This window comes from Stegodyphus dumicola, chromosome 4 (genome assembly GCF_044657685.1).
Source record: "Stegodyphus dumicola isolate Sdum_Otavi_A_Nest chromosome 4, ASM4465768v1".
Lineage (NCBI taxonomy): Eukaryota > Metazoa > Arthropoda > Arachnida > Araneae > Eresidae > Stegodyphus > Stegodyphus dumicola.
This window is the reverse complement of record NC_140771.1, coordinates 226,233,018-226,521,375: the sequence shown is the minus strand read 5'-3', so window position 1 is coordinate 226,521,375 and position 288,358 is coordinate 226,233,018. Positions and strand designations below refer to the sequence as shown.

General features: G+C 32.5%; 2 protein-coding genes and 1 non-coding gene across 6 annotated transcripts; 2 read left to right on the top strand and 1 right to left on the bottom strand.

Moving 5' to 3' along the window:
- Positions 1-21,195: 21,195 nt before the first annotated feature.
- TRNAT-CGU (transfer RNA threonine (anticodon CGU)) lies at positions 21,196-21,268 on the bottom strand. Its single transcript has one exon. It is a non-coding gene; the product is annotated as a tRNA-Thr (tRNA).
- A 60,065-nt stretch (positions 21,269-81,333) lies between these two features.
- LOC118188752 (uncharacterized) lies at positions 81,334-192,239 on the top strand. 2 transcript variants are annotated; one of them, XM_035359253.2, is made up of 3 exons: positions 81,334-81,482; positions 140,987-142,447; positions 189,738-192,239. In XM_035359253.2, exons 2-3 carry the CDS (start codon positions 141,877-141,879, stop codon positions 191,192-191,194), a joined length of 2,028 nt encoding a protein of 675 aa, XP_035215144.2. In that variant the 5' UTR covers positions 81,334-81,482; positions 140,987-141,876; the 3' UTR covers positions 191,195-192,239. The 2 variants fall into 2 exon arrangements, with proteins under 2 accessions (XP_035215144.2, XP_035215143.2); XM_035359252.2 differs by having other exon boundaries at positions 81,394-81,625.
- A 69,204-nt stretch (positions 192,240-261,443) lies between these two features.
- On the top strand, positions 261,444-288,134 carry LOC118188751 (uncharacterized). Of its 3 annotated transcripts, none has more exons than XM_035359250.2 (11): positions 261,444-261,508; positions 261,774-261,855; positions 263,063-263,182; positions 265,761-265,964; positions 272,238-272,355; positions 277,001-277,064; positions 277,189-277,284; positions 277,474-277,563; positions 281,856-281,922; positions 282,013-282,090; positions 286,228-288,134. In XM_035359250.2, the coding sequence occupies exons 2-11, from the start codon at positions 261,774-261,776 to the stop codon at positions 287,847-287,849; spliced, it is 2,541 nt and encodes an 846-aa protein (XP_035215141.2). In that variant the 5' UTR covers positions 261,444-261,508; the 3' UTR covers positions 287,850-288,134. The 3 variants fall into 3 exon arrangements, with proteins under 3 accessions (XP_035215141.2, XP_035215142.2, XP_085672187.1); XM_035359251.2 differs by lacking the exon at positions 261,444-261,508 and adding an exon at positions 261,523-261,654; XM_085816061.1 differs by lacking the exons at positions 261,444-261,508; positions 263,063-263,182.
- The last annotated feature ends 224 nt before the right edge of the window (positions 288,135-288,358 follow it).

Sequence of the window (288,358 nt, the reverse complement as noted above, 5' to 3'; positions counted from 1 at the left end):
TTTCGATTGCCGCAAGATTTGTTTAATTATGGTGTCTAGAGTTATCGTCACTGAGTTTTGTGAACCAAAGCTTCCTTCAAATAAATCAACATACAACGGCTAATGGTAAAAAATACGTAAGATTTATTACTAATGTTAATTATTCTCGCCGTCTTTACCATATTTAAATATGATAAAGACTTCATAAATTAAGCAAATATTTTTATATCAAAATTTTCGAATTTCTGATTTTGTTTGTCATAATTTCAAATTCACACATTTGAATATTTTAAAAGCATATTTCATTTATAAATATGTAAATTCCCTTGCATCGTTACTTCTGTAAAATACATTTATAAATTGCCTGCAAAAGTATTTTATAAAATACTGTTATCTGGAATACTCTAAACCTAAACATAGATTTTATTTATCTGATAAGGCAGAGGTCCTTGAATTCTACCTGTTTCAAGAACAATACGTTACATTTAGAAATATTTTTTCATTGAGAACTGGCTCTTATTTATGTACATATTACACTTAAGAAAACCGTATGATATAAAGCGTATTAAGTCAGAGATAACCGGGAACAAATAAAGAATGAATTATCAATATTCATAATTGCTGTCCTAGGAAACAATGCTTCTATTGATCTTATTTCTAAGAATTTCGGTCATAAATATTTTTATTACACTTTATAAGACTGATTCTGATGTAAAAATTTTGAAATTATTGAGAGTATTCAAAGGATATTATAATATTTATATACGTGGCTAATAAAATCCTGTCCAAAATTATAAAAAATATTGTAATACATTTCCTAGTAAAAATAATATTGTTATTATAAATATCTTTTTACATGTGATAAGTATCAAAATTTCACGAAATGTAAATTTCCCAACTTAAATCAGGTAGTATCGAAAGAAAGTGGTCTGTAGTAAAGTAAATGTTTCATTCTTAAAAGAAAAATAAACCATTATTAACAGCTCTAATAATTTACGATGCATTATGAATGTACAAGGAAGCACGTTGTGAAACACAATGCGGAAATCGTGCACCATTTATTTCATTGCACGTATATGCATTTAAATGTGCCCTTTATTGTCATCATTAAGAATAAAGCAACGGCACATTAGAAGCAAGGCGGAAATTACATTTCTTATCATTGTCATGCAAAGCTATTATTTTTTTATTCGAAAGTAAATATCTAAATGTGAAATATTTCTTTCCTTTTTAATAATTCAATAACTGAATAATAATATTAATATAGTGTTCAGATAAGTTTAAATATATATATGAAAATAATTAATTTATTAGTCCCTAAAATTAACATCATATCCATTTTTTATTAACACAATTTTTTATACTACAACGCATATGAATGGAAATAGAAAGAATGCTTGCTTTGCATTTTTATGTACGTAAGAATTAAACCTGTCAGAAACCTTACCTACTCAATCTCCATTAAGTTATATTTAAACTTATTTTAAAGCTGTTGTCTTGTAGAGGTAGTAATCGATAACAAATAGATACTATACCCTTCATATAGTTACAATTTGATGTATCTAGCTATTGTGAGTTCATTATTATAAGCAAGTGACAATACACTTCAAACATCACCGCCAGAATGGGCGTGATGTGGCAGCAGATTTGTAGTTTTATAAGTATCAACCGGCTTAATTCTTAATTAAAAATTTGCTTCTATGTCTAATTCATTTGTTTAGGGCTTGTGTCTATTGGAATATGATGCATATTAGTTCTTGAACGAAATCATGATTTGAGAAGAAGCTTACCGCAACTCATAATAAGATGAACTGTTTTGTACAAACCAATTACAATACTAACAGAAAATTCGTTTTTAATATAAAATTTATGTATTACTAGTTAGTAAAACTGGCTTTAATACTGTAGATTAAATGTCTTCCTTACTTTTCCTTAGTTGGGTGTAAAGTAACAGACCTCCTTGTACACCCTGGTAACACTGAATCTGCTACAACGACTGCCGCTCTGCTTTTTTATACCGGGGACTTCAGGTTTATTGGCCACCTCATTAAACTCACAAGTAAACCCTTCTCTCCTTTGATACCGGTTTTACGGAAACCCATATAATTTCTGAAAGCTTATATCACAATTAGAAGAACTGGGAAGTCTGAGGGGCAGAGGGACAAGCGTTTAGGAGCTATAGGATCCACAAAGTATCATTGAAGTGCGTATAAATGGACATATTTCCGCAAGGGCGTCTTTATTTCTTGTATATTCATGCATTGTCTGTTTCTGAAGTACCTAAAGGTAAAGTTCTACAAAAGGAACTGGTCTCTGAAAGATTTACGAGGAAAGATCCAGCCTCTAGATATTCACTTTTTCAGACACTATAAATCTTTTGTTCGTTACATAACGGGCGCAGTCATTATCGAGACACAGGAGCACATTTCGCATTGCGATAGTTTTCTGGCCCTGCAGTGTTTTCCACTATATCAATTCATCGCTCCTCATTTTAAGAATTTGATTAAGTAGGCTTTTTATAAAGGTAGAAACTTGGACGACGAACTTGGAATGTGGATTGCGCCAATGGATTACTGCTTCGATTCATTGGCAAATTATGAGTGTGCGAAGGTGAGGCAATCGCTTTCGTAAAATGTGCCCATTGTGAACTGTCATTGTGCATGTCTCACTGTTTATTTGATGAACTGCACATTGATTATCTCTTGTAATAGATTTTGTTTGAAGTCAATAACAAGCCACATTTTCAACATCCCAACGCATAATGTTTCTTTTCAACTAGTTCTTTCTTCCTTTACATTGAGATCCCCACCTTCTTACCATATTCTTAGTTCATATAAACATGTGAAACGAGCATTTTAGCGACTTTTGGTGTCATGTTTCCATCACTTTTCTGATACTTTGTAGGCCCTATAGCTCCTAAAAGCTTCTCCCTCTGCCCCTAAGATTTCATAGTTTTTCTACTTGTGACATAAGCTTTCAGAAAATACATGGTTTTCCGAGACATGTTCTTGTGACATAAGCTTTCAGAAAATACATGGTGACATAAGCTTTCAGAAAATATATGGTTTTCCGATATCAAAGAAGAGAAGTTTTATTTGTGAGAAATGTATCCCTTTTTCTCACGATGGTGAGGTAGATCCGCGCAAAAGTTTACTAATAAATCACACAGAATATCAACGGATTATTGCAGTGGTATATTATTATATGTAATATTCTGGTATTGTATTTTATTTTTCTTTAAAATAACATTCCTTAGAAGAGGATTTCAGTAAGATGTTATCATTTCACTAATACTAAATGAAATATTTGCAAAGGATGTGAGCATGGATCCTTCATACTCAAGTCTAAGCTCTGAAAAAGATTTAACTGAAATGAATGTGAGCAGTTTTTTTTTTCAAAATGATCGTCAAATTAAAATGCTAACAAAAAACTGTTAAAATTTATAAAATGGTAAAGTTATTTTAAACGCAAAAAATTATTTTATGACAAACCCTTAATGGTACATTAAAGCAAAATATTCTGTCGTAATCTTAGTAAACTTTAACTGCAATAGCAATACATAAAATGCCCTAAAAAGGGCCGGGAAGTTCTGGACTTTGTTGTAAAAGATAAGATACACGAAAGTGTAATTAAATGTTTTTACGTGTTCTTTTATGTAATATTTTTATTCGATTCCCCAAAAAATTATTTAGTAAATTTAACCAATTCATATTTTAACAATTTAAAAAATATAAAAAATTAAATTACGTCTTTTAAATTATGCCTATGGTTTTTTAACATTTTGTGTGTTACCTTTATTTATTAAATATCATGTTCTTCGCACTTAAACCATAAAATTCAGTTCAAGAGCAATATCGCAAAATAATTTCAAACTGAGCATATCTTTAGAATTTCCAATACACAGTCTCACGCGCTGGAGATAAAAAAAATTTTTTCTGTACAACGTTGCCATTGCTCGCTTTGAAGTCCTTGAATTTGTTAATCGGGAAATTTAACCAATTCATATTTTAATAATTTTAAAAATAAAAAAAAGTTAAATTACGTCTTTTAAATTATGTCTATGGTTTTTTAACATTTTGTGTGTTACCTTTATTTATTAAATATCATGTTCTTCGCACTTAAACCATAATTCAGTTCAAGAGCAATGTCGCAAAATAATTTCAAATTGAGCATATCTTTAGAATTTCCAATACACAGTCTGACGCGCTGGAGATAAAAAAAATTTTTTCTGTTCAACGTTGCCATTGCTCGCTTTGAAGTCCTTGAGCTTGTTAATTAAAAATTCTTTAAAGTTTTATAAAATAGGAAATCGAATATAAAATAAATTCCAAATTCCAAATTTGGTCTTCCAGATGTCCATATTCACAATAGGATTACGTCATGCAAAATTGGATGGCTCTAGATACCGCTGTTTTATCACAATGCGAGAAACATATATACATTTATGCAGATTCTTCATTATTTAATTTATTCAAGTATAATATTTGGTGGCAACAGTTTGAAAAGGGAAACGGACATTCAGAGTGATTCGAGCCAAAATCGCAAAACGAAAACAGTGGTCCCTCAGGAACAAAGCCCCTTTGGACTAAAAATTGATTACCATTTAAAAATAATATTCTACAAATATCTTAGGACACGCTTCCCCTTCCATTCCCCCTAGAAAATTTAAGATTTAAAGTAGTCGCTTGTAGTATATGGATTAGTTTAAATATCGAATAACTGTAAGAATTTATTACACTAATGAATTCCAGTTGAGAGCGTTTTGTGACATGAAAGCACGATGTGTAAAGAAACGTCAAACGAAGTTAGAACACAGTTATAGTTCATTTAAAACGATGAACCTATTGGACAAATTGTTAAAATTTTTAATTTGTCGCGTTCTGTTATTTTCAGTGTAGACTTCGAAGATGGTATCGCGCCACGATCAAACTGCATGAGAGGTAAGTTTCTCTGTTACGGAATGGCAACGAGAGAGATTGTTGTTCAAAAAGATGGATGATCGAACTGCTTTGTAACGATAATTTTGTGGATGTTGCGTATTGTAAAATGGACCTATTACACTGTGCTAAATAGTATTAAAATGCTATATATTAAAAGATCTTTCATCTGATCTAAATTTTAACAAACCGCTCATTATTTTCTCTTAAACTCACAATGATGTTCACGACAGATAGAAACCGAATTCTAAATATGAAAAGAAGCTGTCGTCTACCAAATCTTACTCTACTATATCAAAAAAAAAAAAACTTACAAAAATTTATGCTTAAGAGGTTATGAGTTTTTCATTGATCTGGTAAAAGTTAATTAATACAAAAACCCTAACAAATGTAGAGCGAAATATCACTATGTCTAAAGGGAAAGGATCAGGGAAAGGTTTATATTAACCTTTTTTTATTTAAGCAGAATTTAGAACGTAAATGCAAATTCTTATGTTAAGAAAATCAAGCAATAGCTCGTGGTGATGTAAATAAACAAAATAGTGAAATTCAAGTTAATACGTAAAATAGTAGCCAAAGTCAACGCAATTTAAATAAACTCTAAGCTGCCTCAGTAACTCTTCCGGTGTATCAAATTCAAGCGTCGGCAGCGATGACGTGATGCCGAATAATTACAATTCATCAAAGAAGGCAGGAATTAAACAAAGCGCGCACGCGCAGACCAGACACACCCTCTGTCTTAAAAAATAAATGTCTGTTGAAACAGTAGCGAACGTTTTTACATTCTGGTAAGGAAACGAAAGAAGAACTATAGTAAAGGCTGAAAGTAACTGATTAATTTGAATAATAACCTTACAAACTGTAAAACTGAATTTAACTTTGCTTCTTCTAAAATGTCATAAACTTTGTTAAATCCGCCACATATTGCGATTGTTTAACAAGAAAAAAGCTTAGTGCGAGAATGCAAAGATATCACGTTTCTCCAAATAAGTAACATGAAACGTCAATTGTGCACTCCAGGGAATTCAAACCACGGATCTTCGAACTGTTAGTTGGACTAATGCCAACTGTTTACCAATTACATTACAAGAGCAAGAAGGGGGAAATGATCATTTCATACAAGAAAAATAAACAGCTCAGTTTTTATTTGCAAAATAAATAATAAACATTACTGCAATCAGATAATCTTTGTGGAATCGGTAAGCCTAGTAATTTTTGTACAAATGGTCCTATTTCTATTTGCAGAAGAAAAAATCTGATGTGTACCCCACATGACTTGTATTCGAATATTAAATTGGAATATTAAATTATAGGCATTTTTTCTCGCATTTCATTTAAACTTATTGGATTGAATTAAATCTACTTCGCCGACAGCGCATAAACCACAATAGAATAAATGCATTCTTTAAAATTCACTCTAGTATTTGTTTACCATAGCGACACTCCGGCGCTAGATTCACTTAACAGTATTAATAATTATATAACAGTTAACTTATATATTAAATATATAACGGAAACTAAGTTAACTGTTATATAATCCAATAATTATACAACAGTTAACGTATATATTTCGTTCATATTATAACTCATAATGCACAATATTTATATCATTTAAAGAATAGAATTATCTAATCGTTGCCACATGTTCTATTCAAATACTATAATAAAGCTAGAATGTTGTATAAAAGAAATTAAGCAAACAAAACAAAAAAAGAAACAGTTTTTCACAGACGATTGAGTATTTCTCATTTAATTAATTCAGTTCTCACTTCGCGAGAAGGCAAAAATAAACTCAAAATATCTATATTAAAAATTACGAAGTAAATTTCAAACACTTATTTCCTCGAAAAAATTCCAGAAAGAATTAAGCATGATTTAATTGGCAATAATAAATGAATGCGTTATCTTTGTTGTTGCGAAGCTAAGTTTCTCTAGATTGGCAACAAATCCACTAGTCTCCTGTTTCAAATATAAACATCAATGGCCGCCATTAAAAACAGGCTTAACGGCAATTAAACAACTTTAAAATTGCTGATAACTCTAAACATATTGCACACAGATTTACTAAAGGCATAAAATCCTTCACCGGAAGATAAAAAGAACACAATTCAATCATTTTTAAAGCAAAAAATGTACAATTTACAAACATATAAGAGTAAAGAAACTGAGATCACTGAGCCGGGTAACAGAGTGGATATATATATAAATATATTTATATACGTTTGGTGCGGCCGATTGCAACCAAAATACGAAGTGCACATCTACATGTTTTAGCAGTCCTATATACAAAATTTCAACGTTCTGAGGCTACTCGTTTTTGAGTTATGCGAGATACGTACGTACGCACACACGTACGTACATACGTTCGTACAGACGCCACGAAAAATTCTCTTCAGAATTAATTTTAAAGCAGTTTTATAATTTTTTTGAAGGAAAAGAGTATTTTATTCTGTCCTTATTTTCGTTGAAATATGCTGCCTGAAACTTTTCGCGATTACAATACTTCCTTTTTACTTCGTACAACGAAGTAAAAAGGAAGAATTAAATTCAAAGATGCGAAAACGATAATACTTGAATCTGTTCACTGTTGTTATTTTCATTGCACTCTTGTTTATTTTTTCACTTTAACATCCGAAAGAGCTCGAAGCATTAAAAAAATTTCCGTATTCAAACGATATCAATAACTGCAAAGAGACCTTCTACTGTAAAATAAAATATCCAACATTTTGAATAAAACGATAGCCTTCTGAGATAATTATAATGAATGATTTATATAAGAGAAACCTTCTGAGATAATTATAATGAATTTTATTATTTTCTGTAAGACGGTTTAATATAATAAATTTAGTAGAAATCTAAATTATATGCTGTAGCAAACGATATAATCGTTATCCTAAATAAATAATGTTTACTATTAAAGCTATTTGCAAGCAACTAGGTCGCAATTCCAAACCTGCTAAGGCACTAAAACTTTACTCTTGCGTTCTATTAGCACATTTACTACAAATGTAACCGCAAATTGCCGAAGAATTCTATGCAGGGATTCTACGAAATAATCGTATGCTGTTAATGTTTTTAGTTTAAAAAAACAACGAAATGCTTCTTCTAAATCATTTATAACAGATCTTTGCTTCCTTCAGAGCCCCACCCTAATGGCTCATTGATTTTGCCGATAAGAATTGATAACTGCTCTGACGCATAACCTAAGGAAATGAAGCGCACGAATTTTGTTTTTAAATTCGAAACACGATTCATAAGTGTATTGCAAATACAAAACTGGCAACAGAGACCGGTTAGAATTTCCGCATTCAGTTCTTGATGGCAGAAATGTTTTAGTTCTAACGTCCCGAAGGTGGACAACGAAGAACTCAAATAAATAAATCAAATCTCGCTCTGTTAATGAAATCAGCATCCTTAAGATTTACCGGAAGACAAATCAAAAAAGGTATGTCAAGTGAAGGCTAATATAGTATTAATAAAAAAAAGGTAAAAACAGTTTAAGGTTCAACTGAAAAATGGTGGCTCATGAAAGTGGAAAGGGCAAATGATCATAACTTCATCAAAATTTTCCTTCAGCTTAAATATTTGGATTCTAAAACCGTTCGTTAACTCTTCTAATAAAAAAATAGCTGAAATGCACTCATCATAAATTTTAATCGTCAATAAATTTACTTAATTATAAACAAAATTATAAGTAAGTTACGTATGGATACGAAAATCATATCCGTAAGAATACGATTTTATTCGAAATACGAAAGCGTAAGAGGTGGGGTGATTACTAAATACTATAAATTCAGTATTTGAATTAATATTTTAAATTTAATAATTTAAATATTTGATAAATTTCTGAATTTACTATTGTGTTAAGTACTGAGTTTAAGGAATTTAAACATTTGACTTACATTCTGGATTTAATGTTTCGAAAAAAGGGGTGGAAGACACCCGGATTCCTTCTCCGTACTCTTCATCAAAATTGTAATAGAAATTTCCCTTCTCCAAAGGTATAATCCAGTCGCCTTCTGTGATACATCCCTGGCAACCTTCTTGGTGATGAAAGGGCTAAATGAAGGATAGGTATTGGTCATGCCCAATGAAGGTATTAAATTGTAAATGTTCGGGCACTTCAAACAACAACAACAAGAACATATTTGAAAAATTGGGATTAAATTTTATTTTCGTTAATTAAGAAATGTGCATTAATTTTTAGATTAATTAAATTCAGTTATTTAATTAATAATATTAAAAAATCAATAGAGAGGCAAATCTTCTGCCTGCAAAGATCGTTGTCTCCTGCGAGAAGATTTGAGAGATTCTTTATATTCTCCTTTGCTTTTTGTAAAATAACTTAAGGGGCCTCATACACCTTAAAACCCATAAAATGTTCGACTAGGTGACTGTTGCAAGAATTGGGATAACTTATTTATTTTAAAAGCAATTACTACCAACTTTTTACAGCTGTGTATATAATATAGCTGCTTTCTGAAATAGTCATAAGAAATTTTGTGTTGCCACAAATATTTTTATAATTTAATCCGCTTTGTGACAACAGTTTTCGTCATGTTTCCAACTTGCGCGCACGGTTTAAAACATTCTGCTTCATAATTTAATTCCATATTTAATATAAAGCTTTTATAACATTTGGAAACGACTGTGAACCTAAAATTATAAAAATTTCATGTTAAATTTTTATTTTATTTTCAGTTTATAAAATGTATTTTATTAAAAAAATTTGTAATGTTTTCGTCCATAAAATTTTTCAGTATTAAAATATTCATCAGATTGTTGGTTCAGTTAGAAAATAGTGCCCATATAAAGAATTCCATCTAATTTCAAGTATGTACCATTAGCCATTTTTAAAATATCAAGCGCGCAATGTGGAAACACGTCGAAATATTTTCTCACAAAGAGGATTAAATTACAAAAATATTTGTGGCAACACAAACTTTCTGGTTACTAGTTTCCAAAGCGGGTATATTATGTAAACAGCTGTAAAACGTTGGAAGTAATTGCTTTTAAAATCAATAAAATATCCCAATTCTTGCAACAGTCACATATTCGAAGATCATGAGGGGTTTAACGTGTATGAGTCCCCTTAAATAGTAATAATAAAAACATTCAAATTTAATACAATTGACTACAAACAATACACGTCTGACATACCTAAAGACAGGCTTTAAAGGAAATATATGTATGCATGAAATCTTAAGTAAATTACCTCAATTAAAAGAAAGCATATGCTTTGTTTCAAACTGGAGCTCAAAGTAATATTATGCAACTCAACCATAAAAATCGAGTTTTTCGAAATATTTAATAAGCTTAAAAAGGGAATTTATAAAGGTACTTATCTAAATTTTAATTTTTTGGAAACAAGTCCATAAAAGCAACATTGTAAGGCAAGTTACGTTAAAAAAAGATCACAGGTGCTTATCATATATTATAACTTATCATAAATCTCATCATTAAGGAGATTTGTTATTATGGATAAATGGGATTAAGGAGCTTTATGTGGAGTATATTAATAGTTATGATCAATTTTCTTTACGTGAGGAATTATGATTCATGACAACTAGTTATAGTTGCAAAGTATGAGATAATCTCACATGTTTTTGTGTGTTGTGACTTATCTCACTTGTCTGACAGTAACATTAGAACAAGCCCACGAAATTCATCGGGGCAAGGAGTACAAGATTGCGCCTGTCGCTGGTAAGAGCCTTGAGCACCCCACGGGTGTCCAGGTGCCAGTGTGACTTCGTTCAGTTTCGCCCTCAATTTTGATGGAGAGCACCCCGGGGGAACGGGTCTGAGGATTTTCTACCATCAGTCTCTCGAGAGGACTTTCGGCTCGCGGCATAATTAGAATGCTCCCACAACGCAAAGATACTATACATTTACGAACATCCATGCCGTCTCTGGGATTCGGGGGGGGGGAAGCATTCTGTACTGCAGTAGGCTTTCTTAACCATTATACTGGGCGACAAAATGCTGGGCGGCTGATATCACATATAAAACTACCAGCATTTTTTAGAGCATTTTGAAGGAGAACCCAGTGCAGTTAATGTATTTTTAGCCCAAAAGGGAACGTTAGTCCCTAATGGGATATTGTCTCCAAACGACGTTTTACACTGAATCACTATAACGACGTATCCCTTTTCAAATTGTCGCCATCAAGTATTATAGCCCTGTATTCTATTTAAAGAAATTAAATAATGAAGAATCTGCATGAACGTATGCATATTTCTCGCATTGTGAAAAAACAATGGTACTTAGAGCCATCAAATTTTGAATAATGTAGTCTTCCACCCTAACTTGTGCACCTGAAAGCCCGAATTTTTAGCCCAAAGGAACGTTAGCCCAGAAGGGTTTGAATCTCAAAACGGTATTTTGTCTTGAATCACTATAAAATTTTGAATCACTTTTCAAATTGTTGCCACCAAGTATTATCACCTGTATCATATTTAAGAAATTAAATAATGCAGGATGTGTATGAATAGGCCTGGATTTAAACTTGATAAGGCTCTAATGATGATATGGGGCCCTTTATGAGTCCAGATATGACAATGTCAAATATCTTTTCTCGGATACCTATAAGGTATTTCTCCCGCCGCTTTAGCGTGCCTTTGTGGTGTGGTGGTCTGCACGCTGGATGCGTATTGCAGAGATCCGTGGTTCGATTCCCAGCGAAGGCGTTGTTCATTTTTCCCTTCTTCTGCTTCCAAAAAATACCTAATGTCTCTACAATGGCGCCCAAAGTAAAAAGGGTGGAGGATGATGATTCTCCACATCCAGGATTTGGCGACAGGGTCCCCTAAAAACCCCAGTCGCCTTTTAAAAGGGCAGTATATAAGATATTTCTCCCGCCTTCTTAGCTTGCATTCGTGGTGTGGTGGTCTGCACGCTGAGCGCGTATCCAGAGGTCCATGGTTTGATTCCCGGCGAAGGCGCTGCTCATTTTTCACTTCTCCTTCTTTAAAAAAATACCTAATGTTTCTACATGCCTAGAGGGTTTTTTTTGGGGGGGCGCAAGGAAGCGGGCGCAGTAAGCTATAGCTTATGCATAAATCCTGCCTTATATGTGAATGTATGCATGCTTTTTGTATTGTGGAAAAACAACGCTACCTAGAGCAATCAAATTTTGAATAACCTAGTCCTCTACCCGAAACTCTACACCTGAAAGCCCGAATTTTGATTTTCGAATTTCTTTTATTATCTATTTCATATTTTGTGAAACTTAAGTGAATTTTTGATTAATAAACTGAATGATTTCAAAGCGAGGAATGGCAACACTGTATTTTGAAGGGAAAAAAAATGCATCTCCAGCGCGCGAAACTGTCTATCGGAAATTCTAAAGATATGTTGTTTTTAAATATTTTATTGTGTATTTTAAGTTTTGTAAAACTTAATTTTTGATTAACAAACTCAAAAATTTCACAGAGAGCAGTAGCAAAGCTATACGAAAAAAAAAAAAAAAAAAAAAAAAATCTGAAATGTTTCAGATTTTAAATTACGTCCAAAGGGGCGTTTTTTTACCATTTTGTGTGTTACCTTTCTTTATTAAATATCATGTTCCTCGCACTTAAACCATAAGATCCAGTGCAACAGCAATATCGCAAAATAGTTTTAAAACGAGCATATCTTTAGAATTTCCGATACGCGCTGGAGATAAAAATGTTTTTTCTGCGCAACGTTGCCATTGCTCGCTTTGAAATCCTTGAGTTTGATAATCAAAAATTCGTCAAAGTTTTAAAAAATAGGAAATCGATCATAAAACAAATTTCAAATTTCAAATTTGGTCTTCCACATGCTCATATTCGTTGGAGGATTACGTTATTCAAAATTCGATGACTCTATGTACCGTTATTTTATGACAATGTGAGAAATATACATACATTTACGCAGATTTTCATTATTTAATTTCTTCAAATATAATGCAGGACTCTAACATTTTGTGGCAACAGTTTGAAAAGTGAACCGACATTTATCCGTCCGACGCAAAATGCCAAAACGAAAGTAATAGTCCTTCGGGACTCAAGTCCCTTTGGACTAAAAAAAAAAAAACATTTTAATCTCCAAAACGCGTGAGATTGTCTATTCGAAATTCTGAAGATATGCTGTTTTTTAATATTTTATGATTTTGCTGTTGAGTGGAAATTGATGTAGCGTAGGCGAAAAGAAAGTGATTTTTAACAAGTAAAGTAAACACACACAACGTTAATAATAAAAGAATATAAGTTTGTAAAGCCGTTTTAGTTCGATGTTATGATGCACATTGTTATGATGCACTAAGAAAAGATTGAAAAAGAAAAAGCGGAAAAATGTGAGCCAACACATAACTATGCATTGGAAATTCTAAATGATTATTGCTGCTTTGAAAATTTTTGAAATTTTGCTGATGAATTGCACATGGCGTTAAGTGCGAAGAAAATGATGCTTAGTAAAAAAAAAAAAAAAAAAAAAAAAAAAAAGTTAGTAGGATTGAAGGTAGCAGTAGACTAGTAGCGTAAAAACGAGAGCGTAAAAAACCTAAACAAATCTTTTTGGGCGACCGTTAAATCTGAAAACTTTCATTTTTTTTTTTTTTTTTTTTTTTTTTTTTTTACATTGAAATGTTAATTTTTATTATAAATGCAAATAAAACATTTACCATATCAGGAAATATTAAAATATTATTGAAATATTGCACTCTGCATTGTCTTTTATTTATAGGACCTCGGTGTGTTAGAAATTTTTTATGTATAAATTCGAGCATTTGTTCAAGACATAAAACGAGATGAAATTTTAATCCTAGAAAATTGAGGACAGTATAAGTTCTATGTCGAGGCAATGAATACCACATATTGTTATCCTCTGCAAGTTTTCACGAAAGCCCTTAATTTGTCATAAAAGAAGTAGAGGGGAAAAATCTGTTATTTACTGTAACATTAATGAAGATCTTATTAGAAAAATGAACTAAGAATCACTCGAGTGAAGAAAAATACACAACTCTTTCTAGTTTTTTCTCTATTTTGTTTTGCTTTTTCATCTTTGCATGCTGAGATGGAAAAATTACCCTATTCACGTAATTGAATTATTTTATGGGAAAACTGAGAATAATAAAATAGCAACAGTTAGTGGAAGGAAGCGTTATTTTTAGGATCTTTGAGTTTAATACGATAATCGTAGCTTTGAGCTAGTTTGTTACATTTCCTCCAACATTTTAGATGTTATTGATTGTTACAAAGAAATATCTTATATCTTGCAGACTGTGTTTCCTTTCATAGCTTGCCGAATGATGTTACTGATAATAGGACTGGAATTAATTGGGGTAGCACATGTTATTCACCAGGCGGAAATTTTTTTTTTCTTTGTAATTTTTAACCTTTGGTATTTTTTTACAAAAACTCGATAATTTAGTGATTTCCTAATTTTCTTCTTTTTAAAGAAGAACAAAGTTTTTAGCCTACGGAAGAGTTAGGACAGAAGGACTATTAGTATCGTAACGGCATTTTGCGTCGTTTCGTTATAAACGGCGAATCTCTTTTGAAATTGTTGACACCATATATTATCGCCCACTATTATATTTAAAGAAACTAAATAATGAAGAATCTGCATGAACGTGTGTATGTTTCTTGCACTGTGAAACAATAACGGTACCTAGAGCCATGAAATTTTGAGTAACGTACGTATCCACCCGAACATGGACACTTGGAAGCCCGAATTTTGATCGAATTTGGTTTCTTATCTATTTCATGTTTTTTAAAACTTCAGGCAGATTATCTTCCAGAAGGTCAAAACATTCTTTGCGAAAATATAAAATACGCATATATGTTTTGGTGTACAAGGAATTATTATATTTTTCTTAGCGTTCTTCTATTTTTCTCTTGGTGTAAGTGCTGAGTGCATCAAGATAGCAAATGAAAGATCCTGACTCGAATCCCGGATAGATTATTAGTCCAAAGGGATTTCAGTCCCGAAGGACTATTGCTTTCGTTTTGGCATTTTGCGTTCATAAACGTCGGTTCACTTTTCAAACTGTTGCCACAAAATGTTAGAGTCCTGCATTATATTTGAAGAAATTAAATAATGAAAAATCTGCATAAATGATTGTCTATTTCTCACATTGTGATAAAACAATGGTACATAGAGCCATCGAATTTTGAATGACGAAATCCTACTGCGAATATGGGCATCTGAAATCCCAAATTTGGAATTTGTTTTATTATAGATTTTATATTTTGTAAAACTTTTACGAATTTTTGATTTACAAACTCAATGCTTTAAAAGCGAGAAATGGCAACGTTATATAGAAAAAAAAATACTTTTATCTCCAGCTCGCGAGACTGTGTATATCGGAAATTCTAAAGATATGCTTAATTTAACATTATTTTGCGATATTGCTCTTGAACTGAATTTTATGGTTTAAGTGCAAAGAACATGATATTTAATAAATAAAGGTAACACTCAAAACGTTAAAAAAACGTCCCTTTGGACGTAATTTAAAATCTGAAAAATTTCAGATTTTTTTTTTTTCTTTTTATTTGATTATAATATATTTGATTTCTCCCAGGAAAGGATACAGTTTCACGAACAGATCACTGTTTATTCCTACTACGAAGTATCCAACAATCTTACATCATCACCTGAATGTGATCGACTGGGTCTTGTACCTCTTCCCAGTCGTTTTTTAAGAGGAGATAAATGGAAAAAATAATTTATTCATATAAGTATTTGTATAAATTTGACGATAAAATTTAATATAGTGTAACAGCTATTACACGAAATTATTGAGCGAAGTGATTTAAACTAGAAAGTCATAAAATTCAAACTTAAAAATTTAGCTCTGCCAGTTATCGAACTTAAAACACACGAATATTTAATAGCTAAATTTCAAGTATTGTGCATAAACTTTTGTGGTTGTTTATAACTCTTACTTTCATAATTTTAAGCAACATATTTTTACTTAAAAGAAAATCTTACTTTATTATTTTTACTTAAAATAATAGTCAAATAACTTAGTTTAAAGTATTTTCTCATGAAACACGTTAAATGAAATTTTTATTTAAAGTAAAATTTTACTTAACCCTTTATTTCTTTCCCTCGGGACTTAAAAGGCCCATCAATAAAATAACTTAACTATGCCCCAACGGTACTTTTAAAATCCAATTTATAATTTTAAAAAAGTGAAAAATTTGTATAACATTTTTGTAAGTTTAATGTGAGATTTTTCCCATGCATGAAGAAATATAAAATAGTTACAAGCTTCTTTTCAAAAAACAAAGTAATTTGGGACATAAAGGGTTAAATAATCCTTTTTATTTAAAATAATAAAATTGCTTTGTGAAAAGTTATCGCTGATCCAGTATGCCAGCTTTGCTACTGAACCAAAAAAAAAAAAAAAAAAAAAAAAAAAAAGAGCACAGCACTGAGCCATTATATAAGACCTCTGAACACCGGTAGTTCGTTAGGTTTACCGGTAGGGTTAGGTTTAACCGGTAGGGTTAGGTTTTCTAGGCGAATAAGTTAGTTGTATCGGGTTTTCTTGTCTTTGCCATGTGCAACGTGAATATGAACCAGTTTCCTTAAAGGCTTTCTTCAAACCATCCGTCTCAAGTCACATAGCCCTTGCGCCTTTAATGTTATAAGGTTTCATATTAATTCACCCATTATTATTATTAGTCCAAAGGGATTTGAATCCCGAAGAACTATTAGTTTCGTTTTGGCATTTTGCGTCGGACGGATAAATGTCGGTTCACTTTTCAAACTGTTGCCACAAAATGTTAGAGTCCTGCATTATATTTGAAGAAATTAAAAAATTAAAATCTGCGTAAATGTATGTATATTTCTCACATTATGATAAAAGAACGGTACATAGAGTCATCGAACTTTGAATAACGTAATCCTCCAACGAATATGAGCATGTGGAAGACCAAATTTGAAATTTGAAATTTGTTTTATGATCGATTTCCTATTTTTTAAAACTTTGACGAATTTTTGATTATCAAACTCAAGGATTTCAAAGCGAGCAATGGCAACGTTGTGCAGAAAAAACATTTTTATCTCCAGCGCGTATCGGAAATTCTAAAGATATGCTCGTTTTAAAACTATTTTGCGATATTGCTGTTGCACTGGATCTTATGGTTTAAGTGCGAGGAACATGATATTTAATAAAGAAAGGTAACACACAAAATGGTAAAAAAACGCCCCTTTGGACGTAATTTAAAATCTGAAACATTTCAGATTTTTTTTTTTTTTTAAATTTTTATTTTTATTTTTTTTTTTTAATCAGCCCATTTTACTTTCACTTCCACTTTCGTCAGCTCCAATCAGGATGCAAAATAGTTGTATCGGGTGTATAAGAACAGAGTTTTTGATAAGAACAGAGTGCTTTGGCAGCGAAGCTGACTGCAGGAAGCTTTTAATCGGAGTGCTTTGGTAGCAAAGCTGACCTTCATGATATTACCTTTGCCCATTTCTATAGTGGCGTTAGCCTTTTGCTAGACGAGTTTGCTCGCGCTTGTTTGAATCCTGAGGCAAGCTTGCAGGAATTTGCTTTGTGAAACCAAACGTTAAATACTTTGACACTTATGTTAGCTGAGGCACCCAACCGGAATAGTGGTTAGCATCGCTGACTGCCGTGCCGTAGGACCCGGGCTCGAATCCCGGAAAAGAAATGGATGATTGTAAATGTATAGTGTTCCTGCGGCATGGCGGCACTCCAAATATGCGGAGCCGAAAGTATTTTCGTGTGGTTTGGTGGAAGAGAGAGGGGTGGGACACCCTCGGGCCCGTCTGACTGTCACCTGGACCCTCGTACTCTCACCCGAATGGTGCTCAAGGCTGTTGCCAACGGCAGGCGTGTTCTACCGCTCCTTGCCGCGAGGAATTTCGTGAGCTTGGGCTGATGACGTTAGACATGTGAGCATAAGCAGTAACAACGGTATGTTAGCTGATATCCGGCAAGCAGTGGACCAGCTAAAAGTTGAAAGTTTCAGACAAAAATGTTTGCTTGAGTATATTTGTTTTATTATCCCAAAAAGGCAATTTGCCCAAAAAGGGCTATTAATTTCAATTTGACATTTTGTGTTGATTCACTGTATGTGTCAGTTCGCTTTTCAAATTGTTGGCGCCAAATATTACAGCCCTCCATTATATTTAAAGAAATTAAACAACGAAGAATCTGCATGCATGTATGTATGTTTCTGGCATTGTGAAAAAACAACGGTACATACCGATATCAAATTTTGAATTACGTATGTCTCCACCCGAATATGGCCATCTGGAAACCTAAATGTGGAATCTGGAATTTGCTTTATTATCTATTTCATATTTGTCAAACACTAAAGAATTTTTGATTAAGAAACTCAACGATTTCAAAGCGAGCAATGGCAACACTGTACGGGGGCGGGGAAGTATTTTTATCTCTAGCGCGTGAGACTATGTATCGGAAATTTTAAAGATATGCTCATTTTAAAATTCTTTTGCGATATTGCCATTGAATTGAATTTTATGGTTTAAGTGCCAAAAACATGTTATTTAATAAATAAAGGTAGCATACAAAACATTAAAAAACTCCGCTTTGGGCGTAACATAAAATCTGAAAGCTTTCAGATTTTTTTTTTATTTATTATAGTCTTTTACTTTAAAATAGATACTTCAAAGCCAATTGCCTACCCTCCTCCCAATCAGGGGTCATAACTAGTGTCGTCAGCATTTATTTTCTCCGCATCATTTGAGATTGTAATTCAAGTTAGCCTACACTCACGTGGTTGATATGTACTCTTACCCGGGGGGGGTGAGGGCAAAATTTGGAATAACAGGATTTGATATAACACAAATGAAATATGATAAATTATTGAAATTTTCACAAGATGTTATGACTGTGATAAATAAAAATAAAAGTATTGTGGGCATTGGTAGTTAGGAGAATTAAAATTGGATGTTATGAGTTTTTAAAAGAGATTTTAAAAGGCTTGCAACCATTAAATCAGTTTTTTTTTAGTTTGTTATGTTTCATTTCTCTACCTTTTCTGTTGCTCAGGGCCCGGGCCTGGTTTCGCGGGAGCATTTGATATTTTATGGCTTTAAAAATTAAGAATTGTCTGTTTTTTTAAGATAAGAATTTTAAAATTAAGAATTGTGTTTCTTTTTGAAGCAACGCTGGCTCGGTGGCTGCCTCGTTTTGTGTTAGACGGGCCTTCCCCTTTGTGGCCTTAAGGCTGATATGAAACGGCTAGGGGGATCGGCTGATATGAAACGGCCCACAACAACAACAACACTCACGTGGTTTTCATGAAGTGAAACTCGCTGAACAGAAATGAAGTGGAAGAAAAAATTAACCGAATCGACCTTTTTTCCGCAGCTTATTACTCTTATGGTTACGAGGCAAATCGGATGGGAAAAAATAAACATGAAGTTCCTACTTTAAAGTAAATGAATACAAATGGGTCAAAAAGCCCCTGACAGTCTCACACGAAACCAAGTTTAGTTAATAAGCTCCTTCTTCTCTGTATTCTAATTTATTACTTAACGAAAAATGATATCGGAACAAAAAATAGCTTCCCAACTGATGTAATCTGAAGTCATATATATAATATTACTCTCTAAGCTGTTGTTAGTATGCAGGGTTTAGGTACATTAAGTTTCCTAGAAAACGGGAAGTAATGTAAATTAAAGGGAAAAAACATTTTTTCGGATAAGTTTGCAAGAAAAGTGATTTGCATTGCAAAGGACAAAAAAAAAAAAAAAAAAAAAAAAAAAAAAAAAAATCTGAAATGTTTCAGATTTTAAATTACGTCCAAAGGGGCGTTTTTTAACATTTTGTGTGTTACCTTTCTTTATTAAATATCATGTTCCTCGCACTTAAACCATAAGATCCAGTGCAACAGCAATATCGCAAAATAGTTTTAAAACGAGCATATCTTTAGAATTTCCGATACAGAGACTCACGCGCTGGAGATAAAAATGTTTTTTCTGCACAACGTTGCCATTGCTCGCTTTGAAATCCTTGAGTTTGTTAATCAAAAATTCGTCAAAGTTTTCAAAAATAGGAAATCGATCATAAAACAAATTTCAAATTTCAAATTTGGTCTTCCACATGCTCATATTCGTTGGAGGATTACGTTATTCAAAATTCGATGACTCTATGTACCGTTGTTTTATCACAATACGAGAAATATACATACATTTATGCAGATTTTTCATTATTTAATTTCTTCAAATATAATGCAGGACTCTAACATTTTGTGGCAACAGTTTGAAAAGCGAACCGACATTCGTTTTGCGTCCGACGCAAAATGCCAAAACGAAAGCAATAGTCCTTCGGGACTCAAGTCCCTTTGGGCTAAAAAAAAGAGGAGATTATAATATTAGACAAAAGTCTTTCTTAGATTAGTGTTAATTTCAGAGAAAAGCTGCCTGAATTGGAAAAGAATCTGATGTAAATCTCGTTTCGTTAAAACATAAAAATTCTCTGATGTTTTACCAATTAAATCATATGCAACATTGCTAGAAACGAGTATACATGCTGCCCTATTCAGACAAAACTGAAAGCGAAAACGGAAGGACAAGAATAAATTATGAGATAACTTATTGATTTGTGATTACTTTTAACAGGATAGCAGTGAAATTAAAATCCTCAACGAAGAAAAGATATTTTTGAAAATAAAAGGCTTTAAATAGGTAAAATTTGATACCTAAATACAGTATTAAAGGAAGAAATTTTATTCGGAAAATGTTATTTTTCTTAGATTACTTTGTACAGCCATTAGGATTTTTTTTTTTTTTTTTTTTTTTTTTTTTTTTGAAACAGTAGACGTGAAAAATGAGCAATGTTTTCGCCAGAACTCGAACCTGGACCTCTCGAACACTCGCCGAGTGTGCTACCGTTACACGACGAAGGCATGCAGTAAGGAGGTAAGGAGGGACAAAATAACTTATAACTTATTGTGGTTCGATGCTTGCTAGGTCTTCAAACTGACCCTCTTTCCAACTTATAACTTACTTAAAAGTTCTAATTACAAACTTAATATCAGTAATTTTATGCCTGCTGTTCCAAAATATCGGAGCGTACGCGCTGGATATGATTATGTGTAAAGTAAAAATTTAAACAATGTATTCCGAAAATTTCCATTAAAATAAATTAAATTTACCATAGCGTATGTGTATTTTATATAATTAAACTAATTAGCAACACCCAAGTAAAGCGATATTTAATTTGAAAGCATTTTCATTTAAAACTTTTTTTATAACAGCTTGTTTAGACATTAGAATTTTTGATGCTGAGAGAGACGTCAAAAATGAGCAATGCCCTCACCGGGACTCGAACCACGGACCTCTCGAATACGCGTCGAGCGTGATGACCACTACACCACGAAGGCATGCTAAGAAGGCGGGAGAAATACCTTATATACTCCCCCTTTTAAAGGGCGACTGGGGATTAGGGGACTCAGTCGCCAAATCCTGGTGGCGAAGAATCATCATTCACCTTCGTTTAGTTCGGGCGCCACTTTAGAGTCATTAGGATTTTTGATGCCGAATGACGTGAAAAATGAGCAATTGCCCTCGCCGGTACTCGAACCACGGACCTCTCGACTACGCGTCGAGCGTGCTGACCACTACACCGCGAAGGCATGCTATAATGGCAAGAGATACCTTATAAGCTAATAAACTTCTGTTAGGGATTCAGAATGTTGCGGATTTTTGCAAATAACAGGGTGGCTGTGCTCAAATTTTGAATTTTCCAGTCTAAAAAGGCAGAATGTTTTAACAGTTCGTTTTAATTTACTTCCAGTCTTTCATAAATGAATAGGAATGCTTCATTAAGAACACATAGGTTCTTATTTTTCTAGAATCCAAGCTATTTTTTACTTCTTATACAGAGTCGTAGCTAGGGTTTTCAGCGCCCAGGGACAACTGAAGATTTCGCGCCCCTACTGCTTGCCAAGGATGGAAAACATTTCATTCTAAAATTTCGTAATATAAATTTGGTGCCCCTTGGATGCTGCGCCCAGGGACAGATGCCTCCCTCTAGCTACGCCCCTGGTCTTATAAAATTTTTACAACAACTGATATTTAAATAACGCATTTGGACGAGGAAGTTTTAAACAAATTTGGTTAGACAGTTTTTCAGTTGGACAGTTAACTTGTTATCTGATGTATAATTTCTATCCATTTGCAAATTCTGGTGTATGCGACTTCTGAAAACTCTGCGAATAATAGCTTGAAGATCATATTACTATCGATTAAAAAATGCGCGATCGATAAATTTGTCTCTTAATCTGGGCAGTGTGTCACACTGATGGCAATTTTCATCAACAAATAAGGCGATGTATTCGCTTTGGGAAAGATGTCAGCGAAACATCTCGATGCCTGTTTTGTAGATTTTGAATTTTCAAACAGACTGTTCCAACTGTCTCTCGTGCAAGTGGGACACACCTAAATCGAACTCTTTTACGGACGCTAACCTAAATAGGTGAGGGTAATGTTTGTTTCAAGGACAGGTGCTGCAGAATGCCTCCTCAACTATCAATCTTTGTTCCTCTTAATTGCTACTGCCATGCTTCTAAGAACCAATTATTTGGTGAAAACATACTCGGGCGCTAATTGTGGAAATGTTTCACGAGAATAAACGATTTGCTTAAGAAGTAAAAGGTATGTGTTACAACTCCAGTATTTGCTACTACTTTTTAGGTTACGCTTTTGTTTACTTACCGAAAGATGGCTATCCGGTCAAGGTTGTTGACTTTTTTCTTAAACACAGTTTACGTATTCATTAACACGTTAGCAATGGTATTTCCCTCGATATTATGCATCTAATCAGTCAATCATATGCCAATACTCGTTGTTCTGCTACCTATCTTAAGAAATAATAAAATTTCCCACCTACTTTTTTTCCTCCTGTTGACCTATTATAAAACACTGTACACTGATAGTTTTAATGCTTATCGATACCAAAAAATGCAAATAAAATTATTAGCCTATTCAAATTGAAAAGAGTATTTCTGTAGAACCTAGATTGATATGACTATAAATTTCAGTCTATAAATAGAATCTTGTTCAAGACTGTCATATAATTTGAGACTTAAGGAGACTCATACACCTTAAAACCCATAAGATGTTCGAATAGGTGACTGTTGTAAGAATTGGGATAACTTATTTATTTTAAAAGCAATTACTACCAACTTTTTACAGCTGACTACATAATACAGCTGCTTTCTGAAATAGTCATCAGAAAGTTTGTGTTGCCACAAATATTTTTATAATTTAATCCGCTTTGTGACAACATTTTTCGTCGTGTTTCCAACTTGCGCGCACAGTTTAAAACATTCTGTTTCATAATTTAATTCCATATTTAATACATAGCTTTTATAACATTTGTAAACTACTGTGAACCTAAAATTCTAAAAATTTCGTGTTAAATTTTTATCTTATTTTGAGTTGAGTTTATAAAATGTATTTTATTTAAAAAAATTTTTAATGTTTTCGCCCATAAAATTTTTAAATATTAAAATATTCATCAGATTGTTGGTTCAGTTAGAAAATAGTGCCCATATAAAGAATTCCATCAAATTTCAAGTATGTACCATCAGCCATTTTTAAAATATCATGCGCGAAATGTGGAAACACGGCGAAATATTTTGTCACAAAGAGGATTAAATTACAAAAATATTTGTGGCAACACAAACTTTATGGTTACTAGTTTCCAAAGCAGCTATATTATGTAGTCAGCTGTAAAAGGTTGGAAGTAATTGCTTTTAAAATAAATAAAATAACCCAATTCTTGCAACAGTCACCTATTCGAAGATCATGAGGGGTTTAAGGTGTATGAGTCCCCTTTATAAAGAAATATAGATACTATCTTTCAAAATCCAAGCAAAATTTTGTTATAATTGTACAAGATTTCTAATTTTTAATAATAACACTTTTCTTATTACTTGGAGTAGCAATAATTAATGTTTAATTAGTATTAATTACACTAATTAATATTTTTGCATGTTTATTATATTCTACATTTTATATTACTACTAGCAGCTATGCTGCCAGCCCTCGTCAGTCTTTTAAATGTACCGGAAAAATGCCTGAAGGGAACACCAAACGTTAAATTTCAAAACTGCGCAGAATTTTACTCTGCAGAAAAACGTCATACAAAATTTTTTTTTTAATTAAAAAAAAAAAACCACAAATTTAAATATATATATATTACATATAACAAAATTACAATGAAATAAGCAATATCCCTTAATACAAATATTAATTATCCTAATAAATAAATTAACCAACTTCCCGTTGTCTTCACTCAAAAAACGTCCAGTACCCAAGAGGAATATTAAATTTAAAAACTGCACAGAATTATCTCCCTCATTTTTCCAACTGGCAACAGCGCTGATTTTCAACAGTCAGCAGTCCAGTGTACAGTTGAATGAAAAACTGTTGCCAAAACCACATTTGTAAAAGAATGAAACTGTTCAAAACGATGTGATAAAATTAAAAAAAATCTGATTCTAATTTTGAAAAAAAAAAAAGAAAAAAAAGAAAAAAAAAAACGCTTCGAGGTGCACTGGCTTTTGTCTAGAGGCACCAATTTTCGTAGCCCCACGCGCAACACGAATGAAAGACCCACAGACTCTTTCTTTTATTATATGTAGAGATTATTTATTAACATGATCAGTTGTTATTAAAATTACCCAATAATTAATAATATTTACTAATTTGTTAGTATTATTTGTTAAACTTTAATTTTTGTTTTTTTCGATGATTCATATTTATGATAATGAAATGCAGAAATGATCATTCTTTTAAATTATTGATTTAACGTTGCGTTTATATTCTTTAAATGATCAAACTTTAAATACACAGAAGTAAATTTGGAGAAATACAAACTATTAGGAATAATAGTTTGTTGTTAGGAATAATAGTTGGAATATAGTAATAGGAATAATTGTAGCATTGCTGTTTAGATCTTGTGTGCCTATTACATACAGTGTGAAAAAACAGAACAATTAAGCTTATGATATCGATAAGCTTAAAATTAAATAATAATAGATTTCCATTTCTCCTTAAATCTCTTTTTACTACGTATTTAATTTGCACAATTCTGGAACACATGTATGAAAATCAATAAAAGCAAGAAAACAGAGCTAATTAAAGAGGTTAATTGATAATTGATTATCATTTACCCCCCGAAAACAAAATTCTCGAATTTAAGAACCGTTTCAAAAGAACTCTATAAAAAATTTTCTCCCTCCTTTCTGCATGCTTTCGTGGTGTAACGGTAGCACACTCGACACGTATTCGAAAGGTCTAGGTTCGAGGCCCGACGAGTGAACTACGCATTTTTCACGTCATCCTGCTTCAAAAAAAAAAAAAAAAAAAAAACCGAATGACTTTACAACTGTATTGCGTATCACAAAATTATATATAAAACTATCATATGCCTGTGCTGTTAAATGTGAACATACTTAATATTAACAGTTTCGTAATGGGTACACTAAGAGCTACTTTCTTTACCTAAGACGTATAAGGTAAATGGTGTTCTTTAAAACACTACTTAGACCAACAAGGGATTCATGGCTTCCTCTATGAAAGTACTAAGATATCCTAAAAATGTTTTAAATAACCTTTTTATTTAAATCTTCTGCATTCAGCTTGTGCGTAGAAATTCAGCTCCGTTTCTTATGGATATTAATACCATAAAATTTAGCTGTTCCGCAGCCCGAGACTACAGTGTCAATGGCTTAACAAAGCTTTGGCTCGCACTTTTAAATAGCGCGATTTAACTTCGACTAACAAAAGGGATAATGCCGGAATGCTAACTCAGCAAAGTTGGGTGAAAGAAAGTAGAAAATACAAGCGTTGCTGCCCAAAGTTCTCTATATCTAAAATTTTTGAGAACACCGCTTAAATACGCTTACTCATTTGCATCCTGGTGAAATACGCTTACTCATTGAATCCTGGAAAAGAAGAAGTGAATGTATAGCTCTAGATCATAATAAAATGGATTAACTAACATAAACCACAGAAACTTTATTACCTTTCTTTGTTTATTGTGTTAAAACGAGAAAAGTGATTGCTTTCTACTAAAGAGGGGCTTATGCACTTTTTTTTTATATTACCAGTATTTTAAGGTTGGTTTTAAATATTACTCAAATTGGCCTAGCACTAGTTAATTTCATCTATAGTGAGTGCGTGTGGAAGAGGATTTAAAAGGGTTAAGCAGTGAAAAGTGTGTTTACTTTGTTTGCAGTGTAATTATCTGCTATTAAGCGTTTACAAAGTTAAGATATTAGTACACATTTGAAGGTTAAGTACAGTAGATATTGCGATTTATTTTTCAAAAAAATTATTACCTTTTATAAACGTTTTTAAAAAATCCTACTGCACTGTAAATTACTCAATCAATATTTTTCAGAATTTTGACTGTTAAGCATTTTTGATAAAGAGCAAAAATATTTAAACCTTCACTTAATCAATATTTCAAATTGGAAATATTTATAAAATATTTTTAATTGGATAATTTTTCAGATTTTAAAGAAATAACCCATTTGTTTGGATTCTTATTTGAGAGGACTTTTGTTTTCAAAATTATTTGCTTCTGTAAAATACAATGTATTAGTACTTAGAAGATAAAACTATTCTGCAACACTTCTGATTTTTAATTTTATTTATTAACCGAAAGAGGCAAATTGCTCAAAAGGGCTATTAACTTTTTTGGCATTTTCTATCGGTTCACTTTTCAAATTGTTGCCAGGCAACATAAGAGACCTGAATTATAATTAAAGAAACTAAATAATGAAGAATCTGCATGAATGTATGTATGTTTCTTGCACTCTGAAAATACAACGGTACTTAGAGACATCAAATTTTGACTAACGTAATCCTCCATTCCAATATGGGCATCTGGAAGCCCGAAATTTGGAATTTGTATTATTACCTATTTCATATTTTGTAAAACAGTAAAGAATTTTTGATTAACAAACTCAACGATTTCAAAGCGTGCAATGACAGCACTGTACGGGGGCGATAAACATTTTTATCTCCAGTACGCGAAGCTGTGTATAGGAAACTTTAAAGATATGCTCTTTTAAATATTTTGTAATATTACTGTTGAATTGAATTTCATGGTTTAAGAGGGAAGAACATGATGTTTAATAAGTAAAGGTACACACAAAAGGTTAGAAAAAAGTCTCTTTGGACGTAGTATAAAATCTGAAAGCTTTCAAATTTTTATTAAATATCTTATGCAAAGCTACAAAAATTAAAATAATGAAGTTAAAATTCCGAAGCAGTTTTACAAAAATTATCTAATAACATTTTAGAGATACGTAAGTGAATATACAGTGCAGAAATGAAGCCATTTGTCAGTGAATATATATAAGTTAAATTTCGATGTCAATATTCTCAGATGAATCGCTATCAAATGTACTATAATAAATAATTACCCACCATATAATTAATATTTCCCTCCAGTTATACGGGAACGCAGTAGAAGAGTCAGTACTAATAAGACTCTCTTGACAACAAATTAATTGGATGGCTAGTGATTAAATTCTTCACTAGTAGAAGTTGACTAAATAACTCTCAATTCTGGACTCCCTATTCTTTTTTTAATGTTACGTATGGTTTCAAATAAAACATTTTGAACAATAAATATAAAATTTCTGCGTCTCTTAACAACACACCGAGCTTTATTTCAGCTTCTTTAAAAGCAATGTGTGTGCGGAGATAATATGCACAAACGTAGTAAAATAATTTTACGACTAAATATGTTAAATTACGTAAGAAGCAAAATAGGCGACTTTAAAATAATATTTCCACATTTTAATGACCCATATAGGAATTGCGTTAACGAAAAGTTTTCAATGAATCAGAAATAAATTTAAAAAAAAAATAGAAACAGGTCTGAAAGATTTCAGATTTTAACGATTTGTTAAGGTTTACTACGTTCTCGCTAAGCTCGCAGTCTAGCAGTCTGCTGTCACACTCATTCTATTACTAACCCACTTTTTTATCTTTTATATTTTTATTATTAGCCATATACAATTCAACAGCAAAATTACAAACATTTTAAAACAGCGTAGCAATGTCCGTTTAGAATTCCCGATGCAGATTTAAGTGTTAACATTGTTCTGTTTTTTCCATCATGTCCTTTCTCAGTTGATCATATCAATGTTCAGTTTTCTTTCTAAGATACCATTATAAGACTTTTTTTGTCTTTTTATTATTAACGTTTTGTGTGTTTCCTCTATTTATTAAATACCATGTAAAATTTACGCCACGTAAAGTTTGATTCATCATAAAATATTTAAAAACAGCATAGCTTCAGAATTTTTAACAGACAGCCTCGTGCGCTGGAGATAAAAATGTTTTATTCCCTACAGTGTTGTCGCTGCTCGCTTTGAAATTCCAGAGTAATTTAATTAAAAATTCGTTTATAAGTTTTACAAAATGTGAAATAGATAATAAAACAAATTCGAAATTGAAAATTCGGGCTTCCAAGTGCCCATGTTCGGGTGGAGGACTACATTATTCAAAATTTGATGACATAAGGTACCTTTTTCTTTTCTTTTTTTTTTTTTTTTTTTTTTTTTTCCACAATGCGAGAAATATTCATGCATTAATGCAGATTCTTCATTATTTAATATCTTTAAATATATTACAGGTTGATAACATTTCATGGCAACAGCTTTAAAGTGATAACCTGTTTACAGTGATTCAACCCAAAATGCCAAGACTAATATCCCATTCGGGATTAACGTCTTTTTTGAGGCTAATAACTTGTAAAAATAAACTTAGAATTTCTTGAAATCTTCTAAATTTCAATAATTTATAAGCTTGCAATACGTATTTTAACAACAGCAAGGGAAAGAAACTATGCATAGATACTAAAATGTATATTTAAGATTTTGATCTTGCTATTTCTACGAAGTTAACAGGAGTTTCTTTGATGAGCCATAACTGATATTTTGCATTTTGTTGCATTTTGTAGCATTTTAAACAACACGAAGTAGAAATGATTTTCACGTTACCTCTAATCTGAGATTTAACCAACATATTTCCTGTAGTTGTTTTAAAAGACTGAACAGTAAGCGTACTGAAAGTTCTCTCCTGACTTCCCTAAAATTATCTTATGAAAATCATATCTGTCTCAAGAGCCATGTTTACGTACGTACATATTCAAGTCATTGATGTAATAACAGTGCTATTAGACAACTGGATTAGAGACATATCGTCACACATGAAAGAATACTGAGATTGTTTTCTCATTTTAAACCAATTTGTGAACATCCATTTTCAGTTCTGTTTTCATGACACGGGAAAGGGTAACGTAGTCATTATGTCTAGACCAACAATTTTCAAAAATTGTGAATCGGCACAGATTTCGTGCCTTGAAGGATATGTAAGGTGTGCCGCGGAAGTTAGAAGGAGATTCCAACAAAGCGTAGAAACATTTCACGAATAAAAAATCATTAAATAAATTACTTATTTAAAATATTAATGTTAAAAAACCTCAGTGAGCTACATTTCATATGACAGTAAATCAGGTGCGGCTCGTAACTAGATCCAGCTATCAGTAACACGCATATCAATATTCAGGTTAATTCTAAAACCATCATGCACCGATGTAATTAAAATACTTAAAAAAATTTTAATAAAAATCTGAAAGTTTAAGATTTTATATTACGCCCAGAGGGACTTTTTTAACTTTTTGTGTATTACCTTATTTATTAAATATCATGTTCTTTGTACTTAAACTATAAAATTCAATTCAACAGCAATATCTCATGAGCATATCTTTAAAATTTCCGATACAGTCTCGCGCGCTGGAGATAAAAATTTTTTTTTTTTTTTTTCCATACAGTGTTGCCATTGCTCGCTTTGAAATCGTTGAGTTTTTTAATCAAAAATTCGTTAAAGTTTTACAAACTATGAAATCGATAATAAAACAAATTCCAAATTCCAAATTACGGCTTCCAGATGCCCATATTCGGGGGAAGATTACGTTATTCAGAATTTGATGGCTCTAGGTACCATTGTTTTATCACAATGCGAGAAACATACATGAATTTATGCAGCTTCTTCATTATTTAATTTCTTTAAAAGTAATATTTTGTGGCAACGATTTGAAAAGTGAACCGACATTTATAGTTAACCAACGCAAAATGCCAAAACGAAATTAATAGCCCTTCTAGGTTAACGCCTTTTGGGCTAAAAAACTTCTTATTGCCTTTATAGTCATTGATTATGGAAAAGCATAATTATAGCAATAAAAACTCTACTCGCAGAGTGAAAAAAGCTTTTATTCAAAACTTGTTTTTTCCTCGAAAAATAGTGTGTTTAGATAAAAAGAATTTTGATAAAAATCATGAATTTTGATGATTAGTAAAATATAAACAATTTTTTTTTTCATTATGAACAGTTTTTTGTTCAATAGCTAATAACAAGTGCAAATATAAATTTCAGAAATTGTACTTCTGAAATCCATCACTAAGAAATACAACTGATAAAAACTACTGAATTTCGGATATTACAGTTCTTTTAAATGATTTAGATGTCAATTTTTATCTGCAGAGAAACTACAGATAAAAATTACAGATTTTCGAAATATCCAAATAAAATTTTGGTTTTTGAACTTTTTGAATAAACATAACTCGAATGCTAAGATCTTAATTGATGAAACAATATTATACTTTTTTCTACAAATTCAGGCCTTTTTTTAAACGCGCTTAAGTTCAAAATGGTTTAGAAATTCCTTATTTTAAACAAACTGAGATAAGTATGCATGAAACGTTTATATAGTTGAATTTGTAGTTATTTAAAAATGCTTTAAAATAATCTTTTTAACAGTAACATGTTGTTACGAATTTGTACATAGATAGATAATTTTTGTGCGATTATATGTGAAATTGTTGGATTTTTCTGTGTAATTTGTCAAAACAAATTTAAAGAGGCAAGCTATGCCGGAAAGGTAAGTCCATTTAACATTGAGTAAATGGTAATTTTGCGAGATATTGCCAAGCTGGCAAGGGTTTTGGTGACTTTTTTGTCACCAAATTCGGCGAAAAATTGCCAAATGTCGCCAAACTTGGCGATTATTTAACGACATTTTGGCCAGTCCCTGTATTACCGTAATAGGTATTATAATTGAATAAATGCAATTGATCACTAGCTGCAACTGTAATTCGATTCTCATATTGCTTTCCAGCCCCATCAGCGGCCTAGCGGTAAAGTCACCTCATCATACAGCCTGGCATAAATTCCTGTTAGGCAAAACATAATTATCAAAGCAGCTCTAACGCGAGGTCTGGCCCATCAGCGGCCGAGCGGTAAAGTCGCTGAACACTGGTAGTTCGGTCCGAGGTTCGAATCCCGCGAACGGGCTGGCTGCATGGGTGTTTTCGTGGTTTTCCCCATGTGTAACGTGTATACGAGCCAGTGTTCCTTAGAAAGTCCTCCACGAATGCATCCCTCCCCTTAGGCAGATAGCCCTAGTGTGCTTTGCTATAATTAAATACATCAATATCAACATATTGCTTTCCAGTAATTTCGAGAAGCAGAAAGTACTAGAAATATCTCGGAAGCTGGTGGAAAAATGTATAAGGCAGGCGAGAGCATCTGCTCTGAGTTATTGTTTAATTATTGTTTCTGCGAGTTGTTAGTTTAATGTGAACTGAGATATCCTCGGGTTAGCTTTCTCTTTAGGTGCGCTTTACACTGCTTTGTGTTTAACGTTCTTAGTAGTTTGAAGTGTAATTACTGATAGTGCTGTGTGATACTGTGAACACCCGTACGAATACTTCTGTGGAAAATTCCAGAATTTTGAAGTGTTTCATGTGATAAAAATTAAATTTTATTAACGTATCATCTGACCTGTGTGCATTCAGTCTATAGGAAACCCGTGCGCACGCAACAATATTAAAAAAGTAATGTTCTATCATTTATTTTTAAATAAAAATTTTCAAGCAAAATGGTGCGAATATGCAGTTTTACTCTTTTGTCTGCTTAATGAAAAATGCACAGCTTTTCAGCCATTATAGTAAAATCTTCTGTTTTATATTTTAACTTGCAAAATACTAAATATAAAAAGTTATTCAAATAGAGCAAAATAATTTAAACCGTAAAATAAAGACTTATCATTTAGAAAAACTTCAATAAATTGTCTGGTAATTTCTTCAGTCTATATAATAATCTTAAACTTCGCACTCAGCATTTCAGTTATCAGATTGCTAAAACTGGACATTGCAAAATAAGGAACACAAAAACAAAAGCCACTGTAACGGAATTCTAGTTTCCTAAACTCTTCATTAAGAACTACAAAAGAAAACAAGCATGGAAATTACATTATCATAAAACTCTTTTGCAACGCAGTCTTCCATTTTGCGCATAATTGTATTTTCTCTCTTTCAGCGCTTTGTTTCTCGGCCACTTAAAATTGCATCAACTGCAACGAATCCAGTCTAGCATCATACCAATGTTTACTTGATTTCCAGCCAAGAGATTTTTAATTGTTTGTGCTTTAATTGTTTGTACACAGAAGTATCTGAAACGAAAAGTAGGGCACAAATGATTTCACTAATTTTTTTTAGTAAAAAAGGAAACATCATCAACACTTTTTTTTTTTTTTTTTTTTTTGAATAAATGAGAAATTCATGCAACTAATTTTCTTCATTATGTTATTTCTCGTTAACTTATTTACTCAGAAATCAATAATGTAATAAAGTATAGCCCTAATTTTAACTCACTCATAAAGAGTTAAGGACTTTTTAGCCCAAAGGGGCGTTAGCTCGTAAGGGCTATTAATATCGAAACTTCATTTTGCATCCAATCACTAAACGCATTGAATCCCTTTTCAAATTGTTATCACCAAATATTACCGTTCTGCATTATATTTAAAGAAATTAAGTAAGGAACTATCTGCATGAAGGTACGTATATTTCTCGCATTGTGAAAACACGACGGTACCTAGAGACATCAAATGTTGAATAACGTAAACCTCCATCCGGACATAAGTACCTAAACGCCCGACTTTCAAATTTGTTTTATTATCTATTTCATATTTTTGAAACTTTAAGGAATTTTTGATTAACAAACTTTAAGATTTCAAAGCGAGTAATGACAACACTATACGGGAAAAACATTTTTATCTCCAGCGCGAGAGGTTGTCTATTGAAAATTCTAAAGATAGGCTATTTTTCTGTTTTTAAATGTTTTGTTATATTGTTGTTGAATTGAATTTTATGTGGTGTGCGAAGAACTACCTTTGCACCTTAGGTAGTGCGAAGAATATGATATTTAATAAATAAAGGTAACACACCAAAATTTTGAAAACGATCCTATAGACGTAATATAAAATTTTAAATAACTTACGTTTCCGCCCGAGTATGAGCATCTGGAAGCCCAAATTTGGAATTTGGAATTTGTTTTATTATCGATTTCATATTTTGTAAAACTCTAACGAATTTTTGATTAATCAACTGAACGATTTCATAGCAAGCAGTGGCAACACTGTAAGAAATAAAACAATTTTATCTCCAGCGAGCGAGACTGTCAATCGAAGGTTCTAAACCTGTGCTGTTTTTAAATATTTTTAGCACAAAGGGGCGTTAGCCCAAATACTCTCGAAACGGCTGTCAAAACGCGTATGTGTGTATAAAGAAAAAAAATCGGCCTTTCGGGCGTAATATAAGATCTGAAAGCTTTCAGATTTTTTTTTTTTTTAAAATTAATTCAGTCTTTCTCATAGTATTTCTGAAAAGCAAAACAGATTTAAATATATTCCTAGCTTTGGATATTCCACTTTTCATTACATTTACATGTACTGATTTCTTAAAGTCCTAAACTCATTTTAATAAAACATCTCGCCGCTCAGACAGTATACTATTTAGGCAAGCCTGACTGCGATACCGAAGGGCTCGGATTCGAATCCCGGAGGGTTATGGGTTATTCAATTATGGCAAAGCACACGAGGGCTATCTGCCTAAAGGGAGGGATGCTATCGTGGAGGACTTTCTAAGGGAAACTGGATCGTATACACGTTACACATGGAGAAAACCACGAAAACGCCCATGCAGCCATCCCGTTCGCGGGATTCTAACCTCGAACTGAACTAGCAGTGTTCAGCGTCTTTACCGCTTGGCCGCTGGTGAGCCTCGAATCCCGGAGGATACATGGATGTAAAATTGTCTGTCCCTTCATAGAAAGCAATGGTGGCCACCTATTAGCTGCCTCCACAAAACAATGGCCGCCACTTCTGGTCTTAGGTGTGGCGAATGCCGTTATAGGCAAGTTCCCGCCTTTGGAAAAAAAAATTAAATAAATAAATAAAACATCTTAAGCCCTACGTCACATTTTTAACAAAGAATCTTTTAGTTAACTCATTTGTAAACCCGATTTTTATCCGAAAAAATGAGAAATATGTCACTTTCTTAAAAGATTTGGAGTTTATGCTACAAGAAAAGCTTCGATTAAGTGTGAAACCTCATGAATTTTTACGTAAAATGACATCTAAAATATTCAGAGACAGGTGAATTTAAGAATACTTCAACTGTACATGTTTTCATGTTTTTAATAACTGGAAACATTTTTGAGTACCTAAGAAATTATTGTTATTTTTAATGAAAAATAGTGTTGCAAACAAGAGATAACGCATTTTCTCAGTACATCATAATGAATCTTACGGATCCGTTCCAATCAAAGCATACAAAAAAGAAATAAACGATGATAATAACAAAAGATGTGACAATAGCATCGCACTAAATGTTTAGAGTATCTGAACAACGAGAAATATTATTTTCACACAGAATGTGAAATTTGTTATCATTCTATGGGATTGTTTTATTATATTTATGCACATTGATTATGAACTTCGAAACGCGTTATTTCATTCATTCTGCTTTTAGGATATGTTTAACTTTCCAAAAATTATGTCTACTAGAAAATTTGTTATTTATTTAATTCTTTCAAAAGCAAATAAAGAGTTCATTTCAAAAATAATTCAAAAATATTAGTTTAAAATATTAATTCAAAAATATAAAAAAGTTCGAAAAATAAATCTTGAGTACTTCAGACGTATATTTCATGTACAAATTATTTGTCCTAATTTTTTATCACTGCTACTCCTCTTCCTTTCCCCCCCAAAAAAAAATGTGGAAGAAATTTCAGGGAAAAGAAGGAATGAGGAATTTTCTACCGAGATTTCAATTTTCGCTTTTTGTGTGGAGATATGCTTCAAGACGTGCCATACCAAAGGTCTTTTTATTATAACACAACAGAACTTCGATTACCTGTCAGTTTCTGAATCCACACCGTAACTTTCATTGAAAAGGTGGATACTATAAACTCCTACCACCACCAGTTACGGACAATCGGTAGCGAAAGTCCATTTTTAGAATAATATATTCACAATGTACAGCACGGATAATAATTTATATCAGAATAGCAAATATGGCGGCATAGCTCGATAGCTTGCTTACTGTTGTTATAAAATGTAATACTTAAAATACTAAATCCAAAATAGTTTGCAGAGAAACGCGATGAATATCAAAATGCTTTTATTTTCTCCTCGATTAAAAATTTATAAGCTATTATATAGTTACGAAATGCCCAGCCGCGGTAAGATAGCTTCCCCGCAAAGCGGGTTTAGGGTTGACAGAAAATAACAAGGAAAGGCAGGGTTACCAGATTTGGCATGAAATTGCCCATTTGGCGACATAACTGTCAATATGCCATAGACTGAGCGAGAACATTTAGAACGAATTCTTACCGGTTTCCCCCAGAATGTTCTCGAAGACAGGTCAAAACTATAAATACACTGCCTAAACGGGGAGTATCAGTGTATCGTAAGAGTATCTTGACTTCAAAGATTAGCTTGAGAGCGATCGACCGAGTCGGGAGCTGTACTTTAGGGCTTTGCCTTGAAGCTGTCTTTACCGTTATAGCCTGATAGCCTGAAAGGCTGTGTTGTTGAATGTTTCAGCGTGTTTATCGCAATTTTTCGACGACTGTAAGCGTGTCTTTCGAACTCTTCTGTGTTGTACTGGCGAATGAATTGCGTTTTGATTCTTCATCAAGTGTTGTCATCAATCATTCCAAATCCACGAACCCGTAGAACGTAACAATATTTTTTCTATTGTAATATCTAAAGGTTTGCATAAAAGTGCAATATATATATATATGCAATCCTATGCAACAAGGCAATAGTTTCTTATTTCAACGCTATGTAATTAAAACAACAGCATATAGTTAATTGACATATATGCGATATCTGAATGCATTACGAAACATTCAGAAGAGTCGACCTGTTCACTGAAGGATATGGGTTATCATTTTCTTCATGAAAGTTAAGCATTAAATTAACTTTTTTTTTTTTTTTTTTTTGACGAACTGCATACTGCAAAAAAATTGTGGAAACAAGATGTTGTTGTAAAATTCTGTAAATGTTTGGGTTTACTTAATTGCATTATTGATTTTGTGCATCATGTAATATTTTGCATTGTTTTAAGGTATTTATTTATTTTATATTATTAACAAATTTTAGGAAATAATCCAAGGTGCATTTTTGCGTAATTGAATTTGTGGCCATGTATTTTGTACGCAAGAGGTAATTCTTTTAAAATAGAATTATGGATTTTTTATATCCTTAATCCAACAGAATTTAAGTCATGAAAAAAGCTGAAGTAGTACGGTATATATAGGCTCCAGATGGACCTTGACGACCTCTCGCCAACTTAGCAATTTTTTGGTAGTTTCGAGAAATGTGTTTTTCAAACTCTAAGAGCTATTTTCTCCGAAACACTACAAAAGCCTGACAATACCAAATAAATACAGTTTATACAACTAGCAAAAATTAGTTGCTATTTAATTATGAGTGCTTTCAGAAAGACTTAATTGAGACTTAATTGTGAATAATATCGTTAATTTACTGCATTTCTCGTGTGTTAACATGGATTGGCCTAATATTTGAATCTTCCACATTGAGTTATTCACAGCTATTTATGTTAACGTGTATTATTATTACGTTACAGTAAATGATAAATTTCTTTTCGTGCATTTGATGTGATTACTTAAACAAGAGATCTACGAACACCGAGTAAAATATCGTGATGATAAAAAATTGAATTCTTGATAAAAATATCTACATTTGTGATGTCACTTTTCACGGTACATAAACGCCTACTCCACAATCATGTAACCCGGCTAATAATATCAATGGTCACACAGCAAAATGATAGATGCCTATCTTCTAGCGAATGTCATAAAGGCAAATGTGGAGTCATTGGCGAAAATAAGAATGAAATTAACATTCTCATGGGTTTGTTAAAAATAGCGTTTCTGGAAATGAGTAGTATTTTTGAGAATATAAATAAACATGATGTTTATAATGGTATTATTCTCTAAAATGACTGTTTCCTAATCCGACAGAGACCATCAAATATGTATTAGTGTGAAAACCACTTTTTCTAATTTCGCTACCAAACTAAAGTACATACATTACACACTAAACAATTCAAGGAACTGCGCTTCCCATTCACACTCAACTCTAGTTATTCTGTCCAGACTGGAATGACGACAAACGGCTAGTTGCATAAAACTTTTTGTGGTTTTTCACTATGTATGTTACCTCGCCTAGTCTCAAGCCAACGTACTAGAATAATTGCAGATTTTACATCTGCTGCCAAATTACACAAAATTACTACTGTTACAATTTTCTTCGCATGCTATTAAAGTTCGAGCGGTGTATGCTCTGCTAGATAGGGATAGGGCAGAGCAGTTCGGGAGCCCTTGGAGCCGAATTTCTCGTTCAAAGGAGGCTAGGTGTAAAGTAAATGTTGGCCCTTGGTAAATCCTTAGCAAAGGCATTCGTTCCGTTTGGTAACTAGCATTCGAGTATCTCTCATAATCGACAAAAAAAAAAAAAATTAACATCATCATTTTCTTTTCCAGAGGCCTATAACGGCATTAGTTCCTCCTAAGGCCAGAAGTGGTGGACATTTTATTGTGGAGGCACCTAATGGGCGGCCACCGTTGTCTCCTATGAAGGGACAGACAACCTTACATCCATGCCTTCTTAGGGATTCGAACCCAAGGTCTTTCGGTAAGCAGTCAGGCTCCCGCCATTATACCTCTGAATATCCATATCACCATTATACCACCACTATCCATATCACCATTATACCACCTGGGCGGCACAAACATCATCCTTCCCAGTATTGTGTAATTTATCATACTACAGGCTTGATTCGGCAGTTACTAGCGGTTTGTATTACTCTTTCCCTTTCCTTTCCATATAGTTAGCAATGCATCGCAAATCAATGCTCAGATGGGGCCAAATGCAGTTAATTTCTGTTTTTGATGTCATTTTCAATTGAAGAAATTTATTTCTCAGTCTGCAGCATAGCGTATTTATGCGCACTGAAATCCTTCAAATGTTTGTCATTGCATCTGTGTCTAAAAACTATCATGAAGCTAAAAAAAGAAGAAAAGTTCCGAATGTACTTTTAAAAGAAGTAGTAAAATCTGATAACAAATTAAAACAACTGCATCAGAAAAAGTAGAAAGATTTACTTAATAAATTTTAAAACTATTTTAGGAAAAACTGTGACTAATGCAAGCACAAAAATCACGTAATCTTTTTGTATTGAATGATTACTTTAATAAACAGTAAATGCTTTTGAAATCAATAAGAACATTTGTCATGTAATGCTTCGTTAATTGTTTTCATTTGCCATAAAGAGCTGTTTTCCAATATTTCGTAAAGCATTATTCGATTGTAGCACTTTAGAAATTTAACTATAAAACTATTTTCTTCTTATTTCCTATTAATCGTTTTGTATATTCATTTTATCTTTGTAGTTAATTCATTATTTAAGTAATAAATCCCCGTATCGTTAATTCTACTTCAGGATTTTAACTTCTAAGATTCTAGCTTAATTAAAGTTACTTTTGTTGGCTAGATATTTACTTGAACTATGAAGCGTTTATTTACCAAGTTCAACTATATCAAAAATAAGACTTACGAAGGGTGAAAAAACCCTTTTATTGAACTCAAGAGAAGTATTTACAGATGGCACTCTTGGGGCCTACAAATCTTCGCCAATACTTTTGGCGGTAACTCAAAATAGAAATGTAAAATTAAAACTAAGTTGAATAATCAGCAAAAGCCGCACAAAATACGTTGCACGTTGGCTCTTGACCCTACAACCGACGTAGCAATTAATATGCGCTGCTGTAAAATAGCAAACTTAAATAGCAGAGAAACAACTGGCCGAAAGGCAGAACACGCTGTGTCTCAAGTAACTCAGATACCAGCTTAAATAGTATCCTCCTGCGCTGCTTTGCATAAAACGCGAAACTGAAATCTCATTCTGGTAGCAAGAAAGAGTGGGTTTAAAACAAGAGCTATAGGAAAGTTTGCTTCAAAATAAACTTAACTGTTAAGAAAATTAAATAAAACCTCACAAACTATCTCCATAAATCTTGAATAGTATAAAGCGCTATGTAACTCAATAATTTCTATCATTCACAATCATATTTTAAGACAAGAACCTCCCTAATAGACTTAAAGCATCTGCAACCATGGGTTTCCCTGTTAGAAGGAATTCACTGTATATTCATGAAACCAGGCCATTCCCATAAAAACAGAAAGTACGATCAAACTAGAGGCATGGCAATTAATAGAAAATTGAAGTGAAATATTTTAAATTCAGCTGGTTTTGAGCGAACAAAGCGAAAATATTTTTCTTTTTAAATGTTGACCTCTTTTTAAATTTCTTAAATTCAGTTGGTTTTAAGCGAACAAAGCGAAAACAGTTTTTTTTTTAAAATGTTGACCTCTTTTTAAACTTCTCACGCTTGACATGTAAATTCAAATATTTTTTTTCAGCATAAAACTGGTAATATTAAGGCGGTGATCATCATATTCAATAATATCGAGAGTTACATTAAAATTTAAAATTCTTTGGTGAAGTACTATTTATTTAATACATTTTGCATATTGTCTTCAATTTATATTAACATGTATGCATGCGTAATGTGTAAATTTCAAACAATTTAAGACATAAAATTTTCATAAAACATCAAACTAATACTTAAATGAATCATGTATTATCATTTTAACATGCTAAATCCAAAAAAGATAAAAAAAAAAATATATCAAGATTTATCCCTTTTTTCCTGTAACTTCTCTTGCACGACACATAAGCAAGCACAGTTTTCTCTTAGCTTCTGTAAAAATCCATTCTTCTTACAAACTGAACAGATTAAGTTGATATTTTATTTTACAATTTTACTAGCTCCAAGGGCGTTAGTCCAGAGGAGCTATAAATTTCAAAACGGTATTTTGCGTCGATTCACTCTCCAAACTGTTGCCACCCAAATACTTGTATTATCGCCATGTATTACATTTAAAGAAAATAAATATTGAAGAATTTGCATGAATGTTTATCGCTTTGGTAAGAAAAATGGTACCTAACAATGTCCATCCAATTTTGACTAACATAGTCCTGCAAACGAACATGGGCACTTGGGAGTCTGAATTTCAAATACACATTCTCGCTCGCTAGATATATTTTTTTTTTCTGTACAGCGTTGCCATCGCTTTGAAGTCCTTGAGTTTGATAATGAAAATTCTTTAAAGTTTTATAAAATATGAAATCGATAATAAAACATATTCCAAATTTCAAATTGGGGCTTCCAGATGCCCATATTCGCAGCAGGATTACCTCGTTCAAAATTGGATGGCTCTAGGTACCGTTGTTTTATCACAATGCGAGAAACATACATACATTTATGCAGATTCTTCATTATTTAATTTCTTTAAATGTAATACAGGGCGATAATATTTGGTGGCAACAGTCTGAAAAGTGAAACGGACATTTAAAGTTTTCAACGCAAAATGCCAAAACGAAATCAATAATCCTTCTGGGATAATGACCTTTGGACTAAAAAAAGAGAGAAAAAAACGAACAAGTCTTAGTGAAAAAGCGCTGCGATTATTAGGAATTTACATGTAAAACATTAATTAAGATTTATATTTGAAGGGGGCATAATCATTCGGAGGAAAAGAAATAGAATACTTCCATGCAGCAGTAGCTGTTGTGGAAGGGTATCCGGAATTTTCCACGCCTTAGCATTCCAAAGATGGTGCGCAGGTTAGAACCGGGTCAGGTGAGAGCAGGTGAGCACGTTAAAAACAACATTCCAACCTCTTTCGGCTTTCTCACGACTCGGGGGGCAGGGTGCCCATTACTCCAAAATTCATGATTGATCTTGTGTTGGATATTTATCACTTGGAAAGGTTTTAAGCAAATTAAGATTATTAATTATTTTTATTTCATTAATGGCATAGCAAGGAGCATACAGCTTTCTGTGGAATTGGTGGTGGAAGGTTTACCGAAATTATTTTTTATGGAGTTATAAAAGGCTGAAAAGATAAATAATAACTTGAGTATCGTTGAGTATTGATAAAGATGTATTTCTTATTGGTCGTAAAAAAGTATTTATATATTGACGACTTCTGATCTATGAGAACCAACCGGTTCTCATAGAACAGAAGCACGGTTGGTTCTCATAGATCAGAATAACATAGTCCTGCAAACAAACATGGGCACTTGGGAATCTTTGAATTTCAAATATACATTCTCGGCGATCTATGAGAACAGTGCTTTTCTGATCTATGAGAACCAACCGTGCAAGTTAAAATAAAAATACAAACCATCGAAACGTCAAATAAAATACAATACAGTTTATATCTTGTGATTATAAACTTAAAAAAATAGAGGTTTTTATCCATGTAATAAGTGTTTGTATTACTGACAATTTTGTTTCATCATCTATAAGCAGATCAATCTTAAACATGTGTGGAATTTTCAAATTACAAACTTTTAAACGTTACTAGGCACTTAGCCAGAAATAATTCATTTTTCTGTACCATCAATTCATAGTACGTAAAATATCTGAATTTTATGAGTTTAATTTCGGCTAAAGAGCTTACGTTGTCGTAAATGAATTTCGAAACCTAACTCTTCATATAATATATTGTAGTAAATCAAATTTATACGATTTCCTATTAGTTGAAAAATAAAATTTTCTTTGAAATCCGTAAAACTGCTCAATACAATGCACACCCAATAGAATATACTCTAGGTACCGTTGTTTTTTCGCAGTGCGATAAACATACATATATTCATGCAGATTCTTTATTATTTAATTTCGTTAAATGTAATGCAGGGGTCTAATAATTGATGGCAAAATTCTGAAAAATCGAACATCATTTACAGTTAACCAATGCAAAATGCCAAAATGAAATTAGTAACACTTCTGGGCTAATAAATAAATGAAACATTTAAAACTTTGATGATCAGGATTGTTGATAAAGTTGGTGTTACAATAAATTGAGATTGTTAAAATGTATTGAAAATTTACTGCATTTACTTTGAAGTACTACTATAAGGTATTTTTCCAGCCTTCTTAACATACCTTTGTGATGTAACGGCCAGCACACTCGACACGTATTCGAGAGGTCCGTGGATTCCCGGCGCGGGCATTGCTCTTTCTTTATGCCTCTTGTATCAAAATAACATAATGTCTCAACAGTTGAGCCCTAAATAAAAATATCTGATGTGTACACCACATGACTTCCTTGTACGGAATATTAAATTATACGCATTTTTTCTTGCATGTCATTTAAACTTATTAGATTGAATTAAACCTACTTCGCCGACACCGCATAAACCACAATAGAATAAATGTATTCTTTAAAATTCACTTTGTTTACCATAGCGACACTCTGGCGCTAGGTTCACTTAACAGTATTATATTTCGTTCATATTATAACTCAGAATGCACAAAATGTATATCATTTAAAGAATTATCTAATCGTTGCCACATGTTCTATTCAAATACTATAATAAAGCTAGAACGATGTATAAAAGAAATTAAGCAAACAAAACAAAAAAGAAGCAGTTTTTCACAGACGATTCAGTATTTCTCATTCAATTAATTCAGTTTTCACTTCGCGACAAGGCAAAAATACATAAAAACTCAAAATATCTGTATTAAAAATTACGAAGTAAATCTTAAACGCTTATTTCCTCGAAAAAATTCCAGAAAGGAATTAAGCATGATTTAAATAATAAATGAAGGCGTCATCTTTGTTGTTGCGAAGCTAAGTTTCTCTAGATTGGCAACAAATCCGCTATCCTGCTGTTTCAAATGTAAACAAGAGCAATGGCCACCATCAAAAACATTATTAGGCTTAGCAGCACTTAAACAATTTTAAGATTGTTGATAATTCTAAAAATATTGCAATATTGCATACAGATTTACTAAAGGCATAAAACATAAAAACCTTAACCGGAAGATAAGAACAACATAATTCAATCATTCTTAAAGCAAAAAATATACAATTTACAAGCATATAAGAGTAAAGAAACTGACATCACTGAGCCGGGTAACAGAGTGGATATATATATAAATATATTTATATACGTTTGGTGCGGCCGATTGCAACCAAAATAAATACGAGGTGCACATCTACATGTTATAGCAGTCCTATATACAAAATTTCAACGTTCCTGAGGCTACTCATTTTTGAGTTATGCGAGATACGTACGTACGCATGTACGTACATACGTTCGTAAAGACGCCACAAAAAATTCTCTCCAGAATTCATTTTAAAGCAGTTTTATAATTTTTTTTGGAGGAAAAGAGTATTTTATTCTGTCCTTACGTACATATATCACGGAAATGCATCGTTAAATTGCATTTGAAAGAGGTCAAAATGGGATATTTTCGTTGAAATATGCTGCCTGAAACTTTTCGCGATTACAATACTTGCTTTTTACTTCGTATAAGGAAGTAAAAAGGTGGTAGATAATGATTCTCCACCACCAGGATTTGGCGACTGGGTCCTCTAATCTCCAGTTGCCCTTTAAAAGGGAAGCACATAATGTATTTCTCCCGCCTTCTTAGCATGCCTTCGTGGTGTAATGGCTAGTACACTCGGCGCGTATTCGAGAGGTCCGTGGTTAGAGTTCCGGCGAGGGCATTGCTCTTTTTTCATGCCTCCTGCATCAAAATAACGTAATGTCTTTGCTGTAGAATATACATTACAATACTCAAAAAACTAATAAACACATGCAGAATACTTCGTAAGGTCATATATGCATGCCGGTGTTTGCGTCCCCTATTGCAGATATAGAATGATAGAGTTGCTAAGCGCGGAGCATTGCCTCAGGTAGCTTTGGAATTCAATAATGGGGCCTCAACATATACCTTCATGAGGACTGTGAAGTATTATCTCAATGTTATGGGAGGGACTTAACAGTTGATATTCAAACTCAATATCCCAATCCCATCCCAATATCCGTCGGCATCGAGCTGTGCAGTTACCCTGAAATGAGAAATTCCGCTATTGGGAGAGAGAAGCGGGGAATAAGGTAATATTCTCTAACCAGATCTGGTTCCAAATATTCTGGACAGATAAAAAGATTTGCTTGGAGAAAATTCCGTGAATCATTGAATCCCACATATCAACATAAGACCATTAGTGGCTTTGTAATAGCACGAGGTTTATTTCATTGGCTCTCAAAAAGGATCCCTGATAGGTATACAAAAGTCTCTAACAAACAAACATTAAGTTAAACCCTTTCTGATGAGTTAACGTCCGCTCATAGATTGCGTTTATTCTGACGGATTTAATGTCTATTAATAGGACAGTGCGCAATATAAAGACAGCCAAATTACAGTTAGAGGAACACTGATTTTAAGTCTGGAGTCTTGTCAAACCCATCTGTGTCTCCAGATCTGAGGATCAAATACGTTTGGGATATCAAGAAATATTCTGTAAAGCACAGTATCCGTACCTCAAAATACAATAAAGCTGTAAACTGTTCTAAAATTCAATGGCAACAGAATAACTATGCAACCCATGCTCTGTCGTATTTTTGCAATTCTGCTTTCTCTTGAGGTCTCTCCTCCCATTATAGGTACTACACCGGTATATAAACCGCTTCAGTGTATCATAATTACTGAAGACTTCTATATTTACTAAGGAAAATTTTTAAATTATATTCTTCGATACAAGACTTTAAATTTAAAAATACCGTTATGATCCACGTTTAAGTTATTTAATATGTAATTATGAAAATCTTATCGGAAAATAAATGCTTGTTATTATTCAGTTTTTTACCGTAAAAAGTGCAGTTCGTGCAATACTCAAAATAATTACTTGGTTTCCTCCTTCATGGAAACAAAATAAATTAAAAATCGCATCACGTTTCTGTCTTTAAATACTTCTATTTTTAGCCCAAAGAGATATTAGTCTCAAAACGGCATTTTTGCGTCGTTTGATTTTCTGCGTTGATTCACTTTTCATAGTGTTGCCAACAAATATTATCGCCGTATATTATATTTAAAGTAACTAAATTATGAAGAATCTGCATGAATGCATGAATGGTTCTCGCATTGTGAAAAAACAACGCTACCTAAAGCCATCAAATTCTGAATAACCTTGTCCTCCAACCGAACATGGACACTTGGAAGTTCGAATTTGTTTTATTATAAATAAAAATGTATAGAAACAAATATAAATATAAATGTAGAGAAAAAAATATAAATATAAATTTATATAAATAAAAATGTATAGAAACAAATATAAACAAATATAAATGTATAGAAAACAACATTTTCTATACATTTATATTTGTTTCCGTACAATTAATGAGCTTTAAAAGTGACTATATAATGTACTTAAAAACTTAATTACGTAATTATAAAGGTTAAAATATAGTTTCAGTGGATGTAAACTCTCGCTTTTAAAGAATTCTTCTTTTTATCCTTATTCGGTAATTATTGGATTGTGCACAATGAAAGTAAAAAATTAAATATGCATTAAAATGAGCGCACTCTTTATATTTTAAATCTTATAAAAATTATTGTGCTGATTAATATGGTATAAAAATCTGAATAATATAATTCTTAGCATAGAATGTTTTTTTTTTAATTTTGTTTATTTAAACATTAAATATGCAGTGCAGCAACTTTTCCCTTTAAAACAGTCTTTCTTTAAAATTGTTTTATTTTACACACTTCCTATACTAATTCTGAATACAATTGAATGCTTTAATTTACAGAAATATTTTAGACAACAGAAGGAAAAAAGTGTCCTTTTTTAATGAAAATAAAAACGAGCTGTAAAATGCATCCAAATCATTATAACTTTATAAAAGTCCAACTACGGTCCAACTACTCTTAGACTAGAATTCTTTATTGCCTCTAATGTTATGCATAAATCTAGAATCTGGCAGCGCTGAAAGTTTATCTCGTAGTCTAGTAGCAAATAAACATAAATAATCTAATAAAAAAATGTGTACTATTACTCAAGTGGGTAAAAATATTTAGAAAGAGCATATCTTTAGAATTTCCAATACACAGTCTGGCGCACTACAGATAAAAATGTATTTTTTTTCGTGCAGTGTTGCCATTGCTCGCTTTGAAATCGTTGAGTTTGTTAACCAAAGATTAGTTAAAGTTTTACCAAATATGAAACAGATAATAAAACAAATTCCATATTTCACGTTTGGGCTTCCAGACACCCATATGCGAGTGGAGCACGACATTACTCAAAATTTGATGTCTCTAGGAAACGTTGTTTTTCCACAATGCAAGAAACATACGTACTTTCATGCAGATTCTTCATTATTTAATTTCTTTAAATATAATGCAGGGCTCTAATATTTGGTGGCAACAGTTTGAAAAGTTAAATGCCTTTTATAGTGGACAACGCAAAATGCCAAGAAGAAATGAATAGCTCTTCTAGGCAAATTGCTCCTTCCGGCTAATAATTCTTTAATTAAATTTATTTAAAATTTTATTTATATATTTAAAATAAAAATGTGTAAGAGAAGCTTATAAAATGAATAATACTTCATTGATAACTAATTGATAGATTTCGCTACATGTAAAATTCCAGTAAGGTAGCATTCATAATAATTTTACAGGCTTAAAACTAGGACAACAGAAGATTATAAGCATTAAGATTAAGTTTTGCATCATATATTTCACAGATAGTAAAGACTTTAATTTATCCGAAATCTTATTTGATAGAATTTATGATAACGTGAAGTTAATGAAGAAAACCCATTAATTATTTTTCTAATTGCATTCCTGAAAGAATTTAAGAGATTATAAAAGAATTATAATAAATTTTATCTCATTCCATGAACAGGACTTTGTGCTACAGAAATTAAGGCCAAATAAAAGCCGAATTTTGCAATTCATAAAAATTATTTTATCGATTATTAGATTCTCTGATTTGAAAATTTAATCTAAACAGTATGCCAATTATATTTTTGTTATTTTATTATTGCTTCCTTTTCTGGGAATGAATTAATTGTCAATATTAAAATGGAACTAAGTTATGAAAACAAGAATAGTGAAATAATTGCTTGATGTTTCTACTTTTTATTTAAATTGAATGATCAACTTATTTTATCTTTTAACGCAGTAAAAGGTATAAAGAAGTACTTTACATCATGTGTCTGATGAGGTTTACAGGTAAAGCTGAAATTACTTTTGATTGTTCTATTACTGTGTATAGTCACTAGGTTATTTTGAAGCAGAAGGGATGAAAAATGAGCCGGGACTCGAACCTGGAAATCTCGAATACGCGCCGAGTGTGTTACCATTACACCAGGAAGGCCTGCAGAATAGAAGGAGAAAATATACTTCCCGTTTTTAAAGGGCGACTGGGGATTAGGGGACCCCCAATCGCTACATTCTGGTGGTGAAGAATCATCATGCCACGGAACCGATACAGTGGTTAGCTTCGCTGGCTGCCGTGCCGCAGGGCCCGGGTTCGAATTCCGGAGAAGATATGGATGTTTGTAAATGTATAGTGTCTGTGCAGCATGGGAACACTCTAAATAAGCGGCGACCCGAAAGTCCTTTCGAGAGGGTTGTGGTAGGTGAAGAGGAGTGGAAAGACCCTCCCCCACAAGGTTGGGGCAGAATTCAGCTAAATCCCACTGTCACCTGTAAAGTGCTCAAGGCTGTTGCCAACTTGCGCTCCTTGTCACGAGGAATTTCGTGGCCATGAGCTGACTATAGATCAGACAAATGAGCATTGGTCAACAACAACAGGATCATCATCCACCGCCTTTTTTAGTTCGGGCGCCATTGTAGAGTCATTAGTTTATTTTGAAGCAGAAGACATGAAAAATGAGCAAAGCCCAGCCGGAACTCGAACCTGGATCTCTCGAATACACGCCGAGTGTGCTACCATTACACCACGAAAGCACACAGAAAGGCTAGGAAAAAATCACTTATAACTGTAAAGCACGACAAGCAACGAGCCACGAAAACCAAATGATATAAAACATTTTCAGAAGGATAAGCAAAGCTGGGGTATAATTAACGCTATTCAGAGTCCTTAGGCGGTAATTAAAGAAATTCTAGCAGTTCCATTTTAAGTTGATAAAATTTACTGTGTATACAGTTCAAGGAAAGTATAATTTCATTACCTCGCTTTTTCTGATTTGTTTTCGTGAACTCAGACGCTGGATGCTGTCTGTATATGTAAAACGCACTCTGTACTTTATTCTCTTATTATTATTGACAGTCATAAATGTATCAAAAAAGTGCTTCGAGTTCTGAAACATTTCAAAAATCTGATTTTGATTCATCATGTGCCGTAAAATATTTTGAAATAACATCCTTCCCATTCTTAAGCAGCAGAATGGTTGAGTTAATGGCTATAAGTTCTTTGATAGATGTACATAATGGTGTCCGATGTCAACGATCGCTGTTGAAATTTCGTTTAATTTGCCCTTTTCAATGGTACTGTCCAAAATCTACTGTATTCTCCTCTGGTGGCTTCGCTTCACAGAGAACAATAGTTGGGCGTAATGGGTAATAACGAAAAAGAAGGAAAAACAATAGATTGCATCTAAAAAAGTAGTTCAGAAACTCACATAATTCAGGAGATGTGTTGATGAAAGAGAACCTTTTTTCTCTTTTCATTTCTAGGTCTCTGTGTACTAGCCAGTAAACTTTAATAATTTTTTACCAACTCATTCAAAACTGATTTTTATTTTCATTTTCGTCTAGAACAATAGCTGTAGTCGTAAGTCATGAACATTTTTAGTAGCTGAAAGTACATTAATTCAAGGCCATTTGTAGAGACTCACAAAGTTTTGAATTACTAGGTTTAACAACATTAAATTCCTCAAAGCGATATGTTTGAAGATCGCACTGAAGAGCATTTTGTTTTTATTTTGTTATATTGGATTATGAAGAGTATTAAGCCAAAGAGAATGTCATTTGGAGGCTATTTTTGTAGAAGTTGTTGTGCTTTATATTGTAAACACTGGCCTTATAAAGGAAATTGGCCTCTTAAGGTGTTTGTATTTTTATCTGATTTAGGAAAATGAAACTGTATGATTAGGCTACAGGCTATTATACTGTAGCGTAGAAAATTAGTTTACTCCGTCAACCATGTCGGCGAACCAGCGGTGAGGTGTTTAGAGCAGTTTTCTTAATATCACTCTTAATGTTTTTTTTTTTTTTTTTTTTTTTTTTTTTTTACACTTTCCTTGAAAATGGTTTTGCAAATTTTTACAATTTTGGAGTTAAAATTACAGTTTAGGAAACTATGTAAATAAAGTCAATTTAAGTTTATTTTAGCAGGGAATCAATAAAATATGTGCAGTAATGTCCGTATTTAAGTTAATAAGAATATATTTCCTACTTAGTAAATTCAAATAAAATTTTGAAACAGAAGTAACTTATATCACAATCGATCACTATAAAAGCACAAAATAAAAAAATCTGACGTGGGCAGCACATATCTTCCTTGTAGGGCTCATTAAACTATATACTTATTTTTGCTGCATTTCATTTACACTTATTACCTCGAATTTCATTGGAGATATATTTCTCTTTCAATTAATTCAATTCTCATTTCGCGGCAAGGCAAAAATGCAAAAAATCAAATGATCATTAAAAATTTCAAAACCAAAGCAACAAATACAATTATAAATAACACCAAATACAGTTAAAGTATAAAACAAAAATTATAAGTTGCAATTATATTTCAAAATATATTTAGTTGCAAAATATATTAAGTATAATTATACTTAAAAAAAAATTTGCAGTTATATTTCCTGAGCAAAAACAAGCAATTCGGCCAGCGGGCAAGAAAGCAGATTTTTCGGTGCACAAAACAGAAAGTTTGCTTCTGGTCCCACTCGGCAAAAAGACACTGAAAGTGCAGAAACTGACTTAATTCACTCTTCTACTAAGAGTTTCAAATGTAAACAAATGACGACTTCGTTACGGTTAGCTGCGCCACTTAAACTTTTAAATTGTTGATAAATCTACAACTATTGCATGCAGATTAATTAAAGGCATAAAACCCTTAACCGGAACATAAGAACAACATAATTCAATCACTTTTAAAGCAAAAAACGCACAATTTACCAACATACAAGAACAAAAAACAAAACAAAAAAAAAATGAGTTCACCAAGCTGAGTAACAGAGTGGATATTTAAGAAGGCATATATATATAACAAAATACGATATCTGCTTTAAAAATAATTGGCGACCTCAAAATTAACATTCTAGATTTGATGATCTCCCCGTAAATTCGTCTGTTTTTCCCAAATTCGAGATCTTTCTCGGTTATGTAACGTTACTGGAAAAGGGCAACTAAAACTAATATCTTCCCGCTTTGCTTCTTTAAAATGGCCGCGTCATTCTTTTTAAGAAACCAATGTACATAGCAATTTATCATATTTCATTATGATTGAATCATAGAAATGTATCGGATTATGATTATGATTAGATAAATATTTACTGAGACGATTTTATATGCATGGAAATAAACCCTGTGAATTCGTCAGGTTCATGTTTTGTTATCTTCATCTGTAAGCCTGCACCATAAGCCACATCAACTGCAAGAAGATTCCTCACTTTTGGTGCTGTAAATTGCAACCAGAAAGGGAGATGCACAACTACATGTTATAACAGTTTCACATAAAAAATTTCAACGTTCTGAGACTACGCGTTTTTGAGATATGCGAGATACATACATACACGCCTACGTGCATACTTACAATTAAAAATAGAGTATCTACGCAAAAACGCAAAAACAAGCAACCCGTGCAGTAGAAAAGACGGCACTTGCAACCAAAAGTGCTGTCGATTGCTACCAAAACGGGAGGTGCTCAGCTACGTTTTATAGCAGTCCCACATGTAAAATTTTAACGTTCTGAGGTTACTTGTTTTTGAGCTATGCGAGGTACATACATAAGTACGTATCTATATTTTTACGCAAAAACAAAGGTACGGGCATATGTACATTTTTACAATTAGAGTTTCTTCGTTGGGCAATCCAAAACAAGCAATTAGGCCAGCGGGCAAGAAAGCTGATTTTTCCGGCAAGACAGCCGTAAGTACGTACATATGTACCTACAGACGTCACGAAAAAAATCTCTTCTGAATCTATTTTAAATCCATTTTACTATCCGTTTTGGAAAAAGCGTCCTTTATTCTGTCCACACGTACAGATTTCTCATAAAAACATCGTTCAAATACAATCGAGTGAGGTCAAAATAGATATTTTCATTGAAATATGAATTTTTCGCGAATAAATGTTTCGCGTTTACAATACTTCTTTTACTTCGTGCAAGGAAGTAAAAACATTAAATTCTTCAGATATGCAAATTTTAGGAAAATGTATTCCAAACGTGCAAATCTTGTAAAGAAAGGAGACTTAAAAGATGGAACGTTCATAACAAGCTTCGTGGTTTGGTATTTGAGAAGGCATAAATATTAATACAATTATGGGGAAGTGCATCTGGCAACAAATATCAAACGTGGAATTTAAATCGTAGAGAACAAGATGAGTCTTTGCATCTTTCTATATGTCGTACACGATCTCCTAAGCTGCAGATACAGTGACTAAGTTGGTCTCTGTCTAGTGAATACTTTTTGCTTCAAGAAGTTTATAATTTACTTTACCGTTTTCAAATAATTCAACTTAATCTAATCTTCAATAAATTCCGAAGTTGTTGAATTCAGCGTGCCATGAAGTTAAACTGTTGTCCGACGCATTCCGAAAACTGCATGTAGTATTCAAGGATCTCATTTTTGTAAGATCGTACGAATGCACATGCTGTGTGCAGCAGCTTATGGTTTTCCAAAATCATAATATTCCGCAGTAACATATCTTGTCTCGCAATAAATCTCTTCAAGTACGAGTCAAGTAAGTCTCGTATAAAAATGGCGAGGATTAGTTTGTCTACTGCATCCCGCCTCATTAAAGAACAGACCACAAGCCCAATAATGCTGTTCCCAGTTTGAAGTTCATAACACCTTAGAAAACAGATACATATTACTGGCCATTTGGGCGCTATTTGGATATAAATGGACCATACCATTAGTTATCCCTTGTAGAACCCCTACTCTGCTAGCCATACATAGTTCGTCTGACCTGGATGATGTTGATTAGCAAGTAAGGTGAACAGAGGTTGCTATCTACCTATGGTACGAGGACTTAATTTTATCATACACTCTTGATAAGGTAGTGTTCCTACAGCATAGCTCGAACCTTCTAGAAATAAAAAAGGCATTTCTTGTGAGTAAGCGAAATTTATCGTCACAAGTGTTTGCAGTCCTCTTTTCAATCGTATGAAGGCCCTTTTTTCAGTTCTTCGTTAGAACCCTCTTTTCAATCGTATTCAATAAAACAAACTTTCATAAATGGTATATATATTCCTAAAGAAGGTGGATGCACTGCATACTATATAAGGTATTTCTCCCACTACCCTAGCGTGCCTTCGTGGTGTAACGGTAGCACGCTGGGCCGGTATTCCAGAGGTCCGTGGTTCGATTCCCGGCGAAGGCGGTTGCATATTTTTCATCTTTTCTGCTTCCAATTAACCTAATGACTCTACAAATTGTCTTTATATTCTGATCTTACTACATCCAGGGACCAAAGCTACCAAAACGCAGCGTGTTACTACATCGTACGTTATGATAGCTTTCCCAAAATTTGCATCATACCGCCAAAATTTAATTTTTTTGTTTTCATATTTGATATTGTTACACTAATCTCTTATGCACTATCCTTGTATTAAATTTCATTACAACTCATGAAATATGTTTTAAGGTATTATGCAGTTAACGCTTATTACTCAATTTGAGGTACTAATGTAATTTTAAATGCAGTACTTAAAAGGCTTTACAGTGTTAAACAAGAAAAACTTTAATTAAGAAAAATATTACATTAGAATCGATATGTCGCTGTATATCGCATGCATGAAGATCACTGATAAAACTATACGAAAAAATAAAGTATGCAAAAGTGTGCTGATCAAGAAACGTTTTCAAGCTTAATATTTTGTAACTTCAAATTTTAGCCATTTCTTTCTGTGTGCTTTACCAATTGGTTATGGGCAGTAGGCTGGGAGTATGGTTTCAGCGTACCAACCGCCAAAATACACTTTGCTGTGGATAGAGTATAATACATGTATCTTCGTCACAAGTATACAAATAACAATGTTTTTTTCCTTCTTCTCTCTCTCTCTCTTTTTTTTTTAGCGCAAAGGGCGTTATCCCAAAAGGGCTATTAATTTCCTTTTGGCATTTTGCGTTGGTTCACTGTAAATGTCGGTTCACTTTTCAAGTTGTTGCCACCAAATGTTAGAGCCAGAAATTAAATAACGAAGAATCTGCATAAATATATATATATACATATGCGTTTCTCGCCTAATGGAATTATGTTTAATTCTGCAAGTTCTGCTAAACCTAAAGAAGCATACAGTGGTTAAGGCTAAGATAGTAATCAGATATAGCAGTCACTGATCTGCATTATACCTGTTGATTCTCTAGTGAATTTGTTTAATAGTGTACACACATTGGGGGAACATTTATCCTCTTTTTTTTGGGGGGGGGTAGTTTATTTTATATTTGAAATGAATTCTGTAAGTTGAACCTCGCATATCATCAGTTCAGAGCTATTTTAAATTATTGGTATCTTGTCAAATTTTCAGTCGTTTATCATTCTTGACTGCGAAGAGAGTAAATTTTGCGTTGGCTATTAGCAATTAAATTTCTTTTCTTTTATACTGTGATTACAAATGTCAATCCTTAACATTTCAGCTATCAAATGTATATTTTAATGTCTTAGTACACATTTAGTTCCTTGAATTTTACTCTGTTTTATTTACTTGTAATAGGAATAACTCGCCTAGGCGGACTGAAAATTAATAAGATTCATTAGGCCAAGAGATAGAGTTCAAGTTAGAGCTTTATAACGTATGTAATTATTTTTATTAATTCTCATAATGTACAGACCTCTGAAAATTTCGGATAATTTCTTGACTAATTATCATTTTCTGTATTTTGTTTATTTTACAATGCTGCATTTGACTAATTTGCTCTTAAAAAGGCATTCATGTTAATTAAAATACTAAGAAGTGGTATGTTAATTACTAAATAATTAAGTTCTTCGGTTGTGTTTCTGAAATAAAGGAATTTGAAAAATCCTTGACTGTAATCCGGATTCCTTTAATTTAAATTAAAAGAAAAGAAGAAAATTAGCTAATAGTTTGTTTCGTATCTATGGAGTAAAAATAAAAAAAAAAAATAAAAAGTAAATTACTTTCCAAAGTATTCACCCTTTTCTTCCCTTTTTTTCTTTTTTGTTCTTCCCATTCCATCTCCTGCAAGATTTCTCTGAAAGCTATTTGATTGTTACGACATTCGATTTCCGATGCCGTGAAACATAATGCTTTGAAAACTTTCGCTTTTTCTTTTATAGAAGAGGGGGATTGGCCGAAAGAAAACAGAATTTTAAGTAAAAAACGTGGAGATCTTGTGCTCCTAAAACAACCTAAAATCATTTGTTATTCCTTGAATGATTTTGCTGTTCTTTGTCCACCTGCGTTATGACTTCTAATTTAAAAAAATTAGAAGTTTCAGATTTTAACGATCGTCCATAAAGGTTTGTTAAGGCTTTTTACGCCCTCGCTGAGTTTGCTACCAGTTTGCTGTTACATTCATTCCTAGTCTTTTTAACTTCACTATTAAGCATCATTTTCCCTACTTACGCCATATACAATTCAACAGCAAAATGACAATTTCAAAGCCAGCATAGCAATATACGTTTAGAATTCCCGATGCAGTGTTTCATACATTTTTGGCATACAATTTTTGTTGTATACATTTTTGGTAAGTGTTGGCACATATTTTTCTGTTTCTGTAGCCTAAATTGGCGTTAGTCCAGAAGGGCTATTAGGCTGAAAACGGCATTTTGCGTTGAATCACTGTGAAAATCTGAATCACTTTTCAAATTGTTTCCACCAAATATTATCGCCCTATATTATACTTAAAGAAATTAAATAATGAAGAATCTGCATCAATGTATGTATGTTTGTCGCATTGGGATAAAATAACGGTACTTAGAGCCACCGAATTTTGAATAACGCAATCCTCCATCCAAACATGGGTACCTAGAAGCCTGAATTTTGAATTTCGAATTTGTTTTATCTCTTTCAGATTTTATTAAACTTTCACGAATTTTCGATTAAGAAACTCAACGATTTCTAAGCGAGCAATGGCAACACTGTATAGAAAAAAAAAAAAAAAAAAAAAAAAAAACTTTTTTATCTCCTGCGCACGATACTGTGTAACGGAAATTCTACAGATGTACTGTCTTTAAATATGTGGTACTGATGTTGAATTGAATTTTATGTGGTTTAAATGAAAAGAACATGATATTTAACAAATAAAGATAACATACAAAACGTTAAACAAACTTTCCTTTAGGGGTAATATAAAATCTGAAAGCTTTCAGATCCAATCAGTCTTTTCTGAATTAATTATTTCAATGTTCAGTTTTCTTGCTAAGGTGACCTTACAAATATTTTTGGCTTTTTATTATTAACGTTTTGAGCGTTTACTTTATTTATTAAATAACACATTCTTGGCTCTCACGTGAGCTGTATGTTGCCACTGGAAGAGTATCTTGGTCCGAAGACTTCAAGAGTTACGACTGCGTACCAGAAGACCCGCTGTTTGTGTTCTGCTCACTGTGTAGCACACAAAACAACGCATTTAGCATGGTGCAGATAATATGCGCCTTGGACCAGCATGGCGCAGACAATATGCGCCTTGCAGCATCGTGCTTTTTGCAGATGAGTCCAGATTCAATCTTGACACTGATTCTCGGTGTACCTATATCTGGAAAGAGCTTGGAACGGTAGTTGGCGGTATGATGGTTTGAGTTGGTATTACGCTGGACGACAGCACACTCCTCCATGTGGGCGGCAAAAGATCCCTGACTGCTAACAGGTATAGAGATGATATTGTAAAGCCCTAGCTTCAATTTTTCAGTGTCGCAGTTGGTCCTGGGTTACTGTTAATGGACGGCAACACTCGTCTACATACAGCTCAGCCGGTGGACGTTTATCTGGATAGTGAGGATATTCGCCGCATGGATTGGCCACTCAGATCTCCCGACCTAGCCCCTGTAGAACATGTCTGGGACGCTCTTGGGTGGGAAATTATATCTCGCCATTCCCCTCCGAGTACCATCCCGAAGTTGAAAGCTGCCTTGCTGCGTGAGTGAGATCGACTGCCACAGACTCTCCTCACCTGTTTCATATCCAGTACATCGTCCTTCTGCGTGACCTGTCTGGTTATGAAAAGGAACCATACCCTATAGTAGACTCATAGCCTGTTCCATACCAGAACGTTGACTTTGAAGATCGCTGCTCTGTGAGCTTTACTGCTAATCATGCCTACATAAATTGACTTTTGAATGGCATATCTCTTTCTCTGTTATAAATGTATATTCGTACTACATTTATCCATTAGATTCCCGAAAATTCGGCATTAATGTGCAAATTCGCTTAATTTGCATGCGAGTGTATATATCCAAATGAACTTACTAATATGTAATAACTATGTGCACACTGGTTTATCGTTTATCTTTTTATGTTTAATGCTGTTTAAGTCAACCTAAAATTTATAACTATATAAACACAGAGCTTAATTTTATTTGAACTAAGGAAGGGAAGTGGAAAGCGAAAACGAGCAATTAGGTTATTTTTAAAGCAGGGGAGATGAAAAATAAGAAAAGCCCTCGCCGAGAATCGAACCACCGATCTCTGGAATCCGCGTTCAGCGTGCTGACCACTACACTACGAAGGCATGCTAAGAAGGTGGGAACAATACCTTATACACTATTCGATTCAAGTAAGTGGACTTTTACTGCTTATGTATGCTGCATAAAGTTATTTATGTAAAATATGGTTATTACGAAAACAGAGTGTAGACATCCGTTATTTTTTTTTTCTTCCTGTTTATGCTATGTTTAAAAAGTCCGAAAATTTGACCCGATAAGGGTTTTCAGTCCTAAAAATGTGCAATCCTTTCAGGGTTATTCTTCTCTTTAATGAAACTACTTTGCAGAAGGCAATTAGGAAAAGAAAGGAGAATGATATCTGTCGCAATTCTATCCTGAATGTACCAGGCTTCCAGAAATAAGCGTCCTTTTTAAGTTGTCGATCAATAAAAGCCGATAACGAACTATTGATTATCATAAATTAGATGTGAGGAACTTCCGGATTGTGAACAAAAACGCACTTTAAATTTCGCACGACGACAGGGAGGGGGGAAGAGAAGGGAAAAAAAGAGAGCGTTTAACGGAACAGATTACAAAAAAAAACCATCCTTTTTTACTTTTTTTAGAATGGTCTTTAGTCGAAGAACGAGATTTTTTAGCGATTAACGGCCGGGAATATTATTTTCCTCCAGGCTATGACATAATACGAAACTGGTTCTGGCATACGGAAACTCATCACGAAAAATGAAGGCTAAGAAACTGTGTGCATAGTCAGAAAGAGATAAGAAACTCTTCCCCCCGAATCTTCTAATGATAGATCTTTTTTTTAAAAGCTGTTTTATTCGACTTTAATGAATGTTACATATATATGCATTGTTAAAATATCAGGTATGCAAATAGCAGTTATTTGCAGAGATCTCTTCCCTTTTATTTTTTTATTTACTTTATTTCACTTTTTTTATATATTTTTTCTTTAAGTTTTCTGTCTTTTATAATAGATTTCTGAAACTTTTTTTTTTTTTCTTTCTTTCTTTCTTTTTTTTTTTTTGTTTTTTTTTTTTTTTTTTGTTTTGTTGTGTGTGCGTGTGTGTTTGCGTTTTACTTCTTATCTTCTGTCTATTTTTATATATCTTGCTCTAAAGGTCTTGCTGTATGGTTTTAAAATTCTGCATCCGATAAAGATTAGACCAGCGTTTTTCAATATATGGTCAGTGAATCATAAATGGTCCTCAAAGCCTGTGGTCCTCCCAGATTAAAAAAAAATATATAAACGATTAAAATCGAAATTAACCGCGTATACCACATTACAGCTGGAAATTTTAGTTTGGAAATAACACATAGCAATCGTTTATCACTTTTTCTCTAAAGACTAACGTTTAATGAAATTTAATACCGGTCACCCTAGTTATGGACCTGTGATGTCTTCGTTTTGAAGTGTTGAGTCATTTAATTCACAGCAGTTGTCTTTTGATTATTTATTGTTAACAGTAAACACAAACATGATTAAAACAAATATGAAATATCATAAGCGGCACAATGCCGTATCTATACATCTTACCATATTCTCGTTCCTGTGCGTTCTAACTATATTTTCTCCTCCGCTGCGGGAAAAGTGAACATCAGTTTATCCCGTTAGGGAATTTTAGTTGGAACAGGACCCACTCTAGTCTTAGCAGGAAAAGAGAGATTTAAAGCACTATGATTGTGGTGTTTCTTGCACATCGATTCCCTGCACATCTGACGACGCTGGGCTCGTTACCAGAAAAAAATGGCGAACTTTTCAATTGCTCTTTGAAAATTATAGTCAATTTCAGTGTGAGGAAAGTTTTCGCCACCAATTCAAACAAAAACAAAGTTTCGAAATCGCTTTAATGTATCTGTTGTGGTTGTTATGGTTGTTGTGGTTGTTTCTAATGCTCACGTGTCTGACCTACACTCAGTTCAAGCCCACGAAATTCCTTGTGGCAAGGAGCGCACGTTTATGCCTATCGTTGGCAACAGCCTTGAGCACGTTACAGGTGATAGTGGGATTTAGCTCAATTCTGCCTCAGCCTTGGGGGGGGAGGGTCCGAGGGTCCTCCCATTGCTCTTCACCTACCACAACCCTCTCGAAAGGACTTTCGGGTAGCCGCATATTTAGAGTGTCCCCATGCCGCACAGACACTATACATTTACAAACATCCATGCCTCCTCCGTGATTCGAAAGCAGGCCCTTTGGCACGGCATCAGCGAAGCTAACCATTATACTGGTTGGGTGGCTATGTATCTCCGATCTTGTACTTAAACTTAACAGTATACATCCAAATATAAAATAGCTGTAAAAAAAACGGTATGCTCATACATCTCGGTGATGTGAGTACCAGTATTTATTTAACTTTAAAATGAATTTTAATTATTTTTTAATATAAGTGCTAGTAATAATTATAAAAAAAAATTACTTTTGACGGGAACAAGAATAAGATGATCCGCAGAATATTCTAATTTATATATTAAAAAAATTTAAAAACGGTGAACTTGAGAAAACTAACCCCACTTGAAAAATACCTGAGAAACGCTGAATTAGAATAATACAATATCAGCCCGAATATAAGATAACCGCACGTATACGGCTCTAAATTTTTAACGTTTTTCACTAAAAACAAAAAGAAGGAATTTACACGTAAGCCTCATATCAGTTGACATAGGCTGAATGTTCTCTGCAAAATAATGAAATAAAAATTTTGAAAAAAATCTGAAAGCTTTCAGATTTCATATTACGCCCAATGGTGCATTTTTTTTTTTTTATTCATTTACACGCACATACACTTTTCAAGAACATTGATGGTAGCCACCCTTTGCTCTAAAAATATTTTAAAATAGCATATCTTTATTTTCTACACACAGCCTTGCGCGCTGGACATAAAAATGTTTTATTCCGTGCAGTGTTGCCACTGCTCGCCTTGAAATATCTTGACTTTAATCAAACATTCGTTGAAGTTTCACAAAATAAGAAATAGGTAATAAAACTAACTCGAACCAAATGACCATGTTCGGGTGGAGGACTACGTTATTCAAAATATGATTGCTCTATGTATGTTATTTCTTTTTTCACAGTACAAGAAACATACATACATTCCCGCAGATTATTCATTATTTAATTTCTTTAAATATAATACAGGGAGATAAAATATTAAAATATTTCAACAATATTTTAATATTTCCTGACATGTCAAATATTTTATTTGGATGCATAAATATTAATATTTAAATGAGAAAAAAAACTGAAAGGTTTCAGATTTTAGCAGTCGCCAAAAGAGTTTGTTAAGGTTTTTCACGCTCTTGCTCGGCTCACAGACTACCAGTCACACCTACTAACACCTTTTTCTTTTTACTTTTATTACTACCATTTTTTGGAACTAACGCTAAAACAGTATTGTACTATCCATTTACAATTTCCAGTGCAATGTTAAGTGTTGGCACACATTTTTTGTGCTTTTTTTTTTTTTTTTTTTTTTTTTCAGTCTCTTCTTAGTTTATCATATCAATGTTCACGTTCTGAACCAAAATGCTTTACAAAGCTATTTTTTTTTCATTATTATTAATGCTTTGTGTGTTTACTTTGTTTATTAAATACCCCGTTCTTGGAGGCTACGCCACATAAAATAATTTCGATTTAACAGTAAAATCACAAAATATTTAAAAACAACATATCTTTAGAATTTCCGACAGGCAGTCTCGCGCGTTGCAGATAAAATTGTTTTTTCCGTACAGTGTTGCCACTGCTCACTTTGAAATCTTTGAGTTTGCTTAGATGTGTTATTTTTTTTCCACAATATGAGAAACATACATACATTCCCGCCGATTCCTTATTATTTAATTTCTTTAAATATAATACAGGGCGATAATATTCGGTAGCAATAATTTGAAAAGTGATTCAACGTTTTTTAGTGATACGCCGTTTTTAGTGATTAAACGCAAAATGCAGTTTCGGAACTAATATCCTTTTAGGGACTAGCATCTTTTTTGTTCTAAAAAATGCAAAATAAGAAAACATAAATGAAATTGTAAATTATGAAAAAAAAATATTTATGCTGGAAATGAAATCAATTAATTATATATTCATATATAACATATAAAATTCATATATAACGTAAAATATAACACAAATTGTGGACGCATAAACAGTAAAGCATCATTTTTTAAGTACATGAAAGAGGAAAAATAAATTTTATCACTTTATCAATAACATTTGAAAAACTTCATAATTATATTTACATAATTAATATAAAATTATTTTGTCAATAATCGACATAAAATTTTATGTATAATAGTAATAAAATAAGTTAAGTAATAACATTTTAGGCCCAATAATAATAATAACATAAAATTATTATATATGACATGTAAAAATTTTTATAGTAACAGAATTCTGTTAATTATTAAAACATTTATTTTCAGTGGGCAAAATCAGAAATTACCTCAGCTGTATTCGAACTCATACACGACTGGTTCAAGAAAAACTTGAACGCATGCGCCGAGCGATCGAACTAGTTAGACCTAGTTCAAAAGTTGAAAAATCATTAACAACAGAAAATCGAAGATATAATCTACAACAGCAAATCACTTATATGAAGGTGAAAAAATATTCCATTTATAAAAAAATCAATCGGAAATTATGATCTGAAAGAAATTTGGTATCATAAATTAATTAAATTTGTTAGAATATTAACAAAATCTCCAAAACAATTCGCGTCATGTATTCGATCATAAACGCTGAGAATAGCTGCCATTTTTTGGACACGTGATTTACATTAAAAATTTCATTGGCTGTCGCCAAATATGTCTCCGACAACAATATATCCCGTCATGCGCAATGGATGCGATTAAGGTGCAGGCGTCATGGATACGTATCTGATGTGCTGGAGATATATTTCACTGTCTAGATGGATTGGCACAGGCAGGCGCCTCAGACTTGCAGAGATACTTGTTTGGAGATATATCTCTTCGTGTCGACTCGAGCTTTTGACTTAAGAACACTCGATTGACAATGTATTCCTGCATCTTTGTGGATCATGTTGAGTTTGTTGAGTTTGTAATTCCGGAAACTTGTAAGCATTGAGATAATTTTGGTAACACATCCGACATAGCAATAATAATTTTTTGTATACACAAGTTTGTTTAGTTATAGACCAACTTTCTAAAACGGCTTCAATCTCGAGGTGATAAAATGTGCTTCTGCAACCATAACTGTTACTAAACTTCAATTCATAAATCAACTGTAAATATATATAAAGAATATTTTTTAAATTTTCCTCTTTAACTAAACTCACTTAAAGTTCAGAAACGTAGACAAAGTTTCCTTTAAACTCTATTTACTTAAAATTTTCCCACATTCTGTATTCTGAATTCCTAAAATTTGAAATAACGCGACAGGGAGCATTGAAATTCCTTTTTCTTTACGTATTTTTCACTTAGTTTAGAAAAAATTAAAAAAAAAATCATTTTAGAGAAGATAGCAATTTTAAGTGACAGTAACTGGTTGCAGCTTAGTATTTAATTTTTTAGTCCAAAGGGACTTGAGTCCCGAAGGACTATTACTTTCGTTTTGGCATTTTGCGTCGGACGGATAAATGTCGGTTCACTTTTCAAACTGTTGCCACAAAATGTTAGAGTCCTGCATTATATTTGAAGAAATTAAATAATGAAAAATCTGCATAAATGTATGTATATTTCTCGTATTGTGATAAAACAACGGTACATAGAGTCATCGAATTTTGAATAACGTAATCCTCCAACGAATATGAGCATGTGGAAGACCAAATTTGAAATTTGAAATTTGTTTTATGATCGATTTCCTATTTTTTAAAACTTTGACGAATTTTTGATTAACAAACTCAAGGATTTCAAAGCGAGCAATGGCAACGTTGTGCAGAAAAAACATTTTTATCTCCAGCGCGTGAGTCTCTGTATCGGAAATTCTAAAGATATGCTCGTTTTAAAACTATTTTGCGATATTGCTGTTGCACTGGATCTTATGGTTTAAGTGCGAGGAACATGATATTTAATAAAGAAAGGTAACACACAAAATGTTAAAAAACGCCCCTTTGGACGTAATTTAAAATCTGAAACATTTCAGATTTTTTTTTTTTCCTTCCTTTTAACAACATAATTTTCATGTGATTATCAGCGTCAGGACGTTGGCTATGTGTTGAGGAGTATCATTACATATTGTTACGAATTTTTTCCCTTAGTTACAAGATTCGCTCCAGACATTACAATTTTTAACTTCCATTTGGCAAAACAATTTTTTAAATTCACAAAAAAAGTTTTTTTTCTTTACGTAAATGAGCCAAACCTAGTATTAGGATATAAATACATTGACTGAACAATTTATTTTTCAATTTTTAAGTTAAATTGATTCATTAATTCTGTAATCAGAATTTATTTTAAATTTTGTCTTGAATTTAGTTAGTTTTTAGCCTTTTTAGGTTTCTTCAAATTTTTAAATTTTTTTGCATTTGTATATAAATGTTTGTACTACATGGGTGCAAAGGCGTGTAGGGAAAAGACGTGATTTTTTTTTTAGACTTTTAAAATAAATTTTGTTTTATATGAAAGTTGGATTAATAAACAGCAGTTTGGAGTCTCAAGAAATTCAGAGGAACAAAACATGTTTTCGACCGAAACATTTTTTAATTTTTTTGCATTTGTATATAAATGTTTGTACTATATGAATGCAGAGGCGTGTAGGGAAAAGACCTGAATTTTTTTAGACTTTTAAAATAAATATTGTTTTGTATGAAAGTTGGATTAATATACAGCAGTTTGGAGTCTCAAGGAATTCAGAGGAACGAAACATGTTTTCGACACTCATTAATCAACGTGGCTTGAGGCTTCAAAACACTTTTAAACCTTTTATTATTTTTGGTTTTATTTATATACAAATTCCCTGTATTTTATATATTTTACTCCTTGAAGTGAGCATTATTATATTACAGTTTATAATTTTCTTCTAATATAGCACTTGATACTCTAGCTGGTACTCTTCCGTTATCAATCAGTGCAGAAATGGAATGCACCTATACGAAAGTTCTCCAACTTAACCAAGCCGCAGAATTCAACAACCAAACCTTTTGGCCATCCAACTATGAAAAGAAAATTAACCCCAATCTTATCCATCCAGCGCTTCGCTTCAGCAAAATAATATTCACCACGTCTGAAGAAAATTCAAGTTCATCTCCAATTGCTTATACTGATGGATCAAAAATTGAAGGAAAAGTTGGTTCCGCAGTCTTTTTTCAAATTACCCCCTCAAATATCATCAAATGGAAAGGCCATCTCCATAATAATAATAGTGTTTTCCAAGCGGAATTGTCAGCTATAAAAGCAGCGATTGAAATAGCCATTCTCAAAAATCTCAACGAATTTAGCATAAAATCTGACTCTCAAGCAGCTATTCTAGCTATTAAAAATCCCTTACCTTCCTCTCCATTGATATCCGACATAAATTCTCTTCTTGGAAAAATCCCATACTACAAAATTCAAATCTCATGGATCAAAGGACATAGTGGCCATTTTGGTAATGATCAGGCAGATGAATTAGCCAAAGAAGCAGCTATTAATCAAGATGGTACTGAAATCATCATTCCGTGGCCCTGCTCGAATTTCAAGTACCAACTAAAACAACTTGCTTCAAAATCTTGGCAAGATTTGTGGAACAATGCCCCACAGGGAAGACGCACATATAACTTGATGCCCAATGTAAGCTCAGCATCTCTGAACTCGAATCCTTCCCTAAATTACTTTATAACAGGACATGGACCCTTCCCCACATATTTCTACGCAAGAAATTTGGCAAACTCTGACATCTGCATATGTGGGGAACAGGGAACTCCTGATCACTACGTTTTCTCATGCCCCTTAACTGAGGATATTCACATAAAATTCCCAAGAACTGACCTCCTGGCATTCCAAAGATTTTTAATTAAAGATAAACATCAATATCCAAAGTTTCAGAAAATTATGCAACGACTCTCTTCCTACGGCCTAGATCTCTGTCAAGTGTAAATCCACATACAGTTTAAACTTGGTGAACTTTTACATGCTGTAATTATGGACAAAATGGATCCGCTCGTGAACTGAACTTTATAAACTGCAATAAACCAATATATCTGAAATAACCCATGGACACCCATCTCTTTAGCATTATTATAACAATTCATTTAACATTGTGTTGCCAGTACTAATTATAATTATCTCATTATGTTTATTTGTTTATTAATTATGTTTATCTCCTATTTTTGTTGCACCAAATCAGATGTTCAATTTATCTTGTGAATCTCAAATTGTATTCCTACTATTTTGTAATCTACTTATGCCCTACACCTTTATTTTTAATAAATACTGGATGCGGGGCGTACTGTGGAATTGCACGATGTACCATAATAGGCAAACTTTAGACCTTTTGAAAAGCTTCAGTTTATGCAAATTCTTATAAAACTTGCAATTACCCCCCCCTTTTTTTTATTTTTTTTTTTTTTTTTCTCAAAGAGTTAGTATGGGAAGGCATTACCAGTTGACCTATGGTACATCGCTGGTGTCCCCCATACTTTTACCTTTACCTTTACCTTTATAATTTTCTTTAATTTGCGTTCTACCAGTTTATAATGTAACCCGGAGAAATTAGGTTGGACCTTCAAAAATATTAATACGGATTTTTATTCTTTTTCGTTCCGATTTTTTTTGATTTTTTGATTGTTACGAATTTTGTATATATGTAAATAATTTAGTGAAATTGCATATGAAAATGTAGTATTTTTCTTAAATTGAAACATGAAAAGCTTGAAAGAGACGAAGCTTTGCTGAAAAATAAAATTACAGAAGCAAGTCTATTTAACGTTGAGGTAAATAGCTGTATCACTAAATTGGCGAGATATTGCCAAGCTGACGTTGGTGGCGACCAATTTTTATCACCAAGTTTGGTGACATTTTGATCCGGTCCCTGTATAATTGTAATTCATATCGTAATTGAATAACTGTAATTGATACCTATATGTAACTCTAACCGTATCTGCCATGATATGCCTTCTAGTAATTTCGAGAAATGGAAGGTCTTAGCGGCCAGGAAAAAGCTATTCATAAGCTTCATTTATCGTCTGTGTGCATTTTTTTAGCTTTATCATCTCGTTGCGTTTGATTATATTCCAGACGGCCGGAGAGAGCATCAGTTCTCAGTTATTAGTTCAGCGTGAGTTCGGAGTACTGAGAGATTTCCGTGGAAGCTTCCTCCTTTTCAGATGCGGTTTGTATTATTTTTCTTTTGGAAAATATAAATTTTATCAAGCTATCATCGGTTCTGCGTGCATTCAATCTATTGCGAAGCCCTACGCACGCAACAATACCTATTCTATCTCAACAATGTACTTCGGTCACTTTTAAAAGCTACCAGACACTGACATGTGAAAAGAATTTGTTTACGTATTGAATAAAAAGAGAAAAAAATTATCTTTTGATCTGAATACTTGTATTTTAACCACAAGTTAAGACAAGACTGATATGTAATGACATCTTGTCGGACACTGACAGGGAAGATGAATGTGTTTACATATCTGGTACCGAGAAGAGAAATTATGATTTGAATAACTTACGTCTAACTTAAGACAAAACTGATGTGAAATGTCACAGGTTACGAGGCATTACAATTAGAAGTTAAGTCTAAAAAATATCATTCTGATGGTACTCAAACTTTGTTTTATGTGCAGCAAGTACTTTTTTAGTAAATTCTTGGCATGCCAAATTTGGTTTAATGATTTGCAGTCCTATTCCATGAAATTTAAAACGGGATGTTTCATGCAATCTCTTGTAGTGATATTTCATTACATCTATTTAAATTTAAAGAAAATAAATATGAAATTTTTGTTGTCCGAACTCTTCAAACGAAAGCTTTGTTTCCCAAACAACTTTATATTCTTTTGGGTTAGTAAATTCTGAACTTTTAGATAAAATTAAACACGGCGGGGTTCTTTGGAAATGAGTTCCTTACCTTTGGACACCCCCTCCTCCCCCCGAAAAAAAAAGATTATTGAAAGTTAGATGAAAGAAAGAATAGACTCATTCTGGAAAAAAAAGAAATCTGAACGGTTTCAGATTTTAAAAAATTACGTCCAAAGGGGCGTTTTTTAACGCTTCATGTGTTACCTTTATTCATTAGATATCATGTTCTTCGCACTTAAACTATAAAAGTCAAGAGTTCAAGAGCAATATCACAAAATAATTTTAAATTGAGCCTATCCTTTAGAATTTCCGATACACAATCTCACGCGGAGATGAAAATGTGTTTTCTGTACAACTTTGCCAATTCTCGCTTTGAAGACTTTAAGTTTGTTAATCAAAAATTCGTTAAAGTTTTACAAAATATGAAATAAATAATAAAACAAATTCCAAATTTCAAATTTGGGCTCTCAGATGCCCATATTCGCAGTAGGATTACGTCATTCAAAATTGGATGGCTGTAGGTACTGCTGTTTTATCACAATGCGAGAAATATACATACATCTATGTAGATTCTTCGTTATTTAATTTCTTCAAATATAATACAGGGTGATAATATTTGGTGGCAACAGTTTGAAAAGCGAAACGGACATTCAGAGTGATTCGACGCACAATCGCAAAACGAAAACAATAGTCCGTCAGGGACAAAGCTCCTTTGGACTAATAATCATCTAAATCAACTGAGTGTTTTGGCCCCCACCCGTTGCAGAGTAGCTAAAACCGCTGAATGTTGGTAGTTTGTCCTTGATTCGAAGCCAGGCGAATAGGGTGACTGCGTGGTTGGTTTGCCTCATGTGTTATATGAACAAGAACGAGCTTTCCTTAAAAGTCCTCCACGAAGGCATCCCTCTTTAGACAGATTATTCCCTCAGGCCCTTAGGTTTCGTTAAGGATAAGCCTAAAAGGATACTTTTAAATCCCCTTAGGTTTTGCTATATGCCAATAACCTAAACTAACCTGAGTACTTGCGTAAGGTTTTATTCTAATTAGCTTATTATTTTCATCTTTACTGCCACTTCTACTTTTTTTTGGCTCACTCCAAGATGCAAATGAGCTAACGGATCTATATAAACAGAATTCAAGAAGTTAGAAAGTAAACTATTTACAGCGTCGCGTGCTTTTTCTCACCCACCTCGTACGATAACTTAAATCGTCTTTAGCCTTTTGCTAGCCGTGTAGCTTGCAGATTTAGATTACTTAAATTTTACTTTAGCATAAATCCCCAAATAATAATTCTATAAGACACAATCTGCGCATTTTGTTAAGTTAAAAAAAACAAACAAACAAACAAACAAAACAAAAAAAAAAAAAAAAAAAAAAAAAAAAAAAAAAAAAACCGTATTTTAACCTTTGTTTCCAACAAGTACGGCATTGTAACCTGGGGTCGATGAAATTTTAAAAAGGGTATGTGATTATTAAGGGATCGACTGGGAGTCGATAGCCGAATATGCATCGGTCATTATCAAGATCCCATTAACTAAAAAAAAAATTAATAAAATAGATAATTAATTGTTTACAGATATAAAACTACATCATTTTGCTTGGAAAATATCATATAAAACAACTGTTAGACAAAAAAATACACAAATTTTTTAACATAATTTAAAATCAATTATAATTTATTTTCAATATGTAAATTTTGCATGCAATACGGGCAATATAAAATGTAAAACGCAGAAAAGAAAAAAAACATATATACCCATATAACGCAAAATTTTCTCAGATGATATATTGATTATTTATACATATCAGCCACTTGCGAAATTAAACAAAAAATTAATCTTCGCTTCCACGACAATAATGTGACACCACAGCTCGTAGAACCACCAAGCTGCGATATATTTGTTTTTGATATTATGATGCAAGAATAATTGGTTGCATTAAAGGATGATGTTCAAACTCAAGTCTTATTCAAAAAACACCTTTAAATCAAGTTTTCACATTTAAAATTCATCCAACAGAAATATTTCAAAATGAAATTTGTTACTGAAACAGCATTATTGACTTTTCCTCTTCCTCTTCTTAGCCAAATCAGTAATTTACCACAGAAAACAAGAAGCAGTTTGAATATTTTTGAACGAGGCGGTTTAAGAACTAATTTAAGCAATTTTATGCCAAATATTAAAACAATTGCAATGAATACATTAATCGCAAGCATCGTATTATTTAAAATTGAAATTTGTGAAATTAGAATCTGATTTTGTGTTTAAAAATTGTTTATGCTTGTAAAATTTAAAAATGAGGTCTGAAAGGTTTCACATTTTAATGGTTGCCCAAGAGGGTTTGTTTTCTACACCCCCTTTTTTTTAATCTAAGGGGCTTTGTCCTTGAAGCACTATTGTTTCCGTTTTGCTATTTTGCGTTGGTTCACTATAAATGTCCGTTTCACTTTTCCAACTGTTGCCACCAAATGTTAGAGTCCTGCATTATATTGTAAGAAATTAAATAATGAAAAATCTGCATAAAAGTATGTATATTTCTCGCATTGTGATAAAACAACGGTACATAGAGCCATCGAATTTTGAATGACGTAATCCTACTGCGAATATGGGCATGTGGAAGCCCAAATTTGAAATTTGGGATTTCTTTTATTATCGATTTCATATTTTGTAAATCTTTAACGAATATTAGATTAACAAACTCAAAGATTTCAAAGCGAGCAAATGGCAACGTTGTACAGAAAAAACATTTTTATCTCCAGGGCGTTAGATTGCCTATCGGAAATTCTAAAGATATGCTCAATTTAAAACAATTTTGCGATATTGCTGTTGAACTCAATTTTACGGTTTAAGTGCGAAGAAGGTGATACTTAATAAATAAACGTAGCATACAAAGTGTTAAAAAATGCCCCTTTGGATGTAATTTAAAATCTGAAACCTTTAAGATTTTTTTTAGCTTTATTATTATGCACCATTTTCTTTGCACTAACGCCACATACAATAAAACGACAAAATTGCAAAAATTTGAAAAGCAGCACAGCAATATACGTGTGGAATTTCTGATGCAGCGTTAAGCGTTTGCATACACTTTTTTTGTTTTCTTTAGTCTTTTCTAAGTTCATCTTATCAATGTTCAGTTTCCTTACTAAGATGGCACGAAATTCTTTTTGTGTTTCTATTACTAATGCTCTGTGCGTTTATTTTATTTTATTAAATAAATGTTCTTGATGCTCACGCCATATAAAATTCGTTTCAGCAGCAAAATCACAAAATATTTAAAATTTCCGATAAACATTCTCGCGCGCTGGAAATAAAAATGCATTTAATAAAATGTCATCTCGCGCGCTAGTATAAAAATGTATTTAAATTATCTGTGTAGTAAGTACAGTGTTGCCATTGCTCGCTTTGAAATAAATGAGTTTGTTAATCAAACATTTGTCAAAGTATTACAAAATATGAAATAGATAATAAAACAAATTCGAAATATAAAATTCGTGCTTTCAGGTGCTCATGTTCGGGTGGAAGATTACGTTATTCAAAATTTGATGGCTGTAGGTACCGTTGCTTTTTCATAACGCGAGAAACATACACATAATCATGCAGATTCTTCTTTATTTAATTTCTTAAATATAATACAGGCGTATAATATTTGGTGGCAAGAATTTGAAAGTGATTCAACGCTTTTAGTGATTTGACGCAAAATGCCGTTTTGATACTAATAGTCCTTCTCGGAAAATGCCCTTTGGGCTAAAAATAATGAAGCATAAATATAATGAATGATTTCGTTCAAAACTTTAATTCATATTCTTTCTGTAACTGTTATCTTGAAGTTAATTGTGTGCAGTTATTTGTATTATGGTTATGTTGTATTCTGTATATTATAAAGAAAGATATACGGGCATCAATGAAGTAAACTGTTCTTCTAAAAGTGGTCGAAGCAAGAAAAGGGTTGGGAATCCCTGATTTAACCCTGCATGTGGATCATACTTATTGAAACAGGGCGATAAGTCTCCTGACGATCTACAAACGAACCCAACTTTAGTTTTGTAACTTACGTTTCTGTACACTTGACATACTTTATGAGATTTATAATTTATTAGATTACGAAGTACATGAAAATATAGGTTCACTTTATCTAGATAATAGTTGCAAGCTATTTTCACAGTCCGACTCACTTCGTTGAAGTTACAATAATTTTTGAAGGAGAAATTCCTCTAGAGGTATTTGATAACTTTTAAGGAAATGGAAACATTTCAAAAATTTGAATGGTGGTGTTATGAGTCATTTGGTTCAACCGATAACCGGTAATCGGTAAAATCCTTACAAAACGACTTTTTAGAATTTATGAATAAATTGACTTTTCGGTTATCGTAACAAACTGCTTGCCTTAAGCAACGAATCATTCATCTGCAAGAGATCTTTCGACGGTAAAATTCGTTTCAATTTATTTTACATGTATTAGATTCCATACTAGAAATGAAAGTAGAGATGTATGTAATGCCCAGAGGCTGGGAAGACCTTTCACCACAAAAACATAAATTGTAAACTGAAGATGTTACTCAGCCTTAAATTACATTTAGTTCAAGATTGGAAAATTAGTCGCTTTCTCTTTTTTCTTTAGTTAAGAGTGGATGTCTTCGTCAGTTCCCAAAGCATATCGAAACAGCTTTGAAAAATCTTATCGGCTTATTATTTATTCAAATTCAGAAAGAATTAGTCTCCATGTTTGCTTATCTTTGGTTTGGAAGCCATGTCCGACTTTCCATTTGATTGAGTTAAAACTTGAAACAGTTTAAATTTAAAACTAATTCAAGTATAAAGTAAAACAAATAGCAGTAAGCGAAACATTATTACTGTGACTCGTGTAGTACCGTGAATGGACTTTAAAAACTTTTCCTAGGAAGTCAAATACACAATCTAGAAAAATGTTACAATATAACAAATCAAACTCTCTTAATATGAATGTATGAAATTATTCTAAACAGTCGACTAATAATTATAATTGAAGATATTTGCGAACAATCGTATTGTTGCGTGCATACGGGTTGGTAATAAATTGAATGTAAACAAGTCCGATGATAGGTTAATAAAATTTTATTTTTCAAAATAAACACTTCAAGGTTCTGGAATCTTCAGCAGAAATATTCGCACAGGTGTTCACAGTATCACATAGTACAATCAATAGTTACGCATCAAACTACTAAGAACGTTAAACACAACGCAATGCAAAACGTATCTACAGAGAAAACTAACTCGGATATATCAGTTACTTGAAACTGACAACTCGCAGTAACAACTTGTAAGCAACTGAGAACAGATGCTCTCTCTTCAACCTTAAATAGGTTTCAACCGCCCGCCGAGATATTTCTAGTACTTTCGGGTTCTCGGAAAGTACTGAAAAGCAATACAAGCGGGGAAATATGGTTACAGCTAAAATAGTGATCAATTACATTTATTCAGTTACAATATTTATTACTTTGATAAAGGGACCAGACCAAAATATTGTTAAGTGGTCGCCAAATTTGGCGACAAGATAAGCCGCCAGTACCGTTGCTAATTTGGCGATATCTCGCCAAATTACCGAGATACCCATTTACTGAATGTTAAATGCACTTGCTCCTGTATTCTTGTTTTTCCGGCATACCTTCTCTTTGGGGGGGGGAATTTTTTTTTTTTTTTTTTTTTTTTTTTTTTTTTTTTTTTTTTTCATGTTACAAAAGAAATACAACAATTTTACTTACAATTCTACTAAAATTACCTAAGTACAAAATTCGAAACAGTATTAGTTTATAATGTGTGCAGTTATATATAATTTAAGATATTTGTGTGAAATGATATATAATTTAAGATGTTTGTGTGCTTCTTGTTTTCTTTTAAACTTAAAGTGACAATGAAAGCATGGAGAAGCGTAAACGTAGCGACAATTTTTAAATGCAAGTTAAAACATGCAGTTATCATTTACACCTGAATGTGCCCTTATTTACAACTCTTCCTACTCTCCACTTTGCATTAGTTAACTTGCAACTTCTTCTGGAGTTAACTGTTATTCATACAAAATCGGAAAAGAAACACTTAAGACAAACAATAGTTAAGAGTTTATAACATGTGTGATAAAATCATCCCAGCATAACATCTGAACTTTTCAGTGATTTCTTAATTCAAATCAAGTGTGAAAAGTATCCTTTGAAAGTATATTTTTTGCTTGCCAAGCAACGTTTCTTTTCAACCTTTACACTACTTGATTATTAAGAGCCTTCTTTTAATGAAAGGGAAGTAAATATTGTGTTGTTCAAATATAAGACGAAGAATTTTTTCCCTTTAAAATGCTTTCTTGAAAAAAAATCACAGTCGATGTATGCAACAGTCTAGCATCACAGTCATGTATGCAATAGCTTAGCACCACAGTCCTGTGTGCAATAGTCTAGCATCACAGTCATGTATGCAACAGCCTAGCATCGTAGTCATATATGCAACAATCTTAAAAATATTTTAAGGTAAATTATTTCTCAACTAGAAATTTCTACATTGAAATGAATTTGACACACTCAGTTTTGTTTCAACATATTGTTGCGTTCTATGGATTCGTGGATTTGGAGTAACTGATGGCAACACTTGATGAAGAATCAAAACGCAATTTATTCGCCAGTAAGCTCTGTTACCAGGATAGCTCGAAAGATGAGTTTACAATCGTCTAAAACTACGATAAACACACTGAAAATATCAGCAGCACAGCCTTCAGGCTATAACGGTAAAGACAGCTGCACTGTTTTAGCACTAAAGTACAGCTCCCGACTCGATCGACCACTCTCAAGCTAATGTCTGAACTCAAAATTCACTACTACTACACTACTAAACTCATTCTACTACTACATTACACTACTACTCAAGGTGCACACTCTACTCATATAGGCAGGTTATATATAGCTTTAACCTACCTTCAGGCTATTCTCGGGAATGCGAGAATAGTCTGCATTCGCTAAGAATGCGTTCCAGAATGTTCTCGCTATCGGCAATGTTATCTCCAAATGCCGCCAAATAGGTGATTTCGCTCTAAATATAGCAACCCCGCCTTTTCCTGCCACTTTTTGGCGAACCTAACCCCGCTTTGCGGGAAAGCTATCTCACCGCAGCTGGGCATTTCATAACAGTACCTAGAACAGTGGCTCCCAAAATGTGAGCCCCAAAAGTTTTTGAAATTCTTTAAATAGTTACTGTTAACCAGTTCCTAAATATTAAATAATCGGGAATGATTATGCATTTAATTATTATTATTTAACTGCTACAATAATTTCCTCTCGTGTTTTCCTTTCTTTCTATTTTTTTATATCCTGAAAGTGAGGTATATTGCTTTCATTTATGTAAAGTCCTGTCTTGGCAAAATAAAATCTATAGACATGAACAAGCCTGATAGACAAAAAGAATGTTAAGAATCTAGAAACAGCCCTTAACAAGTGTTGCTTTGACGAAAAGCGTAACACCTTTGATTTATCTTTCTCGTGCATAACAGATTGGCGAAGTTTTACCTCAAAGCATACAGTAATTTATCTTTCGGATTTAATATGCATTTTATCAACAAACTGAGAGACATAAAGGAGAGATATTAGAGGCTATAGAAAGTTAAACGTTTTAACTCAAAACTCTGGAAATATTAGTTCTGTTGATGATCAATAAAAGATAATGCCATTTCAGTGAACTTGGATCTCCAGTATGACTTCGTAGGGACAAATGCCACCCTCTTTGAAAATTTGAAGAAAGTTTATCATTCTATTTCACTGTTTAGCTAAGGTAACTCATGAGACAATTGTCTTTCTCAAAGTGTAAAACTGTTTTAAAAAATATAAAAATTTTGCACAGTTGCTCATATATTTTGAGACAAATTAAATGGAGAAAAATTAGCCTCAAGACTCCGTTCTAATTACGAATTCTATTTCCAAAATTCCATACGTATTCCATTCCATTCTGACTAAATATAGATGCATTTTTAAAAATGTATTCTATAAATAAATATATGTTTCATTAAACATATATTTAAAATTTTGCTTTAACTGAAACCGTTTAAGTAAAAGCTATTTTTTCTTCTTTATTTGAAGAATTTGGAAGATTCCAGAAATTGGAAAGCTTTTCAGGATTCAGATTCGAGAAAATTTAGGATTCGTTTCAACTTGGCGAACTCGTTGTCTTCGAAAGCCTCGTTAGAGCACTTACTTCCTTGCTCATATTTACCGTTTTAAACTCTTAAATATTCCCCTCCTCTTCCGTATCTTTATTTGCAACAGTAGCTGTTATGGCAATATTATAGCGTACGTCGTGCTTTTCCTGTTTCCTGCGTTTTTACTACACGTTATTGCAACTAAAGCAGAAACGCAGTCGGCTATGAAATGTATGAAAATAATAACGTGTGTCATAAACCTCGATTTTGGTAGTTCAAATAAAAATAAACAGCTTATGGATGTAGATGAAAATAAGTAGCATATAATGATTGAAATAAAGCATATGAAAATTTGAAAAGTTTAGTTTTGCAAAAATCTAATCGCACTGCAAGCTCAAAGCATTAGAAAATTCTATGAAAATTTTATCGTGCAGGCGTCATTTGTACAGATTTTATTTTAAAGTATCTTCACTTTACATAAAAAAGGCTATTAAGTCCATGGAAGATCGAAAAAAAAAGAAGGATGAAAGTATTAATATCCATAATATATCTTACACTGTGAAAAAAAAAGGGGGCAGTTTTATATTTTCCGTAATAGTGAGCCGATTGACGAAATTCAACTTGCGTTTTTTATGTCTCGAAAGTGCGACTTAGGATATGTATTAGATTTATATATAGTGTTGCTCTAATGTAGGTATTTTGACACAAAATCGGACTTTTCCTAAAATGACAAGACTATTTTTTTTCCATATTTCGATTCTACGACTCAAATTATGCCAAATTGCCAAGTTTTGTAAAAACCGCACGAGTAGTTTTTAAAAAATTAGCTCTCAAAATTTTAGCTAATCAATGTTAATTGAATTTTATATATATATATATGTGTGTGTGTGTGTATTGTTTCATAAGAAAATAGTTTTTTATTATTATTTTATTATTATTATTATTATTATTATATTTTGATAGTTGTATATAGTTTACTTTAGGTTTACATGCATAATTCGTGTTGGCGAAGTTACCAATAGGCAAGGGATTCTTAATTACTTTGGTTTTCTACTCTTAATTGACTTTTAATTAATTTTAACTCTAGTATTTTATCAAAATTCCACTGTTTAAGTTCTTTTTTAGGTAATTCACAACATTTGGTTTTACTTTTGGTTTTGAATTTTACTTTCACCCTTGCCTATATGGATGATGAAACACGAATTAAGTAATTGAAGAGTTAGGTTTAGGGGCAACTTTCCCTTGATACGTCTGTCTCCTGCTTGCTCAACAATTATTCACTTATGCAATTTTTTGGAATAATATATTTTTACATGGTTTTAGATACGTGCAATTAATTTACATATGCTCTTAGAATTTAAATGATATTGTAAATTAGTTCGCAGCAATAATAATAATAATAATAATAATTATTATTATTATTTCTTTTCAATGAGTTCTTTGGATATCAGTTGTTCTTAATCCCTTCTATTCACGAAAATATTTGGCCTGACCTGAATTGTCCGGCCCACCAGCGGCCGAGCGGTAAAGTCGCTGAACACTGGTAGTTCGGTCCGAGGTTCGAATCCCGCGAACGGGCTGGCTGCATGGGCGTTTTCGTGGTTTTCCCCATGTGTAACGTGTATACGAGCCAGTTTCCCTTAGAAAGTCCTCCACGAAGGCATCCCTCCCCTTAGGCAGATAGCCCTCGAGGCTTTGCCATAATCACACACACACACACTCCTTGAATTGTCCGGTTTACCTTCCCCTTATTGCTCGAGTAAAGGACGAAACACCTTTGTATTTATTTGTTAATTATTGTTCATTGAACGGGAGTTGGTTTGTTCCCCTTGAAAAGTCAACATATATGTAGTATATATATATATTTTTTATTAAACTTACTTGATTCCTTCCTCGAGCATTCGAAATTTAGGCTTAATCCAAATATAATCCTCAAGTTTTTATGATTTATTTTTTAAATTTGTATTTTTAAATATTTTTTATAAATTTTTTGAAAACATTGTTGTATTATAACCTATAAAATTTTTAACATCGTCTTAAAATAGAGGGACTTCTAGACACACCAGCAAAAAATTAGAGTTTTTTATTAAAAATTTTCGAAGATATACATGAATTTACATAGTGGAGCGTTTTGAAATTTGGCATCTTTTTTTGAAAGCGCTAACAACACCAAATGCACCAATGCACTTTGTTAAAATTATTTTAAACTATGAACGACGACTTCTTTTTCGCTCGTCTACAATGAAAAAAATCTGATGTGTACACCACATGACTTCCTTGCACGGAATGTTAAATTATATGCATTTTTTCCTGCATTTCATTTAAACTTATTGTATTAAATTAAATCTACTTCACCAACAGCGCATAAACCACAATACAATAAATGCATTCTTTAAAATTCACTCTAGTATTTGTTTACCATAGCGACACTCTGGCGCTAGATTCACTTAACAGTATTATATTTCGTTCATATTATAACTCATAACGCACAAAATTTATATCATTTAAAGAACCGAATTAGCTAATCGTTGCCATATGTTCTTTTCAAATACTATAATAAAGCTAGAATGATGTATAAAAGAAATTAAGCAAACAAAACAAAAAAGAAACAGTTTTTCACAGACGATTGAGTATTGTTCATTCAATTAATTCAGTTCTCACTTCGCGAGAAGGCAAAAATACATAAAAACTCAAAATATCTATATTAAAAATTACGAAGTAAAACTTAAACGCTTATTTCCTCGAAAAAATTCCAGAAAGGATTAAGCATGATTTAAATAATAAATGAAGGCGTTATCTTTGTTGTTGCGAAGCTAAGTTTCTCTAGATTGGCAACAAATCCACTAGTCTCCTGTTTCAAATGTAAACATCAATGGCCGCCATTAAAAACAGGCTTAGCGGCAATTAAACAACTTTACAATTGTTGATAATTCTAAAAATATTGCATACAGATTTACTAAAGGCATAAAAACCTTAACCAGAAGATAAGAACAACATAATTCAATAATTTTTAAAGCAAAAAATGTACAATTTATAAACATATAAGAGTAAAGAAGCTGAGATTACTGAGCCGGGTAACGGAGTGGATATATATATAAATATATTTATATACGTTTGGCGCGGCCGATTGCAACCAAAATACGAGGTGCACATCTACATGTTATAGCAGTCCTATATACAAAATTTCAACGTTCTTGAGGCTACTCGTTTTTGAGTTATGCGAGATACGTACGTACGCATGTACGTACATACGTTCGTAAAGACGCCACAAAAAATTCTCTCCAGAATTCATTTTAAAGCAGTTTTATAATTTTTTTTGGAGGAAACGAGTCTTTTATTCTGTCCTTACGTACAGATATCACGCAAAAACATCGTTAAATTGCATTCGATAGCGGTCAAAATGGATATTTTCGTTGAAATATGCTAGCCTGAAACTTTTCGCGATTACAATACTTCCTTTTTACTTCGTACAAGGAAGTAAAAAGAAATGGAAAATAGGTTGCTATAAATTAAGTAGTTCGCCAAATAAATTATTCTCGGCGAAAACGGAAAAAAGTACGCCAAGATAACTTTTTTTAATTTCTCCGTAAATTTTGCACCAAATTTTACAAAATTTAATATTTAGGATTAATTTGAGGCATAGAGGGGAAATACGGAAAACAATTGGCATGTCATTTCAGAAAAAGTCCGATTTTTTGTATCAAAATACTGGATGACAACTGATGATGATAATATGATGAAAACTGATGATGATAATAATGATTTTTTGTATCAAAATACCTATATTAGAACAATGCTGTATATAAATCATGTATATATTCTAAGTCGCTCTTTCGAGACATGAAAAACGCAATTTGAATTTCGTCAATCGGCCGAATAGAACGGGAAATATAGAAGTGTCTCTTCCCCCCGCAGTGTACCTAACACAAGAGCCTAAACATTTTACTCTTGTTCCTGATTCTATAAATTGCCATGGAAATATTCATCTCAGTGCTTGTGACGAACTAAACCTGGTAACGTTTTAAGCTAAAATTTATGAAAGATGCGTTAAATCACATGCCACAACCTCATCTTAATGCTGATATTAGCCAAAATTTGATGTATCCAAAGAGGCATTTTGTTAGATCTTGACTTTGCAGGTATTTTTTAGCTTCCTTCATATATCGAAATATTCTTGTTAACCTTATTCGCTGTGACAGAAGCAAAATTTTGACATTTAATCGTATTTATCATTATTATTGTTGATATTATATATAACTACATCTACTGTCATGAGACTGAGAACTATTAATCAACGAAACTCTATCAGCTCTTTATTTTTCTTCGATTAATCTGCATAGTAAAAATGAAAAGAATTTTATAAAAAGCAGAGCCATTTATTTTTTAATCTGAACTTTACCACTTTAAATTTCTTTCTGACCTATCTCGACTTTGTTAGCCCAGAAGGGTTATTAGTCGCGAAACGGCATTTTGCGTCGTCTCACTAATGTCCGAATCACTTTTCAAATTGTTGCCACCAAATATTATCGCCCTATATTTATATTAAAGAAAATAAGTAATGAAGAATCTACATGAATGTATGCATTGTGAAAGAACAACGGTACAGAGAGTCATCAAATTTTGAATAATATAGCCCTCCACTACAAACATGGGCACCTGCAAGCCCTAATTTGGAATTTGTTTCGTTGTCTATTTCATATTTTGTAAAATTTAATGAATTTTTGATTAAAAAACTCAACACTTTCAAAGCGAGCAGTGGCAACACTGTAAGGAATAAGACATTTTTATCTCCAGCGCGCCAGATTGTCTATCGAAAATTCTAAAGATATGCTGCTTTTTAAATACTTTTAGCCCAAATGCTCTAGAAAGGTGTGTGTGTCTGTAAATGAAAAAAAAAAAAAAAATCTCTCGTTTGGACGTAATATAAAATCTAAAAGTTTGCAGACATTTATTAGTGCAAAGGAGCAATTCGCGAGGGCAAATTACTGTTATTCTCGCTTTGGCATTCCGCGTTGGTTCACTATAAATGTCCGATTCATTTTTCAAATTGTTGCCATCAAATATTATCGCCTTGCATTACATTTGAGGAAATAAAATAATGAAGAATCTGCATCAATGTATGTATGTTTCTCACACTACGATAAAACAACGGTACCTAGAGCCATCCAATTTTAAATAACGTACATTTCCACCCGCATATGGGTATCTGTATCTGGAAGCCCAAATTTGTAATCTGGAATTTGTTTTATTATCTATTTCATATTTTTTAAAACTTTAAAGAGTTTTTTATTAACAAACTCAACGATGTAAAAGCGAGCAATGGCAACACTCTATGAGGGAGGGAAAAAAAACTTTTTTATCTCCAGGGCGTGGAACTGTATACTGGAAATTCTAAAGATATGCTCATTTTAAAATTATTTTGGGATATTGCTGTTGAACTGAATTTTATGACGTAGGAAGAAAATGATATTTAATAAATAAAGGTAACACACAAGACGTTAAAAAAAAGCCCCTTTGGTCGTGTTTTAAAATCTGAAACCTTTTACATTTTTCTTTTTTTTAATTAATTTTACTTAGTTACATTTTTCTACGTTATTTTTTAATGATTCACACTAAACGTAAAAATATGAATATATGTGCTGAAGTTTCTACTTCAGTTTTTGGCATTGTTGTTTATTTATTTATTTTACTGTTGAACGCATTTTACTTTAATGACTAAATTTCACAGATTTACCTATCATTTTTATTTTTTATGCCAAAGTGTACGCAATATTTGCTGGGTGTGAGGTAGGTCTAGAAAAAAATACATTATTTGCATTATAACGGCTACTCTCAAACCAGTTTACATCTATGGATGACTATAACTTAAAAAGAATTAGTTGGGATACTTCAACCTGACTGAAAAAGAATGACAAGCATATCTGAGAACTGTGAAATTGTGAATTGATACATTAAAATTTTGTATTTAATATAAAACGAAATGCGCAAATAGAAAACAACTTTACACGTTAAGCAGCAAAGATTAAACTAGTTATTTTCAAGTAAAACATTTTAACAAATGATTATTTAGGGAGGTAGTGAAGGCGCCGGAATCGCATTTGATATGTATATCGTGATGCGGTCATGGCGTGCTTAGCGGGTCAGAGATCTCCACCGAAACCCGGATTGGACGCCGCCATTTTTCAGGTACAGGTAGTTTGAGGAGAATGCTGCGCATGCGCGGAACCACCTGCTTGCTTCGTGGCATCGAATGTCAATTCATCCCATGGAGTCTACTCATAACCGCTGGATGCGACGGAGGAATATACCATAACAAAACGGGACGTTTTTTGACCGTGTGAAAAAGGGGTGAGTCTGTTTTGCGATATATTCTCGAATTGTTTTTTGACGTACGAGCGTTCTACCCGGCTTGGATACTCTTCGCTATAAGTGGGAAAGAATTTCTCCTGTTTCCTTAAAGCATTTATACGATTTTTCGCTGCTTTTGCAAGGTGAGTTTATAAACTAAAATTATATGTATATATATTTTTTGAGTGATTTTTCTGGCAATTTAATCTTAGATTTTTTATCCATAGTCCTGGTATTTTTTTTTTTTTTATCCTAGATTATTTTGTTAGAACTATGGAGTACATTTATTCTAGTTTAAGGAATAATGTTGCCTAAAAAACTAAATTCTGCGAATTGCTGAACCTAAATTAACCAAACGATTTTAATAATTGAATATTATTATTACAAGTACTCCTGAACATAAAATTCAATAGTATTTATTGTAATCCTTATCCATTGATAATATTTCACCGATAGACAGAAAATTTAAGGTAGGGGGAAACTACTTTTTTTGGGGGGGGATGTGGTCGGAATTTCTCTATCACTTTATCTTTTTTTAAAAAATAAATAAATAAAACAAAAAAGAACGTTATGTTATTTTCTAAAGAATTTCAAATTTAACAGTAGGATCTTAATTGTAACTGTAAAAATACTTTAAAATCATTATTTACGAAATTCTTATAGAGAAATCAGAAAATTAAATCTTAACTTCAGATTTTTTAAGAAAGCTGATTAAAATAGACGTTCATTGATAAAGAATTTTGTAAGAGTCTTAACGATAAATTTTTCGGTCCACTCAAAGCTAAAATGCTTATCAATAAATATATGAGATAGTTATATGTGTTAGTTTTATTTAATTAATTTTTTTTTATAAAACTGTAAAAATATTTATAAACAAGCTAGTGATGCGGAATATTTTTCAATAATTGCAGAATTAGTATTTTCTGCAATTCTCAGATGAGTGAGCGGAGGAAATATGCACATTTAATGCCACGAGTATTTTATTTCTAAAACAGAAATCCGAAACCGCATTGTATCATAAAATTTAATATTGTAAATTCTTCTTTAAAAGGATCATAAGGATTTTTTCAGGTAGTTTAATTAATTTTTAAATTTTTTTCTTCTTTCTTCTGCTTTCCTAATTGAAAAATCTTAAATTTTACCTAAATCGTATTCGGTTGAATAAAATTAAAATAATATTATTATTTATAGTTACTGTACATTCAGTATTCATTACATTTAAAGATTATTAATGTGCTATATTAAATACTAGATAGTTAAACTCACAATGTAAAAAATAGTGAAATAAATTCACTCAAGATTTGTTTTTATTATTTTTCACGCAATTTTATTAAAAATTTTAATGAAGTAAATTAGCAGGAACTTCTGGATCTTATTTTTTAAAAATAAGACGAAACGAATAAGGGAATTTAATTATATTGATTTATTAATTCTACGGAGAATTATTCTTATTCGTGAATTAGATTAGGACAAACAGTTATGTCTTTTGATAATAAGATAATTTTAGAATCATCACCTTTTACATGAAAGGGCTTAAAAATTATCTATTTTTCGATTTTATATCCTAAAACTTTGATTAAAGAAATTCTTCCATTTTTACAAAATATTCGAAACATTCCATGTAATGATAATTCTAGCAGAAGCTCACCAATTTTAGAATTATCAAAATTCAATTTTGATGGGGTAAACTTTAGAGAAACAATGTATTAATGTAGAAAAATGTGATACTAGTTTCTCTTTTGCTCCTCGAAGACCTTGAGTTAAATTACCTCGAAATGCAAACACAATTTTCCCTGAATTGCTGCGAATTAAAAATTGAATTTTACCTATAATTTTGATTAAACACTTTTGCTTAATCAAAATAATTAATGTTTTCTAGTATACATATTTAATGTCTTTTTCCAATTATCACAGTGGGAAAGCTATTATTAAATATAGTTTCTATTGTTAAGCAGATAGAAATATAGGTTTGGAATGTAACTGAATGCAAATTTCGCCTTAGCACCTGCAAAAATTGTGTTAATGAAAAATCTTTTTATAATAAATGAAAATTCTCATTCCATTCATATTCCTGCTATAAATGTTTGAGTAAACTTTATAGTCTGTAATGTATAAAGCTTATTCGAATATTGAAAATAATATATTTAGGAGATTACCTTATTTTTCGGAATTTGGCAGAATTATGAATTTTAAGTAGTGATTTCGAAATACGTGGAATGAAAGTTTCTTTATCATCTGAAAACAGTATTACTGTTAAAAAGCAGCAAAAGAAGAAGAAAATATATTTTGGTAAACTAAAAATGTACACTTTTACAAATAAAATTGCTTAATTCTGTATTTAAATAAAATCTGATAATGAAAAAGAAATATTTTAAATCCATCCTAAAAAACTGCTAATACTTTCCAAGAAAACTGAATGCAAATTTCAGAAGTGAATATATTATAAGCAAGACAGGAATATGCTAAATTTTTGTGATTGATACGTTTCTAGAGCGAAACAAAGGTAGCAATTCCACAAAATAAGATACAATAATTTGTATGCTGTACGCATGATATTTACCGAAATGTACCTTTCGTAAAAAACTTTATTGTAACACTAAAAGAATAAAACATTTTAAATTACTCTTAAGTCATGTAATAGGGAAGTACCGGAAATACTAGCACTATTTAAACCATTAAAAAAAATCCTGAACTCTTATAGATTTAGTTCAAAAAGTAAAAAATTGTTCCGGATAAGTATGAGACAAACACATTAGTTAAGTATTAATCAATAAAGATAAAAATATAAAATTTTCGAGTTCGCATAATACAGGTGATTCATTCCCATGCTAGGGAAGTTTGTAAAATAGTATTCCATTTAATAAAAGCTCTTAAGAACGAAGTAGTACGCTTTTGTAATTGAATGCCAAAAGGAGCAAATTTGCTTTAATTAAATATTATAAAAATATTCAGATATCGAAAGTAATAATTTAATCATTATGAACAACATAAACGTGTTGATATTTATCAGAATTTCAAAAAATGAGTCTGGTAATTAGGAAAACATGTGATGAAAATGGTAAAACCAACCAACCAACTGTTTAAAACCAACTGTTTACAGAGTTCAGGAAGATATAGGTTTATATTCTTATATTAAACGAATGGCTCAAAAATAATTTTTTTTATTTATTTTTTATTTACTTATTTTTTATTTATTTATTTATTATTATTATTATTATTCCCACCCTAGCTCATTTATCTTACTAGGGGCAAAATTTCCACATAGAGGTGAGCTGAAATCTGATGGATGACAGTTTTATGGTTTTGAGGTTTAGTTGATTACGGCAAAGCTCCCTAAGGCTATCTGCCTAAGGGGAGGGATGTCTTCGTGTGGGAATTTCTGAAGAAAACTGGCTGGTATACACGTTACACATGGGTAGAACCACGAAAACCATTCAGCCAGCCCACTGTTCAGCAGCTTTAACCGCTCGGCCAGGTTTCAGGTTCCACTATAGCCGAACTTAACTTGAGAAAAAATCAAGTTTGCTTCCGGCAATCATTAGCTGTGTTGCTTGAAGCGATGTAGAGATTAGAGTACATGATCCCCATCTGGTGCTGTAGATAAGACGGTACTTGGGAGAGGGAGTGATACCTTGCCACGTGAGACGAATCAGGCATCTGGTTGGTTGCAGAGATAAGTCTGGAAATATCTCATTTAAAACAATATACAAATAAATAAGTACAAAAGATCATAATAAATATTTTTACATGAGTTTTCAGGGGGTAAGTAAAACTATTTACAAGTTTCCATAGCCAATCCTCTCCAAAAATAGACGAAATAGAACTTTAAATTATAGCAGGACGATCACGTGATATGGGTCACCCTCCCAAAGTTTGACCCCTCGGGATGCTGCTTGGGTGAGGGTGAGATACACAAGAAATACTGTTTACACGCTAGGTATATTTTCTAGGATTAACTATGTAAAAATCTTGATTAAATATGTAAAGGACTATGTACAAGTAAAACGATACGAAGGTGCTCTGCAAAACAAAGACCGTAGAGTCACTAAGTCTCTAATCACTTGTGTAAAGCGAGAGTTCATAATAAGCAAAGTTCGCGCTTGTGGGCTTGGGCTAAGTAAGGAAAGGTACGTCTTCACGGAGGACTATGGCTCTCCACAAAGGGCTTAAAACCCGGAAGTGGCATAATGGCGCCATGTATGCATGTATACAACAATATGTACTTTACGCTGAATATAAGTTAAACCACAAAAACGTTCATGAAGCTCATCCTATCTTGTTTTCGCGGATTTGACAGTAGATCCAACTATTAGTATTCAGCTGTCTTATTTACTTGATTACTGGTGAGGTGAAAAATCAGGAGAATACAGACATACAGAAATGTTAACTCATACAGAAGAAAACTGAGAAAACAATTCTTCATAACATTGCACAGAATGTCTAAAGAAATTACAAAGCTTCATTTGTTTCTTTTCATTACTGCGATTTTTACTCACGATCGCTGTGAATATTACTTGCTGAGAGACACTTCTGTGTATGTCATTTTGACTTGATACAAATCTTTTGAGATACATCGAAAGAGGTGCATGAACGAATCTCTCCTGGCTCCAAAATCTGTAGCTAAGCCACTGATAGCTTATGCAGTATCTCGTTCTGTAAGCTTGTATTCCATTAAATGAAACATTTTTCAAAAGAAACAAGCAGAAAAAAGTACCATGCAAATAATAACACTAACAGAGAAACAAATCATACTAAAATTGCGATATTAAAAGAGGAATTTTTATTATCGTATTCGTGGTAAACAATCTGCCTCTCCATTAAAACTAATTATTTATATTTAACTAATTATTGTTTTGATCTTTTTAACACACCACTGTCAGAAAAAATAATCTAATTCTTAAAAAAAATGCATTTGCTTCTAATATCAAAAACTAAGCCTAATCGACCCGCTTCATTTTGCAATAATGTTTTTCACTATTGAATCTAAAAGTGCAGAAAGTTGTTTTTCCTGTCTGACAACGCAGGTGGGCAGAAAACAATCACTTTGGTTTTATTTTTAAAGCAAGTTTTCGGAGGCTTTTCCCGTAACGGAAATTTTTGTTTCCTTGCTGTAAATTATTTTAGACTCAATAAATAATGTATTCATAACATTTCTTCGATAAAAAATTTTCATTTTTACGCTTATTCATAACAATATACCATACGAAGCTCTCATTTTTTGAACATTTTGGAAAATAGAATTTATACGAAATAAAGCAAGATAAATCCTGTTTGAACACCCGACAAGTTTTTAATATGACGTGCATTCCTTTTTACAACATTCTTTAGCAAAATTTGCATACCGATCGAATGGATTTCAAATCTTGCGTAAAGTGTTTTACAAGAAAATAAAATACATAAAAAGTTTTCCACCGTTTTTAAAATGTATGTAGTATTTATGTATGTAGTAATGCATAAATAATTATAAAATTTATTACATAGTATAAGAAAGCGATATTAAATTTTTATTTATATAAATGGGAATATATGTATTTTATATTACACAATTTTTTATTTACAGTAAACTTTCAATAACTGAACAAGTCAATTTTGCCAGATTTTCCAAGTTTTCTCAAATTTCCTATTTTTGACAAATTTGTAAATTTTCTGCTACTTTATCATTTTGTGCTCCTTTTTGCTGCTTAATTTTTTTAATTCATCACAAAATTAATATATATTAACGTAATGCGTCTATTAAAGTTAAATCGTAATAAAAAGTAATAAATTTAGGCTTAAATGAAAGTTGATAACTAGTAAACCTGCTGTCATAGCCCAGGAAAGAAATCAATGGTCTCTCAATTTTCAGCATTAGTAGTTGGTATTTTCACCCGTTTGATTGCATGCTTTATTTTATATTTTGGTGAGGTATAAACAGGATTCCAGTGTTAAAGTCAGATTATAGCTCTTGTAGTATCTAAGTGTGAATTATGAATAACATGAAAAAAATCTGCTCGACTTTTCAAAATGTCTGCCTTTTCACATGGGCTGTAGAGCTTGATTTTTACGTATTTAAAGCCATTTAGTCAGCAAGAAACAGGAAAACAAATCAGCTAGGTCTGCTGTTTCCTGTTCCGCATTAAGTAACAAATTTTAAATCTTCATAGTAAACTAAATTTCTTTGAGCCTTATTTAATACAATGGAAGCGTGGGACGTACATGACCCAGCCCATAGGAAAACTCATGTTTAAGAATCAACTGTAAAGAACGAAAACAAACTAAACAAAAACTTATTGCAAGTTATATAAATGTGAACTCAGAGCGCATGAAATCGATTTACTGAAGCATCATACTTTTTAAAAATCTAAATAAAATTTTATGTTTCAAAACAGATAATTTTTCTTAGAGTATATTCACTATATTGGTATTGTAACATAATTTAATTTCAAATGCTACTTAATCAATTTTAATATGAGAAATTTTTGGAAAACTTGATATATACATTGTAAAATAACAACTTTCAAACGTTTTGAAGCTAAGCCGTGAATGCTTGTTCAAAATTGAAATAACTATGGCATTGTAAAAGACAAATAAATTTACCACTGAAAGAAAATAGCTTTTTATTAGCAATCAGAATATGATTGAGTGAAATAATTTTAGTAATCAGAGAGAAATATTAACTAGAAAACATTAATAATTAAAGCAAAGCAAGAAACAATGAATAAAAAAAATAGACCACCAACTCGAAAGAATTAGTACAACAATGTCGGCAATCCAAATTTGAGAAACCACCTTAAAGAGTATATAAGTAAATTAACCGAAAATTAACAACCTAAATTAACTAACAATTAATTGAAAAAGAAGTAGAGATTTTCAACAATGGAAGATTAGAATTTTGGTATTAAAATTTTCGTCGAAACTAATATACGTTAAGAATCGAACTACAATATTACCTACGGAACTTTCGTAGACTGAATTTGTGATCACATCAGGGACCATCGAAGCTTGTGAATGTATGACGTTACAAAAGTACACGATCTGTGACGTCACGTTCTACGTTTTTGCGACTTTTCGATTTCCCTTTTGCTATATCAGCTCAAAAATTTCTGGTAACACTGAAGTTAGAGTCTTTGATAATACCGAATTATCCAATATAGATTTGTAGAATTTATAATACACGAAGGAGTGTTACTTTTATTTATTATTTTATTACTTCAATACATTTATTATTTTATTAGGAGTATTACTTTCCGAAGGAGTATTACTGTTTATCAAAGTAATACACGAGGAAGTATAGTAATACACGAAGAAGTACACACAAGTAAGAAGGAAAACTTGTACAACAAAAGAAATTTTTTAAACGTAATTTAACATAATCTAAGGACTAAAAACTTCCGTAACAATATAATACAGGGCGATAATATTTGGTGGCATCAATTTGAAAAGTGAAACAATGCAAAATGCCAAAACGAAATAAATATCCCTTGGCAAATTTTTCCTTTGACTAAAAGTTCATCAATGTAATTATTTTTCTCAAATGGAATCTCATGGAAGCAAGGTATCTTATAATTCGTCAACACTTTTTAACAATACAATTTTCATAATGTGTACTGGATAAGTTTATTACATATTTCCAGCGTCATTCTGACTAGAGGGCGCTGTGTTCGTCCCAAAAGTCAGTGGCAGGCAGGATACTAAAGGTGTAGAACATGGAAGGCAGAGATGCCTAATAATATATCTCTAATTGCTTGAAATTTTCATATATTTTCTTGTAAATAAATGTTATTGTTTACAAAACCTCCTATTATCTCTTGGATGTACCTTTAGTCTCACAGAACCATTAGATGCAAAAAAGTTTCCTGGTCAGCCCAGTCCTAGATTACCGAATCTGATGACTTTTCACTTTCGCGTAATATGCTAAAGATGTGCGTTACTATTCCACACAAACTTGCATGGTATCAAAAAATACCTATTCCTGTTAATTCTAAAAGATAAAATTTTCAGGAAAGCGCAGTAATTTGAATTCTAAGAGAATAAATATCAAGAGTAACAAATCTTACGAAAAATTTCTCCCTAAAATATACGGGCGTGTTTACATTACACATGCCTGAATCATTTTCTATGGATTTCCATATTGCTTGCGAGGAAATGATAATGCAAGGATCTTTATGAGCGAAACTTCACTGCAGATATTCTGTAGTAGGTCTGTTGTGAAGATGTAGATAACGAAAAAGCGCATTAACAGAATTACTTACCAAGATCCCTAAAGTTATCTCATTTTTATAAAAATATATTGCAATAAAAGCATTATTAAAGTATTATAGGATCCCTTCATCTTCGTCATTATTTTATAAATTAATAGTAATTTCTTCTTCAGCTTTTATAACCACTTATGTAAAAAATCTTAGATTTTTTTTCAATCCATGATACAGCCTCAAACTTAATTTCGAATGCAGCAGTGTTTGGGTCAATCTTGGACGTCTTGTGAAAACTTTATATAGGATGCCATTTGCGAAACATTAAGTCATCAGAAAAACTACAGACGAACTTTTTTTTTAAAGAAAAGACAATTTTTCATAAACATTTTAATGGTATTACAGAATTTATAAATGTTATTTGATGTAAATCAGATCAATTCATGGGTGATAAGTACAGAATTATCATCAACTAAAATCAAATCAACGATTTGTAATAACCATGGATTTAAGTTCGAAATTCCGCTTGTGCATTTTATTTTCTAATATATATTTGTAATATCAGATATACACAAACTGATTTTCAAATGGCGAGGGGAAAAGTACTGATTTATTTTCTGGTAATTTGTTGTTAAATATTTATATAAAGAAGTATAACTTAGTGCCTAAACGTCGTTATTGTCGCACTAAGTAATGATGCAGTGCTTGGGAATTTTGAAGAGTTTCCTGTATCTAATATTACTGTAAAGAAATGCATGACAGCGTAAGAAAGTATACTTTTCCCTAAGAATATCTATTAATTCTAAAAATTAAAATTTTCAGGAAGGGCAGGCAAACATAAAATGAATTCGAAGTGAAGAAATATCAAAACTAGCAAATGTTACGAAGACTGTTGTCTTTAAAATAAATCTCTTATTTAACTCCCTCTCCTTATTAATCACTTTTTAATTGTATTTCAATCAATTTTGCTTATCGTCTGCGACAAGCTCTTAGGGGGGAATGGACGAGGGGGTGATGAAACTTCAGATTCCTGGCTTCTCCGCTTGAGCCCCACGCATGTGGGTGTGACAGTCACTGAAGCACAACCATTTAGAAGAATCCACTCTCTTCCTAGCAACAATGGCCGTCTACGAGTTTAGCTCGTGATTCCAACAAAAGCCAGTGCTTGAGTTAGTTCACTGTAGTTTCTACTGAATCTGAAAAAAGGATGCCGAAATTATTTGTGTGTGGATTTCTTTCTTTCGCCTTTCTTTTTTTTTTTTTTTCCTACTTGAAATGATGCTATGTAGATCCCGTGTATCAACGATGATTTCTTACAGAATCTTTATTTAACGGATTTTCAACTTTTATGAACAGTAAGTGAATAAAAATTATAAAGCACTGTCTTATTCAGAAGTGAAAAATTAGACTTCAACTACTATGATGAAAGTTTAGAATGGTCAAGTATTGAGGGTCTGTTAACAAAATTGTACTTCTCATGAAAACTTTTCAAATCTACTATCAGTTATGTAAAGAGGTGATTAGTTATTTAATTTTAAGATTAAAATTGCTGGTTATTATATCTGAAACTCTAGAGTCATTAGGATTTTTTTGGAGGCCGGAAAAGATGAAAAGTAGCAAACGCCTTCGCCGGGAATCGAACCACGGACCTCTGGAATACCAGCCCAGCGTGCTACCGTTACACCACGAAGGACGCTAGGAAAGTGGGAGAAATACCTTATATACCCCCTTTTTTTTAAAGGGTGACTAGGGTTTTAGGGTACCTAGTCGCCAAATCCTGGGTGCGGAGAATCATCATCCACAACCCTTTTAGTTCGGGCGCCACTTCTAGAGTCATTAGGATTTTTTTGGAGGCCGGAAAAGATGAAAAATAGCAAACGCCTTCGCCGGGAATCGAACCACGGACCTCTGGAATACCGGCCCAGCGTGCTACCGTTACATCACAAAGGACGCTAGGAAAGTGGGAGAAATACCTTATGAAACTAATAAAACCGAAATAAACATGATCTTCATTTAAACATAAAGACTCATTAATCTTATTTAGAAACCCCTATCGTTCTACGTGAGGGTTAAGATAAATAAATTAATTAAATTCATTGGATAAACAAGTTCGTCCAAATAAAACTTTTCTTCTAAAAGGACAGATTTTTAGCCCAAAGGGCGTTAGCCCAGAAGCGTTATTAATTTCGTTTTGGCGTTTTATGTTGATTCACTATAAATGCCGGTTCAGTTTTCAAATTGTTGCCACCAAATATTAGAGCCCTGTATTATATTTAAAAAAATTAAATAATGAGGAATCTGCATAAATGTATGTATGTTTCTCGCATTGTGATAAAACGACGGTACGTAGATCCATCACATTTTGAATAACGTACGTTTCCACCTGAATATGGGCATCGGAAGCCCAAATTTGGAATTTGTTTTATTATCTATTTCCTTTGTAAAACTTTAGCGAATTTTTGATCAACAAAATCAAAATTTCAAAGCGCTCAATGACAACTCTAGAGCGGGGGAGGGGGACATTTTTATCTCCAGCGTGAGAGACTGTATATCGGAAATTCTAAAGATACTCATTTTAAAATTATTTTGCGATGTTGCTGTTGAACTCAATTTTATGGTTTAAGTGAGAAAAACATGATATTTAAAAAATAAAGGTAACATACAAAACATTAAAAAAACGCCTCTTTGGCCGTAATGTAAAATTTGAAAGATTTCAGAATCCCCCTCCCCCTTTCGTACATGAATTTAGTGTACGTGTGTGTTGCAACAAGGATAAAGAGTTTGGTTTCCGCTTTAAGTCGGATTGCCAAAAATTTTCGTAAAAATTCTTCCCCGCAAATGTATAGTCATGTGTTTACATACAAGCAAATCTGTGGTAGTTTTGATTTTGTATTTAATATTCTTTTTTTTTTTTCAGATTATTTAGCATTTCAATAACCTTGAGAAATCTACATTATTTATTATCTATCAGTTAAGATTTAAATTCTTCACTATTATTATTTTTTCATCAGTAACCTAATATCAATAATCGTTAATATCCATTAAAACGTCTCTTGCTTAAAAATGTTTAAGTATCAATTAATTAATATTTTCGTTTATTAAATATCAATAGATTAAGAAAAGTAATAAAAAATTATTAATGCTTCTAAGATTAAAAAGTATCGGAAAGGATTCGTTTAAAATAAACCCGTGCAGGAATGAAATCGATTACAAGAATTTTTTCAGAAAGTATTACATTTTCATTGATATTTGGCATCCATTCGGATTTCATTTCCTTTTTTTTTGTTTGCGAATAAATTTGCTTTTAATGAATTATGAGTAGTGTCTTTGGCGATTTCCCACAATAGCGAATGCAATCTGAGCAAAGAATATTACATTAAATTTTGCTTTCGCAATAGAATTTCTGCTCTAAAAACAACTAAAATGTTGCGAAAACCCTCTGAGAAAAACACTTTATCATAAGACATTCTAAATCGTATAATATTAAGATGTTTAAGGCAGGCATAGAATGCATCGAAAATAAACCATGCACTAGTAAGTCATCAATTTCAGCTAATGAGCAACACGTCGATAAGGCCAGATATTAAATGACGACTGCAGTTTAACAGTTAGAGATATTGTTAAAATATTTCCTTATATCATTTGTGTCCTGTCAAACAATTTTAAAAGATCATTTGAGCTTGCGCCACATCGCTTTTCTAGTTTTTCCAAAACCATTAAATTTTATTCCAAAATCAGCAAAGTGATCGAGTGACCTAGGAGATGCCTTCGCTAGGAGAATTCTTAAATCGCATTATTATTGGAGATGGAATATGGGTCTACGCTTCTGGTACAGAAAACAGCTGAACGATCAGGTAAATGCGCTCGAAGAAGAGACAAATAGACAGAACAGATCGGTCAAAAATCAAAGCAACATGAACTGTTTTCCTTTGTTTGTCAGAATGTTGTGCATCACCAATTTCTATTTCTTGAGCAAATTATTAGGGAAGAATATTATTTATACTTGAATGTTTTGAGGCGTTTGTTTAATTCATTTTACGGAAGATGACTTGAATTACGTAGAGATAATCTATATAATTAGCGCCGCTGTATCACGCCTGCTCACAATGTTCTTATATGAACATGATATTTACTGTGAACTTGATATTTAATAAATAAAGGTAGCACATAAAACGTTAAAAAAACGCCTCTTTGGGCGTAACGTGAAATCTGAAATCGTTCAGATCTTTTTTATTTTATTAATTTCATATTTTGTAAAACTTCAATGAATTTTTGATTAATAATAAACTCACCGATTTGAAAGCGATCATTGTTTTAAAACTGCAACAGCACAAAAAGGATATAATATGTAGAAAGTAATTGGTCTTATTGCAGCATTATATTGAATTGGTTAAATGGTAATTAATGTTAGGGAGAAATTATAGGTTAGTATAAATGGATTTGAATGCTTAATTTCTATAATTTTAATCTCTCAATAACTTGCTGTACTGTGCAAAACTGATTGCTTTTTTTAGCATGATAATAGCCGGTATAATGCATCTGGTCATTACCAATCTAATAATTCTTGTCACCCATAGTTCTTGATAGTAGCCATAGCCTGCCAACTTTTTTTGTCATTGTCTCGGCTGTATCACAAAATGATTTAAAATACCTTTGAAACTTTCATTTGTTAATCGTTATGGCATCATATTACAAATCTTTTACCTTTTAAAGGCATTTTTCCATTTCTGGAGATGAACTAACGCAGTTGCTTGAAAGTATAACATATTGATGAACATTTTCAAAATAGGGCCAACTCAAAAATTTAGAAAACGCAATACTAGTATGTTAAACTGGGATTTGAAGCTGTTAGGGCAATTATTTATTATATGATTTAGAAAAAAACGTGTTGTTCTGAAGATTGTCAGAATAAATAATAGCATGAGAAGCATAATAGCATTACATATTGCAGGAATCAGATATTATTTCGCATACCTCAGGATAACATATTACGATAATTTATTCTATGTCTTTACCTAAAAAAATTATTTCTCCAATTTCGAAATAAAAATTCTTTTGTTAGAAACAAAACAATTCTTTCTTATTTCCAGTAATGCCTTGAAAGTCATCCAAGGTTACCAAGAAGCACTGAACCGTTAATTATGCTGGGAGGGGATACAAAATACATCCCCTTATGTGCGAATTTCGTTTTGATTTTGCTTTCATACCAGTCGGGCCTCTTCTTTTAATCTTTTTGCTGACTCTGCTTCGTGTAAATGGAAATCGTGTGAGTGAACAATAACCACAGGCAGGATTCCAGCGGTTCAGGGCACGGTGGAGTACCTTTTTTCTCCCTCTAAAACCTTCCATTCAATGGCCTATAAAGTTTTTATTCTTCAACCATTTGGCGGTTATATCTATCGCTAATGCAACGACAATTTGTTCACTTTCTTCAATTCGTGCTTCGGTGATTTCTCTTCATCAAAAAATCATGTTTCACTGAATCGAAAAGTTTACTTTTGTATGTTTCCGCCGCAATTATTTACAGTTTATTAGGACTGATTCATACACCGATGGTTAAATGGGTAAACTTGTTTAAATTCTTTTTTTTCGTATATTCAATCTACTCAAAGGCTATAAAATAACGAGCAGGAATTTTGGTTCAGTCCACTTATCAGGACTTATGTCTCTTAATCTGCTTTGGAAACATGATGTGTCCTGAATCGACAGTGAGTTTGACTACAAACTATGTCCTGTGGAGTGCAACAAAGATGACAAAATAAGAAGGGTTAAATTACCCTTTATTTTCCACGATATTACAGGTGCTCTCGCACTCCAGGATACAAAGACCAACCACTTGTGGTCTGAACGTAAAAATATAAAAACTACTGACTAACTAAAATTTAAATAAAAGCTAATTTTGAATACTTTACACAAATGACTAACCCTAAAACTGGCCTTTTAAATCGCTACGTATGTAGTAGGCAAACTGCGGAAAACTACAATACGTCTTCTTAAGTTGTTGTTCTTCCTTAATTTATTCTTTCCTTATTTTTTACTTGACTTTATTTTTTTGGAGGATTTACTAATTAAAAATTAACACTAGTTTACAGTTATATTTTTTGTTAAGTGAAAAAATAAATATAAAAGACAATTCATTCTACATTTTACGATTTTCATTAGCTTTTAAGGTAGTTATAAGATATATGGCATTACTTTAATTTGAGTGATTTACCGATATAATGATCAACTGAGAAATCTCAATTATTATCTGCGATTATTTATGAACTTTTGCATTTTGCATTGCTAGTACCCACAACCACTGCCTTTAGTTATTTATTTTTTTAAGGAAAGAATCTTGTTTAGGTTGACAAAGCAGAAAAATACTGCTATAATAAAATTTAAAATGAAATCAATGATATCTCAAATTTTGTGTTTTGAATATATTAAGTAATGAGACAAATATCTAAAAATACAAGTTATTTATAGTGTATGCAAATTTAAGAATAATTATAATATGTTAAGTAGCAAAGAAAATAGCTGCTTTTTCTCTATAGTTCGTTAGTATATAAGGTTGTTGTTGTTGCAAGGGGTGGAACCCCCCTTCCACACATTCAGTCACACTGTCACATTCAGACTGAGATACCAAAATAAGAAATTTTGTTTCCGACTATAGAATTCCTTCCATATTAAAGGAATGCAATTCCAGACAAGGCCAACGTCAATTGCCCAGACGTATTATAATTTTTTCTGTAGACTGTTTTCGGTTCTTTTGGCACTACGAAAGAATGTAACGTTACTCCATCTGTTGGAAGAGTATTTGCTGCTGCTGTTGATAAGGCACTTTCACATGGGCAAGGCCTCTGTTTTTAGTTCTTGCATCTGATATACGCAGCAGACCAATAAAGTTGAGACAAATAGCATATTACTTAGAATCCATAACATTAATAATAATTTCCTGCCAAAATGAGATGTTCATTTTATCATCCTACTTGTGTTATGTTATTATAAAGTGTAAGTAATTATTAGTGTAAAGAATTATTAAACATTTCCGTGTGTGTTACTATTGTATAATTAGTACACCGAGCTAGAAATTGGTCAAGCCTCAGTTCGAATTCCGGCAAAACTGAGTTACCTTTTCTTGTTTGCGAGCTTCGAAAAACTTAAGAGTAAGAGTTGTTTCAAAATTCGATTAATGCTAGATTATCAAAAATGCCAGATATGGGACTTGTCAGGATAATTTGATGAAAACGGATTTTGAAACGTAATTCATTGACAGATGAAGCTCTAGAAAGTATAACTTCGCAAATACATTGAGTGATTGAAAATATACCGAAAGATTAGTCACAGAATATGCAATGATTATTATTATTAGTCTATTTTTCTTTTGAAATCTATTGTATTGCATAAATCTATGAAGGATTTTGAGGATTTCAACGCCCTCTTCCTCGTTAAAACATCATTAAGGAGAATATAAAGATTCATTCATTTCTTCTTCATCGCTTTGTGGTTATTGTGCTATGTAAATTCCACAGATTTATTTCACCGTTCATCATTCTTAGACAAGGTAACATTAGTTAATTTTTTTCCTCGTCTTTCGATGGCAGCGAAGCTTTGACGATTGGCTTACCTTTGGCTTCTTTAATCCATTCAGCGAATTGTGGAATCTTCAATTGTTACAAAAGAACTTTTTTTAAAAATTATTATTGTTTAATAAAATTGTTATTGAGTTTAGCACTTAAGAATAAATAAATTATCAATATTTTACTTTATTGAATAGAATTTCGCTATATAACATACAGTTCATAACGAGGCAAACCCGATTTTTCAGATTACTTCCGAATGATATGCTTGCTGCTTCACTGACATTTAGAAGATCAGTACGAAGATAATTTATCCTCTAAAACAGGGTTTCTTAAGGGTGTGGGTCGCAGGGAGTCGCCAAAAATATTAGCAGTTTTAATATTTCTTTAACTTATTAGAATAATTTTATAATTACCAAATATATTTACACATGAATCTGAAAACAGATAAAAATAAAACAATACAGGCAAAGAAAAAAAAAAGAAAAAAAAAAAAAAAAAAAAAACGAAAAAGCATTCTTTTTATAATATTAACTTTCATTTTCCTTGCTTTGCACGTGACGCCGTCATTTCGTCTGTTACTTATTTAAAATTTTCACATTGTTCTATGTTTTAAAATTAGAAATTAAAGTTAATGATCTAAAATTGCTATAGTATATTACAGTACAAGTGAAAAATTGACAGTTTCACTCACGCGTGTGTCGGATTTGCGCAATACTTATGAGCTCCCACAAAATTTTTGTAAATATAATGGGGTCGTGGGGGTGGCGAAAAAATCTCAATGATAAAAAGGCATCGCGACTGAAAAAAGTTTAGAAACCCTGCTGTAAAACTATCTTTAAACGAAACAAAACAAAGTTTATGATATTATATAATGCAGGGGTTCCAAACTCTACGCCCGCGGGCACCATGGCGCCCGCAGGTCGTTTAACGTGTGTCCGCCGCTGTGCAATCACAATAAAAATGTTTTAGTTTTCAATAAAATTCTATGTGAAACTGTTAACCAGAGAACAGGGGCTCCATTACCTAGCTGACATGATGTCTGCCTTACACGGATTAAAGCCCCTGCCTCCAGAAGCTATTTATTATGACTAAGCAGAATAAGTTTACAGTGGCATACAAGGCCTTCAAGAACACAAGAACATAAGTAACATAGTCATAAAAGACCCTAAAGAAAGCATGTTACAAGTAGTACCTATAGCATTCAAATAATAAACCGAGTATACTTTCATAATTTGTACTGAAAATACGAAATACTTTCAAAACTGAGTCCAACTAATTTAAATAAAAACTATAGTACAAACAAAATATAATACATCCATTACTGCATTATACACAATTAATATCAATTAGATTCACAAACTCAAGAAGAACCATTCAATTTAGAAAAAAAAAATGCATAAAGATAAACTAAGACAATAATAAATTGCCAAATAAAATTTTTTCACATGAATTCAGAATTAAGAACCAATAACTTTGATACCTGAACAATATTATCATAAAATACACTGAACCTGAGATATTATTACAATGCAAAACATAAATTTGGTTTAAAAACAAAACCACTCCAAGTAATATAAAAACTCTACAATCAGGTTTGTTGGCAACGCGATAGAAATACAGTACAAGAATAATGCCAACATAAATATATGAAAAATTCCGATTCCAAAAACCACATACATTCAAAAATAAGTCAAACATTCAAAAATAAGTCAAAGAAAATTATTATAAAATACTGCCTTAAATGCACATTTTACAATAGAGAACTCAAGTAAAACCAATAAAATTCACAAAAACAGGTCAACTATTCAATTCAGAAAAGTGCAAAAAGGTATACAAAATAATTATTCTAGATTAGGTTTGCTGGCATCGCTAAGACAAATGCAATACTAGAAAAATGCCGACACAAAATTTTACAGAATTTCAAAATCAAAAACAAAATGCATTCAAGATTAAAGTAAAGAAAATTAATATAAAATAACTATCATGAATGCAAATTTTTATAATAGAATTCACAATTAATGCCTATCAAATTCACCAAAGTGAATCAATTCAATTACAAAAGAACGCATTAAAATATGCAAAATAATAAAATTATCACAAAAATTTTCTGTTAAATTTAATTAACAATTACAAAACTAATAGGCTACAAGTAACCGTTACAATTTATAAGAGCATCTGTTCTACGTAAAACCACTTCTAATTTTAAATCAGTAACATAAGTAGTGGAAAAGGAATTAAATTTTTCTGTAAATAATTCTCTCAGATCATCTCTATTGGGAGTGAGTAATTGACTTTGTTAGATTTTTACTGTATAATGGTAATTGTTTAACTTTGTGTGTTTGATGCTTATTATTGTTCTATGTGAAACTATTCTCATTTTTAATGAAATAAAAATTACATCCAACGCAACACTATCAAACTATAAATTCACCTTGAAAAAGTAAATGATGCCCGCCGTCCAACAGATGTTCTAGAATGTGCTCTTAGGGACAAAAGGGTTCTGGAATTCGCAGTGAACTGTATATAAAAGTAATTTATAGCAGAAAGAGGAAGTGAAAAATTTCTGTTTGATTTAGAATAGAGAGTAAGTATTAAAGTTCCAGTTTAGCAACCATGCTCAATAACTTAAACTTTTTCTCTTTTTAAATTTCATTTGTAGTTTGCCAAATCATTACGATACTCCAAAAAAACGTACAGAATCTATAGTAATGTTTTAAGAATTAATTCATTTGGTTAAAAGGGAGTTAAAATGTCGGCGATTTATTCGTTCAGGTGGTTATGTAGCTAGTCTTTTAAATTCGTCGTTCCGTAAAATTACAATTAATTACATAAATGCTGCTAAATTTAACTTTTATATATTTCAGCTGACTAAATGGCGAGAACGAATTGGTCAGTCATACTATAAAACTGTATGAAAATTTATTGTACATTCTAACCAATTTAAACTCATAAAAATCGACCTTATTTAAGGCAAAATAATGCCTTGGTCGAATAAGGAATTGCATATACATGCTGCAAGATAAATTGATATTATCATGGATGCCGCTATTAGATGTACACCTTGTACAAGGGGGGGGGGAATGAAAAAAAGCACAGTTCTGTATCTTTTGTTCTACTGGGCCGATTGATGAGATTTAATTGCGTTTTCCATGTCTCGAAAGCGCAACTTAGGATATATATTAGATTTATATATAATATTGTTCTAACATAGGTATTTTGACACAAAACCTCACTTTTTCTGAAATAACACACCCATTTTTTTCCATATTTCTATTTTATGACTCAAATTATGCTAAAGTGTCAAGTTTTGCAAAAATCGCACGAGTAGTTTTTAAAAAATTAGCTCTACAAAATTTAGCTTTTCAATGTTAATTCAGTTTGGTATATATTTATTAATATCTCTTTTTTTATTACACTTATTTGATTCCTTTTTTCCCAGTTCTAAATTTAGATTAAATCCAAATAAAATTCGCATGTATTTTCTCATTTATTTTTTTAATTTATATTTTAGTAATTTTTATAAATTTTTCGAAAATATTTTTTGGATAATAACCTATAAAATTTTACCATCACCTAAAACTGCATGTGTTTCTTGGGCACACTTGCATATTTTGCAAGTGTGACCAAGAAAGGAGTGTGCAAGTCTAAATTTCAAAAGTTATACTTAAATTTATATTTTGGCGTGTTTTGGAATTTGGCATATTTTTTATAAGCGATAATAACGCCAAACGTGATTAACGCAATTTGTTAAATTTATTTGAAAGAATGAACGATGCCCCTTTTTTATGCTTGTGCACAATGAAAAAAGGAAAGGAAAATAGGTTACTATAAATTAAAAATTTCGCCGAGTGAATTATTCTTGGCGCAAACTGAAAAAAGAGCACAAAGATAAATTTTGAAGTTTCTCGTTAAGTTTCTCATCAAATTTAAAAATTTTAATATTTGAACATAATTTGAATCGTCGGATCGAACTATGGAAAAACTTGGCATGTTATTTCAGAAAAAGTTTAATTTTGTGTCAAAATACTTATGTTAGAACAACGCTAGATATAAATCTAATACATATCCTAAGTCGAGCTTTCAAGACATGAAAAATGCAAGTTAAATTTCGTCGGCTTAATAGAACGGAAGATATAGAATCGTTCCCCCCTTTTTTTTTGTGCAAAGTTATACCTCTTTTGATGTATGTCATTTTATCTATATTAGTACATTTAAAGCACGGGTCGTAAATATTAAATTTTGACGATGAAAAAAATGTGATTAAATGTTGACTATTTATATATATTATTGTTCTAATATAGGTATTTTGACACAAAATCGGATTTTTTTCTGAAATGGCATACCCATTTTCTTCCATATTTTGAAACCATTAAATACTATGTAAACCATTAAATACTATGCGCAAATCATCATTTTTAATCACATTTTTTTCATCGTCAACATTAAATGGTTCACGACATTAAATGATTTCGAAATGCATGCTTTTAACTGAAACGAATTTCTAGAATTACGTAATCTATATAATATTGCTTACTGCTGCTGAAACATGTATAGCATTCTGTTACATCTAGAAGCTCATGTTAATGTCCTGCAGAACCAGCTAGAATGGAAGCGAGTTATCATTTAGTCTGAAACCAATCACAAACTCTAGAACTTTAAAATAACCTTTTTACTTTAAGTCTTAAATGAACAGAAAGGAACAGCTTGTGCGGCTGATGAATCTTTGCTACTTGCGGAATTTAAATTAGCATAACAGAAAATTAAATTTCAAGCGCAAGTAACGTAGTCAGAGACTACGCATAAAATAGACTACTCAATTTGGTTCAAAATAATTACGGAGCGTGTTTTTAAACGTCGGCTAACAAGATACTAAAGCCGGAAATAAATTTAGGCAAAACTTGTAATAATATATAACAGCAAGGCTGCCAGAAGCTAAAACTCTAAAATTCTCAGTTTAAATACACAAACAACTAATTTGCATTCTTCTGAGGACTACGGAAAGAAGGAGTTATAGTAAAGATCAATCATAAGAACGGGCTAAATAGCATAAACCTTCTACATGAATTATACCGAGAAAACAAAAGTTTTAAATATAAATATTTAACTCGTAATATATTTTTTTAATAAAATATTTTCAGCTTTTTTCTTATTGTAAGCAAGCTTTTTTTGTTACAGGCTAAATCTTTCCCTGTTTGGGTTTATTCTGTTAAACCTATACCAAAGAAATCTGACAACATTCCATTGTCCATATTAAGGTTAGCACAAGACAAGATAAACCTTAAAAAGCCATCATTTTTATGATTTTTGTTTTTTGCTCAAAAGCGAGAAAGAATTTCATTGTATTTTTCCAAAGACATTTTTCCTTACTGTTGGGACTAAAAATAAATTTAGTATGACCTACATAATGTCATTGTGAAATGGAGGAAGCGAGTATAAGCTGGTGCTCGCCTCTGCGCATGCTCAAAGAATGAAGTTTCAGTTTCAATAAATCAACGAGGCTGAAAGAATGGCTATACAAGAGATCAATTGACGGTTCATAACCTGAGCTTGCTTGACATAGGTTTTACTTTATTTCATTTACCTTTTTTCAAAATGGTTTTATTCTTTGGAAAATAGAACTTGTTATTTGACATCCTTCAGGAAAATAACATCATATGAGATTATGCTGAAACTTGCTTATTAATCGTATTTGCAGCCGAAAAACGGTGTAATAAGTTGAGTAAAACAACGACGTACAACATACGTCCAGTTTTCACAAAGCCGTATCATTTTCAAATAGCGTCTGTCCGTCGTTTTACCTAAAATCCCAGTTCTGTTCCATTTGTATGAACAATTTAAAATATGCTTATGCTAATGGTTTAATGCTATCAATAAGACTGAATCTGATTGTAATGCATAAATATAGATTAATTGTATATAATTTCTTTACGCGTCATATTTAATTCACTCAGTTCGCTTTTAAACAGTATATAATACGCTTCTGGAAAACTGGTAATTTGTTAACGAATAAAGTGATCCCGGAAAAAAGGCACTGTAGTTGGTGCACAAACTGACTTAATTCGCTATTCTACTAAGAGTTTCAGTTGTAAATAACTGGCCTCGTTAGGCTTAGCAAAACTTAAATAACTTTTAAATTGTTGTTAAGTCTACACCTGTTGCATGTAGATTAACTAAAGGCATCCTTACGTAAGAGCAATGTAATTCAATCACTTTTAAACCAAAAAATCTACAATTTACCAACTTAGAATAATATAAACCTGAAATCACCGAACCGAGCAGTAGAAGGGATATATATATATATGTGTGTGTGTGTGTGTGTGTTTGGTGAGGCCGATTGCAACCAAAAAAGGAAGGTGCACGATTACATGTTACAACAGTCCCTTATTCAAAATGTCAACATTCTAAGGCTACTCGTTTTTGAGTTATACGAGATACATACATACGTTCAGACATCACGAAAAATTTTCTTTCGCATCCATTTTTCAATCTGTTTTGGAAGAAAGAGTCCTTTATTCTGGCCGTACGTACAGATTTCACACACACACACACAAAAAAAAAAAAAAAAAAAAAAAAAAAAAAAGAGTTCAAATGGATTCCAGATTGGTCAAAATGGATATTTTAGTTGAAATGATACAAAAACGTTTTCACGATTACAATACTTCCTTTATTTCTTGCAGGCATAAGGTATTGCTCCCGCCTTCTTAGCATGCTTTCGTGGTGTAGTGGTCAGCACGCTCGGCGCGAGTTCGAGAGGTCCGTGGTTCGAGTCCCTGCGAGGGTATTGCTCATTTTTCATCTTTTCCTTCTTCGAAATAACCTAATGTCTGTACAGTGGCGTCCAAACTAAAAGATGGTGAATAATGATTCTTCACCATCAGAATTTGGAGGTTGGGTCCCCTAAAACCCTAGTCGTCCTTTAAAAGGGAGAGTATATAAGGTATTTCGCCCGCCTTCGGTATGTAGTGGTCAGCAAGCTCGACGCGTATTCAAGAGGTCCGTAGTTCGAGTCCTGGCGGGGCATTGCTCATTTTTCCTCTCTCTTGCTGCGAAATAATCTAATGGCTCTACATGGAGAAGTAAAATGTAAAACAAAAATATGATCATCTTGTATATTAAGATGTGAAATTTCTCTTTCTCTTTCTAAAACATGGTTTACGAGCTTACATTCCATATGACTGTAAATATTTGCTTTTTCACTGACGTTTTTTCCTCTTATGATATTGTACGTTCGTATAACTGTTTGATATCACTATATTCAGTCTATCTGTACAGTAATACATAAACCTTCCTATTTTGTTTTATTTATAAATTTCTTTATTGAAGTATTAAATTATTTTATTCTTTATTGAAGCTGTAAAAGTAAAACCCTTTTAGAATAATGCATCGAAGAATTCAAACTTGAATTAAAATTGGAAACAAAACAATATCTTTATCCAGAAAAAGTACTTTCTCTCTTCTTAAAAAAGTGTACATTATTAGTAAGTCCTAGTTTATATACTGAAATTTATGACAAATGTAAATCAATATGCAACGAACATGTTTTTTGAATTTTTCGATGTAGACATTAAATTACTGCTAGTCTCAGATCATGTTACAAATGGATTTCAGCAGACAGGTTTACATGCAAAATAGTGTAGAAAAGAAACTTGTTTCCGTTTTGTATTTCTATTTAAGATCAGGATTATGCGGTTTTGTTTTCATGGTGGTGGAAAAAGTCGTTCTGTCTTGTCCTCATTCCGTTCAATCAGTCTTTACAGGTTTTTCGTTGTAAAACTCGATCTCCAATCGTTTTCCTTGACACACTTTCACCAGCGGAACATTTTCAGATGAGAACCAGCTTGTAGCATAGATTTTTAAGATACGAATATTGAAATGCAAATTGAGTTATTTTCTTTTTGTAAAATTCTGACAAAAGAATTGAAGGAAAAGTAACAATGCAGTTTAAGGCATCCTTCGTGACGCACTAAGAAATTATATTTTCGGAAAGTAATCTTGCTGAATATCTTATTAAAGAAAGAGAATAACTAACATGAAATAAAGGCACTGCATTTTCTATGCAATAAATGAGTCTTGCAGAACTTTGAGAAGATCCAGTTTTTCTGCTTTTTTTTTCTTTTATTTTGGTTAAACTTTCGAAATTTTACTCATAACCATTGTTTTCAAATAACAATATATTAATACAAAGTTTTTATTTTGGAATTAGTTTTTCTGTCCAAATAGATATTATTAATCTTGTAAAATAATTGGCTTGTGAAGTCTTTTCCCTCAGAATCTTCCACTGCTTTAAAAAAATGAATTTCGATTAAGTTATTGAAATGAATAAAGTTATGTAATTTTTACTTCCTTGTACTAAGTAAAGGAAGTATTTTAATCACGAAAAATTCCGGGTTTCATATTTCAACGAAAATATCCATTTTGACCGCTATCGAATGCAATTTAACGATGTTTTTGCCTTGCATCTGTACGTAAGGACAGAAAAAATCAATCAGTTCAGCTTTTTACTTTTACATATTGGTAAATTGTGCAATTTTTGCTTTAAAAACGATTGAATTACGTTGTTCTTATGTTCTGATTAAGGTTTTTATGACTTTAGTTAATTTGCATGCAATAATTGTAGATTTATCAACAATTTAAAAGTTGTTTAAGTGCGGCTAAGCCTAATATTTTTACCTATGCAGTCATATTTGTTTACATTTGAAACTTAGCAGAATAGTGATTTAAGTCTTTCTGCACCTTCAGTATCTTTTTGACCAATGGGATCGAAACGACTTTTAGTTTTACGCACCGAAGAATCTGCCTTCTTGCCTGCTGGCCAAATTGCTTGTTTTTGCGTAGAAACTGTAATTTTAGTTGTAAAAATGGTTTTTTAATTGTTTTTACTGTATTTGGTATTTTATTTTTTTATATCTTTTAATTTTTAATGGAGATACTTTGAATTTTTATGCATTTTTGCCTTGCCGCGAAGTGAGAACTGAATTAATTGAATGAGAAATATATCTTTAATGAAATTCGAGGAAATAAGTTTAAGTGAAATGCAGGAAGAAATGTGTATAATTTAATATTCCGTACAAGGAAGTCATAAGGTGTGACACCAGATTTTTAATTAAAAAATGGTAAAACCTGATCTTTCTAAACAAAAAGTGACTTCATTTGTTATTTAATCCTTGCATTTAGCGTACGAGATGAAGATTAAACAATTATTTTAAATTTAAATCTTTACAGTCCCAGCATGGCTTCCCAAGAAGTGCTTTTGTTAGGTATATCTCTTAGATGATCCGCTAGCTTATCATTATCGATTAATATTATCTGCTAATCATTATCGATATTAAAAAATAGCATTTATTACTACGCTTGTAATACAGTAAAAATGAGAAGATATAGAAAAGTAAATAAGATGCATTTCATATCTCGCGGAAGTTTCCTTAAAAACTGGCCATTCGGAATTCCTACCTTTTCATATAATTCACGTCTTCAGATTCGCCAGCTTTCAACAGATCATTTGAAAGAAATTACTTATAATGTTTTGTTATTATGAATTGCTTACATTTAAATATTTTCTAGAAGTACTTTTTGTATGCATTAATTATTAATCCAAAGGGATTTCAGTCCCGAAGGACTATTGCTTTCGTTTTGGCATTTTGCGTCGGACTCATAAACGTCGGTTCACTTTTCAAACTGTTGCTACAAAATGTTAGAGTCCTGCATTATATTTGAAGAAATTAAATAATGAAAAATCTGCATAAATGATTGTCTATTTCTCGCATTGTGATAAAACAATGGTACATAGAGCCATCGAATTTTGAATGACGAAATCCTACTGCGAATATGGGCATCTGAAATCCCAAATTTGGAATTTGTTTTATTATAGATTTTATATTTTGTAAAACTTTAACGAATTTTTGATTTACAAACTCAATGCTTTAAAAGCGAGAAATGGCAACGTTATATAGAAAAAAAATACTTTTATCTCCAGCTCGCGAGACTGTGTATATCGGAAATTCTAAAGATATGCTTAATTTAACATTATTTTGCGATATTGCTCTTGAACTGAATTTTATGGTTTAAGTGCAAAGAACATGATATTTAATAAATAAAGGTAACACTCAAAACGTTAAAAAAACGCCCCTTTGGACGTAATTTAAAATCTGAAAAATTTCAGATTTTTTTTTTTTTTTTAATTTTATTTTCAAGTTAAGAAAAATACATATAAAAATTATTTGTTAAGAAGAAACCATGTTTCCGAAGAAAATTTGGATAATGTCGGCTTTGATTTTCTATTACAAATAATAATTTGAACAAGCATTAAAACAGTGAATAAAATTGAAAATTCAGTTTAATCTTCCATATTTAAAATATATTAGTAATAATTCATTCCATGTATTTTCTCAACGCATCACTTGATCTCTTCGAAACGTTCAAATGATGTGAAAAATCAGAAATTTCACATTATATTACGCAGTGTTAGAAATTTCATATTATGTCCTATTAATTTCCATTTCTGTTACTGTGCCTGTAGTATTACTTCTTGATTTCATTTTCAGTCTGAATTCATGAATTTAATAACTCTGTTTGTTAGTCGCCTTGAACTAAAAGGAATGAGCTTTCTAGATAAACTTTATTAACATTCTAAAACGAGAAATATTCTTTAACACAAAAATTACTTGTACCACAGTGCAAGTATTTTAAGTTATGAAATTATATTAAAGTTATGAAATTGTGCTAAAGTTATGAAATTATTTCTAATATGTTCTCGGTATATTTCTGCAAAATTCAGAAACATATATGATAAGTTCCTTCGTTGTTTTAATAATAAAAAAGTTTTTCTTTTTATTAAGCTACTTGGCTTCTTATTAGTTTTCTTGTTGCTTTATTATTTCCGATAAAGTAGAAAAGGAAAGTTCATTTTGAACAATGGCTGCTCCATTACCGAATACTTTACCAATGAGAGAAGATGTTCAAATAGATAATATAATTATTTCACATCTAGAATGTATAATAATAAAATAATTTCTGTAATTTTAAACACATTCGTGATCTGTGCGTTAATGCGTTCATGATTTAACATTCTGAGATGTCATAAGCTCTTCTGTATAGTAATATTAATAATAAAGAAACAAACTGAAAGGTTTCAGATTTTAAATTACATCCAAAGAGGCGTTTTCTTGAACACTTTGTGTATTGCATTTATTTATTAAATATCATGTTCTTAGAACTTAAACCATAAAATTCAGTTCAATAGCAATATCCCAAAATAATTTTAAAATGAGCATATCTTTAGAATTTCGGATACAGAGTCTCCCGCGCTGGAGATAAGAATGTTTTCCTCCCGTACAGTGTTTTGCTTTGAAATCGTTTAGTTTGTTAATCAAAAATTCGTTGAAGTGTTATAAAATATGAAATCGATAATAAAATACATTTCAAATTCAAATTAGGGCTTCTACATGTCCATATTGTATGGAAGATTACGTTATTCAAATTTTTATGGCTCTAGGTACAAACGTTTTATCACAATGCGAGAAACATACATACATTCATGCAGATTCTTCATTATTTAATATCTTTAAATATAATACAGGGGGATAATATTTGGTGGCAACAATTTGAAAAGTGAAACAACGCTTATTGTGAAACGACGCGAAATGCCAAAATGAAATTAATAGTCCTTCTGGGCAAATTGCCCCTTTGGACTATTAATAACAATAATAAAACTGTAAAATTCTGAAATACAATGCAGGAAATTCGGACAGATTTTCCTGACTAGTAAATGGAAAATTAAGATTAAGACTTTTTGCTTTGGGCAAAGAGATATCGTAGTTTAGAATTCCTGTAGAATTGTATGATTCAGAAAGAGTGAATCGAAAGCTTGTCTACTTCACTGCTCATATATATTACCTATATGTTACCCAGTGAACTAACTAATCAGGATGCTAAACAGGAAAGAAATCATTTGTCAACCCAATTCTGCTATGAACCAAGAGCTTTCAAAGCTAATTGGTTTTCTTTTCCTTTCTCATTTTTTTTTGGGGGGGGGAGGATAACCGTTCGTCATTCACAGGTGAAAAGCGTTAGCAGATGTTGCAAAGTGAGGCTGACTTCCTTAAACGTCTCGTCAACCTCCCGATTACCTTTTGGCAGCTGATCACGCCGAAAAACTAACAAAATTTTAAACCAAGTTCCAAATAAAGCACACGAACTTTAGGTTCGAACAAATGAAAAATATGAAAGCCGTAAGCTGAAATTTACAGGCTAACAAATGTAGCAATTAAATGCTATAAAAAGACATAAATAGATCTGAGCAATGTTTTTAAAATGACGCACTAGCTTTCAAACTGTACGTGAAGAAAACGACTATCTTGGCTGTCATTCTTAAGTAACTAACATTATGATATTATTGCGAAATGTCCAACTGCGGTAAGATAGCTTCCTCGCAAAGCAGGTTTAGGTTGCCAGAAAGTGTCAAGGATAGGCAGGGTTGCTAGATTTGACGCGAAATCGGCCATTATGAGATATTTGACGACAAAATTGTCTATATGTCATAGGCCAGCCGTCGCCAACCGATAGTCCGTGATAACTTTTTGCTGGTCCGCGGACATTATTTATATTTTTAAGAGGATTCAGTTGCCAAAAAATGACGACTAGCAAAACCTATTACGTAATATGGATTATACATTTTTTTTTTTTAATTTTAACTACTACTTTCAGCGAAATTCCTTCTGAATTTAGCGACTTTTTAGCTACTTTTGCAGGTGTATTTAGCGACATTTGAAAGTGAGTGTTGGCATCCATGGATATGCTGCTGTTATCAATATTAGCGCGAACTGGAATTCGCTTTCCTTTTGAATTACAAACATATGCTATTGTAGCCGTTAATAATATAGTTTTTCTCCGTGTCAATAGGCAGCTTGATAGATTTTTAGGAGAACCATCTGCATTGTTGTTTATAATTCCATCAAAGGAAGTTTCCGATTTTTTTTTTTTTTTTTTTTTTTTTTTTTTTTTGTCTAACTGTTGATCGATGGCGCCATTGCTGAGTAAGCAATGAATGATTAAGTTTGCAATAATTAAAAATTAGCAGCATAACATTTTGCGTTGCGTTTGCCGATTTGTTCTTGCTTTTCGTGAAGTTCCTTTTCAGTGATATGGAAATGTAAAGCTTTCTGTACAAGAAGGTAAGATTTTTGTACTTTTCATATAATTTTTCAACATGAACGAAATATGTGTAGTTTGTTTATTATTATTGCATTAATGTATTTACCTTTTTTTGTAAATTTTTTAAAAAGAGTTAGTGGCCCGCCAAATATAAAATTTTATATGCAGTGGTCCGTGAAGTTCTAAGGGTTGACGACCGCTGTCATAGACGGATCGAGAACATTCTAGAACAAATTCTTGTCGGTGTTTTCATTAATGTTCCCAAAGACAGGTCAAAAACTATATATATATATATATATATACCCTGCCTGCACGTGGGATAGAGTAGTATTTTGAGTTCAGTAGTAAGGTCTTGAGTTCAGAGATTAGCTCAAGAGCGATCGACCGAGTCGACAGCTTTACATTAGTGCTTTAGCATGAAGCTGTCTTGACCGTTATAGCCTGATTGCCTGAAGGCTGTACTGCTGATTGTTTCAGCGTGTCCATCGTAGTTTTTCGACGGCTGTAAACGTGTCTTTGGAACTCTCCTGTATACTGACGGATAAAATTGATTCTTCATCAAGTGTTGTCATGAATCACTCCAAATCCACGAAACCGTAGAACGCGACAATATTATTGTCAGTCCCCCCCCCCAATCTGAAGTTCTATATGCAGTTAGAAAGAGCTAGAATTTCGCAGTAAAATACCTGTAGCAGGAAATACACGAGGACGTCCTTATACTCAATACTAGGCTCAAGATAATTTCACTCAGCTTTCATTATTTTAATAAAAACTTGATTTCCTTCATTTCAGAACAGATGAATCCGAAACTGCTCAATCCTTTTCTTAAGCATATTTATAGTATTTATTTTCTCATTTATACAGCTCTGAAGAGCGCGAGAGAAATGAGCAAGAAATGACTAGAGAAGTGATGGCGAACCTATGGCACGCGTGCCACAGTCGGCACGCAAAGCCTTATCAACCGGCACGCGACTAAAATATTACTTCATTAATCAATAATCACACTAACATGATACTATGTAATTTAAATAAGTGTTTTAGTCTTGAATTTTTCACTTACTTATCGCATAATACCACTGGCATAGAGGCTAAGCCTAGATATAAGATTTTCATATACCGCCATAGAAATGGTATACATATTTATTAAACCAATTTGGTCCAACAATTTGGGCATTCCCCATTCCGCAACACATTTAAGGTCGCACTACAGGTCCCCCCCCCCACTCCTTAGAACCAGAGTCCGAGGTTCAACCCCCTTTCTGGCCCCTTAGAGAGAGAGGCGCACCGCCCGGGTAATCACCTGGACGGCACTGGTCGTCATTTGCTACCCACCAGTCGCTCGGGCTGCCCGTCGCAGCGGGTCATTACCCAGCGTACCCGAGGTAGAACCCCCGGGCTACTAGTTCCACGCCGCGCTAGGACGTGCCAGACCCCGGGGCCGGCCAATAAGTGACCTTTCCCAGAGCCTTCAGAACCACCAAGTTCATAAATTTTATACCACCGTGGCCGAGACTGCCTAGGTACAGATCCTAGCCAGTAGCTTCGCAGAGTTATCTACGTCGACCCCCGGGGGGGGGGACCAATTTGGTCGAATCATATTACTTGTTACATGCAAAAGAATATAAGTTGAAGCAGCTAATGTTTGCTAAACGAAATCAAATTTATTGCAGACTGCCGGTGAGTTTTAATACTTTCATTGTTAGATAGATTCCAATTTTCCGATCTAAGCATTTTGAGGTAATTTATGAATAATTCTAATTTATTATCTTAAACGAATGGCACGTGGCCCCAAAAAGGTTCGCCACCACTGGACTAGAGTGATCAATTATATGCAAAGAAAACCTCGATATTTTAAACACTCGATTTGTGCTTTCTATAACACAAGATTGCGCGCAAATGATGGAACATATCATGAAAAACATTCGACATATTATATTAAAAAATAATATAATCTACAAACGTGATTTCCCAAACTGTGTTGTTATTCATTGGTATCAATCATCATCCCCGATAGGTGAAATCAAATCAATTAGGTAGTTCAAAAGGAGTTATAAATACCACATTAACTGCTGCACTGACAAAAAAAAATGAAGTTTTGGTTTACCAAACATGTATTTCTTGTACACGATCATTCAACTTTCGGGTAATAAAAGTGCATTTTAAAGTGCTTTTTTAACTACTTTGATTCTCCTCATTACCTCACGATTGTAGGTACATTATCAATCTTCTATCTTTTTAAATCTCAGTGCATCCAAATGCGTTTTATCTGGAACTAGTCTTTGAGATTAGTCAGAGTGTTTTGAATTTAATCCTGGTGTCTTTCAGTTTTTAGACATACAAGCGTCATCAAATATTACACTGGAGAATAACGTTGCTGACTATGAATAAATAAATTTTCAAAAAGCAAATAGATTTTCGATAATAAAATAATTAAAATTTGAAAAGCAAGACAAATATACCTTCGATGCGAATTATAGTCCATTTCATTTTAGTTAGGTCGCCATTTGTAGAGTTATTAGGCCAAAGGGCGTTACGCCAGAAGGGCTATTAATTTCGTTTTGGCATTTTGCTTTGATTCACTATACAGTGTGGCCAAAATTGTGGACACTTTTGGAAATTTTTATGTTTTTCAACTTTGTATGCTTATAGAAAATGTTACATTTCGCAAAATGCAAACTTGTGTATATCATTTTAAAGAGAATTTATTACTGAATTCAATACAAAACACAAAATTCAATTATTTAATACAAATAAAGTTATACGTACTTTAATATAAATAAAAAACACAGTTATGAAGTGGTTTGTAATGTCTAGCTTTCCTGTCCAATCACTCTTCTTGTTCTGAGAACCAATCAAATGTTAATAACTGCCAGTAGAAGCTGACATCATGTTTACACTTGAAACAATTCATTATTTTGCTTTGTTCTCTAGAAGGAGGACCTGTTTCTTATACACTGCAATTACAAGTAGGAATTTTTGTAAAAATTTTTAATATTTAGTCAAGAAGCAATGACATAAAATAAAAGAGTAGATTGGACACCTAGAAAGAGATGTAATATTATTGTGTTACGAGAAAGTGGTCTTTCCTATGCTGAAATTGCAAGACAGGTGGGTGGTTCAGTGACTACATCCGGAGTCCGAAAGTTTTGTTTGCGATATCAGGAGACAAATTCAATAAAAAATAAAGTAGGAAAAGGCCGAAAAAGGTGCACCACATCTATTGATGACAGATGAATAAAAAGACTATGTCTCCAAGATAGAAAAATGTCATCAGCGGCCATCAGAAGTGGTCTGAATGATGCTGGTGTTTCTGTCAGTTCAAGAACAATCAGGAGAAGATTAACAGATGTTGGACTGAGAGGTAGAATTCCACGAAAAAAGTCTTATCTTAATTTTCAGCAACGAAAAAAATGACTACAGTGGGCAAAGGAACACATTAATTGGACAGATGATCAGTAGTCACAAGTTATATGGAGTGATGAAACTAAGATATCGTTATTCGGTAGTGATGGGCGAAAATATGTAAGACGTAGAATAGGAGAAGAGCTACATCCTGACTGCATTCAAGCAACTGTGAAGAACCCAGTTAGTGTTATGATTTGGTCATGCATGTCAGCAGATGGTATTGGTCGCCTTCATGTCATCGATGGGACACTGAATGCCAGAAAATACATTGACACTATTCTAGAACCAAAACTTCTACCATCCATCAGAGATCTCTTTCCCAACAATGTTTCATTTATTTTTCAGCAGGATTCTGCTCCTTGCCACACGGACAAAATATCGAAAGAGTGGTTTCGTACAAAGAGCATTAAATTGTTGTCATGGCCAGGAAACAGTCCTGACCTCAATCCTATCGAAAATTTGTGGCACCGTTTGAAAACTCTTGTCCGAATGAGGCGCGCATCAAATAAAAGGGAACTATTTGAGGCTATAATTGTTTTCTGGCATCATGTAATAACGAAAGAAGAGCTTAAAACTCTTGTCAGCTCAATGAAACGTCGATGTTAAGCTGTAATCAAAAATAAAGGGTACCCTACTAAGTACTGATAACTCACTGCAGACATCACTATCTAATGTATATCGATAACTATTATCGTTTAACTTTTTTTGTATTGCAAATAATTGGATTTTGTGTTTTGTATTGAATTCAGTAATAAATTCTCTTTAAAATGATATATACAAGTTTGCATTTTATGAAACGTAACGTTTTCTATAAGCATACAAAGTTCAAAAACCTAAAAATTTCCAAAAGTGTCCACAATTTTGGCCACCACTGTAAACAGTGAATCACTTTTTAAATTGTTACCACCAAATATTAAAGCCCTGTATTATATTTAAAGAAATTAAATAATGAAGAACCTGCATAAATGTATGTATGATAAAAAAACGGTACCTAGAGTCATCGAATTTTGAATAACGTACGTCTCCACCCAAATATGGGCATCTGAAAACCCGAACTTGGATTTTCTTTTTATTATCTATTTCATATTTTGAAAGCATTTATGAGTTTTTGATCAAAAAACTCAACGGTTTCAAATCGAGCAATGGCAACACTGTACGAAAAAAGGCGAAAATAAAACCTGAAAGCTTTCAGATTTTTACTAGCTTTTTAGGTTTATTTTGGACAAGAAACAGGAAAAAACAGCCATGCTGTCGCCGAAATTCTAACTCTGGACCCCTCCATGACTCGCCGGATGTGTTTCCAGTTACACCAGAATGCAGGCAGTCATTAAGGATAAAATTCCTTCCAAACTAACTCCTCAACTAATGATTGCTGTCTTTGTAAATAAATGTGCAAAATAAAATCTTTCGATGATTGTTCGTCTATAATAAATAATTACAATCAGTTAAAAATCAATACGTCTGAAGAATCATGTATTATAATAGTTAAATGTATGACAAAATATTGGAAATAGTTTAGTTACAATTTTTCAGATTCGTATGGAAATAAACATAAGAAGTTATATCATATAAAAGTTCCGAAGTACAAACACATTGCTATTTCATATTTGTATTCTCCAAGATATCTTTACGTCACATACATTTGTTATTAACGTGCATATAAATATTCTTGTATAAATATGATATAAAAATAAAAAAAAAACACAAGAGCTTCGATGCTGCTTCTGTTCACCAAGTTATTTGTTGTTTAGAGGTTGATTTACTCAATTTCTTTTGAGATGCAGGCCACGTAATTTTGGTATGATGCAGAACTGGCAGGGATTCCTATGCGCACACAATTTATTCGAGCCGGTTAAATTCCACAGCTCGTTACACCCCGTCAGATGCAGACGACGGAGAAATGCGGATAAAATTGAAGATCGGGCCTTCCGGACCACACATGGATGACACTGCGGAATTTTCTCTTTTAACCTGATGACAGAAAAAGGAAACTACTGCAGACGGTAAATTTTTCAAGGAAAAGCGAATAGAAAACAAAAAAATTGAGTTTTTAGTTCCAGCAAAGTAACATCAAAGTATATTTATTTTTTACCTTCCATCTCGTTTTACGCATGCGCAGCCTTCCATACGGCGTTAAGAGATATCAAGCATGGACCTTATAAGAGATAGACTAACCCAGTGGGCGGGGCGCGCGTCACCGACATGTCAGCAAGAAAGAGTAGGGACGATCTAGTTTACTTTAATGCTGAAACCTATGGCGTTTGTATCACATACCTCTTTTTAATTATTAAATGTGATACGTTGTATAGTGATGAGATTATGAAAGCCACAGTTCAACACGTTGAGTGAGTTTGTTAATCAAAAATTCGTTAAAGTTTTACAAATATGAAATAGATTAAAACAAATTCGAAATTCAGCCTCCAGATGCCCATATTCGGGTGGAGGATTACATTATTCAAAATTTGAAGCTCTAGATACTGTCGTTTTTGTCACAGTGCGAGAAACGTGCATGTTTTCATGCAGATTCTTCATTATTTAATTTCTTTAAATATAATACAGAGCGATAATATTTGGTAACAACAATTTGCAAAGAGACACGGACAATTATAGTAAAACAGCCTAAAATGCCGCTACGAAACTAACAGCCTTTCTAGGCTACCGCCCCTTTGGGCTAATAAATTAAATTAACAGTAAATAAAAAAATATTATGCAGAACTAAAAATAAATTTAAAAAATAATCACTACAAAATACAAGCAAAATTAATTATTACGATTAAATACAGTTTTAATATTAGAATTAAATGTATAAAAATTATTAAGGAGTCAAAAGTGTTTATCACTATGATGTATTATGAAATATAATTGAAATAAAATTCCTTTATAGAAATTGTGCTACAATATTCATCTACAGTTTTAAAAAAGCAGCACAATTTAGAATTTTTAACAAAACTTTCAAAAATTCGTTTTTAAATATTTTAGTATTTTTTACTTATTTACACCAATAAAAAGCATAAAAATTGCAAGAGAAAACTGGTTGTTTGAAATTTTCTATTAGTTCAGATTTTAAATATTATTTTCTTAAAGAAGTGGTTGCAAATTTCCTTACAGCACAGGAAAAGCTAAAAAAATATCCAGCCCTGAAAGCATGCAATAGCTTTATAATTATTTGGAACATTAATTATGCTTGATAAATATGCTAAAATTTTTAAAAATCAATCTCAATTTCAAAAATAAAAATAATGGAGAAATTCTAATTTGTTAAATGAGGAGCTACAACCAGCTTTTTCTTGGCAATTATACACACTGCAATAGGCAACCACTGTTAAATTTCTGCAAGTCGTCCCTCCTCCTTCGGATGTGATCAAGGTGACAGCCGGGAACGCCTCAGACGAGGGAGAAAACCCATTTGGGTTAGTCTATTTCTTATAAGGTCGATGATATCAAGAACTTTGCATAACCAAATGGCATTGCTGAGCATTTGATGAATGAATTTGCTCGTGTAGTGAAATCGAAATGAAAATTTTGATTTGTTTCCGTAATTAAAAACTAAACCATGTTTAGATTCGAATAGGAATTACTTTTAAGAATGACTTAAAAGCTGTATTTTATTATTCTTAGCTATGTTGAGAATTTGTTTCCGCATTATATGACTGAACCTCAGAATATTTATTACTCACTTAATTTTAAAAACGTATACCTAAAGTACGTAACGTAATTTTGTATTCAGAAACTACCATATGGAATTTAAGCAATGGTAAATGGTGCATTTATGAGGAGTATAGATTACAAATGCACACTGAAATTTTAATTGTGAGTATGGGGAAATGTGCATTAGCAAGAAAAGGATCTTCTGGTGATATTACTATAATTTCCAGAACTTCTAGCCCAGTTTCGTGTAAAAAATTAAAGAAAATTTATTTGAATTTCTGTTGCGAAGTGCTTAGGAAATCGGCCTTAGAATGGATGTCTTCGTGGAAGCCTTCCGAAGTCAGTATTCACATTATATATGGAGAAAATATTCAAAATTTTATGTACAGCCATTCCGTAAAGAAAAAAAAAATCTAAAAGGTTTCAGATTTTAAATTACGTCTAAAAGGACGTTTTTTTAAACATTTTGTGCGTTACTTTTATTTATTAAATATCATGTTCTTCGTACTTAAACCATAAAATTCAATTCAAGAGCAATATCGCAAAATAATTTTAAATTGAGCATATCTTTAGTATTTCCGATACGCAGTCTCACGCGCAGGAGATAAAAAGGTTTTTTTCTGTGCAACGTTGCCATTGCTCGCTTTGAAACCCTTGAGTTTGTTATTCAAAAATTCGTTAAAGTTTTACAAAATATGAAATCGATAATAAAATAAATTCCAAATTAGGGTTTCCAGATGCCCATATTGGCAGGAGCATTACGTTATTCAAAACTGGATGGCTCTAGGTACCGTTGTTTTATCACACTGCGAGAAACATGCATTTACGCAGATTCTTCATTATTTCATTTCTTTAAATATAACACAGGGTGATAATATTTGGTGACAACAATTTGAAAATTAAACCGACGTTTATAGTGAACCAACGAGCGAAATTAATAGCCCTTCTGAACTAACACAGATTGTCATCTGTACATGGGGAAACAAGAAGAACGCCATATTACAACGCACTTCGCCATTTGCTTCAATATTAGAGCAAATGGTGATGAGGGTTAATTTCAGTCATGCTTTTAGTGACATACATGTTTTGCATTCCAAAAAGGGTTATAAATAGGTAAAGAAATTTCATTCCAAAAATTTACTGCTACTAGTGAAATTTAGGTCTGATTTAAATGTTTTGGATCGAAATGTTCTGTATATTAAATCCATTTATTTCTGAAACATTTACTCAGTCAACACAAATAATGGATTTAATTCGAACATGTAAGGATTGCTGACAATTTTTAAAATCCACACATCAGTAAATGTTTGATACCATGAAACATTTGGAATTCATTTTTGTTGTTTACTGATATTTTTCTCATCCACATTTCTTGCCTCAATTTTTGGTCAAATGGAACTTCTTGTCAATTCGCAAGTAAATATCTTCGTGAAGAGATTCATCCATATCACTGATGAGAATGTTTTTTTTTCCCTGACGAGATCACTGATGAAATGTTTTGAAAGGCGATCTTTTCTTTAACTGTTAGAGATGTTGTTAAGCAGTGCATTAAGATTCATTTATCATCATTACCACTTCAGAAAACTAACCTGAGAGGTCTTTGTTCCAGGAAAATTGCATTTTAAAAGTTGGTTTGTTCTTAATTCTGAACAAACTCAAACTAAGTTGTAATACTCATGTCTTTATCTCAAAAACTCTGTATCTTTCTCTCTCTCTCTCTCTCTTTTAGTATAGAGGAAAATTCAGGAAAACAACTTAGGAAATACGATAACAACTGAACGCAGCAGAAAATGCTAATTTTAGTATTAATATGGTATGGATGATTTATAATAAATACAATAATTCCAAAAAATTACATATGGATACTTGAGTTAAGTATAATATCACTAACTAAACAGAAAATTTTAGTGAGGCGGAGAAACATTAACGGACAGCAATTGACGCCCTAAAAATAATTGCAAATTCCCCACCGATAACTTATATTTATACTCTAACCCAAAATGAAAATTTGTGGGTAAGGTGGCCTTTCATTGTCTGCAAATAAATAGACTTCTATTTGAAACGTAATAAATCAGAAAATGTGGAATCTGGACTGAACCTGGAGCTCTCGCTTACGCGTCGAGTATGCTTCTAGTTACACTACCAAGGCATGCGGAAAGGAGAAAGAAATTATTAAATTTATTTATATTATTTGTTGTGAAATGAATCAAAGTAGGCACTCTTATTAGAAGCATATGCTTAGCAGCTAAAAATGCTCTCCAAATTTTTAACTTCTCTACTACATATCTTAAATTATTCTGTTGTAACTAACTGCATCTAAAATAATGCTGAAGTTTCGTCAAATTTTACATATGTGAAATTAATCTTTATCAGCGATCAGAGTATTTTGCGTTGGAAGAAGAAGATCCTAGTGTAAAGGAAAAAAAAAAAGACCTTATGTATGAATCTTATGGTTTGTATCCAATTAACAGCACTAGGGCTGAATTTTGCTTATTTTTAAAGAATGAATCTTAATTGCTCTGAATCAAATTTAATAAGTACGATTTTGTAAACAAATTTAATTTAAATATATTTAACGTAATGCGCGTTATAATTTGTAAACACTGTCACGAATATTCTTCATTAATAATGCAATTTTCTTGGGAATACGCATTCATCATAAGTCAATGTCAAAGAATTACAATGAAGAGTCAATGTCAAAAAATGAAAAAAAAATGTTTTATGGTTTGCATTTCGTTATAGACATTTGGAGTATAAAATGGATTTAAGCGTTCTCCCTAAGACGAGCATACTTGGTTTCAGAAGACTTTGTAGAAGTAGTCGCTTTAAAGCAAGCGCCTGTAAGTTATGTTCAGTGCTTTAAATTTAATGTATTTTCAGAAATACTGGCGACTTTCATTAGAGATCATCTAAAGAAGGTGATGACCATTGAGGGTTTTCATTCCGTATGGTTTGATTTGGTTTATTTGATTATTTCAAAGCACGCGAGGGCTATCTGTCTAAGGGAGAGATGCCTTCCTGGAGAAACGACATGGGAAACATGGGGGAAATGACGAAAACGCCCATACAGCCAGCCTGTTCGCCGGTATTCGAACCCCAGACCGAACTACCAGTGTTCAGCGACTTTACCGTTCAGTCGTGGGCCTTTCACTGCGTATGATGAATCTAAAAGTTTGCTTTTACGTAATGAGTTAAAGAATTTAAAACAGATCCCTCTCTTTTAAAATATTGCTTATAAAGCATCTGACTTTTATTCGAACACTTTACGATTAAATTTAAAAGTCAAATAATTCCTAACCACAAAGTACTGAAAATTTCGATCCTGATTAACATAAGCGAGTACTACTTCTAGTGGGAAAATTCGACCAGATAAATAACTTCGTAAAGAATAGCTACTTATCAACAAAGAAGAACTTATACATAAACTACAGAAAGTAGATTTTCCTGTGTTGATGCAATTATGAGAACTGCAAACACAGATTTAATCCTCTTTTCTTACCTTTGCTTTTTTTCTTTTAATCGCATTTGAATGACAGCCAAATGCAGATTTAAGAGCATTCCTACGATCATTGCAGTGGAACGCATCCTGTCTTAACATCAAGTGAAAGCTCTTATAGCGATTCATTTGTTAAGTCTGGTATATTTGAACATATATTGTGACAGCTTCTTTTCTAGCCGCAACATTTTACATAATAGCAAATAATTTATTAGTTTATCGAAATATATTTATTTAAAAAATTTCTCAGCAACACCGAAAAAAAAAACAAATGAAGTGGATGAAACTCAAATACAAAAATTTCGGATATTGCCTTAAGTAGTTGCGTAACAAAATGGAAATGGGTTGGTTATAAGTGTCTTTAGACGTGTAAAAAGCTATTATTCATAAATGAAACAAAGTTTGTTTTGTATAAGTTTATTACATACGTGAATATGCGTTTATTCACTAATGAGCGTATAATACAAGTAGCGCAAGAGAGCGGAGAATAAAGAAAGCATTACCAATTCTTTTTCAATATAGAAAGCATTACCAATTCTTTTTCAATAAAGAAAGCATTACCATTTTCAAAGTCTTAGCAACCTAAAAATATCCGAATTTTCTGCTGCTTGCCAATATTTTTCCTTTTGAGAAAATCTTTGAGGCAATCCTTGAGGTATAAGACTTTCGTTTCAGTATCACTCCACCATAAACGCATAATTTGAGCTGGAATAGAATTTACTGGTCACGACTCCTTGTTTGACAAAGTAATGGCCTCAGGCTAAATAAAAAGTTGCAACTTTGTGTCATCGAGGGAGGAGGAATCGTCTAAACGTTTTAAATGTCTCGCTTTAGAAGTTTTCTTTCTGCCTGCCCATACTGGAATTTTTTTTTAATTCTTTTTAGTCCAAAGGGATTTGAATCCCGAAGGACTATTAGTTTCGTTTTGGCATTTTGCGTCGGACTCATAAATGTCGGTTCACTTTTCAAACTGTTGCCACAAAATGTTAGAGTCCTGCATTATATTTGAAGAAATTAAATAATGAAAAATCTGCATAAATGTATGTATATTTCTCGTATTGTGATAAAACAACGGTACATAGAGTCATCGAATTTTGAATAACGTAATCCTCCAACGAATATGAGCATGTGGAAGACCCAATTTGAAATTTGAAATTTGTTTTATGATCGATTTCCTATTTTTTAAAACGTTGACGAATTTTTGATTAACAAACTCAAGGATTTCAAAGCGAGCAATGGCAACGTTGTGCGGAAAAAACATTTTTATCTCCAGCGCGTGAGTCTCTGTATCGGAAATTCTAAAGATATGCTCGTTTTAAAACTATTTTGCGATATTGCTGTTGCACTGGATCTTATGGTTTAAGTGCGAGGAACATGATATTTAATAAAGAAAGGTAACACACAAAATGTTAAAAAACGCCCCTTTGGACGTAATTTAAAATCTGAAACATTTCAGATTTTGTTTTTTTATTTCATTTCTTTATTTTTAATAGCTTTCGGTGTTTCTTAGTAGAGGATCATGAATTGAAAAGTGTGAAAAATAATATATTTGTTCTTTCAAGATCCCCCCCCCCAAAGAAAAGTAAAGGCTTTCAGTGTCATCATCTCCTCTTTATTCTTAAGCGTATGTGTGTGATTATGGCAAAGCCTCGAGGGCTATCTGCCTAAGGAAAGGGATGCCTTCGTGGAGGACTTTCTAAGGGAAACTGGCTTGTATATATGTTACACATGGGGAAAACTACGAAAACGTCCATGCAGCCAGCCCGTTTGCGGGATTAGAACCCCGGACCGAATTACCAGTGTTCAGCGACTTTACCGTTCGGTCGTTGGTGGACTCTTTATTCTTTAGACTAGCGGAAGTATGCCAGTTCAGTTAGCTTAAGAGTAATATACCTAAAACAGAAAGAACGATACCACTCTAATCCTTTTCTAATAACGATGCAAAAAATACAATTCATAGTCATACGTTTTTCAATTTGATGCCATATGGAACTGACATAAAAAATTTCGATAGAAAAATAAACTGTCTGTCATTATATCAGCAACAATGGCACGCAGTTTTTAATGATTTTTGTCTTTCTAATCAAATCGTCCTAAAAACTCAAGTTCCGTCCAATATTTCATTTATATTGACTTTTAGTGCGGCAAAAATTGATCATTATTGATCAGAAATCAATAACTTGAACAAACAAACGCACAAACAGGCATTCTTCTTTATATATAGTATATATTTTGTAAAACTTACAAATTTTTGATTAACAAACTCTACGATTTGAAAGCGAGCAGTGGCAACACTTTTCGAAATAAAAGATTTTTATATCCAACGCCGCGACACTGTTGCCACTCGGAAAAATGAGTGCAAAATTAATGTTTTCAGATTTTTAATTAATATCTCGGCTGATTAAAGTCGTACGAAGATGAGAACAGTCGAAATGGCTTCCCACGAGTTTTTGCAATCCGGAATAATTTATTTAATGCTTGGCAATGCTATCTTTATGTCTTTGTAAAACTTAGAAATTTTTTATTAATAAACTCTATTAAACTGAAATATATATATATGTTTTTAATTTTAAGCAAAAGTATTTACTTCTTGTAAATGTTTTTGTATTGTATTCTCCGTATAACGAAGGTTATTAACCTTTTTTTTGTTGACAATAAAGCAAACCGTAAGCGAATTACTTTTCTCCCATTAAATTTGTCAAAATGTTATAAGTGTTATGTAGGTGCTGTTTACTAAGGCTTACCCATGTGCCTCCGTGTTGGGTGAACGTACCTTAAGAAGTTGATTGACCAGTGTAGGCACGCTATTAAAGAATAATCTATTGTAAATTTCCTTTCTTCCTTATTTCGCTTGTGATAGATTGAACTTTCACCAACACCCACACTTGATGTCAGAAGGTGATGAAGATCAGGGTGAACTCACACTCCTTAATAAGTAAATAATTCATGAAGTATAAGCTATAAGGGAAGTAAGCCACTTTGAGAATTAAACAAAATTAAATCTTAGATTCATTTTAATATTAAAAAATGATTTAATCATTTCAGAGTAATAAAAGATTTGGCGAGTTGTGGCCTACTCAGCTTCTAATTATGGAGTAGCAGTGATGACTTTGAAAACTCAAAGGTAGCTTTAAGGGCTTACAGCTACTACATTCTTCCTTGCTGTAATATGGAAGCTAAGGGGTTATTGTGATACTCTTGGCTCGCTATCAAGATTGTTGTGCAGGACAGCTTTGCTTTTTTGCAGTGAAATTTAAAGTGATATACATCTCTTGTCTAAGGAAAAGGTATATTTAGCATAACATTTGCTGTTAGTTTAAATAGTCCTCCTTGAAAACATTTCTGCCAAAATTGAGCGCTCATAAATAAAAAATAGCCATCTATCTACTAGTACATAACATATAGACCGTTCTGATCAGTGCAATGATTAAAGATGCTGATTGCCGTATCGTCACTCCCATAGTGTAGGTGTCTTTGCAACATGGGATGTCTGGGTTTATTGAATTGGGTTTCTATGCTCGTGATACCCCGGACAAGTGCTGCCGAGTGGTCCTATGCGTTAAGATGGCCCTGGTCCCTAGTTTTACGTAAATATTATATGACAGTCATTAATTCAGAAATGACACATTTTAGAAATTTTCATTTTAAGCATGCTTTTATTTTAAGACAGAAAAGGAAAATTATCAAAATAAAAAGAAAGTTTTAAGGCTATATGTATTGCGCGTTGATGCAGTTAATTATGTTTTGTTAAAAAGATTTAAAATTTTAGTGCGTACTGATTGAAAGTTGTAAAGTACAGTTCCTTTATCAAAGGCGTTATTAATTCACGAATTCAATTTTATACGATATGTAGGTATAATATGTATACCCCGGACAAGTGCTGCCCAGTGGGCCTATGCGTTAAGATGGCCCTGTCCCTAGTTTTACGTAAATATTATATGACACTCATTAATTCAGAAATGACGCGTTTTAGAAATTTTCATTTTAAGCATGCTTTTATTTTAAGACAGAAAAGGAATATTATCAAAATAAAAAGAAGGTTTTAAGGCTGTATAGATCGCGCGTTGATGCAATTATGTTTTATTAAAAAGATTTAAAATTTTAGTGCATACATATTGAAAATTGTAAAGTGAAGTTCTTTTATCAAATGCGTTATTACTTCACGAATGGTTATCGTATAAAATTGAAATTTATTACTATGAGCAATCGTCGTAGATCTTTTACGTAAATAGAAATTTAATTTAAGTAAGAATATATTTTTCGACTGACGTAAGACTGGTTAAACTTCGAATTTATATCCACTTGAGCAAGAATTAAAGCGAATTGAAATTCAGCTCTACATTGATGTACGTCTTTCTGGCACCATTGTTCTGTTTGATTTATGTGTTGAGTGTAATTGTTTTTAATTATTTGTTCTGTGGCATTCATCTCCAAAACTGTATTCGCTGCTTTGAGAAACACAACGGATTGCGTAAAATGCATTAAAGCGGTTCGAAGTTCACCAGTAAACGATGTAAAAATGAAGTGTGTAATTGAAAAGAGAATAAATGTGTAATTCTCTTTGCCAGGTTACCGGAAGTTAAGTCATCCGTGTCGACCGCCTGTAAGGACGCTTTTTCTTTTTACAGCTATCATTCCATGTTTCCGGATCAGTTTTTACGGATGAAAAATCGACTTGTCATCATTACCGAATGACATAATTCACAAATGCTGACCGTGATGAAAATGACACGGCTTGTTGAAATTTTGTTACATGGAAATTCATTTTTCAGGGTTATCCATTTTTGTTATTCAATTATTTGAGATAGCACAACTCATCTTCAAGCACGCTAGATTTTCTGGAAAATCTGTATGGAACATGACGCAGTTAATAATGTTGCATGTTAAATGTGTTCACATAAATATCTAAATAATTATGATAGAGAGTTCGGAATTTACATATATATTCTTTGTTGTATTTTATGTATTATATTGATGTACAATGAAGCCCCCATCCCAAAAAAAAAAAAGGGATTTGCGTAACGGTACTATAATTTGGCCAGTCCAAATCCTTGTATTTTTTATGTCTTAATTTTTTTTTTTGATTAAAACTACCATTGTGACGGATAATGGAAAATTCCTACCACTGTCACCACCAGTATATGAGCAAAACAGTTAAATTAGAACAGAATTCCTCCTATTAGATCCTTGCCCGGGTATTACATGCACGAGAATAGTTATCAACACGCGGATGTAATTTATATCTCGTATACCAATTCTCAGAATATGAATATCAGAAGTGCATGCACAGTTAGATTATTTAGACATGAATAGCCAATTATTAAATACTAAACCAACTAGAATATACACAGCGGAAAAAAAAAAAAAAAGCGACAATTCTTTATCTTCCGTTCTACTGGGTTCATGGACGGAATTCAAATTGCGTTTTTCATATCTCGATAAACGCCACTTAGGATATACGTTAGATTTACATGTAGCTTTCTTAGGTATTTTGACACACAATCGGACTTTTTCTGAAATGACATGCCAATTGTTTTCCATATTTCGATTCTACGACTCAAATTAAGCCACACTACGAAGTTTTGTAAATATCGTACGAGTAGTTTTTAAAACATTAGCTTTGTTAATTGAATTTGCTATATATTAATATCTATTCTTTATTAAACTTATTTGATTCCTTCTTCCAGAATTCGAAATGTAGATTCATTTCAAATATAATTCGCACATTTTCATAATTAATTTTTTTTAATTTGTATTTTTAAATATTTTTTATGAATTTTTCGAAAAACATTTTGAATTATAAAGTTTTTACCACTATCTTAAAGTAGGTTTATTTCTAAGCATATCTGCAAAAAATTAGAGTTTTTTATTCAAAATTTCCTAAGATATACGTGAATTTACATTTTGGCGCGTTTTGAAGTTTGGCATATTCCTTCTAAGCGATAATAACGCCAAATGTGGTTTATGCACTTCGTTAAAATTATTTGGTGCGAAATTCACGGAGAAATTCAAAAATTTATCTTGGCGCATTTTCTTCAGTTTGCATCAAGAATAATTAACTCGGCGAAATTTTTAATTTATAGCAAGCTATTTTCTTTCGCCTTTTTTCTTTGTGCACGAGCGAGTAAAAAGGTTCATTGATAATACTTTCAAGTAACTTTGCTGCCTATAGTATCTCAAAAGACTTTTTAAATTATAGATTTATCTAGCTTTGTAATTTTATACCATTAAGATTTGACTAATGATTCAGGTTTTAGTATACCAGATGTCAACAAACAGAAATACAGATCTGATTGGCTGAGGTATATTATTATTATGCTTATCAAACGTGCGTAGATTTTTAACACAATAATAAATTTTATTTTAATAAATTTTAATGCTAAAATTTGCATAATTTATTTTTTTCTTATGAAACAGCACCTTAATATCTAGAGGACTTGTAAATATTTACTTCAAGTTCTAGGAACGGACATATATTTAATGTACATCATAATATAATTTGAAGCAAAATCTATTCGCTGTACCAGTTTTGAACTTTCTGTCTTAGAAATTTCACAAACTCAGTTTCATAATTTTATGGAAAATGTATTCATCTTTAACTAGTCTCCTTTTGAAATTGTAAAATTTGAAAACTTGAAAATGAAAAACGTTAATCCAATTTTTTTAATGTATTAAGTACTTATAAACACACGGAAGGGTTTTTTTTTTTTTTTTTTTTTTTAAAAAAACGCGTAAAAAAAATAATATTACTTCATTGTAAAATAAAATAAAAGAAAACTTTCTGCTGATGCAATCTTCTCATGCCTTGAAAGACAAACTCAGCGTTATCATAATTTTTATTGCAATAATGTTTTTTCCGATTTTCGTATGTGTAACAAGACTCTTAAATAAAAGAATTATTATTCCGGTTTAGCGTAGTTCCAAAATACACGCATGTTTTAGAGTATTATACATTTTCCCCTATAAGGATATATTATATTTTAGGAATTTATGAATTGTTATCTCAACTTATTTTAAAATTTTTTTCCAAATATATGTATTCACAATAAAATCGTTCTAGCTAAATTAGAAATATTTGTAGTTCAGTTGTTTTAGTTCAAAGGGGCAATTTGCCCTGAGAGACTATTGCTTTCGTTTTGCGATTTTGCGTTGAAACCTTTAAAAGGCTGTATCACTTTTCAAATCGTTGCCACCAAATATTATCGCCCTGTATTATATCTGAAGAAATTAAATAATGAAGAATATGTGTTTCTCGCACTGTGATAAAAAACAACGGTACATAGAGCCATCGAATTTTGAATGACGTAATCCTACTGCGAATATGGGCAGGTGGGGCATCGGAATATTTTTTAAGTATTTTTTTAATATCCTGCATTAATATAATTTGGTTGTCTCTACTTAAAAACCCTGTTCTATATCTGAATTTACGAAATAACTTAGTTCCGTGACTTGCTTGTACGAAATTTAACAGTTGAATACTTGTCGTACTAGGGCAGTGTTAAATTTTGTGTTTAAAGAAAATGAAAAGTATGTCAAGAAAGAGGAAATTCATAAATCACTCATCAGTTGCCATTACAAGCTCTTTTACTCCTCTGTTTAAATTTCTCTTCTTCAAGTGACCGAGTGGTTAAAGACTGCTGTACGGGCTTCACCAGTGACTCAATGTTTCCCTAGAAAACTACATTATTGGAGAATTTTTTACACTATTGTCGGGTTCTAGCTGGTCCTTTGCTTATATTCCACACCTATAATAAATATTTCTTACTTACTCTCTCTTTTTTTAGCCCATAAGAGCTATTAATTTAGTTTTGGCATTTTGCGTTGGTTCATTATAAAAGTCCGAATTACTTTTCCAATTGTTGGAAACAAATATTAGACCCCTGCATTATATTTAAAGAAATTAAATAATGAAGAATCTGCATGAATGTATGTATGTTTCTCGCACTGTGAAAAAACAACGGTACCTAGGGACATCAAATTTTGAATAACGTAGTCCTCCACTCGAATATGGGCATCTGAAGGCTCAGATCTGAAATATGGAATTTGTTTTATTATCTTTTTATCTTTTTCATATTTTCTAAAACTTTAACGAATTTTTCACTAACAAACTCAACGATTTCAAAAGCGTTCCTTTAACATCGCGAGCATCTTTAAGAACATATATTTTATGCGCCAGGTATCTTTACATTTCTTACTGGTATTATATTGGTAGCGTAGCAACGGAAAGATGTTATAATGTCTAACAGTACTTTGCATCGAATGACTGAATGTCTATATCACTCTTGAATCCCCGTGAAATAAAGTCCCTTAGGCGTAATATAAAATGTTGAAAGCTTTCAGGTTTTTTAGCCCAAAGGGGCATGGAGGTAAGAAGTAAGACCTTTCTTACCTCCATGCAAAGGGGCGTTAGACCCAAAAGGCTATTAGTCTCAAAATGGCATTTTGCGTCGTTTCATTTTCTGCGTTGGTTCACTTTTCAAACTGCTGCCACCAAATATTATCACCATGTATTATATTTAAAAAAAAACTAAATAATGAAGAATCTCCATAAATGCAGGAATGTTTCTCGCATTGTGAAAAAGCAACGGTACCTAGAGCCATCAAATTTTGAATAACGTAGTTCTCCAACTGAACATGGGCACTTAAGAGCCCGAATTTTTAATTTCGAATATTTTAATTGTCTATTTCATATTTTATAAAGCATTTATGAGTTTTTGATTAAGAAACTCAACGATTTCAAAGCGAACCATGGCCACACTCTACGGAAAAAGGAAACATTTTTATCTCCAGGGCTTGAGAGTGTGTATCGGAAATTCTGAAGATATGCTGTTTTTAAATATTTTGTGATAGTGCTGTTGAATTGAATTTTATGTGCTTTAAGTGCAAAGAACATGATATTTAATAAATTAATGTAACATATAAAACGTTAAAAGAACGCCCCTTTTGGCGTAATATATAAAAACTTTTAGGTATATATATATATATATATATATGTTGTATGATCTTAAATCCATTTAGTGCGAATACAAGTTATTACTACTTGCGCAATATATATTTTGCAAACAATAGAGAAAAATTTAATATCTTCCAATTTAAGATATGCTCTTTTCTTAAAGTTCCCAAATTTCGCAATAAAAAGAAAATTGTTGCATATTTTTTTTACATTTAATTACTTTTTCGGAACGTTGCAGCCTTTGCCAAAAAGCGATGAAAGCATTTCATTACAGTATACTAAAACAGACCATTTTCTCACCCGTCTATTAGCACAAATTTACCCGATCAAGCTTTTCCGAGTGCCCTCGCTTGAATCCCTGAACCAAAAGTAGTTTTATCCAAACCATTTTGTCCCTAAATTTTTTGTAGACTCGTTCCGTATCTGTATGGCTACGTTTTCTGGAATATTAACAACTTAAGCGTAGAAAAGTCTCGAAAGTTCTGGATAGTTACAGACATTCTTAGAAAATTGTTCGAGTTTCTACTGGACAGCTTGATGATTTATTATTTCAGAGCCCATCTTAAATTGTTAATGAAACCTGATAACAATAAAAAAATTATTTTAATTGATCATTTACTATATAAGGTATTTCTCCCGCCTTCTTAGTATGCCTTTGTAGTGTAGTGGTCTGCACGCTCGGCGCATATTGCAGAGGTCCGTGGTTCGATTCCCGGCGAAGGCGTTGCTCATTTTTCATCTTTCCTGCTTCCAAAAAATACCTAATGTCTCTACAACTATTTATTTTACATATTTGTTGACGTATTTGGAGAAAACAGTAAAAATAAGATTTGCAATAATAATTTTAGTTTTAAGAACACATTTCACAAAGTAGTAAATAAAAATATGCTTTAAGTAAATAACGCAAAAGGGAGCTTATTTTACAGTACTATTAAGGAGTTAGGTGCTTTTCGAATGACAGACAGAACATGCATAGAGGAAAACGTTTTTTGTCTTACAAAAATTGAGCCTACGTTTTTGCGAAAAATACATATATTTCATACAAGCGATTTTTTATGATAGCCATGTTTCCGAAAATGGAAATTTCGAGAGGAAAACATCGCTAAAGTTCTTCTTGGAATGTAAACAATGCTTTGCGTAGAAGACTCAAGCACTTCATATTAAGCACCATTTTCTCGCCGATCTCGAAAGAACTTTTCTTTACCGCCATCATCTGCCAAGTCGTGACTGAAAATTGTGTTGCCATTCTCAGAATTCTTTTCTAAGAACATTTTTGCACCGTTAAGATAGTTCGTGAATCGTGACACAACCTTTAAATTCGCTTTGTCAGAAGTACGTCTGTAAGTCCTAATTTGAAAATGTGTTCTTCAGTAGTTCAACAGCTGAGCTGTTTTTATTATTATAGGTATTCAAGGAACATGTGATTGCTTTTGAAGATTTTTTTTTTTTTTTTTTTTTTTGTGGAAGCATTGTTCGCCATTGAGTTGATTTAGTAAATGAGATTTGCTGTTATTTTTTTGTCACCACTGAGTATCGTCAAGGTCGGTAAATAAATTTGAAAATCACGCCAATGAACTTTACATGGGTTGGGATTGTAGCATGACTAGCCATTGTTTCTCTGCCTTCAAAGTTATTTTTATTTTATGATCTCTTGAAAACTGGCTGTTACATTTATTGTGTAGAACATTTTAATGGAGCTACTTAAATTAATTCTATAGTCAATAACATCCTTGTCGCGTACAGCAATTACGAGCAACTGCCCAAACACAGGTGATGGAAAATTACCGGCTTTCCATCAACTAAGTCTTTTTATAAGTGTTATAACAATGCTTGTGCGAAAAAAAATAGATGACTGAGATGATATCCGTTATTACGAACCAAGTCTCGTTATACGGACTAAGCTACTTACCCTGAAGGGAGTTTTGTTGAGGAATTTCCGAAGGAAGTACCTGGATTCCGCTTTGAGACTTAGGAAATTTCCGGTGAACGCGTCAAGGAAACAGTTTTATGATATTGTTGCGTCAGTATGGATTTGTAATAGATTGAACGCACATAGGTGCGATAATAGATTAATAAAAAAAATTGTTTTATCAAAATAAACACTTCAAAGTTCTGGAATTTTCCAGAACTCTCTCTTACAGGAGTTCACAGTATCACAATCAGTTACGCATCAAACTACTAAGAACATTAAACACAACGTAATGCGAAGCGCATCTAAAGAGAAAGCTAACTCGGATATCTCAGTTCACGCGGAGCTAACAATCCGCAACAACAATAACTGAGAGCAAATACTCTGTTGTCAGTCTTAAATAATTTCCAACCGGCCTCCCAGATATTTCTCGTACTTTCTGCTCCTCGAACTTACTGGAAAGCAATACAAGGGTGAAATTACGGTTACAGCTAACATAGTGGTCAATTACATTTATTCAATTTCAATACATACAACGGGGATACAGGGAACCGAACCAAAATGTCGCCACATAATCGCCAAATTTGGCGACTTTTGGCGATTTGTCGCCAAAACCGTTGTTTGTTTGGCGATATCTCACCAAATTACCGAGAATATCCATTTACTCAATGTTAAATGCCTTTGCCCTGTATTCTTACTTTTCCCGTAGAGCTTCTCATTAGACTTTTCATGTTACAAAAGAAATACAACAATTTTACTTATAATTCTGCTAAAATTGCCTATCTAAGTACAAAATTTTTAACAATGTGCTTCGCGTGCGAAGGAAAGCTGTTAATGCTTTCAACAATTCAAATCTTTCCAGCATTTGTGGACTCTAGAATTAGAAATTTCGTAGTATCTGCAGACAATTGTTTTTTAAAATTTCTATTTGAAATAATGCGTTTGTTTACAGTAGGATCACAAGCGAAGACAACAAAGAGTCTCGTGGCTATATTTTCAGAAAATTTGATTTTCCGTTTGACTTTTTAAGAATTTTGTGTAACATCTTGATCTCTTTGTTAAAACTCGAAAACAAGTAAATAGTAAAGATTACGTAATTTACGAAGAAATGTGATACAAATATCTTCAATCATAAGTCAAATCTACTCTCTTTAACTAAACATATATACAGAAAGACATATGAATCTTTCAACTATTATTTCTCTGTCTACTGTGCGACCAGCTGAAGAATGTTTTTCTTTTAAATAATTCGTGCCCACCAGCGGCCGAGCGGTAAAGTCGCTGAAATTCGGTCCGAGGTTCGAATTCCGCAAACGGGCTGGCTGCATGGGTGTTTTCGTGGTTTTCCCCATGTGTAACGTGTACACGAGCCAGTTTCCCTTAGAAAGTCCTCCACGAAGGCATCCCTCCCCTTAGGCAGATAGACCTCGAGGCTTTGTCGTAATTAAATAACCTAACCTTTTAAATAATTCGTTAAACAACTAACAATAAAATTAGTTCTAAAAATAAAAAATAGTACTAATATAAAGAAGAAAACAGTACTAATAATAGAAAATAAATTACTACTAATAGTAGTATAATTAGTACTACTAATAATGAAATTAGAAGTACTACATAGTTATTGAAATCTTGATTTTGTTTGACTATATTACCTAAAAAATGCATAAATGGATTAACCGATCATATTATTAAAGTTTAACGAATTTTTTCAACCCAAAGGGTTACTAATTTCCAAACAGCATTTTTCATCGATTCACTTTTCAAACTGTTGCCACCAAATATTATCGCTATGTATTATATTTAAAGAAACTAAATGATGAAGAATCTGCATGAATAAGTTGAATGTTTCTCGCATTGTGAAGGCACAACGGTACCTAGAGCCATCCAATTTTGAATAACGTAGCCCTCCAACCGAACCTAGGAACTTGGAAACCTTCGAATTTTTTTTATTATCTATTTCAAATTTTATAAAACCTTGGTGAATTTTTTATTAAAAAACTCAACGATTTCAGAGCGAGCAATGGCAACACTGTTTGGAAAAAAAAATATTTCCAGGGTGCGAGACTGTGTATCGAATTTTATAAAGATGTACTGTTTTTAAATATTTTTGTGATATTGCTGTTGAATTGATTTTTATTTGTCTTAAGTGTGATGAACATGATATTTAACCAATAAAGGTAACACACAAAGTTAAAAAACGCTCTTTTGGGCGTAATATATCTTTTTTTTGGGGGGGGGTGTATACATGTAATCTTAGTAGTCTCCGTTTCGCCAAGAATAAGACATGCATTCTACACGCTTTTAAAGAGCCATTTTAGTAACACTTATGATGAAATTAATATGTTTATTGTAAAATTAAGTTTAAAACACTTTAAAAAAAATATTTCAAACTTTTTTTTAAATATTTTGGTACTGCTTCTGTATTTGCATGGTTTCCAGTGTTAACACTGCGTGGGATAAAAGCAGAGATGAGTTTATTTACAATCGCGTAAAATTCCGCCTTTTCCCGTTTTGACAACCTTCAGACGTGGGTTGGTATTTCGAAGGTCGTTCTTTAAGAGAAGGTTTTCATTATTATTTTTCTTTAATATTTTAATTTCTTCCACCTCTCATCCTTCTCCCACTAATCCTATGTATTTCCAAAGTCTCCACGAAATCGTGGGCTAGAAAACAGTTTCTGTTTCATTGGTGTTAACCTGATCTTGTGTACGTATATGTGTGTGTGTGATATTCCGATGATTTGAGAGTCATTCTAAGAAGATCCACCTAGTAAAAGCAAAAGAATCTTTAATGTGTTTGTACAGATATAACATGCGTGAAGGTGTTGGAAGTTTACAAGGTGATAACTAACTGTGAGTAATGTCTGACACATCATTTGAGTCATCACATAGGAGGTACAGTTCTTAAAATAGTATTCTTTTTAGTCCAAAAAGGCAATTTGCCCAGAAGGACTATTAATTTCGTTTTGGCATTTTGCGTTGGTTCACTATAAATGTCGGTTCACTTTCCAAATTGTTGCCACCCAATATTAGAGCCGTGTATTGAAGAAATTAAATAATGAAGAATGTGCATCAATGTATGTATGTTTCTCGCATTGAGATAAAACAACGGTACTTAGAGCCATTAACATAATAATAACGTAATATTTCACCGAATATGGGCATCTGGAAACCCAAATTTGAAATTTGGAATTTGTTTTGTTATCGATTTCATATTTTGTAAAACTTTAACGAATTTTTGATTAACAAATTCAAGGATTTCGAAACGAGCAATGGCAACGTTGTACAGAGAAAAACATTTTTATCTCCAGCGCGCGAGACTGTATAGGAAATCTAAAGATATGCACATTTTAAAATTATTTTGCGATATTGCTCTTGCACTGATTTTTGTTTAAGTGCGAAGAACATGATATTTTATAAATAAAGGTAAGACATAAAATGTTTAAAAAAAAGTCCCTTTGGACGTAATTTAAAATCTGAAACTCTTCAGATTTTTTTCTTTTTGAATTATTATAATTTTCCCACTTATTATTTTGGGGGGGGGGGTTATTTCAAGAATTCGTTAATATTTCCTTGTAAAATATGATCGATATAAATTAATATTTAATCAGCGCGCAGTATACGTGAAGAGATAATTATTATCGAAACATTTAACTTGTATTTGTTGATTAATATTCTTAAGCAGCAGTTTATGAACAATGTAAAAGGATAACAAATATGAGAACATAAGACTTAAAATCAGTGTTAGCTTCAGTTACAAATATAATCTTATATTTATTTTTAGGTACATGAGTAATAATATCAGTTAAGAAAATTAAAAAATAAGAACCAGTGAAATCATAAGATAAGTCTATATCAAAGTACTGGAACTTTTGCTTCGTCTAATGATTCGAACCTTTAAACCATCATAGTCCTAAACCAAGCTGATATATGAAAAGAAAAAAAAGTGTCTGCTTCTGTGGATTTCCTATCTGAATATATCTTTGCTTGAAGGTCATGAGTAGATTCACCAATTCCAGTTTAAATGCATATTACCTAATGATATTTTAAGATATGAAAGGTTAGCAAAAGAACAGCAAAAATAGTCATAATTAAAACAAACACTTTTGCTGATCTTCACTGAATATTTTATCTTGAATTCATCGTAAATTCAGCTTTAAAGTTCATACTTAACCTTTCTAGAAGTCTGTGCCCTTTATGCTTGGTTAATCAAGAAGATACCCAGCCAGCTATCACGGATCAAAACTTGTCTGCAAATGCTCTAAATTTAGTGACCACCATGAGATATGTTTTCAAAATTTCGTACAGTTGGCTAAAATTGTAATGCATTGAGGTACAGGGGTTGGACAAAAATGTGGAGACACCTTTAAAAAACATGTTTCTTTGCTTAATATGGTGTAGGAAACCCGTTGGCATCCAAAACAGCTTGCAGTCTTCTCGGAATGGATAAATACAGTTCCTGTATGTTTGCCAAGGGAATATTATACCATTCTTCCTGCAAAACGGTGGCAAGTTCAGATAACGATGTTGGCGGTGGATAACGAGAACGCACTTTCCGTTCCAATGTAGACCACAAAGGTTCGATAATATTCAGATCTGGTGACTGTGGTGGCCAGGGGAGATGGGACAACTCATCCTCGTGCTCAGAAAACCAGTCCTGGACAATGTGAGCTGTGGGAACAGGGGCTTTGTCGTCTTGGAAGACACCATCACCATCGGGGACAAAGTTTGTACCATGGGATGAACTTGATCGGCCAAAATGTTCACATAAGTCTTGGCAATCATGTGCCCTGACACAGTTACCATGGGGCTAGCAGAGAACCACGATATGGCTGCCCAAACCATAATAGAATCCCCGCCATGTTTCACTCTTGGCAACAAGCAGTCTGTATTATAGGCTTGAGATGGCGTTCTCCAGACGTAAACTCGGCCAGAAGTGGGAAACAATGTGAAAGAAGACTCGTCAGACTATATTACTCGCTTCCACTGCGCTATAGTTCAGGCTTTATGACTTAAACACCACCTTTTCCTGTTACGGGCATTAGCATCACTGATGAGTGGCTTCTCAATTGCAGCACGGCCAGCAATTCCCTGTTTATGAAGCTCCCTTCTAATTGTTTGGGTACTCACAGGGTCCGGTAACACAACATTCATTTCAGCAGTAACTTTTGCAGCTGTGGTCTTCTTATTTTTCGTCACAATTGCCCTTAATGATCGTCTGTCACGATCACTCAGGACACACTTTTGTCCGCACTGTGATTTAGCAGATGATGTTTTTCCGCTTTTCAAATATGCGGAATAAATCTTGGGTACAGTACTTCTTGAAACACTAAACACCTCGGCTACCTTGCTTACGGAAGCACCTACCATACGTGTTCCAACAATTTGCCCACGTTCGAAATCTGTTAACTCTGACACAATGCAATGACAACCTCACATAATAGTACTCCGACAACAACTGAACTGTTTAGCACATTTACGAAGTTGTATAGGTGGTGTCAGTAGTCAAAAACGCCAGCACCACCTACATTTTCATTAAAATCAATCTTTCTTTTCAAACATGCATTTCACAAGGTGTTTCCATCTTTTTGTCCATCCACTGTATCTGTCTATAGTTGAATGCTAGAATGCTGCTTTAGCTTTTCCTTTCCGCAAGTGTACATGGATTGGCATTTATTTCTTGTGTGGCAATGATGAATTTCATTGCCATTGGCATTTATTTCTTGTGTGGCAATGATGAATCACCTACACTTTTTGTTAGTCCAAATGCAGCTTTGAAAGATTGATTACACACGGCAGTTAAGCTACCATATTTGGAATCTAAATTTATACCGTTTGACTTTCTTGGTAGCAAAAACTGGCATCAAACTCCTGACAGACTTGGAGTGGATTATCGCTTCGTCTGAAAAGTACTGCAGAGTCTTGAAAAAAATTTTAAAAGAATTTTTTTTTAAAATTAGACTCTTAAACATAAACGCACGACACGTGATTAATAAACAGCCTGCGCTGCTTGTGGTAAGAAAACTTAAAGTAACAGTCAAATTCAAATTTAAAACTAAGTCTAGAAGTCAAAGAGTTTGTTGTTATGCAAATTGTATTCTTTGTTAGGGTTTTAAGCGAGCGTTTGCAGCTTCAAGTTTGGACTTCCCACGAGGTAAAAACTCTTTGAGATGCGCTACTAGAGGTTTTGCTGTGTTCTGTCACCGTTCATCAGCCAATGGGATGTTTCAATGCCAATACAAAGATTCAGTCAAGATTATTATTCTGAAGTTATTGAAGTTATACTAAGGTAATCGCAAGTCACCTTACAGTCCACTTTACATGAACAACGGAACAGATACAAACTGATCTGTGGTGTATTTAATTATGGCAAAGCATACTAGGGCTATCTGCCTAAGGGGAGGGATGCCTTCGTGGAGGACTTTCTAAGGGAAACTGGCTCGTATACATGTTACACATGGGGAAAACCACGAAAACACCCATGCAGCCAGCCCGTTCGCGGGATTCGAACCTCGGACCGAACTACCAGTGTTCAGCGACTTTACCGCTCGGCCGCTGGTGGGCTCCACAAACTGATTTAACGCGAAGTTGGCTCAAACTGCTGTCTGGCGTCGCAATTTAAATGTCGGCAGCAATAACGCAAAGTCGAAGAATTACAGTCTCATCAGAGCTATCGAAACCCAATAACAAGCGTGCTTTGTTTTACTGCCCCAAACCCCTGACTTAAATACTGTCAAACTGATTTGCATTCTGGTGAGAAACGGAAATAAGCGGTTAATTCAAATAAAAATAACCTTAAAAAATTTATAATAAAATTATTTAAACCAATTTATAGGAATTCTGCCTATAAAATTGGAATAAAATTTAATGATTGCACTGAATTTGTTTGCATGAAAACAAGATAAATAAGATAAAATGTTAAAACTCCGTCTTTACGATTCGTGCAACAAACCGGAATTCAGTAAGAAAAAGCGGGTATCAGATAACAACTTAAAGTTGGTTTAAGACTGGATTATTTAATTTAGATAAAGCGTACCAAGATTATCTGTTTATATTCCGTCCTCCAACTTTTGATTGAGCTGCTTCCTAAGGTTAGAAGATTCCTTTTTTCTTATTCAAGCAACACAGAGTTTAAAGATGAGGAATTCATTATCTAAAAACATCAACTGATGTACTTTCTGTAGTTCTCTGAATGCAAAATGAATTAATTATTATTTAAAAGTAATTATTATTTTAAATTAATTCAATTAATTATTATTTCGTTAATAAATTAATGTTCTCAAACACAAGATAGTTCATGGTGGTAGAGTTTAGGTACATACTCTGAATGAAGTTCTCTGAATGCAAAATGAATTAATTATTATTTAAAAATAATTATTATTTAAAATTAATTCAATTAATTATTATTTCGTTAATAAATTAATGTTCTCAAACACAAAATAGTCCATGGTAGTAGAGTTTAGGTACATACTTAATCTAGAGTTAAATTGAGTAAATTGTATTATGTTTCACAGCACACGCAATATACTAATTTTCCTTCTCAAGGCGGAAAAAAAAGGAATTCTACTTTTTAATGCCTTGGCTGATATGTGCAGCAAGAAAGGTCATTTGTGATGCTACGTTAGGGATGAACAACTTTCAGATGACGCACGGAAATGTTTTATGGGTAACTGCAGTTTTTCGTGAGAGATATTTTAACAATAAAATACTACTCCATAAAATTCTAATTTATCTAGCTCACTGTGTCAGTCTAAAGCAGACAGTATTAAATTCGCGTGCAAGTGAGGGGGGGGGAACCAATAACAGAGCTTTCTGAAGTTCATGTTATTTCATTTCATCTTTGTTTTTATGCGTCAATGGCAATGATATTGAAACATTTTAGAGCTTGTGTATTTCTTAAAAAAGCTTAACTGCAACATATTAAAAAAAACACGTACCTTCTTTAGTTCCAATGTTTTTATTTTCCTATTTTGTACTATTTTAACAACCGGTCGCGTGAACTTTTGGCGCACAAGAAATAACTGCCGTCTAGAAGACTGACTGCTGTTTAATTTTTTTTTTTTTTTTTTTTTTTTTTTAAGGAATGCTAACGAAACTTTGTTATAGCTGGCCGTAAACTAAATTTAAACATTTGTTATTTGTTAATGATATATTAAAGAGGCAGATGATTTATAAAGGAGATAATCTTACAGGCAGCACCTAACCTAGAGGTTTAATTCTAATTGAGGCTGTTACGTTATATGAATCAAAGAATATGTGCCTGAAAGATAGTATCAAAGAAATTTGATGCAAAAATTTTCTATTTTTACTTGAGTTTTTATATAGTTTGAAATTATAATTTAATCTGTCAGTTTATCATTCATACCAATCAAGAGCCCAGGTTTAAGATCTGTAGAAAAAATTACATTAGTTTCTTTTTTTTTTTTTTTTTTTTTTCCCACAATTTTTTTCCTTATAAGTGTGTATTCAAGAAATAATTTTTTTTTTGAAATTTAAATAAAATACTAAATCAAATAATAAATAATTTTAGTACATATTACATAAAATAGTGTTAGAATAATTAAAATATTTTGTTCTTCAGCTTTGATTCATGTATTTTTATTAATTTAGGTTTTAAACGACGTACATTTCTCGAAAACTGTAAATTACAAAATAAATTGTGTTATAGTTTTCTGGCTTTGTGTAATTTTACGAAAAATCAGATATCAGATTGCACAAAAAAAAAAAAAAAAAAAAAAAAAAAAAAAAAATTAAGATTCAAAGATTTTTTTTATGAGTCCATTTCAGAGATCCACGTGAAAAAGTTTGGTAAGTAAGATTGAAAAAAGCCTCTGCATATTTTTTTCTTGTCGGTAATCATTAAGTGCCGAAAGAGTTTAGAAGTTTTTGAATCATAATAATTTACCCTATTCCTTTCTTGCAGCACTCTTGCCTTCCTTTTAATGAATACTTCTTATGATTCTTGTACTTACTTTTTTTTTTTTTTCCAATAGATTGTTGAGTGCTTTTCATAACAATCGATGATCTCTAATGACTATAATAATGCGATTGATAATATGATCGAAAAGTAAGGAAAAGGAGTGATAGATTCCCTTAGTGCTAAGTGACCCATCCTAACCTGCTATTTTTAACAATTATCACTTAAAAAAATGTAGAAAGAATGCGGTATTTGATGTGTTTTTAACCCGTGTTTTGATTTCCTCCCGCAGACTGGCTCCTTCTATGTTGACGACACGAGGCAGGCAACCTGCAACTCCACTCAACCCACTCTCCGATGATGATTATTGGCCGCCTACGGCGGGTTGCAGAAACTAGGAATGCTCGCCATTCAGATTAGGATAGAGCTACAGTCAGTGCCACAGCAGCTGGACGCACAACCGGTCTCTTCGTTGCCAGAACCCAAAACTAGAAAACCAGGACTCTCTGAGTTCTGCTTTCTGCCTCTGGGTTTGCAGAGGACCCAGCGGTATGCGGGAAGCACGCGTGGCGGCGTTTTAACCTCGACATCGTGTTCCACCTTAAGTCATCAATAATTTTGTGGTTCATAATTCTGAACTTGCTTAACCTCAAGAAAAGTCCAAAACTGAATAAAGGCCTAAGTATTTGATGATCTAGCCGCCTTAAAATTACTGTTTCGGTTTCCTACTGCCATATTTATATTTTGGAATATCTTCTTTGTATGCTGTGTTAAACTACTCGTAGAAAGTGAAGGATTATTACGACAAGTTGGCTCTATGTTTTGACGTTGTGCCCTGTGTCATATTTGTCACATCCTGCCAAAACTTCGAGCTTACAAGAACAAAGGAGACATTTTTTCTGGATTATATTTAATACTGATTACATTCTTTATAGTGTATTCTACAGTTTTCACATACTTAAGAGCATTTCGTAGATATATTTCAAACGCAACTATAACTTACGCAGAACTTCCACTGATTTTAATATAAAGCAAGTGTGTTACATCATTTGTATTGTGAATTAAATTAGGTTCATTGGAATATTATCAGTATCAAAATTATGAATGAATTTTATCTGTATTGTGCTTGTGTAATCTTAATATTCTGATAAAAGACGTCAACTGTATCAGTTTAATAACAGAATGGCTTTCCGAGGAGGAAAGCGAAAGGATGTTAAAAAACAATCTTATTATGTATGGTTTCTTGGTGCTAAAGAAAGCAAAGGTTTAAGAGGGGAAGAATATATTAGGCCGGTCTTAAGACACTTGGTGGATAAAGAACGTGAACTGGAGCCTATGAAAGTGACTCTTCAGGTGAGTACAAAAGGTATAAAGATTATACAGAATGTACCCCGAAAGAACAATAAAGGAAAAACGGAACAAATTAAACACTTTATACCACACCATGCAATTACGTGCGTAATGCAAGAATCCAAGCCTAATGACGATGTGGTATGCTGTATTTTGCTCATCTACAACCCTCTCACAAAATGTCCAGTTCATGTGCATGCTTATCGATGTGATTCCGTTGAGACCGCTAGCACTCTTCGCTCACAGCTACAAATCTTGATTGATCGGCCAGAAAACCAGAAAAAATTTCGAGAAATAGAAAACAGGTTAGCTGCCAAAGGCCTTTTGCCATCTCGAGGCCAGAACTCTGATGGCAGGTCTACAAGGACTGATGGCTCAGACAGAACAGAAGACTCATCTGGGGGTAAGTTTTAAAATTATTCTTAAATATTAGTATTCATATGTAATTCAAATCTAAATGTTTTTTGTGTACATTTTATGAAGGGGAGGGAAAGCACGATTTAGAATTTAAAAACACGCCAGGATGTTTCACTTTAGGCATGCAATTCTTGTTTAGTTTGGCAGTCGCGTTTATTCTTTGGATCTAATATTAACCGGAAATTCTAAATTATAAGAATGGAATACTTTTTTACTGTTAGCAAGAATAAAACAATTTACAATCCCTTCTTTCATCCTTATAAAATAACTGATATAATTATAATGCACTGGAGTCGTGTATTTAGGGGTCTGTAATATGGGGGGGGGGTAATCATCATGTTTATACCCTGGACGATAATCTATACCAAAGTATAGAAAGCATCGAATATTTTGTAAAACTATTCATTTTACTTAAATTAATTCAATTATCTCAGCATCTTGACAGTTAAAGAAGGATTTTATTCGAAATCCGTAATAAAAATGCTTTATAATAACTTCAGTAAGATTTAAAAAATATATATATATGACATTCATTGGGAGATAAAATGCACAAAACCGCGGTTTGCAAGAAGTAGAAGAAAAAAGAGTGTAATTTAATATTTTTTAGAATCTAAAGCCTTTAAAAATCATTAAGATAAAAAATTTATATTCTTCGTTAGGTGGAAATTTGATTCGGATAACTCTATTCAGTCATATTGAATTCAATTAATATATAATCGGGGGGGGCTTTTCTTTCTTTTTTTTTTTTCAGTCTGCAAAATTTAGTAAAATTGTTTCAATAATTTTTGGCAAGACTGTTGGCGAATTTCAGGCTTAAATTAAAACGGTAAATTTTACATAGACTTTGATCTAGTTCTAACAGTTTCCTTCCAAGTTAAAGTGAATAATTCTTACATTACTTTTATTGGTTAATCTTTGGATTATGGTAACTTGGCGATTTTTTCCCGAAAATTTGGCGACTAACCCCGCTACAGCAACCTGCTAGTTTTTTTTTTTTTTTTTGATGCCATTTTGTTTTCACGAAGTAAAGACTTTTTAACTCAGCATTTTTTTCAAACAATCTGCTAGCCGAATTACGCTTATACTAGAACTTTTATAGAACAAAAGTGCTTAATCATGACGAAGATTAGGTGCGAAATTGGGAGAAAGTGCAGAATCGTCCACTGCTTGCCGCGTTTTTAAGAATTGCACATACACAGTATCCATGTACACGTCGACCTATTTTCAGTTAAAAAAACATCTCAGAATTGCACAAACTCTTGACTTTATCCATGTACACTGCTAAAGTCCTAGCTAGTAACCTTTATCGCCTTACCAAAATGTCGCCAAACTACCTGTTACCATATTCCAAAGATTAGCCCTTTTGGTTTTTATGTTATTCAAATATCGATGAAGATGCAATCTGGTCTTACTCTTGAACTCATTTGAAGTCCATTAAAAAAAATATGTGACCCATATGCGTAGTTTTGAGAGGTATACTATTTTAAAAGCTTTGCCAACAACTTCTTGGAATAAATTCCTCTCAAACGTAACTAAATTATACGTATAAAACGAATAACTAATAGCCATTTCATAACGTAACGTATTTTCATTTTGAGTACTATGAAATGGAACTGGAAGTGCCGTTTTTTAACCGAAAGGGCTATTAATTTCGTTTTGGAATTTTGCATTGAAAACTTTAAATGTCCATTTCACTTTTCAAATTGTTGCCACCCAATATTAAAGCCCTGTGTTATGTTTAAAGAAATTAAGTAATGAAGAATCTGCATAAATGTATGTATGTTTTTCGCATTGTGATAAAACAGCGATACCTAGAGACATAAAATTTTGAATAACGTGCGTCTCCACCCGAATATGAGCATCTGGAAGGTCCGAATCTGGAATTTGTTTTATTATCTATTTCGTAAAGTATTTATGAGTTTTTGATTAAGAAACTCAACGATTTCAAAGCGAGCAATGGCATATCTGCAGAGGGGTAAATACATTTTTTATCTTTAGAGCGCGAGACTGTGTATCGAAAATTCTAAAGATATGCTCTTCTTAAATTATTTTTCGATATTACTGTCGAATTGAATTTTAGAGTTTAAGTGCGAAGAACATGATATTTAATAAATAAAGCTAAAACACAAAATGATAAAAAAACGCCGTGATATAAATTCTGAAAGATTTCAGATTTTTATATATATTTTATTTCTAATCAACTCTAGAAGAGTGGCAAGCACATCAGCAATAAAACGCCGGCACCGATAATGGGACTCCCTGACTCTCCACAAGTTACAATTTACATCGTCATGGCAATTTAACTGTCAGTGAAACAAAGAATAGTAGAAAATAAAATTTACTCTATATCTGAGCAAATGTTTTTGTGAATAAAATATAAATATGAATTATATGTTATTTAACAGGAATAGGGTTTTTTTATGTCCATATTCTGTTATCGCTGAGAGAAATTATTAAAGAAAGAGGTACTATTCTGTTTTGAGGACCATAAAAAAAAAAAAAAAATTGCAGCGAAAATGTATGCGCAAAAGCGCCAAATCTAGCAAACGCGCTGATTTCAGATTGCCTAAGTTTATATAGTTCTATATTTCTTAAGACGCCATTGAAATACTAGTTTAATTTTTATATCCTTTTTTAATTTTAAATCCTTTTTTGATATCCTATGGATTTAACAATTAGGGAATGGCCCATGACGAAAAATCTGCAATAGAATTTTGGGTAAAGTGCAGAATCGCTCACTGCTTGATGCGTTTTCAAGAATTGCACATACTCGGTATCCATGTACACAACGACCTATTTTCACTTTTAAAAAAAATCCCAGAATTGCACAAAAATGGCACTGCGCACACCCTGACTTTATCTATGTACTCATCGGCCTATTTTAGCTTAAAAAGTAAAAAAAAAAAATTGACAAAAATCCAATTGTTTTTACCCTTGTAAAAAACGGCAAACAAATAAGTGGATGATTCTGCACTTTAACCGAGAATTTTTTCAAAGAAAAGGCATCATAATGCTTAATAAGAAAATCTGTGATAAATGATTCAGGGCTAAAATTATAAGATGAAAATCGCAAGCTAGAACTGCACTTGGATTTAATATTTGTTTACCTAATCTTTGATTTTCTTAAACAAAAAAAAATTCCGTAAGTGTTGGAAAAAATCTAGATGAGCTCAAGTTTGTATTCTTAGTAATGTAGCAACTACTCTCGTTATTCAAATTTTGGTTAAAATTTAAAAAAAACATCTGAATTATGTTTTTACCAACTGAAGCCATTCGATGAATGTTTGCCGCATTCTTCAGTTATATTTAGCGTTTTATTTCTGCTAGACTCTTGTTTTTCACCATCGTGTCCGAACAATCGCCGAGCGTAACAGATTAGCCAGCGTGATGACCATCGTTCTAAATTCGGAATAGGCAATTTTTCCTTTCCTCAGAACAGCAGCCAAGCGAAGATTTTCAACCCTCGTGTATTAATGAATCGGAGACTGAAACTTCGAGCCTGATTGTATACCTTTCTAAGGTGACTGTTTCTCAAATCCTATTGTTTTCGTAGGTGTTTTGTCTGGCACAGCAAACCTGAACGGAAACAATGAATTGCGTGGATAATTTCATATTATGTAAAACGCTTCAATTGAAATATCGTATAAATGGAGGAGGAAAACCTTTTTGTGCAGTGAGACAACGCTGAGAGCTTTATATTATTAATTCAACCAAATTCGTAACCAAAGTTTGTAGAAAAAGTTCTCAGAAGAGTGCCATTTAAAACCTACGATAATTGAATACTATCCGGCGCCCGCCGTTACACCGCCAACAAACTATTGGCGACTTTTGGTAACAAAATATATACTAGACATTGGTAGATCGATTAAACAGATTCTTTTATTTTCGGCGGGAATTATTTCGTAGTCGCATTCAAATTGCATCTAAGAGACTGTTATCCTTCCAGCTTGTCTTTGCCTTTCCGTGAACTATTATTTAAATGCGAAGGCAAGTAACTTCCCTGAGACCAGTTCCCAGTCCTTATTCTTAACAATTTGCCGGCAACTGTTAACATTATATTTCTATCGTACATCTTCAGTCAACTACACTTTTGTTGAGCGAGAATTGGAACATTCGTGCTTATTTGGCAAAATACTCATGTCTGTCTATACCACATTGCTTCTGCTTCATTTTTCAGCAAATTTAATAAACGCAAAATGCAGTAAAAATTAACACGAAATGAAAAACTTTTTTCTCGAGCCTTTCGCAGAATAAAGGGTTATGATACATTGCGGATATGCGCGTAATCTAATTAATTTGAAGTTGATGTCGAAATAATAAAAAAAAATAATTAAAATAAAATAAAATGTGAAAACTTTCAGATTTTAACGTTTTTTGTGTTAACCTTATTTATTAAGTAGTATCACGTTCTTCGCACTTAAACTACATAAAATACAATTAAACAACAATATCACAAAATATTTAAAAACAGCATGTCTTTAGAATTTCCGATAGACAGTCTCGCGCGCTGAATTTAAAAGTATTATTATGCCTACAGTGTCGCCATTGCTCGCTTTGAAATCATTGAGTTTGTTAATCAATAATTCGTTAAAAGTTTTACAAAATATGAAATAGATTCCGGCTAATCTTTGGAATATGGTAACAGGTAGTTTGGCGTCATTTTGGTAAGGCGATAAAGGTTACTAGCTAGGACTTTAGCAGTGTACATGGATAAAGTCAAGAGTGTGCGTAATGCCATTTTTGTGCAATTCTGAGATTTATTTTTTATTTATTTTTTTTAAGTGAAAATACGTCGACGTGTACATGGATACCGTGTATGTGCAATTCTTAAAAACGCGGCAAGCAGTTTGCGATTCTGCACTTTCTCCCAATTTCGCACATAATCTTCGTCATGATTAAGCAGTTTTGTTCCATAAAAGTTCTAGTATAAGCGTAATACGGCTACCAGATTGTTGGAAAAAAATTAAAAATAATAATAATAATAATAATAATAATAATAATAAATCCTTTACTTCGTGATAACAAAATGGCGTCCAAAACAAAACTAGCAACTGTAGCAGGTTTGGTCGCCAAATTTTCGCCAAAAAATCGCCAAGTTACCATAATCCGAAGATTAACCCAGATTCCAATTTGGCCTTCCAGATGTCCATATTCGAGTGGAGGACTACGTTATTGAAAATTTGGTAGTTCTAAGTATCGTCGTTTATACACGTCATGACGTCCCGTAATAGTTACAGCAGTTGCGGGGGAAATGACAGTTGTAGTATAAATTGCAAAAATTCAAAGCGATCATCCTTCCAACTTTGTTTCACTTTCCCAAGTGCCAACATAAATATAATTGCGATATATTTTATTCTCAGTGAGAAGTTCTTGCTTATTTATGTCATTGTAATCATAATTTAATTGACATTCTTCTTTTTCATATAATAGTTTCGATGAAGTAAGAAAGGAATAATGAGAACATGAACCTGTTGAAATCTCTTTGTGATGTCTTTAAATATTCTGTGCAGCGTAATAACAATTGTTTTCCTTAATTCAATTTCGTATACAATTTCCGGATTCTTCCTTACCAAACGATGAATCAATAAGATGGCTGAATATTGATAATTCAACTTTATTGCATGAATGTTTTCAGGGTTTACCTCACATGTAACGTAGCTTATACTATAACACTGTATTCACGCATGCATATCGTGAATATCAGTTACTTTAGTCCTCCACGAACACATCTCTTCCTTTAGACAGATAAATGTCGAAAGCTGTGCCGAAAAATTATGTAAATCCCAATCCTTCTTTCTGCTCCGAACATCCATAGTGCAGCCCCTGTATATATGTTGCTGAAAATTGCTGCTCCAAAACATAAACCTTCCGGGGCGCATCACCCCCTCTGTCTCCCTCTAGTTATGCCACTGTGTACAATCTTTTTACGAATTGTTAAGAGGAAGGAAGAAAAAATATTGAAGACAAAATGAATTGTTAAATCCATGTCCATTCTGAGATTCTTTCCTTTGAAGGTAGCCTTCCGATAACCTGATCTTAGTCACCTTATTAGCGAACGTTTCAAGGATGGCTGTCAGTCTGAATCTAGCAAGAACGGAAATGAAAAAGAAATTCGAAACACAAACCCCTGTTTCCTGTCGTGCCTCCTTAAAATACGCTTTGCTATTCAGCTGTCACTCGATGTCCTTTGTGCCATCTAGAAATATCTCCACCCCTTACCACGACAACGATTGACCCATTCCCCTGCCGGAGAAGCCATTTTTCTCTTTCCGTATTGCGACTCTTTTGTTTCTCTTAATCCCGATTTCCATCTATGTTTTTCACCTATTTTTTGAACAATTCTGTAATTGCAACTGAAATTTATCACTGGGATTATGTTCAACGCAAAAGGAAACTGTATTTCATCAGGGGAAGTCACGAATTTTCGACAAAAATTTTCTGTAATGGAAAAATAGTAGTGAAAGAATTATGCATTCTTTTTCTTGAGTTGCACTGGTTTAATTAAGATTATTAGAATTTGTTCATTACTGATAATTCGTAACGAAGAGAATATTAATTTTTACAATATATCAATAAAAACTCGTGTTTCGAAATTTGTTTTACTCTTAATAGCATTTTCGAATTTCATTTCGAAACCATTTCTCGAATGAACGTTGCTAAGAGAATGGCTTTTACCAAAGAACACATAATTTTTGGAAAAAGCAATATTGCCTTTTTGGCATCAAAAAACGAAAATATATCTGGAGGAAACCCAGTACAAAGCTAAAGAAAAAGAACGTTGTTTTGATTGTCAAACACGGAGGCGAAGGCATTATGATTTCGGGATGCATTTGAAGCAGTGGGGTTAGTAATTTGGAGTTTATTGATTCAATGCTGACTAAAACTACTGATCACTTGAATATAATAAAGAGACATCTCACTTTAAGTATCTAGAAGCTTTGGGGTGAGTGAAGATTTTCCTTTCAGCTGGGCAATAATCTCAAGCACACGGGGCACAATATGAGGCTATGGCTGCTGAAAACCTATGTGCTAAACCAACTGCGTACACCATTCCAGTTATCAGAGCTAACTTACTCAACGGAGAATCAGGGTGCATGAAATAGCATCCAAAGAAATGCTCAAATTGGTCATGGTAAGAGAATGAAACAAAACCACAGAAGGGACATTTAAGTTACTTGAATCCACGTCCAGATGGTCGATACAGGTTATAAAACGGAAGAGGATACCGTATAAGGTACCTTTGAGTTACATTCAACTATCGTAAACATGTTTGCCAGTGTACGCAGACTTTTCACACTTACGCTTTGTGCCATTCTTAAGTTTGCATATTTGTATTATTTAGTGTAACTATGAGGCAGTCTTCGCTTGCACCATTTGAATTTTAAGACATTTGAGAAATTAATCCAAATACGGTACTTACGGAAAATCCCGTCGACACCGATAAAGAAGTCTTTACTCAAGAGTAATAACTAACACGTGTAATCGAGATTACGCCAAACCCAGCGTGTTTGAAGACGACTTTTCCATTTTTGGAGGAAAAATCGCGTAGTTTGGCGTCTTATCTTTAATAGGCAAAAATGGTCGACGGGATTTTCCGTAAGTACCGAAAAGAATATTGATTTAGAAAAAGTCCATTTGATTAGTGATCACGTCATGAACACTTAATTTCGTCTATGCGCATAAACACTTAAGTTCTGTCATTTTTGGCAGTAAGTATATGTAAATAAAATTCAGTCGGTTGAGTTCGTAAATAAGTACAGGAAAAAAATAGGCCCATGTAAAAAAGGTTTGTTTGTTTTATCAATTACGAGGAAGCATGTAGGGAAGTAAAAGCAATGAATTGTAATAAATAAATAGTAAACAATTTCTTCGCAATTGTTGCTACAAGAGTATAGGAAAGAAAGGTGTAAGTTACTGTAAACTGAGTTTTTAACGTTTTCCCTAAGTTCTTTACGCCTCATTTGCTTTGAGATGAAATGTTTAATGTTGGCAATAAGTTGAGTCGCTGCGGACAACAAAAATGTTAGAATGGTAATGAAAGTCTAAGAAATTTTATTAACAGTTTCATTAGCAAGGCGATAAGATGCATGGTAATTAACTTCAAGAATACCGACAATGACAAGCTTTTTTTTAATAACTTATATTTATAGCTATTTTTTACAAATATAACTTATTATAGTTCTACAAATGCTCAACTTTTTTACAAATATGACATAGACGCATTATTTTTCTGGCATATCTTAGCATGAACAAGGATGAGGTATTAAATCCAATTAATGTGACTTAACTATAAATGTATTCGGCGTTAAATATTGAAAGTAAAAGCAAAATTAAACTAGTTGTTATTGGACTGCTCAGGAATTATAGTTTTTGAATCAGCATAATCATGGGGAATTTACAAAGTAATGTGTTTATGAAAAAATTATCTATTTTGTTCAAATCTAATCAATCCAGTATTTGTATATTTTATAGTACATTTAACTTGAAATTTACGTTTGCAGGGTCTGGGACAGGGATTTAAAATTTAAAACTAAATTCCTTATTCCTAAGAGGCCCAACAGCGGCCGAGCGGTCAAGTCGCTGAACAGTGGTAGTTCGGTCCAGTGTGCAGTGAAAAAAGCTTTTTTAATATAATTTGACGTAATTAGACATATTAATGTAAATGCAAGTATTATGTAATGTACTAATGTATGTTTGATGAAATTATGATATATTAATTTACAAAAAGAATGTAAGATTTCAGAAATTTTGCAGTAGTCTGTAACATGATAAAAATGAAAGGAAATGTATAACCAAGCTTAATTGGTTTTGAAATACAACAATGTACTGAGATATGCACAAAATATTCTACAATAATTAGTTTCTTAAAAAATGTTTAATGTAATTTTATGTAATTATATATGTATATATACAAAAATGTATATTTGATGTAATTATGTTACGTTAACCTGTCATAATTCAACTTTTGTTAATCGATTAAGTTGATTGTAATGATCGTATACCGTGTTATTGTAATCGTATGTTGAATTCGAAAGTCTGGAATTAACGTAAAGTATTTCTGTAAATGTCTTGTTGGGATGGCGTCTGATGCGGGCCAATTGAACGCCCAGTGGGTACAGTAGTGCGGCAGAGCAATATCTATAAAAGTCACTGACTATGTTCTGGTGTTCCATCCACTTTTCCTGCCCGTGATAGTTCGACCCGAGGTTCGAATCCCGCGAACGGGCTGGCTGCATGGACTTTTTCCTGATTTTCCCCAAGTTTAACGTGTATATGAATCAGTTTTCATTAAAAAGACCTCAGGCATCCCTGCCCCTAGACAGGTAGTCCTAGTGTGCTTTGCCGTAATCTCAATAAATCAAATCAAACCTTTCTCTTAAGAAAGCTTTTGTGTACTGCAGGCAGAATCAGCGCATTAGTTAATTATTTACGAAAATTTTTCTACCCTTTCCTATTACACTAATGATAAATGAATATAAATTGCTTCTGTAAACTTCGATTACAGGAAATAAGATTTCTACAAATTACAAAGCTTTACTTAGAATTGTCATCCATACATTTTGCCTATCTTCAACTTCATCTACCCATCTTCAAACAGACTCTTCGCAAATTCATTTTTTCAGAGACGCTGTTTTCAGTGCTGGAGATTTTTGTCAAATAAATCAAATTCTTGAAGAACAGATTTTTCCAAACGCGAAAATAAATTGTTAGGTTAGCTTTTGACGGTTTTATTGTTGATATCTCGGTCCAGGGCAAGATATTTCGTGAAGTAGCATAAGGAGCAATAAATCTCTAGGATGGGTTTCATAAAACCCGGTAAATGAAGGAATTTTCTAGTTCTTTCCCTCAGTAATACTTTACGACCTGAATTTCATTGCATATTGGAGCCAATTCGGAAAATCGCTCGCCCGGGCACTAATCCATTACATTTGCTGTCTGAGAGAGAGAGCACCACCACATCGCTCTGTTCCGCTGTGGTGATTTTAATGTTTCGTTGGTCGTTTGTATTCCGTCTTACTTTAAGAGTATTATCGCTCCGCTTTTTGCGCATTCAGTGAAAGGAAATGGGAAAACATATTTGCTTAGTGTGATTATTTTATTGTTATTACCCTACCTTTATTTCTTTCATATCCGTGGGTTATATACCAATTCGTATACCGTATTTTTACTTTCGAAGAGCTGTGCGTCGGTATGATGCTGCGACTTAGAGCAATACACATAGTTATTCAAGTTCTAAAAGTAGCTGTTGACCGTAAAACAGCTCTGGAAATGGTTGATACGGAAAAGCACATAATTCTTGCACAGACCTATTATTTATTTTATGGCATATGGATAAACAGTTACCAGCCTTTGAAAATATACTTATTCAGTAAAAAGAAAACAGAATCTAAAATGTTTCAGATTTAAAATTACGTCCAAAGGGGCGTTTTTGCATTTGTTCTTTTTGAAGGCCATTCCGAGATTTGTTTTCTTAGACACCGTATACGGAATGAATGTACAGTTTTTCAAGCAGAACTTCTGTGCATTTATCTTGCCGTCAAATGGATCCAGGATCATGGGACAACATCCTCAAAGTACCTTATTTGTTCTGATTCTCTTTCTTCTCTTCAACTTTTGAACAGTATTACCAGCTGCGATAAATTATTTATCGAAACCCTAGTAACTGTTAGTTCACTTAGAATTAGAGGTATTGATATCTGCTTTGCTTATGTGCGTGCTCATCATGGTTTCTACGGAAATGAAAGAGCGGATTTCTTAGCTCAAGATGCCTTAAATTTACCCATTGATATCAACATTAGCATTCCAAAGAGTTATTGGAAGACCTTTCATTATAAAAAGCTTTTAGCTATGTGGAATGAGGAATACATTTCATCTTGTAATGCGGAAGTCACCAAAAAGTTCCTTCCTTCTATTTACCATAGACTGAATTCCGAGTCTTTCCTCTCGTTAAATTTTAAAGTGTCTCAGTTTTTATCTGGTCACGGTAAATTTGCAAGTTATCTGTTTCGTTTTAATCTACGATCAAACAATTTATGTGAATGTTCAAAAAGAGTTCCTCAGGATGTGGAACATTTGATTTTCTCGTGCCCTACATTTGATGGCCCTAGATTATGCTTACAGAACGATTTGAAAATGTTCGGAGTGACTTGGCCAGTGAACGTTTTCTTGAAGTCCAGACTGCTGTTCTCTGCTTTTGTTCGCTTTATTTATGCATGTAATTTTTAATGTTTATTTATACATGTAACCTTTAATGTTCTAGTTAACTTACTTCTGTAAGCCCCGTGTTGTACATATGTGGTGCACGGGGAGTCTGTATGTTCTCAAAGGAAAAAAAAAAAAAAAGGCGTTTTTTAAAATTTTGTCTGTTACCTTTATTTATTAAGTAACACGTTCTTCGCATTTAAACCATAAAATTCAGTTCAAGAGCAATATCGCAAAGTAGTTTTAAACTGAGCATATCTTTAGAATTTCCGGTACACAGTCTCGCGGGTTGACTATAAAAATGTTTCTTGTGTACAACGTTGTCATTGCTCGCTTTGAAATCCTTGAGTTTGTTAATCTAAAATTCGTTAAGGTTTTACAAAATATGACATCAATAATAAAGCAAATTCCAAATTTCAAATTTGGTCCTTCCACATGCCCATATTCGTAGGAGGATTACTTCATTCAAAATTCGATGGCTCCTACGTACCGTTGTTTTATCACAATGCGAGAAATATAAATACATTTATGCAGAATTTTCATTATTTAATTTCTCTAAATATAATGCAGGACTCTAACATTTGGTGTCAACAGTTTGAAAAGTGAAACGGACATTTATAGTGAACCAACGCAAAATCGCAAAACGAAAACAATAGTCCTTCAGAGACAAAGCCCCTTTGGACTAATAATGCGTAAAATTCAAAACATTGCTACTGTTATCTATCTATATATATATATAAAGAAGAAAGTCTGTGTGTGTGATGGTTCGCTAATAACTTAGTTACTACCTATAGCTATCGTCACCAGACTTCCTACAATTCTTCTCTGGGTCCTGGAAAAGGTCGAAGTCCACTTCTTTCAAAAGAAAAAAAAAAGAAGTAGCTAAAATCAGCGATATTAATTAAAAACTCTGAAAAACGATAATTTTCGCCCTCATTTTTCTGAGTGGCAACAGTCTCTCACGCTGGAGATGAAAATCTGCTTTATTTCAAAAGTTGTTGCCACTGCTCGCTGTCAAATCCTAGAGTTTATTAATAAAATATTTCTGAAGTTTTACGATGAAATAAAAATAGCATTGCCAAACATTAAATACATTATTCCCGATTCCAAAAATTCGTGGAAAGCCATTTCGACTCTTTCCTTCTCGTACCACTTTAATCAGCCAAAATATTAATTAAAAACTCTGAAAGCGCTAATTTTCGTACTTATTTTTCCGAGTGGCGACAGTCTTTACAAAATCTCTATATATAAAGAAGAATGTCTGTTTGTTCGCGTTATTGATTTCTGATCAATTATAATCAATTTTTTGCCACAATTAAACGACTAACATTAAATACAAGGGAAATGTTGAATGGAAATGAACTTTTACGACCATTTGATTAGAAGATGAAAATCATTAATAACCAAGGAGGTTAGAATAGAAGGAGGGAAGGTTCAACTCAAACGGTGAAGCTTGGCGGCCAGCTTCCTGTTATCACCGTGACTTGTGCAAGGAAGTCTGTCATTGCAACATTTTTTTCTTTTCTTTTTGAAGCATGTCAGCTTGTATTGCATATTAATGCACAAATAGATTCTCGGGCATTATTTTTCACACGTAACTATTAATTTTCTTTTTTTATGTAATATGACAACTATGTCAAAAATATCACAATGTCATGTGGTTTTCTTTCCAGATGTGAAAAAAAAAGGACTTAAAATAGGTTATTTAATATAACTATAATTAAAATATATTAAATACATTTTAATGTTTCTGTTTATAGCTGGTATCTTCGTTCCTTAAGATACAATGCTATATGGTAGGATTTAAATTGTATAATTTGAACGTTTTAGTTAATTCGTTTTATAACTTTCATGAAAAGTAAGAAATCAATTGTTACTATTTTTATTAATTGTAAAGGTGTTAAATAGAGCAATGCTTTTCTTTATATATTAATTATTATTCATTTTTTTAAGTTAAGATAAACTGTTCTGTTGTTAAAAATTTTTTGCATAAACTTACAAATTTCTGGGCAGTATAGTGATAAAATTAAGTAAAATATTTACACAATTGAACATGTGGAAAGATGTATCCAAAAACTTATATAGGTGTATTTCTGTAATTCAACTTAATTAAAGGCAGTTTCTTTGAGATTAATAAACATGAAATGCGCATAAACTGAAATCAATGAATTCACATAAATCTGTTTTATTTTATTAAGTTTTATTTTCTAACCTAAGCAAATTCGTGAAATATGCAGAAAAATCATTTTTTAAAGGCTTTAATGTTATGCGCATGCATTTAGATTTCGAACTATTTCTTAATAATTTGCTGTACATAGTAAATTATGGATATCATCTTTATTACTTTAAAATAAAAATTCAACAATAGCGAGGGATTTCATTATAAATTTAACATATTTTTACTGGAAAATAAATGCACGGAACAGCTTAGAAACACGTACATGTCACTGCAATGTTTTGAAGTCACAAACATGGACGCCGCTTGTTCGGCGGAGTTTCATTCCCCGATAGTGGAGGAAACTGCGAACCCTCCCTCCTTCTATTCTAACCTCCTTGTTAATAACTGTGTGCCAATGCTGCTGATATAATGAGAGAGTATTAGCTTATGTTTCTATCGAAATTTTTTTTGCGTGTTTCATATCGCATCAGACTGAAAAATGTATAACTGCGAATCGTATTTTTTTCATATTACGGTATCGTTCTCTCTGTTGTTGGATGCATTATCTAGCTGGCATCGAGTACTTCCGTGAGTTTCAGTTAAAAGTCCATAGAACTACTGCTTATTTCGATTCATATCTCGGAACTCCTCCACATTTCAAGTGCTTTTTAGCTATTATCAGGCACTGGAACTGAAAATGTAGGTTCAGTTACTTCATTACGCAAATGATTCATTTGGTTCTTTCTTATACAATGTATTTGAGGATTTTCTAATGCAAAGAAGGAATTCACCTTACCGATGACGAGAAACTTGAAAGTCTCATGCAGTCAACCATTCTGTCGGCAGGAACCAACCCGGAACAGGTCGCTGTTCTGTGATTCCTGAGTTAACATAGTATTCGATTCTAGAAATTCCGAATTAATACAGAAAATGGTACTATTCGGTTTCGAGGGCCGTAAAAAAAGTGCAGCGAAAATGTACGCGCAAAAGCGCCAAATCTAGCAAACATGCCCATTTAACAGCGCGCCAAATCTAGTGTACGCGCTGATTTCAGATCGCTTAAGTTTATATCGTTCTATATTTCTTAAGACGCCATTGAAATACTAGTTTAATTTTTAAATCCTTTTTTATTTTAAATCCTTTTTTGATATCCTATGGATTTAACAATTTCGGAATTGCCCATGACGAAAACTCGGCAATAAAATTTTGGGTAAAGTGCAGAATCACCCACTGCTTGACGCGGTTTTAAGAATTACACATACTCCGTATCCACGTGCACATCGACCTATTTTCACTTTAAAAAAAAATCCTAGAATTGCACAAAATGGCACTGCGCACACCCTTCACTTTATCTATGTACACATCGACCTATTTTCACTTAAAAAGTAACAGAATATTGACAAAAATCCAATTGTTTTTACCCTTGTAAAAAGCGGCAAACAAATGAGTGAGCTATTCTGCACTTAACGAGAATATTTTCAAAGAAAAGGCATCGTTCATTATAGAAAATTACGTTTGAACAACCAACGAGATGAAATTATGCTTTAGCGGTAAGTCGAGAGCGAAATAGCGATGCAGGCATCCATTCAGTTATGTTTAGCAATTCTTATATAAATTATAATAATGAGCTGAAATAATTTACTCTTATGCTTCCATTTAATCATGTTTAGCCTTTTTCGTATAAATTGTAATAATAAAAAGTATTACTATATGAAATTAACTTTTCATCTAAATTAAAACATCAATCTTAAATAGTTATTTACTATTATACTTCCTTTCTTCCCGCAATTATTAGGGTTGTCGCAATTATTTTTGGCAGCATTGGCATCAACAATAGTTTGGCGATTTTTTACGGCCCTCGAAACAGAATAGTACCCAGAAAATAATCTTTCTTACGGAATTTAAGTTTTTTTTTTTTATTTGTAAAGTTTTATTTATTTTTCAGTCTTCTCCTATTCTTATACAAAGTAGTTAATGATAAAGAACTGAAAATGTTTCCCCTCGTGTCATTAAATTACCGGAACAATAAAGCGGTTGTTTCCGGCTGTTAGAAGTAAAATAAAATTCGACGGATATGAAATCTACAAGTGAAAAAAATCTGATGTGAATACAAACATGCTTTCCTTGTACGGCTTATTAAATTATACGCATTTTTTTCTGCAGTTCATTTAAACTTCCTCGAATTATTATAACTTAATTAATCAGTCCACAAAGGCAAGTTGAAAATGACATCAAAAATTACAAATTTTTCAAATAAATATCCTGGTCAATATTCATCGCACGGGAGTCAAACTTCTTATAATTTTATTTTTTCATAACGAGTATACGATTTTCCCAGGTATAACTATAAAAGCCGTCAGATCGCATTCAAAGTTGGATTTCATTAGTTGTCCAAAATTAATTAATTTTAAATTTGACATTGCCTAAAGACGACCATTTTTGTCATTTTAAACACTTCTGTAATTATAAATATATGTCTATGACCAACAATTGCGAAATAAAGGCCGGTTAAGGGAATGAATGTAAACACACATCAAACAATTTTTTGAAAAAAGCAGTATGCGCTAGCATTGTGTATTGGCACCATTAAATTAAATGTGTTTTTATCTTTTATAAGAGAATACTAAACTTATTATACTCTTATAAAAAAAAAAAAAAAAAAAAAAAAAAAAAGAGGACCACCAGCGACTAAACGGTAAAATCTCTGAGCACTGGTAGTTCCTCCTGGGTTCGATTCCAGACGAACGGACTGTCTGCATGGCCGTTTTCGTGGTTTTCTTTATGTGTAAGTTGTATACGAGCCATTTTCTCTTAAAAAGTACTCCACGAAGGCATCCCTTCCCTTGTGTGCTTTTCCATAATCAACGAAACTAAACCTCATAAAAATAGAATAAATAAGTTTAATATATTTCATTAAAAGTACTTCTGTACCTTGGTCAATATGACAGGTGCGCAACTGATTTCGAAAATATTTATTGCGGCATAAAACGAAAACAGATATTTTCACACTATGCCGCAACAAAATCCAAATAGAGAAACCGACTTTGTGCTGCATCTGATATTAACAGCTTAAGAATTCAAGTTTTTAACATTTCGTCTGACACTGAAGAGCTTTTAATTCGAAGATTCAAAAACTACATCGGCGTCTCTGAAAAGTAAAATTCGAAGATTCAAAAACTACATCGAAGTCTCTGAAAAGTAAAATTCGAAGATTCAAAAACTACATCAACGTCTCTGAAAAGTAAAATTCGAAGATTCAAAAACTACATCGACATCTCTGAAAAGTAAAATTCGAAGATTCAAAAACTACATCGAAGTCTCTGAAAAGTAAAATTCGAAGATTCAAAAACTACATCAACGTCTCTAAAAAGTAAAATTCGAAGATTCAAAAACTACATCGACATCTCTGAAAAGTAAAATGTTTTAATTTTTTATATTATTTGTTTCATTTAATTAGTTTTGTCATTTTTTTGCAAAATTGAAAACTGAAAAACATTCCTTTTATAGGCATGATATAAAAATTGTAATAAATGTTCATTTTGTTTCGCTAAATGGTATTTGCGTTATCACTTATTATAAATAAAAACCCACGTTTACTCTAGAGTTCCTTAAATCTGTCTCTAGTGTTCCTTAAAATTTTAGAACTTGAAAAGTATTTCGCAATGAGAAAAGTCTAGGAAACGCTGCTTTAAACTGCTACGGAAGAGTACTCAAGGCCTATCCCCCTGCCCTAAGGCGCGCGGAGTTGTTATTACCGGAAACTGGGTCATGCTCTTGTAAAGCTGGGAGTAAATCATAAATTCTTGTACAGCTGGTGCCTTTATCCAACATAGTGGCCTTATTGTTGTATGCTTTATTTACAGCATAATAACCTTTAAGAATCTACGTCTGTTTCACATTTCTTAATCCTAGAATAATGGAAGTTGGGAAAATATTAAGATTTTATTAAATCATCTTGAGTTTTATTAAATACCATATTTTTCCTTGTAAAAAATCGCATATTAAAAACTTAATATATTAAAAATGAGAACTTGCTAATAAAAGACGCTTGTTCATTATTTGTCTAATGATGGTTCGGATAATTTATGATGTTATATTTTTTCAAAGTAAAAAAGCTGTGAATTGCAATCAAATAAGTTATGATAGCAGTCTGATATGTCGAAGAATTTAACATTAAAATTTCAAACAGTTTAAGAAAAAATTTATCTTAATTAAAAATTATAGAAACGTAAGATTGAAAAAAAAAATCTCAACTTGATCTTGGTATGCTAATTTCAGTTTAACACGTAAAACGACTCTTTAGATAATTAATTACGATAGGCCTTCTAATTTTAAGAATAAATCCCCAGAACATAAAAAATCTTACATTTAAAATAAGCTGTTCAAAACAGCAAAGCCAAGAGGTTAAAAAAATTGTAAATTAGTGATCCGTGGAGACTGCATAAGTGCCCGTATGCACCCACGCAATAAAGAAAAGTCTTAATTATTCAAGCTGTAGCTGTGAATTTATTTTATTTGAATCGCTTGGGTAGGAAATTTGCAATAAGTTAGCTTAGATTATATTCTTTAAATAGGGCAAAGCACGCGACGGTTATCTCCCTAAGGGAAAGGATGTTTTCGTGGAGGACATTCTAAGGGAAGCTGGCTTGTATTCACGTTACGCATGGTAAGCCACAAAAACCTTGCAACCAGCCCGTTTGCTCGGGTTTGAACACAGGTCAGTGGTTTTGAACCATTCGGCCACGGGTAGGACCGATATTTGCAACAAATATTGGTACTTACGTATTAGCGTAACCGCATTGGACGCAGTCTGGCGATTTGAGTTGATTTCTTTAAGGAAATTGTTGAACTATCTTTACTTATCGTAAAACACATTTTAATAATTTAAAATTAACATTTTAATTGTTAAGTGAGATTTTATGGTACTTTATGACTGTATCGCAGAATTCTTATCAAAATTTGTAAAAGCATTATAAATGATTTAGTTTATTAAAAACAGGGTAACATTTAGGGTAACTTTGGATACAACTTGAAGATTTTAAGCTAAATGATAAGAGCAATTTCGAGCCTTAATTGTAAATTATTTTACCAGCTGTATTTCCTTGTTTTGGTCGATTGATATTTCTTCCTCATATGGCAAACTGATATGCTTCTTAGATGTTGCAGTTTTAGTTCTGTTCTGATGGCGCAAAACACTATCATGGTCTTTAGCTGTTAGCATTAGTAGGCAGCTTGTTGTTAAAAAATTAAATTTAAAAAAAATCTGAAAGCTTAGATTTTGCCCAAAGGGGCGTTCTTTCAATGTTTTAAATTACCTTTATTTATTATGTATCGTGTCCTTCGCACTTAAACCATAAAATTCAATTTAACAGCAGTATCGCAAAATAATTTTAAAATGAGCACATCTTTGACACACACTCTCGCGCGTTGGAGATATTTTTTGTTCTTTACAGTGTTGCCATTGCTCGCTTTGAAATCGTAGAGTTTGTTAATCAAAAATTTGTTAAAATGTTATAAAATATGAAATCGGTAATAAAACTAATCGCCGAATTAGCGCTTCTGGATGCCCATATTCGATGAAGGATAAGATATTCAAAATTTGATGGCTCTAGCTTCCGTTGTTTTGTCACAATGCAAGAAACATATGTACAGTTATGCAGATTCATTATTTAATTTGTTTAAATATAACACAAGCCGATAATATTTGGTGGCGACAATTTGAAACGTGAAACGGACATTTAAAGTTTTCGACGCAAAATGCCAAAACGAAATTAATATTTTATCACATTCTGTTCTCAGAAAAGTATTCAGTATAAGTTTCATACCACTCCTCTGGAATGTATAAACTTCTTATACCTGTACTTTTACAACATAAAAAGTGTATAATCGATCTGTGCAGAAAACATTTGTGTCTGAAAGAAGCATTGTTCTCCTAAATGGAAAATTTCGCAATAAATGTAATGTCAGATGTCGAATTTTGTCTAATTTTAAATACTACCTTGTACCTGATATATTTCCTGCATCATAGCTTGTATAAATTATTGCATTTTTAATCAACATTATGCTTTTCTTGTTATCGGCAGTATCTTTTGAAGGTGCGACTTAGATGACTTGAAGGAATTGATTCTTAATCAAGCAAAATAATCGTCGTATAAAATCAGGTTCATGAACACGCAGTAAGTAGCACTGTCGAACAGCTTCATGATTATTTAACATATCACAAATAATCTTCATAATTAGAACACGTATCGACACCATTCTGAATAATCGGTATGTTGAGAAAAAAAATTCAGAATAAAAATCACTTCAAAGGCTTCAGAATACTCGCAGATTGTAGGTCAACGGAGGTTAGTATACTTTATCCATGACTTTCGCAATAAACACAGAAACGACTCTTGAAAAAGGTTACTGTCACCCCGATGTTTTATGCTGTAATTAAAGTAGGAGTAGTTGAATCTATAAAACCGCAGAATTCATGCTTATAGCTGAATCGTGGAGAAATGTAGCCAATTATCTTTATTAGTCACCAAGCCCTTAGTGATATCTTTGAAATTTACGGAGGTGTTTTCTCACTATGTGCTTCATTTTTTTTTTTTAATCTAATACAGGTTTCCCCCCTTTAAATTTACCTGTATTTAAATTCTTTAGCAAATAAGATCATTACCTAGCTAAAATAATGGGAAAAAAACGAAAAAAAAAACGTAAAAACGTAGTGCAGTCGTATCGTAAACTTATTCCATGTGCACATTACGTTGATATTAAAATAACTATAAAGTTTACTTACTTACCACCAGTTCAATTAGTGTACCGCCTGTTATGTGGCTATCAGCATTTGTACTCAATTGTTGGAACTGATAGATTAAATAACAAAAATTACCTTTTTGTAGCTTAAATTTGTTGTTTTATCTCATTCTGTTCCCAGAAAATTATAATAGTATAAGCTTTATACTACTCATCCGGAATGTTTATATATTCCAGATATCGCTAGGCCCAGCCAAAAATCTCTGTGAACTATTAAAATTTGTAGCAAGTTACTTCGGAAGATGGGTATTTGTGACCTGTGGTTATTAAAGAGACTCTGTCACAACTTGGACTGTGCTGAATGAGAGTTTTAGCAATGTTTTATGCACTGTAATTCTGAGTTTACAGAAAATATTTCCCCTAGAAGTCAGTGGAAACTTGGATATATGAAGTTATTCAGATGCATTATATTGCATTAACTATAAAGTTTGAAACAAAACGAAATGGTTTTCGTACTAGGCAAATGTTTTGAAAAGTGAAACTTTTCGGTTTCATTTTGTGCCAGGTCCACCAGCGGCCGAGCGGTAAAATCGCTGAACACTGGTGGTTCAACCTGGAGCTGGCTGCATGGATCTTTTCATGATTTCTCCTGTGTATAACGTGGATACGTGCCAGTTTCCTTCAGAAAGTTCTCCGCGAATGCATCCCTTCTCTCACGAAGATAGTTCTTGCGCGCTTTGCTGTACCAAATAATCCAAGATCGTTTTGTTGCCAGTAGGGATTTACCTCTCCTTACCCTGCACACAACTGGCGATCGAACATCTTGGTGCTCATACAGTGTCTTCACATCAGGCCTATTTTATTAACGCTATGTTTTCAAGCAAAGATAACAAATTTTGTTTGCTCTTACTATTGCAGTTGTCTGCTTTTACATATTTTGATGCGTTAGTTGGCATTTTGAAAGACAGTAGTGCATAGTGATGGGCAACTTCGGTACATTCTTGTACCCGGTACGAGAGTAACGGGTACAGACAAGTACTCGGTACAAAATACCCGTTACTCAAGTAACCGTTACTTTGAAAAGTACCGAAAACCGATTTCAAGTACCGAGTACCCAAGTAACGGAGTACCGAAGTAACGAAATACCGGAGTAACGGTTTGCTGTACCGGAGTACCCTAGTAACGATTTGGAGTACCAAAGTACCCTAGTAACGATTTGGAGTACCGAAATACGCAGCTAACGATTTTGCGCACTGAAGGAACTCTGCCACGTCACCACGTGTTTGATTTTATCTGTACGGAGTAAGATTTTGAATATCAGAAAACATGTCAACTACGGAAGTGTCTGAGGAGCAGGCAATTCATGGACACAAGGAGCGCATATCACCATTTCGCAAATACAACCAGATACTACTGTCCTCGTACCAAAACCGAAGTGAGCTGAACCCTCATCGATCTTCCAGTAACGAATACCGAAATACCGAGAAGAGACGCATATTTTCGTTACACAGTAACGAATACCGAAAAGCACCCGTTTCGGTACAGAAGTAACGAATACCGAAAAGTATCCGTTTCGGTACAAAAGTGACGAATACCGAAAAGTACCGATTTCGGTACTGAAGTAACGGGTACTTGGATGTACCGATTTTCAGTACCCGTTACAACTAAGTACCCGTTACAAAATACCCGGTTCGTTAGTACCGACTCATCACTAGTAGTGCAGTCGTATGTAAATTCGGTTGTTAAATATAAACATATTTTGCATCTTTAACAACTCCAGCCTAGTGGCAGAGTCACGGTGATAAATTCAGAATGCTGGGTTATTAAAAACTGAATTAAACTGAAAGGGTTAAGTCTGTTCAATATAGCGTTAAACAGTCCGGAAACATCTAAAACAAAAATATGTATACAGCCATGATAAAAGAAAATACCAAATAAACAAAATACAAAATAAGCTAAAAATTAGCAATAAAAGTAATTAGGAAAATATAAGTAAACGTGCCATCACTACAGTTTCAAACAGCTTCTCCTACTTCAAGAGAACGCAGAAAAGGTTTGAAAATTCCCTAGGCAAATGATGAAAAACTATATTTGGTAACACCATGTGCCGAAGGAAAAGTGAACTTTTCATTATAAGAATAATGTTCAACAGTATACAGTTAAACAATAAAAGATATATAGGGAAATCATTAATTACTGAAAGCCTTTCGGTAATGAACAATAAATTACCTAAAGAACATATTCTTTCGTCATATATAAAAAAAATGTTTTCTGACATTTGTACTAAATTTTAAAATGTTTCAATATATGCTTCCGTTAGTGACACTTATAAAAATATTCCAGTTGACAGCTCTTGTTCGATAAATTTTGGACATTTTTGTGTAATTAGCTAAAAAATAATAAATCATTTAATTGCGTAAGAATTTTTATAATTTTCTTCGTAAAAATGTCTAGGGCTGCTATGTCAATCACTTTCTCGCCTAGCTCGATTTCTTGACATGACAACTGTAGATTTGTTTGATTTTTTAAATACCATGCTTAAAGCAATTACGTTGCTTGACATTGTTAAACTTAAACAATCGATTACAGTAGCCGTTAATTAGATGAACTATGCTTGAACTGAGGAATATGTGACGAGAAATTATCGACTGAAATTATATTGCACATGGCACAAAAATGTGTCTTCTCGTCATAACTATGGATTATTTGTAGGCTGAACTAAAACATTTTTAATACCTACAAGATTCCTGATAGCCGCCCAGACAGTATAGTGGTTAGGGTAGCCGACTTCCATTCCAAAGTGTCGGGTTCGGCTCCCGAAGGAAGATATGATTGTATTTGCCCATCCCCGTATAGGAGGCAAATGTGCCCCATCTTGGGCGTCTTCATAATAAAGTGACCACAGTTTCTGGCCTTAGTAGTGGCCAACGTCTGTGGACGGTTTGAGTCCTCCATTGGAAAAATAATGTGTGTGATTATGGCAAAGCCTCGAGGGCTATTTGCCTAAGGGGAGGGATGCTATCGTGGAGGACTTTCTAAGGGAGACTGGATCGTATACACGTTACACATGGGGAAAACCGCGAAAACGCCCATGCAGCCAGCCCGTTTGCGGGATTCGAACCTCGAACCGAACTACCAGTGTTCAGCGACTTTACCACTCGGCCGCTGGTGGGCCTCCCATTGGAAAAATAAAAAGATTTCTGATAAGGATATTTTTTTGGAAGCATATTCTGGAAGAGTGCGTTAAAGAAATCCAGATTTTAACTAAAAACTCTTCATACCAGGGATAAGCTGAATGAAAGCAATCATAAATCACGCATATTAAATCACTTTTTAAGCCTCGTCTGATAACACGGTGTTATCCGAATATGTACATCATCGTGATAATTTTATTAATTTAGTAAATCTCTGAAATTTTCTTCATTCGCTTCTTAAGCGTGTTTTATCTTAAAACTAAATTAGTAGATTCGTAACATTACAATGTAACTAATTGCAGAAATATTCTGAGGTAACGTTTCCTTGCGTGCGAAGATAACAGCCGTAATGTCACTAGCATCGAGGTCACTTAATCCTTTTAGTCTATAAAAAGACCTTAAGTCGGATATCATCTCAATGAAGAGTAGAGTCATAAAATCACTGTGATTCCCTGGTCTTCTTTTAAGAAAGAAGCATTTTGTTTGCCCAACAAATTCACAAACTTTACTGCTAAGCAGAAATACATCTAAGCAGCGATTACTGAAACGAACGGATAATAGTTAAGCTTATATTTAGATCGCATCACTGCCTTTCTATTAGTTTTTGTATGCTGTATGTTTGCCACATGATATACGAATGGCATGTCAGTGAACACCTACATATTTGCTTAATGCTACGTTTAATATATTATTGAATTAAATGAGATTAGTGAATAAATATGTTTGGTCTGTTGATTTAACGGTAAGTTATTTTAAATCCTTTCTGTTAGAGCGGTCGAACGGTAAAATCGCTCAACGTTGATAGTTTAACCTGGATTCGTATTCCGGCAAACGGACTGTCTGCACGGGAATTTTCTCGGTTTTTCCTAAACCGCGTAACTAAGTACTGTCGATATAAGTGCTATTACTGTCTAAAACTATGTATTGTCGATATAAGCAAGTTTCCCTTAAAAATCCCTCCCCGAAGGCACCTTCATGTGCTGTGATATCCCTCATTGTGCTCTACCGTAACTCAGCTAATACCAATAATAATAATTGTCATAGCACAATATACGCCAAGGTACTGATCTTACTTTACTTTATTTTTATTTATGTGACGCCGAAATAAAGGTGAAACATCGGTGTTTACGTGTTCCTGTTGACTCTTCTGTACCCGTCGACCGTGAAAAATTGTTACTATCAAACCATGAAAGCTGACGGAGATCCCGTCAATCATTCCTCCGGAAAGAAATCCTTCCTTCCTGAAAGAAGATTTTCTTTTATGTAATTAAAAATCAGTATCCCACCCATTTCATTTTTTCGCTTTGTAAAAAGGCTTTTTGTTAAAAAGGATTTCCACTGTTTCGTTAGGCCCTTCGATTTTACTGGAAGCTGTGTTTAGGGCCCTGTTAATGCAAACTTCCCACAGAGTTCTGACCAATTTTTCTATTATTATTTTGTTGGCCCTATTCAGCTGACCATATCGTGCCTATTTATACACGCTTTTTACTTCCTTGTACGAAGTATTGTAATTTAATATTGTATTTAATAATATCATATTTCAACGCAAATATCCATTTCAACTGCTAAAGTTATTCAGAAGAGATTTTCTCTTGACGTCTGTACGTACGTACGCATCTCACATAACTCAAGAAAGTAACCTTAGAAAGTAGGCTTAGAACTAGTAGGCTTAGTAGAAAAAGTAGCCTTAGAACTTCCCTTTTTTGTTTTAATAGGTTGTATCAAACATATATAAATGTACATTTTTATATATTCCCGTTTGATCCTAGCACCGTTTGATATGAGTTTTATAATTCTTATTGAATTATGTGTTTTTTAGGTTCTGGTTAAGCTTTTAATGTCTTTTGTTAATCTGCATGCAATAGTTCTAGAATTATCAACAATTTAAAACTTAACTGGTGAGTTAAGCCTGACAAACCGCCATTTGTTTACATTTGAAATTAGTTTGCTAGCTGAAAATACATTGATCACTTTCAGTTCCAAATGACAGTTTACATTTGATAGTTTTTATAATTAGGTACTTATACCTAATTGTAAAAACCCTTTTAACTATAAATACCCTTTTTCGTTTTAATAGGTTGCACCAAACATATATAAATATACATTTTTATATATTCCCGTTTGATCCTAGCACCGTTTGATATTAATTTTTTAATTCTTATTGAATTATGTGTTTTTTAGGTTCTGGTTAAGCTTTTAATGTCTTTTGTTAATCTGCATGCAATAGTTCTAGAATTATCAACAATTTAAAATTTAACTGGTGAGTTAAGCCTGACGAACCGCCATTTGTTTACCTTTGAAACTAGTTTTGAAATTAGTTTGCTAGCTGAAAATACATTGATCACTTTCAGTTCCAAATCACAGTTTACTTTTGATAGTTTTTATAATTAGGTACTTATGCTTGTGTTTCTATGTATCTAAAAATTTATGGAAAAGTAAAAATAAATCTATGAACATTTTCTGTGTACATACAATTTTTTGTACAATTTAATTCAAAGGAAGAGTTCCCTAATGTCGGTGCGGTTTTTCCTCGAGGGTTACTTCACGTGTGAAAAATGTTCATTTGATAATGTGAAGGAAACCATAACTTTGAAAATCAAATTTATGGAATCATCATTCTGTTCAAGACTGAGCCCATCAGCAGCCGATCAGTAAAGTCACTGTAGTTCGAATTGAACATTGGTAGTTCGAATCCCCGAGAACGGACTTACCTGCATGGCGTTTTCGTGTTTTTCCCTATGCGTAACAATGTATATCAGCCAGTTTTCCGTAGAAAGCGCTCCACGAAGGCATCTTTCCCCTTAGGCAGATAGCGAGTGAGTGCTTTGCCAAAATTAAATAAACCAAACTGTTCAAAACTAGCCCCCCTTTTTAAATGCGCATTTTCTTTTTTTAACTAGGTCTCTCCGTGTGTTTAGGCCAAACCTTGAAATTAATGTGTGACCGCCTCCTTCCTATTCGATATCCTTGAAACTTTTTTACACTTACGCGTTTGCGATGATGATACAATAGACCCGCCGAATTTTTCAAAATTCAGATATTTATTTAGTGTTAAAATTTTCTCACGCAGCTTTGTTTAACGGTCTAATACAGAATTTTGAACTTTATTATCAGTAGAATTAAATATAGTATTCTTTCTAAAAAAAGCTTTTTTACGGTTTTCTAAAGTGATTAGCAGAACTGTTATGGTTTGCCGAAAATGGTTCGCTGTTTTAGCTGTTGCTAAAACAATTATAACATTTTTAATTTATCCTTTATTGTTAACGGGATCATGATTTTTAATGATGATGAGCTCGGATTTCTAATTCCAACCATCTTACGCAAGTTTATAAAGAATAACTTTTTCTCCGATTAAATGCAATAACTTTTCCCTTTACAATTTTTCTGCATTCTATAGCATAATATATAATTTTTTGATGATACCATATTAATCAAATGTACTAAACCGCTTTTAGCTATCATAATATTCATGATCATATATGACTAAAAATAAAATTGGGAAACTCACAGTAAAAAATCATATTAGAACATTTTCAGAGGAATTATTAGAAGTGTCTTATGTAATAATTACATCGGAATTCACCTAAATTTCGCTGCTAATAACGGCAATTTTGAATCAAAATATGCCATTATTAGCAGACTCACGACTTTAATTTTAGTCATGTTATAATCAAGTATATCATGATAACTATACATGAAAACTTGTATATACGAATTTGATTTATATTTATTTGAAATATGATTTTTTCGCTAATTATTTTACAAACTCTTTTATAATCACTTTTTCATAATAATTTATAGAGACTGTAAGGAATTTTTGATGTTTTATACAAATTCTTAATCAGTCACGAATTAGTCCTTAATCTTTAAATTTTCATTTAAACATTGAAATACAACACTCGTAAATACATTCGTGTACAACACTCGTAAAATTTATCGGTAAACGCCCTAAAAAATTAGTGAATTGAAAATAACTACCATTTCATGCAGATTTGTTAAGACAGTTTGGCAAAAGGCCTGTTGTTGTAGCTTTTCATACTTTGCAAATCCAAATTGTTTGACTTATCAATCGACTTAAATAGACAGCAAAACGTTTCGTGTGAATGTTTTCATTGCAAAAAAGATCCATAATAATGAGTTAGTTTGTATATATATATAGTTAGATAAAACAGATATGTACATAGTTAGATAAAATAATGACCTACATTTAAAGGTTTATTTTTGAAATATTTGTATCATTGTCATCTTTTTCTAAAATTCGTGAAGAAATTCTCAAAATGGAGACAAATTTAAGAAATTGAGGACATAATGCTGCTTCAATTCAGTACAAATTTGTGTTATAACAGCAGGCTGCGTGTGGACACTTGCGTGATTGAGCTTTTAAAAAGGAAAACGTTACGCTCCAACTACTTTACATGACTATCTTCCGTTTTCAAGCACGAGAAATTGAATCACAAACACATTCATAGTAGCAAAACCCGGAAAGTTCAGATAATCCTCAGAAACTTTAAAACAAGTCTTATTTGGAGGTGAGAAGTCTCTTTTGCAACTGAAGTGAGGTCAAGGTCGGTATTTGCAGGATATCCGTAACGTAGTGTATTACAGGATTCTCGAAGTAAGTTATGTATGTTGTAAAAGCTGAGGTCGACCTCGTGTTTAACAGGACAAGGTCTATCACGCGAAACTCCAATGCAATGTTATTCATGTCTTTATAAAAGAGAAGCGAGGCAAATTTTTGGTTCGTAGTAAAGGGAACACATAGTTAATGCCTCGAAGTAAGAAACAATAAAATTTTGCAATTTATTTTATCTGAAAAACATTCTTGAGAGAACATGGTAGCTAGAAAACAAACACTTCCTTTGAAGAGATTCCATGATCTAGAATCTCCAAGGCATTACAGTGTTAAACTACGAAATATTTCTCTATTGTTATCTGCAATATATATGAAGAACACAGTCTTGAAAATAAATACATAAGTGAAGTTAATTTTCTTACCTTTTTCATGATATTTCAAGATGAGATTTACTAGTACTTGGCTCTAAGTACATCAAAACGTCTCTCCAAAATCAATAAACCATCAGAAGATGTTGAAAGCTATCAAAAATTTCAATAAGAAAATTTTTTAATGTTATGAAAAGTATACATCCAAAGGTGCGCTTATAAAGTAACCGGACAATATCTTATAAATGAAAAAAAAAAAAAGATTACTAACCATCAAATAAATTTATCTCCTTCAAAATGATCGCCAGAGGAGTCTATGCACTTTTTTCAATGTTTCGTCAAGTCACCCAAACGTTGTTTTTATTGGCATTGGAACTAACCGTTCGCAAAATACGCAAAAACATTTTAAATATAGAATGCACAAAATAAAGTTGAAGACCTTTAGTTCATCTTCAGTGCTTTCTCGCTGACATTTAACTCTTTGAGGGGCAGGAAAAAGCAATTAACGTTTTTCAGAAATACTTGGTTTATTTACTACATCAGGTGTTACAATGAAATTACTTGCGACAATTACACATATTTTGTCCAAGACGCGTAAAAAAATTACCACTTCTGGTAGTTAGTGTTCAGTGACCATCACCCACAGAGTACACCCCTACAAATCAGTCTCTATGGTACTCAATGGAAACAGTTTTTCTTTTTCAATCAGAGCGCAACTTTGCATGTGCTGTATTCCCACACTGTTCTTAAAGGCCTTTTCTTGGTGCTGCAGAGAGCACATCGTCGTGATATTGCCTTCGATGGCTGATGCTTATTTTCTTGAAGAGGAATTGCTGCATCAACTACTGGCTTATGTTTCTTGATAGCCATCTAGTGAGCTACAAGAGAAATTTAGAAACGGTCAGTCATAAAAACCACTCACACAACACGTTCGATAGAAAAGGTGGTTACTGTAGGTAGCCATCGAACTTCAAAAGAGTTAATGCGGTTGCACACTCATACAACGTGTGTTCTTGATAACGGTTCACCACCATATGCTTTTCGAATCCTCGCTAACGTTACGGTAGTATATTTACATAATTTCTAATAAAATTAAGTGTTATAACGTTATCTTGACCTTTCATAGTGTGCAGTGTTTTCTCAGTAAATGCAAAAGTGACGGTTTTGATATGCAAACAGCAAAATCACCAATTTAAACTGGCTTTAACAAGCGTTGAGATGCCACTCTTTCTAAACCATTTATTCTTTTAACTGTTTTATTTTATCGTTTGATCTTTTAGTTTGTCCTGTTACTTTATGGCAACACCTTGTACATGTTCAGACGGCTGAGTTTATTTCTTCATATTCTCGAAAATTTGTTAAAACATTTAAAGGATTTGCATGCTTTTTCTGATCTGCAAACATTTCCAAAACATTAATGTCTAAACGTTATAGAAGTACTGTACTGGATAAGTCGAAAATATAGCTATACGTTTTGAAGTAAAAGTAGTGTGCCACTATGTACTGTAGAGACAATTGGTGAATAACATATTAAACTTCATTTTTTTATTTCAAACGCGAGCTCGAGCTGATATCTATGATAAAGATGAACATTTGACAGCAAGTTATAATTGCAACATGAGCCTATGCAATCGAATCGCTCATACTGCAACTGATCATTGCCTAGAACAGTGATGACGAACCTATGACACGCGTGTCATAAGTGACAGGCATCACGTATTTCCATAGCCGACGTCGATGGTGACAACAAAATTACATAATACCCAAGTATTTTTGTCTTGCTGCGGTCTCGTCACTGCCAATGTGTGCTACGCTTACCTCAAGTGCGTTCGAGTGCATTCTTGGCAGACGAATGACATAGATCGCAGACTTGTGATTCTTTTCGTGACATGGTACCAGAGTTAAGCTGGGATTTTTCCGAATTTTGGCACGCCGAGCTCAAAACATTCGTCATCACTGGCTTAGGAAGTTCCGTGGGTAGTAGGATGAAGGGATATGATTTTAATGAAGCATTGCTGTCATCAACTGTCGTAAAGTGAATGAAATTTAGACGGTAAACATTTAATATCCGGAAAAGAAAACCTGAAAGGGTTCATAGTAATGCCCATACAACGGCATCGGTAGGATCTGGAAGCCTCTCAAAATGGAAAGAAGATTTGAGACAATAAATTGAGTCTGATTTGTATTGTATAAAAAGTTTAAAGACCCCATTTGAAGTTTTCCGTTCAGGGCTTGACTTTCCAATGGCATTATCTCATTTTCCCTGGCTGTATTACAATTATAACTCGATGGAAATGCAGTCATATTTCTAACTTACTCTATTAGTTTATAATACAAAAGAACTGATCTTTTTTAAATGATGTCCAAAAGATTGCTATTAACAAATATCCATTGCGATAGCTAGTTAAGTACTGTAATAAATTCACATACTTCAAAACTGAGATTGGAAAGACTTCATTGAAGTTTAATATTCCTCTTTGGAGAGAGAGCTTTTTTCTTCCAGAGACTGAAACTCATTTATCTAAAGGCTGAAACAGTTATTTTAAGGCTTAATGAAAAGTTTCTTTAATTTACAAAATTGCTTGGGCTTTGATTGAATCTTAGATATTATCAAAACCTTTAACATTTTATGCAAAATTATGTTTCCTTGAATGTGACTAACGCAACCTTAATAATTTTTTATAATTTACCTCCAACAAGCGTTATGAATTATCAAATGTTGTTTTATTTATGAAACTTAGAAATGCTGAAGTACGTAATGAAAAAGAAGCCAAATCAGAATACGTCGAATGCTTCGATTAGGGGGAAAAAAACATGTCGGTAAGTTTTAACAAAACTGGTAACACAATCCCCTTGTGCTCGATGTCGAAACAAGTTGCCGATTTCTTCTGTTTCTCGAACTCAATCCAAAGTAGGTCGGGAGGAGACATCCGAAGTGGCAATTATCAGAATTCTTTTAGAATGTGCAAAGTATAGCTGCGGATGAAAACAAAAGGCCGAAAGTAGGTCTGTAATTCTGCTGCGTTCGCTCACTTGGCAATTCAGAGAATCCACATATTGTCATCCATCGTCCAAGCATGAGTTTTGTGGACTTTTACCATCTATAATTTTTGACCCAAATTTTCCCAATTTTCTCATGCGTTTGAGGTTTTTTTGAATTACACTCATTATCTGGATTAGCTTTCGTAATATTCTTGCATCGTAGGAGCAATTACAGAACTTAAGACCTAATCATATTTTTACTAATCTCTATTATTAAGTAATGAAGAATATGTACGGATATTTTTCATCGCACTGTGGAAAAGCGATGACGCCAAGAGCCACAAAATTATGTATACAAGTGCTTCTTCACATGAAAATGTGCACCTCGAAAGCCCGAATTTTGAATATCGAATTTCTTTTTTATTTATTTCGTTTTTTGTTGCGAATTTAATGAACTTTTGATTAAGACCATGATTTCAAACTTTGTGTTCTTTCAGCAAACCGTAAAATATTTATGTTTCAAATTTAATCAGAAATGTGTTACCATTCGACAAAACGCATTATATTTGTCTTTCGAACTTAATCAGCAAACTCAGCGATTAAAAAAAAAGAGTGCTGCCATTGCCCGAGTTAAAATATTTTTATCTTCCACGCAGCAGTATTTTATCATTCAGCAAACTGTAAAATATTTAATTTTTCTTTTAAGTTTATTCTGCCATTAATTAACAAACTAAGCGATTTAAAAGCAATTCAGTTACTATTAATTGTTAGCTAGACTCATGAAATTACAGTACCTGGGTTCCATTAAAATCATTGTTTTTCTTTTTGTAATAATTATTTTAGGCAGTTAGCTGTGGAAACGGTTAGTATTGTTTTAAAGAGAACAAGTTCTGCTTTAATTTAAATTTTCTATCCATACATAGTACTTTAAAATTCCTATTAATTACTTCAGCTAATATATTATTATCTAATAATCTAGTTTCCCATTTTAGAAGTACATAAATAAATAGTTATATTTTTAAGTCTTGATGCATTCTTTACATGTACGACCTTTAAATGTCAAAAAGGTATAAAAATCGTATTTCAAATGTGAAAAAGGTATCTTAAAAATTTATATTTCAAATGTGAAAAAGGTACTTAACGTTTAGCGTAACCATTCTGAACTCAATTTAGCTCGTTTTATTCTAGAACACCACTTTTAATTTCAAAGAATTGCAGTGGCCTCGTATAAGTGGAAAGAATTACTTTTTATATACATATATATTAGTTCATACATATTTTTACATTTTAACTATGTTTATGTTACAAAAAATCGCTCAATAAATTTAATTACAGGCTCTTATTTACTTCCTTGTAGAAAGCAGTATTGTAATCACGAAATATTTTGGGTATCATATTGCAACGAAAATATTCATTTTGACCATTCCGAAACCCATTAAAATGATTTTTTGTGTGACGTCTGTAGGGACAGAATAATGAACTATTTTTTCCATAATGGATTGTAAAATGGATTTAAAATGGATTCAAAAGGGATTTGTTTCGTGACGTATGTACCTACGTATGTATGTACATTTGTATGTATGCATATATCTCGCATAACTCAAAAACGATTAGTCGTAGAACATTGTAATTCTGTATATAGGACTGCTATAACATCTAGTTGTGCACCTCCCTTTTTTATTGCAATCTGCAATACAATATATATATATATATATTAACTAGCTTAAAAGTCCTTACCCTGACATTATTTTCGCAGTAATATATTTCCAATTGTTTTAAATTACGAAAATGTTCATGTGTTTGTAATGCCAATTTTTTTTTAATTAATTTTCAACAAATAACTAATCTAACTTTTAATGTGATTTCCCGGGTTGTGTACTTAGATTTGAGAAAGTTCTACAGTCGTTATAAAAAAAGTATAAGAAGTTAAGAAGTATAAAATGTTAAGTATAAAAGTATAAGAAGTTTGACTCCCATACCACAAAAACTGACCGGTATATTTAATATCAAAATTTACAGTTTTGTCATTTTCCTTTTGAATTTAAAATTAAATACATTGTGATTCGTCTGTAAAATCATTGGAATGTAGACTACAATTAAAACAACTTGCTTGAAAATGGCGGTATTGTTTGTTAAAAGTAAAAAATTGTAATAAAGCTTGTAAATTTTGCGAATCCTAGGAGGGGATTACACTACCGATACGAATTTATCAGTTTTTTAAAAATTAAGGCAAATATTTCTATTTAATTAAAAAATGCCAGTAAATCTCAAATGTGAACTTTTATATCTTTATAACGATCACAGTATATTATTCCGTTTCATTAGAGCTGACTAGCTAAATTTGCAGCACACTTTATGGGTTCCATTCTATGTTCGGTTCTTGGCTATTCGGTGAGCCCATTGCATCAAACTGTTTTAACTTTCCCATGTGTAATGTGATTACGAATCCTTTTCCTTTAGAGAGCCCACCAGCGGCCGAGCGGTAAAGTCGCTGAACACTGGTAGGTCGGTCCGAGGTTCGAATCCCGCGAACGGGCTGGCTGCATGGGCGTTTTCGTGGTTTTCCCCATGTGTAACGTGTATACGAGCCAGTTTACCTTAGAAAGTCCTCCACGAAGGCATCCCTCCCTTTAGGCAGATAGCCCTCGTGTGCTTTGCCGTAATTAAATAATCCCAATCCCAATCCCAATCCCCATGTGTAACGTGTATACGAGCTAGTTTCCCTTAGAAAGTCCTCCACTAAGGCATCCCTCCCAGAAGGCAGATAGCCCGGTACTTACGTATTATCGCAACCAGGTTGGCGCGATTTGAAGTTTGAGTAAAAAAGTATGAATAGAAAGAAAATGTACATTTATTAATTACAGATAATTTTTAATACAGTTTTTTATATTATTTTGTTTTAAAATATAAAATAGCAATTAAACCCTTCCGGTTTCGAATTTGAATAAGTTGCAGAATTATTTTTTCTGCGGAAATCTTTTCGCTATTGCTTTTAGCACTGATTGAAAACCGTATTCGCCATAACCATGTACACGTCGACTTATTTTTACTTAAAAAAACATCCCAGAATTGCACAAAAATGGCATTGCGCACACTTTTGACTTTATCCATGTACACTGATATTTTGCATGTGGAGATTCACAAAATTTTCCTGCATTTTCGTGCAAATTTTTGTAATTTATGAGAAAATAGCAGTGTACATGGATAAAGTCAAGAGTGTGCGCAATGCCATTTTTGTGCAATTCTGGGATGTTTTTTAAGTAAAAATAAAGTGCTAAAAGCAATAGCGAAAAGATTTCCGCCGAAAAAATAATTCTGCAACTTATTCAAATTCGAAACCGGAAGGGTTTATTTGCTAATAAATTACAAAAATTTGCACGAAAATGCAGGAAAATTTTGTAAATCTGCACATGCTCTTTTTACAAAACTACGTATAACACGTAGGGTTGCCGTAAGTAGGGTCGCCAAATTTGGCAATTTATGCGAATTTTGGCCTGGTTGCGTTAATACGTAAGTACCGATAGCCCTAGTGTGCTTTGCCATAATTAAATACACACCTTTTCCTTTAGAAATAGCTCACGCTAGTGAGTGGTAAAAGTCGTTGAAGACTGGTAGTTCGGTCTGTGGGTCGAATCTCAGCAAACAGGCTTGCTGCATAACAGTTTCTGGGTTTTCTCCGTGGAAACGTGCATAGGAGCCAGTATCTCTTAGAAAGTGCGCGCCCACCAGCGGCCGAACGGTAAAGTCGCTGAACACTGGTAGTTCGGTCCGAGGTTCGAATCCAGCGAACGGGCTGGCTGCATGGGCGTTTTCGTGGTTTTCCCCATGTGTAACGTATATACGAGTCAGTTTCCCTTAGAAAGAAATCCACGAAGGCATCCCTCCCCTTAGGCAGATAGAGTATGCTTTGCCATAATTAAATAAACCCTTAGAAAGTGCTCCACGGAGGCACCCTTTCCCTTAAACAGATAACGCTTAAATGCTTTGCCATAATTACTAAAATAAACCTTTAGAAACTGAAAAGCATTCCTTCCCATTCACAGATATTACTAAAATGTTTCTGACGAAAACATTTATGCCGTTAAATTGGAAATGAAATTATTTTTAGCGTTATAAATAGGTTATGTAATTCGCAACTGTATAGAATATCATCCGCCCCTCCCCCTCACAAAAAAAACTCGTGAGAGTATGTATTTGGTTTTAAAAATCTTTGATTGCTTTACCTTTTTTACAACCTCGCCGGCAGCAAACATAAAGGCGCTCCTAAATAAGCCTGTATTTTATTGCAATTATTACGCCTATTCTGTTGTCATCCTTAGCTGATTTATTTTGCTGTTCGTTGGTCAGCTGTCTTTTGTATTTGAGGTCACTATCAATATATTCCATGACAAAAATATTTGACCTTTTAACAAGTATAATAAAGGTCACAGAGAGACTCGAACATCACGGGAAGTATTATAACTATCTCGACACCTTCATTATTTCTCTAAAATTATTGAGCGTATTTTACCTTAAAATAAAACCATTAATCTTTTTTTTTTCCTTAGACCAATAGGGACTTTTAACTCCGAATGGAATATTAGTCTCGAAACGACATTTTGCGTTGAATCATAAAATGCGTATCATTTTTCAATTTGTTGCCACCAAATATTACAGCCATATATTATATTTAAACAAAATAATGATGAATCTGCTTAAATGTATATATGTTTCTAGCATTGTGAAACAACAACGGTACCTAGAGCCAAATTTAAATTTTGAATAATGTAGTCCTCCTCGCGAACATAAGCACCTGGAGCCGAATTTCGAATTTTGTTTTATTATATATTTCATATTTTGCAAAACTTTGAGGAATTTTTAATTAACAAACTCGAGTATTTTAAAGCGAACAGTAGCAGCTGAATCGAATTTTATATGGCGTAAGCGCGATATCTAATAAATAAAGCTGCCACACAAAATATTAATAATAAAAAGACCAGAAAAAATTTAGTAAAGCCATATTAGTATGAAAGGTGAACATTGGTATGATTAACTGAGAAAACACTGAAAAAGAAAAGACAGAAAAATATATGCCGACACTGCATCGAGAAATCTAAACATATACAGCTAAGCTGCTTTTAATTTTGATATTGAATTGTGTGCGATGTAAGTGCGTATAAATTGATGCTCAATAACAAAGATAAAAAGACAAAAAATAAAAAGGTTAGTAGGAGTGAGTGTAACAGCAGACTTTTTAACCTGCGAGCTCAGCGAGAGCGTAAGAAACCTTAACAAATCATTTTGGGCGACCGTTAAAATATAAAACCTTTCTTTTATATGAAATTTTATTGTAAAAATTTTTTCGCCCTCCATCAGAATATTTTAAGTTGATATTAGCTGAAGTTTACTGATTTAAATTTTAAATTACTTAAAAATCAACCGAGGTTTTTTTTTCTTTGTGTGTGTGTTAGAATAAACGATTAAATTCTTAAAACCTATTTACTAAAAGTATAATTTAATTTACGGCTGTATAGCCCGGCCTTGCTAATGAGACATCAATATTTTAATTATTATATAACGTATTCGAATAAAACTTCTAGTGTGGTCCTTTAAATACATTTAACATGCCTGCGGTGGTGATACTCTTTCTCATATGTAGGGCAAAAATCCTGATATCCAAATAGAGGTGTAGAAACTTCCGACAACCCACAACTGGTAGCGTTTTTGTGAAAAGAAAAAAGAAGTAACTTATTTTTATACAGTTGCTTACAATAACACATTTTAAATAAAATGAATTTCAAAATTTTATTTTTATTTTTATTAACTTAAAAGGGCTCTCGAAACACTATTTTACGTTGTTTCACTTTTCGTTCGACTCTTGTTCAAGTCGGTTGAAGGGGAGATAAAATACATATATATAATATAAAACATTATACTCTCTATTATTAATTAACAAACTAAGCTATTTAAAAGCTTTAGATGCAGTTCTTAACATTATTTTTTACTTTTTAATCTGATTGATTTAAATGCATTTAATTCGTAACATATCTAATTGAAAACATTAAACATTTTTATAGAATTACATTACATATTTTTCATTTGTTAAGTATACAGGAGAAAGCGTTCCCATGTTAGTCTAAATGCATATTCATCTAAAATCCTATAAAATGTTTAGCTATTCCATCTGAACCATGTTTGTTGATAACTTCTACTGTTAAATGATATTAAACTTTAAGCCCTTTTGAGCGATTGTTAAAATCTGAACCCTTTCAGATATTTATATACTTTTCAGACACTTTTTCTTCTTTTTTATTTATTGTTTATTTTCATTTTAATCAATAAAGAAAATAATATAGAACCTAACTACAAAAAGGTGTTAAACTTTTAGTTTAACTGATTTCTAATTTTGCTATTTCGAGTAAACAAATAAATTTAGCGGTTTCCATTAATTTAAATTCATTTTACTATAATATAATAGCTCCATAAGTGAGTTATTAGTTGAATATTCTTGTACACTTTTCTATATACTTCTTATATTTACGAGCAATTCACTTTTTATCATATTTTAATGTATACAATTACTAAATACATCAATTAAATGCTATTTTAACTTTTGTTACTATTAAATTTAGTAACTTAACACCTTTAAGATAAATATTATGTTTAATCCTTATCATAGACGTGCATCACATTTTGCATACATTGTTTTAGCAGTAACTTTAGCAATAGTAGAAATTTCTATAATGAAATTTTAATTAATAACTAGGAAAACTAGTGTCAAATGTATTACATAAAGAATGATTGGTAGCAAAAATTTATCATGGAAATTTAAGTAAATAAGTGGAAAAACTAGTGGAAAATTATGTACGCAGAGAGAGACTTGATTCCTACTTCTAAATAAAAATATTAAAACTATTTTAGCTTCCTACATTTTAAAAGTTTCTGTAAAATGCTTTATTGGCATCGATTCACATTGCATTAAAATACAAATTTCAAATAATATTTTTAATCAATCACTAATACAGTGTAACTTTATAGCAATATTAATATAAAATATATAGATGTATTATAAGAATATATATTTATATATCAGTAAACTTATAATGTGTGATAAAATTATTAACGACGGTACAATATTATGCATAAAAGAATTTATTTTTCGTTACGACAATGACAATAATTAAGTTCAATAGTTAATAATATGATAATAAAGACGGTAACACTTCAACTAGGGTTAATAACTAGAATATTAAACACTTCACTGTCCTACGAAACTGTAATGTTTGCTTCTTTTTTATTCCTTCAAAAATAAACTAAAAGAGAATTGCATCTGAAACTGGCTTTAGAAATATCTCTTCCCTCCTTACATGAAGATTTTTAAGACCTATTTAGAAAACCGCTTACTGGTCTCCCTATCCAGAAGAAAATTTTCTTCTGTCCCTAGTTTCTTATCAGAAAGTTAACAAAAGCGATCCCTTAAAAGCTGGCTTTTAAATTAAAAGTAGTTGCATTGCAATACCAACTGAAAGGGGGTGAGCGGAAGTACATTTCTATTTTCCATCTTTGTAAATGAACTTACCTTTGTAGGATACTGATATAACTTGTTGTGGAGAAAGCTTGACCCAATTAAACCATCAATCACTTCTTTTCATTTTCGCTGCATTCTGGGGAGGGGGGGTTGGAAAACGGGAAGCCACGAGTTTCTCTCGGGGTAACGATCCAGGCTACATTTAACCCCGACGAGCGTGAGACGTTGCTAACGCCTGATGACAATCCTTTAATCGGAAGAATCGCTCTCGGATAAAACGATGAAGTGGTTAACGATACCTACGATAAATTCATCGGTTAAAAAACCTGTATGCAAATGTCCCATCTACTTGGTTGGAACATAAGTCAAAGAACTATAATTTATTTCACAAAAGGGATTTTACGGATCAGATTCCTACATTTTAAAAGTATCTGTAGAAGGCTTTATTGACATCGATTCACGTTAAAATGAAATAATTCATATAACTTGATGCCATTAATATCAGCTTTAAGAAGATATCATTTCTTAAAATTTAATCGATATCGAAAAATAGGAAGGCAATAAGTACCTAAAAATATATCAAATACCTTAGTATTTCAAACATACTTTAAAACCGTCATAAATTTGTCTCTTAGTAAATTTACTAAGGACATGAAACACTTGTGGCACTGCATAAAAAGTTAAGACTGCTTGCTTGGAAGGTTATAAGAAATCTGTCATTCTTTAAGTAAAATCACTTCTTTTCTTAATTACCTTTTGTGTTTATAATGCTGCTAGACTTCTTGTAGAAAAGAGACTAGCTTTGTAATAACAAAATGCAGTATCTTTATGTAACTAAGCAAAATAAAGAAATCTTATCGCTGTGTATGTAAATTTAGTCTCGAAGCTTTGTCCCCAAGCTTCCCACTTATAGCGATTCATCCTTGCTCCACTTTTGTGCTCTTTTTCCTCCTTCAGATGTCGAACAAGTAGGTAACAACGTGACCAGAAAGACCAATAATCTTCTCTCTGGTAGAGCCATGACAGTTCGTTTCAGTATTCGTGGAGGATATCTCTTCAAATTTCGAAACAAACAACGCAGACCTTGTTTAGGATTCATAAAATTTTTCGGAGAATAATAGTGGATGGATATTTCTAAGCAGAAAAATTATAAAATTCAGAAGTTTTGGAGCGTAAACATAGTTGGAGAATTGTTGTTTGTCGATAATTATAATGAATTCTAATGATTTTCATACAGTGGAATCTCTTGGATTATCTGAAGATTGCACCATATCAGCGTTTTCTCTTATTTTTTGTGGAGTCAAAGGCATTATTTATTTGATAAGAATACTCATTTTTTTAAAAGCTAATTAAAAGATTCTAACATCAGTGTTCTTTTAAGAATTCCCCAGTGCCCATTTTCCTTGTTAATATGAGGCAAAAACAAGTTCTTTTAGTCTTTTTCCACGATTCCGTGCCATGCTTTTTCGTAATCAATTAAACAAACCATTTAGGACCAGAGTAAAATATTTTCATCTTGTGTGCATAATAATTAAAGCATGTTCATTATGCATTAAAAATTAATTTCAGCTTAATAATGGAATATTAATTGATAAAGATGGCGGCGTATTTCACACACTGGTTATATATATAAAGCACGTGTTAAAATAAGAGTGAAGAAGAAGATATGATGATCCCAAATATGACTTAATAAAATTACTGAGAATGAGAATTCTCAAAACTAATATTTTTCATTAAACAAATATTTATTTATTTTTTTTAAATTTGAAAGTAATGCAACGCAATGCAATCAATCTCCAGTTTATCCAGATTTTTCTTTGAAAGATTTGAAATGTGTAAAATTTGTATTTCTGAAAATTTGGGAATCAATATCGAAATGCAAGATAGAATTCCTTTAATTTATTTAAATTTTCTAACCAAATGTAAACTAGGACGAATGCTTAAAGCCACGAAACTCTGGTAGTTCGTCTTAGTAGTTAAAGGACTGCCTGAATGAAGTTTTTTTCCCCTCATGTCATGTTTTATGTGTGTACAAAAATGTATCCCTTAGAGTCGACGTTAATTTTTTCAGATGCAATGACATGAATGACTTGGAAAATTAATGATAAATAGGCTTATCCAGGGGCCTCTGAACCAAGGGAGAGGGAATTCCGCCTAAGGATGAATTCTGTATTTTTTTAGGGATACAATGTGGCCTGCCTTTTATTTAGCTTTACGTATTAAATTTTAGAGTATGGGTATAAAAACTACTTTTGTACTCAAGTTTTTGTATTTATCAACATTTTCTATACTTTTTGTTGTTTAATTTATAAAACGCGTTAAAAATAATATATTTAAATAAATGTGTATATGTGTTTTTCAAGTTTTGTAAAGGAAGGAGGGTAATGATGTTCTAGCAATGGTGAAAGGAATGCTTGGCGAAAAAAAAAAAAAAAAAAAAAATGAGAGCCATTCGGCTGATCCCACCTGAATGCATTTTTTATCACTGTTTTCGCTTTATTTCATAGCTGTTAATTTAATTAGTAAACCCTGTTGTCTAAACTTTACAAATGGTTTTAATTTACTAATTTTTAAATTTTACTCATTGCTATTAATGCTACTGAGTTGTCTTGATTTAGCTGAAGTCAATAAATAATTGAGTTATCACAGTAGTTGTGCTCTCTTTCTGTTTGCATGTATTAGGCAGATAGCTCATGTATGCTTTGCCATATGCGAATAACCTAACCTTGTATCGATTAATGCAAAATTGATATTTATATAAATATATATTGATATTTATTTTCATTTATTTCTCTTCTTTTTTTTTTTTTTTTTTTTTTTTTTTTTTTTTTTTTTTTATGCATGTTTACCGACATATTATTTTTTGGATAAATGAAAATCTCCATGTGATATATATTGAATAAACTTTTGTTTATTTATTATTAAAAATTGGGAAAACATATCAAGTTGGTTTTTGCTTAAACTAATTATTGGGGGTGGGGGAAGTATGAGAGCTTTACAAACGAGAAATAAAATATTAAAAACAAGTAATATAAAATTTTTTTAAAAAGTCAATTCCTACTTATGTTAACAAAGAAAAATTTTAAAAATACAAAAATTAATAAATAAATAAATAAATAAAAACGCAAAAAAAACATTCTTTTTGATTAAAAATTTAAAAAGTATTTAATATGTGAAAACAACTGTATTAATATCAAGTGTCATTCATTACAAGTTTAAAAAAATGTATTTGAACTTGAGTGGATGAATAAAAAGTATTTTATTAACGATTGAAAATTAATTAAATAATAATTAATTAAATTAAAAGAATTTTTAAAGTCAATTCCTACCTAGGTCAACAAAGAAAAATTTTTTAAATACAAAAAAATTTTGATTAAAAATTTTAAATAAATAATTTAAATTTTTTTTAATATTTTTAATATTTGAAGAAAAAAAGAGAATTAACATCAAGTGTCATCCAGTACAAGTTTAAAAAAATGTATTTGAACTTGAGTGGATGAATAAAAAGTATTTTATTAACGATTGAAAATTTGAACAAGATATAGGGAGAGTGTGAGCTAATAGTAAGAATTTAAATAATAATATTTGCTCGCATACTCCACTTCTCTTTTTTAATAGTTTTACTTCTTGAAAATACTGGAAAGGGAAAATCATACGATGCATACCATCTTCTCAGAAGACTTTTTAAATGAAGAAGATAGATCGTTATAAAGCGCATATAAATAGACACGCTACTTTTATTACGTTATGTATTTCAAAAAGTCAATTGATATTATTAATTTTATTTATACAATATAATGTAATACTTTATATTGTTATCATAACTCTGAAGTTTCAAAAACATGAGCTGAAAATGCAAAGGAGAATACTCTGATAGTAAATGCAATCCTAATTTTATCTAGGGGCTCCCATCAGACAGGAAATCAAGTGTTCCTCAAAGGTAAAAGGGGTTGATAAAGCACTGGGCCCAACGACTGGACAGTAATGAACACACCTTATCTCATTTCGTTCGCAAGTTTTCTAGCCATGCTTGGCTGAGTTCATGATTCATCCAGAAGTCGTTCGCTGTATAGTTCCTGGGGTCAAATCGTATTCTCTGTTTTAAACTTTTATAATGCCTGTCACAAATGGCATTTAATTTTGCGATGACTACATTCGTACCTTTAATAAGGTCGCGTTCTGTTTTATTTGAAAGCATCAATCTTACCAACTCTTGTGTTACTATAATGAATGTCTTAAGCGTATAAATTCTGTTATAAAAGTCTGCCTCTAAAGCTTTAAATTTATTCATAATGAACTGACTTTATATTGAGGATACTGAAGATATGTTTAAGATTTTAAACAAATGAATTCGGAAAGAATAATATCATGAGTATAAATAATGCCTCAATCGTAACTGCAGGTTTTTTGTAAAGAAACTAAAGTGCTTAAAATAAATAATTTCCCGAAAAATAAATTGATAATTTTGCAATTTCCCGATATTTTTGTATTTGAAGAAATATTTCAGTAGTTATTAGACTTCCAAATATGAATATAAATTCTATGAGTGTGATGTGAAAAGACCAATACACCTTTCTCTAAAAAATGTTGCCCGCCGCATTTTTAAATATAGTCGAGTGCAAAAGTTTAAGACCACACATGGAAAACTCAGATTTATTGGAATTCTGCAACATATGTTATAAATGAAAAAAATAGACTTACAAGGTTACTGAAGTATAGTCAGTATTTTGTCGGACCTCTTTAATTTTGTATCACTGCTGCAATCATTTTAGGCATGCTATGAACAAGACTGGCAGTAAGCTTCAGAAATTCTCTGTACACCCCCACATGCTTTATTGCTTTAACAAGTTCTATAGCACTGGATGGTAGCTTCTCCGCGACTTTATTTTTCACAGTACACCACAGTTTCTCTATGGGATTCAATTCTGAGCTGTTACCTGGTCAGTCAAGCACTTGGATTTGAGTAGCCCTCAGATAGTTCTTAACATTCTTTGCCCTGTGGCATGGAGCCTCATCATGCATGAAAATTGAACATCTATGAATATCCAAGGGAAGCTTCAACTTGTCACGTAACAAATTAAGGTACTGATTGTCGTTCATCGTGGTTTTAGGTAGTAGGAAATATACAGCAGCAGTACCAGACGCAGACATTGCACCTCATATCATCTGGCTTGGAGGGTGTTTCACTGTCGGAATCGTATATCTGTCATCATATCTTTTTACAAATGGGCGGCGAATACATTTAGCACGTTCAGAAAATTGCTGCACGCGTGACTCATCGGAAAATAACACTGTACTTCACTGTTGTTTGGTCCTATTCTGATATTGTCTGGCTAAAGTCAGTCGTTGCTTTTTCATACTTTGAGTAGGTTCGAGGTTTCCTTGCAGGTTTATAGGAAAATAAACAATAATCTTTAGTCAAACGTCTTGAAATAGTACTCGAACTGACGTTGGTACCCTTTTCAGCCAGATCAGCTCTAATTTTATGGCAGGAGGTTGTTGGACATCAAGTGATCATCTTTCTCATCACACGATCATCACGTATACAAGTCTTTCTTGAGCGACGGCTTCTTTTAAGATCCGTATAATATCCCAAAATTTTGAATATACTGATAGATTGATGCACGCCTGTCTTGCTGACCTTCAAACTTATTTCACGTTCAGGAAAGCCAACGTCATGCAGGGCCGCTATTTTTGCCCATTTTTCAACAGCAAGTGAACGGTTTTTACTCATTACAAGAATTATACAACAGTACTGTGTACGCAAAATCCAATAACAAACTACTGATATATTAGACCACGTTATATTTATAGCAGTAGAAAGCTTTTGATGCAATCAACCCATGAGATAACGCAATTACGAGCGAAAATGGTGCAATCTGTTAAAATACAGGAAAACGGCTACTGGTCTCAAACTTTTGCACGTGACTGTAATTCAGTTCTAAATAGACAAATACACTGCTGAAAGCGATTGGGGGTTATTATGATTTTTATTATAAACTGCGGATGAGGAAATGTGTTGGTGACTGATATGTGATGTATAGTTGTAAGATATGTGAAAAGAAAAAGAAGCAATGAATATGGAAAAATTAAATTTTATTGACGATATTTGTCGGTAAACAAAAAAGTGCCTAATTTGTGCATATTATACAAACAAACAAAAGATGTGATTTCTCGGATACAAGTGAGTTTCAATAACGATTATGATTTCCATTGATCGAAAACAATGTCGCACACCTAGAAAGCATGGAATCAATGAGGTTATCAATGAAAGACTGGAGTACTCTCTCCTACTCCTGTAAAAAGAGAACTTTCAAACTGCTGAATTATTTTCTGCGGGGGGGGGTGATAAAAGACTAGTAACCTTTCGCTTTAAAATGTCCCAAACATGTTTTGTTGAGTTCATATCTGGGAAACATGTTGTCCAATCCATTCGAAGGATTCCTTCGACGAAAAGGAAATTATATACTAGCTGAGCACGATGTCGCCTGGGTTATCATTCATGAGAATGAATCCATCCCTGATTTCTGCAGCGTGAAAGCTCACAGCAGGTCTGAGGGTCTTATCTCTATAAAGCTGAGCCGTTAGTACTTCGTTCCTGATAATGTGCAGGTCAGTGCGGCAACGGATAGAATTACTGGCCCAGATCATCACTCCGGCTCCGCCAAATCGGACATTTTCATGCACAAATGTAGGAGTATTCCGTGTATCAGGTTCTCTCCAAATGAGAATCCTCCCTTGTCAGGTTGTACACTAAAGTGGGACTCGTCTATGAAGCGCACATAGCTCCACTCATCTTGTTCGCATTTGAGATGCTCCTGTGCCCACCTTCTGCGGGAGCATGGTGGTCTTATATCAACTAAACGCAAACTATACGTCCGCGAGTATACAAACTCACAAAATGGAGTCTGTTTCGAATAGTTTGAGTCAAAATCTGGTACCAGTAGCCCTCTGAAGGTGCTGTTGGAAGCAAGCGGAGTTCATAGTGCGGGTTCTTCTGAACGTTAGTGTTAAATGCCAATCCTTATTTTGTGTTGTTGCAGGCGTACGACCTTGTTCTGATCTTTCTGAACATTTCCAGTTTCTAAAAAATGATTCCATAGTCTGAAATGACACTTTAAGAAACTCCTAACGCTTCCGCTACAACGGATTGCATTTGACCCGTTTCTAAACTACCGATAGCCCTCCAGCTAAGTCATCTTGCTAAGTCATCACCTAAGACAGTCGGATTCAGCTAAGTCATCTTACTGAGACATCGTATTTACTGTTGCAAAACATTCAACGCATAAAGTGTTTTTAATATCCTCTTACAGAAGGAATGCTTCTGGTTCCTTTTCACTCCTTATCTAAAGCGCGGAGTTTTCGATGTCACAGACAAAATTTGCGTATTGCCAACATTGTAAACGTTACAAATTTTCTTTTTAATCTCTTCTGCTTTATTTTTGTTAAAAATTTTGTCGATTATGTGGTTAATTCAGATGAACTCACAATATCTCCTAATTGTTTTAACAGTGTATATAGATTTTTGAGTGCCATAAAAAAACGTAATTCAAAGCTCGTTGAAAAGCAAAATTATATTTCTCTCCAAGGGCAAAATATCGATTGAATGCGTATAAACATTTTGCAGTTTAAGAAGTGAACTAAAGCTTGGGATATTTTTTAACTCTCCAGTTTGGATGTTACCTTCCCCTTCCTTCTATTTCAAGAATTTTCGTTTATGTTACTAACAACATGATCAAATCATTCCATATATATTTATTCAACAGTCACAAAAATAGCCCCTTTCTAGACAGTTAATCATAATGCTTGGCCATTCTTGATAAATTTCGCTGCGTGAGTGTATAAATATGCAACACATCACAGTGTGATATAATACAATCCTTATCAGCTAAGCTACATATATATGTTGCACATACGTTAGGGCGGCATAAAAATAGACCAAAGAGAAATTCACTAATTCTAAAAGTTCATATGTTGAGGTCTTTACCATTTCGATAGCCTTTCAGCTTCCAGATTATTTGTGGTAATAATGTGTGAAATGTGTTTAAAAGTGTTTTTAAAATATCAAATATAGTTCGTGATCTGATTTTCATAAAATTTTATCATTTTACCCTAATAAAAATAGCTTAATATTACATTCAGTTAATTCTTTAAGTTTGGATTGCTAGAATAATGCTATAAAATATATGAAATTTGAGTAAAATGCCTACGTTCTGTAGTTACTGTTATGTACAACACGTTATAAGTAGGATATCCGTCAGTTAAAAATCTACGTAGCTTATTTTAACAAGAAAAAAATGTCGTTAATTGTTTTAATATATTTTTCAGATTGAAGAACTGTATGTGTATTTAGTATGATGTTTACATAAAACCCAAAATATATTTAAGTACTAAGAATGTAAGACAAACGCGATATCTCTAGGTGTGGGTTTTATTGAAATTTAATAAATTTACGTTTGTATCACGATTTTGCATGCATTTGATCATAATTTTTATAAAATTAACGTATTTTGAAATCTTTGATACTTAAGTGTTTTTTCTTTATTTACAGGATCTTCAGAACGTGAAGTAGGAGTCCGAAAGGAGCACATTGCAAGCCTTTACGATTCTCTGGCGGCTGAGCTGCGTGAACGCCTAAATAATCCAAATAGCTGCCCCATTCTTTTACCTCCCAAGGACTATGACACGGTGAGCAGAAGGCAGGGTAAGCTTGATAATATCGATACCAGGCGAAGTACTAACTATAACCTCGTTGGGTTGACGAAGACAGCTGCTCCTGTACCACTTATCCACCAGAGCACTGGTGGAGGAAAATCACCACCTAAAGCACAGGATTCGACAAGCGCGAAGTCATCCGGCGGAAAATCAAGTAACAAATCAAGTAGTGGTATCGGATCAGACGAAGCGTTAAGTTCCGCAATTCAGGAGGTATCCTCTCATCCGGATTTCGAAAGCAAAGAAATCGATCCTGACACTAGCTCGGATGATGAGGAAGACTGGCCTGATGCAACCGGAATTCCCGATGACGAAGATGATGATGAGGAAGATGAAGTAGTGCCCTCATATGAATGGCGTCGTCCTCCTCGATATGCTCCCGCCACGGGAGCAGCACCGAGAGATCGACGGAGTCGTTCTTCACCAGACGAAGAGGATGATCCTCGATTTGGACGTCTCCACAGAGGAGTTCGAGGAATTGTCGATAAGTTTGAACGTCGTGCTATTTCTCCGCCCCTTCCACAAGAGCCGTCCCATCAGAACAGGACGCCTATCAAAACTGCTGCCAATGCCAGAAGATCAGATCCTTACGCAGATCATCCTTATCGAGTAGATGGGGATTCGCCAGAACGATCGCCACCACCTGAGCATCTAAAGCATTTCGAAGTTGTATACCGTCGGCATAGTAATCCCATCGAAAAGAAAGTACAGAGAGACTCCCGCCCCGTGTCATATCCCGCTGTGATGCTCGATCCTGTTTCACCACGTCCAGCTAAGTCCAGGTCTGGACCGGATCCTCCTGTGGACAATAGGCCGAAATATAAGGAGATGCCACGCCAAATTTTCGGTGACAGACCACCACAAGACATAATTAGTGACCACCACAATCCTGTTCAAAGGTTCCCAGGCAATTTTGATCGGTATATGGACAGACATTCGCCATCACACATCCCTGCTCGAGAAAGGGATTTCGCTGAATTTTATAGAGAATCACGGCCTGTATCTTCATCTCCAGTTGGAGTTAGGCAATTCCGTTCTCCTGAAAGACAATCTTCTCCTCATGAATTGTATCCGAGACAACGTCAAATTAGTGCAGTAGACGTTCGACAAGAAAGAGCTTTTCCATCACGGTATGTAGAGCCTTATCCTGGTTCAAGGCCATCTTACCATCCACCTCCAAATGAGGAGAGGAGAAGATCGGGTTATTTTGACTTACCTGTTGATCCCAGAGACTATAGGCATAGTTTTGTGGAATCCCCCTTCCGCAGGCTACCACTGAACACTCAGTATTAGTTATTTTGGCCTTGCTGTTTTACATGGCTCTTCATCTTCTCCGTCTATGGTCAGTGATGTGCCACATAAACTCTGAATGAACTCTGCATTATTTAATTGTGTATTCATAAATATGCTTTCAGGTACAGACGATTGCGGAATGCTTTCGAGTCAAACCTCTTTGTATGTTGTTGCTTGAAACAAGCCACGCTTGAAATAATAATGAGAAAGGGTAGTATGTCGCTGTTGAACCATTTCTTCAAAGAAGACTTACTGAAATTGTGAAAACTGTCGCAAGTACTATGTCACATTGAAATTTCTGTGCTATCATGTCAATTATTGAAAACCATTGTAACATAGGGAAATTGTTACGTTACTTCTAATGAAGCAATTTCATCAAATTTATAGACAAGCATAAAAGATGCGCGGAAGATTTACTCGTGAAATCATTTCATTAAGATAAAAAGCATTAACTGCCATTTTTAGTGACAAAATTTTTTAATATTTATCTAAAACAGATATCATTGAACGTTCTTTCATGAAATTTTATTTTGGATTAAATTATATACGAAAATTATCTTATAAACATTTCAGTCCTTTAGATCCAAGAAGATCCGAACAAAATCCCAAATCTTTTTATATTTGACATAATGAGTTACTAAAACGCATTAAATTTGTGACAATCACACATTGACCATTAAAAAAATAAACCGTTTGTATTGCTAATATAGTTAACTTGTGGCTCGACAAAGCTGCTACTGATTCCGACGCACTAAACTATCAAGTCTTCCCCCTTAAAAAAATGACTTTTAAAAGCTAAAGCAATGTGTGCTATATTTACGTTACATATTTCATTTCTAGATTTAACTGCAAAATAAATAGTTGAAACTTTTTATGCAAAAGCAGATCTATATATAACATACTATATTGAAAACACAAAGTGTACAGTTTGTTGAAAGACTAATTTATTTGTTAAAAAGTAAATTGTGGATATTTAGATGACTGGTTGTAAATGAATTACGACTGTTTTCTTCTTTATGGGATTAATAAAGATTCATATTTTGTATGTTTGTCTCATGTTTTTATTCATTGTTGTATTGTTTGGTACATTCGTAATTGCATTTCTATGATTTTGTCGATATCATTTGAGCAACGAAGATTATAATTTTCTACCACAACCTTTTTCTAAATTATGAAGAAGTCTTTGGTATAACAACATTACTTACTTACTTATCATCTGTTGAGTTGCTGTACCGCCTGTTAGATGAATATCAGCTTTTGTATTCAGTTGGCGGAGCATTCTGTTGTCTCTAAGACCAGCCAAAAATCTCTATGGAAGATAAAACTTTTAGTGGAATTTATAACGTTACTTCTTTAGATGGATATTTGTGACCTGTGGTTATTAAAGAGACCTTGTCAAGACTTGTTGAATGAAAATTTTAGCAGTGTTTTATGCATTGTGATTCTGAGTATACAAGAAACATTTAGCAATATTCAAAGCAAGGAATTTCAAAATTCCTTGCTTAGCCATTTTTCAAAAAAGTGCGTTTCATATAAACTTTCTGCTCAAATAAAAGCGATTCAACTATGGCCGAGCAGCAGCCACACATGAAACAATTTCTCAACCAAAAATGAATCATATTCTCTTAGAATGTTATTACAAAGATATTCTTCAGTGAGTAGTCCTTAAATGCTTTTCTATAAATAATTAATTCATTGACAGTGTTACTAGAGAAAACAATTTTTTGTTAAATACTTAGATAAAAGAAATGCACGCTTCTTTAGTATAGAATAAGAGAAGAATTAATATTTTATTCTGTATATCTAAGTGTGAACACTATTTTAATAATTTAAACAAACGTGTTAAATTAATGGCGTAATCCAATGTAGTTAGACTGTTTATTATTACATAGTGTAAAACATTAATCTGATTGAGAAAGGAGACTTTTTCCAGAATGCATTTTCAGGAAACCTAGCTTGTATTCCTGTTACACATAAAAAAGTTAACCATTATTTTTGCTTTTTTTTATCTTCGGCATTCGAACCTCCAGCGTCAGATACTTAGCCATGATGAGAATTTTACCACGAAAACAACCAGATAACAAGTTTATGTAATTGCCAAGGATTCATAATTGCCTAATTTGATATACTATCTTGAATTCAGTGATAAGATGAGTAAAACTAAATACGCATTCCTTAAGTTGCTGCATATGAATACGTTCTGACTAGGACCTGTACCTAGACAGACTCGAATTCTGGGGTAAATAATCAGCGACTAGAACCATCGTTTATTTGGTGGTAGGTTCAGGCTAGGCAAGGACCGTACTGGTACTGGTTTGCCTGCCCTTTCGTTGTGAGGACGTTACATGGTTTGATATCGAAGCTTGTCCTTGGAAGTTTGGCCCTCCTTGGTCAGTATTGGGGTATTGTCTTTGACACTGATCTTAGTTCTCTTTGTTGGCGGCTGCTTGTCGGCCGATTTGACTTGAGTTTCATAACCACTGTCTGTGTGCAATTTTGGTCTCCTGGGTGGACCGGGAAGGTTATGCCTCCTTGGTTCGCCTCTAGGGACATCCTCTTTGTTGGCGGCTGCTTGTCGGCCGATTTGACTTAAGTTTCATAACCACTGTCTGTGTGCAATTTTGGTCTCCTGGGTGGACCGGGAAGGTTATGCCTCCTTGGTTCGCCTCTAGGGACATCCTCTTTGTTGGCGGCTGCTTGTCGGCCGATTTGACTTGAGTTTCATAACCACTGTCTGTGTGCAATTTTGGTCTCCTGGGTGGACCGGGAAGGTTATGCCTCCTTGGTTCGCCTCTAGGGACATCCTCTTTGTTGGCGGCTGCTTGTCGGCCGATTTGACTTGAGTTTCATAACCACTGTCTATGTGCAATTTTGGTCTCCTGGGTGGACCGCGAAGGTTATGCCTCCTTGGTTCGCCTTTAAGGACATCCTCTTTGTTGGCGGCTGCTTGTCGGCCGATTTGACTTAAGTTTCATAACCACTGTCTGTGTGCAATTTTGGTCTCCTGGGTGGATCGGGAAGGTTATGCCTCCTTGGTTCGCCTCTAGGGACATCTTGGGGCACCATAACTGTGTTTGGGCGTCTCTATGCCCGCATCTTGGAGTCCCTTCTTCCTAGCGTATGAATGTGTATTTTCATGTAAATAATGTAATTCTGCTGTAGTATTTGAATCATATTCCCAACGACAGATTTTTTTTGCATTATTCTGTATGGTATGTATGTACACAGTGTATCTTTGTGCAAAAACAAATTTTCGTTGAGTTATAAGAAATTATGTATTCATTTAGCATAATGTTGAGGCAAAACCTGTAATGGCCGGTCATTCATTCATTCATTCATTCGTTCATCATGCACTCACTAAATCTCTTCCCAACCCCTTGTAGATTCTGGCTCACTAACTTAAGAATAATAAACCGGACAGAGTATAGGATTCTATACAAATAAAATTAATTTTGCGTTTATAAATAATTTTTATTACATGAAGCATAAATATAAATATTTATTTTTACAATTTATGCAAAAATATGCACACAAAAACACTATTATTTCATACACGAAATATTGCAGCTTTGTAAAAGCATTATTCTTCTATAAAAATTAACATAAGTGATTTTCGTTTTATCCGAAACTTTACCTGTAACTGACCAACTCGGAAACATATATGTTGCCACGTGCTGGTGCACCACATCCCGGGCTAGCATGGATTGATAATGAATGCATTAAACAATAATATATTTGCAGATAAGATCTGATCAGTCTTGAATGTAGTTTTAATATATGGCTGTTTCTAATGTGTTAAAAATGTAAATGTAATTAAAATGTAGTTTTAATTGATTTATACTTGCTATATATAAACCTTAGTTTAAATTAATTACTGTTAAAACTTCATTATTTTTTAATCAGAAGAAAATGTTGTTCTGACTTCTAAAGTTTATTAGCACGTTAAGCGCTAGCACGTTCATTATTAATTCCATTAGCTTTCATAATTATTCAGTTTCAAATGAGTTAATAATATGAAGTTTAGTAAAATAGTTTATTTTCATCAAAAATTAAAATAATTAATCAAAGTTAATTATCTAAGTAAATAAGCTTAATCCCTCAGTTAAAAAAATCTGATGTGTACACCACATGACTTCCTTGTATTGGAATATTAAATTATAACCATTTTTTCTTGCATTTCATTTAAACTTATTGGATTGAATTAAATCTACTTCGCCGACAGCGCATAAACCACAATAGAATAAATGCATTCTTTAAAATTCACTCTAGCTCTTGTTTACGATAGCGACACTCCGGCGCTAGATTCACTTAACAGTATTAATAATTATATAACAGTTAACTTATATAGTAATTTTATAACGGAAACTAAGTTAACTGTTATATAATCCAATAATTATATAACAGTTAACTTATATATTTCGTTCATATTATAACTCAAAATGCACAAAATTTATATCATTTAAAGAATAGAATTATCTAATCGTTTCCACATGTTCCATTCAAATACTATAATAAAGCTAGAATGATGTATAAAAGAAATTAACCAAACAAAACAAAAAAGAAACAGTTTTTCACAGACGATTGAGTATTTCTCATTTAATTAATTCAGTTCTCACTTCGCGAGAAGGCAAAAATAAACTCAAAATATCTATATCAAAAATTACGAAGTAAATCTTAAACGCTTATTTCCTCAAAAAAATTCTAGAACGGATAAAGCATGATTTAAATAATAAATGAAGGCGTTATCTTTGTTCTTGAGAAGCTAAGTTTCTCTAGATTGGCAACAAATCCACTAGTCTCCTGTTTCAAATGTAAACATCAATGGCCGCCATTAAAAAAGGCTTAGCGGCAATTAAACAACTTTAAAATTGCTGATAATTCTAAAAATATTGCACACAGATTTACTAAAGGCATAAAATCCTTAACCGGAAGATAAAAACAACATAATTCAATCATTTTTAAAGCAAAAAATGTACAATTTACCAACATATAAGAGTAAAGAAACCGAGATCACTGAGCCGGGTAACAGAGTGGATATATATATAAATATATTTATATACGTTTGGTGCGGCCGATTGCAACCGAAATACGAGGTGCACATCTACATGTTATAGCAGTCTTATATACAAAATTTCAACGTTTTTGAGTCTACTCGTTTTTGAGTTATGCGAGATACGTACGTACGTACGTACATACGTTCGTATAGACGCCACGAAAAATTCTCTTCAGAATTAATTTTAAAGCAGTTTCATAATTTTTTTGGAGGAAACGAGTCTTTTATTCTGTCCTTACGTGCAGATATCACGCAAAAACATCGTTAAATTGCATTCGATAGCGGTCAAAATGGATATTTTCGTTGAAATATGCTGCCTGAAACTTTTGGAGATTACAAAACTTCCTTTTTACTTCGTACAAGGAAGTAAAAAAGCGGTTCCGAATAATGCACTGCTTATCTTTCACAAAAATCTTAGCAAAATAAAAGATGAATATTTTGATCCACAAGAAAAAGACCTTGATATCATTAATATTAGATATTTTCCTTGAAGAAAATACTACTTAACACTTACTTAGTGACTGACTGATTAAAAGCATACATATTTTCGTAACAGCATGAGTCCCAATGTTGAGACTGGCTCTTTGTTTGCACTTTTTACTGCTTTCTTCATATATATTTAAAATATTAATGATTTTTTGAAAAAGCGATGATTCTTATTGATTAGCCTCTTGCATGAATTGTGGCGAAGTTCTAGAGGGATGTTTTACCAAGGCTGTTATAAACATTAAACTGCCATGAGAAAGAGGTATTTTTTTATTTTAACGCCAAAATGCCCCTGGTACATTATACCTACGTACCTTTAATATATTGCCTTAATTTCGTGCACATATTTCAAAATGCACGTATTATGTACGTTCTTATAAACACCACGAAAAATATTCTAAAGCCGTATATGTACAATCTTGCCGGTCAGAGGGAACAAAGGATAAAACTGAATGATATATAAATGGTTAAGTGCTGTTTTCCATAAAATCAATTGTGTTGTTATAGTAAGAATTGGAAACGAAACGCTTTGATTTAGGAACATAAAAATATTGTAATTTAATAGAGAAACTGGTAATTTTAGCGGCCGTTTTAATACCTATTGATGGTGTTGCTCGGGTCAGGGAAACGTCATTTTAGAGAATAATAACATAATATTCAATACGGGTGTTTATGTATATTCTTTGACCACTATCGCCGGAAGAGAGCTCTTTATTTGAAACAGCACATCATTATGATATTAAATTTCTAAGAAAAGTATTGCAATCATGCTGTTAGAATCTCGCTTATAAATGAAGTACCCCTTAATTCAAGTGTTTCATTAAGTACGTAATCTGACTGTACCTTATGAAGTATCACAAGAAGTTTTTTGAAAAATAAATATGCTTATAGAAACCAAGCACATATTTTAAAATTAGTACATTCCCTTATAAAGTCCTCCACGAAGGCATACCTTCCCTTAAGCAGATAGCCCTAGTGTGCTTTGCCATAATTAAATACACACACATAAAACTAGTACAAATTTCAAGAAAAAGAAGTACACGTTTCTTTCTTTCTTTTCAGTTTTATTTATCTATTTTTTGACATTTTTAAAGATAAATGTTTTATTTCCATATCTTAAATGACAGTTTTTAATTCAATAAATGCATACAAAATGGTTTAAATGACGAAACTGTTTTCGTCTAATAAGCTTGAACAGTTATTACTGACAATAACTATTTCCCTTTATTCTTTAATAATTCAAACTTATTGAAGTAAGTCTACTTTAATAATACCGTAAATATAGAATAGGAGGTTTTTCAAGTTAAAAATTTTGCTGTTCGATGAATATGCAACAAATCTATTCTCCGTTCAAGTGAATCCATGCGTGAATGCCCGGTTATTCTCACGGCATGAAAATAAAATAGAGAAATATCTCATTTTGGTGGTACTTTACTCAGCCATTGAATTTTAAACTTGATTTACAACTCATGCAAATCAAAAGACTGCTTTCCTCTTTTATGCTGTTTAAACGGCTCAGAACAATGCTTCAGTTAGTTTTACTGCAGATTCAGCAAAGGATTCCCACCATCTTTTTTTTTTTTTCAAGAATAATAATTTTTTTCGCAATTTAGAATTCGGAAATACTAAATTCATATAAAAAGCATGGTTCAGCTTCGAATATGCATTATTCAGAACCGAAACAACTTGGAAAGCAGAAATCATTTTATTTCAGAAAGTGATGCAGTCACGCTATTATTGGTGGTTCAAAAATTTCAAAATTTGTACTAATTTCATTCATCATATTGCTTAAACTTAACATTAATTTTATATATGTAAGAGCGTAAGAAGCTATTTTTAAAAGCTTATGCATTAAACAGCTCTTGAACAAAAGGTTGTATTATCATTGCTCCGGTCCGGGAAACAGATCAAATATGGCATGCTTTCAGGCTACGGCAATTTTGACATAGGGCATATTTCCTTTATTAAAAGTATACAAAATTTAAGGTTTTATTATTGGTTTCTATAAATTTTCTGAACATAAATAAATTAAACAATTCCATAAATTTTCTAATCGTTAAGCAATTCTTTAAACTACTCCAAATCTTCGAAAGAAAAGAGGTTTATGCAAAACTGGTCTTTAAAAATTTATCATATGGCTGAAATTAATGTTCTTCAATAAAAACAAAAATGGAAACTTTGATTTTAGAGGCCGTATAAATTTTTAAACGGTACTTTTCCGTTCTGCCAGCGCAGGCGATGAAGTCGCCATTAATGGTACAATGGATGCCAAACGGAATATCCTCGCTGGTAACCTTTTTTTAGCCTCATTTTCAAAACAAGTCGCAGCCATTTCTTATTTGATTGATTGTTTTTTTCAATACTGGCATAATTTTACATAGAATTTTTACCAGATAGTTCAATTTTATGTCCTAAGACCACTCGCGGTAATTAAGTCAATTAGGAAGCAATCACACCACTCACCTGAAAACGAAAATATGGTAAAGGCAAAGTCAAGGGTTAAATTCATCAATTCTAATGGAATGCACTAGCGAAGTAAAGCACTGCGGTTTTACATAATTTCTGAGTAAGCTATTCGTACGAATTGAAACAATTCTTGCATTTAAACTTGTATTCCAAACTAAGATTTAACTTGAAGTTAATGTAGATAATTACTGAGAGAATTAGATTTTTGTAGCATAGTTTACGTGAGATGAGATTAGATCTCTTGGGGTCACGTGATACGAACCCGCGAATCAGGATGTTGAACCACGAAAGCATAGTAAATTCTTAAATTAATGTCTTTTTACAAATTTATTGTCTTTATTTATTGGCTTTTTACAAAATTTTAAACGCTTTTAAAATGTTTATGCCTTCAAAATAAAAAATTCTTAGAACTAACATTTTTTATGTATATACTGTATGTTGTCGCCAATGAAGTCTGTTTGGCGAGATTTGCGCCGGCGAAACAGAAAAGTACCTTTTAAACTGTAATAAATGTCAATTTTAGCATTTCTACAAACGGAATTTGAACACCTTACTTACACATTAATTTTTTTCGATATGAATGACAAATTTTAAATATCTGCGTTGAAATAATTGCAATCATAGCTGGGCAATAACAGCATCTGCAATGGGCTCTTAAATGCTTCAATTCAGAGTGAAATTTTTCCTCTACGAAACCTGCATAAAAATTTATGTTTTGTACATTTTTATCGTAAGGTGTCGATTACCGCAAGGTACCATGATTCGATTTAATTTGACTCATTTTTTTAAACTTCAATTATAGTATACGGTATCCTTTTCAAACACCCTGTACATACTGATAATTAATAATAAGTAAATATGAAACAAAACATTTTTAATGTCTTTTTCTAAACTATATGATTTTTCAAATTAAACAAAGATACTTTAATATTCCTCTGAACTTTATTATTTAAAGAACAATGAAAAATTACGTTTGTAGCATATATATTAAGATTTTTCAAACTTAGTTCTCTCTTGGCTCCTTTGGTTCAACAGAAAATTTTCCTCATCATTAATTTAATTTAATAATTAATTTAAATAAAATTTATAAAACATTAATAATAATATTTACATGTTTTATTAAAAAGTAGGAAATGGCTTTCATAAATAAACTACGTAAGCATAATCAAAACTATTTTTAAAAAATTGCAATTCACCATCAGATACTTTTTACTCGTGGTATTCAAGCATCAAACCCAGTAAAACGGTGTTACTTATTCTCACTACTTTTGTTACAGCATTTATTCATATATCAGGGTATATTTAGAGAAACGAGTTAAGCAAATCTTTATATTAACATACGAGCGATAGCATTTGAAAATGCGATAAAATGGAAAAGTTTATCTATTAATCTGTAGACTTTCTACGTAAATTGATTTCGATTTTGCTTTCTGTGTCAAAAGGAAGATTAAAACGTCGCTCCCGAATTTGTAACTATACTAGAAATTTAATCATAGACCTACGAACAGTTATTTGGTCTATGCGTCGTAATGCAGTAAAAACACAACGTGTTGCAACAACTACAGTAGAATTTGGAAACAGAAGTTAGAAGGTAATGTAACCCATTGAACTGGAATTGGAGCGCTGAGACTAGCATTTAAGTATATAGATCGATGCATTTGGTTGTTTTTGGTCTAACTGATTATGGCAAAGCACGCTAGGCTATCTTCTTGAAGAGATGGTTTCTCTTCGTGGAGATATTTCTAAAGCAAACTGGCTCGTACTCACGTTACTTAGATATTTGGTCAGTATACTGGCCTGCAGCAGGTGACAGTGTTCTCTACTCTTGCTAATTATTGAAAGAGTCCCATTAGGGCCTGACTTGGAATGCAGCTGTAAAGAATATTCTCTAAAAGAGATAAGTACCTGACCGGGAGAGAACATATTGAAGCACTTTGCTTCAAAATTGAAGAGAGGCTAGGTCTGGAGACTAGTCGGTATCAATGCTGGTAGTCTCTTAGAATTCACGAATTTGCAAAGACACAATATCAAACTGAGTAGTAAAAACTCTAGGGAAGTCTGCTTTCTCATTGGTCATCCTGATTGTTCAGTGTAGTACGCAGCAAATAAGCAGCGTAGGACTTACAAGTTAAAAAATACACACGTTACACATGGAGAAAAACCATAAAACACCCATGCAGCCACTTTGCTCGCTTGAAATCAAACGGAGGTCGAATTAGCAGTCTCCAACGACTTTACAACTCTGGTGGGCTAATGCATTCAACGAAATGCAGTAAAAACTTCACAAATTATAGTTAGATTTTGAATTTATTAAAAGACTTAGTGCTCCTATTTCTATGCAGGCTATTTCTTCTCGATCTGCTAATGTAAATTTGCAATCAAAATGCCCTTTGCAAAGCTTGTCTCTCGTACCAAATCATCATGCAGTGATCATTTTGGTGGTCACACAAGAATCACTAATCAAAATGACTGAATTGCATATTATGATGTTTAGAATTTAGAATTTATCTCAGTTGAGTATCAGTAAAGATAAGCTTCATTAGCTGTAAGTAATAAAGCTGCGAATCATTAAATTGACTGAAAAGTTGAAGGCGATGTACTTCATCCTTCTCCCATTATTTAACATCACACAGCTCGTCAACGAGAAGACGGGTTTGGATGTCATCAGTATCAGTAGCGAATCACTTCTAATATGCATAATAAATATTATGACAGCACGCAAATATGTTGATTTTGCAGCCTCCTGCATTTTCATATTTGCTCTGTGTATGTATATCAACTGACATTTTCCAGTAGAACAATGCACAGACATTCAAAGCTAAAACAGCAGATATTTTTTGACAAATGCCAACATGATTCGCAGATTTCTTATCCGCAGAAATGTAATGCCAAAATTTATGGATGCACTATTAAATAAATTTCTTAGCCACTGGATACGTTTGAAACGTATGAAATAAAAATCAATACTGGATCACTGAATACGTATGAAATAAAAATCAATTTTTCAGAATATATTTCTTTACATTTCTTTTTATTAGTCCAAAGGGATTTGAATCCCGAAGGACTATTAGTTTCGTTTTGGCATTTTGCGTGGGACGGGTAAATGTCGGTTCACTTTTCAAACTGTTGCCACAAAATGTTAGAGTCCTGCATTATATTTGAAGAAATTAAATAATGAAAATCTGCGTAAATGTATGTATATTTCTCACATTGTCATAAAATAACGGTACATAGAGTCATCGAATTTTGAATAACGTAATCCTCCAACGAATATGAGCATGTGGAAGACCAAATTTGAAATTTGAAATTTGTTTTATGATCGATTTCCTATTTTTTAAAACTTTGACGAATTTTTGATTAACAAACTCAAGGATTTCAAAGCGAGCAATGGCAACGTTGTGCAGAAAAAACATTTTTATCTCCAGAGTCTCTGTATCGGAAATTCTAAAGATATGCTCGTTTTAAAACTATTTTGCGATATTGCTGTTGCACTGGATCTTATGGTTTAAGTGCGAGGAACATGATATTTAATAAAGAAAGGTAACACACAAAATGTTAAAAAAACGCCCCTTTGGACGTAATTTAAAATCTGAAACATTTCAGATTTTTTTTTGTTTTTTGAGATATTTTACTGGTATTTGGTTTGGTTTTGTAGATAACAACTCTAGTTCATTGTCAAAATAGTCATATAGTCACATTTTAGACTATTTCATAAATAGTCATATATTTGCTATCGCCTAATTTGTCGAGACTCCTATGTGACAACCTCTGCCCTGTAAGGTAGTTAAAATGTACCTTTGAAAGTTATAAATGCAGTTGTTCTAAATGTTCTTTCTAGAACGAAGATGCAATATTTTTTTTATTTGTTGATAACAAAAATTCGTTCGAATTGGGGGATTAAAAACTTGATACGAAAACTGCAGATTAAGAAGTAGTGAAAATATACGCTGAAGAAAAATAATCTGACTGTTCGAGAATAAACATACTCATGAAACACAAACACCAAGATTTAATGGACTGTAGCTTTATTTCTTTTAACTTCTGTTTGGATGGACCCTCTTGCCATCGCATAAGTGCATCTCCCAGCACGCAATCAAACACAATAATAATGGCCGCTAGCTAACCACGTTGTCGTTTTCTCCCATCGTGGTTGCCAGATCACTTCTGCCTTAACACTGACCTCACTGCACATAATCTCAACCAATTTCATGTTTTACATAGCAATGAGCTTTAAGTAAAATATCACTTTCCGTTGATCCTTTGTAAATAAAACCGAATTTGTTTACAAACTTTGTGGATCAATGTTAATTTTAAAGACTACTCATTTTTTATTATTCTGTTCTCCCATTCAATGGGAACTGAAAACTAACGTGCTTTTATACAATGTTCTATCTTCATCAATTTTTATGCTTTAATTGGAATATATCGCAATACTCGTAAAATACACCTTCTAGTCATACAACGTTTCAGATTCACAAATCAGTAGTGTTGAAAAATGTGTTGCCATACATTTTTTTCTTACTTTATGACTGGAAAATAATCTCAGTCTCAAAATTGTACAGTCGTTACGTTATTTTGAATCAGGAGACGTGAAAAATGAGCAATGCCTTTGCTATGACTCAAACTCTGGGTCTCTGGAATAAAACGCGTCGAGTGTGTTTCCAAATACAAAATTAACGTATGCGAAAAGGAGGGAAAAATATCTTTTAAAGCCAATCTTTTTATTATTCATATCTGTCATTTTTTAATTTTTTTTCCGGACTTCATGATATCAATGTTCAGTTTCCTTAATTATATGACCAACTTTTTTATTTGTCATTTTAGATTTCTTTATTGAACTTCACTTTCTTCATACTCACATCACTTAAAAATTCAACAAACAAGGGGGACTAATCACCGGGTAGCCCAATTTGACAAACCTGTCTAATAACTCTTATTATTGTGATTCTGTATTTATCTACGGAAATCTGCTAAGAGTTTTAAGTGAAGTACCACTTCTGGTTTATCGTACACAGTCAAAATCTAGTATATTGTTTTCGGTCATGTTTGATTTTTAAATACCAAATTTGAAAAGTTTTAGTTTATTTCATAACTTATTTTTTCACGAAAATCTGCTAAGAGTTTTAAGTGAAGTACCACTTCTGGTTTATCGTACACAGTCAAAATCTAGTATATTGTTTTCGGTCATGTTTGATTTTTAAATACCAAATTTGAAAAGTTTTAGTTTATTTCATAACTTATTTTTTCACGAAAATCTCTTGACAGCTTTACGTAAAGTATCACTTCAGTTTTATCAATTTCAGCCAAAATCTTATATGTTTTTCCCTTTATATACGGATAAATAAATATCTTAAATGCTAGAATTGGAAAGTTTGGGATTACATTTTAATAAAGTTTTTCACTAAAACTGTTATGGGTTTCGAGTAAAGTATTGCTTCCGGCTGTCCATTGAAAATTGTTATTGACTTTATGTAAAGTATCACTTCCGGTTGTTCTGTTTTTCCCAAAACCTAATAAATTCTTTATATGAACGCATAAAGCTTAAATACAGGAAATATGAATTTTTTGGAAGTTTCATGTACAAGTTATCGACTGGCGAAATAATAATCACACACATACACACAGACAGACATCACTGTAAAAACAGTAAAATCGAGTTGTGAGTATCTTGTTTCGTGCTTAATCTCTCAAAACTCACTAATTTTTGCACAGAAAATATTACATATCTTACCTAAGTATATATTGGCGGAAGTAGAAAGTAATAAAAATTGCAAATGCATGGAGGTATGTATAGTATAGAACCTAATTCACTCGCTCTTATATTACGGAAATTAGTAATCCGAATTTGACAGCTGTTTGACATAATTAAAATAATTCTCACGACAAATATTGTTTAATGAATGATTGAGTTGAGTTAAAAATAATTTACCTTTATTGTAACAAGGAAATTCTTCTGGTTGCTATAATAAACCTCAAGAATTATAGAACATTCAAATTTACTGCAAATATCGATTTTTTTTTTCAAACACGTAGCGGTCCATTTTCACTTCTATCACAGTATAACATCAATTAAAATTTAAATTTAAAAGAAGCATCAAAAAACCTGACATTGTGATCCATCAGCGACTGACGGCACTATTTTCTACGCGAATTTTTTACGTAAAATTATAAACACTTTTGTAATTAATTTTAAAATACGATTAAACATTTACTAATCGAAATTTGGCTAAAAAAATTTACAATGGAGAATCTAGACTTCCGGAATCCTTCCTATAGAGGTGAAACTGATTTTATGAAATTCTTCACCTTGTTTTAAATGGGAATGCACGTTTAGTGTTTGTGTATAAGGAGTGAAACCTATAAGCCCTTTTTCCAAAAACCGTATCAAAGAAATCCATGCGTTTAATTCATTCCTTCTTGTAATTCGTAAAGCTTCAAAATTAAGTAAACATTTTGAAGAAACAATTAATAACTTCTGAAGTAAGTGTAGATGATACCCTTGTACAACGCATACTATCGAGAATACACAAAAACTGATTTCTGAGGTAGGCAATAAACTGAGGACATCTACAAGCTTTTCTTTCGCAAGCCACATGTTTCAACGTTAAAATCAGTTTTTCCAAGGTGTTTTTGGTGTAGAGACCTCGAATAGAGACTCCAGAGACCTGGGGCTCCGTGTTATTTGTTAGGAATTCCGGAAGTCAAAATCAAAATTCGGAAGAATATTTGAATCCTGTATGGATAGCAAAGTTAAATGTCTGAAATGATTAATTAAATAATATTCTTATTTCTGTAGTATTAATAAATTATTATTTTATTGATTAATAAATGAATAACCTTTAATCAAGAAAAAACTATAGCTATTCATTTTCCTCTTAGATATATATCTCTCTCAATTAATGTAATTGTTTTCAATCCTATTTTTAACATTTACTTTTCTGAAGATGATATTTTAAAAAATCTCATGTCTACACCGCATGACTTTCTTGTACGAAATATTAAATTAGACGCATTTTTTCTTGTATTCCATTTAAACTTATTGGATTGAATTAAATCTACTTCTTTGATAGCGCATAAACCACAATACAATAAATTGATTATATTAATTTACCATAGCGACACTCTGGCGCTTAGGTTCACTTAACAGTGTTACATCTCATTCATTTTTTAACTCAGAATGCACAAAATTTATCTCATCTGAAGAATTATCTAATTGTTGGTACATCTTCTATTCAAATACTACAATAAATCCAAAACCATGTATAAAAGAAATTAAACAAAAAAAAAAAAAAAAAAAAAAAAAAACAGTTTTTGACAGACGACTCAGTATTTCTTGTTCAATTAATCCAGTTCTCACTTCGCGACAAGGCAAAAATGCATAAAAACTCAAAATATCTATATTAAAAATTAGGAAGTAAATCTTAAACACTTATTTCCTTCAATAAATTCCAGAATGGATTAAGCATGATTTAATTCGCAATAATAAAAGAAGGCGTTACCTTTCTTGCTGCGAAGCTTAGTTTCTCAAGATTGGCAACAAATCCACACTATTCTGCTAAGTTTCAAATGTAAACAAATATGGCCTAAAAATAATTAGTCTTAGCCGCACTCAAAGAACTTTTAAATTGTTGATAATTCTACAAATATTGCATGCAGATTTACTAAAGGCATAAAAACCTTAACCGGAAGATAAGAACAACATAATTCAATCATTTTTAAAGCAAAAAATGAACAATTTACAAACATATAAGAATAAAGAAACTGAGATCACTGAGCCGAGTAACAAAGTGGATATATACACTCATGTTCATAAATTAAGGATAATTCGGAGTCATGCGGAAATCGAACTCTAAAATAAATATATCACCTGTAAAATCACTACACACATCTTCAAAAATCATATACAAATTTCAGGAAGTAACCAGATGACACCGATGGTACGTCACAATGACGACAGTGTAAGAGAGTGATATATAAGGAATACAGGCAAAGAAGTAAAATTGTTCGCAGGCGCTTTATAAGCATTTTAGTGCAATAACCGAATAGTTATGACACAAAGGACGCATTTGGATGATTTTTTACCTGGTAGAATTATCGGCCGTCTGGAATGTGGGCGTATCCAACTGGAAGTATCAGACGAACTTGGAATTGCCCAGAGTGTCATCTCCAGGCTTTGGCAACGATTCCAGGATGATGGTAATGTTGAGTAGACGTTACAGCACAGGTCGCCCCAGAGTTACAACGCCGAATGAGCACCGGTATTTGGCAGTTACTGCCAAAAGAAACAGGCTGAGCACAGCCTCAGACCTGTCTCGTCAGCTCTCTTCAGCCACTGGTACGACAATTTCAAAGACCGTATACAGACGCTTAGGGCAGATTGGTCTATATGCTCGTAGACGTGTCAGATGAGTTCCACTTACTGCAACTCACTGTCGCCTACGGTTAGCCTGGAGTAGAGAGCATGCATTGTGGACACCGCAACAGTGGGCTTGTGTGATGTTTTCCGACGAGTCCAGGTTTAGCTTGCAGTCCGATTCTCGACGGACTTTCATATGGAGAGCTCCAGGTACCCGTTACTACCAAGAAAACATCATTGAACGACACCGTTACGGTGGTGCAGGAGTGCTCGATTGGGGTGGAATTATTCAGGGTTCCAGAAGTGACCTGCATGTTCAAATTGGAACGATGACAAGCCAAATCTATCGGGACGTCATTCTGGAACAACATGTACATTTGTTTCGGGGCGCCATGGGCGCACAATTTGTGTTTATGGATGACAACGCCCTTCCTCACCGTGCAAACATCGTAAGCGAATGCCTTCAATCGGAGGATATCACCCGTATGGACTGGCCAGCATTCTCATCGGACTTGAATTCAGTAGAGCACGTGTGGGGCATGTTTGGCCGACGAGCTGCAGCCCGTCAACCTCTTCCTACATGTCTACCGGAACTTCGGAGAGCATTTCTTTTTGAGTGGTGTAATATTCCCCAAGATCAGATCGATAATTTGATACTCAGCATGCCTAGGCGTTGTACGGACTGTATTGCATCGTCTGAGAGACATACAATGTATTAACAATCATACCAACCACGTAATATTGATTTTTTGTAAATAGGTTTTTTTTTTTTTTTTTTTTTTTTTTTTTTTGTAATTTGCTCTAGGGAGAAAAAATCGCTAATATTTTAATAATATCAAACATATAGCATTTTTTTTTCTCTTTACCTTTTGTTTAATAAATAAGCTTTACAAATAAGTCAAATTTGTTTTGCTTCTAACTCTTCCTTTGTCTGATTTTGCATTATCCTTAATTTATGAACATGAGTGTATATCTCTCTCTATATATATATTTATTTACATACTTTTGGTGCGGCCGATTGAAACCAAAATAGGAGGTGCACATCTTCATGTTATAGCAGTCCTACATAATCAGTATTATAATTTTTTTGGGGGGAAAGAGTCCTTTATTCTGTCCTTACGTACAGATGTCACGCAAAAACATCACTAAATTGCTTTCGAGAGCGGTCAAAATGGATATTTTCGTTGAAATATGACACCCGAAATTTTTCGCGATTACAATACTTCCTTTTTACTGCATACAAGGAAGTAAGAAATGAAAAAATTATTTTCTAGATTGCCAAAGTTTACAGAGTGTGGAGAATAATTGATGCATCACAACTCTGCAAAATATTCTGCACCAAGTGATAGAAGTCAGGGATAAATAGAGATCTCTTCTAAAACCTGGATAGAAGAACAAAAGGTTTTCTTTTTCTTGGGTATTGATGTACGCTGTTGTACAGTATATTCTTCAGGAGTTTGTGAGAAATGAGAAAATGAAAAATACTCAATTTCACGAATTAAAAAACCTCTATTTCTATGTATGTAAGGAATTTGCTTCTTCTTGCTACGTGCCTTCGGGATGTAATTGGTAGCACATCGGGAGGTCCTGAGTTCGAGGCCGGGGAGGGTATTGCTTATTTTTCCTGTTTCCTGCTCTGAAATAAACCTAACGAAACTTCACACTTAACAAATGGATGCTTTCAAAATTAATCTTTGCAAAATTTGATACTGATGTCTGTGTGTAACTTGGTTTGCAATTTAAACAAAAACAAAAAAACAGTTATGAAATATATTGCATTCCACGAGAAAACAGAGTTGCTGTAATCATTGCCACTGTACCAATTTTATCAATTGCCTATGAAAAATAAATCATATTTCTAGGCAGTAATAAAGGATTCGTTATGTTTAACCAATAAAATAATCTCTTTGATCTCATTCTAGTAAATTGTTAAGTCAGCACGAAATTTTTGCACGTACAGACTGGCTGTGTGAACGTAATGGGAATTGTAAATGAACTGTTTCTTATTTTGTTAAAGCATTAAAAGCGAGGTAAAAAAACAAGGCATATTTGAACTTTTGGTGCCGAATGGAAATAGCCCTGAAAAATCATCTTTGAGGAAATTCACAGTCAACTCTGTTCCGGATCCGGTTGCACCGTTATCTTTTCCGACGTGCTCTGTTTTTGAACAACCTCTTATCAAGGAATACTTGTTACTCTTTTTTGTGGCAGATAGTTGCTCTATTATGCTTTTGCAGCACTAGTCCTTTTCAAATTAACATTCGCCTAAAGCGGAAGAGGAAAATGCTATTGGATTCGTATAGATAAGACTAATAAATTTCTTCCTAAAATAAAATTAATTTTCAAAATGCTACATTAAGGAAATAAGCAAACATATGTCACATATTTTGCATATCATAGAAGAGAGGATAAAATCTTTTGTCACTGATAACTACTGAAACTTTTTTTTGCAAGAGCTACTTCATATTCAAAATATAGTGACTGATATTAACTTCAAAATTTTTTGTATAAAAAAATTGGGCAGTTAATAAGTTAAATAATTAAACAAATTGGACAGCTAGTTAATAAATTATAAATAAAGATCGTGAAAGCAATCTGCGTGTCTTCGAGGAACGCTTCCTAACGAAAGCGCAATTACTTTCAACTTTTACACTTAAGGAAACAAAATTCCCGAAATGTAATTACAGTTAAGATATTCAGCTTCGACATCAAGAATCCATCCAATGGCAAAGTTTTAAATCATTCCGTGAGAATAGCCACTCAGCCACTAGTTGTGCACATGAACTTTAAGGCTTCGTTCAGACGAAGGCTCTGTGGTCGTATACCACAGGGTGTGGTAAACCTTTTAGCTTATTAAGTCCGTTCATGCATTCGTAAAAGGGTTTAAGCCCTAGCCAATGAGAAAAAGTAATGTTGAACATGTGTAAATGTTCAGCTGACTCAGCGAAACCATACTAGTTAATACTAGCTAATTAGTTGGTACTAGTACCAACTAAGTTAGCATAAAGTCGATAAGTTACAACCCTTGGTCAAAATCGCTAAACCAGTTTTTGTGATGCAGCCAGGTTTGATTGCCTTGTAATGGAGCTCGATTTACACCTCTTATGACCGCAAAGCCGTCATCTGAAAAGCTTTATTGCAAGATACGCAGTACTAGTGCATTTATTCCAAAATATCTTGGTCTGAAAAATAAATGTTTATTTTGAAACAACCAGTGTTATGTCGAATGCCTTTATTGTGTCAATTATTACCAAAATGTTAGTCGAGAACTAAATTTTGGTCAGACGTGAAATATTCTAAAATAATCTTTTCTTACTGTATATATTTATTTGTAATTAACCTTTAACTGGTAACACTATGTTTATTTAATATTACTTCGGATGCATTTTTTTTCTTTTCTTCTATGATTTCCCTTTTCTTTCTTCTTTTTTTTCAGGGAAACTTTACGCATCTGGGTCGCGAAAAACCACAACTGTGTTCAAAAGAATCACCGGGCCAAAAGGCTTGCGAACGAAATTTATATATATTGTATATATATATATATACGTATTTATAGGTTATAGCTAGAAGAATGATATACGATATCATTCTTCTATAACCTACCAATAATATTTCTTCTTATTTTATTATTTCAAAATACATTTTTTTTTCAAAATTTGTGCAAAATATAATAATTGCTTTTCTTCTAAAAGTAAGTATAAGTGTCTCTTGTCCACCGTTTTCATATGCCCATGTACTTCAAAATGCTTAAATTATACATCTATTAGTTTCTCTTTTTATTCATAAAGCGTCAGTCTCCTTCTCAATGATCAAATCTCAATTTATCATAAATCACTGAAGCTGTAAGGTAAGATTTTTCATCGTTTTAGAATTAGATGATAAAAAATGCATTGCAAGAAATTTTATGCTCACTTACCGTTTCTAATACGGCCAGCACTGCTTTTTCAGATAGATTCTGTTTTTTTAATATACGTCGAAAACTAATAGTCTTAAAACAAAATGGCCTACCAAAGTTAGATGACGTAGTGGAGGACAAATTAGAGAGGATTTATAAAATAGCAGGGGACAAAGACGAAGAGCAAGACTGAAGCTTTATGAACCAACTTGATGTAAAAGGAATAGCTATGTTGATGAATATGTAAGGATTTATCACATTCTCTCCCTTTCCTGTTCTCATGATATGAGTAGTTAACACGTCCAACTAGCAATTGGATGGTTCATCGTTAAAATTCCGGACAGTGCACAGTTGGTTAATTATGTCTCCTTGCCCACATTTTGGACCAGGGGACATAAGGAAAATAGTTGTGACCTGTTTCAAAACGTGTGGAGACCTGGACCATATGTATGACCAAATATGGATCACTGCACATATATCTGAATTTTAAGATTTGAATTGCATTCATTTTTATAAATATAAAGTACAAAACATTCTTTTTTGGTAAATCTATTTCGTGAAAATTTGGAATTTAACTTAATTTTAATAGCAGTAATGAACTGGAGATCAAATGCATTTTTTATGTAATAAAACATAGAAAATATTTTATCTAGATATTTCTCTCAAAATAATTTATAGTACAGACAGCTATACCCTAAATATATTACTATGAAGAACGAAATAAAGTGTAGAAATATTTAACTTACGTCCATTTTAAATTCTTTATGAAATTAATTTGCATTCATTCTTTTCAAAAAGTTGATTAAATGTGGGAAAATATTTCGTAAAACATAATCGTTAAAATCGAGCAGTCATCAGTGTCTAGCATGTTACCAGTGACCAGCATATCATCAAACAACAATAACCTTGACATGCAACTAATGTGCTTTGGTTTAATTTGTATTTAAAATCTATCTAAATTTACTGTACCACCACACACTGATAAGCTTTAAGTTGAACATCAATAATGATCAACTTGCAGATCATTGGTGATAAACAGTCTATATACAAACTGATGATGAATTTCTAATCCCTAATGCAGAGCAATGAAATCAATTTAGATAAATTTTTAAATTGAAATTAAACCGAAAGATTAAGTCACCTGTCAAGCCTTGTCATTGAAGAGCTGCAGATAGAGGAGTCACTGAAGTTGAAACTAGTCAGGATCTCTAGCTGGATAGTGCAGTAAATTTAAATAGATTTTTTGCATTGAAATTAAACTTGTTGGTGGACTGTGATGTGCAAGTTTGTATTCCCTTACAGTCAATCCACAGACCACCAGTATGAAGAAGTGCAGGGACTTTAGGTGTATTTTTGAAATAAAATAAATGCAGATGTTCGTTACATCCGATAATCAGTTATCACCAGTGACTTATACGTTGGTCATTGTGGAGACAAAAACTTGTGTGGGGTAATGCCATGTTGGTTGCAGGGCCAAAAATTGTCAGAGAAAGTAGAAGATAAGTACACGTAGTGCAATACAACGTAACGCTCCAAAAATTTGGAAAAACACCGTAACATTACATTGTTAAGGTCATCATATGTTTAATTCTTCTAAGTGATTTTGATTTTGGGTAAAATACATTTATCTTTCTTTTTCCCCTTTATATTTATTAAAGCTGATTTTATGTTATTTGTATTATTTTTGTAACAAAGAGAAATCGTCATAGAGATTACTTAATATGTAATAATACTAGAACTAATGAAAAAATACAGCATTTATAAGTTACACTTTTACGTAGGAAATGTACACTGCGGGGGAAAAAAAAAACAAACAAAGAAAAAGAAGAAGAAGGTGGGAGAACAGTTCCATATCTCCCGTTTTACTGGGCCGATTGACGAAATTCAACTTGCATTTTTCATGTCTCAAAAGCTCGACTTAGGATATATATTAGATTTATATATAGTATTATTCTAACATAGGTATTTTGGTACCAAATCTGAAATTTTTCTGAAATAACACACCCAGGTTTTTCCATATTTCGATATTACGACTCAAATTATAGCAAAGTGCCAGGTTTTGTAAACATCGCACAAGTAGTTTTTAAAAAATTAACTCTCAATATTTTAGCTCTTTAATGTTAATTGAATTTGATATATATTTATTAATATCTCTTTTTTTATTAAACATACTTGATTCCTTCTTCCAGAATTAGAAATTTAGGCTTACTCCAAGTATAATTCGCATATTTTTATGATTTATTTTTTAAATTTGTATTTTTAAATATTTTTTATAAATTTTTCGAAAAATTTTTTTGTACAAAATTTTATTCCTATAAAATTCCATCTATAAAAATGTTATCATCTTAAATTAGATGTATTTTTTGGCACACTTACAAAAATAGGAATTTTTTATTCAAAATTTCCTAAGATATATGTGAATTTACATATTCGCGCATTTTGAAATTTGGCATACTTGTTGAAAGCGATAAAACATCAAATGTAGTTTAGACACTTTGCTAAAATTATTTCAAAGTAGGAACGATGTGATTCCGGCATGATGGAAGGAAAAGGAAAATTGGTTGCCATGTATTAAGAAGTTCCCCCAAGTGAATTATCCTTGGCGCAAACTGAAAAAAAAAAAAAAAAAAAAAAAAAAAAAAATGCGCGAAGATAAATTTTTGAATTTCTCCGTAAATTTCATACGAAATTTTACAAAATTTAGTATTTAGGCATAATTTAAATCGTAGAATCGAAATATGGAAATTGGCATGTCATTTCAGAAAAGGTCTGATTTTGTGTCAAAATACCTATATTAGAACAATATATAAATCTAATATATATTCTAAGTCCCGATTTCGAGACATGGAAAATGCAATTTGAATTTCGTCAATCGACCCAGTAGAACGGAAGATATAGAACAACTGTTCCCCCCTTCTGTTGTTGTTGTTGACGAGGTCGATCAAACAGCTGGCAAAATGGCTAATTTCGGATTTTGGCCCCATGTATCATATTTAAATTCAAAGTAAAGCGATTCCTCGACTTAAGGTTAATTCAATAGTTTTCAGAAGTTCCTTAAAATAGTTAAATTAATATTTAGAACTTTTATTGTAACGTAAAATTCCTTATTTCTGATTTAAGAAAGCTTTTGTAAAAGCATTGTTAAGTAACATTTCATTAATCTACAATTATATCTTCAGAACTAACAAAAATATATATTTTTTATGAAACTTTCGAGCATTCTGAAGAATCATTTGATGAATCTACAATTATATCCTCATAATTATAAAAAAGTGGGTTTTGTGTAAAGAAACTTATTTTATTACAATATTTATTACTAAGAAAATTTTGCATTGAATATATGAGCTGGAAGAAAGAAGAAAGATGAGAGAGGAGAAACTAAATCTTTCTTCTGCTGTATTTTTATGTGACATGTTGCTTCATTATATGACAGATACCTTTAATGCAAGAATTTGTAATAATTATTTGAAAAGAATGTTTTGTCATCTCGCACACATTCTTTCATAATCACAGAGAAAATACAATCATACATAAAAAATTCAATGCATGATTCAAAGATATTCAACGTATAGTAATTTGACTGAAATACTATTAAGTTCAGCATGTCACCTCATTCCTAGTTAAACATATTTAACTTTTTAGTCCAAAGGGATTTCAGTCCCGAAGGACTATTGCTTTCGTTTTGGCATTTTGCGTCGGACTCATAAACGTCGGTTCACTTTTCAAACTGTTGCCACAAAATGTTAGAGTCCTGCATTATATTTGAAGAAATTAAATAATGAAAAATCTTCATAAATGATTGTCTATTTCTCGCATTGTGATAAAACAATGTCATCGAATTTTGAATGACGAAACCCTACTGCGAATATGGGCATCTGAAATCCCAAATTTGGAATTTGTTTTATTATAGATTTTATATTTTGTAAAACTTTAACGAATTTTTGATTTACAAACTCAATGCTTTAAAAGCGAGAAATGGCAACGTTATATAGAAAAAAAATACTTTTATCTCCAGCTCGCGAGACTGTGTATATCGGAAATTCTAAAGATATGCTTAATTTAACATTATTTTGCGATATTGCTCTTGAACTGAATTTTATGGTTTAGGTGCAAAGAACATGATATTTAATAAATAAAGGTAACACTCAAAAAGTTAAAAAAACGCCCCTTTGGACGTAATTTAAAATCTGAAAAATTTCAGATTTTTTTTTTTTTTTTTTTTGAAAAATTTTTTTTAATTACAATGTGAAAAATCTGATGTGTATGTACACCACGACTTCCTTGCACGGAATATTAAATTATACGTATTTTTTCTTGCATTTCATTTAAACTTATTGGATTGAATTAAATCTACTTTATCGCTAGCGCATAAACCACAATAGAATAAATGAACTCTTTAAAATTCACTATATTTGTTTACCATAGCGATACTCTGGCGTTATGTTCACTTAAGGTATCTGCCTACTTTTGGAGCACTTTTTTTAAAAAAACATAGAATTCTTATGAAATATTTATTTAGTCAAAATATGATATCAAATCATGAAAATAGGTAAATTTTTAGGAATATTTTCATAAATTTTTGAAATATATGCAATTTTATGCACATTTTTAGGAGAATTTAACACTTACGTTAAATAATTAAGACACAATAACACGCCGAATAAATACTAATTCAGAAGTCAAACAACAAAAATCAGCGTTATATTTACAAAATTTTCACAGGACTAGTTTCGATGGTTTTACCGAACCACCATCTTCAGCTGCAAAACCGCAAATGAACAAGATAGAAAATAATGATTAGATAAGATAAGAAAGCCTGGACAAGAATAAGCAAGTGGCGCCATCTGTTGGTGAAACCAGAACTAAAACATAATTTCTTTAAAGGCCGAAGGCAAATTTGGATTGGAATTAGGATCGTTAACTAGAACAGAAAGATTTTTATGAATGTGAAATGCCTCTAGAAAATCCAGTTCTCCAATGGAAGATGTTTTTTGAATAATTTTGGCAGCAGAAAATAAAGATGATTTAAATAAAGTTCTTTCAACAATGAATTCTATTGATCCTGCTATTCAGTTCACTTTTGAACTTGAGACTTGCAATTCTCTTCCGTTTCTCGACATTCTGGTCACACGTAGCACATACAACTTCAGTACTACGGTTTACCCTAAACCTTCATCGGTTTGCCTTCCACCACACTTTAAATCATGTCATCCGACTAAACAAAAGTTAGCTTCATTTTATTCCTATGTTTTCCGTGCTCTTCAAGTTTGCTCCTCCAAACTAGCCCTTGATGAAGAACTAAATTATTTAAAAGCAATAGCTATTGGCAGGGGCTTTCCACCCAACATTATTAATCAAGCAGTTAAAAAATTCTCATCTCAACACACTAAAAGGCACACTCCTGTTTTAGGAGATTATAAAAATTCTGTTGTCATTCCCTTCTTTCCATCAATTAGCTATAAAGTTGCACATATTTTGCAGAAATTTAACTTTCGGGTTGTTTATTCTCCCATCAATAAAATTCCGAGTTCCATACTCAAGGACCCCATTCCGGATATGAATTCCTGGGGTATTTATAGGATTCCTTGCCAGTATGGTCTAATTTACATTGGCCAAACTAAGAGAGCCTTAAAATTTCGCGTCAAGGAACATGAGGCATATGTTAGAAAAAAGGAAACAGAGAAGTCTTCTGTTGCTCAACATTGTTGGTCCGAAAACCACACTTTCAGTTTTTCTGCTGCCAAAATTATTCAAAAAACATCTTCCATTGGAGAACTGGATTTTCTAGAGGCATTTCACATTCATAAAAATCTTTCTGTTCTAGTTAACGATCCTAATTCCAATCCAAATTTGCCTTCGGCCTTTAAAGAAATTATGTTTTAGTTCTGGTTTCACAAACAGATGGCGCCACTAGCTTATTCTTGTCCAGGCTTTCTTATCTTATCTAATCATTATTTCCTATCTTGTTCATTTGCGGTTTTGTAGCTGAAAATGGTGGTTCGGTAAAACCATCGAAACTGGTCCTGTGAAAATTTTGTAAATATAACGCTGATTTTTGTTGTTTGAATTCTGAATTAGTACTTACGTTAAATGTCGTATATTTTTTCCCACAGCATATATTTAAATTTTATTTATACTGTATACTACTACAACACTCATCTGTGTTATGAACTAAAATGTTTATGATATTTCTAAAATTTACTAATATATGTGTAATTACATGAAAAAACACAGTTTTTTGTAAAATATTTCTTATCATTTTATATAGAAATACTTATAAAACAATCAAATTAATAAATATAACTTAGATTGTAGCTTAAAGCCTAGTAAATAATATAGAAAACACTTTAGTGAAATTTAATAGAGATACCTTTAGAACATTTTGAGTAATTACATTTCTTGTATGTAAAAACACTAAAAAAATTAGTTTTCCAGAAAACGCGTTTAAAGATTTCACATTAACAGAAAAACTGTTCTGTTGTATTTACACACTTAACTAATTCTCCACATTTGTACATCACACCCTCCATATCTTTATACTTAAGTAATTTTGATTTCCTATTTGATTTTAATTTTTTCCTGGCTATTTTCGAAATGAGCGACGAATGACGTTTCGAGTTCTTTATTCTTTCGTTATCAATTCCAAAGTAATTTTTAATCATTTCTTGTTCAATTGATATGCCTAAATGTTCAAACACAGGAAGTAATCCTAGATACCCTGAATTAAAAACTAAAACTGCTATATATGCACCCAGCAACATAGTCCTTATACCTAATCGCAATGTTGCCAGACCCAGTTCAAAAAACCGCAATGTTGCCAGTACCAGTTCAAAAAATTAAGGCAAATAATTATTGCCAGAAACAAAAAAAAAAGTACTCAGAATTAAAATGAAATGTTTTAGCACAATTTTTTACACACAAACAGGTAAAAAAAAAGAACACGGATAACAACATTGTTTACCTTTAAGTTGAGCCTTTTAAATGGCACTCCCGGTCTTTCTGCTTTCATTTCCAGTGCAGTTAATTGGCTATATCTTTTCTTCTAATTATCACAAACGTAAAAATGAACCATTTTCGGAATCCTACAAAACTGACCTTTCAAAGTGGGCAATTAAAAAAATCGAATTTTTTTGCCGAAATGGTTTTTTTAACGTAGGCAGATACCTTAACAGAGTTATATTTCGTTCATATTATAACAAAGAAAGCACAAAATTTACATCATTTGAAGAATTATCTAATCGTTGCCGCATGCTCTATTTAAATAGTCTAATATATCTAGAACGATGTATAAAAGAAATTAAGCAAACAAAGCAAAAGAAAAAAGAAAGAAAGAAACAGTTTTTCACAGACGATTCAGTATTTCTCATTCAATTAATTCAGTTCTCACTTCACGACAAGGCAAAAATACATAGAAACTCAAAATATCTGTATTAAAACTTACGAAGTAAATCTTAAACACTTATTTCCTCGAAAAAAATCCATAAAGGATAAGCATGATTTAATTCGCAATAATAAATGAAGGTGTTATCTTTGTTGTAGCGAAGCTTAGTCTCTCTAGATTGGCAACAAATCTAGTATTCTGCTGTTTCAAATGTAAACAAATATGCCGCCATGTTATTTAAAACTTAAGGCTTAACCGCACTTAATTAAATTGTTGATAATTGTACAAATATTGCTTGCTGATTTACTAAAAGCATAAAAACCTTAACCTGCAGATAAGAACAACATAATTCAACCAGTTTTAAAGCAAAAAATGCACAATTTACAAACATATAAGAGTAAAGAAACTGAGATCACTGAGCCGGGTAACAGAATGGATATATATATAAATATATTTATATACGTTTGGTGCGGCCGATTGCAACCAAAATACGAGGTGCACATCTACATGTTATAGCAGTCCTATACATAATTTCAACGTTCTGACGCTACTCCTTTTTGAGTTATGCGAGATACGTACGTACATGCGTTCGTACAGACGCCACGAAAAATTCTCTTCAGAATTCATTTTAAAGCAGTTTTATAATTTTTTTTTTTGGGGGGATAAGAGTTTTTTATTTTGTCTTTACGTACAGATGTCACGCAAAAACACCGTTAAATTGCATTCGAAAGCGGTCAAAATGGATATTTTCGTTAAAATATGCTGCCTGAAACTTTTCGCAATTACAATACTTCCTTTTTACTTCGTACAAGGAAGTAAAAATTGCATTCGATAGCGATCAAAATGGATATTTTCGTTGAAATATGTTGCCTGAAACTTTTCGCGATTACAATACTTCATTTTTACTTCGTACAAGGAAGTAAACAAAACATCATTCTTATAGAAAAAAGATGAAAATTTTTTAAAGTCTTAGTTTCAGTTTCGTTCAATACATATTATTTGAAAATAGTTAGATTAGCAATTACTTTATGATGCTTCGTCAATCAAAGAACTCGACGATGATAGTTTGTCATATTTTTAACATTTTATCTGCCCAGAACTGACTATCCTGTGAAGTTTTCTTTAGGCATTCGTCAAAAACACCATTGTATATGTTTCGGCTATTGATTTTGCCACAAAACCTCGGGCTGCGTAGACGGTGTAGTGGTTAGGGAAGCCTACTGCGGTACCGAAGCAGAAGGCGTGGATGTTTGTAAATGTATAGTGTGCGTGTAGCATGGGGGCACTCTAAATATGCGGCGAGCTGAAAGTCCTCTCGAGAGGTTGATGGTTGGGGAAGAGGGGGTGGGGGCCTTGGACCCGTCCCCCACCGCATCAAAATTGGGGAAGGAACTGAGCGAAGTCGTACTCGCGCAATCTTGCACTCATTGCGACGAGGAATTTCGTGGGCTTGTTCTGATGCTACTGTCAGACAAGTGAGAGAAGTCGCAACACAGCAACAGCAACAAAACCTCGATAGTTAACTACTGCAACAGTGTACCTCATTACTTAGAATGAGCGCTGCATAAATTTGACATTCGTACACGTATCAACATATAGAAATTCAATAAAATAATTGTATAGCAAAGTTTCATCTTTTTTAATGAGATGACATATAATACATTTTTGTTTTGTAAAATATAACAATTCTGCAAGCAAGTAAAATATGTTTCTTAATGGCGGACCAATTTTTATCATAATTTTTAATACATACATAATTATAAGTTGCAAAAAAATAAGTTTAAATTTCAGTCGTAAATAATAACACACTGAGTTGGAGAAAACATTGATTTTATTTTTCACAGAAATCACTATTCTAATATTTTGTAATAAAATAATTTTAAGATACCATAGTATAGTCTTTTGCTACATTTTTAAAAACTTTCATAGGGAATAAGTATATTATTTTGCCTCAGCTATAATATTTATTTTTCTAAATTCATGGAGCAATTTGTATAGCTTTCAAAATATCTTTTCTCAATTTATGCATTAAAAATACTTCAAAAATTTTTATTAAAATTGGCACTTTTTTTGTTGAATGAGAAACAGAAAAATTAATTTTAAGTTTCTGATTCGCAATCTTGAACAGAGCTTTAGCTGAAAACAGCATAAAAGAAATTTTTAACTTTAAATGATGAATGATATTTCTATCAGGAACATAACTGAAGACTTGATAGTTTTAGAGCAATATTTATTTTCTATTCTGAGCGTAAAAATTGATTCACATAACAAGTTACAGCAATTGCATTATGCTATAATTTCCTGCTTCCTGAAATGCAACAGTAAAATTCGAAACTGTGAATAGATTTTAACCTCAACCTCCATCAATCATGCGATAAAAAATTCGTTTATGCAAAGATTATGAGCTATTTTTTATCCTGATGTTGTTTCCCACAGAAACGAGAACTTAGTAATGCCGACATTTTTTGCCACACTCCTACAGAGATTCAACCGGTTTTTAAAAGGACCTATAAGAAGGGGAAGGGAATAATGATATGTCAGCTCTACAAAAGGTAAATCTTCAAAACTGAAGTTTAAAAGTACTATCCATTGTTTCTTTTGATAGTCTTTGAAAACAATCCATTTGCACTTAAAATCCCAATTTAACTTTCAAATGTTCATTTATTTTGTCTTGCCTGAAAAGTCAGCCTTTTTCCTATTTCTTTAAAGGTCCTTTATTTATATAAAGAACAATGATCAGTCAATAGTATATTGTCCGTTGTGTTTGACAACTTTTAACTTTCTTTTAATGAACTTCGGAATTCCTCATTCGCGGAATAACCTAGTTTTATCGGCCAAAAGCTGAGCAAGGGATTGCTATACGACTTCATCGGAATTGAATTTTATACCACGAAAGAAATATGAAGATAACGGTTACAATGAAACGATAACAATGAAAGTCTGAAGGCATAAGATCAGGTTAGTATGATACGCGTGGTAACACTTTTCATCCAAAATTTAATAATTTTTGTCAGTGATCAAACTTGTGTACAGTCTTGTTTTCAAGCTCCTACCAGCTGGGCAGTTGGAACTAATCCATCTTCCAGAAACTTCTATAGCTCATTAATCGTGTCGTAACTGCATTCCATCTCGATAACACGAGACAACACACAAGTTTGATCACCTGACAAATTTATTGGAGTTTGGATTAAAAGTGTTGCCACGTGAATCATCCTCGCTTAATCTTGTGTCCTCAGACTTTCACTTGTTTCGGTCTCTTTACAACTTCTTTCGTGATATAGCATTCAATTCAAATGAGCCATAAGAGCACTTTTTTCAGCTTTTCGCTGATAAAGCTAGTTTCTTTTGGGAACGAGAAATTATGAAGCTTATTAAAAGAAAGCAAAAAGTAATCCAACACAACGGCAATATACTACTGATCGATCATTGTTCTTTATGTAAATAAAGGACCTCTGAAGAACATGAAAATTCATCATAACTTTTCAGACAACCCAATGTTATTCATGCTTCAAAATGTTTACATATTTATATTTAAGCAAAACTTGCTTATTTTTTCTATAGATTAAAGAAGAAAGTTTGTCAAAAAACGTAACAAGTAATTTACAATTGTATACCTTAACTAGAAAAGAGAAACGTATATATTTATGAATGTAAGTAAGCCTTAACGATGCTTACCAAAAAACAGCCAACACAGAAAGTACATATTCGTCTTCGGAATACAAAGTGGTAATTTTACTGCGCTTTTTCCAAAGGATTCGCCAGAGAAATCTTCTGCAATTATGCGCTATCTTCTACTACTGCGTGTAATAGATTCAGTATCTGTGGCTTGAAAGCATTACATTCCTTGCTGCCATTTACTAAATGGCAGCAAGGTTGCCGCAGTTGACTTTCAGTCAACTGCGGCAACAACTGCTCAACGCTGCTGCTGTACTGCTAAAAAAAACAGCTTAGCTTATATTCTCTTAAGCTCGTTGCATGCGCATTTCTCTATATCCAAACTTTGCATACGGCAGTCGACAATGAGTCGTTCGAATAACACAGAGACCTTCGCTACCTGGAAAATGCAAACTTGATAACAGAAGCAGCCACGACTAATTCAAACCGATTCACTTCGGCAAAACATTTTCGTTCCTTGAACTCTCTTGAGTAATATTGTATTCTCTTGAATAATATTGTAGAGAAAACATCTGCTAGATTCTCTAATACAATGAACAACTATGGCTGAATTAAATGAACCTATTTATAGATTGAAACGACAAAGGGTCTAAATGTCAGCCGTAGGTCTTCCGTAGACAATAAACTCTTTTTAATTAGTTTTGTTCCCCCTCTTCATGTTTATATTAGTTGATTAACCACGACAGGCTATGACTGGAAAAGAGACAACACTTTTCTAAAATGTTTTAAAATTAAAAAAAAAACTGTTAAATTATATAAACGCCAACTGAACCGGTGGTAAAAGGCAAGAATGGCACCCATAGCTGCTCAGGGCTGGATACACTTTGGCAAGATTAAGTAGTACAGTGACAGATAATCAATGAAGTAGTGCATCAGTCTCAGTCTAAAATGTAAGAAAAAAATGTAAAACCTTCCCCCAAAAATGGCAGAATGAAAAGGTGCAGCATACATGTTGTAGAAGCAAAACAAAATGTTTATAGCAGAGATAAACGATACAAGTAATAAAAATATACATATTAAGAAAATATTAATCTTTTGAGAAAATCTTAATATTTGAATCTAAGCGCAATGAAGTGCGACTATATTTCATACTGTGCTGACAAAAAACGATCTGCCCTTCCTCAATATGACAATATGATATCAGATGATATGTTGAATAAAATAGCATCTGCTAACCACTTAACCATTACTTATTATGGTTCACTGAAAAACAGTTTTTAACCAATTATATTTTTAGTGGCCGCTCAGCAGACTTTGGCTTGTCCACTACTAAGGCCAGAAGTGGTATTCCCTTTATTATGGAGGCACCTAATGGGTGGACCACCTTTACCTCCTATGAAGAGACGGACAGTTACAATCATGCCTTCTCCGGGATTCGAACCCTAACCACTATGCCAACTGGCAATCTAGGAAATGAACGGGCTGATTGGTTGGCAAAACAAGCTACACATCTTCAAGTAATTACTCCAATGATACTTCCTAAGTCATTTTACAAGAACAAAAGTAGGGATGATACAATACTCGAGTGGAATGAACTATACAGGAATTCTACTACTGCCTCTTTGACTAAACTATATTTTCCTTCCATTCCTCACAGACTGAATAATAAACACTTTTTCTGCAATTTTGAAGTTACTCAATTTCTAACTGGACATGGTAAATTCAATTCATATCTGAAGAGATTTATATTATCTAGTACAGACTTGTGTTCATGCAGTTTCGGGGGAGTGCAAAATGTCGAACATTTGTTGTTCTATTGTTCAAAGCTGAAGGAAGGACGAAAGGAACTCATTTCTAAGTTAAACTCTGTGAATATTACATTTCCTCCCCCTCTTCATGTTTTTGTTCAACATAAAATGGCTTTCTCTTTTTTCTGTAAATTTATCTCTTACGTATCATCTGTGAATTTGTAAGTTTATTTTATTTTGTGTTGTGTTGTTGTATTTGTTTGTTTTTTTTTACTTACCTCTGTAAGCCTTGTGTAATACTATGTGGTGCACAAGGATTTAAAATTTTCAATGAAAAAAAAAAAAAAAACCACTATGCCATCAGCGGCCCGTTTAAGAAATAAAAATTAGTAAACTACCACAACCAAAGTAAAAAATGACGCTTTATCATCAAATCTGAGTCTTGTCATTAATTAAAAGAAACGTAACGTTGAAAAAAGGTTATACCAATAATGCTTTCTGTGCTTCCTTCGGACAGTCGACTGTAGGATCAAGGCACTGGCTGGAATTTTTACTTGCGGCTGCTTCTTTCAAACACTCGTCCTTACGGGCTTGACTGAAAGTCAACTGCGGCAACAACTGCTCAACGCTGCTGCTGTACTGCTAAAAAAAACAGCTTAGCTTATATTCTCTTAAGCTCGTTGCATGCGCATTTCTCTATATCCAAACTTTGCATACGGCAGTCGACAATGAGTCGTTCGAATAACACAGAGACCTTCGCTACCTGGAAAATGCAAACTTGATAACAGAAGCAGCCACGACTAATTCAAACCGATTCACTTCGGCAAAACATTTTCGTTCCTTGAACTCTCTTGAGTAATATTGTATTCTCTTGAATAATATTGTAGAGAAAACATCTGCTAGATTCTCTAATACAATGAACAACTATGGCTGAATTAAATGAACCTATTTATAGATTGAAACGACAAAGGGTCTAAATGTCAGCCGTAGGTCTTCCGTAGACAATAAACTCTTTTTAATTAGTTTTCTCAGAAAATGCACAGAATCAAAAGATGGCCATTTATAGATATTCCACCTGAAAAAACTCCTCTCGAAGTCACTTTCATAGCTCTTTCGCAAACGATGATGAAACATACTTCATCTTGTACACTTCATTTTATAGCCATAAAAAGAAGAATATCTCCTCTTACTGCAAGAACACTACATATGTGTAGAGTGTTTGCCAGAAAATCCGCTTTTTTATTCTACTCACTCTCTCATACATAGTATAACGTCTGAGATAAGCACAAGAGCACATGAAGTGGAAAAAAGATTGCGCTGAGTACTCTTCACAGATATGTCCAGGTACTCTATACAGAGCATGACTCCTGTAATGTTATGATTTCGAGAGAATAAGGAACACTATACAGCCAGTCTAATATAATTGAACAGGACAACTTATTAAGGAGACAGTACCCTCGTTTGAGCTGGAATAAGTATAAGAGCTCTCACTGGCCTGCATAATTTTCCTGAGGGATCTGTGAAACCTCAAAAGTCCAAAAGCGATATTCTGGATCCTTATGTAAGGCTGTATACCGCCACAATTAGTGATTCCTTTATTTTAATACACGATAACGTTGATCCTCACAGAGTACATGTAGTCAAACATTACCTGAACAAGGAAGGTGTTCGGTGAACGGATTGGCAGCTCGACCACAGGATTTTAAGCCATCTCGACCACTAGATCGAGCCACTTATTTTAAGCCATCTCGACCACTAGATCGAGCCACTTATTTTAAGCCATCTCGACCACTAGATCGAGCCACTTATTTTAAGCCATCTCGACCACTAGATCGAGCCACTTATTTCAAGCCATCTCGACCACTAGATCCAGCCACTTATTTTAAGCCATCTCGACCACTAGATCGAGCCACTTATTTTAAGCCATCTCGACCACTAGATCGAGCCACTTATTTTAAGCCATCTCGACCACTAGATCGAGCCACTTATTTTAAGCCATCTCGACCACTAGATCGAGCCACTTATTTTAAGCCATCTCGACCACTAGATCGAGCCACTTATTTTAAGCCATCTCGACTACTAGATCGAGCCACTGATCTTAAGCCATATCAACCACTAGAATGATCACCTTGCTTTGTAGAGACATTAGGTATGTTTTAGAAGCAGGCAAGATGAAAAATTAGCAACCGCCTTCCCCGGAAATCGAATCACCGACCTCTGGATACCGGCCCAGCGTGCAGAACCACTACACCACGAAGACACGCTAGGAAAGTGGGAGAAATACCTTATAGCTTTTCTCCCCTGTCACCGCTCCAATGTTCTTAAATGAGATACAGCAACACATAGGTTATAACATTCGAGATCTTTGTTCCCGACTGAGATATCTGATAATTTAATCGAATTGATAATTTAAGCGAATTAAGATACCAAATCTTAATTCGCGCCTGTATTAAAATTGTTCTAATGTATTTGAACAAAAAAAAAAATGTTGCTTGCATATATGAGTAACAATGTGTCTTCTGATAATCCCATATAACATTTCTTCCAAGAGTGCAAGATGCATAACTTCTGTATTATGCAATAAATCAGTGCACGATCTTATTTGTTCCAATTCTGTTGTTTCTGTTTTATTTGCTTTAAAATTTCTGCTGTCAAATCTAATAGCTCCTCAACTGTCGATAACAGACTATAAGAAAATTTCTCAAATGAGAATCTAGAATCTATCTTGGAAGAAATGCACTTTTCAGATATTTATCATCCATTTCGCATTAGTTTGACTGCCGATTTTTTAAATTAATAATTTTGCAGCTGTATGAATAAATGCAGCAAATGTTCCTGCATAACAGGTATTATTGCTATCAATGAATGAAACATTCTTCAGGCAGGTAAATAACATTTGTTAGCAATAATAATTCGTGAAAGTATTTTAAAATGGGGTACTTTCATTAAATTACTTAATTATGACAATGTGCGAGAGGCTATCGGATTTTGAAAAAGAGTTGCTTCGGAAAAGACCTTTCTGAAAAAACTGTCTCGTACTATTTTAAGTGGAAGGAAATCCTCGTGCTGTTCAACCGTCGAGAATGGTTACAGGCGAAAACATCGCGACAAAAACATCGCTGACGAAAACGTCGCGGAGAAAATAACACAAGGAGGAAACGTCATAGTACAAAACATTGCGGGAGAAAACATAGAAGTTCTAAGATATCATTGTGGAAAATAAAGTGGTTCAAAAATTTCGCAGTTTTTTACATCGTCGTCGAAAATATCGTGGCAAAAAATAAAGTACTTACAAATCATCGCATGACGATAACATCGCATGCCTGCGTTTTTCAAATCGTATAATGACATATTATGTAATTGACTTTCGTTATAACTAACAAATCGACATCAAAAAATTGATTTCACGCTATGCATGAAAATGTTAACGACACTTTACGAATAAACGGAAACAAAACAATATGTAATTTTCGTTAAAGCAATATCAGATGAACAAAAGTGAAAAAAAATTTTTTTTTTTTTCATTAACTAAGCAATTTTTATAGAGGTAACCTCATGCAGTTACTTAGCTTTCTTTTTCCTAAGCTTTTTTAGACTGTATTTTTCATGAAAAATTATCGGTTTATTAAAAAAGCTTAGTTATTAATGACCTTTGTTAATCAACTATATAAATTTAAAATTCTAATAAACTTTGTAAGTTGCATTAATTTCCTACTCAATTTTAAATGCTTAAGTTTCCTTCTTATTTTTTTAGCAAAAATTGATAAGTTCGTTCAAATATATGAAATATAGAAGTAAAAGAATCCCTCTTTCCTTATTGAGCTCTATGATTCTTTAATACGAGCATGCCTTTACAACTTTCAAAACCTGAAAATGCATGTATGCGATATTATCGTAATGCGATGATTTGTAGGTACTTTATTTTTTTACCACGCTATTTTTGAAGATGTTTTTAAGCTGCGAGGCTTTTGAACCGTTTTATTTTCTACCATGATATTTTGTACCACGATATTTTAGAACTACAATGTTTTCCCTTTGCGATGTTTTCTCCCACTATGTTTTGTACCGCGACGCTTTCTCCTTGCGTTGTTTTCTCTGCGACGTTTTCGTCCGCGATGTTTTTGCCGCGACGTTTTCGGCGGACACCGTCGAGAATAGAATTCATGGTAAAACACAATGAGTCAATATGTTTCTTAGCAACATTTTGATGTTTCATAACGGAGATAATGAAATACGTGCCATTTGAAGAAATGTTTTTAATTAATGGTTTCACTGTTTATTATCATTGTTAAAGTTATTCGTATTTCTCATATCGGAAGAAATGAAATCATGTTCGCAGGATATCCTGCTGTGTTTATATAAAATGCTACATGTTGCTAAATAGTGAGTTTTTAAAATATGACTCATTATTAATTAATCAGTTAGATTTAGCTGCTTGATATGTTTATTTCCATGCTTGAAAAGGATTCTAGGTTCTAAATTCTTCATTCCCATGACTGCACGAAAGATCAAAATGTAATTCATAGGTCTGTAATTTGCAATCTTGTAAACTCACGAATGATTCAGAAATGTAAACGAACGGCTAGATAGACTGTTTCTCCTTTACTAGTCAAACAATTTCTATAATTATTTTTTATACTTGCATAGTTTTAGTATTGCTTCGGCAACGAAAAAAGAATTTCGACTATATTCACTGCCAGTTTCTTTAAGAAAAGACAGACGCTTTAACCAATGATAGAAAATTAACTCAAAGAATTTGAAGTAATTTTAATCTGATTTATCGCTAAAAATATATCAGCGTCTATAAATAAGTTATTTTATCGTAAATATAATATATGTGAAAAAAATAATTACGGAACAGAGTAACTACATGCTTTGCATTTAGTGTTTAGAATGCTATATAGAAATATAATGTTTCTAGTTATCCTTTACCAACTTAATAACAACTGTGGTTGATTGAAAGATGGTTTTAATAATATAATCGATTTTGAGATTTGACATTATTCCTTGATATTTTTTATTGTTAAATCGATTTTTGCACTTGCTGAATTAAATTGAGATTCATATTTTTAGTTGAAACTTTCACCTTTTTATTTAATCAAAATCAGAATTTCTTCGTTTCTTCAAGCATCGGTCTATACATTCATTATTAAATATTCTAAATTGTTAGACATAATTCTTTTCTTTAATCTAATATTCTTTAACTGAGATTCCTATTTTTTATCTGAAACTCATTTTTCACCTTCCATTGTCAGAATTGGAATTTGATCGACTCTTTGATTATCGGTCTATATATTCATTAGAAAGTTCTTGTCAATTTGCTTGCGATGCTTATTGTTTGGTGATATTTGCAATTTTTTAAATTTAAGTGTTTGTTTTTCTTCAGTCTAAGACACTAAACTTTTTGTTATTTGTCATTTTTATTTTTCTTTCTTACCTATTTCTCCTTTCCACTACTTTTGATTTCTAAAGTTTGTGCTTGATTCTTGTGTTATTAAAACGTCACTAATTGCGTACAATATTTTCAAGTTTGAGATATGAGTAGTTTTTTTCATCAACTTTTAGTTTTATAACCTAGCTATGCGATTAACTGCTGTAAAGAAAAGATATATACGCTCCAGGTCGAAAAAATTATTATAATAATAACAATAAACAATTAATGAATTTCATACTGTACATATCTATCCATACTTCTAACCACCAGAGTCATGTCCCTCTTTCACGATGGTTGGTCTAAAGTGGAATAAAATTTATGCGTTTTCTCGATCTGAAACTGATAATTAGTCCAATTACCCCAACAAACGTACAGCGAATTATTGCTATGTCTGGAGTAACTACAAAGAACTTTTAAACTACCTTTTTATTTACACAGAATTTCGAAGACAAATGCACTTTCTTGTGCTAACAATATCTGCCACAACTCGTGGTGATGCAACTAAGCAGAACAGTCAAATGCAAGTTAAACGTGAAACAGTAATAAAAGACTACACAGTTAAATTTTACTCTACACTGGCTCAATAATTCTAACCGAAGTGTCAAAATCAAGGTGTCTGCAATAATATAATGCAAAGCCGAATAATTACAACTATCAGAGCTGGTTGGTTGGTTGGTCGGTGTCATGTCCTTTGAGAAGTCAAATGGACCGTGGGATTTGACCGTGGCGCCCATCCATGGAAATCACTGCTTTTGCCAGTTCCACTATCTTCTCACTATATGGCTTTCTCTAGAAAGGAAACTCCCCCACTTTGCAGAGCTGCAAAAGTATTACCGAATAGCTAAAGATGTGTTCTGGAGAAAGCTCCCTTTTGGGGCAGTTTCTACAAGTTCTATATGATTTGGTACCATCGTCATTAATTTTCATGCCTCTAAAATGGCGGGTTCTCAATCTAGTAATGATCATTGTGGTTTCCCTGCTTGCATCAATCTCACATATCTGATGGTCTTTTTTAACAGATTTCTCTTTCAGTCTATATCTGGCAATGGTATTAGCATCTTCAAGAGTGACGGGGATTGAATTTTTTATAGAACTATCAGAGTTGGTAGAAACTAAAAGTAAAATCCGAAAACCTCAGTTCAACTCTTGGCTATCTCATTTACATTCTGGTGAGGAAAACGGAGAAGTTTTAATAAAGATCAAAATCATAATAACTAGCTAATTTAAATAATAACCTTACATATTATACACAATAATTTGACTTATATACAAAGCGAATGTATTTAATCCATTCTGATAATATAGGCATTACTTATTCTTCTTGTAAAATGCTGACAGCATGAAAATGTGGAGAATGTATTAAAGTGGAATGAGAATATTTTTCGTTAACATGGGATTTCTAGCAGAGTGCGAAACATCGTTTTCCATGAGACCACGCTGCAGTGGTTAGAAGACAAAATGCAAAATAGTTGCGAAATAATTAAGAGATAGCTTTACATCAGAATGAAGTTAATTATGTTATATCTAATTAAGAAGTTTATAGAGACACGAGGTATTTTTTGCAAGCAGGAAAGATGAAAAATGAGCAACTCACTCGCCGGGAAGCGAACCACGGACCTCTGGAATACGCGCCCAGCGTGCAAACCACTACACTACAAAGGCATGCTAAGAAAGCGGGAGAAATACCTTATAAGTTAATTTCTATGCTCTTAATGTAATAAAGATTTCCCCACAAATCATTTACCACATAACTACCTATTTTTAAACGATTGTTCTAACTTACATCCTTGAATTACATTTTAATTCAAAAATGGCTCAGTTGTTCCTGAACGAAGTCCCAGAAGGGAACGGAGAACAAGATACATGCAATTAAAATTAATAAGCTGAATTATTTCTCATGACACCAGTGGTAATGGGAATCTGATTTCCCAATAGAATAAATGCATGGGTACTGTTTGAATGATAACGAAAGTAAAAAAAAAAAAAAAAAAAAAATTAAAAAAAAATTAAGGAAAACTTGCAGTATGTTTACAATAATATTATTTATTCTGCAATTATAGCAGTGTGCTTTACCTTCCTGTCAAGATCCCTTAATCACTGAATTCATTTGTTGAAGAAAAATTTGGAATGGTTTATGTCGATATATTCTTTATAATGAACTCTTATATTAACATTGTTGCACTTCTTTTGGTACTAAAAGTTGATATTTTGTGATATTTTCTCCTCAGTTTTCCTCCACGCTTTACTGCCTGATTTGATTATGTGCTTTCTCATTCACAAATCTTCATCTCTTCCTAATCTTAGATACTGTATATATATACCTTTATTGTTTATTTTCATTTTCCCACTGCTTGTTCATTATTATTATTATTATTAAAATAAGGAAAATCTGCGGATTCTCACCCTCCCCCTTCGTTTTGTGATATTGATATTTCCTTCAATACTCACATATTTGCAGCTTCATTGTAAATATTTCATTTGTCCCGTATTTTACATTTAAAATTTTTCTATTTTGGCAGAATTCTCAGTTTTTCTATTTCTCAGAATGTATCAACACGCGATTTCATATGGACCTAGAAGAGCTACTTCTTGTATCTCAGCAAGAATGGTTTTTCTTGTTACTAATCATCCTGTATATATTTAATAGCCGCATTGCATTATATTTTTTGAAATTAAAACACTTATTTACGTATGCATTCTCTGTCTGCCAGTTTTTATCCCATTCTACACTCTTTCATTGTACTTGTCCTGTTTTTCACTAATCACCGTGGGTATTCGATAGCCGTACTCCATTACCTTTTTGAAACTGAAATCAATTATTTATATATATCCATTCTCTGTCCATCTGCCAATTTTTATCCCATTCTACACACTCTTTCACGCTGTTACATTTTCTCTGCTAGCCAATATATTTATCATTCACAGATTTGTGAAACTGTAGTAAAATTTCCTAGACTTAATCTAAAAACTTTTTATGTAATAAACAAACATTTTTCAGCTGATACCCATTATCCTTGAATTATTTTAGGTAACGTTTGTTTGCATATCAGCAAATCTCACCGGAGCCCGGCTTCAGTGCTTCTTAGTTGTGCAAATAGATCATTATTCTAGTCGAAACTTACAGCAGGCCTAACTGTGACGAGCTGTTCCATTTTTCTATGAAACTGAACCACGGTTTCAAAAGAAAATTCTTTTGATCTCGTTATATTTTATTTTACCTGTAAAAAGGACTTGCAAAACAACACTAACTTCTGAATACATGCCTGCCTTGCCCTGGGAAACAAACCCTTGGATGGAGATTGAGGTATTTAAGGCTTTGAAAAGCCCCTACCCATATGTCAAAACTTTATCCTTCCGGAACTTCAGTATGTTTACAGGAGCTTGATTTAGAATGTAAATTCTCCGTTCTCGAAAATACTGAAAAAAAAAAAAAAAAAAAAATTAGCGATCGAATCGTTGCTTCTGCTGATTTGGCATTGCAAATTCCAGTTTTCAGGGGTTTTCAATAAGATGGGGAATTATCGATTTTATTCCCCAGATGAGCTCTAGACGACAATGGACGAGGTGAGTGTGAGGTGACAATGGAAGTGTGCGCCAGGTGGCAATGGACCTACCATAGTGAAATACTAAGGAAAACAGTTCAAGTTACATTAATGACTTTATGTGAAAGAAAGTAACTTCGGGCAGATGAAACAAAATTTTGGAATGACAAAAGCCACTTATACCTTGCGATTTTAATCAAACATACTTGATAGATATAACTCAATATTGAGGGGGGCAACAAATATCATGTTCGGTCGTACATTATCAATGACAGTTGTAATTTTCTTGGCGGAAGATTGTGGTCAAGAGGGTGTTTTGACTCTTCTTTTTTTTGTTTCATACTTTCGTGTTTCTGGCACTGTGTTTCGATCACCCCTTGAATACATGTCCATGGCTTAAATTCAAAAAGTATCCACTGCAATTCATATCTAGTAGAAGAGCTAGGGGTTAGTTGTAACAAGGGTAAATACAGGGTGGACATAATAAAACTTCTCCCATATATGAACCCTAGCGACCGATATACTCAACCAACCGAAATGAAATTTCAGATATTGTTATTTGAAGGTATGCGTTTCAGGTTGCGATGATTTAAAACAACAGAGCTCTAACGGTTACGGTTACAGTGAAAAAATTCCGAAATTTTTAAATGGCGAAATCCACTTGTTTTCCGCTCAAATTGATCAGGGCATTAAAAAAACCATAAACGGCGTTGGAACGATACATATATGTCGAAAATTGCCGGTGTAAAATATTTGCAAAGAAGAGCATTATAAAGGACTAGTGACAACACAAAGACAGAAGGGAAAAAAAAAACTTTTATTGTAATTACAAGTTTTTAAGGGGCCCACATTCGCAGACAGGAGATTGTTGGCAACAGTGAAGAATGTAACATCATAGAAGGAATCTATATAACTTCAAGCTTTATGGCATCTTTCAATTCTGACAAATCTCGTGGATTTGATGTGTACACCTTAAATTTCAGATAACCCCAGAAATCCATCGGACTGAAGTCGGGGGGGGGGAGTCGAGGTGGCCACGAAACTGCAAAGTTATGAAGATCTGCAAATCCTTAAATTATGGAAATATCCTAATTTAAGGAATTGCTCATAGTTTTCTAGAAATCTTATCACATAATGTTGAAATATAAGCTCGTTGCCATGCTGTTTAATACAATTAAGGACCAGTTACAATTTTAATTTAGAATGTAAGTTAAATACAAATCAAAATTGTTATCACTCATAGATTTATTTAAATTTTAATACTCAAGAAAGATAAGAACGCTTTTGTATTAAATTTTAATAAAATGATTAATTTTTTCAGAAAACACAACAATTTTAAACATATGTACATAACTTCAACTCCAAAAAATCTACAATTTGAGTATTTCAAAAAATCGGAAAAACCTAAAACTCTAGTTAAAAGAAAAAGGTCCATTATTTACAAACGAAATAAAATATTTTGCTTACTTAATGAAACGAAATTTGTGTTTTAGTTGCTATTAATATTTGAAAGTTTAAATATTTTTGCTAATCTGAGCCTTCACTCATTTTATTTAACTAATGAATTACTGAACCAGAATCCCATTTCAGACTTTGGCTGCTGATATCTATCCTGTAAATCATGAGTTTAAGTGAATTGCAGTATACAAATGTATAAAATCTCATGTAAACAAACCAAAACTATATATTTGGATTGTATTGCATTTCTAAAAATAATGTTAAAAGTTCTTTTTTTTTTATTTATTTTATTCTCATTAAGGGGACTTGGTACCCCAAAATGAATGAAATTATTGATTTACCAATTTTTTAAATAAATTTCAATTTTTTCAAATATACATATTAACACCTTTGCTACACTAAGAAGAAATTTTGAAACAATCTGATCGTTATAAGTGGTATAAAATGGCTTTTGAGAATTTTGAAAGTCCTTTAAATGCCACACTTACCTCAGTGTTTATTTTCTTTTATATCTTAATTCTGTCAGTTATTTATTAAAGATTAATGTAGAATCGGAGGAACATAATTATATGTGACTGCAACTAACAGAAAACTTTATATACATAAGCTGATTGATTTTAAATACAAAAGGTAACATGGAAAAAAATTATATTTTTTTTATTAACCCAAAGGGGCAATTTGCCCAGAAAGGCTATTAATTTGTTTTGGCATTTTGCTTGTTTCAATATAAACGGCGTTCCACTTTTCAAATTGTTGTCACCAACTATTAAAGCCCTGCATTACATTTAAAGAAATTAAATAAAGAAGAATCTGCATGAATGTATGTATGCTTCTGGCACTGTGAAAAACGACGGTACCTAAAGCCATCAAATTTTGAATAACGTAGTCCTTCACCCGAACATGGCCACTTGGAAGCCCGAACTTTCAATCTCGAATTTGTTTTATTATCTGTTTCAAATTCTGTAAAATTTTAACGAATTTTTGATTGGCAAACTCAACGATTTCAATGCGAGCAATGGCGCAACACTGTACGAAAAAAAATTCCAGCCCGCGGGATTGTGTTTCGGAAATTCTAAAGATATGCTCTTTTTAAATTATATTGCGATATTGTTGTTGAATTCAATTTTATGGTTTTAATGCGAAGAACATGATATTTAAAAAATAAAAGTAACACATAAAACGTTAAAAAAAACGCCCCTTTGGGCGTAATATAAAAAAAGAACGCTTTCAGATTTTTTATTTATTTATTTACATATTTTTACTCAACAAATATTTCTACGTTTATTCTCAGTCAATTTTGTTATGTTTTTCTGAAATGAAAACTGTCATAAGCTCAAAACAGAAAGAGGTGGCATAATGAGAGTCTTCAAGTTTCTGAGCGTATCCTTATTAAAAATCGTGCTGAAACAAACATTAAACTCCTTAATTAATTAAAATATTTCTAAATTAATTGTAAATGCAATTTATATACGAGAGAAAATGAACAAAAAGAGAGAAAAATCACGTATGCTGCTGCGCAGTTATAAATGAAAAGTTTTATGTCTGTTCAAATTTCAAATTTTATTTTTGAAAAAAGGAATAAAATGGTGACATAATATTATTAATATCGATTATCTATGCTTCCGAAAATATATTATAATTAATTCATATATTAAAATTTTGAACGTGCTTTACAAAACAAACAGATAAGGAAAAGTTCTACTTGCATTATATGATTTTTCTTGCAATATTTCTGATGAGATAAAGGCTTCAAACAAACACCTGCAATTTGTAGTTATATTCACCAGTTTTTAATAGTGATAGGTTTATATATATATATATATATATATATGTATGTATTGAAATTTAATAAGACAAATATTTAATTTGAAATGATTTAATAACCATTTAGAGAGTTTACATTTCTTAAACTGCGTTCTCTCAGTTTGCATTTTCTCAATAAATCCTTTTACTTAACGTCCTAGAACTTATATAGATATGAACTAAGTTATTTAATATTTTTCTTGCTTGTTTATTATTATGTACTTAAGGGGGCTCACACCCCTTAAACCCCTTATGATCTTCGAATATGTGACTGTTGCAAGAAATGGGATATTTTATTTATTTTAAAAGCAATTACTTCCAACTTTTTACAGCTGATTACAAAATATAGCTGCTTGGAAACGAGTAACTAGAAAGTTTGTGTTGCCACAAATATTTTTGTAATTTAATCCGCTTTGCGACAAAATTTTTCGCCATGTTTTCACAAGCGCCTGGCCCCAGCCACCACCTCAAGCTCTTATTGGACACGACTTCTGATGTCTTACAGTGACGAAAAGAATTCTCCGCGGCATTATTGTGCGCCAAAAGCTTGAGCCCGAGGTCATTTTAGCGCTGAAACAGGCGAAGCGATGATAGAATAATTTGCCATATTTGCGAAAAAATTACAAAAATAAAAAGCAGCTTCAGAAATATATTGTTAATATACATAGTATTAGAAGAAAGGTGCAAATCGATGTGCAGTCGATAACCGTTTAGTCATTAGATGAATATCGAAGTCATTTGACAATAAACACTTTTTATAAGATATAAAAGTTAAGAAACAAAACAATAATGCATAAAAAAAAACAGCATGATAACTCCAATTGACAAAGTCAAATAAACGATATAATTAGTTCTTTAAAAATATCTTATCACTTTACCTTATTTTTAACCATAAATGAAGAGAAATGAATGCCTAGAATTAGAAAGTGAAAAATTAATCTAACTACAAACAATTTTGATACCAAACAATAAATAAAAGGAAGGTTATTTTGTTAACAAACAGTTAATTTTTATGAAGCAATAACTAGCTTTTACATTTATATCACTTTTAAAAACACTGTTCTGAAAAATAAACCGCTAATTCATGAAAACTGCGGCAGACATTATTTACTCAGTAAGAGTTAAGTGCTTGACATTGCTGACGAAGCAAATCTTGTTAATGGTCTCCTGCTATATGAAATTTTACAAGATATTTCTTAAATATCAGTATAGCGCTATGAATTGCATTGAATACAGATTGCTTAGTCAAACGATATTTACGTATTATAAAGTTTTATCTATGCCATTAACATGATTTAACAATTTATATCAAAAGTGCCTACATATTTTCTTATACTGTTAGGTTCGTTTTTAATTGCAAATATTCTGTTACATTGCACAAATTCACATTAACACAGGACATAAACAAATCCAAAGTAATTATAAGTTCCCCTTGACATAACTCAAACGAAAGAGATAATGGAATCTTTTCAGCCTGACGTCATAAATGGCAACCAATAAGAACAGGGGTGGTGGATGGGGCCAGGCGCTTGTCATGTTTTCACCTTGCGCGAATGATATTTTAAAAATGGCTAATGGTACACTGCTCAAAAAAAAAAAAAAATGGGACAGTCCTATATCTCCCGATCTACTGGGCCGATTGACAAAATTCAAATTGCGTTCTTCATGTCTCGAAAGCGCGACTTAGGATATATATTAGATTTATATATAGCACTATTCTAACATAGGTATTTTGACACAAAATAGGACTTTTTCTGAAATAACATACCAATTTTTTTACATATTTCGATTCTACGACTCAAATTACGCCTAAATATGAAATTTTGTAAAATTTGGAGCAAAATTTACGGAGAAATTCACAAATTTATGTTGGCACTTTTTTGTCAGTTTGCGCCAAGAATACTTCACTTGGCGAACTTCTTAATATATGGCAACCTAGTTTCCTTAGGAAAAAAAGTCACCATCGTTCCTTTTTTCCAAATAATATTCTTTATATTATATTTTTAATTATAATTTATTATTTTAAGTAATTTTTTCTTTTTCGAATTTCATTTTAATTGTTTAAGTTGCACTTTTTTTTTTTCGAATAACTGTTTTAAAAATTTCTATTTACCTATTCGAACTGCGTAAATAAAGGTGCAGCGTTTATTTTTTTTTTCAAATAGTTTTCTTTATATATATTTTTCGTCATAGCTATTATTTTAGGTCATTTTTAAATTTTTATACTTTTATTTTAATTGTTTGTGTTGCATTGTCTCTTCAGATAATTGTTTTAAAATTTTCTATTTATTCCTTCGAACTGAGCATTTTAAATATATTTATTAATATCAATTTTCCAGAATTTGATTTTATTTATTTGAACTGCGTTTTTTTCGGAAGAATACTTTGTAACCCAGACTACGATGCGTTTGAAAACTACATACTATATTAAAAGAGAAAATACAGTAAAGCACAGTTTTACACGCCTTTCAATGTTCCGTTCAGAAAAAATATATATAAATAAGAGAGATGTATAACCGATATTTTAACTTAGGATGACTTGCATACACTGCTTTAAACAGTTTTATTATTGTGCCCATTGCTTTACACAATTTTATCCTACATTTGGTTTCGTAAAATGTCATTCATATTTTAGTCAAATATTTTATTTTTGAAATCGCAAGAATCAAATATCATAAGATTGAAAAGTTTTAAATTTAAAAAAAATACGAATACTAAATTTTACGAAAAAAATTTATTTTTCTTCTCTGTTTCTTTAAGCATTCTGAAAGTATATTGAAAAGTATCCAACTTTTCGAAACATTTTGGTATTTCTGACAATCATTTTAAATAAAGTTATCGCCTTCCATTTCATAAAGGCCCACAAACGGCCGAGCGGTAAAGTTGCTGAACACTGGTAGTTCACTCCGGGGTTCGAACCCCGGTAAACGGGCTGGTTGCATGGGCGTTTTCGTGGATTTTCTCATGTGTACCGCGTATGACAGCTGGTTTCCCTTAGAAAGTTCTTCACGAAGTATTTCGTCAGAGCCTTTATCAGTCTTTAGAGGCTAAACATTTTGAAGCTATGAGATGAAAGGAAAGACTGGTTTCATCAAAAGGTTTTGGTTTATTTTATTATGACAAAGCACACTACGGCTATCTGCCTAAGGGGAGGGATGCCTTCCTCGAGGACTTTCTAAGGGAAACTGGCTCGCATACACGTTACACATGGGGAAAACCACGAAAACGCCCATGCAACCAGCCCGTTCGCGGGATTCGAACCTCGGACCGAACTATCAGTGTTCAGCGACTTTACCGCTCGGCCGCTGTTTCATCAGGAAGGGGAAAAAAAACATCTTTAAGTGACATCCACATACATCACTGAATAAACTCCTGAATCTTCAAATAATTCGACTGAGGAAATCATGGGATTCACCATTTATGATACGATATGATGTTCTATAACGTAATTTACACAACCATATAGTTTAAAACTAGTCGCTCTTCACTTTAATCTGCAATGATATCGTTTTGTCTTTTCTGTTAACACAAGCTCAATTGATGGTATTTGCTGGTGTACACGTCCAACTGTTTTCTCTTTAACACCTAAATTCTTTGAAGTATCCTGATAGTATATTCGAAAGCGTCCAACTTTTTGAACATCTTGGTACGTCTGACAGCCAAATTTCCCTGCAAATTTTTGCTTACTTTTCTCCCTAATTTTCTTCTTTCCTTCTACAGTTATTTTCAGTGCTCACACAAGAAAATTAAGATTTTTCGACTGCTAGACTTCCATACATTTTGCATTTTTGTCAAATTTTTAAAACATCAATTATATGAATTGCTTTTTAGCTAAAGACAGCTTTTCATTTTCTACTCATTTAAGCTATAAATAAAGTTTAAAGCGAAGTCCAAAGGATAAATATTTTAATCAAAAGATTTTTGCTAAATGACAAAGAAATAAAACAGTCCAGCAGGGTTTATTCTGTACCACAGAGTAACCCGATTCTTATACCGGCTGAAACAATCTAAATCATATTAAATATCATGTTTTTTTTTATACAATCTATAACGCGAGAGAAAAATTAGCTTCTTAAAACATGCTTTCTAAGAGAATTAATATAAAAATTTATATTTATATACATATTTTTTAAAGTTGGGACTTGAACCAAACTGTCAGACTTTTAAAGCTTATTTTACATGGTGGTTATTATTAAAGTTCCACTTTGAAATGGTCATAAAAGGAAAACTACCGGACCAAATGTTATCAAACTTGGGAATCGTGTAAAGGAGGTTATGGGAATTTATTTTCGGCGGAAAAAAAAAAAAAAAAAAAAAAAAAAAAGAGTTCAAAAACTCAACATCAGTGGAAAAATGGCGCTGTATACAATATTGTTAAATGAAATAAGACACGAAAACATCTGTTTAAAATGTGTTTAATATTTTCCGAAACGTGTTACAAAGCATGTTCAATGTAGCGTCCAGCATTTTCCGAAAGCAAGTTAAGTCATGTTACTGCATTCTCAACAGCAGCTCTTAGCATATCAGGTTTGGTTTTGGTTTGGCTTATTAGATTACGGCAAAGCACTCGAGGGCTATCTGCCTTAAGGGAGGGATGCCTTCGTGGAGGACTTTTTAAGGAAACTGGCTCGTATACACGTTACACATAGCATATCAGGAGGAATGTTATCAGTGTATCACATTTTTCATTTCTGCCAAATTGTTTAGATTATCACCATAAACAGTGCTTTTGAGATAACCTCATAGACAAAAGTCACAGAGGTTGAGGTCTGGTGGGAAGAGGGGAAGTGTTGGCCTATAAGACGTTCATTCGTGAAATGTTGCCTAAGTAACTATGCGACACTCTTGAGGTGGTGCCCAGCCCTGCATAAAAATCGTAGTATCTAAAATGCCACGTTACTGCAGTTCATGTATCACGAAACATTTTAATATTGGCTCTAAGTGAGCTGCAATCGCAGTGGTCCAGCTGTCGACTGCTCTTCAGAAAAAAATGGTTCAGTTATAAAACTAACTGTCATTCAACAGTAAACGGTGTGAAATGACTGTTATGCAATCGAATGCAGTAGGAGAATGCAATGGAACTATATAGATAACATGAGCGATTTCTTTGGCCCAAGTCGATTAAAAGCGTTTTGAATCAGTATCTTCATGTTTTAGTGCCGAATTCAGGCTTAAAAAATTACAAATTAGCGATCTGTAAGAAAACTATTTCCAGATTGTACGCACTTGTGAGAGTGATTTGCGATCTCACATTTTCTAATCGCTAATTCGTGGTTTTCACGGACGAAATTCTCACTTACAGGGATGGCGCACTCGATATTTATCGAATTTAACGTCTTTAAATGGTAATTTGCCTACTTCAAAGTTTCTTAAGGGTATACAACATATTAAACCCGTTTAACAAAAGGTTAAGTTAGATTCCGACCCATATTTCGTTTAACAATATTGCATACAGCGCCATTTCCCCCCCTGGTGGTGAGGTTTCGAATTTCCTTTTTTTCGCGGAAAATAAATTCCCATGACCTCCTTTACACGATTTCCAAGTTTGATAACATTTGATCCAGCAGTTTTCATTTTATGACCGTTTCAATGTGGAACTTTAATTATAACCACTCTGTATATTGTTAAATTTTAATTTGAAGCTATGCGTTATATGAATACCATGCGTAAAATTTTCGCTTTTATGGAAAAATAAAAAATCGAAGCAAATATACTTAGTATAATGGACCAAAACTGAAAACATTTCCCCTCCCTCCGAAAATAAAATATTGAAATTTCGAACTTGAATTTACTGGGTTATCGAAATATTTCATTTGACTTATCTTCTAAGTCCTAGTTCCGACAACAATTCCGTCAAAAATTTCGAATTACTTAAGCTAAAGTAAAAGATTTAGTATATATTCACTGAATGTTAATAAAGTAATCAGAGTGTAATAAAAATAGATTATAGAATTTACGCTGATGTAACTTTTTGTCTGACTGCACAACATGTAATGGAAGAGAAGGTTTGTAGAGATCTGTTTTTGACATGCCTCTAAAAGTAGATGTCATATTAATTTTGTCTCTTCAATGTCAAAAAACTTTCCTTTGAGAGGCAACTTTAGTTTTTGAGAAAGAAAAAAAATCACAAGAAGACAAATTTGAAGAACATGCAGGACGATTGAATATACATACTTATTTTCCGAACACAAGCGATTCTCCGACTGGTTATTGAATAATGAAAAGATGCATTGTCATGCAATACAAAACATTTGGAATACGTTTTCTGGCTGAATAACGTAAGATTAAAAGTCATCTGCTTAATTCACATCCATTTACAAGTCAACTACTCGGGCAATTGCAGAGTCGTTTTGATCCTGAGCTTGTAAGACAAACCTAATATCACTGGATTTAAACACTTCTTTAATCTTCCGAGAACGTTCCTTCTTTAGTTCATATTCCAAGAATATTAAGTGAATACAATTATTGCGAAAGAAATTGAATATTCATTTGCACTACGGCTTTGTAGTTTACTAACGAGTTAACAAAACGTAAATTCTGCTTTTTGTGTCAAAGAATACAACAATATTTTAAATATTTACAAATAAAATATTAAATTGGAGCCTCATCAGTTGCCTAGCATTTGAAAAAGAAAAGATTGTTAAATACTAATTGTTTGCTGCTCAGTCTAACCCAGGCTGCATGGTTGGTTTTCGTAGTTTTTTAGGTTCTCTTTACAAAGATTCTCTATGAAAGCATCTTAATCAAATAGCTCCCATGTTCTTTCTATGTTCAAATAACCAACTAACCTAGTTTAAGCGCGATTTCCAAGTGAAGTTACTAGTAAAATCCGAATACTCATTAAAAATCATGTAGCTAGCCAGTCGGGAGTAACATGAAAGATACGGCGCCAATAATTGAAATGTTGTTACGGTACGCTGTTTCTTAACTTAGATGGTCATTCCTTAATTAAATAGCCCACCAACGGCCGAGCGGTAAAGACGCTGAACACTGGTAGTTCAGTCCGAGGTTCGAATCCCGCGAACGGGCTGGCCGCAAGGGCGGTTTCGTGGTTTTCCCCATGTGTAACGTGTATACGAGCCAGTTTCCCTTAGAAAGTCCTCCACGAAGGCAACCCTCCCTTTAGGCAGATAGCCCTCGTGTGCTTTGCTATAATTAAATAATCCAATCCAATCCTTAATTAAATATAATTGATTTGTAAATTCTACTAGAACTGACGGTAAGAATTGAAGTGGAAATAAGTAATATGGTGTGCAATCTTGATTAATATAAAATTTAAAATATTTGCATAGAAAAATGTTTGCATTCAGACAGAAAGTTTTTTGAAATATTTGCAATTACTTTATAAGAAGGATTTATTAATAACCGTAATAATTACTTATTATATTACTGATGATTAGGATTCAGTTCTTGTGAATTACATTCCAAATTAGAATTTTAAGGATATAATGAAAATACGCTACGCACAAAAATACATTTTAGGGAAAAAATGAGTTGATTTTTTTATGTTTTAAAACTTCTTAAATTCATTTAGTAAACATCATATCCTCGTTGTTTATTGAATCCAGAATGTTGGTGTCGTTTATATAATTATTCTTACTTGTCCATAGAATCTACTGACTTATCCAGCCATTAAGTAGCTGCAGATCATTTCTACATAACCATTGAACTTCCATTAATTCAGTCTCTAGAGGGTTGTATGTTTATATCATAATTTTACTTTTATAAAAAATGATTATTCTAAATATAATGTTTCTATAAAAATATATTGTGCTTTAAAAATATGGATAATAGTATCAGCCGCTCTTTCAGCCACTTCAAAAGCAACAGTTTGTTTAGAAATAAATTATGCAATTAATGTCATAAAATTCAAATAAATATCAAACGAAAATTCTCAGTTTTAGACAATTCGATTTAAACGAAGTAAAGTAGCAGACGATAAAACGCCGAAGGTAAAAATTTACTCTTACAAAAACTTACTCTTAAATTTTTTTTAAAAAAGAAAAGATACGAGAGAAATTTAAAAAAAAAATAGTTAAAAATTTGAATAATATCATCTATAATTTAAAAAATAGCCTTTCATATAGTATTAATAAATATTTATTACGCATCATTGAGGGAAAAAATGTCATATAATTAATTCTCCGTAAAATTTTACTTGAAGTTTAAGGTTAAAAATAGCTGTGGCAATTCAGTGTAACAAAAATCCATAGACCACATTTGGCGTTATTATCGCTCAAAAAAAAAGTGCCAAATTTCAAAACGCGAAATTATGTAAATTCGTGTATATCTTAGAAAATTTTGAATAAAAAAGTCTAATTTTTTGCAGATATGCTTAAAAATACACCTACTTTAAGATGATGGTAAAAATTTTATAGGTTATAATTCAAAATTTTTTTCGAAAAATCTATAGAAATTATTTAAAAATAGAAATTTAAAAAATAAAACGCAAAAAATGGGTAAATTTTATTTGGAATGAACCAAAATTTCGAAATGTGAGAGAAAAAATCAAAAAAGTTTAATAAAAAAAGAGATATTAATAAATATTTGCTAAATTCAATTAACATTGAGGAGCTAAAATTTTGAGAGCTAATATTTTTAAAACTATTCGTACGATTTTTACAAAACTTGATATTCTGGCATAATTTGAGTCGTAGAATCGAAATATGTAAAAAAATTGGTATGTTATTTCAGAAAAAGTCCGATTTTGTGTCAAAATACCTATGTTAGAATAGTGCTATATATAAATCTAATATATATCCTGTCGTGCTTTCGAGACATGAAAAACGCAGTTTGAATTTTGTCAATCGGCCCAGTAGAACGGGAGATATAGCACTGTCCCATTTTTTTTTTTTTTTTTGAGCAGTGTACATTCTTGAAATTTGATGGAATTCTTTACATGGGCACTCACTATTTTCTAACTGAACAAAAAATCTGATGAATATTTTAGAATTAAAAATTTTTATGCACGAAAACGTTACAGATTTTTTTTAATAAACTACATTTTATAAACTCAACTCCAAATAAAATAAAAATTTAACATGAAATTCTCAGAATATTTGGTTCATAATAATTTCCAAATGTTATAAAAACTATATATTAAATATGGAATTAATTTATGCAACAAAGTGTTTTAAACTGTGCGCGCAAGGTGGAAACATGACGAAAAATTTTGTCAAAAAGCGGATTAAATTATAAAAATATTTGTGGCAACACAAACTTCCTGATTTCTATTTCAGAATGCAGCTATACTATGTAGTCAGCTGTAAACATTTGGAAGTAATTGCTGTTAAAATAAATAAGTTATCCCAATTCTTGCAACAGTCACATATTCGAAGATCTTATGGGTTTTAAGGTGTATGAGTCCCCTTTTAATAGAAACAAGTATGAGTTTTGCAAAACACTGAAACACTGAATGGAAAAATTATTAGAAGTGAAAACGTAATTGAAATCACGTTTTTTTTTTTTTTTTTTTTTTTTTTTTTTTAGTTTTAGTTTTAATTTTAGTTAGAAGTGTTTACATATAAATTTGCTTCTTATTTCTCTCAGAAACTAATTTATTAATTGCAAAATCGATCCTTAAAGCTATTATTATAATACATGTAATTAAAAATTGAGTAAAACACTGAAAATTATAGGAGAAGAAAGACATTTTAATTGTTAACCTAAAGGCGCAATTTGGCCAGAAGGGCTATTAATTTCGTTTTGGCATTTTGTGTTGATTCACCTTAAATGTCAGTTCACTTTTCAAATTGTTGCCACCAAATATTAGAGCTCTGCATTATTTTTTAAAAAATTAAATAACGAAGAATCTGCATGAATGTATGTATGTTTCTCGCATTGCGAAAAAACAACGGTACCTAGAGATATCAAATTTTGAATAACGTAATCCTCCATTCCAATATGGGCGTCTGGAATCCCAAATTTGGAATTTGCTTTATTATCTATTCCATATTTTGTCAAACATTAAAGAATTTTTGTTTAACAAACTCAACGATTTCTAAGCGAGCAATGGCAACACTGTACGGAAGGCGGTGGAACATTTTTATCTCTAGCACATGAGACTGTGTATCGGAAATTCTAAAGGCATGCTCTTTTAAATATTTTGTGATATTGTTGTTGAAATTTATGTTTTAAGGGCAAAGAACATGATATTTAAGTAAAGGTAACACACAAAACATTAAAAAAAGCCCCCTTAGGTGTAATATAAAATCTGAAAGCTTTTAGATTTCTATTATTTTTTTTAAATTTTTCTTCAAAAATTTTAATATAAAAAAAAAATTACCGGCAAAACATTTTTCAGCTTCAAATTATTTTGCCTGTCATAACCATTTAATAACATTCGTAAAAATAGATGAAGTTCTTAAATAAAAAAAATTATTCGAAAGGTACCGAATTCCTTTAACAAAGTGTTGTCAACTGCGGAAAAAGTTGAGTCTTTACTTTCACATTCCTTCAGCCTCCCTCCTACATCCAAGAAAGTAATCTTTCGTGAGCAATGAAGGCAATCACTGAGGTATCTTACCCGCAGCTCATTAAGACTCTTAGATCTCTGCTTTGTTCATCCACAAGAGAAGAGAATCCCAATAGCAAAAACAATATGAAAGAAATCTTGACGCAAGATCTCACAGAACCGATACCTACGCCGAAGCACAAACAAAACTTTTATTCATTATCTGCGAATACGAAAGAAGAAAGAACGAGGTCATGGATATCTACCGCTGTACGATGGGATCAATTTACATGCCTCTGATATTCTTTAGGCTAACATTATTATTCTAGCTTGAAGATGGGCCCAATAGATTTCTGGTTCGAAAACTTTCCATCATTGCAGATCTTCTGTGGAAGCCACTAGGCCTACTTTCCAGCAGTGGGTGCTGACAATGTCATCAGTTCCAGCATTTAGAAGGGGATAGTTATCATATCACGATAAAGAATCTTTCAATGGCAAAATGTATCTGTCACGAATGTAAATTAGAAGAAATTATGAATTACTTAATTGGTGGACGAATTTACGACAATGTGAAAGTTATGAATACATCATTGTGGTGAATGAATCAGTTTGCTGCTTAACAGAACAAATTACTTTGGGGATTATTAGTGATGCCGTTTTCGATCTTCCGTGAACAACGTCATTAAACAGAAACGACTTTCTATACAGAACTATAACCTATAATTTTCTTCTTTCAAAAACGCCTGGTGAAAGTTCAAAGTACTCGCTTCGTTTAAATAAGTGTAAGAAGAATATTTTATTTCAGTTTTTTACAATACATTTCTTCGAATTTAATGTTCACACATTTTATTCTTTTTGGAGGAAAAGGGACAGAAAGTTTCTATCCATTACATTCAATCACAGTTACAGTTATTTACAGTTACATATCAATCCGGATGTAACTTTTATATGATATATATGGATTTATAAAATATATATGAATAAATTAAATCTCCCCTTCTTATCGCGTGTAATTTTCATATGATATATATTGATTTATAAAATATATATAAACATATTAAATGTCTTTTAATATAATTTTATATGATATATAGAGATTTATGAAATATGTATGGTCAAATTGAATCTCCCCTTCTTATCGCATATAATTTTTACATGATATATATGGATTTATAAAATATGTATGAACAAATTGAATCTCCCCTTCTTATCGCATGTAATTTTTATATGAAATATATGGATTTATAAAATATGTATGAATAAATTAAATTTCACATTCTTATCGCATGTAATTTTCATATGATATATATGGATTTATAATATATATATATATATATATGCACAAATTAAATATCACCTTAATAGAATTTTTACATGATAAATATGGATTTATGAAATATATGGATTTATAAAATATATATGGACAAACTGAATCTCCCCTTTTTATCACATATAATTTTATGATATATATGGATTTATAAAATATATTTGAACAAATTGAATCTCCACTTCTCATCGCATGTAATTTTTATATGATATATATGGATTTATAAAATACATTTGAACAAATTGAATCGCCCCGTCTTATCGCATGTAATTTTTATATGATATATATGGATTTATGAAATATGTATGAACAAATTGAATTTCCTGTTCTTATTTAGGTTGCATTTCCATTATTTTATTTTCCTGTTTATCTGAAAGGCAAATATAATGGCACCATTCTATTTTATGTTTCTATTTTGTCCAGTGTCGTAACTCTGGTAGCATCATCTGAGTTTAATAGCGGTTTGCCTCATCGAAATCCTGGATTAAAAGTATTTATAGACAAAATATTATTCAGATAAATTATTTTCAATGTTTTAAAGGTAGCATTTCATTTATTTCAGTTTTTTCTTCAACTGGACTGAGTTTTATTTTATTCCCACTGATCTACGAGTAGATGTTCAAAAAATATTTAATCATGAAATATATTTTAAACATTATGCAAACATGTAATGAATTAAGTAAATAAACATGTATTCCATTATAAATGTATAATATGGGAATCTGATTTACAGAAAATTCCTATTGTAAATCTAGGCGGACACCAAATTTAAATCATTTAAAGTAAGTTTTTATTTTTAAACTAAATTAATAATATTTAGTGAATTGTAATTCTTGGTATACAGTTCCCTGCAAAAAAGTAACGTAACGTGATTTTCATTTTTCCTTACTTTAAACAATTTTATTATGCAATCGTTTAGATCAAAATGAAGTAAAATGAAATCGAAATATATAAATTATGCGCTTAATCTGTCACTAAATTAGTATTGATAAATATTCTAAAGATATTTCCAAATCTTATAAATGGTCAAAAAATATGTAAATAAATAAAAAATTAAAAGAAAATGTTTTTTGAAAAAATTAATCCCAAATTTATATTACTCCCAAAGGGGCGTTTCTGTAAAGTTTTGTATGTTACCTTTATTTATTAAATATCACGTTCTTCGCACTTAATCCATAAAATTCAAGTTTTTCAAAATATGGAATGGATTATTTTAATTATGGCAAAGCACACAAGGGCTATCTGCCTAAAGGGAGGGATGCCTTCGTGGAGGACTTTATAAGTGAACTGGCTCGTATACACGTTACACATGGGGAATACCACGAAAACGCCCATGCAGCCAACCTGTTAGCGGGATTCGAACCTCGGACCGAATTACCAGTGTTCAGCGTCTTTACCGTTCGGCCGCTGGGGGGGGGCTTTTGCAAAATATGAAATAGATAGTAAAACAAATTCAGAATTTGGGCTTCCAGGGGCCCATATTCGAGTGCAGGACTACGTTATTCAAAATTTGTCTCTAGGTACCATTGTTTTTTCACAGTGCGAGAAACATACACACATTCATGCGGATTCCTCCATTATTTACTTTCTTTAAATATAATGCAGGACGATAATATTTGGTGGCAAAATCTGAAAAGTGAAATGCCTTTTATAGTGAACCAATGCAACATGCCAAAACGAAATTAATAGCCCTTCTAGGCAAATTGCCCCTTAAAACAGTAACTGCATTTTTTTTTAAATAGAAATATTTTGCTTATTTATTTATATATTTTATCTTTAGCAAAATAAAATATTTCCAATATTCATTTTAATTGCTTTTCACTGAAAAAGAATCTGTTCAAAAGTAATATATGAAAGAAAGATCACTTTTCTGAATCTTGAAGTATTTGTTCACTAAGAATTAAAACGAATGCGTTTAGATACATGGATAAATATTTATACAAATCACAATAGTCTAGTTCTGCCGGTTAGAAGTTATGTAAGTTAGATGTTATCTACAGCAGATTGAATTACGAATAAAGCATATTGAATTAGATGGCGGAATGAGAATTAGAATTATTAACGCATGAGGTAACAACGGGTGCACTGAAAGAAGAAATAGTAAAATATATAATGTAAAAGTTTTATTGCATGCTTTGAAAAAGTTGAAATTATTTAAAATTTTACACTTAAGTAGTTAAGTATATCTAGTTTTTAGGAATTATAGAAGGACATTTCTAGATTGAAAATTTTAAATAAAACAAGCTACTCTGTATGGAATTTCCTCCCTCTCACATGCCTTCGGGGCGTAATTGCGAGCACGTTCGGATAACAGTTGGAGGATAGAGATTTCAAAAGCATTGTCGATTATCTCACGCTTCCTACTCAAAGGAGAAAGATTAATACAACCTCACTAGGTAGACTGCGGGAAAAAAAAAAAAAAAAAAAAAAAAAAAATCTGATGTGTACACCACATGACTTCCTTGTACGGAATATTAAATTATACGCATTTTTTCTTGCATTTCATTTAAACTTATTGGATTGAATTAAATCTACTTTGCCGACAGCGCATAAACCACAATAGAATAAATGCATTCTTTAAAATTCACTCTAGTATTTGTTTACCATAGCGACACTCTGGCGCTAGATTCACTTAACAGTATTAATAATTATATAACAGTTAACTTATATACTTCGTTCATATTATAACTCATAATGCACAAAATTTATATCATTTAAAGAATAGAATTATCTAATCGTTGCCACATGTTCTATTCAAATAAAGCTAGAATGATGTATAAAAGAAATTAAGCAAACAAAACAAAAAAGAAACAGTTTTTCACAGACGATTGAGTATTTCTCAATTAATTCAGTTCTCACTTCGCGAGAAGGCAAAAATACATAAAAACTCAAAATATCTATATTAAAAATTACAAAGTAAATTTGAAACACTTATTTCCTCGAAAAAATTCCAGAAAGAATTAAGCATGATTTAATTGGCAATAATAAATGGATGCGTTATCTTTGTTGTCGCGAAGCGAAGTTTCTCTAGATTGGCAACAAATCCACTAGTCTCCTGTTTCAAATGTAAACATCAATGGCCGCCATTAAAAAAGGTTTAGCGGCACTTAGACAACTTTAAAATTGTTGATAATTCTAAAAATATTGCATACAGATTTACTAAAGGCATAAAAACCTTAACCGGAAGATAAAAACAACATAATACAATCATTTTTAAAGCAAACAATGTGCAATTGACAAACATATAAGAGTAAAGAAACTGAGATCACTGAGCCGGGTAACAGAGTGGATATATATATAAATATATTTATATACGTTTTGGTGCGGCCGATTGCAACCAAAATACGAGGTGCACATCTACATCATATAGCAGTCCTATATACAAAATTTCAACGTCCTGAGGCTACTCGTTTTTGAGTTATGCGAGATACGTACGCACGCACGTACGTACAGACGCCACGAAAAATTCTCTTCAGAATTCATTTTAAAGCAGTTTTATAATTTTATTCTGTCCTTACGTACAGATATCACGCAAAAACATCGTTAAATTGCATTCGATAGCGGTCAAAATGGATATTTTCGTTGAAATATGCTGCCTGAAACTTTTCGCGATTACAATACTTCCTTTTTACTTCGTACAAGGAAGTAAAAATGGGACAGTTCTATATCTCCCGTTCTACTCGGCCGATTGACGAAATTCAACTTGCGTTTTTCATGTCTCGAAAGCGCGACTTAGGATATATATTAGCTTTATATATAGCATTGCCCTAATATAGGTATTTTGACACAAAATCGGACTTTTTCTGAAATAACATCTTTTTTTTTTTTTTTTTTTTTTTGTTCCCCATATTTCAAGTCTACGACTGAAATTACGCCAAACTACCAAGTTTTAATAAAATCGCATGAGCAGTTTTTAAAAAATTAGGTTTCAAAATTTTAGCTCCTCAATGTTAATTGAGTTTGGTATATATTTATTAACCTCTCTTTTTTATTACACTTATTTGATTCTTCATTTCACATTTCGAAATTCAGCCTCATTTTAAATAAAATTCATCGATTTTTATGATTTATTTTTAAAATTTGTATTTTTAAATAATTTTTATAAATTTTTCAAAAAACATTTTGAATAATAATCTATAAAATTTTTACCATCATCTTAAAGTACACGCATTTTAAGAATATCTGCAAAAAATTACAGTTTTTATTTTAAAATTTCCGAAGATATACATGAATTTATATATTGGCGCGTTTTGAAATTTAGCATGTTTGTTGTAAGCGATAAAACATCAAATGTGGCTTAGACACTTTGCTAAAATTATTTGAAAATAGGAACGATGTGGCTTTTTTTCAGCTCCGGCATAATGGAAGGAAAAGGAAAATTGGTTGACATGTATTAAGAAGTTCTCCCAAGTGAATTATTCTTTGCGCAACTGAAAAAATTGCACCAAGATAAATTTTTGAATTTCTCCGTAAATGTCGCACCAAATTTTAGAACTGTCCTTTTTTTTTTTTTTTTTTTTTTCCGCAGTGTACAGCTGGTTGTGATCATAAAACGACTAAGGGAAGTTATAAGTGTTTAGATGGATCAAATAATTGGTGATTCAAGAAAGGTTTAATATGCTGGAAAGAAACACAATGAAATTGTATGCAGATCTGTTTTTTTTTTTTTTTTGTCGTAAAAGCTCTTCAGCAAATACCTATCCTGAATACTTATTAGCGAAACTGTTTAATTATACTCGGAACCCGAAGGCACAGTAATAAAGAAGAAAACGGTTTTATTTATTTATTTATTTAACACTTTCGAAATAACTACATCTGATTCGTAGCATGACAAAATAATGCCTTTTAAAATATTTTAACGTCGAAATATTTCGTCATTATCGCACAGAAAGTAAATATACTGAAAGCAAAATCACTTTCCAATTCCAAATTTATAAACTTCCTTTTAATGATATTTTATTTCTTGCACACGCTTGGTTTGTCGCTTTGCTGCTATTTTTTTACATACAAATACTAATTAGACCGGCACTTTTGTTCAAAAAGAAACTCTGTTTGTTTGAAAGAACGAGAAATAGTTCAGAAAAAGGCAAGGAAAGAAAAAGACAGAAAAGTAGTAATTAGATTTTTATGGATGGGAACTCCATTCATTTAATTTGTTATCCGGGTTTAAGTATATTTAGACCAATAAAGTAAAGCACGCAATTAAAATATTTTGAATGCATTTGAATTGAATTTCTCGCGTGCTTGTAAGGCTGTTATGGAAATTTAGTTATTTCCTGAGTCATAAATATATGCAATACAATAGTTAATGAAAACATTCTGCATTTATGGAGGATAAGATGTATCAGTTTGTGAATATGACTACGTTGACCTACAATATAAAATGCTTATTTAGTCTACCACTGTACCAAATTCACCAATTTTTTATGATAATAAGTTCTTGTTATTAAGGTCAAGTTTTAATCTGATCATTTTATGACCTTATTAGAAAGAAATTTTCTAATTTTATATATGAATTAAAAGACTTTACATTAGCTAATACAAATCACAAATTTGGGAGAAGACCTACGCAACTAAATGGCTTTTATTTTCCTTCATGAAAAATAACATAACAGAATTATAAGTTTATGTTGGAAGAGTGCGACAAAGTTTATTCACACGTTCCATACCATCCACAGCGCCATCATCCCATCCATTCACAGCACAACATTAGTTCTGATGTTTAAATTCTACGATATTAGAAAGAGAATTTTTAGACAGCTCATAAGCCACATTTGCAGTTTTTGAGTTGTTTTGAAATTTTTCAAAATTTTTTTTTTTTTTTTTTTTTTTTTTTTTTTTTTTTTCAGGAACAGTAGAAAAAGATCACGAAAGAAATCGCGAAAGGGGAAAATTGAAGGTAAATCTTGTTTCCAATTCAACAATCTTTACAAAACTATTTCATTCCGAGCATTGCAAAATGTAATTAGATGTATTACTTAGCAAGCTACTTAAATTTTGGCCGTTCCTAAATCTGAAGTTTCAATTATGAAAACATGAATCTTGTTCTTTTCTCGGGTTGTTTTTTCTTTGTCTTTCTCGGTTTCCGAGCACTTTAGAGAGAATTCAACACTATTTTTGATAAGATTAGTGCTTTAAAAATTTCCAAAGTTTACGATGTTATTTATCAATATGTCTAGTACTTCTTACGAGTCTGGATATTTTGTAACACTTTCACTCCTGTGAAGTGGAACCTGACCGAATTGGCATTTATACCTTGTTTCGCTTACAGTTTTATGATTCATTATCTCTTCCTACATTGTAAAACTTAACTACATAAATTTCCTCACAGATTCACGCATCTTCCTTAGAAAACTCTTTCGTGCTTCTCATTTAAACGATTACAAAATTACTAAAAAAAAAAAACTACCTAAAAAGAAAACTTGCACAGAAGGTTCCTACCAATAGTTGAACTGATGGCTACTAATAGTTATACTATATAATACATGGTTACTAATAATTGATTACTAATTGTTACTAATATTTAAAACTAAGAGCGCATAAAAATGAAAGACCAACGTAGCGCCGTAAAAACAAGCAAAAAAGTAATTTTACGTAGCCCATCCTAGGAAGCCAGAATGGAAAAACGTAAATTTACATGCCCCGTTTTTTAAGAGTTAAAAAGACCAGACTGGCACGGTGTTTCTACAGTGAGGAGAAAGAATAATATAAACTAATTAATTTCAACTTTTAAGTTTTATTAATATAATTATAATGAAACATCCTTTTCCTTTGTTGGATTTTTTAATACATGTGAAATAATGTGTATGTTGAAAAGGCATGTTAAATTTAAGGGTACAGATTAGAGTTAAAAAATATCCGTGAATTGAAAGTCATGAAAGGGGAAAGTATTTCATGCTTCAAAACATGATCGTTCTTAATTTCTAACTTTTTTTACAAAAACAGTAAACTTTAATTCTTCCGCAAACAGAGACTTCAGTTCAGAAAGAGAAATCTGTTAGAAAACTTGCGAATGAAAAACATTCAAATCGTATAATCGGATCTCGTACTTTGTGTAGACATAAATATAAGGTCTTGATTTGTCATCTCACCACAAAAAAGAATAATATGCATATCATATATAACAGAATAATATGCAAGAAAAGTGTTACAATGAAGCAATATACAGAAATATTTTTGCGGCTACTGCAAAAGGGGAAAAAAGTAAATTTATCAGGTTCAATGTTCCGCCTTACTTGCTTGGGGAACATTCAAAAACCTGACTCGGAACAGGGAGCTTACTAAAGCTATGTTCAATAAATGTGGGAAGTAGACAACATACACAGGAAGTGTATACGAAACCCTTTATTTTTCACTCTTTACAATGATTTCCGGACTTCGGAATACAGAGACCAACCACTTGTGGTCTGAACGTAAGAATATAAAAAATATTAACTAAACTCTAACTTAACTTTGGAATAACAAACAAAGGCCTCCGAGAAGATTGGCCGTGTATTAACAGGAAGCCGTATGTAGTACAGAGAACTGTTAACACTACAATATGTTTAAAATTATCAAGAGGATTAAACCTCTGGCCTGGAAGGCAACCAGCAACCGAGTAAAACTGCTAAGGCAAGCGGCCTGCTTCTACTAACTCCTTCCTCTCGCTTGCTTGGCAAAAAGCCACAACTTAAGTACTTGGCGTTCGCCAACAAATTTGCATAAATAAGTTAAAGCTTTTAATTCTGGCCGGAAGTAGAAAATAAGAAGTGATAGTAAAGATTTAAAATAAAATAAACGTTAGTAAAACTTAAGATCCTTACAAATTAACAAAAAAATTATACATTTAATATCGCTGATAATAATAAAATATTCGCCTAGATAGAAATATTTAAGCAAAAATTTCAAAAAATCTGAGTGAAGGTTTTAAGAAAACACAACAATAATATTATTTTAAAAAGAAAAGGCTAGGCAGATATCCCTAGCGTGCTTTGCCTTAACCATACAAACAAAGCCAAACTTATACTGATCATATGTTTCGATTTGAACGCCACAGTACCATCTCGTCAATGCTGTTTTCGTTCCTATTTTCATAAATAGGAATATGTTCAGCGGCTGATTAATCATAAATTGCAGCTTGCGCCAGTTGTACCAAACATTCTTACAGAGATGAGCTGATGGATATCAACAAAAAATAGTTAAAATACGCATGTTCATAACATATTTGAGTATCATATATGTGTATCTCTTTCATAAAGCTATAATACTGTAACTCGACGGTTACAGCATATGCATGATATGTGTTCTTGAAAATTCCGCATTATATTTTTCATAACTTTGTGTCCACAAATTCAAAATGTATAGTCAGTAGTAATCTATAAAAAGAATTTGAATTCATGGAATTGGCTAAATTATATACAAAGAAAGCTAAAATTGTTTAAAATTTTTGTATTTGTGTTTCGATGTGCGCTAGCACGCTGTGTGAGACTATCTGCGCAGTCGCAAAGCGATATAACAAATATTTGTGCGTTACCATGGTTATTGTTGATATTAAAATATAAAAATGGATGTTCTAAAGATATGAAGTTGTGTTTTTGATTGTTTATTCAGATACCATTTTTTAAATAAAAGTAAACTGTCAACACTGATATGTCCATTTTTTCATTTTTCATAAATATACAGTTTCCGTTGCCGGTGGATATTCAAACACTAAATTTTTTCCTAACCATACTCATTTGGAAAGAAATACGTGGAATCAATATGAACCTGTGATATTCACAGCAAGTAATATATACAGTTTTGCATGGCTTCTGTGACGAGTTACTTTAAATCCAATACTTAAACGTAATAAAAAATTTTCAAGAGTTTTATCTACATTTTCTTTACAAAATTTCTTCTATCTCTTTCTGTTTGTTGGAATTATGGTCACCCTATTTTTAATCTTCTCTGTTTACAAATAGTTAATGATGTAATTTCATATATTTCTCTGAAATAGCATTTATAAGCTCAAAAATGCTTATAGTTACTCATTCTTCTTTTAAATAGCAGATTAATATTCCGAAAAGTTAGCTGTTAAAGGTTTCTATAATTTTTCATCTCCTTTAAATTTACTCCAGTCATTTAATATGTTCACTCAGTAAATTATCAAAATGAGCAAAAATAGAATTTACTTTTTTAGAAAAATATTAGTGTTATAAAATTATTTTATTCAGTAAATTATCAAAATCAGCAAAAATGGCATTTACGTTTTTAGAAAAATATTTAGTTGTATTTTATTTTTAGCCCAAAGGGGCAATTTGCCCAGAAAGGCTATTAATTTCGTTTAGCATTTTGAGTCGTTCATTATAGAACGGGGTTTCACTTTTCAGATTGTTGCCACCAAATATTAGAGCCCTGCCTTATATTTAAAGAAATTAAATAATGAAGAATGAATGTATGTATGTTTCTCGCATTGTGACAAAAACAGCGGTACCTATAGACATCAAATTTTAAATAACGTAGTAAGCATATGGGCATCTGGAAGCCCAAATTTGGAATTTGTTTATATTTTGTTAACATAATATTTCATATTTCGTAAAACCTTAACGAATTTTTGATTAAGAAACTCGATTTCAGAGCGAGCACTGTACGGAAACAAAAGAAAAAAACAGCAACAACAACGAAAAAAAAAAAAAAAAATCCTCTTCAGAGCGCGACGCTGTGTATCGGAAATTCTAACGGTTTTTTTTTTTTTTTTTTTTTTTTTTTTAGTCCAAAGGGATTTGAATCCCGAAGGACTATTAGTTTCGTTTTGGCATTTTGCGTCGGACTCATAAATGTCGGTTCACTTTTCAAACTGTTGCCACAAAATGTTAGAGTCCTGCATTATAATTGAAGAAATTAAATAATGAAAAATCTGCATAAATGTATGTATATTTCTCGTATTGTGATAAAACAACGGTACATAAAGTCATCGAATTTTGAATAACGTAATCCTCCAACGAATATGAGCATGTGGAAGACCAAATTTGAAATTTGAAATTTGTTTTATGATCGATTTCCTATTTTTTAAAACGTTGACGAATTTTTGATTAACAAACTCAAGGATTTCAAAGCGAGCAATGGCAACGTTGTGCGGAAAAAACATTTTTATCTCCAGCGCGTGAGTCTCTGTATCGGAAATTCTAAAGATATGCTCGTTTTAAAACTATTTTGCGATATTGCTGTTGCACTGGATCTTATGGTTTAAGTGCGAGGAACATGATATTTAATAAAGAAAGGTAACACACAAAATGTTAAAAAACGCCCCTTTGGACGTAATTTAAAATCTGAAACATTTCAGATTTATATATATATATATATATTTTGGGACATTGCTGTCGAATTAAATTTTATGGTTTAACTGAGAACGTGATATTTAATAAATACGGATAACACACAAAACGTTGAAAAACGCTGCTTTGGACATAATATAAAAATTTGAAAGCTTTCAGACTTTTTTTATTTACTGTCTTTCTAATACTATTTTTAATACTCTCTTTCTTCCTCAGGCACGAACACACAGAAAGAAAATTAATCATGAAATCCTGTTTGGAAATTCTTGTTTCGGAAATAACAACTTCCCCAAAACTATTTTTTCATATTTAAAAGAAAATTAGAAAGTCATGATGCAGTTTTTGAAATACTGAACTTCCCTTATACCAAAAACTGAACTAATGACCATATTTTTTTTTTTTTTTTTTTCTTTTTACACATGCATACTATGCTTGAATAAATGAGGCTACGGCTACCTTCTAATCCATCTAAAATGTTCGAAGTATTCTTATTTCCATAAATACTTCAATATTCATTTGTTTGTTAGAAAAATTCTGTTGAATAAATAATCAAAAGTAATTTAAGAAACAAAAATCTAGTGGTGTAAACAAAGATATGGAGCATATGAAAATTAAAACTGATAATGAAATGCGATATCTGTAAAGAAAATTAAAGAATTTTGGTTCACAAACAATCTTTATAAAAATCATCTAAATTTTAATATAAATTCCAAGACTGCTACATTTCTTTAGCTAATCAGAAAAAGGAAAGAAAGCTCGGTTAAACTGTGGTTACATTTTATCCAAAATTTGCAAATGAATATTAATTTCCAGCAAATGTTTTAAACAGTCTTACGTTGAGCAAGTAATGTATTACACATCTAAACGTTTTCAATTTATTTGATATTCGGAAACAGAATGTCATCAGCTATTCATTTCTAACATAATATTATAATGCAACATTTCATGACCTAATGACATCATTTTCAATCAATTAAAAAACAAAATCATTTTCCACAAAGCTGCATCTATCTGGATTACTATAAGATGATCCTGAAAGAAAACTATATTCTTCAACATATATTGTAGACACTTAGCAGACAGGCCTTTTAATTTTGATGGATTCAAAAATTATTTGCAAAGCCATCTGAGTCTGGCACATTATCGCCTCAAGATTTTTAATGGTCTTCCGCATGTTTCGTTGAGTAAACGGAAGTGCTAACATTGGGCTGCTCGCAGCAAGATATGCCATAGCAGGGAGGAATATGTAGACCGTTGGCCTAAATCTTTTCCCTGTCTCGTCCGGTCTGTCTGCTTAGTTATTGAAAAAAAAAAAGGAGGTGGCATGAATACCGCGAGGGAACAGTGTCCTCTCGTTGGCCTTGGGTGATGCAGTGAAAGCATCTTGTGAGGATATCTTTTAATCACGAAACCGTAGCATTGTGAGTTAGGACAATGGAGTAAAACAAAAGACGTTAGCTGATATGGGCAAAAAGCACGACTGCAAGCAAATTTTCTTCGTCCGATATCTAACACTTAAAAAAAAAAAAATTTAAAAGTACTAGTCAAATTATCCAAATTAAAGAGTGCATAAAAGTCCTTACCCAGCCTTTGTTTTTATAACCGTTTAATCATAGGCATATACTTTCAGTTACAAAAATGTTTTAAATGACACAAAAATTCAAGTTTTAGCATTTTTAAATTTAACGAAATTATTTATATGAAAATTACATAATCTAATTTTTTACACGTTTTTTCGTTTCCTACTTATATTTAGGAAACTTTTGTACGCTTTATTTAAATAAAGCACGAGAAGTTTGGCACTGGCACGACAAAAATTAACCGAGATAAAATTTGATATATAAATCGGAAATCATATTTAGGGACCGTACACAAATTGAAGAGCGATAAATAAAATATCGTTTAGAAAAAGGTTTCCGATATTAAGACATTACATGCAGAGGATTTCTGTGCAGATTATTGTGAAAAATATTGGTCGATATAGTTTCATGCCCTCCCAAAAAAGAAGGAAGTTACATTCAAAGAATCTTACAGAACTCGTGCTCTGGTAAACACTGACAGCTTCAGTATTGGCCCGTAGTCATCTCGTAATATTGCTTGCATTAATTAAAAATGAAAAACATTTGTACGTTAATGAATTTTTTAAGATTACCAAATTATGATTCTAAAGCGATAGAACTTCATGAGAATATTTTCAGATTTCGAAAACTTTATATTACTTGCGTAGAAATTCTTTCAGCTTATCCCATGTAACAAAATTGCAACTAAAGATACTAATAAATCTCAAAGAAATATTATTGAATGGTATTTAAAGGGAAAAAAATTTGCCTCTAATTATCCCAATTTATATGAAACAGAACCCTTAAATACCAGTAGGAATGGTTTTTTTATTCCTCGACTTAATAACATCACAAAAATGCAAGCCAAACGATTATTAACTACTTAAATTATAACAAAACAATAAATGATAGTTAATTTTCTTAAAATTTCATAAAAATGTAAAATCGTTTAATTACATTCTACAGAAAAGCCATGAAGTAGGCAACTACAAAAGTACACATGCACATTCAAACATGAAAAAAGAAAGAGTCAAAAAATACATTGCCATTTACGCATTTGATCATAATCAATAACCTACAATTATTTTAGTTTCCAAATTGTGAAAATACTAATGAAAATTTATGTATTTATTACGTCACCAAATTGATATTAATAATAAATATAAAAATGCCTCTGTTAGTAATATTTTATGAATCCACTTAATTCCAAATATTACACATACTTTCAGTAAAATTACACTGCTTTTGAATGTTTCATCAATTAATGGTCATGCGCTATTTAAAAAAGATGGAGGGACTGAATAATTTGATGCTTCATATAGAAAGCTTTGATTCAACTCAACGTAACTGCAAATAAGCAGACGACATTTCAGCGAAGGGGGGGGGGGGGAAAACGTACGTTTTTCATACTGTGTTACACACATTCTGTACTCTTAGATCTGAAAGGTAAAGAATTAAATTTTTTAAAAATTCTATGTTTAATTAATGATTACATTACTCTTTTTAAAAGAATTTAAGGAGATAGCTATACATATTCAAACATCTTAGGATAGTTTAAACACGTTGTAACCTTTAGAAGATTTACGGCTAATGTATAAACATTCTTTTCTTTTAATGAAATTTTATTTGTTCTAATTCTCCAAATGCGTAACTTCTCTAGAGAGTTACATACACATACTTAATTTATTTATTAAATCATTTAATATTTCAGATGTCACAGACAGAAAATATTCTAAATCCTACAAATAAATATGATGAAATTTTCGATGCTGTTCTTTCCGATAATGCTGAATGTAAGTATAATTTCTTATAAAAATTGATTAAAGGCTTAATATCATTAGATTTTCAATTCGAATTGCATTTTAGAATGTTTTTATTACCTTTGTTTATTTATGATCTATTAAATTAAAAACACAAAAATTATAAAATTTTTATATTTTTAATTTAATGGATAGTAAACAAATTTAAAAAAGTAGAGAATTCAAGGCATAGAAATACACAAACACTTACCTTAAAACACTCGTTACTATGAATTAGTTTAGAAATGTTTATTGTGAACAACTACAATTGGCTGCAAAAAGCAGGTTAAATAAAGTAAATCTGAAAAGAACAATTATTTACGAACATAATAACGAACGAAGATTAATTTATTAAATTATGAAAATTCTTATTTTATGTAATGTAAATTTTAGCAAAAGAATACGAGTGAAAATTTAGTATACGGTGGATCAAAACTTTTTTTAATAAAATTATTTATTTTAAAAGAACTAAAAATTAACTCATGTAATAATTTGAAACTCAAAGGTTTTGCCGACACGTTTTGCAGAGAATAGTTTCTGCTACGTTTCCTGATTTTAATTTTAAAATGCATCAAAAAAATTATTAAAAGAATTTCAAACTATCAGTTCCTCAGCAAAATATTATTAAGACATTAATATATAATTAAATAAAGTATTATTAATATTATTAAGACTTTAATAATTTTAATACTTATATTACTCACTGAAAGTTATATAGGTACACAATTTTAGGGCTCTTATTACGCGTAACCAAAGTACTGAAACTGTTCACATAAATTTATTTGTTTTAAGCAAATTGATAAGTTCATGTTTTAGGATCAATATGTAATAAAACTGAAGATTCTCTTCTCAAAATATCCTACATAGGCAACTAAGATTTATAGTTATTAACATCGTTTCATTTGTATCATATACATTTATATGCAAAAAGATTTTTAAGCACAAAATTTACTTTTTCGTAAAATAAAAATCATGCCGATTTGACAAGGCAAATAACACTGTTGCCTGTAAAATTAAGGCAGTAGGGGTGGAAAGATTTTTCCTACATTTTTCATTTAAGGTCACATATTGGTTTCGTGAAACTTCTTAAATACAACTTAAAATATTAATACTTTACTAGAGACATATTTTTTACATCATAAAAGTTATGTCTTGGCTTTTAATTTTCGTTGATATTTTTATTATAACTCTATCTGAAAAGCCAAAGACTCACATCTTGAAATAAAAGAAATGGACGCAAATCCCAAAGTGAAATTAACAAACTCAACTACCCTTCCCAAAGTCAAGAACGGTATAAGAAAAAGATGCAATGGCGCTACAGGTAAGAATTATATACTGTTTGTGTATTATATACTGCATATGTGTAAAAAAAATAACAGTAACTGACTATGCAGAAGTGCAGTTTAACATAACTTTATTCTATTCTTCACCGTAACAACATTCGGTAGGAAAAAATATACATTTAATACAATACAAAGTTTGAGATCCGTCGTTGGGACGGCGTCCATTCCAGATTTTAGATCATCAGTTTAAATATAGTAAGATGGCATGTAGACATAGTTACACTGGGGCTTCCTTTATTATTTAGATCATTTAGAAGAATGCTTACCCCTCCTCGAAAAGACTAGCCCCTTCGAGCCGGGCAGCGCAAACGCGCGCTTATCGCGGAGGCCGGCAGTGTCTTACGCGAGAGTCTGTCCAGGGCCGGGGGCCTTTTTGCTACTAAGCCTAAATCCATGAAATTTCCGAAGTATCAACGCATTGTTTAATAATGCTCTATAGAGTATTTAAACGGCTTATGCTTTATAGATATTTTTATACTATATACTTTAATTACCTTATTTCTTGTTTAAATGCATATTTTACACATTTTATTTTCATTACTCACCATTTTATGACTTTTAACATTATACATCTGAAAACTAAATATATTACTTAAAATTCTCTTTTCGTATGAAAAATTTGAAAACAGGGATCTACACACAGTCCTACGTTACATTCCTTGCACTCGTAATAACTCATTTGCCGTTTTGGAGGATTTTTCTGGGAATGTGAACAAACGAAGCATCGTCGTCTCATTTTCTTATCAGTCTCTTCTGAACAAAGTTTCGGAAAATGTCTTTCAGTTAATCTTTCAGAATCAATATTATAATATCAGAATTTCAGAATCAATATCTGAAATATTTTGCATCATTTCTGCTATTTCATGCTCTGTTAAACAGTTTCGACGCTTCGACATTGCAACGGTAAAAACAGAAAGAATTCACGTCTAACAAGATCTAATTATTTTCTAAAAACTGAACTGCAAACCGAAATACACAACGCTTTAGCGCAAATAAAACTTCTCTATTTAAATAAACAACTACCACGTGCGAATAAAGTGCGATTTAAAGAGACGTCATAAATCACGCCATTCGGAAACATTCATTTCCCCTTTTGTTTATATAATCAAAAACACGTGTATGTGAGTCATGCTTCTCTCATTTCGAGTAGAAGGTCTAATGTACGTGTATCTGAAACCATATGGACATACAGTGCCATCTTGTGGCAGAAATGATAGTTTGAAAAACGTTCCAGGACACTGGCACAAATACGTGACAGTCGGTAGTAAACGGGAAAATGCTCTGGCACGCCTGCGTGTCGGCCGGGAAGTGAGTGTGTTTGTTGCTGGCACGTAGACGTGACAGTCGGCGCGAAGGGGCTAGTGTTTGAGTCGGACTACACCAGTAGGCAATTTTTTTAGAATTTAGAGGGGAACCGAGCAGCAAAAATCGAGGATGGTAAAATATTTAGAATTTAGAAATTTAGAAGAGGTACCGGGCAGCAGAATTTAACAGCGAATTTTTTTTTTTTTTTTTTTTTAAAGAATTTAGAGAGGTATTGGGCAACAAAATTTAGGAGCCACAGAGATTGCGCAGGGTGGCAAAGTGTATAACACCGACCATGCCCCCCCACAACCACTCAACGGCGATATGATCCTTGCTAATATTGCTATTGACTGCGGTGGGCCTCCCTAAGCATCAGGTGGTTGAAAGTGACATGCAGGAATCTCAGTCGGCTCAGGCAAACTGGAAAATGTTCGCAGAAAAAGGTGCCCGCGTATGATTGCTAACGGCATAGTGGTAGTCAATTTTCAATTCCTTGAGTTGTACGAGCTCTTGGGATCGGAAAATAACACACAAAAGTTTAACATGATGTGAAAGTCGTAAGTGACAGGAACTAGATTAAACTAGTTGCATGTCTAATAAATAAAAGCAGAGTTCGTTGCTAAGGTATCTTAGGACCGCAAGCGGTCTTATGCGATTAGTATCAGATTCGTATGCGATTAGTATCAGAGCACCGGAATCTCTGTCAGACAGGAGAAAAATTGCCTTACAGCACACCTATTTCTCTTTATAACGTATTATATCACCCATTTCTAGATTTTATAAGGAGGGGATTTTTTTAATTAATTTATTTATTTAATGGCTGGTGGTCAAGATGTTCGAATATTGGGCGTTCAGATTCTCTAATATAATACATTTCTAATATTCCAGACTACTAATGAACTATGCAACTAATAAAATAAAAAAAATAAAAAAATCATAAAATGGATCACAGAATAAACAAAGTCAAATTAAAAACTTGATAAAACAGAAAGCAATGAGATTTATGCAATTTTAATGAGATTTAATTTTTTAAGGGAAAATGAAAAAATATCTCAAGTGTTTAATATAAAATATTCAATAATTCTTCAAAATATTTTTACATGAAAAGTTTTCGATATTCAGTAAACATATGCAATAAAAAATAGGCAAAGAGTAAATTATTATAAAATAACAGTGACAATCTATTACTGTATTATAAGAACTGGCATACTTTTATTTTAATGTTTACAATTTTTTACTTCCAAATCATAGAAAATGCAGCTAATGCGAAGAAACGAGTCAAAAAGTTCAGAGAAACAACGAAAGATAGGCTTTTAGAATGGAATTCTTTTTATTCTAATACTGATTTTGGTGTCTGGATTGAGTGCACTAAATGTCATAAATGGCGCCATTCGAAGGAGTATAGTGAAGACCATGAAGTGCCAGAAGACTGGATTTGTTCAAATACTCAATCAGGTAAATTCATAAAAGACATGTGCATTGTCTGCAGTCAGAACTGTTCAGAATAAGTTTCAGATGTTTTCTTCTTAAAATCTATAAATTTTAGCTTTACATTTATTCATCAAATATGGAAAAAAAATGGTGCACTTTTTACCCTAGGTAAAATTTATATTAAAAAAAATCACATTCATAATGTACTTGGGAAAACTATCACCTCATCTAAAAATATTTTTTAAAAAGTATATGATACTCTGTATGCTTTAAGATTACTATGTTTACAGTATTCTTCGTATAACGACCTTCACTTTTGCTGAGTGGATTCAATTAGATTTAACATCACTATTTTAGATAGTTTCCATTTTTATCACCCTTTTTTAAACAATCTTAGTTGCAGACTGCCCTTGATATGTATTTTTTACAAAGGACTTCCCAAAACTGTCCTATTAGAGCAGTAGCAGCTCTAAATTTTTTTTTTTTTTTCCCCTATGCATTCTTTTCACCATTGCTAGAAAATCATTCCCCTCTTCTTTCCATGTATGTACATTTATTTAGATTACTTTATAATGCGTTTCATAAATTAAACAACAAAAAGTAAAGGAAATAACCAAAACTTGAACAAAAATAGTTCCTTAAATTAAATATTTAACAGTTAAGGAAAAGGCTGAGTGCACTCCATTTCCCCCTAAAACTATGAAATTCGCCTCTGGTTGAGAACCCCTGTACTAGAACAATTCCTGAAGACTGAAAAGAAAATTCCATAAATTTAATGATGTTACATAATAGTTCTACTATATAAAACTATAGAAGATATGTGTTTAGGATCATTATCATGAATAAAAATGCAACTACAATTATGGCATTTCTTATTACATTCAATAGTAAATCATTTGCAAATTATCGGTAAAGACCTAGTAATTTTTATTTCAGTTAACTGCTTTTAAAACCAAAGGCACTTACATAACTTCAAATCAGTATGGGAAGCATATTCATTAGAAGCATTGTAGGGATATGTTTCCTTTCTTCCATACATGACCCCCTCCCAGGTGTCAACGTAGAGTACTCTGCAAAGTACTGGCTAGGATCTGTACCTAGGCAGTCTCGGCCATGGGGATATAAAATTTATAAACTTGGCGGTTCCCGATGGTCCATGAGGTGGATCCTATATTCACTCTTCATGGTCTGGGAGGTGTAAGTCCTCATCCACCAGGGTATTGGTAGTCAAATAGCAAACTGGACCATTGAGAGTCTGGTCACTGCTGTCCTTGGTATTCTATGTAAAGCCTAAGGAAAGGGGCATCCCGCGTAATGCTGGCAGGTAGCCAAAATGAACGCCCAGTCATCGCTCCAAGTTGTCATCTGCCCACCCTACCGTGGTCTCGGTCCGGCCGGGATGCTGGTTCTGGCTGGCCCGTGTTTAGCAGTGGTATATTAGAGGGAGTCTAAAATAGTTGGTGTCTCTGGGTTGTGGGTCCCTGGGCCCAGCTGGTGTGTCTAAAAGACGCCCAAAATGGGTGTGCTGGCCAATGTTTGATATTGGTCCTCATTGTGTGATTCAGTTCACAAGGTGGGTATAAAGTTATGTTACGTTCTTCCATACATGCCCCATCAGTGGCCGAGTGGTTAAAATCTCTGAATACTGAGAATTCGATCTGGATTCGATCCCGGGTGAACAGGCTGGCTAGTTTTCGTGGTTTTCCACAAGCATAGCATGAATACGAGCCCATTTCCCTTAGAAAGTCCTCCACGAAGGCATCCCTCTTTCATTCTGCAGATAGCCTAAAGAGAGTCTATACCATATCCCAATAACCAGCCTTCCCTATATTATACATTTCCTATAAAAAATGTTAATTTTTCCTGCAGATAAATGTCATTAAAAATGTTGGAAAGCCACAATTCAATTCAGTTGCAGTCAGGTTTTTTTGAAGCAGGAGACGTGAAAAATATGTAGTGCCCTCGCCCGGACTCTAACTCCGGACCAATAAAATACGCATCAAATATACTTCCCATTACACCACGAAAGCATGCGGCAAGGAGGGAAGAAATACCTTATACAGTAATCACGGAATTATACGAAACATAATCAGTAAAGTGCACTAGAGTTCCATCTTGGAATATTATATTCCTTCCATTATTCTTATATCTTCTAATGAAATTAGCTAAATAGCATCATGAATAAAAAGCAGCATTCATAGTTCCATTTCAAAGATTATGATCCTAATAAATGGTATGATGTTTTCCTGTTGGATCATTACATGAGGTGGACTGCACCATAAAATGAATATTATGAATGCTGCATTACAGTATGAAATAATTGAAACAACTCGCATTACTTTTAATCAATATCTGCCTAAATAATGTTGCATTTTTTTTAGCTTAAGAACTATACTGTATGGAACTCTATACTGTATGGAAATGTCTTCAGTTAGTGCAACTGTAAGGTGAATTCATAGCGTACTTATAATACAAGTACAATCAATGTTTTTATTTCACTCAAACATATAGCAAAATTTTAGCATAATTTACATAGCGTAATTCATATTTGAAAGGCCTAATTCGGTACTTTTCCGCGGTATTATATCATATTCACTCGTTTTTAGCATTAATTAAAAGTATTAATTTTAGAGACTAAGTTATCTAATAAGCTTATAAAATAAGCATTTCTAAAAATAAAATATTGGATTTAGTAATTGCAGTTCAAATACTGCTTTTACATATTTACATGTTTTAAATAATAGTATAATTTGCATTTGGTTTTAAATAGCATAAATAAATTTGAATTTACTTCCACTGAAAATTAAAAGCATTGCATGCAGTATTACTTTTTAAACATCACATATGTAAATGTCATACACAAAAAAAAAAAAAAAAAAAAAAAACCACTGAATTTAATCATAAAAGTGCTGATGAATTTATATTTTTAATCCAAATATGCGTAACCAGATGGATGTTTCAGAATAAAGTTACCAAATGCCAAAAAAGCGTTCTACGGCTGACGAAAAGGGAAAAAAAGGGGGGACCTTGTAAAGAATATAGCACAAAATGCATAGTTGAAGGACATTGAACATCAGTAATAAGAGTATGAAGAGAGTAGCTGCCTCTGCATCTCTAACATCCAGTAACACTATAGAGGCATTAAGCTTTTTTTAAAACAAGAAAACATGAAAAATGAGCAATGCCCTCACTGGGACTCAAACCTCGGACCTCTCGAATACACACCGATTGTCCTGACCATTATACCATGAAGGGATGCTAAGAAGGCTGGAGAAATACCTTATATACTCCCCCTTTTAAAGGGCGATTGGGAATTAAGGGGACCCAATCGCCAAATCCTGGTGATGGAGAATCATCATCCACCACCTTTTTTTAGTTTGGGTGCTTCTGTAATTAGTTTTTTTTTTTTTTTTTTTTAAAGAGACATGAAAATTGAACAATGCCCTCGCCGAACTCGAACCGAGTGTGCTGACCATTACAGCCCGAAGGCATGCTAAGAAGGCGAGAGAAATACCTTATAACATATGTAGAATCTATTAAAAAGGCAGTACTGTATTCCATGAATTCTGGCAGCATATTGAGAGCATCTTAGCTGTATATTTTTATAATTATTAGGTAATGAAATATCTGATAATTTGTAATACAATTTACTTTACTAGTGGAATAAAAGCAGCTGGGATTAGTAATGCAAGCTCTCCTACTTTTTCAACACATTAAACTGCGTTCAGAGGGCAGCATAAAAAGCACAGAAGCATAGTCACATAAGGGCATAAAATACAGAACATCTGTTCACACTTGCGAGATGGGGTTCTAAGCTGCGGCCAACGAGAGAAGCTAAATTTGCGCACGTGTGGATGTATCTACACCCTTTCACGCGCTGCTTTCTAGCTCGATTGATTTCCAGCGCTCGCTCTGCTTGTTTTCGTTATTTTCTGTCATGGCTTTTTCAGCTCATTACAAAGTTTTACTGGTTCAACAGAATGCTCTTTTATCTGCCCTTCTTATAAGCCAAGCGGCAACAGAAGAAAGTAAAAAAAGAAAAAGAACGAAAACGGTCTAGATATATATTTTTGGAAAGACCAATAATTGATTGGCACATATTTCTGTGGAAAGCAGTATGAAATATTTCCGCACTATACTGTATACTCTCTATACTACAAACATGCACATGCATATTTATATATATATATATAAAACCTTCTTCAATTTTTATATATAACTTCTCTTAGGAGAAATACAATATTATAAATATGCCTAATTAAAAAAAAAATCTTGAGGATAACTGACAGCCTGTATATAATATTTTTCCATTTTGCAGGTGTAAAAGCAGTTAAGCAGAAAACAGAACTTACCATACATTTTTTTTTTGGGGGGGGGGGGTTTCAATCAAAAGGAACATGTTTCTGTGACAGTGAAACATGTGTGCTTAGCACTCCTTATTCACTGTCACTATCGATCACTACAGTAGTTGGCTGCACTACCAGTATCAATTATCACTAGTACTAGTATTCCACAACTGGTCACCATAACCAGCAACCACAACTAGTACAATATCAGGAAACGTTCACCCAACAATGTATTTTATGCTCAATCATTAAATACATTTTACTGTGTTGCCAACCGTTTATATACATCTATTTCTAATAATTTGCATGTATAAGCCGCACCCCTGAATTTAATTTCAACATATGCTGTCATTTCTATTTATGACCAATATCTCAAAAGTAATTTCACACTGACAAATTTTAGGTACCCAAGTCTTCAAATACAACAAAATTATAAACATTCATACCTTATCCAGGAATTTATACCAGAGAAATAGCATGAATTTAATGGTCCAAATTCCATTCAAATGATAGTAATATAATAATAACAAATACTATTCATTAAATTATAGTCCACGTTATGAATTATGTGTGTTATTCGGTTCCATTAAAAATAAATTCCTTTCATGGTGAATGTAATTAAAAAACAGAACAGAACTTCAACAGGAGACAAAACTGTCTAGACTGTTGTTTTAAGGATATTTCACTACATTTTTTCCTTCTTGGAATTAATAAGAGTATTTTCTCAAAAGATTAATATTTTATTACTTATACAAAGCTTACACCATTGAATTGACTATTCTTAAATAAGTGAAAATAATTTTTTTCTTTTTTTTTTAAAGTACTAGTTTTACTGGAAAAAAAAAAAAAAAACAGCAGATTCTTGATATTGATTTGATGTTTTAGTAAAATTAATTCATGGAATTTGTTTGGAAAGAAAACAGCATTTGAAGCAAAAATAGCAATACAATATTTCCAGCTTTTTCAATAAATTTATTCTTAAATACGAAAATAATTAAACAGGAAGAAAATGATAGTAACAATTTATACAAAAATAATAAACAGAAAGAAAGTAACAATAATAATTTACACAGAAAAAATAAAATTTTTGCAAGCATGCATGTTTTAAAGAATTTTCATAATAAAATGAAAAATATTGGATGGGATCAAACATCTACAGCATCATACACAGCGTGCATAATCCTGAGCTTAACTTTCATTTATGAGTTTCATCCATATTTTTCAATTTATACTGAAAACTCATTAAAAAATGCATGTCATCGTCGTAGATTTCTTGCGAGATCAACTCATTATTTCATTCGGATATGATTACAACTCATTCAGATACGATGTGCTCCGTATTAAAAAAATTGTCGCCTTCGACAAAGAACGTCTATTCTTTGCCTTCGATGTAACAGCGAAATCGTCTAAACAAAGCCACTTCGTTTTAGCTTCGCTCTGATTGGTCCCCGCTTATCCCAAACTCGGCGTAAAGTTGAAAACTTGGAACCTGGTGCCACGAGCCTTAAGCCAGATTATGTGACGTAGCACAGACTGGTTGCCTTGGCAACGCAGCTCGGCTTTAACCACTTATGCCCTTTACACCCCTGTCTGAACACAGCCTTAGGGACCAGAATCCTGTTAAAAATCAGAAGTCACTAAAATTTGTAAGAGTTTGCAAACATGTTTAAACAATTTTACATGTAAGACCACAACATATGTAAGCTGGGTAATACAGCAAAATTGAATAAATAAATTAAAGCCCACCTATATAAAATATGAAATATATGCCTGAAAAAATAAATTACAAGTCAGGTAAGTAGGTTCTGGTTAGAAGTGAAAAGGACTAAATAACAGATCAACAAAATGCTATAGAAGCCTGTAAAATTTTTAATGCTTCATGTTAATTTAGTAACATAGCGCTATTAATTCATTTAGTGCAATATATGCTGAGTATCAGTTTATATTTCAGATGATGGTAAAGAGTTAACGTGTGACGATCCAGAAGAAAACATGGAAAACATAGAATTTTCACCAGTAAGATATATACCTGGAACAATTGTCTGGGCAAAATTAGCAGGATTTCCATGGTATGTTTAAGAATGTGATGAAAATTTAAAATAGTTTTTACGCATTGCTTAAAGAAAACTTAATCACAGTAAGTGAAATAAAATCAGATTATAAATCAAACACTCTGAATGACTAAATTAATATACAGGTCGTGTGACATTTTGCAAAAGTATAATGTGTCTTAATATCTTATAATTCAAAGTATTAAAATACAAAGATTTTAATACTTTGAATTCAATATGTTTTTTGAATTTTTTTTGAAAATCAATATGTTTGCATAACTATTTTCTTTCTAACAAACAATAATAAATATTGATAAAAACATATTTAAATACAAAACATGCAAACTTTTCAAGTACATCTTAGAACAGAATTTTCATAACAGATATAGATGTAAAATAAATTACAAAATTCATTACAGTGTTGGAAATTCCTGGCATAGCTACTAACTTCATTCTATCAGATTAAATTACAATCTATAATAAGATTTCAGATTGCTTTTAGAATATTAGAGTATTTCAAATCTTATAAATTATGATGATAAAGTCTACCTATTATATATCATATCCACAAAAGCCAAAATGCGATCTTTATTTTCACAGCCATTGATTCCAGACATATGTGTACATCCAATTAAAAAAAAAAAACTTTAAATGACACATATATTCAGGTTTGGCATTTTTAAATTTAAAAAAAAAATGTAAAAAAATGTAAAAATGTACAAAATTTAAAATTTCATATGCTTTCCCAGTTCCTATATTTATATTTAGGAAAATTTTACACTTATTAAAAATAAACCACAAAATATTGTCACTCATGCAACAAAATTTGACAGAGGTATTTAATTTCAAAATTTAGGATTTTTTATATTAATTTCAGCTTGAGTTTGAGAGGCTAGCTAATAAATAAATTAGAATAATTCATGGTTGACCTTTCGTCTTTTCACTGCCATTCAATGATATATCACATATTCTAAATTTCTGAGTCTTTTCCTCACTGATGTCTGAATCATTAGCTATAGTTTGCAATTTCTCCAAGATTTCTTTTACATAAAAGCCATATATTTTTAAATAATTTTATCCATATTTAACAGATTAACTCCTGCATTGATTATACTAATATGGATGGCCTCTTATCCAGATATTTATCTCCTTCGAGGTGCTCGTATTTTTCACAAAACTGAATTTTGTTCATCATTTAATGAACATCTTTTTGTTTAGGCATTTGAAAGCTTTTATAATACTCTAAAACAAAATGTTGAATATTAGAAGTTGTATCTGCAGGAAGAAAATTGTTTTTCAAAAAGATGTATGTGAGGTATATGGGCTAGTAAAACTTTTTTTTTTTTTATTTTCAATAATTTACTGTCTCATTTCAAAAGAAAATCAGTAAAAGTTAAGTTAGAAGTAAATTCTTGACTCCTTTCAAACATTGAGGTTTTCTGTGAGTTTATAACCAGTGCTGTTGTCTTAATTGTAGAGTCCATATGGAAGATGAATAACATATTAACTTATTTCTTAAACCGACAGCTGTTTCACTTTTAAATATTAGTGTGTATCCTGGTAATGTTCTGCAACACAGTCCAGTTTCTTCTATATTATAAATTTCGTTAAGCAGCCAAGCAAAACGTCTTTTATCCAACTATCAGCCACATGATGACCTGTCTCTTCCTTCTCACCATACAGTTTCTGAAGAAAAACGTTGGATTTTTCTTTCTCCAACTTGGAGCCATCTGTAAGTTAATGCAAAATTCTAGCCTGCCATTTAGCAAATTAGTGAAAAGGGCTCTAGAAATAAAAACTCTTTTCAGTTTTTACAGCTTGAAACCATTCTAGAACAGGAGTTTCAACATGTAATGATTTTCTGTCTTTTTGCACTTTCTTGAAACATCTGCATTTATTATTTCAATTATAAATATTATAATTAATTTAATTATTTATTAAATTAATTATAATTCAAGTAAACTGCACAACGGTGTTCAGAAATTTCCAGTTTAAGTAGAGTTTTTCTTTGGCAGTTACCAAGCGCATTAAAATCTTTTAACAATTTATACTTTTCTTTCATGTTTTAAGTCTTTGAGCTTGGCATTTCAACACGTTAGAAGTCAAGTTACACGACAAATATTTTTTTTAAATGCTTCTTCCAATGATTTATTCAAATTTCAGAATTTACGTTTCCAGCCAGCAGAAAGATTATCCTTTGACTGTTTAGTTAATCTGCCTCTTCACGATTACAAGTATGACCAATCCTTTCCTTGCTTTTTATTCAGTTACTGCTTCCTTTCCATTTAAAGAGTCTTAACCCAGCGTTATGAGCGGGAAATTTCGTATGAAAGGCTGGCTTTCTTATTCATTACACATGAAAATTTCTGCCAGCTTTTAATGTATTCGGTTTGAATGTGTATTGGAAGAAAAGGAATCAAGAGAGAGAGAGAGTCTTTTTTTAAATTACAATCAAGAAAATACCATTTATTCATGACATGAAAAACTTTTAAAATTTCAGGGCTTTCAGTGCAAGTTTAAAAGCATTTCATGAATTTTCTTTATAAGTCTCTATAAAATGTCTCTAAATAAAATGTCTACCTCAAAGGGAAGATTTTGAATGTGAAAACCTTAACAAATGGATACAGAAATTGCATTTCCACCTCCTATCAGCTGGTATTTGAGAAAGAACTCTCATCATTTGCAGTGCCTCTATACCAGTGGTCTTCAAACTGTGCCCCACGAAACCCTGAGGTTCCACATTAAGTCAAATCCTAGGATTCCATGTGTAAAAATAAAAATTCAGAAAGAAAATTATACAACTCTCACAATAGTTCACTAGTGTTTATTAACTAAAAAATATAAAGATACATTTACTTATTAGTTTTAAGATTTAACACTGTGTCATAATATGACAAAGAGAATGATGTGCAGTGCTTTGCTAAACTAAACAGTTTTCTAATGGAAAATGAATTAAATTTAGATGACGGTTAAGAATTATACAATGCAGCCCCTTTCCTAACTGAATAAAACTATAGGAGAATATTTCCCAGAAGGAAAAACATAACCATGATATTACAGAAAAGTCTGTTTGAGCACTATGATAAATTGGAATGCTTGCCAATGCAGGAAAGGTAACAACTTATCAACAGATTCAACGTTAAGATCTGAATTTAAGCAAGAGCAACCTATGTCCGGGTGGAAGACTACGTTATTCAAAATTTTATGTCTCTAGGTCGCTGTTTTTTTTCACAATGCGAGAAACTTGCACACATTTGTGCAGACTCTTCATTATTTAATTTCTTTAAATATAATATACGGCTATAATATTTGGTGGCAACAATTTGAAAACTGATAAAAAACATTAAAGTGTTTCAACGTAAAATCCTGTTTCGAGACTTATAGTCCATTCGGAACTCAAGTCCCATTTAGGGTTATAAAAAGACAGATGAAATTTCTTCCCATGAAAACCTAATTCCATAAATTCTTATGTATAATGTTTTGAAGGTTGCTTAGGTGGCACGCTTTTAACCTTCAAATGACTTAAAATAAATTATGTATTATCTTCAGATACTTGTATATTTGTAAAACATTATATCCACCTGTTTTTAGTATTTTTTTTTTTGGTTGACATATCATAAATGTTACCTAATGCCATTATTATAATTACCACACAGGTCTTTTATTTGCATAGCACATGGATAAGATTACTACCAGAAATCAACATACCTGCGTCAGAAGATCACCCTATACGTATAAAGCAAAGATCTAGTAAATAGCAGAAATCAAGACACCTACATCATGTGAAAGGTCCCTTAAACCATATAAATATGAAAACTGACACCTTATCATCTTCGAAAATTCAATTTTTTTTTAAAATTCCAAGTAACAAATTTGCCAATTTAGAATAAAACATGAAAGCTTCTAAAGTGAAAAGCTTAATTATACTTTATTCTGCAAGTTAATTACACTTCATATCTTTTAAAATAAATGTTTGTCAATTATATGATTGAATGACATAAGACGTAATGTCAAAGCATGTTTTTTTCCGCCATCTTTACTTTCGCAGCTAAAGAAATTCCTATTTAACCTTAAAAATGAAACTACTTCAAATTCATTAAGTTATTAATTATTGTTTCTTCAACATTTAGTTTCGAGTGTTGTATGGTTGCTATTGTAACAGGAAACTTAAGTTCTGCAGACCTTACTAAACAAATAGTGAGTTATCACTATGTTTTTACTAACTCTTTAACCTTTTTATTTTATCTTAATAGAACAGGCATAGTTTGAGCTACAGACAAAACTTCCACCACTTGCGGATCTTTGAATTAACACAACAAGCAGTAAAAATTAAAAGGTTTATAATGTAAGCTAAGAGTGCAAGTTAAATAGACAAGAAATAAGCTGACTCAGATATTTTAGTGGCGAGTATTTAAAACATAGGCTAGCGAGAATGCTGAAGCACTTTTAAGAAGAGCTGGCAAAAAATAACAACAGTGCAGTTTCCAGTTGTTCTTATCTAAAGACTGAAAACCCTTAGCTTGAATACACACACAGTTAATTTGCATTGTGGTGAGGAATATGGAAAGAAGAAGTTATAGTAAAGACTTAAATCATAATAATTGGTTAATTAACATCATATTTACCATGGGTTCTTTTGTGACATGAGATTTGTTCATTTTAGGTGGCCAGCAATGGTGGAAGATGATCCAGATACAGAAGAATACTACTGGTTAGAAAACAAAACAGTAAGTTTCCACATGTTATATAATTTCAATATGCATTCTCCTGTATGAAGAAGTTTGAAATAGTGTTATTTTCTGAAACACACCTATTAACAGTAATTTACTTTTGATTTTTAATCATTTTCAGGTGTATTACCATGCTACTTTCCTAGATGAACATGTCAGTCGTGCTTGGGTCAGTGAATGCAACATTCGTCCATTCAAAAAAACTCCTTTTGAGAAAGTAAGTATTTTCAAGCAATTATACATAATTCTTGCCTGTAGTACATACATACTCTTCAAATTTGCTTAAATAGATTACAAAATTTAGAATAAAACTGAAAATAAAAGATATCTTTTTTAACAGCATAAGGCAAATAAGAGTTTAATAGCATCACCTCTAAATATGCACTAATATAATTTCTCTTTCTAGTGGCAAAGAAGATATACAAACTTGAAATACCCTGTTTTGATTAAAAAAGCAGAAGAAAAAGCTAAAACAGCAATGCAAATGACAATTAAAGTAAATCTATTATTTTACATTTTATATACATAATACTTCAGTAGAATTAAGATTTTTAAAATAAGCACAAATATATTTCTTCATTTTAGTCTGAGACAAAATTTCTCTTCCCCCCCCCCATTAGCCAACATACTATTTCATATATTTTTGGGTTAAATAATGCTTGTTAATATGAAACTCAAAAATTTAATTTCATTATGAAATAAAAATGAATTTCAGGCCATAATGAATTGCAAAAGTAGTCACAGAATTAATTCATACACAGGATGTTGTAGAATACTAATGCTACATCACTAAATGCTTACGTGTATTCTGTGCTAAAGATAAGTGAAAAATATCCAATGAACATGCAGCAAGAGACGCATAATTAAAGAGTTGTGATTTATTGAAAATCGGTGGCAAGAAAATGTGGAGGCTATACGCTTTAGAAAAGACCCCTAAAGGCTATCCCCTTTAAGTTTTTTATAAACATGATAAAATACATTAATAAAGATGATAACATACACTGATAATCCCTAATTCTTTTCCAGTTTACATTTATTCCTTTAATATGTTTTGAATCTAAATAAAAATCAAAATTATAGAAGCGAAAGCTAATTACAGAAAGCTAATTCATTATGAGAAAGCTAATTCCACAAAGAGAAAATTATTTCATGAAACTTATTTTCCAAAAGATAAATCTAAATTTTTGTATTTTATTACATAACAATATTTCTAAATTAACATCTCATTTGGAAGATGATGGACAGAAATGAAAGATTCTTCTTTGAATTTTAGCTATTCTTTCTTGTGATAGCTTTATAATTAACAAATAACAGTGGCTAATTTAACATAGAAATATCAGAAGAGAAAGCTGAAATTTCCAGATTCCAAATACGTGGTATATATGCTTGGCATTTCACATTCATTTTTAATAACTACCTATTATAATACATATTAAAAATGTATTTTTATTATTTTAATTTATTCAGTTATTTAAATCTCAAACTAAAACAAATGGTTTCTAAAGTTAGTGCCTGCCATTATTCATACAATGTATCAAATTAGAAATGCCATGCAAGCTGAGTAAATTATTACTTTTACTAATTATGAATTTACATGTTTACTTTTATCTAAAAAGATATGTTTCTATGCAATTAAACACACTTTTAATTAATATGGTGAACATGATACAATATTAGTAACTTAAATGTACACTGTGCAAAAAAAGGAGGGGACAGTTCTTTATCTCCTGCTCTACTGGACCGATTGACGAAATTCAACTTTCGATACATGAAAAAAAAAAAAAAAAAACTTGAGTTTTTTAAGTCTCGAAAGCGTGACTTCGGATATATATTAGATTTTGAAATAGCATCATTCTAATATAGGTATTATGACACAAAATCGGACTTTTTCTGAAATGACATTCCAATTTTTTTTTCATATTTCATTTCTACGACTCAAATTATGCCACACTGCCAAGTTTTGTAAAAATTGCACGAGTAGTTTTTAAAAATTTAGCTCCTCAATGTTAATTGAATTTGATATATATTTGTTAATATCCCTTTTTTTTTATTAAACTTACTTGATTCTTCCTTTCATATTTCAAAATTTAGATTCATTCCAAATAAAATTTGTCAATTTTTTACGATTTATTTTTAAAATTTGTATTTTTAATTAATTTTCATAAATTTTTTGAAAAAACTTTGAATTATAACCTATAAAATTTTTACCATCATCTTAAAGTATTTCTAAGCATACCGGCAAAAAATTAAGAGTTTTTTAATTCAAAATTTCCTAAGATATACGTGAATTTTCATTTTGGCACGTTCTGAAATTTGACTTATTTATTATAAACGATAATAACGAAAATGTGGTGTACACATTTTGTTAAAATTATTTGAAAGTATGAACGATGACTATTTCTCGCTTGTGCCCAAAGAAAAAAGGTGAAGGAAAATAGGTTGCTATAAGTTAAGAAAGTTCGCCAAGTAAATTATTCTTGGTGCAAACTGAAAAAAAATCGCCAAGATAAATTTTTAAATTTCTCCATAAATTCCTCACGGAAAATTACAAAATTTAATATCTAGGCATAATCTGAGTTGTAGAATATAAATATGGAAAAAAATTGGTATGTTATTTCAGAAAAAGTCCGATTTTATGTCAAAATATGTATGTTAGAACAATAATATATATAAATCTAATATATATCCTAAATCGTGCTTTCGATATACGAAAAAAACAACATGAATTTCGTCAACTGCCCCAGTAGAACAGGAGATACAGAACTGCCTCCCTATTTGACACTGATTAAATGAAATCAAATTAATTGATTAAATGATGATATATAGGGTTCCTCAATGATTATTCATTCAAGGTTACTAATGTGGGAATTCACCAAATTTCAGGTGCAATATACATAACATTTATCACAAAACAGGTCACAGAGATAGTACAGAAAGATTAATTTTGAAAAATCTTGTAGTTATTTAATCTTTTAAACTTAAATTAAAATGTGGTTTATCTCATTTATCTGACAGCAAAATCAGATCAAATTCCCAAATTTTATTGGGCGAGAAGCACAGAGTTACATTTTATGTTGGTTGATCATCCTTATACATATTATACGTGACAGTATGACTTTGCACAGCTCAGTCCCAATTTTGAAGAACTCTTACACCCCAGCCTTCTTGAGACTCAACAATATAGCAGCCAGCATCACTAACTACAATAATACTCAAAATGCAATAGGATACGTGGTACACTATCATTGTAATGATGGCAGATATGTTCAAAGATGCACAGAGTATTGCAGATCTGCTGGCTACTGTCAAACGCTGATAAAACAAACGGATACATATAAATGTCCAAAATAATCCAATAGACTCAGAAGGGCCAATCAGACTGGGTTTTATCTAAGCTAACAAAGTCAGTTCCATGTGTCGACTAGCTTCGCTATACCTGCAGCTCAGATTTTTCAACTCACTGCCCTATGTAAAAAAAATTGGTTTTGGAGATGGGTCGATTGTCAGATGTCTTTTAGCTCAGATAAACCCCAGTCTTAATGGCCCTAGAAAATCACACAGATCGTTCAACGGGGCAATTACATCCAATCATCTCGGCTGTGATCCAAACAAGTTCTCAGCAAATACTATCCAATATAAGCAACTGCCTAAAATACCTTCTTGATTTCTACATCATCTGTTGTGCTTACAAATGCAGCAAAATTTGTTTAAGTTTCAAAACAGTTATGTGCAGGCTAGCAACTGTTAAAGTTATATCAAGTGACACTCTGCAGAATGTAAAACAAACTGTCAAATACAAAATATTTGTCAACATCCTGAAAAATGTGGGCCTTTCCATCTAAAATAAAAAAAAATAAGCTAATTTTCTGCAGCTGTTGCCAACAGACAAAAAAAAATTGGGTGCTCACAAGAGCTATCATACATTTGGACAATAAGAAGGCACTGATGGAGAAAAATATATGCATGCATAATGACAAATTTCAAACTGAACATGTTGATAATTATTACATTTATCATACCTTTTTTAGAAATTCTTAATACAAACCAGTTCATATTATAAATTCCTATAAATTATTCACTAGGATATTATATCTCTTATTAATAATAACCAGTTTATTTGGTTATTATTAATAATTAATTGCATTGACAATAGCATATTGACAGATAGATAGCAGGAGCACTTATTATCAAACATTGTAGCTGGCCCTGGAAAAAAAATATTATGAACATTTCTCTAAATTTAGCCTATAAAATTACAGAATATTTCACATTTAATTCAAAATGCATAATAAACATTTTATTAACTAGTGCTTTTGCTCTACGAAAAACACATTAAGAAATTAATTTGTTATTTTCAAATTCACTATGTACCTACTGCTGGTATTCTTCCCATAAAATTAGAACGTATTTTTTAAATCCCATCACATTAATAGAATAAAATCAAATACCTCCATTTATCATTGCAATTGAAAATCAAACAAAACTTACTTTTTCTAAACAATAGACAATACTAGCTTATTTCTCATGGAAAAAAATATTTTGATTTATTCAACATTACTTTCTGTTAATAATTAAAAAATTAATATTAATGATTTAAAAAGCAATAAAACAGGTGAAATTTTCTTTATATTGTAGAGTTATTTTTATTAAAATACACACTGAAGAATTTCAAATTTTTATTTCTTTAATTTTAAGTTCTCAAACGGTTTTAATTCATTAAAATTCTTAGATAATAAAATCTTAAAGATATCAAAAATAAAATCTTTATGTAATTTCTCAATATTATAGGAACGATTAGAGAATTTCAGTTTTGCTCATCAGTACAAAGGAACCTGGCCACTTGCTGATAAATCTGGTAATGGTTGAAGAATTTATTTCAATAAACTAAATTTTTGCATTGCTTATATATCAATAGTTTTCATATTTAAATACACTATACTTTCAGAAGACGAAGATATTAAAATTACTGAAATGCTAATCAGAGAAATAGATGAACTGGAATCTGTTAACTCATTTGATTCAGGTACATAATTTCCTTAAATTTCATAACTAAATTTAAATAAATATTTATTTATGTTAAATAATGTTCAGGTTAGAATTTTATTTGATTACCAAATAATTTCTTTAAGTATTAAAATAGAACTGAATGGTTATAAAAGAAATCATTCTGTTGGGAAGGGAGGAATCAGACTGATTAGATATTGAGCCTTGGAAATTGTAATTTTATAATATAAGCTAATTATAAAAATACACTGTCACAAAAAATACACTCATGTCCATAAATTCAGGATAATTCGGAGTCACACAGAAATCAAACTCTAAAATAAATATATCACCTGTAAAATCACTACACACATCTTCAAGAATCATATGCAAATTTCAGGAAGTATCCAGATGACACCGATGGTAAGTCACAATGACGAGAGTGTAAGAGTGATATATAAGGAATACAGGCAAAGAAGTAAAATTGTTCGCAGGTGCTTTATAAGCATTTTAGTGCAATAACCGAATAGTTATGACACAAAGGACGCATTTGGATGATTTTTTACATGGTAGAATTATCAGCCGTCTGGAATGTGGGTGTACCCAACTGGTAGTATCAGACGAACTTGGAATTGCCCAGAGTGTCATCTCCAGGCTTTGGCAACGATTCCAAGATGATGGTAATGTGAGTAGACGTTACAGCACAGGTTGCCCCAGAGTTACAATGCCGAATGAGGACCGGTATTTGGCAGTTACTGAGAAAAGAAACAGGCGGAGCACAGCCTCAGACTTGTCTCGTCAGCTCTCTTCAGCCACTGGTACGACAATTTCAAGGCAGACCGTGTACAGACGCTTTGTGCAGATTGGTCTATATGCTCATAGACCTGTCAGATGCGTCCCACTTACCGCAACTCACTGTCGGCTGCGGTTAGTCTGGAGTAGAGAGCATGCATCGTGGATACCACAACAGCGGGCTTCTCTGATGTTTTCTGACAAGTCCAGGTTTAGCTTGCAGTCTTATTCTGGCCAGACTTTCATATGGAGAGCTCCAGGTACCTGTTACCACCAAGAAAACTTCATTGAACAACACCGTTACAGTGGTGCAGGAGTGCTCATTTGGGGTGGAATTATTCTGGGTTCCAGAACTGACCTGCATGTTCAAATTAGAACCATGACAGGCCAAATCTATCGAGACGTCATTCTGGAACAACATGTATGTTTGTTTCGGGGTGCCATGGGTGCACAATTTGTGTTTATGGATGACAACGCCCGTACTCACCGTGCAAACATCGTAAGCGAATGCCTTCAATCGGAGAATATCACCTGTATGAACTGGCAAGCATTCTCACCGGACTTGAATCCAGTAGAGCACGTATGGGATATACTTGGCCGACAAGTTGCAGCCCGTCAACCTCCTCCTACATGTCTACCAAAACTTCGGAGAGCATTGCGTTTTGAGTGATGTAATATCCCCCAAGATCAGATCGATAATTTGATACTCAGCATGCCTAGGCATTGTACGGACTGTATTGCATTGTCTGGGAGACATACATTGTATTAACAATCATACCAACCATGTAATATTGGTTTTTTGTAAATAGGTTCTTTTTGTAATTTGCTTCTGGGAGAAAAAAAATCGCTAATTTTTTTAATAATATCAAACATATAGCATCTTTTTTTGCTCTTTACCTTTTGTTTAATAAATAAGCTTTACAAATACAGTCAAAGGTCGTTAATCCAGACTCGTCGGGACTTCGGCAATTCCGGATTATCGATCATCAGTTTAAATCTGGTAAGATGGCATGCAGAAATTATAAAATTAAAAATATTAAACCGTAATTTATGAAATAAAGAACAATTATGATCTAAAGGGTATCAAAATTTACAAAACGAAAAAGTTTATCTTTGTTTACTTTATTAAACATTTCTTTCAATGTAAGTTGTTTAAGTTGCTTCGTTTTCTGTGATAATACTTTCTCTTTAATTCTATAAACAGACATAATTTCTTGTTCAGTTACAAAGTTCCGCAGTTCAAGTCACGTAATTGCTGTGCCGAGAATACCGACTTACTTGTCGATCAAAATGTTTCCGTTTTCAACAACCTCTGGGTCACTTTCTTCACTATCGGAAACGAATTATAATGACGAGTAACTTGATTTAAATCATATCAAAGACGGAGTACATCGAGATGAAATACTACACTTAGTAAGGAATTATAAGCCAAATAAAATCATCTGCCCTGAAGATAAGGATAGTGCTGACAGATCAACTTCCAATCCGCAGCGTGAAATTGATAAACATATTTCGGATTTCAAAACATACTTTCGCTTTGTAGATACAAATTACATATTAGTAAATATATATCGGAAATTCTATTTGACATAATCGAAAGTTCAAGCTTACTTTTATGAAATTGCTCTAACAGTCTGCAAAAAATAAAGACGGATCCAATTAGAAGATTAAGGAACAATGCAATCTGCAACATTAACTGAATTAGATAATTTTAGCTCAGCTTATACCTCCATTACACATTAAATGCGCATGCGCACAAACATATTAGCAGCCGTAAAGGTCTTGCGCTCTCTCGTAAACGCCTGTGTGCATGCGTGAACGTGACGCATGCGCAGACAGTTTGTAGCTTTGAGGTCCGAATTAACGACTTTTGACTGTAACACAAATTTGTTTTGCTTCTAACTCTTCTTTTGCCTGATTTTGCATTATCCTTAATTTATGGACATGAGTGCATATGCACCCAGAAGAAATTGAGCTACAATCACGAAATTCGAGAGGAATGTAGTCTGGTAAGAGATATGCAAATGGTTTAAATGTTGAGGGTAAGCATGCTATGTGCATATGAGATGCCCACCTGGTAGAGTTTAAAAGCATGATTGCTCGTGCGGCAGAACTATTCAAATGGATCTGTCGACTGGGATGAATGGTATTGTGATGTAGAGATGCCTCTGGGACGCAACTGGTGGCAGTATGAACAGTTGCGAGACTTTGAGAAGAGGCATATAGCAGACGTCAGAGAAGCAGGTTGTTAGAACAGGCATATCAGCCATCACCTCAGTCACAGCGATATGGTAGTTGCTCAGTGTTGGTGACAATGGATCATGGAAGGGACAGTCTATCATCGCAGAGGGTCAGGGCATCTCAGGAACACAAGGATCGTGTAATCATAAGAGTGGCAACTTTCTCAACAACAACGTCACTAGCATCGATTTGACACCATTTACCACCTTTTAGGCATGCAGTGGTATCAAAGGAAACCATTCGGAGATGACTGGTCAACACTGGTATATGTTGCTGACATCCATTAAGATACTTACCACTGACTTCACATCATAGGCAGCGTCGATTGGATTTTTGCCAAACTTGGACAAGCTGGAGGCGGCTATTGCAGTGGTCTGATTCAGCATTTGTGTTCAAGTGGCATACAGTGATTACACAAGGTGTGACAGTGTGGGAAGTGATTGGTTGGGACACATGATCACCTTTAGTCATCCTTCAAGGCACTAAGATGGCTCATAGTTACATGAGCAACATTTTAACACTAGTTGTATTGCCTATGTTATCAAGCCCAAGACAATGCTCGTCCACATATTACACAATTCTCTCAACATCTTCAAAGATATGACGTACTCCTGTGGCCTGCCAGGTCACCAGACATCTCACCAACAAAGCACATTTGGGACATGCTTGGAAGGCCACTGCAGCTGTCCTGGAATATTGGTGAATTAACTGCCCAGTTGCAAAGATTATGACATAATCTTCTGCAGGGGGTGTCATGGGCGACCTTTTGATTTGATGCCATGTTGTGCTTCGGCTCATATAGCTGCCAGAGGTGGCTATACTACTTATTGACTTGTAACCTTTCCTATGCCATAACTTCTTAATAAAATTACCTTTTGTTCTGAATTTGTACTCATATGTTTATCACCTCATATACTACATACATGTTAAGTTTCATGATAATAGTTCATTTCCAAATACATATATATTTTTATGACAGTGTGTAATTATCAAGGCTGAAACATAAATATAATAGAATTTTTTAATATAGCAGATTATGAAAAGTATGATAAGTAACTTATATATATATATATATTTGCAACACTGTCTTAAATTTTATACTTTGTTGTACATGAAATGTAGTTAATAACTTTTTATTTCATAGATGAGAATGCAGTCACAGAAACTGAAAAAATGGGAAAGACAAATAATCAGAGAAATTACTCGACAAAAAATATACCATATGAAAAAGAAAGTGAATTCAAGAAACAAAAGGATTTAGAAAACATGCAGAGTGATTCTGAATATACATTTGACTCTGATTATGTGCCACCTGAAATTCATAATAATACAGCAAAATCTCAAAAAGTTCAAAAATTCATACACAACATTAAAAATCATAATGAGAATACACCTTCAATGGGTACGAAAATTAATCCAAAACCCTTAGGGAAAAACCTCAAGCTCAAAACTGGCAAAAATATGAATAAAAATATATACCATACGCCTAACAATACAGAAAAAAATAACACAAAAAGGAAAATTTTGAAGAATGCAGTCAATAGTACAGACAGTTTTGAGAATAAAAACATAAAAGAAATTAATTTTAAAACTATGAAGGGTGCGGATAAAGATTCAAAATTGAAACCAACATTTAAAGCAATCAAACATCTTTCAGATAGCAATGTTTTAACTACAGAAGAAAAGAAATATAAAACAAATATGACTACAATTACGGAAAATACAACACATTCAAAACAAAGCACTGGACACAGTAATGAGAATCCTATACAAAACCATAAAAAAGTGACTTATAAACAGAAAAAAGAGAAAAATAATTCAGTGCATACCAAAGCAAAATCAGTGTCTAATGAAGCACAGTTGAAATTAAAAGAGATTAAAAACACAGAGCAAGATATGGAAAATATCAGTAAGTTACCTGAGAATGTCATAAATGATAATGGGTGTAATGCAATTGTAGAAAACAAAACAGAAAATAATATATCAAAAAAATTGAAGCTTCATGAAAAATTACAGAAAAATTCAATACAACTTAAAATGAGCATCAAAGAAAACAGTGAAGAAAATTCACTAAGCAAACAAGAATGTATATCCACAGCTAAAAAAAATACTACAAAAGATCAGATAAAAAGTGAAGAAAATGTGAAACTATTACCTAAAATGACTAAAGAAAAAAGTACTAGAAATGGCTTAAAACACAAAAAAATACAAGAAATAAACAATTTCCAACAAAAAGTTGCATTAAAAAAGCACGATGAAAATTCAAGTTCTGGAATTAATAAAAATGAAAAAAACAAACAAAAGATATCAACAAATGATACACTTGGCAATACAGAAGACACTAAGAATGTAAGAGAAAATCACAAAACTGAAGAGCTGAAAAAAGAATCATTTACCAACACATCAAGTCTTAATGGAATGGTCGCAAATGGATTTAAACCACCACAACAAATGAAAAAAAATGAGACAAAAATTAAGCCACCCATCTTAAAAACAAAAAGATTTGGAATGACACAACAAAGTGTGGGTAGTGTAATAGAAAGCATAAAATCTACAGATGTTCTGAAAAAAGATTTGATTCAAGATTGTATTCGAGATCAGGAAACAGAAAATATAAATGAAGACATGCAGAAAAAATATAAAATAGATATTATTGATTTAGAAAAAACTGATGAAATAAGAGAAACTGAAAACTGTTTTTCTTTAAATCTTGATGAAAATAATGAGATACACATAGATGATGATTCAGATCCTTTTGAAGAATAACATACCTGGAACTAATCTACCAGTTAGATTTATATCACAAATGCACACACATATTTCGCTGTAATGTAAACCCTTCTAACAACTAACCCTCTTTTTTTTTTTTTTTTTTAGATGCTTTTACATAATTTTGAACTTTTGTAATCTAGTTTCTATAGTTATGTAGAAAATATTAGCAAATTTTAGTCATCTATTTTGATGAAATTACTTTTTTGTAATAAACTACTGATAAAGTACTGATGTACTTTACATTGCATTTACGAGAATATACACTAATAAAAAATTTGAAGAGATGTACTTATTATATATGTATATGTATGTGTGTATATATATCATTATTCTAAGATATTCATTTTGAGACAAAGTTGGATTTTTCCTGAAATGACATGCTAATTTTTTCCCATATTTTGATTCTATTTTTTATGTCTAAATATTCAAATTTTGTAACATTTGGTGAAGAATTCACAGAGTAATTCGAGAATATAGTTTGACATAATTTAACTTTGCACCAA

Excerpts from the sequence above, each read along its gene's own strand:
- LOC118188751 (XM_035359250.2), top strand. The coding sequence starts at position 261,774 with ATGTCACAGACAGAAAATATTCTAAATCCTACAAATAAATATGATGAA. Across the intron at positions 277,285-277,473 it reads AAAAAACTCCTTTTGAGAAA|TGGCAAAGAAGATATACAAA; the intron begins GTAAGTATTTTC and ends TTCTCTTTCTAG. Across the intron at positions 281,923-282,012 it reads GCCACTTGCTGATAAATCTG|AAGACGAAGATATTAAAATT; the intron begins GTAATGGTTGAA and ends CTATACTTTCAG.
- LOC118188752 (XM_035359253.2), top strand. The coding sequence starts at position 141,877 with ATGGCTTTCCGAGGAGGAAAGCGAAAGGATGTTAAAAAACAATCTTAT. Across the intron at positions 142,448-189,737 it reads AACAGAAGACTCATCTGGGG|GATCTTCAGAACGTGAAGTA; the intron begins GTAAGTTTTAAA and ends CTTTATTTACAG.